Raw genomic sequence first — 261,010 nt, 5'->3', positions numbered from 1 at the left:
AAAGAAGACAGAATAATGGCCAGCAAACATATTAAAGAATGCTCAACATCTCTAATCATTAGAGAAATGCAAATCAAAACCACAATGAGATACCATCTAACCCCAGTGAGAATGGCCTGTATCAAGAAATCCCAAAACAACAAATGCTGGTGAGATGTGGAGAGACAGGAACACTCTTACACTGCTGGTGGGACTGCAAATTAGTACAACCTTTATGGAAAAGAATTTGGAGATATCTCAAAGAGCTAAAAATAGAAATACCATTTGACCTAGCAATAGCATTATTAGGCATCTACCCTAAAGAGCATAAAATATTCTATTATAAAGACATCTGCACTCGAATGTTTATGGCAGCACAATTCACTATTGCAAGGATGTGGAAACTACCCAAGTGTCCGTCAATTCATGAGTGGGTTATTAAAATTTGGTATGTTTACAATGGAATATTACTCAATTCTAAGAAACGACAGCGAGCTAGCACTGCTTATATTATCCTGGATTGAGCTTAAGCCCATTACCCAAAGTGAGGTGACACAAGATCAGAATAATGGGCTCCACATATACTCGCCATCAAATTGGTACTGACTGATTAACACTATGGTGCTCAAATGGTGGTGGTGTTCACCAGGGATTCGGGGGTTGGAGGGGGGTAGTCCCACATCTGAGGGATGTGGTGGACATTGTGGAGGGGAAGGGCATACCTCTAACCCTTGCTAGAGAGGCAAATATATAAAATGTAACCAAAATGTTAAGTAAAAAAGAAAAGCATACATTTGTTGGGTGTGGGGCAGGTGGGAGGGAAGAGGTAGGGATGGGTATATACATACATAGTGAGTGTGATGCACACCGTCTGGCGGATGGACACACTTGAAGCCCTGACTCAGGGAGGAGGGGAGACAATGACAAAGTATGTAACCTTAATGTTTGTCCCCCCATAATATGCTGAAATAAAAAAAATAAAAGAAAAAAATCAGCCAGGTGTGGTGGTACACGTCTGACGTCCTAGTTACTAGGGAGGCTGAGGCAGAAGGGTTGCTTGAGCCCAGATGTTCAAGGTTACAGTAAGCTATGATCATGCCACTGTACTCCAGACTGAGCCACAGAGTAAGACTCTGTCTCAAAAAAAAAAAAAAAAAAAAAAAATAGGGCTGGGCGTCGTGGCTCACACCTGTAATCCTAGCTTTCTGGGAGACCGAAGTGGGCAGATCGCTCAAGGTCAACAGTTTGAAACCAGCATGAGCAAGAGCGAGACCCAGTCTCTACTAAAAATAGAAAGAAATTAATTGGCCAACTAAAAATATATAGAAAAAATTAGCCGGGCGTGCTGATATATGCCTGTAGTCCCAGCTACTCAGGAGGCTGAGGCAGTAGGATTCCTTGAGCCCAGGAGTTTGAGGTTGCTGTGAGCTAGGTTGATGCCACGGCACTCTAGCCTGGGTAACAGAGTGACTCTGTCTAAAAAAAAACCAAAAAACAAAAAATCCAAACTATTCTTAAAAACTGAAGACAAAATAAATAAATTCCCAAACAATAAGCAATGAAATGTATTGCTAGCATAACTACCTTACAAGGGATAAAAAAATAAGTTCTTTAGAGTGAAAAAAGAATTGACTTCAGAGATTAAATTGAATCCATACAAAGAAATGAAAAGCTCCAGTAAAGGTAATTGCATAGGCAATTATAAAAATACAGTATAATGTTTGTGTGTATTTGTATATGCATAGATATAATCTCTCCTTTTCTTAATAGATTTAAAAAACAATTCCATAAAACAATAATTATAAAATTATATTCTTAGGCTTTTTTTTTTTTAAGACAGAGTCTCGCTTTGTTGCCCAGGCTATAGTGAGTGCTATGGCGTCAGCCTAGCTCACAGCAACCTCAAACTCTTGGGCTCAAGCAATCCTGCTGCCTCAGCCTCCCGAGTAGCTGGGACCACAGGCATGCGCCACCATGCCCAGCTAATTATATATATATATATATATATATTAGTTGGCCAATTAATTTCTGTCTATTTATAGTAGAGACAGGGTCTCACTCTTGCTCAGGCTGGTTTTGAACTCCTGACTTTGAGCAATCTGCCCATCTCGGCCTCCCAGGGTGCTAGGATTATAGGTGTGAGCCACCGTGCCCGGCCTATTCTTAGGCTTTTAACATATTAAAATGTGATATTAATATATATGACAATAATAGCACCATGGAGGGGAAAGGGAATGACACTATGTTAAAACAAGTAAATGACAACAAACAGAAATTAAAACTACAGAAAAAATTGAAGGGTACCACAAATGGTAACTATGTAGGTTAGTACAAAAGACTCGTGCAACCACTAAGAAAAATAACCTCCTCAAATAAAGAAATTATTCAACAAAAGAATTTAAAAGGTACAGTAGAAAAATATATGTTTGGCTGAGTACAGTGGCTCACACCTGTAATCCCAGCATTTGGGAGGCCAATGCAGGAGAATCACCTGAGATTCTCTCTTGAGATCAGGAGTTTAAGACCAGCCTGGGCAAGAAAGCAAGATCCCATCTTTCCCAAGAAAAAAGATAATATATGTTTAATACAAAAGAAGGAGGTAAAAGAGGAACAAAGGAACAAAAACGATGAAACATAGAAAAAATAATCAAAATGACCAACATATATCCAGCCATACCAAAAATAACATTAAACATGAATGGATTAAATAACCTAATCGAAGGCAGATAGTATGAGAGTGAAAAAATCCCAAGATACAACTAGACACTGTCTACAAAAAATGTACTTTAGTTTCAAAACAGAAATAGGTTCATATTAAGAGGATGAAAAAAGATATACTATGTAAACAGTAACCATAAGAATGCTGGTGTGGTTATACTTGTATCAGATAAAGTAGATTCTAAGACAAAAATAAATGTTACTAGAAACAAATAGTATATTTTATAATAAATAAAGGTCAATTTATTGGGAATATAAAATTATAACCATGTACACAGAGCACCATAATAGAAAAAGAAAAGCTGACAGAATTGAAGAGAGAAGTCAAACAGTTCTAGGTAGACTTCATTATCACTCTCAGTAATAGATAGGACGAAGACACTGAAGACTTCAGCAACACTATAAATCAACTTTAGTTAATATCTACAGAACAATCCACCCCAAAACAGCAGAATATACATTATTTTCAAATGCACATGGAACATTCTCAAGGATTGGTCATATACTAGTTCATAAAACAAGTTTTATTACACTTAAAAGAACTAAGAGCATACAAAGTATGTTTTCTGATTACAGTGAAATTATTAAAATAAATTGGAAATCAATAAAAGGAACCTTGGGTAATTCACAAGTACTTGGAAATTAAACAACACATTTCTAAATAACCAGCGAGAAATCAAGAAATCCCAAGTAAGCTCTTTCCGTGCTTAGCACAGCCATGGCCCGCGGTCCCAAGAAGCATCTGAAGCGTGTAGCAGCTCCAAAGCATTGGATGCTGGATAAGCTGACCGGTGTGTTTGCTCCTCGTCCATCCACCGGTCCCCACAAGCTGAGAGAGTGTCTCCCACTCATCATTTTCCTAAGAAACAGGCTTAAGTATGCCCTCACAGGAGATGAAGTGAAGAAGATCTGCATGCAGCACTTCATTAAAATTGATGGCAAGGTCCGAACTGATATAACCTACCCTGCTGGATTTATGGATGTCATCAGCATTGACAAGACTGGAGAGAATTTCCGTCTGATTTATGACACCAAGGGTCGCTTTGTTGTTCATTGTATCACACCTGAGGAGGCCAAGTACAAGTTGTGCAAAGTGAGAAAAATCTTTGTGGGCACAAAAGGAATCCCTCATCTGGTGACTCATGATGCTCGTACCATCCGCTATCCTGATCCACTCATCAAAGTGAATGACACCATTCAGATTGATTTGGAGACTGGCAAGATTACTGATTTCATCAAGTTTGACACTGGTAACCTGTGTATGGTGACTGGAGGTGCTAACCTGGGAAGAATTGGTGTGATCACAACAGAGAAAGACATCCCGGGTCTTTTGATGTGGTTCACGTGAAAGATGCCAATGGCAACAGCTTTGCCACTCACCTCTCCAACATTTTCGTTATTGGCAAAGGCAACAAACCATGGATTTCTCTTCCTCGAGGAAAAGGTATCCGCCTCACCATTGCTGAAGAGAGGGATAAGAGACTGGCAGCCAAACAGAGCAGTGGGTGAAATGGTCTCCATGTAACATAATAACATGTTAAAAAGTTATTTGTACTTAATTAAAGATATTACAGTGTGAAAAAAAAAAAAGAAATCCCAAGTGAAATTAGAAAATATTTTTAGGTGAGTGAAACAAAAACAGCATATTAAAATTTATGAAATACAGATAAAGCAGTGCTTAGAGGAAAATTTATATAGGTAAAAACATCTAAATTAGAAAAGAAAAAAACTCAAACCATTAACCTAAGCTTAACCTTAAAAAACTAAAAAAGAAGGGCAAACTAAATCCAAAACAAGTAGAAGAAAGGAAATAATAAAGAGTAGAGTAGAAATCAAAAAAATACAAAACAAAAACAATAGAGAAATCAATAAAAGCAAAATTGTTTCTATGAAAAGTTCAATAAAATTGACTTAAATTTAGCTAGATTGACCAAGAAGTATCAAGAAAAAGACATATATTTCTACAATTAAGAATGAGTTTCCTAGATCTTTTCCAGTCATAAAAAAAAGAAAAGAAAAAAAGAATGAGTGCGGGGATAGTGTCCTGGCCCGAGGGACCTTCTGTTACTCGTGGGGTCAAGGGGGACCGTGCCTGAAAGAGATGGGTGAGAGAAAGGAACGAGACAAAGCAAAGGGTTGTCAAGGTCTACTTTACTTGGATTCTTTGTAGGTTTTTTTTTTTTTTTTGAGACAGAGTCTCGCTTTGTTGCCCAGGCTAGAATGAGTGCCATGGCGTCAGCCTAGCTCACAGCAACCTCAAACTCCTGGGCTCAAGCAATCCTCCTGCCTCAGCCTCCCGAGTAGCTGGGACTACAGGCATGCGCCACCATGCCCGGCTAATTTTTTCTATATATATTAGTTGGCCAATTAATTTGTTTCCATTTATAGTAGAGACGGGGTCTCACTCTTGCTCAGGGTGGTTTCGAACACCTGACCTTGAGCAATCCGCCCGCCTCGGCCTCCCAGAGTGCTAGGATTACAGGCGTGAGCCACCGCGCCCGGCCTCTTTGTAGGTTTTATAAGCATACAGAAACAAGGAAGTAGAAACAGAAAAATAGAGTGGGGTGACGATGAGTCTAGGGTTTGGGGCGATCAGCCCCAATCAGCGTCTTATCGGTATCGAAGCTGTTTGTGACTGATTACTCAACCCCAACCTGGCAGGTGGTCGGGAACAATTGCAGTCAGCACTCCCTGGAGCATTCCGTGGTCAGCACCTCATGGAATGCATTCTTCTCGGAGCTATAGCTGGAATTTTCCAGGGCGAAGCCCGTGCATAGAACGAGTCATAGGGGAGTTGAGGGTCTTTGAGGGTCCTTGCCTCTAACATCTCCCCCTCTCTTTATTAATATGAGGGAGATTTATATAGGTGGGTGGAGAGCCTGTCTTAGGCTACGCGATGGGCTTCCGCGACCAGCACCCCAAATATAAGATTGGGCGATTAACGTGAAGGTGAGGCCTCTGTCTTAGGCTATGTAGGTGGCATCCAGCTCCGGCACTTCTGATTATGAAGTGTGCCCCCGGGCATGGACCTACAATATTCCCGTCATGGAGTCACTTCACCGTCGGCGGGGTGTGCATCTGGTACACGGCATCGCGATAATCCCGTCATGGGCGTCTCCACAGCCTTTGGAACCAACTGCGTTCCATGTCTGAGGCGAGGTCTGAGAAATTTAGACCTTTAGTGGGTGTATTGGGAGACTCTTCATGGAGGTCTTCTCTGGAGCCTCTTTGTTCTAGCCGTTGGTAAAACACGGAGACCGATTTTTGTGTGGCTGCATCTACCTGTGACTTGACAAAATTAGTTAGTTTCTTAAATGCCCAAGGCCCAAAGGTGAGGAGCAACAGAAAACCTACAAGCGGCCCTAAGACACTGGGAAGCAATGTGGATAGCCAGGGGGATGTGGAAAACCAATTTTGATACCACGCTTCACTCTGTTTTTTCTGTTTTTTTCTATCTTCTAGGCTCTGTCTAACCCTTTCAATGCTATCTTCTACCAGACCTGCTTTGTCTGCGTAGAAGCAACATTCTTCTTTAAGTGCTGCGCACAAACCTCCCTCTTGGAGGAACACTAAGTCTAGGCCTCTTCTATTTTGTAACACTACCTCAGAAAGTGAAGCGAGGGATTCTTTGAGATATTTTAGGCCCTGCTGTAGCTCTCGGAGATCATTATCGATGGCAGCAGAGAGCTGCAGGTATTGCTGGTTGGAGGTGACTAGAGAGGCTATGCCTGTTCCAGCCCCTGTGGCACCAAGGCCTAGAACAACTGCGAGTGTTATGGCCGTGATGGGCTCTCTCTTTTCTCGGGGCATTGTGGTGCCGCGCTCCCAAAATTTGAGCAATTCGTCAGCAGGACGTATAGTGAGTCTGGGGAAGAGCATGACTAACACACAATATTCTCTATGCTCAAGAAACGTTGCAGTGACTACATACGGGGTAAGGCCGGAAGAACAAGCAAAATAAGAGGTGTTAGATGCCTGAATATACTGAAAGGTGGAGTCGACAGTAATTGACCGATTGCATATTTCCTTTAAGGGTGCGGGGGGAAGCATTGTTGGGCTAAGAAGGCAAAGGCCTAGGCCTGTGATTTGGCTGAGTGTCAGGCCATCATGGGTCTCTAGGCCCCATCTGAGTTTGCTGGTGTCGTTAGTAAATAATGGTTTACCAAATGTAGTGACACCTTTATAGAAGGGAGGCCGGGGGGAGTAGCATACCCAACACTCTTGATATTCTGACTTGTTGGCCTCTCGGATGGTCCTGACAGAGGCGTTGACTAGGGTGAGAATTAGTTCTGCAGAGGAGGGGGGCCCCTCGGGCAGGGTAGGTTGGTATAGGGAGGTGCTAAGCGGAAAAGGGGACACAGCTGGGGAGGAGGGTAGGCCCCTGGAGGGACCGCGAGGTCGAGGTGGGTGTAGGTTGTGATTAGGACCTATTGCGACTGTAGGACCTCTGGGGAGGCTTTTAATTAATTTGATTTTAAATGTGAGACCAATGTCTTTCTCAGATATGTGAAGTCTAAGCCCCCACTCAAATCCCCTGGACTGATCCCAAGAAGCCTTTTTTCCAGCTTCAGTGAATGAAATTAACAGGGGGTTGCACCACTGATTGTTACACTGAGGGTCAGTGGGCGGTTGTGGGGCATAAGGGGACAAAGGGGCTTGACGGGGAAACCGCTTTCTGACGGTGATATAATCCCAGGAAGAGGAGGGATTCTAGTAGGCATCACCAGTGGTCTCACAGCCCCAGGAAGCCAAAAGAAGTCAGGGGCGTAACCACATTGGTAGTTGTTGGCGCGAGGTCGATGGGCCCCCGGGCAAACATAGATGTCTTTATATCTTGTCGTAGAGCGTCCGGCTCCCGAGGAGCAAAAGCCTGGGGAGGAGTCAGCCGTTGGAGGAGCTGGCTGAGGGGCGTAAAGTGCGGGAAGGCCCCACGCAGGATCTTTAGCCCCAAGAGCTAATACGCATAGGTCGACTTCTAATGGATCCCATGGTATAACGGCGGAGAGATGTGAGGAGGAATTAACAACGTCTCCTGCCTCATTAATTACCTGCCATGTATAGTTGTAGATCTGATGGATGTTGGTTGCGATGGTGCTCTTGATCACGACCAGAACCAGGCACAGGAGGGGCAGCGTCATTTTTCGGGGAGTCATTGTATTTCTGGAAGAGAACAGAATCAAGAATTCTTCTCAGGGGGTTCCCTGGGTGGATTATATAACTTAATCGTTCTCTCTGGCAGCCATCTGGCGTTTCCTGCCTGGGTATCATAGATACAGGCATGTCCCTTTCCCCATATGAGGACGGGGTCAGGCCCCAACCATTTGCCGGTAAGCGGCTCTTTCCATAAGGCCTGTGCATAAGTATCTTTGGTGGATGGGTGCCAAAGGCGGTTGGCGGCTGTTTTAACAGCGGTGTCAAAGGTGAGAAAATTTAAAATGAACAGGGCATGATTAAGCAGGGTTTTGGAATTACCTGTCAAAGGGTATAAAATTCCTCCTCCTGATTGTAGTTTGGAGAGCGTATTTTTTAATGTCTGATGAGCTCTTTCTACAATACCTTGGCCCTGAGGGTTGTATGGAATGCCTGTAATATGCTTAATGCCTAGCTGAGCACAAAAACTTTTGAAATTGGAGCTGACATATCCCGGGCCATTGTCAGTCTTAATAATTTTAGGCTGAGGGAGGGAGGTGAGACAGGCTATAACATGACTAATAACGTGGTGGGTGGCCTCGCCTATTTGTAGGGAAGCAAAGATAAATCCACTGCAAGTGTCCACAGAGACATGTACATATTTAAGCTTTCCAAAAGGAGGGTAGTGAGTGACATCCATTTGCCAGAGCTCCCCAGGGATTAGGCCGCGAGGGTTGACTCCTAGGTGTGGTTCAGGGAGAAGGGTAAAACAGGCCTTGCATTGGCGGACGATCTCTCTGGCTTGTTCCCTAGTAATGGAGAATTTAAGTCTGAGGGTATGGGCATTGAGATGGTGTAAATTATGAGCTTGGCGTGCAGTGCAAACAGGATTAACAGTGATAGTGTGGACTGCGCCTACAACGCGGGTTGCCTGATCAACAAGATTATTTCCAGTGACTAGAGGCCCAGGAAGGCCAGTGTGGGCACGAATATGGCCTATGAAAAAGGGCGCAGAACGGGAGTGAATGAGTCTTTGTAGTTGTTGAAACATTTGAGTGGTATTGTTGGAGGGCCGAATATGAGGCATAGTTTCTAAAGTGGCGACAGCATGAGCAACATAGGAACTATCAGTATACAAGTTAAATGGTGACTGATCTACGTGTTTGAAGACCGCGACTAAGGCTGCTAACTCAACGAGTTGAGCAGAGGAGAATCCAGTGGGAAAACTGCGGACCTGGCCATTAATGCTATAGGCCGTGGTGCCTGAGGAGGATCCATCGGTAAAGACTAAGACGGCTCCTGGAATGGAGGAGACTCTTGTTTTTTTGGGAAATATTACAGGTGTCCGATAGAGGACCTGAATTAGTTTATCAGGGGGGTAATGATTATCTAGTTTGCCCTGGAAAGACGTACAGTTAACTGCCCAGTCATCATCATTTTGTATTAGCCACCGAGTTTGAGAAGCATTGTAAGGGAGTATTATGATATCTGGATCCTTTCCAAAGAGCTTAAGGGAGTTTTCTCGCCCCAAGCGAATAATCTTAGCTACTAAGTAAGGGTAGGTGGGAAGGACTTTAGGGGGGGAAGCCGATAGGTGAACCCAAAAAAGGGGCTTGCCCTGCCAGAAGAGTCCCGTGGGCGAAAAGGGGGTAGGGAGGACAATGAAGTACAAGGGGGAATCGGGGGAGAAGTAGCCAATGGCGTGGGCATTTATGGCCTGCTCGACTAAATTAAGTGCTTGCTGCCCTTCTTTAGTTAGAGAGCGTGGAGAGGTTGGATTGGCATCTCCCTGTAGGATGTCAAATAGGGGTTTTAACTGTCCTGTGGTGAGTCTCAAATATGGGCGAAGCCAATTAATGTCACCTAGAAGGCGCTGAAAATCATTAAGGTATTGAAGAGAGTCTTTTCTGATTTGTACCTTTTGAGAGAGGACCTTATTGGGGAACAATTCAAAGCCTAGGAACAGGTGAGGGGGGCAGACCTGAATTTTTTCAGGGGACAAGCAGAGGCCTCGAGCTTGTAAGGCCGAGACAACCTGCATGGTAACTTGATGTAAGGTTGCCTCATCAGCCCCAGCGAGAAGAATGTCATCCATATAATGAATTATATATAGCTGAGGATGTTGAATTCTAAAAGAATCAATTGTCTGAGCCACATACTTTTGGCAAAGGGTGGGGCTGTTGGCCATGCCTTGAGGCAATACTCGCCATTGAAAGCGAGGAGAGGGTCCTATACAGTTTACTACCGGGAGACGGAAAGCGAAGGGTTTGCAGTCATCTGGGTGCAATGGTATGGAGAAAAAGCAATCTTTTAGGTCAATGACTATCTTATAGTAGCCTTTGGGGATAGCTACGGGCGAAGGCAAACCAGGCTGGAGTGCCCCCATGGGAACCATTGTTTGGTTAACAGCCCATAAGTCTTGTAGCAGCCGCCATCTGCCAGTTCTTTTTCGAATGACGAAAATGGGGGTATTCTATGGTGAAGTAGAGGGCTCTATGTGTCCAGCAGCTAATTGTTCCTGCACCAACGCTGTAGCTGCGGCTAGCTTGTTAGATGGGAGGGGCCACTGATCGATCCAGACAGGTGAGTCACTTGTCCAAGTGATTTTATCTGCCTGAAGTGCAGGGGGATCAATGGCCCTTACTAAAAATGGTCTTTGAACCCTAGTCCTGATCTGTCTGACTTAGGGAGGGTGGTCAAGGGTGCTCTTAGTCCCTGACCCTCTTTGCCTAAACCCTGTCCTGGGAGGAATCCCTGTTTAAGCATTTGGCTGGCTACAACTTCATTGGGGCTGCACATAATGACATTCATTTGTGCAAGGATATCACGCCCCCATAAGTTAACAGGTAGGCTCGGGACTACAAAGGGTTGAGTAGTACCTCTGTTTCCCTCCGAGTCTTCCCATGTCAGAATTTTTGAGCTTTGGAGAGTATCTCTAGACTGTCCTATACCTTGTAAGTGCGTAAGGGAGGGCTGCAGTGGCCATGAATCGGGCCAGGCGTCTTGGGCAATAACCGTGGAATCGGCACCTGAATCAAGAAGGCCTTCAAAAAGTTTACCATCTAATTTTAGCTGCAGGGTGGGCCATTCTTTGGTGATAGCTTGGACCCAATAGAGATCAGAAGAGCCAGGGCAAGAAGCACCTCGGTTAGAGGCAATGGCTGGGAAGGATGTATTAAGGGGCAAGGGTAATGCTTGAGCTAAGCGCTGTCCCTTAGAGACATACACAGGGCCGGTAAGCACACTGGCTAAGATGTTAATTTCCCCGGTAAAGTCACTATCTACTATGGAGGGGTGGACTATGAGCCCTGCAAGAGTGGAGGAGGCTCGGCCCAGAATAAAAAAGAACATATTAGCCGGGGGGGGGGGGGCGTCCAAAGGAGCCAGTGGGCAAAATCTGAACACCATCCTCAGGTCTTAATATTGTGTCGGAGGAGGCACACAAGTCCACTCCTGCGCTCCCTGTGGTTGCTCGGAGGAGTCTAAAGTCTGAGGGCTCTCTTGTCGGCTGTTCCCCGAGGCTGACTGAAATTGAATAGGATGGGGGGCCTGGGGCTGGCCCCTCAGGCCGTTTCCCGAAAGGGGGGGGCAAGGGGTTTCCAAGGAATTCGGTCTTGGAGCGGCATTGATTGGCCCAATGTTTTCCCTTTCTACAGCGAGGACAGAGGGAGGAGGGCTGGGCTGGCCTGCCTGGCGGCTCACTGAGGTTAGGGGTAGCAGAGGAGACGGCTAGGGGGCACTGCCTCGCAAAGTGCCCTGGTTGACCGCATTTAAAGCAGTCCCTCTGTGCCACGGTCCCTTGGATGGCGGCCCCAACCGCAAGCTGTACGGCCTGCAATACCTTATGGGCAAAGGGGTCAACATCATTACACATTCTAATCATATCATTAAGGTCTTTGTTTTTAAGTTTGCCCCTGAGGATGGCCCTGCAAGTACTGTTGGCATTTTCATAGGCCAATTGTTTAATGAGTTTATTATCGCCATCCTCCTGTCCGAGGGTCCTCTCAGCAGATTCTAAAAGCCTACCTACAAATTCACTAAAGCCCTCTTGAGCTCACTGGGTGATTTTTGTCAGGGGAGTAAGAACAGATCCCTTAGAGGGAAGTGTTCGCCAGGCGCCGAAGGCGGCTGCGGCGGTCTGAGACAAGAGCCCAATTGGGAGTCTCCTTTGGCGCTGTTCAGTGGCAAACTTCCCTTGTCCGCTAAGCTTTTCAAGGGTCCAAGATGCAGAATTGGGGTTTTTTAAATTATTAGCAGCCATGGTCTGACAGCGGTCAAGAAAGTTGGCCTTCCAAGAGAGGAACTATCCATGAAAAAGGACCGCCTGTACTAGTTTGATCCATTCTCCGGGGAGCAGGTAGCCGCCCCCTGAGGCTGCCTCTAGGAGGGAATAGGTAAAGGGTGCATTGGGCCCATACGTCCTAACAGCAGAATTCAGTTCTTTTAAGGTTTTGAACTTTAGTCTGCGAAATTCAGTGGGCTCTGAGTCTGTTTCTTCTGGGAGGTCATCACTTTCGCTTTCTCTTTCCCTCCCTTCCATATCCTCATTATCTGAATCTTGGGGCGGGGACTGGCTCGAAGAAGGGGTGGCAAGGTCTCCTCGCCTATTAGACCTGGTAACTACCGGGAATGCTAGGGCTTTATGGGAGGACTTTAAGGATTTTTTATTTAAGATGGCGTATGATTGGGCGGTCTCATGACGTGGGTGGCTAATGAAGACAGAATTTTTAAGCATATCTTGGAGGGAGGACAAGTCTTTGGAAAGCTGGGCAAACTCTTTTTGAAGTTGTAAGACATCCTTTAATTGCATAACCCGTTGACTTAAGTCTTTTTTGGCACGCAAAAGTAAGGGCATTGTAAGGGGAGGCATTAATGAAGGTGCGCAAATTTGGGGCACGTAAGGAGGAGGTCTATGGGGTGCTGCGGTAAGAGGCGGCCATTTGGGATCGTGATATTGGGCCGTTTCCTCCTCAAGGGTTGCCTCTTCTGCGGGGTCCAGGGACTCTCGGAGGGGTTGTCTCTTAAATACCGGATAATGGAATGCATGAGGGGCCGTACCCTCGGGCAAGGGAGGGTAGAGGGTCTTGGTGTCTGGCCTACTAATCGGGGGCTCGTCCCTAGATGTCTGGAGCTCAGCCGAGGGGTCTGAGGGGGCATATTAATACAAACTGAGGGGCAAGGGAAAGGGCATGTTGGTCTCTCAGGATCATTAGGGGAAGCTGGCCCTTCGGCCATCTTTAAAGACGTTCTCGAAGCGGACCACGACACGGGTCGGAGGCAGAATTCTGCTACTGAGAGCAGCTACTTTTTATTGGGGTCTGAATCTGCTCCCTCAACAATATCTCTGATTAGTCCCCAGTACGAGAAAATGGATACAGGGACGGCATCTGGGCCCTGATTCAGAAGTAAATTGTTTAGATCTCTGCCTACCTTTTGCCACTTGCGTGGGTGAATTTCAGGTCCACTAACAATAAACCAAGGACAAGCATGATCAATGAACACAAAAAACTTTACTAGGTCCTTTTTCTTAACTCTAATTCCTCTCTCTCTGAGTGAGGCCTTGAGATCCTTGATAAAAACGGCCTCTTTAGACAAAGAATGGCCCATCTCGATGGGATGACAATGTAAAAAATCTACTCACCAGACCGTCGATTCTGTGAGCGGCAGAAAGGAGGTCTCTTCAGGGATTCTCTGGAGAACTGTCTGTAAACCTTGTGCATCTGACAAAAGTCCGTACCTCGAGCCCCACGTTGGGTGCCACTTGTCCCGGCCCGAGGGACATTCTGTTACTCGTGGGGTCAAGGGGGACCATGCCTGAAAGAGATGGGTGAGAGAAAGGAACGAGACCAAGCAAAGGGTTGTAAAGGTCTACTTTACTTGGATTCTTTGTAGGTTTTATAAGCATATAGAAACAAGGAAGTAGAAACAGAAAAATAGAGTGGGGTGACGTTGAGTCTAGGGTTTGGGGCGATCAGCCCCAATCAGCGTCTTATCGGTATCGAAGCTGTTTGTGACTGATTACTCAACCCCAACCTGGCAGGTGGTCAGGAACAATTGCAGTCAGCACTCCCTGGAGCATTCTGTGGTCAGCATGTCATGGAATGCATTCTTCTCGGAGCTATAGCTGGAATTTTCCAGGGCGAAGCCCGTGCGTAGGACGAGTCATAGGAGAGTTGAGGGTCTTTGAGGGTCCTTGCCTCTAACAGGATAGCACTACTGACTTAGTAGAAATTAAAAGGCTTGCCGGGCGTGGTGGCTCACGCCTGTAATCCTAGCTCTCTGGGAGGCTGAGGCGGGCGGATTGCTCGAGGTCAGGAGTTCGAAACCAGCCTGAGCAAGAGCGAGACCCCGTCTCTACTATAAATAGAAAGAAATTAATTGGCCAACTAATATATATAAAAAAAAAATTAGCTGGGCATGGTGGTGCATACCTGTAGTCCCAGCTACTTGGGAGGCTGAGGCAGCAGGATTGCTTGAGCCCAGGAGTTTGAGGTTGCTGTGAGCTAGGCTGACGCCACGGCACTCACTCTAGCCTAGGCAACAAAGCGAGACTCTGTCTCAAAAAAAAAAAAAAATTACAAATCTCACACAGAGTAGCTCAGGCCCAGATAGCTGTACTGGCAATTAATGAAAAGTGTTCATCCATGACAAATTCTTCCAGAAAATAAAGGAATGAAGGAGGAAAGAACACTTCTCACCTCATTCTATGAGGCCAGTCCTATCCTGTCACCAAAGCCAGAGAAAAACATTATTATGCACATGCAGAAACACACACACACATCCCTCAATATCTCCCAGGAATATAGATGCAAAAATTTTCCACAAAATAATAGCAAACTAAATCCTGCAACATACAAAAAGAATTACACACCACAATCAAGGGGAATTTATCACAGAATACAAGGTTGGTTCAACATCCAAAAAAATCAATTAATATAACATATAATAGAATAAAAACCAAAACCCACAAATCATCTCAACAGATGCAGGAAAAACATCTGACAAAAGCCACTATCAACAACCTAGTAATAGTAGGGAGTTTCCTTAACCTGATAAAGGGCAGTTAAGGAATACCTTCAAGTGACATCATACTTAATGGCAAAAGACTGAATGCAATCAAAGGTTAGGAATAATGCTAGAATATTCACTCTCACCTCAACATTATAATGGAGGTTCTAGCCAGTGCAATCAGGGAAGAAAAAGACATAAGAGGAATGTAGATTGGAAAAGAAGAAATAAAGATGTCTCTATTCACAGATGACACATTCTTTTTTTGTTTGTTTGTTTGTTTGTTTTGTTTTGTTTTGAGACAGAATCTCACTCTGTTGCCCCAGCTAGAGTGCCGTGGTGTCAGCCTAGCTCACAGCAACCTCAAACTCCTGGACTCAAGGGATCCTCCTCCTGCCTTAGCCTCCCGAGTTGCTGGGACTACAGGCATGCACCACCATGCCTGGCTAATTTTTTCTATATATTTTTAGTTGGCCAATTAATTTCTTTCTATTTATAGTAGAGATGCGTCTGGCTCTTGCTCAGGCTGGTCTTGAACTCCTGAGCTCAAGCAATCCTCCCGCCTCGGCCTCTGAGAGGGCTAGGATTACAGGCGTGAGCCACCTCGCCCGGCCTCATATTCTTGGATTGGAAGAATCAATATTATTAAGATGGCAAGTCTCCAAAATTGATGATTCAATGCCATCCTTATCAAAATCTCAGCAGGCTTCCATGCATAAACTGAGAATCTGATTTTAAAATTTATGTGGAAATGCAAAAGACCCCAAACAGGCAAAACAATTTTGAAAAAGAAGCATACATTTGGAGAACTTAGACTGCCCATTTTCAAAACTCAGAAAAAAGCTACAATAACCTAATCATATAATATTGGCATAAGATCAATGGAACAGAATTGAGAGTCCAGAAACAAACTCTTAACATTTATAATCAATTGATTTTGAACAATAGTGCCAATGCAATTCAGCAGGGAAAAATGGCCTTTTCAACACATGGTGCTCAGACAACTGTATATCCACATGCAAAACCAAACCAAATCAAACCAAATAAAACATGAATTTCGATCCTTACCTCTTACCATACACAAAATCAACTCAAAAAGCATCTAGACCTAAATGTAAGGCCTAAAACTATAAATTTTTTAGGCTAAAACAGAGGACAATCATTATGACCTTGAATTAGGCAAAGATTCCTTACATAACACACCAAAAACATGATCCATACTAGAAAAAAATGTACTTCATGAAAATAAAAAACTTCTGTGTTTCAAAATATTCCATTAAATAAATTAGGAGACAAACCACAGACTGGGAGAAAATATTTGCAGACCATATATCATATATATATCGTATATATCATATATATATTTGAAGATCATATATCATATATCTGATATTCTGGATATAAGAATATATAAAGAACGCTTACAACTTAATAATAATAATTATACAACCCAATTTAAAAGTATCCAGGCCAGGCGCAGTGGCTCACGCCTGTAATCCTAGCACTCTGGGAGGCCGGGGCGGGTGGATCACTCAAGGTCAGGAGTTTGAAACCAGCCTGAGCAAGACCCTGTCTCTACTAAAAATAGAAAGAAACCAATTGACCAACTAAAAATATATATACAAAAAATTAGCTGGGCATGGTGGCGCATGCCTGTAGTCCCAGCTACTTGGGAGGCTGAGGCAGTAGGATCGCTTGAGTCTAGGAGTTTGAGGTTGCTGTGAGCTAGACTGATGTCACAGCACTCACTCTAGCCTGAGCAACAAAGTGAGACTCTGTCTCAAAAAATAAAAGTATCCAAAAGATTTGAAGAGACATTTAACCAGGCTAAATAAGCACATGAAAAGATGGTCAAGTTTATTGCTCATTAGGGGAATGCAAATAAAATCCACTCGCCAGGCCGACTATGATAAAAAGACATATAATAACAAATTTTTATCGAAGATGTGGAGAAACTGGAACCTTCATACATTGCTGATGGAAATGTAAAATGGTGCAGCCTCTTTGAGAAAGTTTGGCAGTTCCTCAAAAACTTAAGCGTAGAGTTATCATATGACCCAGCAATTCCACTCCTAGTTATATACCAAAGAGAAATGAAAATATATATCCACAGAAATATTTGTACACAGATGTTCTTATCAGCCTGATTCATAATAGGCAACAACTAGAAATGATCCAAGTGTCCATCAGCTGGTGAATGATAAACAAAAAGTAATTTATTCATTCAGTGGAATACTACTGAGCAATAAGAGGAACAAACTACTGATACAAGCTACAACATGAAAAGAACTTCAAAAACATCCAGAACCCAGATGCAAAAGACCACATATATGATTCCATTTATATTAAATGTCTAGAAAAAAATCTATATAGACAGAAAATAGATTAGTTGTTGCCTAGGCTTGGGGAAGTGGAGATTAATTGCAAATGGACATGAGGGTTATCTTTAGGTTGATGGAAACTTTGTGGTGGATTGTGGTGATGGTCATAAAGCCCTGTAAATTTACTAAAAAATATTGATTTGAACAGTTACAATAGTGAATTTTATGGTATGCAAATTATACCTCAATAAAGTTGTTTTTAAAAATAGCTAGTGAAGGCCGGGCGCGGTGGCTCACGCCTGTAATCCTAGCTCTCTGGGAGGCCGAGGCGGGCGGATTGCTCGAGGTCAGGAGTTCGAAACCAGCCTGAGCAAGAGCGAGACCCCGTCTCTACTATAAATAGAAAGAAACTAATTGGCCAACTAATATATATAGAAAAAATTAGCCGGGTATGGTGGCTCATGCCTGTAGTCCCAGCTACTTGGGAGGCTGAGACAGAAGGATTGCTTGAGCCCAGGAGTTTGAGGTTGCTGTGAGCTAGGCTGACGCCACGGCACTCACTCTAGCCTGGGCAACAAAGCGAGACTCTGTCTCAAAAAAAAAAAAAAAATTAAAAAAAAAATAGCTAGTGAACATGAAAATATGATCAATACTATTAGTCATTATGGAAATGCAAATTAAAATCACAATGAGATACCATTTACGTAAAATATACATAAATAGAATTGGAGAAACAAGAACCTTCCTAAATTGCTGGTGGAAATGTACATGGTGTATTCACTTTAAAAAATAGTTTGATAGGCCGGGCACTGTGGCTCACGCCTGTAATCCTAGCACTCTTGGAGGCCAAGGTGAGCGGATTGCTCAAGGTCAGGAGTTCGAAAGCAGCTTCAGCAAGAGTGAAACCCCGACTCTACTATAAATAGAAATAAATTAATTGGCCAACTAATAGATATAGAAAAAATTAGCCGGACATGGTGGTGCATGCCTGTAGTCCCAGCTACTCGGGAGGCTGAGGCAGCAGGATTGCTTGAGCCCAGGAGTTTGAGGTTACTGTGAGCTAGGCTGATGCCACGGGACTCACTCTAGCCTGGGCAACAAAGCAAGACTCTGTCTCAAAAAAAAAATAGTTTGATAGTTTCTTGAAAAGTTAAATATAAATTTACTATATGACCCAGCAATTCCTTCCCGTGCTGTATACCCAAGGGGAATGAAAACTTATGTACACACATATGTACAAGAATTTTTGTAGCAGAATTATTCATCATAGCCAAAAAGTGGAAAAAACCCAAATGTCCATCAACTGGTATCTGGATAAACAAAATGTGTACATCCAGACAATGGGATATTAGTCAACCATAAAAAAGAATGAAGTGGCCAGGCGAGGTGGCTCACACCTGTAATCCTAGCACTCTAGGATGCTGAGACGGGAGGATTGCTCAAGGTCAGGAGGTCAAAACCAGCCAGAGCAAGAGCGAGACCCCCGCCTCTACTAAAAAAATAGAAGGAAATTAACTGGCCTACTAAAAATACATAGAAAAAATTAGCTGGGCATGGTGGCACATGCCTGTAGTACCAGTTACTTGGGAGGCTGAGGCAGGAGGATTGCTTGAGCCCAGGAGTTTCAGGTTGCTGTGAGGCTGATGCCATGGCACTGTAGCCCAGGCAACAAAGGGACACTGTCTCAAAAAGAAAAAAAAAAAGAACAGAACAATGAATGGGATCTTATTGGGGTTCTGAAAATATTCTAAAATTGATTTACGGTGATAGTTATGTAACTGGGTAAATTAACTAAAAATCAGTGAATTGTATTAATATATTTGAAATGAGTGAATTATATATTATATAAAATATACATAAATAGATTTGTTGAAAAAAAATTACTGGTGAATGTTAGGGTATGTACTGGTTACTGTTATTCTTGCCAGATCCCCTCTGATACTTTTAACAATTTCTGAGCCCTCTTCGCTGGCTTTGGTGTATATTTCCTTCTAAAGGCTTGCATCTTTGTTTTTCTGACTCTCTTGGAAGCCTGTTTTTGGGTTAAAGGAGCTGCTTTGCTTGCACATGCAGAGAGTGACAATGCCTGTGAGTTTACATTCACTGTTACACACTTTCCCCTCACAGCTTGCAAATTCTGGACAGTCTTTTTTTTTTTTTTTTTTTTTTGACAAAGTCTGGCTCTGTTGCCCGGGCTAGAGAGTGCCATGGCGTTAGCCTAGCTAATAGCAACCTCAAACTCCTGGGCTCAAGCAATCCTCCTGCTTCAGCCTCCAGGCTAATTTTTTCTATATGTATTAGTTGGCCAATTAATTTCTTTCTATTTATAGTAGAGACAGGCTGGTTTTGAACACCTGACCTCGAGCAATCCGCCTGCCTTGGCCTCCCAGAGTGCTAGGATTACAGGCGTGAGCCACCACGTAGACCTTTGGACAGGCTTTACCCAATAACTGACTGGGGTGAAAGTATGAAAGTTGCCTGAAATTACATACTTGCTTAGCTTCTTCCCCTTTCCTGTTCTGCTTCCTCCATTCCTTTATTGAGTTCCCCTGGAAGCACTTCCTTAAATTAATTGCATGTACATGAATCCTCATCTCAGGGTCTGCTTCTGGGGAACTAGCCCAAGACAAAGGGGATTACTTATTCCTAATTCCCCCAGTTTTCAGGCGAAAGGACATCTAGTCAAGTAACACTCCAGGTTTCTCCATGCCCCTCACTGCCCCCCATGGGAGAAGTGACATGCTAAATTGCAATTTGGGACTAAGAATTTGACATATGTGACTTATGTCCTTTCTTTGGGGCCTTCCTGCCTGCAGAGAGCATGTGCTCTGGTCTGCTCTCTGCCATGGAGTAAGCTTAATGAAAAAGGCTCTGTCTTTGTAGGAAAGGCCTAGAAGCAGAGCCTGAGGTAGATATTTGGGTGCATATGATTTATTGAGGGAGGCTCTTTAGGAAAAACCTGTAAAAAAAATTAAGAGTAGCAAGATAGGGGAGGGGTATGGGTGTGGTTGTGGCCTCTTCCATGTGTCAGGAGTTGTTTCATGTGGCATGGGGGCCTTGAGGAGTTCTTCTGTTAGGAGGCAAGGAAGCTAGGTCCATCATCAGTCAGTCATTCGTCACTCCTGGTGGTGTGGGGCAGGGGTGGAAGGTGTTTGAAGTTCCCAGTTGCCTCCCCTTAGGCAAAAGTAATTATTTGGAGAAGTTTGAAGGTGCAAACTGTTAGCTGGGAGGCAGATTCACCAGTTAAAGAAGGGGATCAATGTGAGGCACCAACAGTGTCTACTATAGTTCATCCCCTTGCACCAATCAGATCCACTTGCTACTCCATATTAAGTTCATTTTATTTGGGCCTAGCTTTTCCAGGATTCTGGTTGGTCAGAATTCCTTTGGAATACTTGTAAGAGGAGATTTAGTTAAACAAACCACAGCCTTGGCCGGGTACGGTGGCTCACGCCTGTAATCCTAGCACTCTGGGAGGCCAAGGCAGGCAGATTGCTCAAGGTCAGGAGTTCGAAACCAGCCTGAGCAAGAGTGAGACCCCCGTCTCTACTATAAATAGAAAGAAATTAATTGGCCAACTAATATATATAGAAAAAATTAGCCGGGCATGGTGGCACATGCCTGTAGTCCCAGCTATTTGGGAGGCTGAGGCAGGAGGATTGCTTGAGCCCAGGAGTTTGAGGTTGCTATGAGCTAGGCTGACACCATGGCACTTACTCTAGCCTGGGCAACAAGTGAGACTCTGTCTCAAAAAAACAAAACAAACAAACAAACAAACAAAAAACCACAGCCTTGACTGCTCCTGTGAGTCCTGAGGCTGTAATTGATATTCTTCTTTCCTTCCTCCATCACTCATTCTAGAATTCACGCATTTGTTTAGCTCTTCTCCTGGTCTAGATGGCTTGCCTGGTGGGGTGACCCTCATCTCTGTGGGTCTGAGTTCCAGTTTCCATGCCCTTATCAGGTCTGTAGTTGCTGTATTTGCCCATTCATAGTTAAAACTGGACATACGAGTACCAAGAGATGCCCCAGTAGATCACCTGAATAGCAAACATACCCATATCTAACCACATTATGTTGTATTAATATGATACAGGCACTTAAATGAAAGCAAATGGGAGAAGAGGGATTGGTACCATGTAGAAACATTTTTAGAGAAATGAAAAAGCAGAAAAGTCAGACAAAAATTATGATATACTGTATTTCCATAAAATTATACAGAGTGTGCCTGCCTCTCCTGCATCCCTTTGTAACTCCTCCACATCTTCTGCCTCTGCCACCCCTGATACAGCAAGACCAACCCCTCCCCTTTCTCCTCCTCAGCCTACTTAACATGAAGATGCTGAGGATGATGGAGACTTTTTATTTTTATTATTATTTTTCTTTTTTTTTTTTTGAGACAGAGTCTCGCTTTGTTGCCCAGGCTAGAGTGATTGCCGTGGTGTTAGCCTAGCTCACAACAACCTCAAACTCCTGAGCTCAAGCAATCCTCCTGCCTCAGCCTCCCAAGTAGCTGGGACTACAGGCATGCACCACCATGCCTAGCTAATTTTTTCTATATATATTAGTTGGCCAATTAATTTCTTTCTATTTATAGTAGAGACAGGGTCTCGCTCTTGCTCAGGCTGGTTTCGAACTCCTGACCTTGAGCAATCTGCCCGCCTCGGCCTCCCAGAGAGCTAGGATTACAGGCGTGAGCCACCGCGCATGGCCATATTTTTATTATTTTTTTCTTTTTTTATTTTTATAGAAAGAAAAGGAGGTAGAAGAGAAGGGAAACGTGGAGGAGAGGGGAGGAGAAGGAAGGAAGGGAGGCTGGAAAGGAAGTGAGAAAGGAAGGAAGGGGCAAGAAAGGACATGAGGGAGGGAATAAGAGGAAGGAAGGAAGGAAGGAAGGAAGGAAGGAAGGAAGGCAGGCAGGCAGGCAGGCTTTTTATAATGATCCACTTCCACTTAATAAATAATAAATATATTTTCTCTTCCTTATGATATTCTTTTTTTTTTTTTTTTTTTTTTTTTTTGAGATAGAGTCTTACTCTGTCACCCAGGCTAGAGTGCCATGGTGTGAGCCTAGCTCACAGCAACCTCAAACTCCTGGGCTCAAGCGATCCTCCTGCCTCAGCCTCCTGAGTAGCTGGGACTATAGGCACGTGCCACCATGCCTGGCTAATATATATATATATATATAGTTGTTGTCCATCTAATTTCTTTCTATTTTTTTTATTAGAGATGGGGTCTCGCTGGGGTCTCACTCTTGCTTAGGCTGGTCTGGAACTCCTGAGCTCAAACGATCCTCCTGCCTCTGCCTCCCGGAGTGCTAGGATTACAGACATGAGCCACCATGTCCAGCCCAAAAGAGAAATTTTAAAGGCACTAGGCCTCTTACTAGGCCTACCAAAAAGATGAAATTATTCATAACATATTAAAGAGATGTGCTACTTGTCAGCACATCTATAGAATGTGTGCTATTGATGTGCCTTTTCTTTGCAGGCACTCCTAAAGTAAAACACAGGAAGTCCCTTTTGACCAGCTTTACCAGGAATCTGGTGGCAGTTGAATTTCAAAGAACTAATGCTTATAAAAGGTAAGAGATTTTGCCTACTTATGATATGTATGATGTATGGATGGCTTAAAAATCTTTCCCTCTTCGAAAGGCTGATGTTCAGTTAAGCAAGATAAATAAGCTCTAGAGCTCTGCTGTACAACATTGGTACTTATAGTCCTAAATATTGTGCTGTGCACCGAAAAATTTGTTAAGAGGGTAGCTCTCTTTTTAAGTGTTCTTATAACAATCAAATCAAATAAAAAGAGCTAATGTTCACACAGTGGTAAAGGCTCTCTTAATACATATAATTCCCACTTTTGGGATACCAGAGCACGTTGACTAGGACACAGGAAACCATTTTATTTCTACCATCGCCCAGGAATTCTGCCAAATGTTTGCAGATGTCTATAATCCTCAGTCCTCTGGACAAGTAGAGAAAATGAATCAAACTCTAAAAAAACTACTTGACTAAGATTTAGCAATCTACCAAGTTAAAATGGCCTAGAGCTTTACCACTAGCCTTATTAAAAATTAGAGCAAGCCTTGCAAGCAAGCACGGTTATCTTTCCCTTTAAACTTAAGCTTGGCAGGCCTATGAATTTGGGTCCGAGACTATATTCTGTGCCCAATTTAATGGACTCCTCTTATACTTATTTTCAATATTTAAAAGGGCTTTTCTTTTCCCTAGAAATCCTGAGACTTAGAGTCATAAGGACCCACCTGAAAAAGTCTGCCACACTTACTAAATAGGTGACTTCTTTTCAAAAGTTCCCACAAAGAACTTTTTTTTTTTTTTTTTTTGAGACAGAGTCTCGCTTTATTGCCCAGGCTAGAGTGAGTGCCATGGCGTCAGCCTAGCTCACAGCAACCTCAAACTCCTGGGCTCAAGCAATCCTCCTGCCTCAACCTCCCAAGTAGCTGGGACTACAGGCATTCGCCACCATGCCCGGCTAATTTTTTGTATATATATTAGTTGGCCAATTAATTTCTTTCTATTTATAGTAGAGACGGGGTCTTGCTCTTGCTCAGGGCTGGTTTCGAACTCCTGACCTTGAGCAATCCGCCCACCTCGGCCTCCCAGAGAGCTAGGATTACAGGCGTGAGCCACCTCGCCCGGCCCACAAAGAACTTTTTTAGGGTATCAGATATTGGTACTGAACTCAACTGAAAAGAGATTGTAGAAAACCGATCGCTGTTCTCATAGTACTGCTCTGGCAGTGGTTATTTTAATTACTTTAAGAATTACATTTATTAGAAAGCAAACATTGTTGCATTACTTTTTCTTTCTTCACTCCCAGTAATGGTTCCCACAACCACATATGTCTAATCAGCTCTAAATTGTGCTCCTGGTATAGGTATGCTCTGGATTACTGGCAAAGTGCCAATGACATCATCTTCATTAGTCATTTTTTATAATAACATAGTAAAAGTAATTAGTATGCATCCAGGTAGTCAAGTTCTAAATTTAACACAAAAATGTTTTGTTAACTGATTTGATTGGAAGGATGACATAGAAAAGAAAAATATCTAATTAACAAATGAACAGAAATCTGGCACCTACAGATAGAAACAACAGAAGACAGGTCTAATGTTACTACTAACATTGGGAGGCAAGTTGTCTCCAGTATGGATTGATAAACAAAGGTGGATGACTGTTATTTATGGAGATTTAGTTGACTGTTATAATAATATCACTATTTATTTAGACCAATGGAAAAAATGGCCTATAGGATGTTCTTTTCCTCAAGACTTAAAACACTAGAGCCATGCATATTAAACAGTGGAAGTTCAATCTGTGCCTCAATAAGTGCCTCATAATAAGACTTTTAACTAGATGATGGGTATAGGTGTCTTTCTATTACTCATCTCTTTTTTTTTTTCAACAGAGTCTCCCTCTGTCACCCTGGGTAGAGTGTAGTGGTATCATTTTAGCTCATTGCAACCTCAAACTCCTGGGCTCAAGCCATCCTCCTGCCTCAGCCTCCTGAATAGCTGGGACTACAGGCATTCCACCACGCTCAGCTAATTTTTCTATTTTTAGTAGAGACAGGGTCTCACTCTTGCTCAGTCTGGTCTCCAGTGCCTGAGCACAAGCAATCCTCCTGCCTTGGCCTCCCAGAGTGCTAGGATTACAGATATGAGCCACCGTGTCTGGCCTCTATTTCTCATCTTAAAACAAAATTATTTAGGAAGATGGAACAATTACTAAAGGGCCTAAATTACCATGTAAATGTGATTTTACTTATGTAATTGATGGAAACTCAGGATAAATTCATTATAACATGAAAGAAATACTCTTAATTAAAATTTGAAGGCAGGGCACCGTGGCTCACACCTGTAATCCTAGCATTCTGGGAGGCCACAGCAGGCGGGTCACTCAAGGTCAGGAGTTCAAAACTAGGCTGAGCAAGAGGGAGACCCGTCTCTACTAAAAATAGAAAGAAATTAATTGGGTAACTAAAAATTAGCCAGGCATGTGACACACACAAAAAAATTTAATATAATACCCATGTCAAATTCTGACTAAAAAAAAAAAAAAAAAAAGAAAAAAAAATTTGAAATTAGCAGCCTCCTGTGTTAAGTTACTTGATAGGCTTAGATAGGGCAAGAGTGAATAAGCAATTACAAAATAATACTCCATAGTTTGAAAATGCAAGCAATAAAGACTTCATAATAATTCATTTTTTTTAATAGGAGAAAAGGCATACAAATTTATTCAATGTGTATACACCAGAGCCTTCAGAATGAAGATCAAACCCCCCAATGTGGTAGAATAACAATTTGTAAAATTAATGTATGATTTTAAAATTTTTATTTGCTAATCAAGAATCTGATTTAACTGTTCATCATTGGTATGATATATTCAAAGTTTATTTCACCAAGGCAGATAAAGTACTGACTTTTAAAAAATTCAATAATGCTATTATTCTATCATACTTCTGATAATTGCTTTGCTTTGTATTTTAGCATGGATTTGCTGGATTTAGATGGCTACAACTCCTCAGAGAAATGAAAAAAGCAATGGAGATAACTAAAGGTTTTTAAATGTTATTATTTTATAGTACCATAGGGAGGAGATTGTAAAAACGGATACAAATTAAAAATAAGAGGTTTAATTCTCCCTGTTGAAAATAAGGTATGAGATTTCCCTCTCCTCCTTTTTCTCAGAACATTTACATTAGAAAACTTGTCAGTACTTTCTCCTCTCTTTGAAATGTACATAAATCTTTTTGAAGACTAAATAGGCTTTTTGTCAACTTATGACCCAGGAATGTCTTTTCTGGAATGGAACTGGGAACCATCTCTTTGAAATGTAAACATAAAGGGAGAAAGCACCTCTATTTCCCAGTCTGTAGGAGGGTAGGAGTCTAAATTTGGTGAGCAGCTTGCTCCAAGTTACAAAACTGCCTCCTGTCATAAAGATATGAGATGTTTATTTTTCCTATGGAAAACACAATGGTAACAATAACCTGGTGTCTTAGTCCATTTGTGGTGCTATCACATCACAGACTGGGTAATTTATAAACAGTATAAATTTATTTCTCACATATCTGGAGGCTGAGAAGCCCAAGGTCAAGGCGCTGTCGGGTTTGTTGTCTGGCAAGGCCTCGATTTTTGCTTCCAAGATGGTGTGTTTTTGCTGCATCCTCTGCCTTAATTTTAGCCCAGTGAGACCCATGTTGGACTTCTGGCCTACAGAACTGTAAGATAATAAATATGTTTATTACTCTTAGTGCCTTCAAATGATTGTAGCAAGTTACTGCATCAGTAGAAAACGAGGAAATTACTGAAGGCAATTCTACAGAGAAGGGCAGTTCTATGGAAATGGTTGCTGTTAGCAGCACTCTCAGGAGCTGGAGGATGGGTGCACTGGTTAGTAAAGGGGTGGCAGCATCCACTACAGTAAATCTGCCTAATTCTGAGATGCAATATAAGGATGCTTATTGTTTATGGTTTTTGTTGTTTAGGGTTTTATTTATTTATTTTTGGTCCTTTCTAGAGAGAGATTCCTTACCCCAAAGCCAAAAACATATCCTCTTACATTTTACTCTAATACATTTTTAGTTGGGTTTTATACATATAATGATTTAATCCATCCTTTCTGAAATTTGTTTTTTGTGTGTAGTATGAGGTAGTCATTTACCTCTTTCCAGATGGATAGCCAATTGTCTCAACCTCATTTACTGAGGAGTCAATCTTTCCCTATTTATTTGGCTATCTGAAATCCATGTCTATCATAAACCAAATTCCCACATATGAATAGGTTAGTTCCTAAACTCTACTGATTTGCTTGCCAAGTTCCAAATTGACACCGCACTTATTTAAATATTGTAGCCTTATAGTATGACTTGATATCTTGTAGTAAAATCCCTTTGTTATTTTTATATTAAAAATTGTCTTGGCAGGATGTTTCAACATATGTGAATCAATCAATGTGATACATCATATCAACAGAATGAAGGACAGAAAGATAATATCATTTCAATTGATGCTGAAAACACGTTTGATAAAATTCAACATCCTTGCATGATAGAAATTCTCAAAAAACTGGATATAGAAGGAAATTACCTCAACATGATAAAAACCACCTATGATAGACTCACAGCCAGTATCATACTGAATGGGGAAAACTGAAAGCTTTTCCTCTGAGATCTGGAGCAAGACAAGGATGCCCACTTTCACCACTGTTATTCAACATAGTACTGGACAAGTGAAATAAATAAAGGGCATCTAAATTGGAAAAGAAGAAGTCAAGTTATTTTTGTTCGCAGATGATATGATCTTTTTTTTTCTTTTTTTTTTGTTTTTGATATGATCTTATATCTAGAGAAACCTAAAGACTTTACACAAAAACTATTAGAACTGATAAACAAATTCAGTAAAGTTGAAAGATACAAAATTAACATACAAAAATCTGTAGCATTTCTATATGTCAACAGTAAACAATCTGAAAAAGAAATCAAGAAAGTAATCCCATTTACAAAAGCTACAAATAAAATAGAATACCTAGGAATAAATTTAACCAAAGAAGTGAAAGATCTCCATAATGAAAACTATAAAACACGGATGAAAGAAATAGACAGGACACAAAAAAATGGAAAGATATTTCATGATTATAGATTAGAAGAAATCAGCATTATTAAAATGTTCATATTACACAAAACAATCTACAGATTCAATGCAATCCCCATCAAAATACCAATGACATTCTTCACAAAAATTAAAAAAAAAAATCTTAAAATGTATATGGATCCACCAAAGACCCAGAATAGCCAGAGTCATCCTGAACAAAAAGAACAAGACTGGGCCAGATGTGGTGGCTCACACCTGTAATCCTAGCACTCTGGGAGGCTGAGGTGGGAGGATCGCTCAAGGTCAGGAATTTGAGACCAGCCTGAGCAAGAGTGAGACCCTGTCTCTACTAAAAATAGAAAGAAATTAGCTGCGCAACTAAAAACACATCGAAAATATTAGCCGGGCATGGTGCCGCATGCCTGTAGTCCCAGCTACTCGGGAGGCTGAGGCAGAAGGATTGCTTGAGCCCAGGAGTTTGAGGTTGCTGTGAGCTAGGCCGATGCCACGGCACTCTAGCCCAGGCAACAGAGCAAGACTTTGTCTCAAAAACAAAACAAGCCGGGCGCGGTGGCTCACGCCTGTAATCCTAGCTCTCTGGGAGGCTGAGGCGGGCGGATTGCACAAGGTCAGGAGTTCAAAACCAGCCTGAGCAAGAGCGAGACCCCGTCTCTACTATAAATAGAAAGAAATTAATTGGCCAACTGATATATATAGAAAAAATTAGCCGGGCATGGTGGCGCATGCCTGTAGTCCCAGCTACTCGGGAGGCTGAGGCAGAAGGATTGCTTGAGCCCAGGAGTTTGAGGTTGCTGTGAGCTAGGCTGACACCACGGCACTCACTCTAGCCTGGACAACAAAGCGAGACTCTGTCTCAAAAAAAAACGAAAAAAAAAAAAAAACAAAAAAACAAAAAATCAAGACTGTAGAAATTACATCACCTGACTTCAAATTATACTACAGAGCTGTAGTAATCAAACCAGCAGGGTACTGGCATAAAGACAGACACATAGACCAATGGAACAGAATAGAGAACCCAAAAATAAATTCATACATCTATAGTGAACTTACCTTGACAAAAGTGTGAAGAACACACACTGGGTAAGGGACAGACTCTTCAATAAATGGTTCTAGGAAAACAGGATATCCATATGCAGAAGAATGGATCTAGACCTTTATCTCTTGACACACACAAAAATCAAATCAAAATGGATTAAAGACTTAAATCTAAGATCTGATACTATGAAAGTACTAAAAGAAAACATTGGAAAAATGCTTTGGGACATTGGTCTAGGCAATGATTTCTTGAGTAATACCCCCACAACACAGCCAACCAAAACAAAGTTGGAGAAATGAGATCACATCAAGTTAAAAAGCTTCTGCACAGCAAACAGTCAACAAAGGAAAGAGACAACCCACAGAATGGGAGAAAATATTTGCAAACTACCCATTTGATAAGGAATTAATAACTAGAATATATAAGGGACTCCAATAACTCAGTAGGAAAAAAATAAAATAACCTGATTGAAAAATGGGCAAAGGATCTGGATAGACATTTCTCAAAAGAAGAAATACAACTCTGGGAGGCTGAGGCGGGTGGATTGCTCGAGGTCAGGAGTTCAAAACCAACCTGAGCAAGAGTGAGACCCTGTCTCTACTAAAAATAGAAAGAAATTAATTGGCCAACTAAAAATATACATACAAAAAATTAGCTGGGCATGGTGGCGCATGCCTGTAGTCCCAGTTACTCGGGAGGCTGAGGCAGGAGGATTGCTTGAGCCCAGGAGATTGAGGTTGCTGTGAGCTAGGCTGATACCATGGCACTCACTCTAGCCTGGGCAACAAAGCAAGACTCTGTCTCAAAAAAAAAAAAAAAAAAAAAAAAAAAAAGAAATTTTAGTACATATAGAAATTTTAGTACATATTCCGTTGTGTTTAGTACACAACGGAATATTATATAGCCACAAGAAAGAATGAAATGCTGCCATTTGCAACAATATGGATGGAACTGGACAGCATCATATTAAGTGAAATAAGCCAAGCACAGAAAGACAAATTTCACATATTCTCACTCATATGTGGGAGGTAAATATTAAAAATAATTAATCTTCTGGAGACAGAGAGTAGAATGATGGTTACCAAAGGCTTGGAAGGGTAGTGGAGAGAGGGGGATAAAATAGGGTTAGTTAATGGGTGTAAAAATATAGTTAGATAGAATGAACAATATTTGATAGCATAAAAAAGTGACTATAAATCAATAATAAGTTAGGGTATACTTTAAAATAATTAAAAGAGTGGAACTGGAATGTTCCTAACACAAATGATAAATAACTGAGGTGTTGGATACCCCAATTACCCTGATTTGATCAATTCATGTTGCATGCCTGTATAAATGAATCCAATGTACTCTATAAAGATAGATAGCTATTATGTACCCATACCCATAAAAATTAAAAATTAAAATTAAAAAAGAATAAAAAATTGTCTTGGCTTTTTAGAGATGGTGGTGGTGGTGGTGTTGACTCCATTTCTTCCTCTTTTTCAAAAAAATATATAATAGCTTTATTGAGATATAATTTACAACTATACAATTAACCCATTTAAAGTGTACAACTCAGGGTTTTTAGTATATTCACAGGCCTGTGCCACCATGACTGCAATCAATTTTAGGATCCCCATACCTAATAACATCCTAAAAAGAAACTCTGTACCTAATAACATTCACTCCCTGTTCTCTCCTTTCCCTGACCTGGAGCAACTACTAATCTGTTTTCTGACTCTAATGTTAGATTTGCTAGAGTCATATAATATGTGATCTTTTGTGTCTGTCTTTTTAACATAATGCTTTCAGGATTCATCCATGATGTAGCATATGTCAGCACTTTATTCATTTTTATGATTAAGTGATATTCTATTGTAACATTTCATTTACCCATTAATTAGGTAATGGACATTTAGGTTGTTTCCACTTTTTGGTATTATGAATAATGCTACTATAAACATTCATGCACAGTCCAAAAACATATCCATATGAACATGGACATTTGATTTTTGACAAAAGTGCCCAAACAATTCAATGGAAAAAGATAGCCTTTTCAACAAATGGTGTTGGAACAATTGAAGATCCATATACACACACACACAAAAAAACTTAAACTAAACTTCACATCTTATACAAAAATTAATTCAAAATGTATCACCAATAAATATAAAACGGAAAACTCTAAAACTTTGAGAAAGAGCATAGGAGAGAATCTTTAGGATCTAGGATGAGGCAGAGTTCTTGGATTTGACAACAAATATGTGATCCATAAAAGGAAAAATTGTCAAAGTGGACCCCATCAAAATTAAGAATTTTTGCTCAGCAAAAGCTTGTGTGAGGAGATTGGAAAGAGAAACTACAGACTGGAAAAAATATTTGCAAATTCCATGTCTGACAAAGTCCATAAAGAACTCTCAAAACTCAACAGTAAGAAAACAATTCTAGGCCAAGCATGGTGGTTCCCACCTGTAATCCTGGCACTCTGGAAGGGCGGATCATTTGAGCTCAGGAGTTCGAGACCAGCCTGAGCAAGACTGAGACCCCCGTCTCTACTAAAAAGAAAGAAATTAGCTGGAAAACTAATATATATATATATACACATATATCTATGTATATATAAAAATTAGCGGGGTATGGTGGCACGTGCCTGTAGTCCTAGCTACCTGGGAGACTGAAGCAGGAGGAATTTGAGGTTGCTGTGAGCTAGGCTGACGCCACAGCGCTCTAGCCTGGGCAACAGAGTGAGACTCCGTCAGAAAAAAAAAAAAAAAGAAAAGAAGGAAAGGAAAGGAAAGGAAAGGAAAGGAAAGGAAAGGAAAGGAAAGGAAAGGAAAGGAAAGGAAAGGAAAGGAAAGGAAAGGAAAGGAAAGGAAAGGAAAGGGGAAAAAGGAAAAGGAAAAGGAAAAGGGAAAGGAAAGGAAAGGAAAGGGAAAAGAAAAAAGAAAAGAAAAGAAAAGAAAAGAAGAAAAGAAAAGAATTCTATTAAAAAATGAGCAAAATAAAGAGGAGGCTATCCAGATGGCAAATAAGTACATGAAAAGATGTTCGACATTATTAGCCATCAGGCAAATGAAAATTAGGATTACAATGAGATATCATACATATATCAGAATGGCAAAATAAAAAAGAATGACACTATCAAATGCTGGCAGGGATTTGGAGAAACTGGATCACTGGTACATTGCTGGTGGGAATGTAAAATGATGCAGTTACACTGGAAAGAAGTGTGAAGGTTTCTTACAAACCTAAACATACAACTATCACATGACCTAGTCATTGCACATTTGGGCATTTATCTCAGACAAATGAAAACTTATGTCCACACAAAAACCTATACATGAATGTTTGTACCTGCTTACTCATAGCCAAAAGCTAAAAACAATGCATATGTTCTTCCCTGGGTAAATAGTTCAATCAACTGTTGTATAATACATATCACGGAATACTACTCAACAATAAAAAGGAATGAACTATTGATACATGCCTTTTCAACAATACTGTGACTTATTCAATACCCAGTCAATGAACTTCCTTTCTAATTAACTGTCCAGAGTCATCTCCGTTTGCTTGCAACTAAGAAAACTGATTGACAACCTGGGCAACACAGCAAGACCCTGTCTGTATAAAAAAATAAGAAAAATTAGCTGGGCATGGTGGCACACACACACTTGCAGTCCTAGCTACTCAGGAGGGTAAGAGCTGGGAGGATTGCTTGAGGTCAGGAGTTTAAGACTAGTATGGGCAACATAGTGAGATCCTGTCTCTACAAAAAAATAAGAAAAATTAGTTGAGCGAGCTGATGTGTGCCTATAGTCCTAGCTACTCAGGAGGCTGAGGTGGGAGGATCACTTGAACCCAGGAGTTCAAGGCTGCAGTGAGCTATGATAATGCCATTACACTCCAGCCTGGGCAATAGAGTGAGACCCTGTCTCTGAAAAAACAAAACAAAACAAAACAAAACAAATCAAACAGTTTTCCAAAGTGGTTGCATCATCTTACACTCATATTAACATATATGAAAGTTCCTGTTGTTCCACATCTTTGCCAACATTGGTGTTGTCACTCTTTTCCCTTTAAGCTATTCTTGTGAGTATGTAGTGGTATTTCATAGTAGTTTTAATTTTGATTTCTCTGTTGACTAACAGTATTCAACAGTCTTTCATGTGTTTATTGGATTTTAATTTCTCTGTTGGCTAAAATGTTCAAAACTTTTTCATGTGTTCATTGAGCATTCATATGTCTTCTTTGTGAAATGTGTTTAAGTACTTTGCCCTTTAAAAAAATTGATTCCTGGCCGGGCGTGGTGGCTCACGCCTGTAATCCTAGCACTTTGGGAGGCCGAGGCGGGCGGATTGCTCAAGGTCAGGAGTTCGAAACCAGCCTGAGCGAGACCCCGTCTCTACCAAAAATGGAAATAAATTAATTGACCAACTAAAAATATATATACAAAAAATTAGCCGGGCATGGTGGCGCATGCCTGTAGTCCCAGCTACTCGGGAGGCTGAGGCAGGAGGATCGCTGAGCCCCGGAGATTGAGGTTGCTGTGAGCTAGGCTGACGCCACGGCACTCACTCTAGCCTGGGCAACAAAGTGAGACTCTGTCTCAAAAAAAAAAAAAAAAAAAAAAAAAAAAAAAAAATTGATTCCTGTTTTAATTATTGAGTTAAAGAAGTTTTTTTTATGTATTCTGGATACAAAACTGTTGCCAGATACGTGTGATAAAAATATTTCTCCCAGTCTTTTGCTTGCCCATTTATCTTCTGATGAGCATTAGTTTCTTCGTTTTTTTTTTTTTTTTTTGAGACAGAATCTCACTCTGTTGCCCAGGCTAGAGTGCCATGGCATCAGCCTAGCTCACAGCAACCTCAAACTCCTGAGCTTAGGTTATCCTAACTGCCTCAGCCTCCCTAATAGCTGGGACTACAGGCATGCGCCACCATGCCCAGCTAATTTTTTCTATATATTTTTAGTTGGCTAATTAATTTCTTCATATTTTTAGTAGAGACGGGGTCTTTCTCTTGCTTAGGCTGGTTTTCAACTCCTGACCTTGAGTGATCTACCCGCCTCGGACTCCCAGAGTGCTAGGATTACAGGCGTGAGCCACCGCGCCTGACCTAGTATCTTTGTTTTAATGTAGTTGAATTTATCAATTATTTCCTTCTACAATTAGTGCTAGGTAGCTAGGTAGTCATTGACTATCCCAAGGTCATAAAGAAATTTTTGTATGTTGTCTTCAGAAGCCTTATAGCTTTAGTTTTTACCTTTAAGTATGTGATCCCTTTCAAATTTATATTGTGTATTGTGTTGAGTAGAGAGGTCAAAGTTTTTTTTTAACTTTCATATAGATATCCAATGTTTCCAATACCATCTGTTGAAAATACTTTCCTTTCCCTTATTGAATTGCTTTGGGTCGCACACATTATTAATTTCACTAGGCACTGCTAGACTATTCTTTAGAATGGCTGCACAGGTTTAACCTCACACCAGCAGAGTTATGAGGATTTGCTCTCATCCTTCCTTATTTTCACAATCACTTGATTATTCAACTTCCTAACTTTTGACAATGTGATGGGTCCAGAATTTTATCTCATTGTTGTTTTCATTTGCATTTTTCTGATTACTTGTGAGGTAGAATCTCTTTATACAGTTTTAGTCATTTTGGTTTCCCCTTATGTGATTTGCTTATTTAAGTCCTTTGCCCATTTTTTATAATGTTGCCTATCTTCTCAGATTGTTTAGGAAGGATTCCTTTAAAATTTTGAATATTAGTTTTTTGCCGATTTTATACACTGAAAAGATCTCTCAGCCTATCATCTGACTGTTAGTTTTATTTATGGTATCTTTGGTTATTTAGGCAACAGTAAAACTCAGTCCTATTTTCCATATTTCATAGTTTCTTCTTGTATTTATTTCTCTTTGTATTGGTCAGTTTTCTTTCTTTGTCTCTTTCTTTCTCTCTCTTTCTTTCTTTCTTTCTTTCTTTCTTTCTTTCTTTCTTTCTTTCTTTCTTTCTTTCTTTTCTTTCTTTTTTTAGACAGAGTCTCACTCTGTTGCCTGGGCTAGAGTGCCATGGCGTCAGCCTAGCTCACAGCAACCTCAAACTCCTGGGCTCAAGGAATCCTTCTGCCTCAGCCTCCTGAGTAGCTGGGACTACAGGCATGTGCCACCATGCCCGGCTAATTTCTTTTTTTATATTTTTAGTTGTCCAGCTAATTTCTTTCTATTTTTTTAGTAGACATGCGTTCTTGCTCTTGCTCAGGCTGGTCTCGAACTCCTGAGCTCAAACAATCCACCTGCCCTGGCCTCTCAGAGTGCTGTATTATAGGCATGAGCCAACGTACACAGCCCAGTTTTCTTTTCTTTTCTTTTTAATACAGGGTCTGTCTCTATCATTCAGGCTGTAGTGCAGTGGCACATCATAGCTCACTGCAGCCTTCAACTCTTGGGCTCAAGTGATCCTCCAGCCTCAGCCTCCACACCTGGCTAATTAAAAAAAAATTTTTTTTTAGAGATGGGGTCTTGCTATGTTGCCCAGGCTGGTCTCAAGTTCCTGGCCTCAAGTGATCCTCTCATATAGGCCTTCCAAAGCATCAGAATTACAGGTGTGATCCACTGTGCCTGGTCTGACAGTCTCTTAAAAAGTTAAACATATATATATGTTATGGCCCAGCAATTCCACTTCTAAATATTTATTCAGTAGAAATAAAAGCTAAAGTTTACAAAAAGTTTTGTATAAGAATGATCATAGCAGGTAGGGAGCAAGATGGCGGACGAATAACACCGCCAGACAGAGTGTCTCTGCAGAAAAGACAGATTCTAGCAGAAATTAGAGGAAAGAAGCAAGAAAACGAGCATACAGCGGACGAGGGACGGAAGGAGGGGTACCTGAGACCCCGGGAGACTCCACGAGAGGAGGCTACGGAGGAGAACTAGAGGCTGAAACCACCGGAGCAGCCTGGAGACCAGCGGAAAGGGTAGGTGGATTTGCTGTTTCCCCTCCCCTGCATTCGGGACTGCTGGTGGGCTCCCCAGCGGGTGGAGAGACCTGCGGACACCAGCCCAGAGACCGCCGCCGCCAGCCAGCGGTGAGCCTGTAGCAGACATGGCACCAGGTTCCCAACTTCCTCCGGGCACCTCCGTGTGCACAGACCCGAGCTGCGCGGCAAGCGGCATATTGCCTCCTCCTCCCCTCCGCCGACCCTACCCGCCGCTGCCCAGAGGACAATACAGCCACCAGCCAGAGGCACCTCCAGGGAACAGGAGCTTCCCTTTTGGGACCCTACACCTGACTCAGGGGAACTCAGACTGTGAGCTCCCTACCTGCCCGCCCTCCCAGGTGCTGCTGGCACGGTGTTCCCAGGAGAACGGTGCCAACTCAGAGGCTGAGAGACATAGACCCAGCTTGGGCTACCTGTGGGTGAATTCGGTCCGGAAATCCTATCCGTGGTGGCGATACAGTTTGAACTCTGGGACCCAGAGGTCGGACCTGCAGACCAGATCCCCTGCACCGAGGCCTAGCATTGCCCGGGGCACAGAAGGGTTATATGTGAACAGCCTACTGAGGTGTGTGTGCCTCCAGGGGCAGATCGGCGTCCTAGAGGGCAACCCTCCTCCCAGGAGGAGGCTGTGCGCCCAACCCAGGTGGCGTTCCTGTGCAGGGAACCTCCCCACCGGCATCACAGTCCGGGGAGGCCTGGTGGCTTGTGGTCTGGCCTGCTGGCAGAGGCCCAGGAGTAGCTTCGGAGTTGGGGAGGGTGGAAAGAAGCGAGGCCCGCTCCAGACTGCGGGTCTCAGACAGCCCCACCCCCACACGCAGACTTTCTGGCTGAGCAGGACCATTCCAGCCCTGCCCAGACAGCTTTCCCTGGAAGCAGAGAACAGAACTTTGACCCCTGCTAACTGCCTGAGGGTAGGCTTACCCAACCCAGCTCCGCCCAGAACAAGAGCTGATAACAGGACACAAAATCAACAGCATAGCCTGTTCCGCCAAGCAAATGCCACCTACTGACAGGGACGGCATCTTGCACAGCCTTTCCACGGCACCCACTGAATCAATATACAGGGAGTGGTCCAATTTCACCCACAGACACCACCTAACGCCTCACAAACTAAACAAGGTGTGTGAATACCCAAACAATAACTTAAGGAAAGAAACAACAACTGATCGACATGAGAAGAAATCAGCGAAAGAACTCAGGAAATATGAAGAACCAAATGGAAAACACACTCCCAAAGAGGAGCACCAGCCCCCTAGAAACGGACACCAACCAAAATCAGGCAACCAATATGACAGAAGAGGAATTTCGTATGTGGATCATAAGAACACTCACCGAGCTGAAACAACAACTCAATAACCAACATAAAGAAACCACAAAAAGCCTCCAGGATATGGAAAAAGAAATAGACACAATGAAGAAAAGTGTAACCGAACTCCTAGAAATGAAGAATCAATTCAAGGAACTACAAAATACAGTGGAAAGTCTCAAGAACAGGGTAGATCAAACAGAAGAAAGAATCTCAGAGCTTGAAGATAACACCCTCCAATTAAATAAATCAGTCACAGAAATAGAGCAGAGAAACAAGAGAAAAGAGCAAAGCATACAAGAGCTGTGGGATTATGTGAAGAAACCTAATGTGAGGGTCATAGGCTTACCAGAAGGGGAAGAAGACAACACTCAAGGGTTGGACAAGCTGTTTGAAGATATAATAGAGCTAAATTTCCCAGGCCTTGCTCAAAATCTTGATATACAAGTTCAAGAAGCTCAGAGGACCCCTGGGAGATTCAATGCAAACAGGAAGACGTCACGACATGCAGTCATCAGACTGACCAAAGTATCAACTAAAGAGGCCCTTCTAAGAGCTGTAAGACAAAAGAAGCAAGTAACATACAAGGGAAAGCCAATTCGAATAACATCAGACTTCTCTAATGAGACTTTACAAGCAAGGAGAGACTGGGGACCCATTCTCACTCTTTTGAAACAAAACAATGCCCAGCCTAGAATATTATTCCCTGAAAAACTAAGCTTCATATATGAAGGAGAAATAAAAACATTCTCAGACAAACAAAGGCTCAGAGAATTCACCAAGACAAGACCAGCCCTACAAGAAGTACTTAAAACGGCATTACGCACGGAACATCATAATAATAACCCACGAATATAAAAACAACCAAAACCCAAAGATATTAAAGGCCAGATATTACAATGGCTCAAGACAGAAATCATAGCAACAACATCCAACCCAACAGAACGAACAGTAATCTACCTTACCTATCAGTTCTCTCAATAAATGTGAATGGCTTAAACTCTCCACTCAAGAGACATAGGCTGGCTGAATGGATAAGAAAATACAGGCCAAGCATATGCTGTCTTCAGGAAACACATCTAACCTGCAAGGATGCATATAGACTAAAAATAAAAGGGTGGAGATCAATATTCCAAGCAAATAGAAGCCAAAAGAAGGCTGGTGTGGCAGTTCTAATTTCAGATGATTTAGTTTTTAAACCAACAAAAGTAGTGAAAGACAAAGAGGGTCATTATATAATGGTGAAGGGCACACTTCAACAGGAAGAGATAACAATTTTAAATATATATGGACCCAACTTAGGTGCACCCAGATTCATAAAGCAAACCTTACTGGAGCTAAGCAAATGGATTAATAGCAACTCCATAATCGCCGGAGATTTCAACACCCCACTGAAGGCATGAGACAGATCCTCCAAACAGAAAATTAATAAAGAAATAATGGACTTAAACAAAACTCTAGAACAATTGGGTCTGACAGATATCTACAGAACATTCTACCCCAAATCCACTGAATATACGTTCTTCTCATCAGCTCACAGGACATTCTCTAAGATTGACCATATCCTAGGACACAAAGAAAATCTCAAGAAATTTAAAAGAATAGAAATCATACCATGTACTTTCTCAGATCACAGTGGAATAAAAGTAGAAATCAACCCTAACAAAAACTCACATTTCTACACAAAAACGTGGAAATTAAACAACCTCCTACTAAATGATTATTTCATAAAAGAAGAAATCAAGACAGAAATAAAAAAATTCTATGAAGAAAACAACAATGGAGAGACAAGTTATCAACTCCTCTGGGACACAGCTAAAGCAGTTCTGAGAGGAAAGTTTATCTCCATAAATGCCTATAACCAAAAGACAAGAAGATCACAAATAGACAATCTAATGAAACGACTCAAAGAGCTGGAAAAAGAAGAGCACACCAACCCCAAACCCAGCAGAAGAAGTGAAATCAACAAGATCAAATCAGAACTAAACGAAATTGAAAACAGGGAAGCTATTCAGGAGATTAATAAAACAAAAAGTTGGTTCTTTGAAAAAATAAACAAAATTGACACACCATTGGCTAAGCTAACGAAAAGCAGAAAAGAGAAATCTCTAATAAGCTCCATCAGGAATAAAAAAGGAGATATCACAACTGATCCCAAAGAGATACAAGATACAATTTATGAATACTACAAAAATCTTTATGCACACAAACTGGAAAATGTGGAGGAAATGGACAAATTTCTAGAAACACACAGCCTCCCTAGGCTCAACCAGGAAGAAATAGATTCCCTGAACAGACCAATCTCAACAGCTGAAATAGGAACAGCAATTAAAGATCTCCATAAAAAGAAAAGTCCCGGTCCAGATGGCTTCACACCCGAATTTTACCACATTTACAAAGAAGAACTAGTACCTATCTTGCAGAAACTATTCCACAACATCCAGAAGAACGGAAACCTCCCCGACACCTTTTAGGAAGCGAATATTACTCTGATACCAAAACCAGGAAAGGATGCAACAAAAAAAGAAAACTACAGACCAATATCCCTAATGAATATAGATGCAAAAATTTTCAACAAAATCTTAGCTAACCGAATCCAGACACTTATCAAAAAAATAATCCACCACGACCAAGTGGGCTTCATCCCAGGGATGCAGGGATGGTTCAACATACGTAAATCTATAAATGCAATTCACCACATAAACAGAAGCAAAAACAAAGACCACATGACTTTTTCAATAGATGCAGAAAAAGCTTTTGACAAAATTCAACACCCTTTCATGATACGAACACTTAAGAAAATAGGCATACAAGGGACATACCTCAAAATGATACAAGCCATATATGACAGACCCATAGCCAACATCATACTGAATGGGGAAAAATTGAAATCATTCCCACTTAGAACTGGAACCAGACAAGGCTGCCCACTATCTCCACTTCTGTTCAACATAGTGCTGGAAGTCTTGGCTACAGCAATCAGACAGGAAAATGGAATCAAAGGTATCCAAATAGGGGCAGAAGAGATCAAACTTTCACTGTTTGCTGATGATATGATATTGTATCTAGAAAACCCCAAGGATTCAACCAAGAAACTCCTGGAACTGATCAATGAATTTAGTAAAGTCTCAGGATACAAAATCAATACACAGAAATCAGAGGCCTTCATATACACCAGCAACAATCTAATTGAGAACCAAATCAAAGACTCAATTCCCTTCACAATAGCAACAAAGAAATTAAAGTACCTAGGAATATACTTAACCAAGGACGTAAAAAACCTCTACAGGGAGAACTATGAAACACTGAGGAAGGAAATAGCAGAGGATGTAAACAGATGGAAATCCATACCACGCTCGTGGATCGGCAGACTCAATATCATCAAAATGTCTATACTACCCAAACTGATCTACAGATTCAATGCAATACCTATTAAAATCCCATCAGCATTCTTCACAGATATAGAAAAAATAATTTTACGCTTCGTATGGAACCAAAGAAGACCCCGAATATCAAGAGCAATTCTAGGCAACAAAAACTAAATGGGAGGCATTAATATGCCAGATATCAAACTATAGTACAAAGCTGTAGTAATTAAAACAATATGGTATTGGCACAAAAATAGGAATATTGACCAGTGGAACAGATCTGAGAATCCTGATGTAAAACCATCCTCATATAGCCATCTCATCTTTGACAAAGCAGACAAAAACATACGCTGGGGAAAAGAATCCCTTTTCAATAAATGGTGCTGGGAAAACTGGATAGCCACCTGTAGAAGGCTAAAACAGGACCCACACCTTTCACCTCTCACAAAAACCAACTCACGCTGGATAACAGACTTAAACCTAAGGTATGAAACTATTAGAACTCTAGAGGAAAAAGTTGGAAACACTCTCCTAGACATCGGCCTGGGCAAAGAGTTTATGAAGAAGTCCCCAAAGGCAATCACAGCAGCAACAAAAATAAATAAATGGGACATGATCAAACTACAAAGCTTCTGCACAGCCAGAGAAATAGTCATGAAAGTAAACAGACAACCTACAGAATGGGAGAAAATTTTTGCATCCTATGCATCCGATAAGGGACTGATAACTAGAATATATTTATAACTCACGAAAATCAGGAAGAAAAAATCAAATAACCCCATTAAAAAGTGGGCAAAGGACTTGAACAGAAACTTTTCTAAAGAAGACAGAAGAATGGCCAACAAACATATGAAGAAATGCTCAACATCTCTAATCATCAGGGAAATGCAAATCAAAACCACAATGAGATATCACTTAACCCCAGTGAGAATGGCCTTTATCAAAAAATCTCCAAACAATAAATGCTGGCGTGGTAGCGGAGAGAGAGGAACACTCCTACACTGCTGGTGGGACTGCAAACTAGTTCAACCTCTGTGGAAAGCAATATGGAGATACCTTAAAGCGATACAAGTGAATCTACCATTTGATCCAGCAATCCCATTGCTGGGCATCTACCCAAATGATCCAGTGACACTCTACAAAAAAGACACCTGCACTCGAATGTTTATAGCAGCACAATTCATAATTGCAAGGCTGTGGAAACAGCCCAAGTGCCCATACATCCAAGAATGGATTAATTAAATGTGGTATATGTATACCATGGAGTACTATTCAGCTCTAAGAAACAATGGTGATATAGCACATCTTATAATTTCCTGGTTAGAGCTGGAACCCATACTACTAAGTGAAGTATCCCAAGAATGGAAAAAACAAGCACCAGATATATTCTCCAGGAAACTGGTATTAACTGAGTAGCACCTAAGTGGACACATAGGTACTACAGTAATAGGGTATTGGGCAGGTGGGAGGGGGGAGGGGGGCGGGTATATACATACATAATGAGTGAGATATGCACCATCTGGGGGATGGTCATGATGGAGACTCAGACTTTTGGGGGGAGGGGGGTAAATGGGCATTTATTGAAACCTTAAAATCTGTACCCCCATAATATACCAAAAAAAAAAAAAAAAAAAAGAATGATCCTAGCAGCTTTATTCATAACGGCCCCAAACTAGAAACAGAGCAGGTGTCCATCACCAGAAAAATAAACTATAGCATATTCATACAGTTAAATAGTACCCAGAAATAAAAAAGAATTAACTACTGATGCATGCAACATGGATGAATCTCAAAAATATGCTGAATGGTGGCGGGGTGTGATAGCTCACCCTTGTAATCCTAGGACTCTGGGATGCCGAGGTGGGAGGATTGCTCAAGGTCAGGAGTTCGAAACCAGCCTGAGCAAGAGTGAGACCCCATCTCTACTATAAATATAAAGAAATTAATTGGGCAACTAAAAGTATATAGAGAAAATTAGCTGGGCATGGTGGCGCATACCTGTAGTCCCAGCTACTTGGGAGACTGAGGCAGAAGGATTGCTTGAGCCCAGGAGTTTGAGGTGGCTGTGAGCTAGGCTGCTGCCATGGCACTCTAGCCCGGGCAACAAACAGAGTAAGACTCTGTCTAAAAAAAAAAAAAAAATTGCTGAGTGGAAAAAGCCAGATAAAAAGAAATACATAGTATAAATTCCCATTTATCTCAAGTTGTACAATAGGCAAAACCTATGTACAACTACCTTTGGAGGTAGAAATCAGATCAGTGCTTACTTCAAGGAGGAGAGCATGGGATTAACTGGAATCAGGCATGAGGAAACTCTCTGAAGTGATGGACATTTTCATATCTTAATGGAGGTATGGGTTACCTGAGCGATTGCATTTGTGAAAACTGGTCAAATCATACTTTCAGATCTGTGAATTTTCCCTTATGTAAATTATATATCATTCTTTTTCAAATGTGAAAGTAAAACCTACTGTTAGAATATAGACTATACCACAACTTCACAATAGTGGTTACTTGAGGAAAGGAAGAGAGGTAGAATGAGCTAAAGACAGTCCCTTACCTTTCAGTTCAAAACACTTCTACAAAAAAAAAAAAAAAAAAAAAAGACAGTCCCTTACCTGTATTCATAACTTGAAATGATATATACGTGTGTGTGTGTTTATATATATATATATATATATATATATATATATATATATATATAGAGAGAGAGAGAGAGAGAGAGAGAGAGAGAGAATGCATGCTCATGCCCAGGGATTAAAACTGCTAATATACTGTTTTCATTTTATATTAAAGGATAACTTCCATACTGTAAATCTCAATGAATTTCTATATATGAATATACTTGCTTAATCACCACCCAGATCAAAATATAAAACATTGCCATTAAGCTAGATAGTGTTCTTATGCCCCTCATAGTCTATACCATTCACCAGAGGCAACCACTATTCTGATTTCTATCATTATACATTAGTTTTACCTAGTCTTTAATTTTAATACATGGAATAATACAGTATTTACTCTTTAATATTTGGCTTCTTTTGTTTAAAATTATGTCTGTGAGATTAGTCCATGTTGTTGTATTAGTAGTTCATAACTATCAACATTTTGATGTATATCCTTTCAGAAGTTTTTCTGTACACAGTCACAACTATAAATATGAAATTATACTATTTTATTATCTTTTTCTCCTTTTCATATCAGTACAGGTCTACATCATCTTAAAATTGTTTTGTTCTGGCCGGGCGCGGTGGCTCACCCCTGTAATCCTAGCATTCTGGGAGGCCGAGGTGGGCAGATTGCTTGAGGTCAGGAGTTTGAAACCAGCCTGAGCAAGAGCGAGACCCCATCTCTACTATAAATAGAAAGAAATTAATTGGCCAACTAATATATATAGAGAAAAAATTAGCCGGGCATGGTGGCACATGCCTGTAGTCCCAGCTACTTGGGAGGCTGAGGCAGCAGGATCGCTTGAGCCTAGGAGTTTGAGGTTGCTGTGAGCTAGGCTGATGCCACGGCACTCACTCTAGCCTGGGCAACAAAGTGAGACTCTATCTCAAAAAAATAAATAAATAAATAAAATAAAATGAAATATTACTGAAATACATAACTAAGAAAGGAAAAGTCTCCCATAATTTCCCTAGCCAGCTACAATAGCACTAACTTAAAGGGAGTCCTGGGAACTTTGACTGCCCTTTAGTCATTCATTCAACAAGCATTTATTAAATGCCTTCTATGTGCCAGGCATTGTTCTTGACACCAGGAGTATAGCAGTGAACAAAGCAAAGCCCCTGATATCATGGAACCTACATATAGTGGGAGAAACTAACAAATAAATAAATATGTAATATGATATCACATTAATGATAAATGTTATAATAATAAGGAAGGTAAAGAGAGAGAGTGATGGGAAGATTTTCAATAGTATGTTCAAAATGTCTTTTACAAGAAATGGTATTTGTTAACAGAAAGAAAAGCAAGTGCAAAGGCCCTGAGGTTGGGACCTGTTTGGTGTTCAAGGAAGCCATGGGGGCTAGAGCAGACCAAGCAAGAAAAAGTGTAGTAGGAAGTAAGGTTTGAAAGGAGGCAGGGGGCAGATCATGTAGGGCCTAGTAGTCCATCCAACTCCTTTGGATTTTATTCTAAATATGATGGAAAGCCACTGGAGTATTGAGAGCAGGTAAAGGAGATGACCTTATTTATGTTTTAAAAGAGTTACTCTGGCTCCTGTGTAGAGAATAGTCTGTATAAAGGAAAGAACAGAAGTGGGAACCCTTGGCGAGGAGCTGTTGGCAGTGATCCAGGTGAGAGACAATGTCTCCTTAGACCAGGGTGGTAGCAGGGGAGGCGATGAGAGGAGGATGGGTTCTGGACTTGTGTAGAGCTGACAGGACCTGTTGGTTGCCTGGATACCAAGTGTAAGAGAAGGAGGAAGTCAACCATGACTCCAAGGTTTTTAGACTTGATGATTTCAATATTCACATAGATCAATCCAGCTCCTTTGCCTCTCAGTTCCTTTAGGAAGAACTGGCTTAATGTGTGCGTGGGGAGAAAAGGTTAATCGCCTTATCTGAGTCATGTTGAGTTTGAGATCATCTAAGTGGAGATTGTGAGTAGGCTGTTGAGATATGAGTCTGGAGTTCAAAGTAGAGGTCAGGGCTGGGGATTTACAGCCATGAAATTGGATGAAATCACCTAGGGAGTGAATGTAGATAGAAAGAAGAAGCTGCCCAAGGCCTGAGCCCTAGGGCATTCTAATATTTAACAGTATGAAAGAAGAGGAGGCATTGGTAAAAGAGACAAACTTAAACTAGTGAGATCAAAGGAAAAGTGTGTGGAATCATAGAAGCCAAATAAAGAATCTGTTTCAAATATAGCCATTGCTAGGCCATATTATTCCTTTGTGAAGACAAAATAAAAAACAAAAAGCCCTATCTCTTCCTCAAGTAAAAAGAAAAAAAGTAATATTCTATTTATTTTCCAATAAGAATGATTACAAAATCATAAATTCTTCCTGTATAGATTATACAAATCGAATATTGAACACATACAGACAATTCAAAAATTTACTCACAACAATTAGGAACTCAATGCTATTAAGATGTAATAGGATATGACAACTTATTATGAAATAGTTTCCCATATTGCCTTCATAAAAACAAATATCTTTATGACAGCTTCAATGCTTACTTGCTCTATTTCTATTGAGTGGTCATTATATATGACAGTCTTTCTTTTGACATAGATGTTAAGTAGTTCTTAATAAATTTTAATTTGGGGAAGCTACATTCTCTACTGGTGGCCATTATTGATAAACTTAAATATATCCTGAGAGCTCCTGAATTATTCAGAAATGTACCTGGTAAATTATTGCTGCAAATATATTGTAGTACTTCAATACGAGTCTCACTAGATTTTAGTAACCAACTATTTAGTCCCAGGTTTTAGTTTCTTACACATCAAAAACCATCAATATCACATTTATTTTATTTTATTTGTATAAGTTTAAGTGGTACAAGTGCAGTTTTGTTACATGGATATATTACAGTACTGATGAAGTACCAATACCTGAATAATGTACATTGTACCCATTAAGAAATTTCTCATTCCTCTCCCTTCCCCTACTGTCCCACCCTCTGAGTCTGCAATGTCTATTATTCTACATTTCATGTTGATGTGTACACATTATTTAACTTCCACTTATAAGTGAGGACTTGTAGTATCACTTGATCCAGCAATCCCACTACTTTCTCAAAAGAAAAGAAATCACTATATCAAAAACATACCTACACTCATATGTTTATTGTGATACTATTCACAATAGCAAAGATTTGGATTCAAGCTAAGTGTCCACAAACAGTAGAATGGATAAGGAAAATGTGGTATATAAACATCATGGAATACTATTCAGCTATAAAAAAGAATGAAATTATGTCTTTTGCAGCAACATGGATGGAATTGGAGGCCATTACCTTTTTTTTTTTTTTTTTTTGAGACAGAGTCTCACTCTCTTGCCTAGGCTAGAGTGCCGTGGTATCAGCCTAGCTCACAGCAATCTCAAACGCCTGGGCTCAAGTGATCCTTCTGCCTCAGCCTCCCGAGTAGCTGGGACTATAGGCTTGTGCCACCATGCCTGGCTAATTTTTCTATATATATATATTTAGTTGTCCAGCTAATTTCTTTCTATTTTTTCAGTAGAGACGGGGTCTTGCTCTTGCTCAGGCTGGTCTTGAACTCCTGAGCTCAAACTATCCACCCACCTCGGCCTCCCAGAGTGCTAGGATTACAGGCATGAGCCACCATGCCCGGCCTGGAGGCCATTATTTTAAATATCACATTTTAAATATATATTCATTAGTCATTTAATTGTAACATTTCCATAGATGTATTAGTTTACTTTTATTATTTTATATTTATAAAATTATATTATCACAATTTTTAATTTTTTTAGAACACTGAAAGGGCAACCAAAGACATCAGTTCTTTTTTTTTTTTTTTTTTTTTTTTTTTTTTTTTTTTTTTGAGACAGAGTCTCGCTTTGTTGCCCAGGCTAGAGTGAGTGCCGTGGCGTCAGCCTAGCTCACAGCAACCTCAAACTCCTGGGCTCAAGCAATCCTCCTGCCTCAGCCTCCCTGCCTCCCTAGTAGCTGGGACTACAGGCATGTGCCACCATGCCTGGCTAATTTTTTCTATATATATTAGTTGGCCAATTAATTTCTTTCTATTTATAGTAGAGATGGGGTCCTGCTCTTGCTCAGGCTGGTTTCAAACTCCTGACTTGAGCAATCCGCCCGCCTTGGCCTCCCAGAGTGCTAGGATTACAGGCGTGAGCCACCGCGCCCAGCCAAGACATCAGTTCTTAATCCGTGGAACCTGTAAAAGTAATATTTGCAAAGCGGATCTCTGCAAATGTTATTAACTTGAGGACGTTGAGCTAAGAAGTTATCCTGAATTATCGAAATGGGACATAATGCCATCACAAATGTCTTTATAAGAAAGAGGCAAAGAGAGATTACAGACACAGAGAGAGGAGGAAGTGATGTGAAGACAGAAGCACAGATTGTGTTTACAAGCCATGGAATGCTGGCAGCCACCAGAGGCTGGAAGAAGAAAGGAATGGATTCTCCCATAGAATTTGTGAAGACAGCATAGCCTACTGATACCCTGATTTCAGACTTCTGGCCTTCAGGACTGTAAGAGAATCAATTTCTGTTGTTTTAAGCCATTAAGTTTGTGGTAATTTGTTATAGCAGCCATAGGAATCTAATATAGCCCTATATTTTTAATTACCATAAATATTTCCTTTAAATATGCTATTTTATACAATATAGAAAAAGGTAGAATTTGAAATTGATCAAAGATAGACTCATCACAGATATACAGTTAAAGCAAATGGTCTTTTTCCTTTTTCTAGTGTTTCTACAATTAGAGAAGATGGTGTCCATTTTGAGAGAACCTACAATTTGTTTAGCATCATTAATACATTTTTCTTTTTTTTTTTTTTCTTGAGACAGAGTCTCACTCTGTAGCCTAGGGTAGAGTGCCGTGGCATCAGCCTAGCTCACAGCAACCTCAAACTCCTGGGCTCAAGGAATTGTACTGCCTCAGCCTCCCGAGTAGCTGGGACTACAGGCATGCGCCACCATGCCCGGCTAATTTTTTCTATATATTTTTAGTTGGCCAATTAATTTCTTTCTATTTTTTAGTAGAGACAGGGTCTCACTCTTGCTCAGGCTGGTTTCAAACTCCTGACCTTGAGTGATCCTCCCGTCTCAGCCTCCCAGAGTGCTAGGATTACAGGCGTGAGCCACCGCACCCAGCCAATACATTTTTCTTAAACATCATCGTTCAGTTTTTGTTCAATAATTCTAATTTCCTTTAATACTTTCAAGGGCACCTGCACTTAGATGACAAATAGGCTTTTCAACTGTGATGCTAAAAACTGAGCTCCTGATACTTTCCAAACTCACTTTTCAAAGAACTGAGAAAATAAGGTGTTGAAGTGATCATGTACATGGATATTGAAATCACCAGCCTAAATTCCTTGAGTTCTTAGAGTCTTTGAATTGTAAAAATATGAAAATTTTCCAAATAGTTAAGATATTTATGATTGTAATTAGCACTCCCTTGGATGTGGAGCTCTTTTGCGTGGACAATATGAACAACCTTATACAGTGACCTGGGTTTCAAAAAGGAGGGAATACAGTCGTCTGTCCCTTGGTATCCACTGGGCATTAGTTCCTGGATCCCCTGAGGTTACCAAAATTCATGGATGCTCAAGTCCCTTATATAATAGGGTATAGTACTTGCAAATAACAGATGCATATCCTCTTGTATACTTTAAATCATCTCCAGATTATTTATAATACCTAATACAATGTAAATGTTATTAATATATGAATAGTTGTTATGCTGTAATGTTTTAAAACTAATTTTTATTGTTGTATTGTTATTTTTCTTTTTTGTCTGAATATTTTTGATCTGCAGTTAGTTGAATCCAGGATGTGGAACTCACAGATACAGAAGGCTAACTGTAGTCAAGTGTTGCAAATGCTGCTCAGAGGTCTAGTAAGGTGTCTTATAATTGACCACTACATTTGGTAACATGGAGGTTATGGGCTGAATTGTGTCCCCTCAAAATTCATATGCTGAAGCCTTAATTGCCACTACCTCAGAATGTAACCATGTTTGGATGTAAGGTCTTTAAAGAGGTAATTATGTTAAAATGAGGTATTTAAGGTGGACCCTAATCCAATATGACTGGTGTTCTTCTAAGGAAGAGGAAATTTAGACACAGCCAGCCACTAGACATGTCACACACATAGAGATGACCATTTGAAGATACAGTGAGAAGGCAGCCTTCTATGAGCTGAGGGAGGAAGGCCTGAGAAGAAACCAGACCTGCTGACGCCTAGACTCCTAGCCTCTAGAACTGTGGGAAAATAAATTTTGTTGTTTAAACCACCCAGGCCGTGATATTTTGTTAGGGCAATCTGAGCAAATTAATATAGAGGTGTTGCAAGAAATATGGGGGATAATTACAGAAGCAAAGTTCTTGAATAGTTGAGATTGATATTAGCTAGGAGCACAGACTTGATTATGATAGGAGGGAGGGCAGAGTAGATGGGTGCAGATGCAGGTAGGTTGGTTGATTTGGAAGTGGAGACACGACTTATTCTATTTTCTCAGTTAAATAAAAAGCAAGATCATCAGCTGAGAGTGAGGAGGGTAGAGAGAAAATTGTAGATTCAATGGGAGAGGACTGTTTTTTTTTCTGTGCCAATTATAAGTCTGAAAATAAACAAAGAAAAAAAGATAGGGAACTGTTTTAATAATCATCTGGTTAAGTGAGTGCTATAGGCTGAATGTGTACTCCTAAAATTTGTAAGACAAAATTCTCACCCTTGAGGTGATGGTATTAGGATATGGGGCCTTTGGGAGGTGAGGAGTTCATGTGGTGTGCCCTCACCTCATGAATGGGGATAGTGCCCTTATACAAGTAGTCTGAGGGAGCTAATATGCCACTCCCACCATGTGAGAAGGTGCCATCTATGAACCAGTAAGCAAGTCCTCACCAGACACTGAATTTGTTGGTGTCTTGATCTTGGACTTCCACCCTCCAGAACTGTGGGGAATCAATTTCTGTTGTTTGTAATTTCTGTTGTTATAAGCTATAAGTATTTTGTTATAGAAGCCTGAATGGACTAAGTAAATGAACCGAGGAAATGTAGTCAGATTGCTGGGCAGTGCTAAAGGCCCGATTGAGGTGTGAGGCAATAAAATTAAAGTAAATCCAGTCACCACCATTGTAAGTTTTTCTCTAGTCATGTTCAGCTAGTGAAAAGTTGGATTTAGCTAGGGCTGGGATTTTGACAGTTGAATATGATGGAGAATAGAGCAAGAAAGGTGAAGAAATTTGCAAGGAAATTGTTATAACAATGGGCCATGGAATCTAATCTGGTTAAGAAGGAAAGTGATGCTATGTGATGCTATAAAAGCAGTGATGGATCATGACGAGGTGTTGGCTCAAGCGGAATCAAAGAGTTGTTAGAATAGGGGTACTAAGGGAAATGAGCTGGAAAGATATGAGATTGCATTTAGAGTATGGGATGTTTGAGATTTCAGGGGTGGTGCGTTTTACTGATAATGATATGGATATGGTTATGCCTATGAGAGTGGGTGGTTATAGTGAAAGTCAAGGTAATTGAAAGTCAGAAAGTGAAAGAAGTCAGAGGCCAGGATGTTGGACTGATCATCTATGTGGATATAGAAATTACCAAGAATTATGGCAGGAGTAGTGGTGAAAAGAAAGACAGCAAGCTTGATGCTAAGGATTATTAGGTTAAATAAAAAAAGAATAAGAGAGAGAATAAGATTTATAGCACAATATCATTTATGTAAATAAAAGATTCACATAAAATCACACTACATACATTATGAGAAAACATGCATGCTTGATGACATTTATTGTGCATATTAGAATGGCACTGATGAGGGGAGTAGTTTGCGAATGAAGAAAAGAGTTGGAGGTGAAGTGATGGTGAGGCGCCGGCACCCGCAGGGCTCCCCAGGATGGTTGCAATGCTGCAACTGGGGCTAACCACGGGAAGACACTCTGGGGTTAGCCCTTCTTGAGCTCATGCTCATGGGACTCCTGCTGGAGACACAAAGCCAGCCTGCAAAAGGCCCGTGTGCATCCCCACCTGAGGCAACCACCACACGGTGAGAGGGGCTGGGAGGCTTCAGTCTCATGCCCACTGGATTACGACTTGGGGGAGGAAATGGTCTCTCCTTCTAAGACCTGGCCAGAACTCAATTTGCCCAGAGGGCACCCATAGCTGGGACAGGGCAATTTCCAGGACTCAGATAAGAAAGAGGGCCCTTGGGGCCACCTGCCTCATTAGTGGCTCCAATCCAAATATCCCCACAGGAGCCCTGGGTGAAATTGACAGTGGGGATTCTATTGGTGCTGCTGAAACATACAGGAGACTTCCATTGCATGCATTTGAGTGGCAGCATCCTGGGACTAGGGTAGCCTTGCAGTGCTGCTGAACTGTGTTGCCTCAGGGGCTTAAAAAGGGCTCTCCTGCCCTGTTTGATGGGAGCTTAGCAGGAGACTTGTGTAACCTGTAATTGGAGAGATTTGCAAACAGTAGGTTACTACTTACTTGGGATTCCAAATTAGTAAGGGAACCTGTGCCAACTGTGCGGGTTCCTAGGAATGGCAGGGTTCTGTCACATCTGGATCCCAAACTTTGGACTAATAGCAAAGCTTTGTACAGGACTCTTAAAGGGACAGATGTGGAGCCCCTGATCTGGACCACAGACTGTCAAAATGCCTTTGAAAAACTAAAGCAGAGTCTTACGACTGCCCCTGCTTTGGGGTTGCCTGACTTGCAGAAAGGATTTAAATTATATATTCATGAAAAACAAAGAATGAACCTTGGAGTCTTAATACAGGTGCTGGAAGACATCCCACAGACATTGGCATACTTGTCAAAGCCACTGGACAATATTGTGAGAAGATGGCCTCCTTGTCTCCAGGCGGTAGCAGCTACTTGTGAGTTGTTATTAAAGACTGTGTTGGCCAGGCGCAGTGGCTCACACCTGTAATCCTAGCACTCTGGGAGGCCGAGGCGGGCAGATTGCTCGAGGTCAGGAGTTCGAAACCAGCCTGACCAAGAGCGAGACCCTGTCTCTACTATAAACAGAAATAAATTAATTGGCCAACTAGTGTATATATATATATATATATATATATATATATATATATATATATACACACACAAAAAAAAAAAAATTAGCCGGGCATGGTGGCACATGCCTGTAGTCCCAGCTACTTGGGAGGCTGAGGCAGAAGGATTCCTTGAACCCAGGAGTTTGAGGTTGCTGTGAGGTAGGCTGACGCCACGGCACTCACTCTAGCCTGGGCAACAAAGCAAGACTCTGTCTCAAAAAAAAAAAAAAAAAGAGTGTGTCTACTTTCAATCCTGCCACCCTGTTCCCAGCTGAAGAGAATGAGCCTTCACAGCATGACTGTTTAGAGGTTCTGAAGGCTGCCTATTCTAGCAGGATGGATCTGTTGGATCAGCCAATGCCAGAGCCAGATTGGGATCTTTTCTTTTTTTTTTTAATTAAAAATTTTATACTTTTTTATTACTTTTTAATTTTTCTTTTCAATCAACAAAGCACAGTGTTATAGATTGGGATCTTTTCACTGACGGGAACAGCTTTATGGACAACGAAGGGCTGGATATGTGGTGGTCACGAAATGTACTGCTGGCTGCGAATTCAGCCCAGGAAGATGAGCTGATTGCTTTAACCAGAACCAGAGCTCTTCAGTTATCCAGAGGAAGAAAAGGTAAATATTTATATGGAATCTAAATATGCTTTTATAATTGTACATGCTCATGGTGCCATTTGGAAGAAGAGGGGGCTCCTGATGGCAGGAAATAAGGATATTAAGCATGCCACTGAAATAATGGCCCTGATACAGGCTGTGGCTGAGCCCAAGTGGATGACCTTCATGCACTGACCTGGTCATCAAAGAGGGAGACACTTATGTTGCAAAAAGAAATCAGGCCACTGGCAGAGTTGCTAAGAAGGCCACTAAAAGTGATCTATTCCTTGGGCCTTAATACCCTGGCTAGATTCAGATCCCCTTTAAAACTAAAGACTGGGGTTTTGACATTTGGGGTATCACAGCTAAATGGAGACAAAATTCTCATGGACTCATTCTCCTACCTGAAACATTGGTTCAGCCTCTTATGAGGCAGCTACATGAATGCACACATTGGAGGCATGATTCCTTATGGATTTGGTGGGAACTCATTTTACAGGACCCCATTTGCAGCAAACTATTTATGTGCTCAAAACAATCCAAACACAGAAAAGTGACCTCCTGCACAGGAGACCCAACATGTGAGGACCTACCCTTTCAATATTGGAAATTTCATTCAGATGCCTAAACTTGTATTAGTAGATACCTTTCCAGGCTGGATAGAAGCTTATACTACCCAAATGGAGAGAATGTCTGAAGCTACCAGAATCCTTCTGAAGGAACTCACTCCAAGATGGGCTCCTACCAGCTGCTGGCCCGGGTTGAGGCCTTCCAGAGTTCCTGCATGCGTATGCCAGTGCTGAGCAGGAATAGGCCTTGGAGGACGGCGGGATGATGGGCGTCAGCAGTCTAGGGAAAGAGGCCAGGCAGATGGAGAATGACATGCTGGTGATGGACGCCATGGGCAGGCAGCTGCAGAGTCAGTTCAGCAGCTTCTACAGCGAGGGCATCAGCAGGCAAAGCTGCAGAAAGCCAGGGACAAGAAGCTAGAAACCTGGAAGCTGATGGAGGCAAACAAGGCTCAGACAGGGAAGGTCAAAGTGTCCGTGCCCTGAGACTACATGAAAGCCATTGGACTGTTCATCTCCTTCCTGAGCATCTTCCTTTTCTTGTGTAACCATGTTGCCACCCTGGCTTCTAACTAGTGGCTCAGTCTCTGGACTGATGGCACCATTGTCGACAAGACCTAGGAGCATACTCCATGGAGCTCTGGGCATTTTGCAAGGTATCACCATGTTTGACTACTTCCTGGCAGTGTCCATGGAGGGGTGTCTTTGCTTCCCACCATCTGCACCTGGATCTGCTGCACAATGTCCTGTGGTCACCCATAAGCTTCTTTGAGTAGACCCCCCCAGTAGGAACCTGGTGAATTGCTTCTCAAAGGAAGTGGACATGGTGAACTGAATAATTCTGCAGGTCATCAAGATGTTCATGGGCTACTTTGCTCCATATAGAATGATAATGGACCCTCCTTTGTAGTGGAGGTAACCCAGCAAGTAAGCAAATCCTTACATCTAGAATGGAAATTGCATGGAACCTATATAAAGTGGGATAGGGTGTTGCTGCTTGTCCTCCTCTGGATAACGGTAGCCCCTAGAAGCAGGCTTAAGTTAAGCTCCTAAAAAATAGTTAATGAGAGACCCTTCCTAGCACCCTGAGGTAAGTATGGTAATATAACCATGAGTAAAGAAAGCAGAGTAAAGCAGTATGTCAAACAAATGGGTCAGATACTAACCAGTATGCATGAATTTGCCTCTTTCAGATCCCCATCCCAGTTGGAAGCAGAGAAGTAGAAGGGACCCTATGAAGGGCCCTCTAACAATACACACTTCATTGAAACTGTCAGGAGTAAAACCTTGGGTTCATCATACCAGAGTAAAAAGGTGTCCCATGGAAGAAGAGGGCCCAAGCCCCCAGCTGATGGGCCAGCCTTTAGGCAATCTAACGTATCTGTTTAAGAAGAAGGAAAAATGAAAATGTTGATATTTTTGCTAACTTTTATTTGGTTATTTGTTCTGTCTATAGAATGGAGAGGCAATCCCTTAGTGAGGATTTCCCCAAACTATCACCTTTTCTGCTGATCTGTCTCACTGCTGGGTTTGTCATACTTGTTTGGCACAAGTATTCCTGTATATAATTTCTTACACTTTGAATTTGCAGAAGCTGACCTCTTGGATCACCTACAGTGTGATCAATAGCTTGGTCCACCTGCTTGGTCCACCTACAGTGGACCAATAGCTACATGATCAGAGGTCTCATGTTTCTTTTTTGCCCAGACCTGTATCAGACATTGTGTACAAGGTGACAGTAAGGACCCACAATCCTACTGGTGTCTTAGATACCAAGCAGGGTAAAATCTCTCTTATCAGGTATACTCCTTTTTTTTTTTTTTTTGAGACAGAGTCTCACTCTGTTGCCCGACTAGAGTGCTGTGGCATCAGTCTAGCTCACAGCAACCTCACACTACTGGGCTCAAGTGATCCTTGTGCCTCAGCCTCCCGAGTAGTTGTGACTACAGGCACATGTCACACCCCTGGATAATTTTTCTATTTTTAATAGAGATCGGCCGGGCGCGGTGGCTCACGCCTGTAATCCTAGCTCTCTGGGAGGCCGAGGCGGGCGGATTGCTCGAGGTCGGGAGTTCGAGATAGGTCTAGCTCTTGCTCAGGCTGGTCTCCAACTCCTGACCTCAAGTGATCCACCTGCCTCGGCTTCCCAGACTGCTAGGATTACAGGCCTGAGCCACTGTGCCTGGCCAACTATCCTTCATTTTGCCTTGTCAATCCTCATGATTGTAGTTGTTGCTTATGCCCCATTTTTCCGCCTGGTAATTTGTTTTATTCTTTATTTTTGTAAATCTGCCAAAGCTTTGTAATGGCATACATAAGTGCAAATCTTCATCTAAAACATTGCCCTGATTGATCAGGAAGTAGCTTGATGACTATGTCGCCCCTTCTCCCATATATATGGAAGGATAAAATTGACAGTGGGGAATATTAACGGAGGGAACAGCCCAAAAAGGGGTAAAATGTTTTAAAAGTTGATTCTTTAAAACCTCCCCCACTTTTCTTGAGAATTAAAACCTATATTCTTGTCTGAGGCCAGTGATCAGAGGGGCAAGGGGAATGTCCTTTGTTCTTTGTACCCTGGAGATGGCTCTACAGAATTGTCCAGGCACAGGTCATGAGATTGTCTTTGGAGGAGATGTGATGGATCAGGACCATCATCTATAGTTAAACAACAATAGCCTGAAGCTGAAAACCCTCCTTTTAAAAGCTCTGTATTTCTGCTTACTGATATGAAAATGATATGTTAAGTCGTGAGTCTGCCATTCTCCTCATTTGCTGGCAATTTAATAAACCTCCCTTTCCTTCTTCTCAGAAAAAAAAGAAGAGTCCTCATGTAGAACTATATGTATGGTAAACTGTGTAATATGATTAATTCAATGTTTTGCATCTGAAGGTGAAGAAATATTTAATGAGTATTCAGTAATATTAGCTGGGTGTATAGTGCTCAATTTTTTATAAGCATATTTAAGCATTTATTTTTACAAGGGAGAATCAGATCATAAATATTACTTTGTAATTTGCTTTTTTTGCTTTTTAAACTTACTGTATTTTGGATACTTTTCCATGTCAGTACATGATTTATACATTCTTTTTAGAAATTGCTTAAATATTTGATTTGATGAACATATTATAATTTAAACCAATCCCCCATTGATGGACTTTTAAAAAAGAGTATGCTGTGTATTTATTATTTTATAGCAGAATGTCCAACATAGAGCAATATTGCAAACATTCATCTGTGCAAACAGAGCATATGGTGCGTAAGTACAAATGGGACTACTTAAAAAAATACTAAAGCACAACTTGAAGTCCTACAAAAAAAAACATTTAAACTAAATGGTTTCTAGATCTGCTTAGCTTCAGCTTCATTCTTCATGGACCTGTAATGATGGCTGCATCCCCACCCACAAATGATCAATATACAGAACTGTCAGTTCCTTTTTTTTTGCTTTTTGTTTTTTTTTGAGACAGAGTCTTACTTTGTTGCCCAGGCTAGAGTGAATGCCGTGGCGTCAGCCTAGCTCACAGCAACCTCAATCTCCTGGGCTCAAGCAATCCTGCTGCCTCAGCCTCCCAAGTAGCTGGGACTACAGGCATGCGCCACCATGCCCGGATAACTTTTTTTTCTATATATATTAGTTGGCCTATTAATTTCTTTCTATTTATAGTAGAGATGGGGTCTCACTCTTGCGCAGGCTGGTTTCAAACTCCTGACCTCGAGCAATCCGCCTGCCTTGGCCTCTCAGAGTGCTAAGATGACAGGCGTGAGCCACTGCGCCCGGCCTTTCTCTATGTTTTTCTACACACATCTTCAGACATGATCTGGCCTTGATAAAAAGACAATGGGAACTTTTCAGTGGCTAGTGGTTGATAATAATAAGTGTGGTACATCTTCTAATGATTTTCTTGGTTCCCATTTCTAAGCAGATTGCACTTAGATGGTATTCTTCAATTTGTCATGCAGAGTGAGCATTCCACCAATGCCTTTGAGAACACTGGCCCATACACCCTTGATGAAGGCTTTTCCACATTCATCTCTGAAAATCTTCAACCCATTATATATAAAGGTTCCATTTAAGTGATGTCAGTTCTTTGTGACCAGACTGCATCATAACCTACCACTTCATAGTATGGAGTAGGGAGAAGACCATGCTGGCCACCCAATTTGGTGATTTTCACACAACCATCTTCTAGGTCTTTGAATTTTCTTTCCTTGACAGATTTCCCAATATTGTTTGCCAAATGGATTCTGGTAAAATCTAAGGAGTAGAAAAAGCTGAAAGTGACTACCAGAGGCTAGATTGTCAGCAAAATACATCCAGAACCCAAGCTATCCCTCTAGAAGGAGAATATCCACTTCTCCTTGGGAAAGCAGACTAGCTATGTATCCTCTACGCTTTTGTATGGCTTGTTAGCAGCAATATTTTCACACACATATTGCACCTCTGGCATTGTCATTTCACCCTTGGGCATCTGTCATTTCAAGGGTATTATATAAATAAAATAATATGGCATATAACTATTTGAGATTGGCTTTTTTCACTCAGCATATTTCCTTTGAGATCCATCCAAGTTGTTGCATATATCAATAGTTCATTCTTTTTATTCCTGAGTAGTATGCCATGATATAAACACACCACAGTTTGTTTAGCCATTTACCTATTGAAGAACATTCAGATTGTTTCCAGTTTGGGACTGTTACAAACAAAGTTGTTATGAACATTCATGTACATGTTTTTGTATTTTCACTTTTCTGGGATAAATTGCTCAAGAGTGTAATTGCTGGGACACAGGGTAAAAACATATTTAGATTTTTTTTTTTCAAGCAACTCAAACTATTTTCTAGAGTGGCTCCATCATTTTATGTTACCACTAACAGTGTATGAATGATCCAGTTTCTCTGCATCCTCACTAGCACTTTGCATTGTCACTGTTTTTTATTTTAGTCCTTTTGATATATGTGTAATGATATCTCATTGTAGTTTTAATCGGCATTTCCCTAGTGGCTAATGATGTTTAACATCTTTTCATGGTTTATTTGCCATCCACATATTCTATTTTGTAAAATGTCTATTCATATCTTTTGTGCATTTTCTATATGACTGTTTTTTAAACTGTTGAATTTTGAGAGTTTTAGGATATAGTATAGATAGTAGACTTTTATCAGATACATGATTTGCAATATTTTCTCCCTGTCTATAGCTTGTCTTTTCATCCTTTTCAAATGGGCTTTTACAGAGCAAAAGTTTTTAATTTTGATGAAGCCTAATTTATTGATTTTTTTCTTTTGCTGGTTGTGATTATATTGTCATGAACATGTAGTAGTCCTCCCTTATCTGTGGTTTTCCTTTCCGTGGTTTTAGTTACCTATAGTCAACTGTGGTTTGAAAATATTAAGTGAAAAATTCCAGAAATAAGCAATTCATAAGTTTTAAATCATGTACCATTCTGAGTAATGTGATTAAATCTTGCATGGTCCCACTCCATCTCGTCTGGGATGTAAATCATCTCTTTGTCCAGTATATCCTTGTTGTAGTCACTACCAGCGTGTTAGTCATTTAGGAGCTGTCTTATCAGATTGACTGTGGCAGTACTGCAGGGCTTGTATCTAAGTAACCCTTATTTTACTTCATAATGGCTCCAAAGCACAAGAATAGTGATGCTGAAATATTGTTACAATTATTCTATTTTATTATTATTGTTGGTCTCTTCCTGCACCTAATTTATAAATTAAACTTTATCATAGGTATGTATGTATTAGAAAAAACATAGTGCTGAGACAGTAGGATTGTTTGAGCCCAGGAGTTTGAGGTTCCTGTGAGCTAGGTGACACCACAGCGCTCTAGCCCCAATAGAGTGATACTTTGTCTCAAAAAAAAAAAAAAAAGAAAAAGAAAAAGAAAAAGAAAAAGAAAAAACATAGTGTATATAGAGTTTGGCACTATCTGCGTTTTCAGGCATCCGCTGGGGGTCTTGGAATGTCTCCGTCAAGGATAAGAATGGTCTTCTGTATATCTTCTGAACTTATCACTACTTCGTTAAGATACATTTGTAAAGTGACTTTAAGGAATGACTTTAAGCATGACATAAAAGATATACCTTATAAAGGGAAAGATTGGTATATTTAATCATATATAACATTTAAAAATTTTGTATAGTAATCATTAACACTTTAACTGTCATGTGAGTTGTATTTAACATATGCTAGTTTTGAGCCCAGGGCCTCATGAAGCATATGAAAAGTCAATTCTCTGAAACAAATTCAGTAAGTATGTTGTGGGTCACTTACTACTCACCTGGAATAGTGCAGTGTGAAAATTGATTCTAATGCCACTCAAGTTGCATATAACTCAAGCACAGAAAACAATAAAAAATAACAAAATTTTCATTAAATTAGCAAGGATAGTTTTGTTTTTGAAATTTTTATTCTATTTTTGTAATTAAACACCATGGCCCCAGGGAATTTTTTTTTCTAGTGTGGCAGTCAATGTGTTAAAAATTAAAATTTAAAAGACAAACACTGGCTAGGAAAAAATTTAAAACATTTATCAAAGGTTATTACAGTTAATGTTGGAAAAGGTCTTATGAATTAACAAGAAAGAGCTGTATTAGATCTCATTTGTTGCATGATATTGAAAACCTGATCAAAAGTAGACTGAGGCCGGGTGCGGTGGCTCTTGCCTGTAATCCTAGCACTCTGGGAGGCTGAGGCGGGTGGGCCATTTGAGCTCAGGAGATCGAGACCAGCCTGGGCAAGAGCGAGACCCTGTCTTTACTAAAAATAAATAGAAAAAAATTAGCTAGACAACTAAAAAATATATATGTAAAAAAAAATTAGCTGGCATGGTGGTGCATGCCTGTAGTCCCAGCTACTGTAGGAGGTTGAGGCAGAAGGATCACTTGAACCCAGGAGTTGGAGGTTGTTGTGAGCTAGGCTGACGCCATGGCACTCTAGCCGGGGTAACAGAGTGACACTCTGTCTCAAAAAAATAAAATAAAATAAAATAAAGTAGACTGAGCTGATTTCTCCTTCTATCCATGCAAGATTACATGGTATGAACCTTGTCTTTCCACTGTAAAAACCAGAAAACTGGAAAAAATATATGAAACAACTCTTTCCAAACACTGAGACTATAGGCAGTGCAGGACTATGATCTGCAAGAAAAGGGAAATAAATGAGAAGAACCGTATGGTCACCCAGATTTTTGCCTGGAAGCAAATTCAGTACTATGATACGAGGAACAACTTGATTGGATGCTGCTTTGAAAAAAGAAAATTTAAGACAATTTTAGGGAAAATCTTAACTGGGAAAATCTTAATATGGACTGAAAATTAGATGACAATTAGGGAATCACAGTTAATTTTCTTAGTGGTGTTAATAGATCTGTAGTTATGTCAAAAATGTCCTTAATTTTAGGACAGGCATGCTGAAGTATTCAGGGTGAACGGGTATGATATCTGCAACATACTTTCTTTTTTGGGGGGACACCTTCTTGCTCTTTTGCCCAAGTTAGAGGGCATTGGCATCATCATAGCTCACTGCAATCCCAAATTCCTGGGCTCAAGTGATCCTCCTGCCCCAGCCTGCCAGGTAGCTGGGACTGCAGGCACACACCACCAAAACTGGCTAATTTTTCTATTTCTTTATAGAGATGGGGTCTCACTATGTTGCCCAGGCTGGTCTTGAATGCCTGGTCTCAAGTGATCCTTCTGCCTCAGTCTCCCAAAGTGCTAGGATTAAAGGTGTGAGCCACTGCACCCAGTCTGCAACTTATTTTTAAAAAGTTTCCTTAAAAAATAGAGCCACTGCACCTATGTAGGCAAACAAAATACAGGAGAATGTTACCAATTGATGAATCTGGATGGTGGGTATGGTGGAGATTGTCATACCATTCCTTCAATTTTTTAGTATGTTAGAAAAATTTCCTAATAAACTATGGGGGGAAGGGAAGGGGTGTCATTCATTTTTGCCCATTTCCCTTCCTGCTGGCTAGAATGCAGATATGATATCTCAAGCGGTTTTTTTTTTTTTTTTTTTTTTTTTTTTTGAGACAGAGTCTCACTCCGTTGCCTGGGTTAGAGTGCCGTGGCATCAGCCTAGCTCACAGCAACCTCAAACTCCTGGGCTCAAGCCATCCTCCTGCCTCAGTCTCCCAGGTAGCTGGGACTACAGGCACGCGCCACTGTGCCCGGCTAATTTTTTCTATTTTTAGTTGTTTTGGCAATTTCTTTCTATTTGTAGTAGAGACGGGGTCTCCCTCTTGCTCAGGCTGGAGCAGTCATTTTTTTAAAACTCACAATTGCCTTTTCAAAAATAACAGGTTTAATGAGACATAATTAAAATAGTATATAACCTGCCTATTTAAAGTGTACAGTTCAATGGCTTTTTGTTTTTTTTTCACAGAATTGTGTAATCATCACCAAATCTATTTTAGAACATTCTGGTCACCACACCCCACCTCCAAAAAAAAAAAAAAGAACCTCACGCCCATGAGCAGTCATTCCCCATTTTCCCTCAACCCCAACACTTGCCCTAGGCAATTGCTATTCTACTTTATGTCTCTGTGGATTTGCCTATTTTGAATATTTCATATAAGTGGAATCATATAATATATGACCTTTTGTGTATGGTTTCTTTAATGTAGCATAATGTTTTCAAGGTTCATTCATGATGTAACATGTATTAATACTTCATTCATTTTTCTCCCTTCATTCTTTTTTTTTTTTTTTTTTTTTTGAGACAGAATCTTGCCTTGTTGCCCAGGCTAGAGTGAGTGCTGTGGCAGCCTAGCTCACAGCAACTTCAATGTCCTGGGCTCAAGCGATCCTACTGCCCCAGCCTCCCGAGTAGCTGGGACTATAGGCATGCGCCACCATGCCCGGCTAATTTTTTCTATATATATTAGTTGGCCAATTAATTTCTTTCTATTTATAGTAGAGATGGGGTCTCACTCTTGCTCAGGCTGGTTTTGAACTCCTGACCTTGAGCGATCCACCCGCCTCGGCCTCCCAGAGTGCTAGGATTACAGCCATGAGCCACCGTGCCTAGCCCCACTTCATTCATTTTTATGACTAATTTTTCATTGTAACATTTTATTTATTCATTTATCAGGTAACAGACATCTGAGTTATTTTGAAATTTTGCTATTATGAATAATGCTGCTTTGACTATTTGTATGTAAATTTTTGTGGGGACACATGTTTTTATTTCTGTTGGAGTAGAATTACTGGTCCATATGGTAACTATGCTTAACATTTTGAGGAAGTGCAAAACTGTTTTCCACAGCAACCCCATCATTTTACACTCCCACTAGCAACATATGAGGGTTCCAATTTTTCCACATTCTTACCAACATTCGTTATACCTGTCTTTTTGATTATAGCTATCCCAATAGGTGTGAAGTACAATCCCATTGTGGTTTTTTTTTTTTTTTTTTTTGAGACAGAGTCTCGCTTTGTTGCCCAGGCTACAGTGAGTGCCATGGTGTCAGCCTAGTTCACAGCCACCTCAAACTCCTGGGCTCAAGCAATCCTACTGCCTCAGCCTCCCGAGTAGCTGGGACTATAGGCATGCGCCACCATGCCCGGCTGATTTTTTTTATAGATATTAGTTGGCCAATTAATTTCTTTCTATTTATAGTAGAGATGGAGTCTCGCTCTTGCTCAGGCTGGTTTTGAACTCCTGACCTCAAACAATCCCCCTGCCTTGGTCTCCCAGAGTGCTAGGATTACAGGTGTGAGCCACTGCGCCTGGCCCCCATTGTGGTTTTGATTTGCATTTCCCTAATTGCTAATGATATTGAACATCTTTTCATATGCTTTTTGGCCATTTGTATATCTTTTCTGGAGAAATGTCAATTTAGACAATTTATCTATTTTTAATTACTTGCCTTTTTATTATTGGTTGATCTGCATTCTTTATATATTCTAGATACAAGTCTCTTATCAGCTATATAAAATATTTTCTTCCCATTCTGTAGGTTGCCTTTTCAGTTTCTTTTTTTTTTTTATTTAAGACAGAGTCTCACTCGGTTGCCTGGCCTAGAGTGCCGTGGTGCCAGCCTAGCTCATAGCAACCTCAAACTCCTGGGCTCAAGCAATCCTCCTGCCTCAGCCTCCTGAGTAGCTGGGATTACAGGCATGTGCCACCATGCCTGGCTAATTTTTTTCTATATATTTTTAGTTGTCTGGATAATTTCGTTCTATTTTTTTTTAATTTTAATTCTTTTAATTATATATTTTCTTCTTATTTTATTTGTGCCCTTTTGACTGACTGATGGATCTTTCTATTTTTTAGTAGAGATGGGATCTCACTCTTGCTCAGGCTGGTTTCGAACTCCTGATCTTGAGCTATCCACCTGCCTCGACCTTCCATAGTGCTAGGATTTTGATGGTATCTTTTGAAGCACAAAAATTTTTAATTTGATGAACACCAATTTATCAATTTGTTTCTTTTGTTGCTTGTGGCATTGGTGTGATATCTATGAAAACATTGACTAATCCAAGTTCACATAAACAGGCATTTTGAACTATGAGGTGACAAGCTAAGTATGGCAAAGTAGCAGGAGAGTAGAATCCTGGTTCTCTGATGACTATGAAACTCCATGCTAGCCTTGGACTTCCAAATTCTGGATTTATTTTGCATGAGAGTGAGATATAGTATCTTATTTTTTAAAAATTAAGAGCTTTTATTCCATAAAATATACTATAGAATGAAAAACAAGGATATAAGAACATATTTGCAAACACATATAACCAACATAAGTTCAGTATCCATAATGTATAATGAACTTTCACAAATCAGTAACAAAAAGACAAACAACCAAGTAGAAAAATGGGCAATGGAAATGAGCAAGTATTTCACAGAAGAGGAAACACATATGGCTCATAAACATGTTAAAAACACTCAACCTTGGCCGGGCGCTGTGGCTCACGCCTGTAATCCTAGCTCTTGGGAGGCCGAGGCGGGCGGATTGCTCGAGGTCAGGAGTTCAAAACCAGCGAGACCCCGTCTCTACTATAAATAGAAAGAAATTAATTGGCCAACTGATATATATATATAAAAAAATTAGCCGGGCATGGTGGCGCATGCCTGTAGTCCCAGCTACCCGGGAGGCTGAGGCAGAAGGATCACTCGAGCCCAGGAGTTTGAGGTTGCTGTGAGCTAGGCTGACGCCACGGCACTCACTCTAGCCTGGGCAACAAAGTGAGACTCTGTCTCAAAAAAAAAAAAAAAAAAAAAAAAAAAAGAAGAAAAACACTCAACCTTATTAGTAATCATAGAAATATAAATTTCACACCCACAAAATAACAAAAATTTAAAAGTCTGAAATATCAGGTGTTATCTCTTATATAGAACAATGGGAAATCATATCCTGCTTATGAAAATATAAATTTTTATGATCATTTTGGAAAACAGCGGTTTGGAGATACCTATGAGGTCAAGGACTTTTTTTTTTTGAGACAGAGTCTGGCTCTGTTGCCAGGGCTAGAGTGCTATGATGTCAGCCTAGCTCACAGCAACCTCAAACTCCTGGGCTCAAGCAATCCTTCTGCTTCAGCCTCCCGAGTAGCTGGGACTATAGGCATGTGCCACCATGCCTGGCTAATTTTTTCTATATATATTTTTAGTTTTCCAGCTAATGTCTTTCTATTTTTAGTGGAGACAGGGTCTCACTCCTGCTCAGGCTGGTCTTGAACTCCTGACCTTGAGTGATCCTCCCACCTTGGCCTCACAGAGTGCTAGGATTATAGGCATGAGCTACTGCGCCTGGCTGAGGTCAAGGAATTATAGTGGGAGTAACAACAAACTGCATAGCAAGCTGGATAGATGGTAGGTTGTTTAGAAAATGTAATGTTTGAATTAATGATTTAGGAAGCAGAGAAGTTTGTGTGATGACAAAGTACAAGGTATAACCTTCCAAGTAGTTAGCTAAAGCTGAGAGGAAGTGTTCATTTAAGATAACAAAATGTATCAGTTTGGGTCCAATCAAGACAGAAAATCCACACAGTAACATGAACAAGAAAAGTTTAACATGAAGAATTAACGATAACAGGGGATTAGAGTTTTGAAGGATTCACTAATAAGAAGTAAAGGAAACTAAAAGAATATAGGATAGCAGATACATTAATATTATAGCAGGCAATGCAAAAATAATGTATAATAACCAATACCCCTAGAGCTGTGATAATCTTCCTCTCCACCCAGGGCTGAAATCCAGGTCTTGTTGACCTAGTAGTTGGTATGGTGTTGATTCAGTGGAACTTGCTGGACATCCGCTCTCTATAACTTGCTGTTTCACATAGGAAGTGTCTCATCAGAGATGCTTTGCTACAGAATCAGCCAAGAATAGTGTCAGGAGAACCTGCTATCCACTGTGATTGGGAAAACCAGTACTGCAGCAGGTGGGCACTAGGGAAGCTGAAAGCTCAGCAGGAGCCTGTGGAGTAAACACATAGGAAACAGGAAGTAAAACCCTTTCTTCCTGCAATGTCTCTTCACCATCACCTCCTAATAAATCTTAATATCATGCCAGCTGGCAAAGTAAAAAATATTTCAAGGCCCCAGGTCCATTTTCTTTCTTTCTTTCTTTCTTTCTTTTTTTTTTTTTTTTTTTTTTGAGACAGAGTCTCACTCTGTTGCCCAGGCTAGAGTGAGTGCAGTGGCATCAGCCTAGCTCACAGCAACCTCAAACTCCTGGGCTCAAGCGATCCTCCTGCCTCAGCCTCCCGAGTAGCTGGGACTACAGGCATGTGCTACCATGCCCGGCTAATTTTTTCTATATATATTTTTAGTTGGTCAATTAATTTCTTTCTATTTTTAGTAGAGACGGGGTCTTGCTTAGGCTGGTTTCGAACTCCTGATCTCGAGCTATCCACCCGCCTCGGCCTCCCAGAGTGCTAGGATTACAGGCGTGAGCCACCAAGCCTAGAACAGCAAGAACAGATATAAAGGGGGATTGAGAGGTAATAAATTGATTACTGGTAGAGGAAGTCAAGGAACTGAGTGGCCATGATGTTGGATTGTTTCTCTTGTGGATATTAGAATGACTTGCAGAAATGTCTGCAGAAATTTGCTTGGAGTAGAAGGTTATAAACCAATTTTTTTCTCCAAGTGTGACCTTGATCTATCTGTATCAGAATCAAGTGGCATGAGACCACTTCATATCCCTTATAGAATAATGTCTACTATGGCACAGATCCTGATATTTTCTTTATTTTTCAAATAAAAACATGGTGAAGTTGCTAATGATTTCTGCAGTCTGAGGTTGCCCCGTTGTAGGTCTTCTGAACAAGAGTACCTTGGAATAGGGCCCCCAAATCTTTTTAATAAGTGCCCCAGTAGATTTGAAAAAAAGTTATGAATATTTCAAACATGTAAGAGAAAAGAAAATAGTAAAACAGCTACTAGTGTACCCAGCATCTAGTTTTAACAAATGTTCACATTTGCTTTATTTCCTGCAGATGTTTTTATTTTTCATAAAATGTTACCTAGGTTAGTTCAAGTTCCACTCTCATTCCTTTCACCTCCATCCCTCATAGGAGGTGATTATTATGAACATTGTGGTTTTTCAGTCACTGCTTTAGGCAATGGAGAGTCTTTGAGGGTTTTTGAACAGGGGTATTAACACTAGAGGTATTTTTGGAAAATCAACCAAACTGCTCTCCTAGAGGGATCATTAGGATGAGAGGATGAAGGTGGGAAAGCCCTTGAGGAAGGAGGTTCAGTGGCTCAGAGAATGTGTTACTAAGGATCTGAAGTAGAGTGAGAGACCTTTGCTTTTTTTCCCTCATGCTCTTGTGTGAAGCTCTTTGTGTCACTGTGACCCACAGTCTTTCAATGCCGTCCCCTCACTCCTTCAGTTCATCAGCTCCTTCCTATCTTCTCTGGCTATCCCAGCCAGCCTGGGATCTATGGGTAGTCATTTCACCTATATGCTTGCCACTGCCCTGGAATTCCTTGCTTTCTTGACATTGCACCATACCAACTGTAACTTCCCATCTTTATACTAATAGAACTGTTTCTTCTGCCTTGAGACAGTGGCTTTGACTTTTTGATTTTACTTTATTACTTACAGTAATATTTTTTATAGCCAGTGTCCAAAATGAGGCAGATTTTCATCCAAATGACCTTAGTTTTTGGACTAGGCCAGGTTCCTGAAATTACTCAGGTTTTGTTCTTCATCAGAAAATGTAAGTGATAACTCAATAATACTGCCAGATTTTGTTTGTCTATAGAGTAAAATGTAGATGAGCAATTGTGAAAACAACTGTTCAAATGAAAAATAAAAATCTGTTTTAGTAGATCAGATTTAGAAATTTAATTTATCAATAAATAGATTCTGTTTTTACTTTCATTACATAGATTTGGCCATGGGTCAAGGTCAATGAAAACTTTTGATTGACTACACTTACTTTGCTTAAAGTATAAATACATCAAACCAAAATATATGAAGGTCAAATCCTTGTGATAGAACTATGGATAGACACAACAATATGGATGAATCTCAAAATGATGATACTGAGTTAAAGAAGCCAGACAAAAGAAATTACTATACTATCTACTTCCATTTATAGAAGATTCTTAAAAATGCAAATTAATTGATAGAGACTGAAAACAGATTAGTGGTTGCCTGGGATTTGTGGGGAAGGAGAGGAAGAAGGAATTGAAAGGTACAAGGACATTTTTGGGGTTATGAAAAGGTTTATCTGGATTGTATGTGTGTGACTGTATCAAGGTGTATGCATGCCAAAATTCATTAAATCATAAACCTTAAATATGTGTAGTTTATTATGCATAAATTATATCTCAATAATTAAAAAAATCATTAGCAAGAAAATATGTTGGTTTTTAACCCATTAAAACAAACAAACAAAAAATCCTTGTTATAATCAGGTACTGTCTATACCAGGGACATCATCTGAGTTCGTTCGTTCATTCATTCATTCATTCATTCATTCATTCATTCAGCATTTTTGAACATCCACGGTGTATACCAGGCACTCTGTTGGCAACACAGTGTTAAACGAGATCGATAAGACTGCTACTTTATGGAGCTTATATTCTGGTGGAGGAGATAGATCAACAAGTAATGATAGTAAAGTGTGCCAGGTGCAGTGGTTCCTGTCTGTAATCCCAGCACTTAGGAAGGCTGAAGCAGGAGGATCACTTGAGCCCAGGAGTTCAAATCCAGCCTGAGCAACACAGTGAGACCCCATCTCTACAAAAAAATTAGTCAGGTGTGGTGGCGTGTATTTGTAGTCCCAGCTACTTGGCAGGCTGAGGCAGGAAGATTACTTGAGCCCCCAAATTTGAGGTTGCTGTGAGCTACAATCATACTAATGCAGTCCAATCTGAGTGACTGAGTGAGACCTTGTCGATAATAAATAAATGAATAAATAAATAGTAAAGTGTGATAAGTATTGTGATAGGGCAAGAAAGAGCAGCTTTAAAAATCCTCGGTAGAGTTATCTAAGGTGATTATTTGGTAGTAGATGACTGAAGTTGTGTTAAAGGATTCTGAGGCTTAGTAGGAAAGACCAATGATTGATCAGATATCGCTCATGCATGAGGAGAGGTAATGATGGTGAGTGTCATACATTTGCCAACATAGGGCTATACGATTAAAGTTGGTTTTATCATAAACTTCCCAACAGTATGACTATTTCAATTGATTCTGAAAATGTTTGAGAATAATGAGGATCTCTTGTTATAGATGAGAGGGTTTTTTTTCAGAACAGTATTTTAAATGCAAAGTGTTTCTTGTTGGGGAGACATGAAACTTCCAGACTGTAGTGTATACAGAAGACAAGTGCTCTTTTGTACTCAAACGTTTTCTTTTCAAGTGTATTTTACCCGCTTATGTGACTGTATCTGAGCCTTTGCTAAGGGTACTGCAGCTGGATTGTGTAGTGGAACCAGGTCCAGAAAAAGAATTGCTAAAGAATGCAAGTAAACAGGATGTCAGATGTTATCCTTAGCCTATTTCCCTAAACATAGCTTTTTGGCTGCAAAGTAAAATGCCATTCTTCTAGCTTCTGCTTATACACAGTGATGGCTGACAGCAGGCACAATCTTCATTTGCTTGGAACGTTGTCACTACGCAATTCAACGTGTTTTGCAAGGAATGATCGTGACACATCATCTCTGTGAGATAGTATGAGGACATTCGGCCATTTCTTGGAAGAATTTTATCAGCGTAACCTTCTTTGAGCCCTGTCATGCCAGCACAGCGCCTGATGAGGCTCAGATCTGTCTGACCTAAGCGCCAGTTGGCATCTTCCTCCTAACAGAAGCCAGGTTTTCACTGGGGCTAGACTATTTATCGACAGCGTTTTCCCAGACTGGCCCATGAGTGTCTCATTTCCAAGGTCCCCTGAAGTGCTGGCTCCCCTCTGTTTTCCAAGAGCACTTGCTTCCTTCTCTCTCCCCACTCCCCAGCATCTTCCTCACTTTCTTCCCTTAGAACTTCTTGCACCATTTCAGTGTGTATGTATGTGTGTGTGTGTGTTCTTTTTTTTTTTTTATCCTAATGAATTTCTTTTTCAGGTTTTGAAAAAGAAAACCGGTGTTATCCAGTATTTTTACATTAATTCTTATCTGTTTCCATATCTTTGGGTGTGATCTTTGTGGTTTTAAAATTCCATATTTTGAGTGGGTTCCACTGTTGTCTAAGAAAAGTTGGTTTAAACCTTTGCTCTGCAAGCACCAGAAGAGAACTCAGAAAAAGGAAGACAACAGCAGATGCAATCACGGATGTGGCTTAGTTCTTGCAGCTGCCCCAGAGAGCTGTTCAGAGTGTACCGTCCTCAGTAATGAATCCCGAAGAGCGAATTGTGACATGGCTTATATCTTTGGGAGTTTTGGATTCTCCCAAAAAGATCATCGGTGATCCGGAGGAGTTTCTGAAGTCCTCGCTGAAAAATGGGGTAGTGCTGTGCAAACTGTTCAACAGACTTATGCCTGGCTCTGTGGAAAAGGTAAGGCAAATTCACAGTATCTTTGGGATTGCTTACCACCAGAGAGCAGCAATAATGTAACTCTTGCGATTTTTCTATTGCCCAGGTCATGGGAATCTCCTACATTAATATCTTTTGAAGAGTTAGACATTCTTACTGTTTTTTAGTTTGAAAAGTCAGAAAGTGAAATGTTATCGTTTAGTAATTGGCCCCCAAATATTAGTATAAGGAAAACTTGTTACACCTCTGGCAATAGGGGAAAAGAGAACACCCACATTGCAAGCTGGCTCTGTCATGGACATGCATGTTATACTCCCCATGTACTGAGGACATGTTTTGAACTTGGGGCACATATGAGTCCATGGAATAATAGAATGATTTATAATAAATCTTGATGGTGTTTTGTGACAGTTTGACTAAAATCAATGCAGATTTCATCTAAAATAATATCCATTAAAGAAGAGACTATTTAGCAACTAAAAGAAATAATTCAAAATGTCACATAAAGGTTGTAAAAACAATAGAAACCAGATATAAGTTTCGAATGCAACGTGTGTTCAAAGTGAAACTAACTTTACTCTCTTTAAAAAAAAAGTCCAAGATTTTAAATGTTGGAAACCCATGATCATAAGAATAGATAATTTCTAAAGTAGATACTTTAAGTAACCCTAAAGTTATAGTTTTACAGTTATTTTCTTAAAGTAATCATGGAATGTGACTGTGAGTATAGTTGTTTTGCCTTCTTGAACCAGTTTATATTTTTATTGAGCAAATAGATTTACTTGTAATTTCTTAAACTTGAGAAAGAGTGATAAAATGGTGATAAAATGTAGAGAAATGTGATCAAATGTACAAAACAGCCAAGGGGATATATAACTTTAATAAATTATCATGGGGAAAGGGGGAGGAAGATAATAGCTATTGGTTTTTTTTCTTGAAAGCAAGAACCAAGCTCAGAGACTGTGTTAGTCTCTCTAATTTGTTATCAGCACACTTGAGCAGAAGGCATAAGAAAAAGTTTGTAGGTAGACATGGCTTGGGTCTAAAGGTTTGGTGACAATTTGAAACAAAGACCGACCGTTTGGATTTTTGCATCACTTCCTTCAGTGGTTATTTCTCTTCCTGGATTGACAGCAATGTTGCCCCATGCTTTAAAAAAGCCCACTTTCTCTCATTATCAGCAAATGATGAATATGATTTGCTTGGCATAGGATGACAATCTCCAAGTGACATTTCACTGTGTTTCTCTAGTATTGCCTGGAGCCCCAAACTGAAGCTGACTGCATCAACAACATTAATGACTTCCTGAAAGGATGTGCAACCCTTCAAGTGGAGGTAAGCCTATCCGGGGTGCCTTCCTCGTTGTCATCATTTTTTTTCCTCTGCTAATCAGGATTGGTACCAAAATTACTGTATTTTCACTGTCATTGGCCACTAAATAAACATAGGTAGCATTTTATGGAAACTGGAATTCAGATTGGTGGTCCCCAGTAGTGGATTGCTAATCTGTCTTTTCCAGAAACCAGTTGCAAACAAAACAAAACAAAATCAAAACTCAAAATCGATTCCTTTTATATGCAGCATCCAAGCCCTGAAAACAGGCTTCAGGTGACAGAGCTTATGCAGATGTGCTTCCCTACTAAAGGGAACCAAAAGTGGGCCACACCGGCTGTTGCAGAGGGTCCAGAGGGTCATTGTAATCTCCCCCCACCCCCGAGCTGGGAAGAGAGGAAACGTCACTGTCAGTCTTTTTCATAACACTTTAGAACAGAGGTTTTGAAAAGCTGAGAGAACCTAGCTCTGAGGTAGAAATTATATATTAAATTATGTGGCATTATTTTTAAAACTATTTGTTTATTTATTTATTTTAGAGACAAGGTCTCCCTCTGTTGCCCAGGCTGGAGTGCAGTTGCTGGATCATAGTTCATTGCACTCTTGAACTCCTGGGCTCAGGCAATCCTCCCACCTCAGCCTCCTGAGTAGCTGGGACTATAAGTGTACAACACCACACCTGGCTTATTTTTAAAATTTTTTGTAGAGATGGATTCTCGCTATGTTGCCCAGGCTGGTCATGAACTTCTGACCTTAAGAGATCCTCCTGCCTTGGCCTCCCAAAGTGCTGGGATTACAGGCAGGAGCCACTGCACCGGGCTGCATTATTTTATATTATATGGATCCCTACCATATAATACAGGTATAGAACATGTTACTGAAAGAGTGGCAATACTTCCACCTATGTGTCAAGTTATTTAACTTCTCTGGGCCTCAGTGTTTTTATCTGTAAAATGGACACTGTAATAACTACCTCATGGGGTTGTTTTAAGAATTAAATAAGATAATACATAATAATTTAGAATTAAGAGCTCCAACCTTATAAGATCTATGAGATAACATACATGGAGTCCTCAACAAAGGCCAGGCTCAGAAGAATTGCTCTGTATTAGTAAATAAGCATTAATAGTGTTGTCTGTGGACAAGTAGTTGAGATTGGATTATGGACTGTGGTGCTAGACTTCTTGAAGTTCAAATCTCAGTTCTTTCTCACTAGTAGCTTTGTGACTTTGGGCATGTTACTTAACTACGCTTCTAGGCCTCAGTCTCCCCACCTATAATATGGGAATAATAGTGGCACCTATCTCATAGGATTGGTGTGAGATTTCAATGAATTCATACATGTAAAACCCCAAGAAGAGTACCTGGCATGTAGTAAGTATTTTCCACAGAGTAGCTATTATTATTATTATTGTTAGCAGTACTAGTAGCTTTGCCCCAGATAAACTTTGCTTCTTTCACAATTTTTCCTAAGGCTAGCCCTAGTATCACATTACACCTGTCTCAGAATATTTTATTCCAGTTTTCCCTATCACCCAATTTGAGTGTGCTCTGTCTCTGTCTCTGTTTCTCTCTCTCTCACTCTCTCTCTCTTTCTGTGTGTGGCTTTGCAGATAGGTGTGGCATGAGACCACTTCATATCCCTTATAGAATAATGTCTACTATGGCACAGATCCTGGTATTTTCTTTATTTTTCAAATAAAAACATGGTGAAGTTGCTAATGATTTCTGCAGTCTGAAGTTGCCAGAGGTATACTGAGCTTCTTTGCATTTCTAAGAATACTAGATGATACAGAAACACCTCCTGGGTCTGGCATTTTTGGCGAGGTTTTTGATAACTAGTGCTTACTCTTCTAAGCACCAATGCTTCAAACATTATTTTTTCTACTTTGGATAGAAACGTTTCTTAAAATTACATCATAATTTTCTGTCTTCCTTTTTAGACAGAGCCTCACTTTGTTGTCCAGGCTAGAGTGAGTGCCATGGCATCAGCCTAGCTCACAGCAACCTCAAACTCCTGGGCTCAAGTGATCCTACTGCCTCAGCCTCCTGAGTAGCTGGGACTACAGGCATGCACCACCATGCCCGGCTAATTTTTTCTATATATATTAGTTGGCCAATTAATTTCTTTCTATTTTTAGTAGATACGGGGTCTCGCTCTTGCTCAGGCTGGTTTTAAACTCCTGACCTCGGGCAATCCGCCCGCCTTGGCCTACCAGAGTGCTAGGATTATAGGCGTGAGCCACGACACCCCGGCCTTCTGTCTTCTTAAATAAAAGGCACTGGGAATATTTTTTTTATCTCTTTGTGATAATTCAGACTAGCCCAAACATTGTATGAACATTGTAATGAGGCAATATCTGGCATCGTGGTGAAGCACATACCTTCTCTAGTTTGATAGACCTATGTTAGCGTCCTGGCTTGGTCATTTACTGACTATGTGACTCTGGGAACAGTTACTTGACCTTTCTATGCTCCTGTTTTCTCATCTGTATAATGTAGACATTAATAATATCTACTCTATAGGATTGTTTCAAGGATTGGATGACAACACATCTAAGGCACTTAATATATCACTACACGTAAGACACGCACAATAGCGTTTTGCTGTCACATTATTACTAGGTAGTGCTGTTTGCATTGTTGTGTGGAAAATTCTACCTATAAGGTATATTTAGGAGCCACATGGAAGCACCCCTAGAACCCTGAGGAAAGTGTAATAACATTGATACATAAGGAATGAGAGACTAAAAGCTGAACTGGGGAGCACCAAGTAGCCAAGAAGACTGAGCATCCAGTCTCAAGCGTCCAGGTAGCTAGACCTAAACACAAATATTTGGAAATGCGATAGAGTAATCTCTCAGGGCAAAGTACCTAGCACAGTGCCTGGCATAAGACATGCCTAGCAGAATTTTTGCTGACTCTACAAAGCTGTAAATGTATGAAAAGCAAGAAGAGCAGGGCTTGCTTAACTATTGCCCAGAACACACTGTTATTTACATAAAGAACAAATGCCAGCTTGAAACGGTCAGCTTGGAAATGCAGAAAAATGGAGCCAGAGATGCAGCACAGCACTGATAAATTGAATATTGGGCTCTGGGGCATGGTGACCACATTAAAGAGCTGCCATCTTCTGGCCCTCTGGGTGGCCACTTGGCCTCTCCAAGTAACCTTCATTTTTGTGTTTTGTTTTTTTTTTTTTTTTTTGAGACAGAGTCTCGCTTTTTTGCCCAGGCTAGAGTGAGTGCCGTGGCGTCAGCCTGGCTCACAGCAACCTCAAACTCCTGGGCTCAGCGATCCTCCTGCCTCAGCCTCCCGAGTAGCTGGGACTACAGGCACGCACCACCATGCCTGGCTAATTTTTTGTATATATATTTTTAGTTGGTCAATTAATTTATTTCTATTTTTGGTAGAGATGGGGTCTCGCTCAGGCTGGTTTCAAACTCCTGACCTTGAGCAATCCGCCCGCCTCGGCCTCCCAAAGTGCTAGGATTACAGGCGTGAGCCACCACGCCCGGCCTCATTTTTGTGTTTTTATATGGCTATCATGTCTTAAGGTCTCTAGAGGATCACACAGCTAGTAACCAATCAGAGAAGAGTGCTGAGACACCTGAGGGACAAAGTGCTCTCTGAGGCATCTCCCCAACTTTGACAGTGTCCTTTGAAACACAAAAGTTTAAAAAATATTTTTGTCATTATTTACACCACAGGAGTCCAAATTGCATAAAGTTTTTAAAAATTTGATAAAGTCAAATTCATCTATTTTTTCTTTTGCTGTTTGTGCTTTTGGTATCATATTTAAGAAACTCTTGCCTAGTCAAATGTCATGAAGATTTACTCCTGTTTTCTTCTAAGAGTGTTATAGTTTTACTTCTTACATTAAGGTCTGTGATCCATGTAGAGTTATTTTTTGTATATTGTGGGATATAGGGATCTAGTTTATTTTTTTGCATGTATACATGCAGTTGTCTCAGCACCATTTGTTGAAAAGACTATTCTTTCCCCTACTGAATTGTTTAATGATTGTTTAATGTAGCTTTGTAGTAAGTTTTAAAATCAGAAGGTATGTGTACTCCAAATTTGTTGTTTATTTTCAAAATCATTTTAGCCATTCTGGATCCCTTGCATGTCCATATGTATATTTTTTTTCAATTCATTATATTGATTTCTTTTATTTATTTATTTTTCCTTTTTAAATTTCAAAATATTAAGGGGGGCACAATGTTTTTGGTTACATGGATCACTTTTGTAATGCTTGAGTCATAGCTATAGGTACGCCCATCACCCAAATAGTGTTCATTGTACCTATTAGGTAGGTTTTCGTCCTTCTTTCCATTTATTTAGGTTTTCTTTTTCTTTTCTTTCTTTCTTTCTTTTTTTTTTTTTTTTTTGAGATGGAGTCTCACTTTGTTGCCTGGGCTAGAGTGCTGTGGAGTCAGCCTAGCTCACAGCAACCTCAAACTCCTGGGCTCCAGCAATCCTCCTGCCTCAGCCTCCCGAGTAGCTGGGACTACAGGCATGTGCTACCATGCCCGGCTAATTTTTTGTATATATTTTTAGTTGGCCAATTAGTTTCTTTCTTTCTTTTTTTTTTTGGTAGAGACAGGGCCTTGCTCTTGCTCAGGCTGGTTTCCAACTCTTGACCTTGAGCGATCTGCCCGCCTTGGGCTCCCACAGTGCTAGGATTACAGGTGTGAGCCATCACGCCCCGGCCTCCAGTACAATATTGACTACAAGTGGTGAGAGCAGACATCATTGTCTTATTTCTGATCTTAAGGGGGAAGGCTTTCAGTCTTTTACCATTTTTTTAGAGACAGAGTGTTGCTCTGTTGCCCAGGCTGGAGTGCAGTGGTGCAAATAATAGCTCACTGCAGCCTCCAACTCCTGGTCTTGAGTGATCCTCCCACCTCAGCTTCCCAAAGCACTAGGATTACAGGTGTGAGCCACTGTGTCCAGCTCAGTCTTTCACCATTGAGTATGATATTAGCTGTGGGTTTTTGGTAATTGCCTTTAACAAGGTTGAGAAGGTTTCCTTATATTCTAGTTTGTTATTTTTTATTTGTTATCATGAAAAGGTGCTGGATTTTGTCAAATTCTTTTCCTGCATCTGTTAAGATGACTATTGGTTTTTGTCCTTTATTATGTTGAAAGTTGTATTATACTGACTGATTTTCATATATTAAATCAATCTTGGATTCCTGGGATGCACCCCAGTGGGTCATGTTGTATATGCACATAGATATTTGTGCACATCTGTGATTATTTTTGAAGCATCTTTCTTCATAGAAATGGAATTACTGTGTCAAATTTTGATAATGTCAAATTCCTCTACAAAAATGCTATACCAAGTTACACTCCCGCCAATAATGTATAGAATGTATCTTCTTCCTCATATCTCTGGCAACACTGGATATTATTTATCTTTACTGTTTGCTAAACTGGTGGATGAAAATGGTATTTCATTTATTGCTGTATTTTGTATTTCATGATTCCTAATGAATTTGGACACCCTTTTGTAGTTTATTTGTATATCTTTTTTTGTGAACAAAATATATCTTTCTTATTTTTTTACAGAGTGGAGAAGGCAGGGAAAATACTCAGGCCTCAAGTGAAAACTTTCCAGAACATATAGGAAAATCCTCATGTCTAGGTAGAGTGTCACTAATGTGACCAGGAAATCCCTTGACAACAAAAGTTATAGCAATGGTAGTTTTATTTTTGTGTTGCCTTTGAAGTTGATGGAAGTCAGGGGTGCATACAGTTTTTCTGATCAGTCAAGAATGGCCTTGGTGGTACCTCTAAGACTGTGTTGACCTGGCTACAGCCACATGACCAATTGGTCTGTGAAAGCTCTAGCCCTGTGATTTTCCTTCAGTCAGGCCTTTCCCCTGGCTCAGCCCCAGCAGGTACTCAGGCTTCATCCTCTGCCAACATTATTACCAACTCATTGCCAGGAACACACTGCCACCTCCTATTCAGCTCCTGGGCCAAGTTTATTTTTTTTTATTTTCTACCTGGGACAAGTTTGCTTTGTAAAAAGATATTTTATTCTTGAAGGATTTCATTGAATGTGTATGAAGTTCAGTTAGTACTTCTTTCACTTTCTTTCTCCCTCCCTCCCTCCTTCTCTTCCTCCTCTTTCTTCCTCTCTCTCCTTCTCTCTTTCTTTCTTTCCAGTACCAGCTGGTAGCAGTATGGTTTTTTCCTCTGCCCCCACCCCCTCATTCCCTCCTGTCTCCCTGAGTCACTCCATCTGCCTTGTCACTGGAACAGCATGGGTGCTCTCCCCAAAGTGAGGCCTGTGGGATAGACGATTTGCCATTTCCCAGGGGCTGCTCTGCAGGGAACAAGTTCTGGAAGTAAGACAGCTCTACTAATGATCAGGAGTCAAGGCTGAATCTTGGAGAGCAGCACCTCCCTGGAGGACTTAGACACAAGGCCAGCAGCTGTAATGGGTATCAGCAGACCTTCCTTAGAGCCCTGACCCTGCTACCCAAGGGTTGTAATGGTTGTAATATCTGTTTTTAACTGGCCCATTTTCATCAGTTTCCGCTGGACAAACCTTTGCATATTTAACTGCTCAATTTGAGCTAGTGGGAAAACCAAAGAGGATCTTGACAAGTTCTTTTTTTTCCTGTTGAGCAAATCTGACACACCTAATGGAATTTCCAAGAGTCACATTAAATGTCACCCACAATTATGGCCATCCTGATCTTTTACTGACTGCATTGTATTTCTGCAAAAATAAGACTTCGAGTAAGGTTGTACATATTTCTCATTGATCATTCCCTCCCAAAGAGATTATTTGATTTGGGGACTCTTATCAGAGAGCCTAGGAAGGACATCCAGGATAGTCTGAGGAAGAGAGGTATGTGAAGGGCCGCAAAAGAGGCTTCTCTGCCTGAGTGTCTCAGCGGCTCACCATAGAGCTTCTGGGTTCTGAGTTGCATCTGGGGATGAGGGAGGAGGCGGGCCACCAGGAAGGGCTAACTCTGAGTCTAGGATTCCCGCCCGAGGCTTTGGCAGTGACCCGCGCAGGCCAGGAGCCGGTAGCGCTGGGCTGGGGGCTGAAGCAAGCAGCAGCAGCATGCGCAGTGTGGCCGCCGCCACTACACCGCGTCTTTTGCTGCTGCCACGGCTACCCGGGCTGCTGTTGTTGCTGCTGCTGCTGCTGCTCTGCCCTGCGCCGCTGTCACTTCCAGTTCCTACTTCTGCGATCCAGGTCCGGGTCACTGCTTCCCTGCCGCTGGCCCAGTCCCTCTAAGGCCGCTCTCCCTCTGGGGCTCTGGCTCCGGGCAGGAGGGGGCAAGCGCGGGCAGCTGAGTGGGGTCCGGAGGAGCCTGTCCGGCTGGCTCCCCAGGCAGCTGCTCCCCTCCCGCTGCAGTCCGGCGCGCCCTCGCCCGGCTCGCAGCCAGCGCGCCCAGCGAGGCTCGCCTCCCGCACCCCCCATTCGGCCCCGCGATCCTCCACCCGCCGAGCGGCGCAGCTCTGGCAGCAAGAACTTGAGGGCAAGAATCTGACTTCCCTTTAGATTAAAAAACAATCCCTGGGCTGGAGAGGTTGCGTGCGCCACACAGAGTTTGGAGACGGGCGCCCCCTCCTCGCCCGCGTCCAGGCGCAAAGTTGCAGCCGCCCCTCCCCGCTGGGGCGAGCCGAGCCCAGCTCTCCAGTTTCGCCCTGGTGGCGGCCGCGCTCAGGGCAGGGTCCCAGCTCCGGCTGGGTTGAACGGTTCCCGCAGCCTTGGCACAGGCTTGCCCGCCGCTCGTTGGCCCCGTGACTCGGGAGGGCGAGCTGCTTCCAGGAGGTGGCGGCGGCGCGGCTGGAGTGAGAGAGCAGCTGGAGGACAGGCGGGCAGCGGCCGAGCCAGGTGACCTGCCTGGGGGCAAGGGGTCAGGGGAAGGGGAGCACTCGAGGGCCTGAGGGTGGGTTCCGAAGGACCTCCATGAGAGAGGAGCCGCCCTTCCTCCTCACTGCTGGGGATAGCAGCCCCAGCCGCGGGGTCCATTCTCTGCCAGGGCCTCGCTGTGCGCTGAGATCCAGGGTGCAGGGAGAGGGGTGCGGGGGCTGAGGGCGCAGATCGAGGACGCGCCAAACTTAGGGGCTAGTTGTCCAGCTCTGGCCGAAGGTTTGCATCAGACTGATTCTTTCCCCCGGAACCAGAGCAGGAGTCAACAGTAGTATTTTTGATACTCATTTGATGCCCTCCCAACCCTGGGCATCCGTACATTTGGGGATGTTTTCTGCGTTGAGTACATAGGTCTGTCGCAGGAATGGTTTGTGGATGGGAAAGACCTGTCTGTACTCTACAAGGTGTTTCCAAGTGCCCGTTGTTAATTTCAAGTTTTCATTTTCCAGTCATTTAGGAACCCAACAGGTATTTGAGCTATTTCGTTTCTTAGATCTAGACTGGAGAGCCCTCAAGTTTGTCTCCGTTCCCTCAAAGGTCTTATATTTTCATTTTTGGTTTCTTATTGTTTTTTGATATTGGGGTGACCGACACAATTTTTCCCCCTTTAATGTGCAGTGGGAGTAAAACTACAGTAAAGGAATATATTTTTCTATGCAACTATGTATATTTTTGTCAATAAAAGCTTCACATAAACCAAAAATCTTTACAGAGTAGGATAAATTTCAGCTGATGTACTGTAAAATATTAATAATTTTTAAGGCAGGATTTGAAGTTCCATACTGTTTTTTAAACTTATATTTGCCTGGAAACCCCATAGTTTGTCCTTGAACTTCCTATCTTAATTTTGACATTGACCATGGTAAGAGGATCTCTGATGACATCATTTGCTCCAGCCACAATTCTGGTGTTCTGTAACTGAGAGCACCTCTCTCCAAAATGTGAGGCCTGGGCCTGCCCTTGTACTTCAGCTGAGGCATTTCCAAGGATTTCTCTTCAGAAAAGTATTATGCTACATGCCAGACAGTGCTGCAGTCCCTTCTTACATAAGCCAGCTTCAGGCCGGTGTAGGCTCTGGGTGTGCTTGGAGCAGTTAAAACAAGGGAGTGTTTTGTCTCAGTCTGGGGAGATGATTGGGGTTTTGAACAAAGTAAATTTCCAGCTAGTAATATCATCTTGCATTTCTTTGGTGCTTAATTTTTTGGAATGCCTTCTACTTAATCTTATCTGAAACTCACCATGCCCTTTTAAAAGATGTAGGAGAGACGGCATTACTTTCATTTGACAGAGAAACAAAAGTTTAGTTAACCAAAGTCATACAGCTTACCAGTGGTAGGATCGAAACTCTAACCTGGATCTCTTGCTTTCAACTTGGGTTTTGTTTTGTTTGTGTGTTTTTACTAAAACGTGACATTTTATACAAAAAATGTTTAATTCGGCACATTTTATGGATGGTATGTTTTCCATGCTATTGATTTTTTCTATTCTTTTTGCCAACTCACATCTTGGCATGTGTGCTTTGGCTCACGAATGGCTGGCACTGTTCTTAGAGGTGAGGGCAGGAGTGACATTTTCTAAAGGAGGGTCTGTGGTTTGTATTTACCTATAGCTCATTGCCTCCTCTCCATTCACATTCAGGGCTAGTGAGCGGCCTGGGCCCAGAAATTTCTGATATTCATTTGACATCATTAGTTCGAGTATAGTATTACTTTGGTCTTTACAAAGAAACTCATTCAGGAGAAGAAATTGGAGAGTGTGAGTTTTGTTCCTTTGCAGCAATTGGTTCATTACTGTGCTTAGGAACTTAGATGCAAAGGAGGAAAAGGAGTTGAGTATCTACCATTTCTCAAGCACCTACTATGTTCCAGGTACTAGGCTAAGTGCTTTAAGTGTATTATCATTTTCAATCCTCAGAATAATCCTAAAAGGTAGGTGACATTGTACTCACTATACTATGGTGGAAAGTGAGGTTTGGAGATAATCCAAACACTTCACACTGCCAGTGCAAAGCAGAGCCAGAACGTAATCACTGATGAACTTTATTCTAGAACTCATTCCCTTTTTCCTGAGCCAGGCTGTTGCCCCCAAGGAACTATTGATAAATACAAGAACACCTAAACCTTTGGTTTTCCGACATGGCTGTACATTAGAGTCACCTGGGGTGCCTTTAAAAAATACAAATATTGGGGTCCCATAACCCAGAGATTCTGGGTTAATTGGTCTGCAATGAGGACTAGGCATTGGTATTTCTCTTTTTAAAAAAATGTTTAAGTGAACTTTATATTGAAGTATAACATACATTCAGGAAATTGCACAAATCCTAAGTATATTCTTTGGTGAATTTGTACAAACTGAACACACCCATATGATCAGCACCCTGAATAAAAAACAACAGTAAAAAAGCTACCCTACACTCCTTCCTAGTCACTACCCTTCATTAAGAGGAACCATTACTCTGACTTCTAAAATAATAGATTCATTTTTTTCTATTTTGGTACTTTCTATAAGTGGAATCATACACTATGTACTCATCTGTATAAGGTTTCTCTCACTCGGCTTACTATTAGTGCAGGTCATCCATGTTTTTGCAGGTACTAGTGGTTTGCTCTTTTTTATTGCTGTGTAGTATTTCATTGTATGGATGTACCATATTTTGTTTTTCTATTTACTTGCTTTCTATTTACTTGTTTCCAGTTTTTGGTTGCTATGAACAATGCTGCTATGACTATCCTTCTGAATGTCTTCTGGAGAACATACCTGCATATTTCTGTTGGGTTTATATATAGCAGGGGAACTACTAGGTCATAAGATGTGTACATGTTCAGCTTTAGCAGGTACTGCCCAACAGTCTTCCAAGGTGGCCAAGCCTTGTGATTATGTTTTTTGGAAAGCTTTGCAAGTGTTCTGATGTGTATCCAGAGTCAAGAACCATTTCCCTGCTTTATCCAGAGTTCAGCAATCCAGTGACCTCAAGTGTCTGCCACCAGTCTGAGAACTATAAAGAAGGAGATACTGGCCTCCTTCTCAGCTTCGAATCTTCTAGACTTCTCTGCTGAACTGAGCAGCTTGCGTCCATTTTCCCATAATCCCTTGTGTCGAGCTACCTTGACACTGCTCTTCCACTCTTGCTATGGTTTATCTGTGAACACATCTGCTAGTTTTGGAACTTCTCAAAGGCAGGAACCATAGCCTGATCATTCTTATAAACCTAGCACCCAGTATAGAACATGGCACATAGCAGGTGCTCATAAATGTTTGTTAGATCAATGACTGATAGAATGACTGAGTGGTCAGAGAAGATCTGGGCTGCAAAAGAGATGTCCCATCTTTGCACAAAGACTTGTACACTTTACTCATAGGACACTGCCTCAGGCCATCACTCAGAGGCTAATTGCTTTTACTTACCTAAGCATGTTAGCACTATGGGTAATCTGGTTGTTCACCCCAAAACTGATTAGAAATAGCAAATTAAATGAGATGAGGTAAGGTATGTTGAAGCTCTTTGTAAACTGGAAAATAGCATTAAATAGAATGTCATGATAAAGGGAAAAGAGGGGCTACTGTAGATTAGATACACTGGCAGTGGCAGAAAGTCTACATGCCCATGTATAGCATAAAATCATAGCATGTCAGCAAAAGACACAGAAAAACTGTAAAAAGTACATCCCCAAACACCTAACTATCTGGAGACTTTGGGTGTGGGATCAGGCATCCTAACACATGCTGTGTGCTCTAATGACTGGAATTTGTTCTTTTTTCTGCCTTGGTCTGGGTTTGATTCCTGGTCAGGGAGACCTTTTTTTTTTTTCTTGAGAAGTAGTATAGTAGTGCAGGGGCTAAGAGCTTGAGCTTTGGACTTGGACTGACCTGGGTTGGCCATTTATTAGGTATATGCAACCTCCTAGGGTTAAATGAGAGAAAGCAAGTAAAGCACTTAGCACAGGGCCTGGCACTGAGTAAACTCTCAATAAAAGCTAGTTCCTAATTGAAATTTTAATATATCCCAGCAGATCAGTTTTCATAAATAACACTGCATTATCAAAAAATTCACTTAGTTCAGTTGTGTTAAGCTGCTTTTGTTTAAGGGGTGAGTCATTGGTTTTTAGAAAGATTTCCTCTTGAAATCTTAACATTAAAAAAATCAGATGCAGGGAAAAAGTAAACTGAACTCTCCAACGGTTCTGAGGTTTTACACCTGTAACATTGTGAATTTAGACAGGGATAAAACCTGAAATGGGAAAAAAATCTAGCCACCTTATCTCTCATTTCTATGCTCTATTTGGCAGAGACGACTTGTTTTTGGAAAACTGTTTTAAAAAATAAAAGTGAAAGGTAAAATCCCCACATATGTCCTAATACTTAACTTGTTTCTTTGGAAGGCAAAATAAAGTTGAATATTTCTGGGCATTTTAGAGGAATGGTGATAGCAGGCTTGTCCTGTGTTCTCAAGGCTTAACAGCAGAAACTAATCCTTTCAATATTATTAGCATCTTTCGCTTACTAATTGAAGTGCTTTTTTTCCTGAACTTGAAATTCTCAGTGCCTCTCATCATAGAGAATAATTTGAATTTAGATAGAGTGTATTGAAATGTATTTAAAATTATTTATATATCATGTTTAATTTTTAAATATTTTATTTGGAAGGCAACATAAAGTCAGTTTAAATTTCAGGGATATTGTAGCCCAATGATATCCACGGAAAAGAAACTAGAATTTTTAATTATAGTTTCAGACAATATACATGCAATCTTAAGAGTTTTAGGAACTGGTTGTAAGAGTTCTTTTTTTTGAGACAGAGTCTCGCTTTGTTGCCCAGGCTAGAGTGAGTGCCATGGCATCAGCCTAGCTCACAGCAACCTCAAACTCCTGGGCTCAAGTGATCCTGCTGCCTCGGCCTCCCTAGTAGCTGGGACTACAGGCATGCACCACCATGCCAGACTAATTTTTTCTATATATATTAGTTGGCCAATTAATTTCTTTTTATTTATAAGTAGAGACGGGGTCTCACTCTTGCTCAGGCTGGTTTCGAACTCCTGACCTTGAGCAATCCGCCCACTCGGCCTCCCAGAGTGCTAGGATTACAGGCGTGAGCCACCTGCCCAGCCTTAAGAGTTCTTATTCTTTCTCCAACTTATTGTCTTACTGTTGTTCTCAACGCTTAGCATGGCCAATTTTCAACTCTGAAAAAAATTTGTATATGATTTCCTTTATAACAGCCCAGGACTAGAAATATGTTTGGGGATTCAGTTATAAAGAGGAACTGGAGAAGATAAAGCAACTGAATTTTTCAGAGACGATGAATTATTCAATTGTTAACCACAGTAACTTTTTGAGCTACCATTTTGTGTTCTAATAATAGAAACGGTTTGGACGGATTCCTCTGGGTAATGAAAAATCAGGAAATCTTTTCATTCTTTTTTAAGTCTATGCATAAACTAGAAGAATGTGAGAAAAGCTTATTTTCAGTTTTTCATATTTACCTGGATGAAATAGTTTAATTTTTGTGTCTTTTAAAGCAGACATATTTATTTTATAATTAAAGTAGTTTGAAAATTTAAAATACACCCCAGAGCAAGATGCTTGTTGTTTTAGTTAAATTAAGCAATTCAATGAATGGTTTTTTATTTTGAATGATGATTGACAAAAACATTCTCCCTTACGCTCAGGAAATAAGCGATAAACCTAATAAACTGGGCATAGCTGAGGGGGAAAGTCAAAATCAATGGCCACTATTAAAAAAAACATAGTATGTAATATCTAAAAAGGAAAAACATTTTTTCTGAATTGGGTTGAATGTACCAAATACATACCAAAACGAATGCATTTTGTTAGAAAATTTGATCAATGGAATCTTCCTATAAATTATCTAGTTTTAAATCTAACTCACTCTCATTTACTTTTAATGTTGACTCTAATCCAGGCTGTTTCTAGGGACAACAGAACACAATATACCTCTATTAAAACCACTCAGTCTTGGCTAGCTACCCTCCTATTCCAGCCCCATTCTAATTTGGTCATGTTAGACCCGAGGTGGCTCTAAGGATCAGTCTCAGAAGTGATAAGGTGTTGCCAGCACAGCATAAGGTATGCAGAGCAATTGGTGATGACATTTGGGGTTAGTACCCGAAGGAAATACAGTCTGGCCTTTGAATCGCAAATGAAGAGGTGTGAAGGCACTTGCCAGTTTCTTAGGGCCTTTGCTTACTAACTTTTTAGAGGGAGATATATGTCCACGTAGTCCAGAAGCTACTGTGTACCTGCATTTCAACACTGACATTGCCACTTCCTCTTCTGTCATCTGGAAAAAAGAGTTACAACACCAGATGTCTGTCTAATTAGCTCCAGGCTTTGTCATATCCTGGAAGACTGGACCCCACCACACAGAGAGATGTATGAGTTCAGAGATGTTGATCACCCAAAATAGTATATAGTCACACATCATTTCTATTTGGCTTCTGGCAAATTTACCTTCCTAATTAAGTTCTGCTTGAAAAATAGAATAAAATCTCAGCTTTATACTTTCTTGGGGACTTGAATATTATTACAGAGATCAGACATGTCAATTGAGGGATTGAATAGGGCAATAAGGAAAAGAAGGAATTAAATTAAGGTAAGACGAAATGCAGCAATTTGCAAAGCAGTGAGTGAAACAGTTATTAAGGACTTGTCTCACCCTAGACAATAACAAAGACGTTTCCTTACTCTTTGGAAGCCTGGACATTATTTTAAGAGGCATCTTTAAGCTGCAAGCTCTTAACATCATTTATGAAGAGCCCTGCCTGTGAAGCAGGCCTGAGCACTAAGAAATATTTCATCTTGTAATTTGTATGTTCTTCATAGTGAGGTCTCCAGGCCAGGTGCGGTGGCTCACGCCTGTAATCCTAGCACTCTGCGAGGCTGAGGTGGGAGGATCACTTGAGTTTAGGAGTTCAAGACCAGCCTAAGCAAGAGCGAGACCCCGTCTCTACTAAAAATAGAAAATATTAGCCGAGTGTGGTGGCACGTACCTGTAGTCCCAGCTACTCGAGAGGTTGAGGCAGGAGGATCCCTTGAGCCCAGGAGTGAAGTTGCTGTGAGCTAGGCTGACGCCATGGCACTCTAGCCCGTGTGACAGAGTGAGACTGTCTCAAAAAATATATATAGGCCGGGCGCTGTGGCTCACGCCTGTAATCCTAGCTCTTGGGAGGCCGAGGCGGGCGGATTGCTCAAGGTCAGGAGTTCAAAACCAGCCTGAGCAAGAGCGAGACCCCGTCTCTACTATAAATAGAAAGAAATTAATTGGCCAACTGATATATATATAAAAAAAAATTAGCCGGGCATGGTGGCGCATGCCTGTAGTCCCAGCTACCCGGGAGGCTGAGGCAGGAGGATCACTCGAGCCCAGGAGTTTGAGGTTGCTGTGAGCTAGGCTGACGCCACGGCACTCACTCTAGCCTGGGCAACAAAGTGAGACTCTGTCTCAAAAAAAAAAAATATATATATATATATATATATATATATATATATATAGTGAGATCTCCAGCAAAATGGGGATATTTACTGATAATTTCTGAGAAATATATGCAAATCAAGAGAATGCAGTATTTTACTAACAAAAGAAATTTAACAACTTATTTGGGAAACTATACATTGTGATAATGGAAATAAGCATTGACACTGCAATATAACCAGTTTACATTCTCTGAAGATGGGCTGGTATTTGGGAATATGTTGTGTATTGGGAAAAGTATTGATTTGGGATTTAAAAATTGCCTCCAAGGAAAGACAACAAAATAGAAAACAATTGCTTAAGGGTTAGTGTACCTGTGAGTGACTTTTTCATTTGCCAGACTTTATATATATATATATGTGTGTGTGTGTGTGTATGTGTGTGTGTATATATATATATGTGTTCATTTATATATATAATAGTGTTTGTTTTATTTCTCATCTTAAACCAAATTTATGTATTAGTCCCTGGTATGTATATTAGGTGTTCAGTAAATATTTGTTAAATGGATAATGAATGGATTTTTGAGTGGAAATGAATTTTTAAAATTTCATTTAGATAGCTTATGTATCTAACTGTCTACATGTAGATCATTAAAGGTTGACTTTTATTCATAGAAATGATTCTAAAGTGGGTGAAAAGAAGGATAAAAAGAAAGCTGGGTGTCCCTAATACAGCATTACTCAGTTTCTTTATGCCAAGCTAAAGTACCTGTTTACAGTTTTTTAAAAATTAGAAAAGGAAAAAGGAAAATTAAAGGTGTGAGAGACTAGCTCTCCCATGATATCTTATGGAAGTCTTTCTCTGCTTTACCATTTCCCAGGCTACTGCATAGTTCTTATGCTACCCAAACTCTCTTGATTTCATTGGGTTTTCAAGGTGGTAGCTTTGCACATGAAGGCTCTTTAACTGTGGCTTTTTCCAAAGTAATTCCAGGCAGTAACTCCACTTCCTCTTGGTGAGGTAAATGTTTTGTCAGCATTCTTCACTTCTTTCAATCATATGCTTCGAAAAAAAGAATTTATTTTACCAAGTGATTGAAAATATATGAGCCGAGATTTATCAGGTTCTGCTAGAAAAAAAATTGTCTTTCCCCCTCTCTTTCCTTGTCAGAAAGACATGCCCAAAACAGAGGTGTTTCTGGTGGAAGAAATATGGGTTTGAATTTTAGATAGGGAGGAAAGACTGACATTCAGCAAGTATTTGTTCATGGTCTACATGGCACCGTGCCTGGCACTGTGGGTTCCTGCCTATTGGAAAGAGACAACATCTATATGTGAATTTAACAGCGTATAGCAGTGTTTGCCTAGGTGTCCAAGTTAGTGGTTCCAGAGTCTAGAGCCTAAATGCAAGAGGAATTCAGAAATGGGGAAGCCTGTTGTATACTGAGGTATAGTGTTTGGGGAAAACCCCATGGAAGGGGAGTGATTTAGGAAAGGCCCTGAAGAATAGTTAGGATTCTGATGGTTGAGGAAACTTCCTAAGGAAAAGTATAAATTTCAGACAGAGAGGAACAGTGAAGAAAGAGGATTCTGGGGCATTTAAGGAGAGGATGGTGATAAATGATGGGCTTGCTAAGGTGAGACCAGCTTGGGAAGAAATTCGAATGTTAGGCTGAGGAGAATGGACTTGATCTAGGGTTATATTAGGCTTTTGCAGGATGATGTTGCTGTGCTTTGAGAGACATGGACTGCTGAGAGCACCATTTCTGATATCTCTAATATCTGAGCTCCAGAATGCCCACCTCACAGTGTTTGGATTGTTTCCTAGGCAGAGATCCTCTTTGGAATAAGATGGAGCAAAATTAATTAATTAATTAACTGATTAATTAATTGATGTCTGTTAGGCATACTTTTATAAAAGTGACTCACATGGAGATATAAGCAAGGAGTGCCAAAAAGTCTTTGCCAAATCAATCACTAAAGGTGATCTCTAAGTAAAGAAAGAAAATGATAACTTTGGCACAACATCCTTTCCTCCCAGATTAGCTCGTGTTAGAAGGACTTTGGGCATGTAATTTGTAGTCTTTCAAATTGCATGTTAGCTCTTCTTGCTGCTGGTGAATTACTTTCCTGTGTCCCACTGTGTTCTCGCTGTAACTAGGAGCTAGTTTTAGAGCATGGGTATGAACAGGTGAGTGTGGCTTGTAGTGTCTGTCATTTATGCTATTTTACAATAGAAACAATTAAAAATATAGCCAATTCCAGCAACTCGGTGAAATCCTACAGTTCTTTCCAGTTTCCCTTCTCTATAATGATTAGGTCATGGTAGTTTGTGATGGGATTTAAAGGAACCTCTATTGCTTGGAACAGGCCAGCAGTTGTGGACTTTGCCCATACTCAGCACACAGCCCCTAAAATTCACAACCATAGAATCTGAAGCACCTTTGGTCACCTCACAGTCACGAGGCTTAATTTTGCAGATGAGTGCAAGTATATCTCATTTTAGATGATAGATGTTCCCTGGAAAGTTGCATGGAGATTGGATTTTTTCTTTCCTAAGTGATAGTCCTTTCTGAATTGATTATACTTTTTGCAATGCTTTTTGTTCAGTTATGATTAATCCTGTATTGGTGAGAGCATCTAAACTTTCACTAATTAGTCAAATATCCATTGAGCGCCTACTACGTGACAGGCACTCTTCTAGGCAGTGAAGATACAAAAATGAGAAAACAATTTAAACTGGTGTTGTGGGCTTATACTCTAGGTATAATGTACATTTAAGTCTCTCATGTACAGAACATCCTGTCGATCAACCAATGAATGGTTATTTATCGAGTATCTTGTATATGTTGAACATTGGGGCCAGGGATGTGGAGGAATTTGTACTTCAAAGAGCTTACCTTCTAATTGGAAATCTGGAACTAATCTCGACACCCACAGAATGAATAAAAAATATTGCATTGATAGGCCACTGAGCTTAAGTGTGCTGCATCTCTACAGGCTGTAAGGCTGTAGCTGTTCAGAAGAAATAAACTTGAAGGTAGGTCAGTGGAGGACTTTATGGAGGGTGATAGGTGAAACTACCAGAGAAGCTGCTGCTGAAAGCCACCTGTAGTGATTCTTTTTTTTTATTTTTTCACGGCCTTCGTTTCTCCCTAGTCTTTGCGTGGGGCTCATGTACCACCAGTCTCTCCTGTATATTCTACTGGGCTCTAGGGATCCAACCCTAAATCCTAGTAGGTTTCTAGGAAACCAGGGGCTGCAGAAGCCCTCTCTTCATAGGCGAGGCTCCTCCCTAACTGCCTGGACTGTTAAACAGGCAGAGAGGAGCTGTTTACTACTGAAATTTCTGAGGATATCCTCATCATCTTCATACGTTTACCTTGATTTTTTCATTACAGGGAGTTCTAAAATAAATAATACTGTGAGTATCCAGGGTATTTGTTTATCCTTTATATCAAAGGACAAGGAAAAAGCATAAAGGATGTTGGATATTGATTTGGGAACACACGTCTGGGCACTGTTCAATATCAGAACGGATTATTTTCCAAACGTTCATTTGTAAGTTATTGTTGGTAATACAGAAAAAATTTTCCCATAGAAACAAGATTCCACACGGTGATTATGTTTTCTGGCTGGCCCACAACAGCCTGTTTAATAATGTGGCTGAACTATAGCACTCACAGAGACTAAGTGGCAGGTGTGACGCTATGTCTTTTGTAAAATGTGTTCCATATTCCAATTTGGAACACTAGGAAGTCAGTCTCCTTCTCTGAAAGGAAGGGGTGGGGGAATTGGGGAGGACACCCCGAGTTCTGGCACTCAGTTACTCTAGCAGCTGAGGCATCACTCGTTCACCCCCACCCCTCAAAACTGGCAGCCAGTGTGACTGCAAAGGCAAAGGCTCTGGTCACAGGAGCATAGGAGGAGGGGTGGGGGCAAGCCACAATGGCTGACTGGCTGTGGGGAAGCTGGGTTTAGGCCTTCTGCTTCCTGTCCTTGACTTGGCAAGTGCTACTGACAATAGATTTCATCTTTCCCTTTCGTTTATGCCGGTTCTCTTTTTGGTGAGATTATTCAAAACTGGTTGTTCTCTTTTGCTCTCTCTCTTTTTAACCCTGTGACTGTCCCCACCAAGATGCCTATGCCATTTCTCATTCATTCCCCTCTTTCCTGAACACTTAGTACTCAAAAAATAAAGATAAATCTCTGTCATGAAGAAAGTGGGTTTTCCCCTAAAGAGTGCTGACAAGAAAGCATGGAAGTCATAAGGTGTGATATGGTGATGCTTAGGTGGCCATCAGAAAGTAGATTTGGTGACTTTGAAATGAAGGTGAACAATGAGAGGTTAAGCTCAGATATTGGCTCCTATCATAGGAGCTCTATGGAGCTGAACTTCTTGGCTCTGAATTCTGTGAGGTTCAAGTAATCTAGGAGTCCATATTAGTTATGTAAAGTGACTCTATGGAAATCCACAGAGACAAAAACATAGATAGTTAAAGCTGTGCATGATCATAGTCCAAACGCCATTATGCAGTGGCAGCAAGATAGAACGAGAATTTATAAATAGGTCATTTCAAAATGATATTTTAAAAAATCAGCCAGTAAACAGGTAATAATTATGTTAGGCTACAATATCCCAGACTCCTTTTGCTCTGATTCTGTACTACCCACCACATTTATAATTATAATTTTGCTTACCATACTCTATTGGAAGGGAGTGTTCTGGTCATAAAACAGGAGCATTTAGTCCTTTTAGTGGTTCATTTTTTTTTTTAGTAATAATTAAGAAATTGGCATTTTGGTTTATGCACTGGCCTTTTGTGAGCTTGGCTGGTGTGAGTCCATTTTCAAGAGCCTCAAAAATTGAAGACCAGATTCTGGACCTTGGGGACCCAGCCAAGATGCTGCCTTTGAAAGCCTCTATTCAGATGATGGACCAGCAGGCCTCTCACTGAGCTCCTTTGGTCAAAGATACCTCTCACTTTCCAGATGGGAAGCAGAGCCTCATAAAAGTGGTATTGCTTTTCCTAAGGTCCTCACAACTGCTCAGCAGTGACAAAGCTGGGATTGGAGTCAAGATCTTCTGACCCTCAGATCACTGCTTTTTTCAATACACTGTATGTTTTTACAGCTACAGGCACAAGTTAGATCTTGTTCCCTAAATTGCTGAAATGGAGAAAAAGGGAGGAAATAAGAGTGGAGTAGACAGCAGGGTTTGCTTTCTTAAGTTTGCTCCATATCACATAGGAACAGTTATTATTTAAAACCTGGCAGGGTACAAATGCCATCCACTGGTACAAATGCCGTATTCTAGTAAGTGGAATGCCAGTGGGTAATGACTCCAATTTCTGAGCTAAGAGCATTATTTGTTGCTGACTTTGTGACTGCTTTTAGTAGGAGCTATGTGCAAGCATTCTTGATCACGTTCACAGAGCCAGGAGCGGTGCCACCCAGTGAAATATGACTAAGCAGCTCAGATTTACTTGCTCCATTGCACTATGTAATGACATTTCCTCCAAAGTTCAGGGGTTAACAGAGTCAGTGTGCTCAGCTGTGAGAATTAGAAAATGTGATTCAAGATGAGCTAAGTTAATTTAAAATTTTGTTCAATAAGAGCAATAAGAACAATGAAGAGCTAGAATGTTCCTAAATATTTGGAATCTTTTTTTTTTTTTTAATGGGCCTGAAACGTAAGCTGTATGTCCTTGCGGTCCCACTGAATCACTTTCTTTTCAGTTCATTAAACTTTTAAACTCTTGAGTGATGGAGCCTATTGTTATCACCTCCAACCCTAAATTAACGTTACATGGAAGTTGATTGGGTGTTACTGATGCCACATGATATTAAAGACTAACATTTCTGAACCAAACTAGGGTATGACTTCTTTTCTTAATCAGCATATGGCTGGGCTGCTGTGACTGGTTAACTCAGGTGGTTAGAGCATGATGCCAAGGAAATCAGGAGGCTGGATATCATTGCAGGTGGCCCAGATGGTTTAGCTTGGGTCTGTAACCACAGGCTAGACCCCCACCGGACTAACACCTCACAAACATGGACTGTGTCTCACAAGGTAGAACTGGTTAAACAAATAGGAGGAACTTAGTGCAGCCCTTGCCCACTTCTGGCAAATGTGGCCAAGTGCCTGCCAAGTCAGGGCTGCCCCTTGAAATGGGAAGGACAGCACAGGAACTAGGTAATGCCCCTGTGGAGACAATCTTGTCATAGGGGAGATTTTCTCTTTGCTGCTATTAGTTGAATTGGTCATTTTAGAGGTTGTAACAAACTTGCTGCAGATGGTACAGATACTTCTTGTGTTGACAGTAGCAAGGGATTTCTTTTTGTATGCAAACTCATGGATTGCTTTTTCTTTTTTTTCTATGTCTCATGGAAACATGAAGTATGCATGCAGGGCTACAATGCCCCTCAGAGCACTTTCTTATGTATTTTTATTGGTTCCATCACTTTCTTGCTCTGTGACTTCACTACTCTGAGTCTTAGTTTACTTATCTATGAAATGGGGAAAATAATTGTATCACACAGCAGTCATGCTGGGAGAATCAAATGCAAAAAAATATATATTTGTATTTTAAGTCTGTTCAGGCTGCTTGAACAAAATACCATAAACTGAGTGGCTTATAAACAAGAGAAATGTATTAATATTTCTCATTGTTCTGGAGACTGGGAAGTCCAAGATGAAGGCACCAGCAGATTTAGTGTGTGGTGAGGTCCTGCTTACTGTGTCCTCACATGGTGGAAGAGATGAGGCAGCTCTCTGGAGCCTCTTTTATAAGGGCACTGATCCCATCCATGAGAGCTTTGCCCTCATTACATAATCACCTCCCAACAACCCTAACTCCAAATACCAACACATTGGTGATTAGGTTTAAACAGGAATTTGGGAAGGACACAACCATTCAGATCATAGCATACATAATCTCCAAGCCTGGTGCCAGGCACATAGCAGGAGCTCAGTAAATCAGTAAGTGGTAGCTATAAGATTAGTATGAAAATGGAACAAGGGATTGGAGGGATTTTTTCTCATGTACTTCCTTGCTTTTGTCAGTTTACAGTTGAAACTGAGAACTACTCCAAAAGATTCTATTTGTACAGCCACAAAAATATTAACTTCTGTGCAGTTTATGCTGGCAGATCCCCAGTTTGGAATTAACACCTGGTGTTTAGTGGATTGAAAATAGGTTTTGCTGTCATTGTGGATATACATAATGGAAAAATGTGGGGAAACATTTAAAAATTAAATGTCTAGTCTGATTACGTCTGCTGATGTAGGAATGGACCTTAGGTTGGCTATATGTAAATACTTTTAAAAAATCTGTAATAAAGTTTAATTCTTGTCTCTCCTATTGCATACCTAGAGTAGAGTAAATGTTTTGTTGTTGTTAAACTTAAACCTTGCCTTATCTATTGCAAGAGTGGTACCTTGAAACCATCTAGTAATAGTCTAAGAAATAGTGCTTCTTTTCTTGTCTGAGTCACGGTAGCAATGGTAAGATAAGTGGAGGGAGGAAATCCTACTGTTCATCTGATCTTCACAGATCCAACTGGAACTAACTGGCTTATTTCTGGACCAAAATAGGTATAAAGAAAGTTCAGCTAATCTAGGATTCAGGCACATACCAGACACACTAAACAGGCTAGTGAGGCTTGTATAGGGCACTAGAATATCAGTATCATCATGACTGTGTCATGATTTGACTTTGATTTTGAAAAGTTTCATTGAAAATGACTTTGAAAAATTACATATGACACAAATGTGCAAATTTGCATTACCTTTTCTTATTATTTATTTATTTATTTTTTTTTGAGACAAAGTCCCATTCTGTTGCCGGGCTAGAGTGCCATGGCGTCAGCCTAGCTCACAGCAACCTCAAACTCCTGGGCTCAAGTGATCCTCTTGCCTTAGCCTTTGGAGTAGCTGAGATTACAGGCATGTGTAACCATGCCCGGATAATTTTTTCTATTTTTAGTTGCCACCTAATTTTCTTTCTATTTTTAGTAGAGACAGGGTCTCATTCTTGCTGAGGCCTGTCTCGAACTCCTGACCTCAAGCAATCCTCCCACCTCGGCCTCCTAAAGTGTTAGGATTACAGGCGTGAGCCACCACACCCAGCCTGCATTACCTTTTAACAGGTTCCAGTGCTTTGCAGACAGAAAGGGGAATTCTATCTCCTGTCTGTCTGTGTAAATGAGTGGGGTTAGTTCTAAGCAAGTGGCTTATACCGTTATCTGCTTTTCCTTGTTCTTTTCAAACCCTCTCCACGTTGAGGGATTCTCCTTTGCTTTCTCCTAGTTGGGAACCAGAGCCCTTAACATCATGATCCCTAGACTTGGTTTCATAATTCTCATTTCCACTAAGATATAAATGACTGATAATGACTTAAAGTGTTGTGCTCCCTCCAGATATTAATAATATTTCCATTTTCTTAAGCAACCTATCTCATGTCTCCTACAGAAGAAATTCTGGAGTGGAATTTTCAATATCATTTAATTTGGGGCTTAGGAGGGTGTAGTGTGGTGAAGGGTGTTTGTGGTTATATTGGATCTTCCAACTGCTCTGAAATAATAATAATCCTTAGGCATTTCCTTCTCTATTAATTCCCAGAGGCCTCTTCTAACTCTTTTCTGTGTAGTTCCTAGTGCTACAGAATAGGCTTGCAGTGAGAATAACAGTGTCTATTGATAGATAAACTAGAGTATATTGGTTTTTTTTCCAAAGGGAACTGTGTACAGTCCAGGAAACTTCCCTCAAGCAGATGCAATGACTCTTGCTGATACACATTTCATTTTCTGATCAGTTTATTTGTTTTCAAATTCACTCAAGTACCAATACAAGTGACTAATACTGGTGTTGCTGTGTATAGGCAGTCAATATCCCTGGATAAGGAACAACTAAAAACAAAAGGGGGAGGTTTTTATCATAGCTTTTGTTCTCATGCTTTCTTCTGCTAATATTTAACTTCTGCTTAGTATTGTAGACTCCACCCATCTCTACCATACCCACTAAATACACTTATCCACATGCACATACATATGTACACTCCCATTTGGAATTATGGACTAAAAAAAGTGAATATCTTGCTTTGCTATCATTTTGGCATAGATGTCATTAACACTTTCCCACTTGATCAGTTCTAAGGGGGACTCAGTAAGTCCAGAATCTCCTGGGGTACTAGACACTCTCTCTAGAGTCTATTGTATGTTGTTCATCCAGGCTTTGATAAACTAAAACAGGACTCCTGTCAATTTATTCCTGGAAAACTTTGAGTTTTATATTGTAGTGTTCAGAAATATATTTAGATCATAGTATTACTTAATCTTTTCATAATATTAGCATTACTTTTACTAAGAATATATTAATTTCTTATTTTTTAGATCCAGTTATGCTCGTCAGTCATTTTAACTTCGAATGTAAAACACAGATTGATTAAATGAATAGTAGAGTTGTGAATCCAAGAACAGGCAGACTTGTATAGGCTCCCTTTGCATGTATCTTTATTGACCCTCCGCCAAACCTGAAAAAAATGGTGTTATATATTTTAATTCTAGCAACATATTTTAGGTCTTCAAGAATATGTACAAAAAGAAGATAAAAATTTGTCTTGATGTGGCTCTCAGAAAATATGCAGATTAAAAATGGAACAAATGGCTCTGCCTAATGGGAAGAAAGACCCTTTAAAATCCCAGGCCCATTACCAATCATGTCACATATGAAAAAGTACATTTTATTCCTATCACCACATTTGGGGAAAACTGATGCAATATGTTTTCTTCAGGAGATTTCTAGGCATCCTGAAACAAAATGGTTTTAGAAGGGGCATTTCCATCCAGAAGGTGAGCATCTGGTTACCTATAGATATGTATTATCTACGTTGTTGGCTGGCAAATTAAGAGATTGTGCCTGTGCTTCAGGATACTTCCAGTCCCAAACATGTATTTTTGAGACTAGAAGAAATCTCAATACATTTTAATACATTGACTACATCTTAAACTTGACAATTAAATTGTATTTAAGGCAACAACAACTGATTGGTGTTTTCCCTAGGGACAGTAGCATATCAGAATGATAGTTGAGACTGGCAAAGTGAAATGTTTTATTTATTTAATGTGTTTTTGCTGAGAGTTGAGTATATCAGGAAGGCCAGAGGTCATATCTGGAAAAGTCACCTAATGCCAGGAAGAACCTAAAGGCTCAGAAAGGCAAAGATTGAAATCCATGAAGATGAGCTGAGAGGGGGAAGATGAAGCAGCAGAACCCAGGAACTGAGGCTGGGAGCAAAAGGTAGACCTGGGCAGAAAGTGTGGGCAACTTGGAGTCAGGATCCCAGGCAGGTGGGATCTTGTGGGCAGCAGCAGGGAGGAAGCAGAGCAGAGAGAAAGGCACTTCTGACAGCGCCCCAACTGAGTACAGTGAATAAACTGTGAAGATGAATGTGTGTCAAAAAGGCTCCACCTCCTTTTTTGTGGACTACTGAGGACATTCTGTAGGTGACGGGCATTAATTGTAACTTATGTATATGAGCTTCCTGTAACTGGGCCGAGAGTATCGATATGCTCAGGTCAGAAGTGTGGGTCTGAGCATGCATTGTGCATTTCCTGGTGGGCGCTGCCTTCTCAGCTTGGCTCTCATTTCCCATTACTGCTTCGCTCTGACTCACTGATGGCCCACCACATGTCATTAGGCGGCTCAGCTGCCGCTCTCATTTCTCCCAAAGGTATACTGAGGTTTGTGTCTTGGCTTTTACATTTTTTCTTCTGAGAGCTGGAGGAAGTGGGCCTTTGATAGTTTTGTTTGTTGAATTGAATACTTATAGTGTCTTACAGTTTCAATTTTCCTTTCTCGTAGGTATTTGATCCTGATGACCTTTATTCAGGGGTCAATTTCTCCAAGGTTCTGAGTACTCTTTTAGCTGTCAACAAAGCGACAGAAGGTAAGCAAGGCTTGTGATTTATGAGTTCTGGGTGACATTTTTGCATCCATATGTTTCTGATTACTCTAGGAGCCAACTATGGCCAGGATTGTTTGATTGGTGTAAATTTCCATAATGACCCCAAATAAAGCCCAACAAGCATCAAATGCTTTAATTTTTCAAGGTTTAGGATTTAGACACACTTATGGCAAATGTTCTCCTAATGCCTTTAATATAATGATAAGAACCAAGAAAATATTTCATTCAAAGCTCTTGAATAGCCAGTTGAGTATAACAAGACAGAAAATAAAAAGACCAGTTCCCTTTTTCATAAAGTTTACAAAATACAGTCATCACTTCCCTTTCTCCACTAGTGACATATTTTTTCATTGTTTTCCGTTATGTCTTGTCCATATAAAGGAATCCTTCGGTAACCTTGCACCAGAAATGAAGCCTTGGGTTCGTAGAGAGTGAAAAGAATATCTTTTATTTAAATGTTTAACACTCATTACTATGGAGGTATTAAATATAAATCGTAAGTGTGAAGAAAATGATGATAAACAGAGTATAATTTTACTCCTTCTGTGATACAGTATTTTACTAACAGCAGTGTAGTAATAGTCACAGTTAAAATGCTTTGAGCTCTTACCCTGGGTCTAGGCTGTCCTAAGAGATTGTTTTCATTCAATCTCTGAAACAGCCCTGGGGGATAGGTATTATTATTAGGTCCTATTACAGATAAGGAAAGTCAGGCCCACAGTTGTGCAACTAGAAAATAAGTGGCTGAGCTGGGATTCAAACCCACACCTGACTGACTCCAGGGCCCTTCTGCCCAAACACAGGTCTTGCTGCTCAAACTGTTGGAAAGACAACTGGCTGTGTACCCAGCACTGCCAGGTGCTACAAAGGAAGTGGAAAAGATGGTCCCCACCCTTGAGAAAATTACTATCTATTTAGGGAGACTCAACTTACCCACGTGAAACAATTAGAGAATAAGAGCAGACAATGTAATCAAGTGCCAAATAGGATGGAGCATCTAGGAAGCTATCAAGTAATTATAGTTTTAGTCAAAAGAGCTGTATATAATAGCAATACATGTAAAAATACTTCTCCAAAGTTGTTCTTTTGCTTTTTGGGGAAAACATGCTTTTGAGCTATTATAAGGCATATAGCAGAAAGTACAGCTAATTCAAGCAACTATATTTAACACACATGACAACTATCCAGTTCTAGGCAGGGAGGATCGTGTAATTCTAACATTATGCCACACAAATTATACGTTCCTTTGCCAAACTCTCCTAGCAAGTTTTACAGTCTCTTCCCTTGCCACAGATATTTATAAAAATACAAGGAGTTGAAAGTTAAAACCCACAGCATCAAGGAAATTACTTGGATACTGAGCTTGTCGCCTAGGGAATGTTTGGGCTTTAGACTTTTGCAGTTTATGTCTTTTAAAAATAAATGGAGAGGAAAAGAACCCTTATTTGAATTTGTCAAGAAGCCAACTTCTCTCTTTTGTACACTCTCAGCATACTGAAAACATCCAGCTCAGCCCTGGCCTGATCAAATTTCACGAGGTTTCAAGGAAGGGAAAACTCCTGAGTTTGATTTAAAAAAAAATTTGTTCTTGTAGCTAGATTGCATCTTTCTCAGACACACATTCTCTCTCATTCTCATTCTCCACCCCTCCCCACACACATTGGGGAGATTTTACATTATATATGCAACATGTATTGTTACATGTGAGTAAGAAAAGAACCACTGAGTTATGGGGCAAAAAACAAAGAGAGAAATTTGAAATATTTCAAAGTAATAAGAGCCACAAACAGCTGTTTGGTACCCAATATAGTTCTGCCTTGGATAACAGGGCATGCTATTGCAACTGATTCAGGAGGGAAGAGTTGTAGGGAAATGGGTTAAGAGAAAATGTGGTTCTGTCGCTGTTTTTCATTCTACTGGAGAGCAATGGCCAGTAAGGTTAAGAACAAGAAGTTGGTCACCGTGAAAGGAGAGGGTGGCGGGGAGGGGGCTGAAATACACTTGGCATGTTCATAATGACAACAGAGTTACAGCCAGGATGCCTTAGATAATGTCCCATGAAAGATAATGTTATGTTGTAGATGTTTTTCTGCCCTGAGTGCTTCCTTTACCATGTTTTTCCTCTTTTCACAGATCAACTATCAGAAAGACCATGTGGACGTTCCTCTTCTCTTAGTGCTGCTAATAGTTCTCAGACAAACCCACAGGGAGCAATTTCTAGCACAGCTCCAGGGCTGCAAAGGCAGTCAAAGGCAGTGGTAAGTACAGTCCCCAATTCCCTCTGTTTGTTTTAAAATCCATAAAATTAGATCAATATCTTAGTTGCATCTTCATATGTGGGGAGACAGCCATTCTGTTTGTTTTGTATGTCACTGAGAAAACCAGTTAGAAACCGAGTACCAATTCAGGCTGGCCTGATGGAACAAATCAAAGGCATGCGGAATGGAGAGTTGAAAAAATCCAAAAAATTGGGGTGGGAGCCTCAGCTCTATCTCTTACTAGAATTGAGCTAGTCACTTAACTGAGAATGCTATGCAAATGTAAGTCATTATGGCTACTTCCTGATGGCTGTTTGCTGGGATTTTCCCTATTTGTTGTTTTATTAGGAGAACTAAATGGTGCCTAGCACATAGTAGGCAATGAATAAATATCAATTACTATCCTCATCGTTGTCATTTTAATTTTTCTCTGGGCATTCCAATTGAGCAAGATCCAACTTTAAATATCAGTGTATGATGAACTTCTACGTTGGGATCTCCCAGTTGTCTTTGCATTTGGTCTTATTGGGAGCTTTTATTTGGGAGGAAACACCTCATCTTCTGCTTGTTGGGTGGAACCTTTATTCCCTGTAAGCCACCATGAACTATTACTTCCAAAGCACTTAAATGGGAGTTCTTAACCTTTTTGAGATCACAGATCCTTTTGAGAGTCTGATGAACACTATGGCTCTATATCCCTTGCACCCTGTCAAATTGTATGCAGAAGCCCACATGTATAAACTCATTTGGGAAAAGATTCATTGTGCTTATCAGATTCTCAAAGGCGTCTGTGACCTTCAAAAAGCCCAATTCATACATAACAGGTTAAAAACTCCCAACTTAGGTAGCTATGGGGAATTTGATCTTTGCATATGTATCAGTCTTAGACAAATTAAGATATTCTTAGTAATTGGGAGATGAGAGGCAGATTTTATGAGAGTAGGTTAGTACATCTTGGTTATATCATTATGTAGACAATGTGTATGTGTTGAGTAGGGGGAAGTGGAATAGTTTATCACTCTACTTTGTTACCTGGCTTAGTTAAATAGATATATTTAGATAATTGATAGAGGGAGAGGGAAATGAAAGCTATGACACCCTCCAAAATATACATTCTCACAAATGCAAAAGTTTGCATTGTTTTGAAGGGTTTGTTAATCTCCCCTGAGACCCATTTATGGACTCCTAAGTTAAAAACCTAGGAATGAGTTGGACTTGGGGTTTTATCCTTGGTTACCCCACTTTATTTGCCTAAATCCATATCATTTCTACTTCTGCTTCATTTAGATGAGTGCTTAATCTGATGTGGGTTTTGTTTCTTTAGGAGATGACGGAAAATGGAAGTCACCAGTTGATAGTAAAAGCAAGATTCAACTTTAAGCAGACTAATGAAGATGAACTGTCAGTCTGTAAAGGGGACATCATTTACGTCACCCGAGTTGAAGAAGGAGGCTGGTGGGAAGGCACATTAAATGGAAAAACAGGCTGGTTCCCGAGTAATTATGTCCGAGAAATTAAATCCAGTGGTAAGTGAAGCTTTTAAAAGCCTTTTTGCATGTAACTCTTGTAATTTCTTGGTGTTCTTGCAAAAAATCTTGTAGTTTTAATTGGTTAACAGAAACTGTTTATACTTGTATGTGTATGTCAAAAATAAGACTAGAACAGAACTGGAAAAAAATCTATGATTAGATATTTTGAAACAAAGTTGTATTTAGATTGCATAGAGGCAGCAAAAAGCTAAAAAAGCACAGGAATTCAAAGCTTAGACAACTGTTCCATCTTAACTATGTCCCTTTTATGTCTACTAATTCTAGCTCATGTAATATAGTACATAGTCCTTCCTGCTACTCTAAAACTCACCATGGCAAAATACAATAAGAAGAGAGGCCATGAGCTAACTTCCTTTTTTAGCCCTAAGCCCTTTAAGCAGACGTAAGACTACATGCCTCCAGAGATGTGTGGAGAGATAGCAATCATAGGGCTGCAGGAAGCTGTCTGGCCTCTTTGATTCCGAACAAGATTGCCTGCCCTTAACTCATTGCATACTGCTAGCCTCTTGCCCTTTTTCTGCAATAATATCCAGAGAATGAAATCTAATTGCTCTTCAGTAGTCCTTCTTGGAGTTTTTTTTCTTGTAACTCACTTGCCCTTTATTATTTAAGAAGGTAGGCTCTGCTTATATTACAAAAAAACCCAAAAACCTCAAACTTTATACATAAAAATATGTCACAATATAGATAAAAGAGTGTTCAGTCATTCACATTATTACACTTCTTCATTTTTCAAAACTATTTACACCAGGGCTCCTTTGAGTGGTTAGCTCCTCAGCATATTATTTCTTTTGTTGATGTCTTCATTGCTTCTTTTTTTTTTTTTTTTTTTTTTTTGAGACAGAGTCTCGCTTTGTTGTCCAGGCTAGAGTGAGTGCTGTGGCGTCAGCCTAGCTCACAGCAACCTCAAACTCCTGGGCTCGAGCGATCCTTCTGCCTCAGCCTCCCGAGTAGCTGGGACTACAGGCATGCGTCACCATGCCCGGCTAATTTTTTATATATATATATCAGTTGGCCAATTAATTTCTTTCTATTTATAGTAGAGACGGGGTCTCGCTCTTGCTCAGGCTGGTTTTGAACTCCTGACCTTGAGCAATCCGCCCGCCTCGGCCTCCCAAGAGCTAGGATTACAGGCATGAGCCACCGCGCCCGGCCTTCATTGCTTCTTTAATACCTCAAATTGATAACAGCAATTCATTAATTAAATAAAATGTAAATAAAATGAAGTGTCAAAAAAATACATAGTTGACCCTTTAACAATGTGGGGGTTAGGGGTACTGAGCCCCTGCACAGTTGAAAATCTGTATATAACTCCTAAAAACCTAACTACTAATAGCCTACTATTGATCAGCAGCCTTACTGATAACATAAAGTTGATTAAAACATATTTTGTATGTTATGTGTATTATATACTGTATTTGTACAATAAAGTAAGCTGGAGAAAAGAAGATGTTATTAAGAAAATCATAAGGAAGGAAGAGAAAATACATTGACTATTCAATAAATGGAAGTAGATCATCATAAAGGTCTTCATCTTTGCTATCTTCACATTGAGTAGGCTGAGGAGGAAGAGGAAAAGGAGGGGTTGGTCTTGCTGTCTCAGGATGGCAGAGGTGGAAGAAAATCTGCTTATAAATGGACCTGTGCAGTCCAAACCCATGATGTTCAAGGGTTAACTGTATAATGTAGATAATAAAACTTCCTCTTCCCTTTGTTCCCTCCCCTAAATAACTACTATTAGGAACTTTTCCCTAAAGCATTTAAAATAAAATTTAGTTTGCACAGTTTTCTATGTTCTGTGTTGCATGAAGAGGGGCCTCTCCTTTAATGTAATATGTTTACAAAAAGATTTATGTATGTGGAGGCTTCTTAGCATTTTTATCCTTTTATTTTTATTTTTTGTTGTTCAAAACTTATACTTCATTTTTCTTGAATATTTATATTTATGTTTTTTGTCACTATCCACACTGGTTATTTTTTTAAAAAGCCTGAGTCACTTTGTGATTTTAGTCCCAATATAATAATCATCCCCTCACTCTTAGAATTCCTTTGCCTTTGTCACTTTGCCCTCTTAGCATTTTTAATTGCTGGAAATTGAGGATATTCTTTTGAGCCCTGAAGTATTTTCACAGGCCTTGCCTGGAATTTTCTTGATTTTGATGATTTTCACAGATGAGTTTTACCCCTTGCTACATCTTTCAGTTGACATAATTTGGTTGTCAGAATCCCTAAATGATTTTTCAGATTCACTCTAACATTGTTCCCTGATTCTGTGTCTCTATGTGCAAAACTATAGTAAAGGGAGCAGCTCTTGTTGCCTTTTTTGGGAACTCCAAGCATTGTTGAGGAGACATGGGAAGTGTACAGCATGCCTCACTTTCATGGCCCTTATTATAATGTCCCTCATTGTTTGCCTTGTAGCACAGTCTGGCCACTCCCTTATGGACTGCCCCAGGCTGTTTGTCCTGGTCTTCTGGCCCTTCCCTTTAAATTTCTCCTATACTCTCTTTGGTTTAGGATTCGGTTTAGGACTCATGTGGCAAGCTCCAGCTCTGATGAGAGCACTTAGGTAACCTTTAGAAGCATCTAACCCAACTGTCAGGGATAGGTTTGGGTTACTTGGGTCAGGGAAGCCCTGGAACTAGAAGTATATGGAGCAACATCTCCTGTAGCTTACTAATTGGCATCCCTACTCCTGTCCTTGTCACTCCTATAACTTTAATCTAAACTCAGTAGGCAGAGTGACTGAAAATGCAACTTGGGTCATGGCCCCCCATCTCAAAAAGAGTAAAGGCCAAGGTCATCGTAATAGCCTACAAGGCCCTCTAAGATCTGGCCTCCTGTTTTCCCTCTAGCCTCTTCTCTGATCGTACTCCTCCTCTGTCTTCCTCTCCCCTGCATTCATTTCACTTTAGCCACACTAGCCTCTTGGCTGCCTGTGCCAGATAGGCCTCTGCCCTGCTAGTTGTCTTGTCTGGAACACTCCCTCCAGCTATCAGCATGGCTGGTTTCCTCACCTCCTTCAGGTCCACTCACTTGTTCGCTTTGTGGGGGGCCTTCCTTGGTCACCCAGGAGAAAATTGAACCCTGTCCCTACTGCCTCTAATTCCCCTTCCCTGCTTTATTTTTTTGCTTATCATTTCTTTCCATCTAAACTACGATATACTTATTTATTTCCTGTCTATATCTTACCATTAGAATGTAAACACCACAAGGGCAGATAATTTTTTCTATTTCGTTTATACTCAGTAAATATTTGTGAAATAAATGAATATTGTGAGGTAGGTAATTAAATTCTGCTCAGCTTTGAACACCTAGGAGGTATTTTTGTTTTTTTTTGAGACAGAGTCTCGCTTTGTTGCCCAGGCTAGAGTGAGTGCCATGGCATCAGCCTAGCTCACTGCAACCTCAAACTCCTGGGCTCAAGCAATCCTTCTGTCTCAGACTCCCGAGTAGCTTAGACTACAGGCATGCACCACCATGCCCGGCTGATTTTTTCTCTATATATTACTTGGCCAATTAATTTCTTTCTATTTATAGTAGAGACAGGGTCTGGTTCTTGCTCAGGCTGGTTTCGAACTCCTGACCTTGAGGAATCTGCCCGCCTCGGCCTCCCAGAGTGCTAGGATTACAGGCGTGAGCCACAACGCCCAGCCCACCTAGGAGGTATTGAGTACATCCTAGGCACTCAGGGGTCTATAAAAATCTATACCTCATGGACTCTGTCCCCTAGGGCCTTATATATAGTGTGGTAGTCAAGACAGCTTTGTACACAACCAACCATAACAGTATAGGACAGAGTAAGTAACACAGACAAAGGGCTAGGTAAGATGCTGTTAGAGCAGTGAAGACACAATTTGATCAAAAATAATCTAAAGAGGGAGAAGCACTTGAATTGGGTCTTGAAGGGTGGAAGAAACTTCTGACTGGTAGAAGAGGGTTAGAAGGAGTTTGTAAGGTAAAGCAAGGAAGTAGGAAAGCATGGAGTGGGTGGTGGGGTGATTTTGATTGAGAATCAAGTGTGTGAAAAGAATAAGTGGGACCTTGAGCTGGAGCTACATTAAGAAGGGCGTCAATGTCAAGTTTTAAGCACAGGATAACATGATTTAGGAAGATCCTTCCAGTGGTAGTGTGGGGGATGGATTGCAGGGAGGTGGTGGAGATAACCAACGAGGCTGTAGGGAAACCAGTAGAGGGTACTGCTGAGTCCAGGCAATCCAGATAGTGGCGTGGACTACTTTGGTGATAGTAGGGAGGAAGTGGATGGATGCAGTAGATACAGTTGAAATAAAATCAGAAAACTTGCCTATGATTAGTTATGTGGATAAGGGAAGAGGTGAGGATAACTCCAAGTCTGGGGGTCCTGCTTAATGGTGAGCTCCTTAAGGGCATGCACTGTCATCCACCTACCCAGCCAGCAAAGATTTATTTTTTCATGGTTATGGTATCAGTCTCTGTCCTAGGCACTGGTGCAGCAGAGAAGCACAAGACATGGCTCTGGCCTTCATGGTGCTCATACTCTAGTAGGGGAAGACATCATTAGAATACACTGTGACAAGTTTAATGATAGAGCTAACTACAAGGTGCTGTGGGGAGGGGTGAGGAGAAGAGGGGCACTTAACTCATCTTGATGGGAAGGTCAAGGGGGACTTATTCATCTTTGTATACTTTTCTGTCTCCATAGTGCCTAACATGGTGCTTTAGACATAGGAAATGTTCGATATGTGCTGAACTGCATTAATAGAGATGATAGGAAGAGAAGGAGCAAGTGTGTGTGTGTGTGTGCATGCATGTGCATGTGTTGTGGGGGTGGTTGGTACTGAAGATGATAAATTGTTTTGGACTTGTTGCATGGAGGTAGAGTGAGTCATAGGTCTGAAGATTTTCAGCAAGTAGTTGGTAGTTATGGATAACAGAGCACAGGAGAGAGATAAGAACTGGAGATGACACAACTGACAGTATAAGGTAGTGGATGATGAAGTGTAAAATCTATAGTTGATTATCAGTGTTCATAGGCAGAGAATGGAGGATATAGATAGGGCTTGAGTTGAACACTGAAAGACAGCTGTGGGGACAGGCCCAGAAGAGAGGCAAGGACAATCTAAGGCCATAGTCATTGGTCAGAGAAAACAAAACCCATGAAGATTCTGTGGTCGGACTGAGCAGAGCGAGCTTGGAGGAAAGTGGAAGAGATTAGCTTGGTGTAATAAAAATGTCTGCTGGGGAAGCAGGTGCTCAAATAAGTCTTGTTGATTTGAATTCTTTCCCACACAAAATAGTGAGTAAGCCACACTATCTAGGATGCTGCTGAGGGACATTATAAATTCAGTGCTGTGTTGTGTTATGTTTGATCTAGAAAATGCTTGTCACTTTTTTTTATGTCTTTCAATAAACTCCATACTGATGTGTAAGCTTAGGAAAGAAGATTTGTCTTTAAGAGTTTGAAAAAAGTGATTCATACATGAAATGCATATTTCATAGAAATGAAACCTGTAATTTAGAGTTTTAATCCTCACTGCGATATAATCTCTGGGCCATTTATGAACTTGAATCAGGCATGGAACTGAAGAATTTCAGTGATCTTTGTCTCCTTCCTATTGGGTCAGACATATAAAACCATGGTCATTGGAATAGTCAGTGATTCTGACAAATTTATGCAGCCTGGGGGAGGAGGCTATTCCACCTGATACTACACATCCTTTTGTAATGCCTTAAAAGCAAAACAAAGCAAAGTCCAGAGCCATACAACCCTCACCCTGCAGATTGCTGTGCCATGGGAGTGCTGTGCATAGTTTTCTTCCTTTGAGCCTGTCATTGACAAGAGCACTTTGTGCTCTGGTAAATTTGCCCTTGGGGAGTGGCATTTTAAGTTTTGGATTCCACTGCAGCTCTGGTCTAGTGATAATTATGGCCAAAGCTCTGGGGACAGGTTTTTCCCGCTCTTTGAGAGGAGGCTGATTTCAGAGGAGATACAGCATAAAGAACCACCTACCTAATACTACAGAAAGTTAAGAAATAGAATATTTGAGTATAAAACACACACACACACACACATACAAACACAAATCTCCTTTCAACATGAGCTTGAGGCTGAAGGTAGAGTAGGTTTTTGTGACCATGATAATCAAAACTTCTCTCCAAGGATGATGGGACTTGGATATTGGTGACATCATGAAGCCATTATTATCAATTCTGTTTCATATTACCTAAGAAAAGTAAATGATATTTTGAGCAAAATTATATTTTTTCAAAGATCTTGAAAAATACATGCATCAATAGCTTAATCATTTATATAAGCTACAGAAGATATATTAAGGGTCTTTGCTCCTTTGAGTCAGATACATTATAAATAAGAAAATTAGCTATTTATACAGTTTTCAGTTCACTTTTCAAAATCAGTGGTAACCTGTAAGTTAACTTGTTATTTATACATCAAAGTAATTTCTGCCAATACATTGGTAACATAGTAACACATATTTTTTATTTTTGTCTTTTCCCTACTTTCTAGAAAGGTTAAGGGTTTTGTTAGGACTTTGCATTAAAAATTCCTGGCAAAACTTTGAGCCAAGAAAATATTGAGGCAAATATGATTATAGCAGATATTTTAAGTAAATTCTATTTTGCCCAACAGATTCCCTTAAGAGGTCATTAAATCCTTCTTCTAAAAGTTCTTATGATTAGCAGGTAAATGTAGGTATCAATTGAGGGGATTAGGTGCATGGTTAATTAAATTTGTATTAAGGCAGATTAAGAAATCACTCTTCCTGCTCATTATAAACCAAAGCCAGATTAAGCTTTATATTTAGACTTCCTGTTTTAATCCCTTGGGTGTATGACATAGATGTTTCATGTCCAAAGAAACTATTTGTCATTAGATTTCTTTTTGTCCTATCACCACCAATAGGCAGTAGCAACCTCTACACCAGCAAGAAGGGGGAAAGGATTCAAAGTTAATTGGAAAGGGGTCTGGTCTTTACATTAGGATTAGGAGGGTTCCTTATACCTGTGTCTGTGTAACACTGTTGTTGTTTGAGATATATTATGCCAAACAACTCATTGGAATTCTTCACTTTATTGACTGATTTTTTTCTCCACTGGTTGGATTGAATTGACCAGTCTTTTCATTGCCTTAGAACACCACCTAAAAGATTTATGTTTTCCTGTTTTTCTGGTTAGATCACTTTGAACCTCCCCCAGGTACTGAACTTGTCTCCTCTGAACCTCCACATATTTATTCCTTCTCTGCATGTTACTGAGTATGGGTTTCAGAGAGAACTTCACATGGCTGGAACAAGCAGTGGTAGGGGTGGGAGTAGAAAGCAAAGGAAGAACAAACGGCAGGAAATTGTTACTGAGGTCATAGTGCTGGTGTTTTTCTCTTTGGACTCCTTGAATTTTTTCATGCAGCAAGTCATTTGCAAGGGATACATTTTTTAGACTTTCCAAGTTTATCCATCCAAATCTGTCTTCCTTCTGTTCTTTGTGTTAATCCCCCATGCTAGACCAAGCCTGTAGAGAGAGCTAGAACTTCCAGCACCATGCTGAATTAATAGTGGTGAGAACATATGTCCTTGCCTTCCCCTTGATCTTAGAGGGACAGCATTCAGCATTAAGTCTTTCACCATTATGTAAGAAGCTAGCTGCAGGTTTTTTGTAGATGCTCTTTATTGAGTTGAAGAAGTTCCTCTTTATTCTCATTTTTCTGGGAGTTTTATTTCTTGAATAGGTGTTGAATTTTCTCAAGTACTTTTTCTGCATCAATCGATATTATCATGCTATTCTCCTTTTTAGACTGTTAAGATCATGGGTTATATTGATGGATTTTAAAAATATTTAACCAACCTTGCATCCTTGGAATAAATCCGGTGGTGTACAATATTTTAAAATATTGCTGAATTCTATTTGCTAATATTTTGCTAAGGTTCTTTTGCATTTATATTCATGAAGGATATTGGTCTGTAGTTTCCTTTTTTGTGTTGTCTTTGTATGGTTTTGGTGTCAGTGTAATACTGATCTCATAAAATGATTTGGAAAGTGATCTCTCCTATTTTATTTTCTGTAAGAGATTGTGTAGAATTGGTATTGATTCTTCCCTTAAACACTTGATAGAATTCTTCAGTGAAACTGTATGGGCCTGGGGATTTGTTTTCCAGAATTTTAAATTTACATAATCAATTTCCTTAATACTTATAAGGCTATTTAAATGATCTATTTAATATTGGGTGAGTTGTGGCAGTTTTTGTTTTTTGAGGATTTGGTTCTTTTCGCATCTCTTTGTCCCATTTATGTGTGTAGAGTAGTTGTTTTTAGTATTCTCTTATTATCCTTTTGTTATCTCTAGGATCTGGAGTAATGTCCCCTGTTTCATTCCTGATAGTCATCATTTGTGTCTTCTCTCTCTTTTTCTCCATCAGTCTCACTAGAAGGTTGACAATTTTATTGATCTTTTCAAAGCACCATCTCTTTTTGCATCATGTTCAGCCATTCAGGAATCTCCAAGGCAGCTGTTTCTTTCTTTTCAATTCATGTTTCTCCTCCGTTCTACTTTACATAGTTAACATTTTGTTTCAATTGCCATTCCCTATTCCTGTGGGCTTTCCATTCCCCTGCTGTGTCTTGGCAGGCACTCCATTACTGTTTACCCTTTCTTTTGGCCTTGCTTTTGAAAGGTGATCACATCTTGCTGGTATTTCTAGAAAATTTCATTTTGATCAAGATTTGTTTACAACATAATTACACAAAATAACTGTGAATTCTAATTAGAACCATTATAGCTACCTTGTAGAAAACTTGCCTAATAAAACCTAAAAGAATTTGGTAATTGTTAATTTTGAATATGTCTAAGAGTGCAACGCTGTGGTGTACTGCAAAGAACACTAGGCTTGGCAATACGATACTTGGGTTCAGGTCCTGGCTCTGCCACTTACAATCTCAAGTAGTAGGCAGGGTGACTCGGCATTGCTCAGGTTTGCTCAGTAAGGCCTTGTGAATCACCAGTGGATCCAAGTGGATCTTGAAGTAGCATAAAGCTTCTAGAAACTGGCCATACCCCACTTGTCATTCCTGGGGAATAACAGAGTTGCTTTCATTGCTGCCTTTTTGCCTTATTTCCACTCTGCCCAGCCTGGCTGAGCTGGAAAATTTACTGTCACAGGAACAGAACTGCCTTGAGCACTACCATTTCTACAGCTATGCTTCTGAAATCCTCCCTGCCTAGAAATCTTTTTGCTGTCTTCTCTGCCTGTCTGAATTCTAGCTCTCTTCCAGGACCAGATTAATATCCCTTTCTCAGCTAGGTCTTTTCCGGCCATCTCAGGTAAAACTCATGGCCCCTCTGAACTCCAGTAGGAACCCTTGCCCATGCCATTCACCACGTCCTTTAGTGGCTTTATCTCTGGTCATGATATTGGTTGGGAGCATGGACTCTTGTCAAGACACATCTAGGCTTCAATCTTGGCTCTGTCATTTCCTAGCTGCACAACCTTAGCAACTGACTTCACCTCCCTGGACCTTTAGTGGACTCCTCTGTAAAATGCGAAGATATCTCTGCCTGTTAGGGTTGTTGTAAAGATCAAATAAAATGTCTTAAAAGCTATTAAATGTAAAATAAATATTAGTGATTTTTTAATATAATAATTAAAAATCAAGGTTACATGGGAAATATTCATGAAATAATGTTATAATAGAAGAATTATAAAACTATAGGTAAAGTAAGAAAGATCCAAGTGTGTGTGTGTGTGTGTGTGTGTGTGTGTGTGTGTATGCTCACAAATATACATAAAAAGAATGGGAAGACACACTTCAAAATGTTGCTCTGGATGATAGCTCTGGGTGATGGAATAATTGCTGGTTTTTCTTTTCTTTTCTATATTTTGAATTTTTTAGGATGGGATTGTCATAAATTTATAACTTAAAAATATTATTTAAAAAAGAAAAATCAAGGTCAAATGATTTATTCTTACTTGGTTATTTATACTCTCCCATACTTCAGAAAGGGTTTTGAGCAGCATATAATATAGTAAGATAAAATTACAGTATAAAACAAAATAAAGCAAAGGAGAAAGTACAGGTAGGAAAGATGCTATGTAGTGACACTGTTACAAACATTTCTTGTGCACGTCTCATGTTTTTATTTAGTCTTTTTTTTTTTTTTTTTTTTTTTTGAGACAGAGTCTCACTTTGTTGTCCAGGCTAGAGTGAGTGCCGTGGCGTCAGCCTAGCTCACAGCAACCTCAAACTCCTGGGCTTGAGTGATCCTTCTGCCTCAGCCTCCCGAGTAGCTGGGACTACAGGCATGCGCCACCATGCCCGGCTAATTTTTTAAATATATATCAGTTGGCCAATTAATTTCTTTCTATTTATAGTAGAGACGGGGTCTCGCTCTTGCTCAGGCTGGTTTTGAACTCCTGACCTTGAGCAATCCGCCCGCCTCGGCCTCCCAAGAGCTAGGATTACAGGCGTGAGCCACAGCGCCCGGCCTATTTAGTCTTTTTTTTAAAGAAAGAATGTCTTAGGATTTCCTTTAGTCATGAGTTTAATAGGTAAGATTGACTTTGTAAAACAAAGGCAGCATTTTATAATAAAATGGAATAATGTCAAAATGATACCTAAAATAGAAGAATTTTCTGCTAGTTTTCAGTGAGTTAATAATTCTGATTATTTTGTTGTTGGCACAGTAGGCAGCCCCAAGAAAGCCACGGTCAATATTATCTATGTTATATTATGCTTGTATGGTAAGCTGCAAGTTAGAAGCACAGGTACTCCTAGATTTATGATGGGGTTACATACTAATAAACCCATTATAAATTGAAAATATCCCAAGTCAAAAATGCATACCTGGTAATATACCTAACCTACTGATCATCATAGTCTAGCCTAGCAGACCTCAAATGTGCTTAGAACACTTACATTAGCCTACAGTTGGGCAAAATCATCTAGCACAAACCTTATTTATTTTATAATAAAGTATTGAATATCTCTAATACATAGTAGCTTGCCAAGGCAGGAAAACATCAAAATTCAAAAGTCAAAGTATGGTTTCTGCTGAATGTGTATAACTTTTGCACCATTGTAAAGTTGAAAAATCATGAGTTGAACCATCATAAGTTAAAGACTGTCCGGAATACATTTTATTAGCTTTGGTTTTGCTTATCTGTTTTGAATAAGTTGAATGGTAAGGCAGACTAGAGTAAAAAACCAAACCCAAACTCAGAGTGCAGTTCTTGCCTGGCCCTGTTGTTTCTTAGCTAGGTTTTAACTCCTTGGTTTATTCCTCTCTTGGAAATTGAGGGATCTGGACAAGAGGATCTAACTCTGACCATGTATAGTTTAGTAAAGTTGTAGTTTCACTTGTTTAGTAATGTGCATTTCCATTGATCTTTCTACCTGAAATCTTTATGTTAGTCGACTTATACTATAAAATGTTCATCATAGACTTGTATGCTATTAACATAATTTAAATCTTTTTCACAGAGAGACCTCTCTCCCCCAAGGCTGTCAAAGGATTTGAAACTGCTCCACTTACCAAGAATTATTATACTGTGGTGAGTGTTCAGATGATGGACAAAAATCTTTTTCACTCTATATGGAATCTTTTCACTTGTCAAACCATTGATGTATTGAGGTGACACAAAGGAAAAACTGAATAAAGTTGCATGCAAGGGTCCAATGTCATTTACATTATAAAGAGCTCTTCTACTCGTAAGCTTCTTACAGATGTCTAGAAGTCTTACATCTACCGTGCTGAAAAATGCAAGGATAGCACAAAGATTTAGAGCAAGGCCTATGAAACAGTAGTGAAAGAGAAATTGGTTAATATGTAGACATTATGGTGAAATTCAGTGGTTAGGGATAGCCTTACCAGATATTTAGAAGGTGAATTCTCAAGTTCCTGAATACAATAAGTTTTAAGTGATTGCATTCTGTGATTTTCCTTCAGAATCATTCACTCCATTATTATATCCTCTGGAATATTATCAGCCTTGTTCTTGAGGATAGCCCAAAAGGAAAACTGTCCTTTGGCACAGTGGGAGGAATGAAATGGCTCTGGCTTGAACACAGATATGTCAAAATATATTAGCTATAAATAGGGCATGTGCAATACTCAAAATAAGTTCCTGTTTGAAAAAGAAATCATATCATTCTACTTAATCTACTCTGTGCTTTACTTCATGTCTTCTTTCCAGACTTGGCCTAGTCACTAATGAAAAGGTCAAGTCATCGTTACCTCTAAGTTTCCCTATCTGTTAGCCTTGTCATCTCTCCTCGCTTCTACTGAAATAGAAGCTTCAGTGTTCTATGTGCATTTGTACTGCATACTCATTTCATTTTGTGCATGGATAAAGAGTTTTTAAACATCTCTACACAGATATGTGAATGTAATTTAATTTCAAAAAGTTGAATTTCACTCTTCAATGAATTTGCTTCATAATGATGACATGACCAGTAGGTGATATGAAAAAATCAGAAAGGAACTTTCTAGATCACCTGAACCATAATCATTGGGGACTATTTTGTCAATATTTTCCCTCTTAAATTTCAGAGGTTAAAATATATCACCCAGCAGAATTAAGTTCCCTTCTGCTTTCCTTCCTCATCACTTCATTTAGCTTTTTAGGTGAACCCTAATTTTTAAAGAAAAGACATAGTTGAATGATGGATGAAAATGTTACCATAGCTTCTTTTCCCTGTGGATCTGGAGCATATCATCGCTCTGCTTTGGATCTTTCTCTCTGCTTTTGCTGATTCAACCAATTTAAAATGCTGTTTAGCTTTATGTAAATTCTATGTATATTATGTTCAAACTCTGGATATACTGCAGTTTGTATAATCCACCTTCTATTGGAAGACATGTGCATTGTTTCTAGTTCCTTGCTATTATAAACAACTCTGCATTGAGCAGTTTATACATATAACTGCCAAAGTATGTAAAGATCTGGACAGTGGAAGTTAAATTGTTCAGTCAAAAGATATATATGTTCAAAAAAAATTTGATAAATATTGTCTCAAATTTTACACTTAATAAGGAAAATAGAAGGTTTTGTGGAGCTCATGATGGCCTGTGAAGAACCTGTAGAACTTTGGTGTGGATATAGCTGAATTACTGAATAGAGACCAATTGGACATATTGTTGGAACTGGGTATGGATGTGAAAAGATTTTGGTTGGTTGTTGCTGTTCTTATTAAATCCACATTTCTTTGGCTTTGAGCATTAAGGCAAATTTTTAGTAGCCATTAATTCAAAATATGTTCTGAGTGCTCTAATTGTACTCCTAATCTGTGTTGAATACTTAGACAAATAAAAAAATTTGTGTCTTACCCATAGGATTTGGAGACTTGGAAGATGAATTTCACTCACATGAAAGTGCCCCTATCTGATCATATATTAACTTTTCTTCCCTCTAAGAGTCATTAATTGTAGACATTTTCTGTTGCTCGATTTATAAGAATACTAGTGACTGACTTTTATTCCATTTTTTTTAAAAAAGAAATAACATTTTTCTAATAATATAAGTAATTATATAAATAATTGTTTTTTTTAAAAAAACAATGTACAACTAGTTTAACAGAGAAAATAAATGTCACCTATAATCCCACCACTTAGAATTAATCAATATCATAATAACATTTTGGTGAATCTCATGCCAAACTTTCATTGAAGTAGTCATGTATTTGCATACATATGCATATATATAGCCTATAATATATATATGTATATATATGTTTTTAAATAAAAACAGGAAACTATGTATTCTTTGTTTCTCTTTCATGAAGATTTTTCTATCCCTACACCCCAACAATACTTGTGTCTGACTAGACTTGTTCTTATGCTCTCCCATTTAGTGAGTCTTTGCTAATCCAAGGCTACCTTTATTTTGTTACTGTGTATTAGTCATGTTCTCCAAAGAGAACCACAGAACCAATAGAAGAAAGAAAGAGAGAAACAGAGAGAGAGAGAGAGAGATTTATTATAAGGAATTGGCTCATGTGACTATGGAGGCTGAGAAGTCCTCGAATCTGCTGATCTGAAAGCTGGAGACCCTAGAAAGCTGATGGTATAATTGTCCATGTCCAAAGTCCTGAGTACCAAAGAGCTGATGGTGTAAGTTTCATTCAGAGGTCAGGAGAAGACCAATGTTCTAGCTCAAATAGGCAGTGAAAACAAATGCTCCCTTCCTTTACCCTTTTGTTCCATTTAGGCTCTCAGTGGATTAGATGGTGCCCACCCACTTTGGGGAGGCAACCTGCTTTACTCAGTCCACTGATGTAAATGGTAATCTCATCCAGAAGCACCGTCACAGACACTCCCAGAAATAATGTTTAGCTAAATATCTGGGCACCTTGTGATCCAGTCAAATTGACACATAAAATTAACCATCACATCCTGTAAATTTTGGCAGGATAGAGCCCTCTTGGAATATGCAAGTCTACAGACATTTTCTCCCCCTTTTCAAGTTTCCAAGAGATTGTCTGCTGATTTCAGACCCATTTAGGCCTTGATGTAGTTTTGGTGTCATGTCAATTTTTAAATGTTAAGTTCTCCAGTGTGACCAAGGTGGCTTTGAGCACCCAGCTCAGACCCACACCTGCCATGAGGCATGTTTAATGTGTGTAACAGGCTTGACCACTCCTTCTGGAGCTTAGCATCCTTTAGGGATGTGGCAGCCCAGAATAAGCTTTTGCTGCCTCTGACCTTGGTTCCTTCATTGTCCTCAAACTTTGCTGTTATATGTTAAATTTCTCTCACCATTGACAAAAAGCATTTCACTTTTCTATTAATTCTTTTTCTAATAATCTTATTCTGCTCACTGGCTTTCTCGAGACAGAGTCTTGTTCTGTCACCTGGGCTAGAGAGTGCTGTGGCGTCAGCCTAGCTCACAGCAACCTCAAACTCCTGAGCTCAAATGATCCTACTGCCTCAGCTTCCTGAGTAGCTGGGACTACAGGCATGCGCCATCATGCCCGGCTAATCTTTTCTATATATATTAGTTGGCCAATTAAATTTGTTTCTATTTATAGTAGAGACAGTGTCTCGCTCTTGCTCAGGCTGGTTTTGAACTCCTGACCTCGAGCAATCCGCCACCACGTCCGGCCAGAAAATAACATTTTTAGCAACTCCCCTCACCTCTTCCTCAATCTCTTTCCCTCAACCCACAGGTGGTTATGATGCTCACTTACATTAAAATTTGAGAACCAATCAAGGGAAAAGTTGAATGGAGTAGGGAGGATTCAGAGCAAGTCTTAGAGGAAGGTCAGAACCTTAGACAAACAGAGAAGAGCTGAAAGGGAATTCAGGCAGGAGGAAGTATCTGAGCAAATTCTCCCAGGCAAGAATGTGCGTGTCTGCAATTAGTCCCTGGAGATCAGAGAGTGGACTCCACTCTCCTTCCCCCATTTCAATTCCTGTGGAAGATGAAATTCTTTAGTTGCTGCAACTATTGCAGCACACTGTAATAAAGCTGTCCTTTGTGCTGTCACAAATGGGCCAGACTCACAGTAATTCTGATATTCAACTCTGGGGATGAGCATCTGTCTGCAGAGTGAGAGGTGATATTTCTCTACATTCAAATAGGAAACTATAATCAGTAAGGACCAGTATTATTTACCTTGTTCAAATTTTTTTCTACTTTATGTAACTTAGAGTAGATGCCTGAAGGGCATGTTTTATGGAACCTGTACTTGGTATAGGGAAGGTGGAGGAAGGCTGTGACGTGTTACATCACAAAACCCCCAGGAAGCCTCCTGTAACCCTTGCTCTAGCCTCCAGCCTTCTGCTCACCCTCATTTTCTCTCTCACTCTTCTATCTGCCCACTCACTCCCACCTTGGATGTTTTCGATCTTTCTAATGCTCACCACCTTTTTAATTCCACCAGCCTAAACCACCTTACACAACTATCTGTTGATTTTCTTCTCCATATAGCTTCCTATTTTTTACCTACCCTCTTCTCATCTTACTCCTCCATACATCTTTTCTATCCAAGGACTGGAGATGAAAGAGGTTACAGGAGTTTGTAGAGTTTGTGCGTCTATCTGCAGGTAATGGGAGATAGTGCTGCTTATTTTGAGAAAGCTGAGGGCCTGGGCTGTAGAATCAATCACTACATTTTTATATAGGCAGGCAATTCTACTGACTTAGAAGTTAAATATGACATAAATACACTGATTATTGCCTTTTTTGGTCTCAAAGGACTTTACCAACATTAGCTCATTTTTATAGGCATCATAATTATCTTTGAATTTCTGTAATATGATATTTTTGTTTTGATTGAAGGTTTCCTGAAGCCATTATAGTCTCCTTTATCATTGAAAATATCTCTATTTTCAGCCATTGTTTATGCATTTTAGCCTCTTACAATAATTTCTTTATACTTTTGTGATTCTTTCCCTTTGGAAAACATAGTTATACATATGAACTCACTCTAAAGCCTTTCCTGGAAATGTAGAAAACATATTTTACTGGAAAATCAATAGCCCAGGATGGAGGTACAAAAAGCCTCTACCTCTTTTTCTATGGCTTCTCACCATCTGTTTTATTCTGAATTCGAGCAAGGGTTAGTTGGATGCTTAGTTGTCCTTGTGGAGACAGAGTTGGGGAGGCAAAGGCAGTGTGTGGACAGAGTCTATTTTAGTGAGTTTGAATAGATTTCCTCTCGATCAAATTGTACTGCTCTGAAGTTGGTTGGCTTGCCAAACTCCTTGCCTTCTGACTCACCACTGAGGCCTTCTGTTTGGGAATACATAGCCTTCTCTGTCTGCCTCCCTTCTTATCCTTTTACATTAGATGCCCTGTGGCTGGAAAAATAAAGAACCAGTCTCAGAAGTTCATCAGTTGGTATTTTGAGATTGAGGAAAGCAATAAAGTCCAAGTGAATTTAGGAAAGAATCCCAAGCATCCACCCTGATGAGTATTTCTGCTAATCAAACCACAGCAAGGGCAATTCTATTTAATATATTACCATTCACATGTTGTGGGGGGACATAATTTGATGAAAAAGACTTATTAATCAACTTCATCATGTTAGGTTTGTAAAGTCATCATTCTGCCACCCTCAAAACTTGCAATAATATTATTTTAATTTATATTTCGGTTTAGCTTTCCAGAACTCACTCCAAGGCAGCAGGAAGTCTCTGCCTGCTTCTTTCTCATGGGAAGTGTTTGTCCTATGCCAGTGGTTCCAGCAGAGATGGCACCCCTAGAAAGTGTGTTGCCTCACCTAGCAAATAAACCACCGGAGCAGAACAGTTGGCACCTTTCTTGAAGAATCTTAGCAATTTCATTTAAATGAGCCTCAGATGATAGCATTTTAAAGGAAGTTGTAATAATAAAGCTGTTTCAATTGAGACTGGGAGGTTGAATTATATCAACCATGGAATTAAAGTAATGTTTAATTGTTTTAAAAATGACATTTTTGGATAAAAATAATATCTGTGATTTTTTTTAATTTGAAAATTCCCTTCAAACAATGACTGGTGTTGTTTTTCTTTATTTCAAAAGATATTATAATTCAGATAGTGTGACAGTTATAGACAACAGTACTAGAAGTGAGGGTGAGGATGTGAGATGGCTTCTTACCAGACATAGTCTTTCTAGAAAAGTGTGAACAAAAAGATGATTAGAAGATTTCATTCCTTCCTGAATATAAGAGGGAAGGCATGGCCCCATCCATTTTGCCTCCTAATATAAATACTGTAGATAACCAAATACATATTTTAATAAAGCAATCCCCATATGAGTCTTACCTCTTCCTTGTACTCAATAAAATGTTACTGTTGAATTCTAGTGTAGTTCTCTCCATTTCTATGAATAAAAAAATGAATATTAGTGCTGATTATAAGTGATTACTTGAGGTACTGCAGTGAAAAACAGCCCAGTTGAGCACAGAGGACAGAGGTATGATGATAATCAAACTTGAGTTTGGGGGAACACAATAGTGGATAAGGACTCGGAGTCAGAAAAAAAACAAACAGAAGAGTTTTTAATTAACAGATGGGAAATTTGTGCCTTGACTGTTTTTTAATAACAACTTTATTGAGATATAATTCATATACCATAAAATTTGCCATTTTATTTTATCTTATTTCTTTTGAAACTTTCTCTTCTTTTATTTGGGAATCAGTTTGCTTACACTTTTTAAAATTTACAATCGATTCCATCTTTCCTTTCACTTTGTATTTGTTTTTTTAAATTTTTAAATGTTTATTATGGGTACATAATGGTTGTATATCTTTATAGGGTACATGTGATGTTTTGATACAGATATACAACTTGAATTAATCAAACTAGGGTAATGGGGTATCCATCACCTCAGGCATTTATCATTTCTTTGTGTTAAGAACATTCCAATTTCATTCTTTTAGTTAAAGTGTACCCTAACTTACTGTTGATTATAGTCACTTTGCAGCGCTATCAAATATTGTTATTTTATCTAACTATCTAATTATATTTTTTCACCCATTAACCATCCCCACTTTATCCTCCCCTCCCTGCTACCCTTCCCAGCCTCTGGTAACCATCATTCTACTCTTTGTCTGCAGGGGATCAATTGTTTTTAATATTTAGCTCCCACATATGAGTGAGAACAGGCAACATTTGTCTTTCTGTGTTTGGCTTATTTCACTTCACAAAATGTTCTCCAGTTTCATCCATTTTGTTGCAAATGGCAGGATTTCATTCCTTTTGCGGATATATAATATTCCATTGTGTATATGTGCCATAATTTCTTTATCTATTCATCCATTGATGGACACTTAGGTGGATTCCAAATCTTGGCTATTGTGAATAGTGCTGCAATGAACATGGGAATGCAGGTATCTTTTCCATACACTGATTTCCCCTCTTTTGTATATATACCCAGCAGTGGGATTGCTGGGTTATATGGTAGTTCTATTTTTAGTTTTTTGAGGAACCTCCATACTGTTCTCCATACCAGTTTCACTAATTTACATTCCCACCAACAGTGTATGAGGGTTCCCCTTTCTCCACATCCTTGCTGGCATTTGTTATTGCCTGTCTTTTGGATAAATATTATTTTAACTGGTATGAGATGCTATCTTATTGTAGATTTAATTTGCATTTCTCTGATTACTAATGACATTAAGCATTTTTTCATGTATCTATTGGCCATTTGTATGTCTTTTTTTGAAAAATGTCTATTCAGACCCTTTGCCCATTTTTTAATCGCATTATTTGATTTTTTTCCTATTGAGTTGTTGGAACACCTTACATACTTTAGTTGTTAATCCCTTGTCATATGGGTAGTTTGAAAATAATTTCTCCCACTCTGTGGGCTGTCTCTTCCCTTTGTTGATTGTTTTCTTTGCTGTGCAGAACCTTTTTAGCTTGATGTGATCCCATTTGTCCACTTTTGATTTGGTTGCCTGTGCTTTGGAGGATATTACTCAAGAAGTTCTTGCCCAAACCAATGTCCCTGAAGCATTTTCCCAAAGTTTTCTTTCAGTAGCTTCATAGTTTTAGGTCTTAGATTTAAGTCTTTAATCCATTTTGATTTAATTTTTATATATAGTGAGAGATAAAGGTCTAATTTCATTCTTGTGCATATGGATATCCAGTTTTCCCAGCACCATTTATTGAAGAAACTGGCCTTTCCCCACTGTATGTTCTTGGCACCTTTGTCAAAATTAAGTTCACTATAGATGTCTGTATTTATTTCTGGCTTCTCTATTCTGTTCCATTGGTCTGTGTGTCTGTTTTTATGTCAATACCATGCTGTTTTGGTTACTACAGCTCTGTAGTATTATTTGAAGTCAGGTAATGTGATTCCTCCAGTTTTGTTCTTTTTGTTCAGGATGACTTTGGCTATTCTGGGTCTTTGGTGGTTCCATATAAATTTTAGGATTATTTTTTTTCTGTTTGTGTGAAGAATGTCATTGATACTTCGTGAGGATTGCATTGAGTCTGTAGATTGCTTTGGGTAGTATGGACATTTTAACAATATTGATTCTTCCAATCCACAAGCATAGATATCTTTCCACTTTTTTGTGTCATCTTCAATTTTTTAAATCAATGTTCTATAGTTTTCATTATAGGGATCTTTCACTTCTTTGGTTAAGTTTATTCTTAGGGGCTGGGTGCGGTGGCTCATACCTATAATCCTAGCACTCTGGGAGACTGAGGGAGGAGGATCGCTTGAGCCCAGGAGTTTGAGCTTGCTGTGAGCTAGGCTGATGCCATGACACTTTAGCCCGGGTGACAGAGCAAGACTCTGTCTCAAGCAAACAAACAAACAAACAAACAAAAAAAACCCAAAAAGTTTATTCCTAGGTATTGTATTTTATTTGTAGCTTTTGTAAATGTGATTGATTTCTTTTTCAGACTGGTTACTGTTGGGATATAGAAACACTACTGATTATTGTATGTTGATTTTGTATCCTGCAAATTTACTGAATTTATCAGTTTCAATAGTTTCTTTGTGGAGTCTTTAGGTTTCTCTAGATATAAGATCATATCCTCTGCAAACAAAGATAATTTGACTTCTTCCTTTCCAATTTGGATGCCTTGTATTTCTTTCTCTTTTCTGATTGCTATACCTAGAACTTCCAGTACTATGTTGAATAATAATGGTGAAAGTGGGCATCTTTGTCTTGCTCCAGAGCTTAGAGGAAAGGCTTTCAGTTTTTCCCCATTGAGTATGATACTGGCTGTGGGTCTGTCATATATGGCTTTTATCATGTTGAGGTAAGTTCCTTCTATACCCAGTTTTTTGAGAGTTTTTATGATGAAGGGTGTTGAATTTTAGTGAATGCTTTTTCACTGTCAAATGAAACAGTCATATGTTTTTTTTACCTTAATTCTGTTGACATGATGGATGACATTGACATTGATGGATGATTTGCATATGTTAAGCCATCCTTGCATCCCTGGGATGTATACCATTTGATCATGATAAATAATCTTTTTAATGTGTTGTTAAATTCAATTTGCTAGTATTTTCTTGAGGATTTTTGCATCTGTGTTCCTCAGAGATATCGGCCTATAGTTTTCTTTTTCTGTTGTGTCTTTGTCTTGTTTTGGTATCAGGGTGATACAGGCCTCATAGAATGAGTTTGGGAGTACTGTCTCCTCCTCGATTTTTTGGAATAGTTTCGGTAGGATTGGTATTAGTTCTTCTTTGTTTTTTTTAAAGTTTCTTTAATTTAAAAATATTAAGGGTATATAAATGTTTTAGGTTACATGGATCAATTTTGTAATGCTTGAGTCCAAGCTATAGGTGTGTCCATCACCCAAATCGTGTTCATTGTACCCATTAGGTAGGTTTTTGCTCTTCTCCTTGTCTGCAATCCCCCCAGGTTAATTTCCATTATGTTTTACTTCCCTCTGTGCACATGTGTGCTGATTGGTTAGTTCCAATTTAATAGTGAGTATGTATGGTGTTCTTTTTCCATCCTTGCAATACCTCACTTAGGAGAATGGTCTCCAGTTCCATACAGATTGTTGAAAAGGTATTAATTCATCCTTCTTTATGGCTGTGTAGTACTCCATAGCATACATATGCCACATTTTATTAATCTATTCATAAATTGATGGGTACTTGGGTTGATTGAATTGTGCTGCAATAAACATGTGTCTTTCTGATGAAAAGTCTTCTTTTCTTTTGGGTAGATACCCAGTAGTGGAATTGCTGGATCAAATGGTAGGTCTACTTTTAGTTCTTTGAGGAATCTTCATGTTGTTTTCCATAAAGGTTGTACTAGTTTGCAGTCCTACCAACAGTGTATAAGTGTTCCTTTTTCTCTACATTCATGCCAGCATCTATTGTTTTTGGACTTTTTAATAAAAGTCATTGTACTTGGGATAAGGTGATATCTCATTGTAATTTTAATTTGCATTTCCCTGATAATTAATGATGTTGAGCATTTTTTCATATTTTTATTGGTCATTTGTCAGTCTTCTTTTCAGAAACTTCTGTTCATGTCTTTTGCCCACTTTTTTTTGGGGGGGTGTTAAATGATCCTTTATTGAAATATTTTCCTTTGTACTTTTTAACTAGCTGGGCATTCCACTGCACCACTGTTGATGTCATCTATGATGTCATGTGGGTGGCAGCCATCAACATTGCAGCCCACAGACTGGGCAGTGCCCAGAATCTCTTTAATGGTTCCAGAAAGTTCTCTGGTTAACGATCGGTGCTGCATCTGTCTGGCAATATTGAAAATCTCATCAAAAGTGATATTTCCGTTGTGTTCAATGTTTTTCTGCTTCTTTCTGTCTCTTGGTGGTTCCTTGAGGGCTTTGATGATCAGGGCAGAGTTAGAAGGTACCACTTTAATCTGGGCCTGTCTGTTCTGAATAGTTAGTTTCACTGTAATCCTCAGACCCTTCCAGTCATCAGTTGCCTTGGTGATGTCATCACCAACCTTTTTTGGAGACAGACCCAGGGTGCCGATCTTGGGGGCCAGGGCAGACGTGGCACCGACTTCGCCGCCGGTACACCTCAGGTATACGACTTTGATCTCATTGGAGTCGAACTTAGGCGGCATGGTGGAGGTGGCTGGTGTCGGATGAACCCGGATTTGGGACGACCGAAGAAAGTTGCACCTTGGTCTCCTCTGAGCCGAAAACCGAAAGCTTTTTCCCACTTTTTAATAGGGTTGTTTCTATTTTTCTTGCTGATTTGCTTGAGTTCTTTGTAAATTCTGGAACAGAGAACCCAGATATAAAACCATCTACCTAAAAACAACTGGTCTTTGACAAAGCAGATAACAATGTACACTGGGGAAAAGAAGCCCTATTCAATAAATGGTTCTGGGAAAATTGGATAGACACATGCAAGAGAATGAAACAGGACCCCTACCTTTCCCTACTCACAAAAATTAATTCAAGGATAAAAGACTTTAAGGCACGAAACTATAAGAATTCTAGAGGTAAATGTGGGAAAATTCTTCTAGATATTGGCTTTGGCAAAGAATTTATGACTAAGGCCCCAATGGCAATCACAACAACAACAAAAATTAGCAAATGGGATTTTTTTTTTGAGACAAGAGTCTCACTTTGTTGCCCAGGCTAGAGTGAGTGCCATGGCATCAACCTAGCTCACAGCAACCTCAATTTCCTGGGCTCAAGCGATCCTACTGCCTCAGCCTCCCGAGTAGCTGAGAACACAGGCATGCGCCATCATGCCTGGCTAATTTTTTTTTGTATATATATTTTTAGTTGGTCAATTAATTTCTTTCCATTTTTAGTAGAGACGGGGTCTCACTCAGGCTGGTTTTGAACTCCTGACCTTGGGCAATCCACCCCTCTTAGCCTCCCAGAGTGCTAGGATTACAGACGTGAGCCACCACGCCTGGCCAACAAATGGGATTTGATTAAACTAAAAAGCTTCTGCACAGCTAAGGAAACTATCAGCAGAGCAAATAGACAGCCTATAGAATGGGAGAAAATATTCAGAAGCTACACATCTGATAAGGGACTAGTTATTCTTTGAATGCTTGGTTGAATTCAGCAGTGAAGCCATCAGATCCTGGGCTTTTCTTTGATGGGAGACTTTTTCGCTTTTTTTTTTTTTGAGACAGAGTCTTACTTTGTTGTCCAGGCTAGAGTGAGTGCCGTGGCGTCAGCCTAGCTCACAGCAACCTCAAACTCCTGGGCTCAAGCAATCCTGCTGCCTCAGCCTCCTGCATAGCTGGGACTATAGGCATGCGCCACCATGCCTGGCTAATTTTTGTATATATATTAGTTGGCCAATTAATTTCTTTCTATTTATAGTATAGCTGTGGTCTCGCTCTTGCTCAGGTTGGTTTCGAACTCCTGACCTTGAGCAATCTGGCCGCCTTGGCCTCCTAGAGTGCTAGCATTACAGGCGTGAGCCACCACACCCAGCCAATTTCATTTATTTCTGCTCTGATCTGTATTATTTCTTTTCTTCTACTAATTTTGGGTTTGCTTTGCTCTTATCTTTCTAGTTCTTTGAAATGCATGATTAAGTTGTTTATTTGAAACGGTTTGAAGCTTTTCTACTTTATTGATGTAGGCACTTATTGCTGTAAATTTCCCTGTTATTACTGCTTTTGTCATATCCCTTAGGTTTTGATATGTTGTGTTTTCATTTTCATTTGTTTTGAGAAATTTTAAAATTTCCATCTTAATCTCTTCCTTGACCCACTGGTCATTCAGGAGCATATTGCTTAGTTTCCATGTGTTTCTATATTTTCCCATTTTCCTCTTGTTATTGATTTCTAGTCTTATTCCATTTTGGTCAGAGAAAGTACTTGGTATGATTTCAACTTTTTTGAATTTTTCAAGATTTGTTTTGTGGCCTACCATATGGTCTATCTTTGAGAATGATCCATGAGCTGAGGAGAGGAACATGTATCCTGTAGCTGTTGGATGAAATGTTCTGTAAATATCTATTAGATCCTTTTGGTCTGTAGTGCAAATTAAGTTCAGTGTTTCCTTGTTGATTTTCTATCTGGATGATCTGTTCAATGCTGAAAGTGGGGTTTTGAGGTCCCCAGTGATTATTGTATTGGGGTCTATCTCTCTCTTTAGCTCTGATAATATTTGCTTTATATATCTGGGTGCTCCAGCATTGAGTGTATATATGTTTTAGAATTGTTATAGCCTCTTGCCTAATTGACCCCTTTATCATTATATAATGGCCTTCTTTGTCTCTTTTTACAATTTTTGTCTTGAAATCTATTTTATGTGGTAGAAGTATAGCTACTCCTGCTCTTTCTTGGTTTCAATTTGTGTGGAATATCTTTTCCCATCCCTTTATTTTCAATCTGTATATGTCTTTATAGGTGAAGTGTGTTTCTTGCAAATAGCATATAGTTGGCTCTTTTTTTTCCCCATTCAGCCACTCTATGTCTTTTGATTGGAAGTTTAGTCCATTCACAGTCAATGCTATTATTGATAGGTAAGGACTTACTATTGGCATGTTATTATTTGATTTTTGGTTGTTTTGTGGTCCTCTCTTTCTTTCTTACTTTTTTCTTATCTTCTTTTGTTAAAAGTGATTTTCTCTGGTAGTGTGTTTTAATTTCTTGCTTTTTATTTTTTATGTATCTGTTGTAGGTTTTTTTTTTTTTGAGGTTACCATGAGGCTTGCAAAGAACATTTTAAAACCAATTATTTTAAACATATGCAACTCTGCCTACATACAAAGAAATAAACAAGCTAAGAGAAATCTAACAGAAATTCTATTCTTTAATTACATCCCCTAGGTTTTTTTGTTGTTTCTATCCATATCTTTTTATGCTATCTATCTCTCAAAAAAGTTATTGTAGTTATTTTTGATAGGTTTGTCTTTTAGTCTTCCTACTCAAGATATAATGGTTTATATACCACAGTTACAGCAATAGAGTATTTTGTATTTGTGTACTTATTGTAACCAGTGAGTTGTATACCTTCAGATGATTTCTTATTGTTCATTAATGTTCTTTTTTTCAGATAGAAGAACTCCTTTTAGCATTTATTATAGGACAGGCCTGGTGTTGATGAAATCCCTGAGATTTTATTTGTCTGGGAAAGTCTTTATTTTTCCTCCATGTTTGAAGGATATATTTGCAGCATATAATATTCTAGGGTTAAGGTTTTTTTTCCTTCAGCATTTTGAATATATCATGCCACTCTCTCTTGGCCTGTAAGGTTTCTACTGAGAAGTCTGCTGCCAGACATATCAGAGCTCCTTTATATGTTATTATTTGTTTCTTTTTTCTTGCTTCCCCTAGGAACTTTTCTTTATCCATGACCTTTAGAATCTTGATTATTAAATGCCTTGTTTGGATAGTCTTGTTTGGGTTAATCTGCTTGGTGTTATATGACCTTATTGTAAATAAATATTGATACATTTCTATAGGTTTGGAAAGTTCTCTGTTATTACTTCTTTGAATAAAGCTTCTACCCAAATCTCTCTTTATACCTCCTCTTTAAGGCCAATAACTCTTAGATTTGCCCTGTTGAGGCTATTTTCTAGATCTTGTAGGTATGCTTCATTCTTTTTTATTCTTTTTGTCTTTTCTGACTGTTTTCAAATAGCCTATCTTCAAGCTCACTAATTCTTTCTTCTGCTTGGTCAATTCTGCTGTTGAGAGACTCTGATGCATTTCTCAGTTTGTCAATTGAATTCTTAAGCTCTAGAGTTTCTGCTTGATTTTTAAAAAATTATTTCAATCTTTTTGTTAAATTTCTTTGATAGGCTTCGGAATTCCTTCTTTGTGTTGTCTTGTAGTTCATTGAACTTCTTCAGGATAGCTATTTTGAATTCTTTGTCTGAAAGATCATATATCTCCGTTGCTCCAGGATTGGTCACTGGTACTTTATTTAGTTTGGTGAGGTCATGTTTTCCTGGGTATTCTTGATGCATGTGGATGTTTGTCAATGTCTGGGCATTGAAGAGTTAGATATTTATTTTAATCTTTGTAGCCTGGACTTGTTTGAACCCATCTTTCTTGAGAAGGCTTTCCAGATATTCAAAGGGAATTGAATATTGTGATCTAAGTCTTTGGTCACTGCAGCTATATCAGCACTGGGGATGCCCCAACCCCACTAATGCTGTGACTCTTACAGACTCCTGGTGGTACTGCCTTGGTGGACATAGGTAAGATATAGTAGAATTCTGTGGATTACCAGGCAAAATCTCTTACTTTCTTCCCTCACTCTCTGTGCTGGGCTGCTAGAGTTGGAGGAGGAGTGACGTGGGCACTCCCTCATGGCCACCAGCTCCAGGTCACACCTAAGGCCAGCCCAGTCTCACCGAAAGCCCAGGGTGACTGTCACCTAGATACCTCTGGTGTTTATTCAAAATCCAAGGGCTTGGCTGGGCGCAGTGGCTTACGCCTATAATCCTAGCACTCTGGGAGGCTGAGGTGGGCGGATTGCTCGAGGTCAGGAGTTTGAAACCAGCCTAAGCGAGAGAGAGACCCCCATCTCTACTATAAATAGAAAGAAATTAATTGGCCAACTAATATATATAGAAACAATTAGCTGTGCATGTTGGTGCATGCCTGTTGTCCCAGCTACTCGGGAGGCTGAGGCAGCAGGATTACTTGAGCCCAGGAGTTTGAGATTGCTGTGAGCTAGGCTGATGCCATAGCACTCACTCTAGCCTGGGCAACAAAGTGAGACTCTGTCTCAAAAAAAAAAAAAAAAATCCAAGGGCTCTTTAGTCAGTAGGTGGTGAATCCTGCCAGGACTGGATCCTTCCCTTCAGGGCAGTGTGTTTCCTTTTGGCTCAGGGTGGGTCCAGAAATGCCATCCAGGAACTAAGGCTTGAATTCAGGGGCTTCAGGAGTCTGCTTAGTACTTTATTTTACTATGGCTGAGCTGGTACCCAAGTTGCAAAACAAAGTCCTCTAAACTTTTCCCTTTCTTTTCCTCAAGTGGAAGGAGACTCCCTAGGCCACACTGCCTATAGCTGGGGAGAGGTGACACAGGCATTGGTTTGGCCACCATTGCTGCTGTCTCATTGGATCACATGGGCCCCAACTTCACTGGTTCCGAGCCAGCACAGCTGCAGGAATTGCCTAAGGACTGCAGCCTTTGTGGCCTGGTGTTTTCTGTTTTGGAAGGTTATTAATTATTGATTCAATTTCTTTATTAGATATGAGGCTAATCAGATTATCTATTTCTTCTCTCATGAGTGTTGGTGGATTGTATCTTAATGAAATTGTTCCATTTCATCTGGGTTATCAAATTTATAGGCATAGAGTTGTTTATAGTAGTCCTTTATATGATCCTTTATCCTTTTAATGTCTACAGGATCTGTAGTGATGTCCTGTCCTTTCATTTCTGATACTAGCAATTTGTATCTTCTCTCTTTTTTTTCTTAGTTAATTTGGCAAGAGGTTCATCAATTTTCTTGATCTTTTCAAAGAGCCAGCTTTTGGTTTCATTGATTTTCTCTACTGATTTCCTGTTTTCAATCTCATTGATATCTGCTCTAATACTTACTATTTCTTTTCTTCTACTTATTTTTATATTTAATTTCATTTTCTTTTTTGAGTTTTCTAAGGTGGAAGCTTAGATTTTTTATTTTAGACTGTTATTCTTTTCTAATATATGCATTTAATGCTGTAAATTTCCCTAAAAGTGCTGTTTTCACTGCATCCCACAAATTTTGATAAGTTGTATTTCCATTTTCATTTAATTCCAAATATTTTAAAATTTCTCTTCTGATTTATTTTTTAGAAAACAAATGTATTATTTAGAAGTATGTCATTTAATCTCCAAGTATTTTTCTGTGATTGATTTCTTTTTTTATTTCATTGTGGCCTGAGATCATAAATTGTATTGTTTCTATTATTTCAAATTTGTTTTATGGCCCATAATGTGGTCTGCATTGGTGAATGTTCCTTGTGGGCTTGAGAAGAATGTGTAATCTGCTGTTGTTGGATGATGTAGTCCATAGATGTCAATTATATCTGGTTGTTTCATGGTGCAGTTGAGTTCTGACATGTCCTTACTTATTTTCTGCCTGATAGGTCTGTCCATTTCTGATAGAGGGGTGTCGAATTCTTCAACTATAATAGTGGATTCATGTATTTCTTCTTGAAGTTCTATACTTTTTTTTTCCCCTCATGTATTTTGATGCTCTGTTGTTAGGCAAAATACACATTAAGGATTGTTATGTCTTGAGACATAACAATTGACCACTTTATTATTATATGATGCCCTTCTTTATTTCTGATAATTTTCTATACTCTAAAGTTTATGGCCGGGTGCGGTGGCTCACGCCTGTAATCCTAGCACTCTGGGAGGCCAAGGCGGGCGGATTCCTCGAGGTCAGGAGTTCGAAACTAGCCTGAGCAGGAGCAAGACACCATCCCTACTATAAATAGAAAGAGATTAATTGGCCAACTAATATATATAGAAAAAATTAGCCGGGCATGGTGGTGCATGCCTGTAGTCCCAGCTACTGAGGCAGGAGGATTGCTTGAGCCCAGGAGTTTGAGGTTGCTGTGAGCTAGGCTGACGCCACGGCACTCACTCTAGCCTGGGCAACAAAGCGAGACTCTGTCTCAAAAAAAAATAAAAATAGAAGAAATAAAGTTTGTTCTGTCTGAAATTAATATAGCCACTTCAGCTTTCTTTTGATTAGTGTCAGTATGATATCTCTTTCTCCATCTCTTTACTTACCTATAAGTGTTTTAAATTTAAATTGTATTTCTTGTAAGCCACAAATGTTTGGGTCTTACTTTTTTGATCCACTCTCAAAATCTTTTTCTTTTAATTAGTATATTTAGCCCACTGACATTTCAATCATTTAAAGTGATTATTGATATAGTTGGATTAATCCTATCATATTTGTTAGTTTTCTATTTGTTGCTCTTATTCTTTGTTCTGTTTTTGTCTTCTATATTTTTCTGCTTTTTGTTGTTTCAAATGAGCATTTTATATGATTCCATTTTCTTTCCTTTCTTAACATATCATATTTTTTTTCTTTTTGTTTTTAGTGGTTGCCCTAGAGTTTGCAATATATATTTACAACTAGTACAAGTTCACTTTTAAATAACACTATACAAAGGTATACACTATATTCACAGGTAGTGCCAATACCTTATAATAACATAGTATTCCTAATTACTCCCTCCCATCCCTTGTATCATTGCTGTTATCTATTTCACTTACACATGAGCACACATAAGTGTATATATACACATAATCAAATACATTGTAGCTATTATTATTCTGAATAAACTATTATCTGTTAGGTTAATTAGGAATAAAAATTAAAAGTTTTTATTTTAACTTCACTTATTTCTTATCTAATATTCCTTCCTTCTTTATGGAGATCCAAGGTCTAGTCTATATCATTTTCCTTCTCTCTGAAGAATTTCTTTTAACATTTCTTGCAAAGCAGGTCTACTGGTGGCAATTTTCCTGTTTTTGTTTGTCTAAGAAAGTCTTTATTTTGCCTTCAGTTTTGAAGAATAATTTCACAAGAAACACAATTCAAGATTAGTGGGTTTTTCTCTCAACATTTTAAATATTTCATTCCACTCTCTTCTTGCTTGCATGGTTTCTGAGAACAAGTCAGATGTAATTCTTATCTGAGCTCCTGTATAGGTAAGCTATTTGTTTCTTCTGGCTTCTTTCAATAATTTTTTGTTTATGTTTGATTTTCTGGAGTTTGAATATGACCTACCTTGATTTTTTTCTTTTTTTTGGAATTTATCCTGCTTGTTATTCTCTGAGATTCCTGGATCTGTGGTTTGGTATCTGACATTAATTTTGGGGGGGATTCTCAGCCATTATTGTTTTAAATATTTCTTTTATTCTTTTTTTCTCTTTCCTCTCCTTATGATATTGCTATTACATGTACATTATACCTTTTGTAGTTGTCCCACAGTTCTTAGACATTCTGTTTTTGTTCTTTTCCCCAGTCTTTTTTTCTGTTTGCTTTTTGGTTTTAGCAGTTTCTATTGACTGCTAAGAGATTCTTTAAGAGATTCTTAAGCTCAGAGATTCTTTCCTCAGCTATATTCAGTCTCCTATTGAGTCCATTACAGGTATGCTTCATTTCTGTTACAGTGTTTTTGATCTCTAGCATTTCTTTTTGAGTCTTCTTTAGAATTTCGGTCTCTCTGCTTACAATCTATCTGTTCTTGCATGTTGTCCACCTTTTCTGTTAAAGTCCTTCACATATTAATCATAGTTACTTTAAAATCCTGGTCTGATAATTTCAACATTCCTGTGATATCTGACTTTAGTTCTGATGCTTGTTCTGTCTCTTCAAACTGTGTTTTTTTGCCTTTTAATATGACTTGGAATTTTTTTGTTGAAAGCCTGACATGATGTACTGAGTAAAAAGAACTATGGTAAATTAGGCCTTTAGTAATGTGGTGGTAAGGTGTGGAGGAAGAGGAAGCAGTCTATATTACCTTGATTAGGTCTCAGTTTTTTAGTTATTCTGTGTCCCTGGATTGTGAATTTCACTAGTGCTACTCAGTCCTTCTTAGGTGGGACAGGATGGCTAGAGAGCTCTGGAGTTGGGTATTTCCCTTTCCCCACGTGAAGACTAGAGCTGGCTGGAGGTGAGTATTTCCCTTCTTCCATGTTAGTTATGCTCTGATAAAACTCCAGTAGGTTATGCTCTGGTAAAATAGTTTCTCCTGTGAGTATGCCTTATTAAGAAGAACAGAATGCTCTGGTGCATTTCAAAATGGCTACTTTCCCCCTCCCCCTGCCTGAAGAATGATAGAGTATTTTCCTCTAACCTTCACTGGGAGAACCTGGTAGAGCTATTGAAGGTAAAAACTCAAAGTGTGGGTATGCTCTCCTTTAATAATATTGGACCCACTGAAGCTCCCAACTCTCAAACTTGTTCACACTGAGCCCTCAACAATTTGTCAACTGTGGTTTAGGTTTTTCTACCCTGCTACTAGTTCCCATGGAGGTTTCTGCTTGTGGGTCTCTGCTCTGGTAATTTGTGATTCTCTGCATCTGCCTGTCTGTGTCACCAATTTTTGGAGCAACAGTTTTCCCTATGACCTCAATTCTCTAATGGATCTAAGGAAAAAATGTCCGTTTGTTTCAGTGGGTTTAACTGTTTACTTCTTGTTAGGATGGAGTAACAACTTTTAAGCCCCTTACATGTAGACTGGAAACTGGAAGTCCTCTTTCTTCTTTCTTAAAATCAGCATTTAAAACTATATATTTTTCTTTAAGCACTGTTTAACTGCACCCCATGAGTTTTTGTAATGTTGTGTTTTCATTTTCATTTATCTCAAAGTAGTTTCTAACTTCCTTTGTTATGCTTGGACTTTCTATAGAGGGTAACATTTTGATTCCATTACTAGATTAATTTCAGAGAACATCAGTACCTCCAGACCCCTGCATTTATACTTTGAGAGGGTAGTTTCTGAGGAATAGAGGAACTGAAAGTAGACATGAGTGGCTGGGAGTAAGGGCTACAACTTAATGCCCAGCTTTTGCCTGTGACCTTCTATGCCTGTGATTCTCAACTGGGAGTAATACTGCCCTTCAGGTGACATTTGGCAACATTTGGACACATATTTGGTCCTCATAACTAGGGTGGGGGTGAGATGTAGCTAGCACCTAGTGGGTTGAGGCTAGGGATGCTGATAAATATGCTACAATGCACAAGAGTATTCCATCACAGCAAAATATTATCTGGTCTGAAATGTCAATATTGCTGCCATTGAGAATCCTTTTCTTAACCTCTTAAATTCATGGGACTGTTTCCCTCTCACCCAGCACCTGCCTCACCACCTCTTCACAATGGTCCCTGAGGTAGGTGAAATGTCATAATCTGAGTTGAGGTGAGTGAAACCTTAAAACTGAAGCAACCTATCAGTCAGTAGCAGAGTCAGGACCACCATCCTCCAGTCCAGTTGTTTCTCAGAAAGCCCACAGTGACCTGAGTCTCCACTTGCTTTGACTACTCCACATTTCAAAAGCAAATCATCATGCATTGTCTTGTGAGTATATATGTCTGGCATATTGGTAAGCTAGTGTACTTCTCTTAGCTAAGGATGTTTTACTGTCTTGTAATCCTCTGTTTAATGTTGCCCCCTGCACACAGAGTGGGAACTCCCTGTGGGCAACACAGCATTTGGCACAGAGTAGGCACTCAGTAAATTTTATAGAATGAATTAGAAAATGGGAAATAAAATATACCAAAATGTTAACTTCATTATCTCTAAGAGCTTGAAATGAAGGTTATACTTGCCTCCAGAAGAGGCTGGGAAATGGGGTGTGACTGACAGCAGGAGAGAAATTATGGACCCATATATTGGTTGTTTTGCATATAGGATTTTTATTGTTATTAATAATAATGATTGGTATTATTTCCCTTGTTAAATTCCTCGCATTTCAGCCTCCTTTTCTTTTTGAATTGTAGCACATTTCATAGTAGCACATTTTCCCTTTATTAAAAGACCAGTTTTAACTCTGCTTAAAATTTCACTGTATGCTCAAATTTTGTTCCCTAAAGGTCTTATCAGAAATATAAAAATCTTTTGTGATATTTGATATCACAGTTATCCTTAAACCATCCCAACATGGAATTTCTATGCCTTAAAGTAGCTGACCTCAATTTTCTCATCCATAAAATGGGAGTAATGATACTGTGTTAATTAAACGAGACCTTTCCTGAGAATAAAGTGATTTAAAGCACACGAAAGCATTTTAAACAGTGCTGTGCAAACGTCAAGGCTCCTCCAGTTATGGGTAACTCTGAAAAATTGTGATCTTGTGAGTTATGCTGTATAACCAGTTGTCATGCAATTATTAAAGCAGTTTGCTAAACTGAAACAAAGTTCATTCAGATTTTGTGCTTTTTACTTACAGTGCTAACCTGAGTAAATAGGACCTTTTTCCCCCTAGTAATTTGGTTAAAATATCTAAAGCCATATTTTACCTTGGGCTGTCTTGACAGTTACAGTATATTGACCTTTGTTTCTTCATAGGTGTTACAGAACATTTTGGACACTGAAAAAGAGTATGCTAAAGAACTTCAGTCTCTTCTTGTTACTTACTTAAGACCCCTGCAGTCAAATAACAAGTAAGATTTTTATTTTAAATCCCTAGCTAAATAAAGCAAAATAATGTTGGCATATGGAGTCATTACTTTTATGTCACTGAATAATTGATTTTGCCCTTTAGAAGAATTTCCACAGATCACAGGTTGCCAAGAACATGGTCAAGGCAGCAGAAAGTATGCAAGATGTTGCTTTTGGAGAGCTTGGATTTTTTTCTCTTCTGCCTGTAAAAGTAATGAGCAGACCTGCTTTTCTGCCTGTTATAATTTTTATCTTGTACTTTTAAAAAGTGGTGTGTCTGGGCTGGGCGTGGTGGCTCATGTCTGTAATCCTAGCATTCTGGGAGACCAAGGCAGGAGGATAGTTTGATCTCAGGAGTTTGAGACCAGCCTGAGCAAGAGCGAGACCCCGTCTCTACTCAAAAAATAGAAAGAAATTAGCCGGACAACTAAAAAAAAAAAAATATATATATATATATGTATATATATATATATATATATATATATATATATATATATATATACACACACACACAAATATATATAAATTAGCCGGGCATGGTGGCACATGCCTGTAGTCCCAGCATGTGGGACTCAGTCCTCAGTCCTACTCACGAGGCTGAGGCAGAAGGATTGCTTGAGCCCAGGAGTATGAGGTTGCTGTGAGCTAGGCTGATGCCACGGCACTCTAGCCCAGGCAACAGAGTGAGACTCTGTCTCAAAAAAATAAAAAAGTGATGTGTCTGGTTTTACCTTACAGAAGAAGAAGAAGAAGAAAAAGGACTCTCTGGTGTTTTTATTCCAAAAAGCACATAGACTGGAAATTCTTGTGCTCATTCTGACCTTTGCTTGCCAGGGCAGAACCTCTTTCCCATGCTCTGAGAGTGGAAAGAGTGTGGCATTTTTTGAGTACTCATAAGAACAATTCAAGCCAGTATTTCTCCCAGGCAAATGTGAATGATAAACAGATGTTAAAGTATTTTTAAAAACAAAATGTTCAGACCCAATTCTGGTCTTAGAAATCTGAAATGATTGTCTAAGGCCTGAATTGAAAACTTCAGTTTTCATGAAAGAAAAATATTGACCATTAATTTTATTATGCTTATAGACATAACATATTTAACAAATAGTGGTTCACTACATTTATTTGCTTTTATTTTAAGTGATTAAACTTCACTAGGGATCACGATCTATATAAGTCAAATAGAAAATTTAGCAGCCAGCCCATAAAATGGAAAACAAAAGCCTGTCCCTTTACCTCAGTAAGAGTTTGCTTTTGCTGGACAGTTGCCTAAATCATTAACTTTGTGCTTAAATAAATTTAATGTTTCATTATTTTTTTCTGTTTTTGCAAATTATGCTTGTTTAAATATAATGTCTTGCTAATTTTCCCACTTGGTTATTCTCCTGGCACTGTGGGAATCTTACTTCAGTATGAAAGGATTTTGTATTCCTGTGTTGTAAGAGTTTAAACATGATCAACAACAAAGTGTTTTTTGTTATTATTATGTGAAATATGAAGTGTTCTGTGAATCATAGTTTTTAGAGCTGAATGGAACCTCAGTAAAGCATTGGTCTAGTGCCCTGGGAAAATGACTATCCTCACTGAATAGAGAAGAAACTGAAATCCAGAGTTCACTGCCTTGCCCATTACACAGGCAGTAAGTGGCCAGGTTGGGTCCACTGTATCTCCTGCCACCGAGTGAAATATGCCTTCTATTTTCTGGAGGTGACAGGCAGAGGAGGAGAGGGAAACTGAAGTGATAACCCTGGGAAGGGAGATGGTAAAATGTCAAATGAAAGCAGGGCAGATTAGCAATCAAGAAATAGTAAGAGGGGCCGGGTTCGGCGGCTCACGCCTATAATCCCAGCACTTTAGGAGGCCAAGGCAGGAGGATCTCTTGAAGGCAGGAGTTCAAGACCAGCCTGAGCAACATAATGAGACCACCACCTCAACAAAACATAGATAAATTAACTGAGTGTGCTGAGACTGAGAGTGAGCTGAGACCTGTAGTCTCAGCTACTCGGGAAGCTGAGGCAGGAGGATCGCTTGAGCTCAGGAGTTGGAGGCTGCAGTGAGCTATGATCATGCCATGGCACACTAGCCTGGGCAGCAGAGTGAGACTCTGTCTCAAAAAATATATAGTTAAGAGGAAAAAGAAAAGAGCCAGGGCAGAGGAGGTGCGAGACCTACATAGCTCCTAAACAAGTTCAGAATGCAATTATATTAATAGTAAGTTTCCATTAGTTCTAACTATCTTTTTGGCCCTGAAGTGATTTGAGCAAACCAGACTGATTATTGTCTGATCCTGAAGGGGCCAAATAAGCCCCAACTCAGGTTCTTGCTGCTCTGAGAGAGCAACAGGCAAGGAAGCTGGCTGGCTAAAGGTTTCGCTTTTGACAACCAGAATAGGGGTTTTCCAGCTTGTGGTTCAGGAGGGCATTACAGCAGAGGAACTGGGAGTTTTTTATTCTCTAGAGGTTACCGGTAATGTTTGTTTGGGTCTTCCCTTTCTTTATTAGTCAGCAAAAATTATTCTCTTGGGAATATTGCAATATTATTATTATTGTATATTATTAAGGAGAAAGAACATGTGGCAGACACTGGCCTTCTAAGCAAATCTTCCAAAACGTTTTCTCCCAAAAAGTGGTTAAGAGCATGGACTCTGGAGCTAGAATATTTTGATTCAATTTCTGTCTTTGCCATTTACTGGTTTTGTGGCTTTGGGTGATCTACTTCACTTTTTTGTGCCTGTAAAATGGAGCCAGCAATAGTACCTATCTCATAGAGTTATTATAAGATTAAAAAAAGTTCTTATTTGTAAAATGCTTGCACAAATGTTCAATGCTGTATGAGTGTTGGCTTTTGTTATTATTATCACTTACAGTCTGGTAGGGATAAGAACATTCTTCATACAAGGCCCTGGATAAAATTGTTCAGTTTGCCTTTTATTTGATGCCATTCCACTCCAAAAATAAACAAACAAACAAAATCAATATCATTTTCTTCCCTTCTGCTTCCTCTCATAAAGATTTCCTTTAGTTGATTCGTGAGCATTTTAGTTTAGGTGAACACTGATTTTGCTACTTGTTCCTGTGTATTATGTGAGCATATATAATATTCTTCAATTACTTTTCCAGTTCCTCTAGAGGAAGGTACTCAAGAATTTTTTATGCTTATTCACAGCTATGAGGTATTTTATCTCTTTAGATACTTAGATATTAAGCACTTGTCATTAATTTACTCATTGCTTTATAAAATACCTAAATGTCCTTTATGATGCTCACTTTCTTTAGGATCAGTATTCTTATTATATAAAAGGGAAATAAAGGAAAGAAGCTTAAGAAATTTGCCTAAGACCATAGAGCTGGTATAAATTAAAAAACAAAAGTTAAAAACATAGGAATTTCTTCCCTCATATTTGCCATATATTAGCAAACTATCAGCTAAGTAGACAGAGATAGGTAAATAAAGTCATCCTCAAGTTCTGTTAACTACATGTACTTTGGTTTTTTTTAGTCTGAGTACTGTGGAGTTTACATCTTTACTGGGAAACTTTGAGGAAGTATGTACATTTCAACAGACACTCTGCCAAGCCTTGGAAGAATGTTCAAAGTAAGTGTGGCATGTTTCTGTTAAGATAGCCAGCAAGGTTGTTTGTGTTTTGTTTTTCTTTTACTTGTTGTTTTATATAAGAGCCCTTTGTATTTGTACATTTGGTACAGTTTTGATACATTGTCCCAGACCAAAGTAACAATACAGAGACAATGCACTAGGTGGTGGTGTTCACAGTGTCAAACAACTGTTAGTATTACCAGCAGGGCTCTACATTGGTAGGTAGAGGTACTAGAGCTATGTTTGGTGGCTAGAGTTTAAAGCAGTGGTCAAGAGCCTGCATTTCACTGGTAAAATAGTTATAGTTTCTCTTTTAACTTTGGCAAAACTTTCGAAAAGTTTTCATGCTGCCAGCTTTAATTGGTATCATCTTCCTTTACCGCTTGTTTCCTATTTTACATTCTGTGTTTCATCTGTTTTATTTACAGGTTTCCAGAAAATCAACACAAAGTAGGAGGCTGTCTACTGAATCTCATGCCTCATTTTAAATCTATGTACCTGGCTTACTGTGCGAATCATCCTTCAGCTGTAAATGTACTCACCCACCACAGGTAAATCATTAACATTTCTCCATCTAAGCTGTTTTGCAATGAGATTCTTTCTTAGTACCACCTCATTTGGACATCCAGGGGCTCCCATTGAGCTTTTGATTATCACTGTTCATGATGCCAGGTATTCATTCATTGTTACATGGATTGATCATCCATTAATACAACAAATAATTTATTGAGCACCTACTATGTGTGAGACCCTGTACTAGCTGATGGGGATACAGTAGTGAACAAGGAGGAGAAGGTCCCCCTCTCATGGAGCTTAGAATCTTGATGGAAATGTGGATATTATTATAAACATGTTGTATTACAAAAGGGTAATTAAAAGGATGCAGTGAGACTTTGCAATGTTGGTATCAACTAAGTGGGATGGGAGGAAGGGTCAGGGAAGGCTTTCTGAAAGCAAAATTATGATTAGATTCAATGGTTTGGGCTTCCTCTGACCCAGTGAATGTTTTATCAGAGTTGCTGACAAATAGCTAAACTACATAGCTTCATCTCTTTTCGCTTTTCCTTCTTGCCTGGGTAGAGGAAGTCTCACGCAGTGACATGGATAAAAGGCAGGGAAAGGTGGAAGGAAACCAACACTTACTGTGAGCTGTGTGACTGGTACTTTAAGCAAAGTGCTCTGATAATACTTATACGTGGATATAAATTGTTTCATATTCATGATGAACAATAGAATAGTGTCTCCTTTAAGAATAAATGTCCTTTTTTCCCTTTCTTTTTATTCTTTTTTTTTTCTTTTCCTTTTTTTTTTTTTTTAATAATAAATGTCCTTGTAAGGGACCTAGATAAAGGTCACATCTCTCCCACCCTTCCTTAACCTCTGGCAACCCATCCCTGACACATTCACTGGCACATTAATCTGGCCCAGAAAACTGTATGATAGGCTTGAAGACGAAGTTTTACCTTTAAAGTCACGTGCAGGAAGTCGAGGTGGGACAATAGCAAGAACAATACACAGAGACTCTGTTGACTTAACTTGGAGACTAGATTCACAACAGGCATGGATTCTGCAGGCAGCTCAACACTGAAAATAATATTCTCAATCTGGCCTAGATTTGAGCTCCCAGAGCCAGCCTAGAGCATTAGTTGACACCAACCCTCAGAAGTGGCATGCCAGGTGTGGTGGCTCACTCCTGTAATCCTAGTACTTTGGGAGGCCAAGGTGGGAGGATTGCTTGAGCTCAGGAGTTGGAGATCAGCCTGAGCAAGAGCAAGACCCCATCTCTACTAAAAATAAAAAATATTAGCCTGGAGTCGTGGCACATACCTTGTAGTCCCAGCTACATGGGAGGCTGAGGCAGGAGATCACTTGAGCCCAGGAGTTTGAGGTTGCTATGAGGTAGGCTGACGCCGCAGCACTCTAGCCTAGGCAACAGAGTGAGAAAAGAAGTGGTAGAAATTTTGTTTTTTGTCCTGGCTTGTTAGGAGCTTTATTTATTAGCTTTATAGAGTTGTTTTGCGAGGACATTTTAAAAGTCGAATTCGCTAAGTTCTACTTGAAGATCAATTTTATTCTCCTAATCGAAGTTTTGAACTTTTATGAAATAGCAAATATGGAAATTAGAGTTTAAAGAGAGAGACTCCATGAACCTGGGATTTTTAGGCAAGTGGTTGAACTGCTTATAGCTAACATTAGCTAATAATAGCACTAACAATGTGCCAGGCATATGATGTAAAAGCATATGAGAGAGTCACTACTATTACTGTCTCTGCTTTATAGATAAGACATTGGAAGCCTTAGGTTAAGTAATCTGTCCAAGAACTCATAGCTGTTAAGGGCTGAGCCAGAATCCAGGTCAGTCAGACTTCTAAAAAATGTTTTTATTAAGATACTTATTTTATCCGCAAAAAGAATAATCTAAATGCAAATTTAAAGAATTATAATAAAATGAGCACCGATGTACCCATCACCCAGCTTAAGAAATAGAATATTACCTTTTCTTTTTTTATATAACAGCTTTATTGAGGTATAATTCACATACCATATAATTCACCCATTTAAGTTGTACAGTTAAATGACTTTTAGTATATTTGCAGAGTTGAGCAACTTGCACCACGATCAATTTTAGAACATTTTCATAACCCCCCAAACAAACGGATACCCATTAGCAGTCACTCCCTTTTTCCCCTCAACCTCACTAGCTCAAGGCAACCACACTACAGTACTTCATGTCACTATGGATTTGCTTATTCTGGACATTTCGTTTAAGTGGAATCATACAACACATATCCTTTTGTGTCTGGCTTTGTTCACTTAGCATAATTTTTTCAAGGTTCATTCACATTATAGCATGTATTGGTACATGGTTTTCTAAATTGCCAAATATTCCATTGCATGGATACCACATATTGTTCTCCCATTCACCAGCTGATGGACTGTGACTAGTGCTGCTATGAACATTCATTGTACAAGTCTTTGCAAGGACATATGTTTTCATTTTACCTGGGAGTGGAACTGCTGGATCATATGGTAACTCAATGTTTCACCTTTATTTTTATTTATTTATTTTTTTGAGACAGAGTCTCGCTTTGTTGTCCAGGCTAGAGTGAGTGCTGTGCCATCAGCCCAGCTCACAGCAACCTCAAACTCCTGGGCTCAGGCAATTCTTCTGCTCCAGCCTCCTGAGTAGCTGGGACTACAGGCATGTGCCACCATGCTCGGCTAATTTTTTCTATATATATTAGTTGGCCAATTAATTTCTTTCTATTTATAGTAGAGACCGGGTCTTGATCCTGCTCAGGTTGGTTTCGAACTCCTGATCTCGAGCAATCCGCCCGTCTCAGCCTCCCAGAGTGCTAGGATTACAGGTGTGAGCCACCGCGCCCAGCCTATGTTTCACTTAGAGGAACTGTCAGACTCTTTTCCAAAGTGACTGCGCCAATTGATTTTCCTACTAGCAGTGTATGAGGGTTCCATTTTCTCCACATCCTCGCCAACATTTGTTATTGTCAGACTTTTTGATTATAGCCATGTTAGTGGGTGTGAAGTGGTTTCTCATTGTGAGATTGATATGCATTTTCCTCATGAATAATGATGTTGGGCATCTTTCATGTACCTATTGGCAATTTGTATATCTTCATTTGGAGAAATATCTATTCAGATCCTTAGCCTGTTTTTAAATTGGGTTGTCTTTTTATTGAGATATAATTTACATACCATAAAATCTACCATTTAAAAGTGTACAGTTCAGGGTTGGTGCGGTGGCTCATGACTGTAATCCTAGCACTCTGGATGGCCGAGGCCCTGAGCAAGAGTGAGACCTCGTCTCTACTAAAAATAGAAAGAAATTAATTGGCCAACTTACAAAGAAAAAGTTAGCCAGTTAGTCGGGCATGGTGGCGCATGCCTGTAGTCCCAGCTCCTCGGGAGACTGAGGCAGAAGGATCTCTTGAGCCCGGGAGTTTGAGATTGTTGTGAGCTAGGCTGATGTCACGGCACTCTAGCTGGGGCAACAGTGACTCTGTCTCAAAAAAAAAAAAAGTGTACAGTTCAATGTTTTTTAATATATTCACAAGATTGTGCAGCCATCACCACTATCTAGTTCCAGAGTGTTTTCATTACCTTCCCCTCCAAAAAAACCTTGTACCCTGTAGCAGTCACTCTCCATTTCTGATGGCTAATGATATTGAGCATCTTTTTGTCTTGCTTATTGAATTTTTTTTTTGAAACAGACTCTCTCTCTCTGTCACCCCAGCTAGAGTTGCAGTGGCGTCATAGTAACTCACTGCAACCTCAAACTTGTGGGTTCAAGTGATCCTCCTGCCTTGGCCTCCCGAGTAGCTGGGACTACAGGCGTGTGCCTCCATGCCTGGCTAATTTTCCTATTTTTTTGTAGAGATGGGATATTGCTCTTGCTCAGGCTGGCTTCGAACTCCTGAACTCAAATGATCCTCCTGTCTAAGCCTCCTAGAGTGCTAGGATTACAGGCGTGAGCCACCGTGCCCAGCAGCTTATTGGATATTTTAATATCTTCTTTGGAAATATGTCTATTCAAATCCTTTGCCCACTTTAAAAATCAAGTTGTCTTTTCATTCTTGAGTTGCAATAATTTTTTAATATATTTTGGATATTATAATATGTTCTTTTTTTTTTCTGAGTTGGTCTCACTCTGTAGCCCCAGCTAGGGTACAGTGGCATTATCATAGCTCACTGCAATCACCAATCCCCCGGGCTCAAGCGATCCTCCTGTCTTAGCCTCCCTAGTAGCTGGGACTACAGGTATGCACCACCATGCCCAGCTTATTTTTTCTACTTTTAGTAGAGAGGGGGTCTCACTCTTGCTCAGGCTGGTCTTGAACTCCTGAGCTCAAATGATCCTCCTGCCTCGGCCTCCAGAGTGCTAGGATTAGAAACATGAGCTACCGTATCCACCTGGATATTATATTCTTACCAGATATAAGCATACATTGGAGATATTGTGGGCTCAGTTCTAGACCACCTCAATAAAGTGAATATTGCAATAAAATAAGATGAATTCTTGGTTTCTTAGTGCATATAAAAGTTATGTTTATGGACATGCAGATTCGATTAATAGACATTGGAGACTCCAAAAGGGGAGAAGGTAGAAGGGGGATGAGGGATGAAAAATTGCCTATTGGGTACAACGTGTACTATTCGGGTGATAGGTACACTGAAACCTGAGACTTCACCACTATGCAATATATCCATGTAACAAAACCATACTTATACCCCCTAAATCTATAAAAATGAGAGAGAGAGAGAGAGAGAGAGAAGTTATGTTTACACTATGCTATAGCCTATCACATGTGGAATAGCATTATGTCTAAAACAGCAGTGTAAATACTTTAATTTAAAAAACTTGTTTGCTAAAAAATGCTAACAATCATCTGAGCCATCATAATCTTTTTACTATAAAAGGTCTTGCTTTGATGTTGATGACTGTTGATTGATGAGTGTGGTGTTTGCTGAAGCCTGGGGTGGCTGTGACAGTTTCTTTCTTTTCCTTTTTTTTTTTTTTTTTTTTTTTTTTGAGACAGAGTCTCACTCTCTTGCCGGAGCCACAGTCTCCTGGTGTAAGCCTAGCTCACAGCAACCTCAGACTTCTGGGCTCAAGCAATCCTTCTGTCTCAGCCTCCCAACTAGCCGAGACTACAGGCATGCGCTAATTTTTTTCTATATATTTTTAGTTGTCCAGCCAATTTCTTTCTATTTTTTTCATAGAGACAGGGTCTCGCTCTTGCTCAGGCTGGTCTCGAACTCCTGAGCTCAAACAATCTGCCTGCCTCGGCCTCCCAGAGTGCGGGGGATTACAGGCATGAACCACCATGCCCAGCCCAACAATTTCTTAAAACAACAATGAAATTTCCCACATTGATGGACTCTTCCTTTCATGACAGATTTCTTTGTAGGGTGCGATGCTGTTTGATAGCATTTTATTTGTAGTAGAACTTCTTTCAAAATTGGAGTCAATTCTTTCAAACCTTGCCACTGCTTTACCAACTAAATATATATAATATTCTAAATCCTTTGTTGTCATTTCAACAATGTTCACAGCATCTTCACCAGGAGTAGGTTCTATCTCAAGAAACCACTTTCCTTGCTCATCCATAAGAAGCAACTCCTCATTCATTCAAGTTGTATATGCTTTTGGTATTATAGCTAAGAAACTGTTGCTTAATCCAGGTCATGAAGATTTATGCCTCTCTATTTTCTAAGTGTTATCTATCAAATTGGTGCTAATTGATCAACATTAATGTGCATATATGGAAGTAACATTCATTGGGTGTTGGGCAGGTGGCGGGGGGCAGGCATGTTCACACCTAATGGGTGCGGTGCACACTGAGGGATGGGCACACTTGTAGTTCTGACTCAGGTTGTGCAAAGGCAATATATATAACCTAAACATTTATACCCCCGTAATATTCTGAAATAAAAAAAGTTTTATAATTTTAGCTTTTATATTTAGGTCTTTATTTTAAGTTAACTTTTGCATATGGTGTGAGGTAAGGGTCCAACTTTATTCCTTGCTTGTGGATATCCAGTTGTTCCATCACCATTTGTTGATTTTTATTCTTATAAATTTAAGTTGTGTTTTATGGCCCATAATGTGGTCTGTGTTGGTGAACGTTGCATGTGAGCTTGGGAAGAATGTATATTTTGCTGCTGTTGAATGAAATAGTCTATAAATGTCAATTAGGATCACTTGATTGATGGTGCTGTTCAGTTCAACTGTATCCTAACTAACTTTCTGCCTGATGGATCTGTCAATTACTAGTAAAGGATGTTGAAGTCTCTATCCATAATAGTGGATTTATCTGTTTCTCTTTTCACTTCTATCAATTTTTGTTTTATGTATTTTGATACTCTGTTGTTAGGTGCATTCACATTAAGGATTGTTATGACCTTGTTGGAGAATTGGCCCTTTTATCATTAACACATTAACTTCCATGGGAATTATATTGAACTTATGCTAGTTTTGAGTCCAGGGCCTCATGAAGCACGTGTAACTCACATGTTTCTTCACCTTGGGAGCTGCAGGAACTATTTTTCAAGTTGCATATAACTCATGCACAGAACATAATAAAAATGACAAATTTTTCATTAAATTAGAAAGGATTGTTTTGGTTTTGAAGTTTTTATTCTATTTTTGTAATAAAACACTGTGGCCCCAAGGAAAAAATTTTTTCTAGTGTGGCAGTCAATGTGTTAAATATCTATTAATATATATGTCAAAACACAATAATACACAGTTATATATAATATAATTTTATGTCTATTGATGAAACAGAATAAGGAAAGCAAGGATATACTTAATAGTGTTTGTTATATTAACTTTCTTATTTACTATTCTGTTTATCTTTATTTCTTCCTGTGAATTTGACTTACTATTTGGTATCATATTCTTATTCCAATAGACCTTTGTTACTACCCACCTCTTTTGTGCCATCAAATATTAAATTTCTGTATATTATTGGCCCCAGAATAAAATTAGAGGAAAGAATAATTAGGATGATAGTTGTGTTTTTATTGTGAAAGCAGTGTTTTTATTACATGTTTGCAGATCATTGTAATCTGAGTAAACTACAGAGGCGGAAGGCAGAAGCAGGTTTCCGCTATTGTGTATCCTACTATTGGACAATTTGCATTCATAGAGCTTAGTGGAATCCAAGGTGGAAGTCAGGTCAACCAGATTGGTGGTTCTCCCCAAACCATAACGTTTGGAGAAGGGTTAGCAATCATTTAGTGAATTCTACTGGTGAGTGTGAGCTATTAAATCTTCACTGTAACTACAAGGCAATCAGATGCCTTCCTGGAAAGATCAAGTTAAATGTAAACTTCCCTGACTTTGTATTTCACCTGGAAGAGACATTGTCTTTGGGCTTCCTTTCAGGTTCAAGGAGATAGAGGAGGACACTGTGGGCTTTCTTCGTGGCTCTTCTTGCCTCAGCTTCCAATTTTGGTTTCTAATTTTCAATGATCATCCTCTCCCTTTGACTGGAAAAATATGAAACGTTTGTTGTGCCTCCAGAACTTGGTGACTGTGAACCCCTCATGGCCGAAGCAAGGAATTAGCTTAAGAGGCCCATTATAGTTGAGACAGTGTCTCTGCTGCTACTTTTTGCTGGGCTTTTGTCACAGATGGCAGGTCTCAGGTAGATCTTGTGCCCCTCCTCTGCAGAGCAGTCAGGCCACAGCACCACACTTGGGCAGGACTTCTTAAGGATAAGGAAGTTGTGTTTGTTCGTGTTGCTTGTGCATGGTGCTCAGGTGCCCCTGCTCGTTCTTGTCCTCTGAGGTGTAGATGTGCTTCATGTAAGAATCTGTCCCCTCCTGAAACCCGTCTTTTTGACTTTCTGTGGCAGTTTCAGTTCATTAATATCCAAGCTTAACATATGTTTGTCTTCAGAATCAAAGTCATCAGGTCCATGATAAGGTCAGGCCACCCAAGGTTTTCATCTATTCAACTAAGTGCTTGAGAATTTTTCTCTCAAAGATTCCTGATATAGTTGGATCAGTCCACTCAAGCAGCTTAGACCAGGAGACTATTTTCTGAGGTTTTATCGGATTTAAAGATTTCCTTGATGGAGTTATGGTTGAAGAGAATCAAGATGAACTTGATGAGGCCTGATTGGAGATTTTGGGAAAGGGAAAGTGGTAGAGAATTTTTTTAAAGAGTGAAGGAAGATGAAAAACATAGAGGAAAAATGTTACCTAAATAATTTGGACGATGACATTCCCTAGACCAAGAGTCTAATGATCTCAGAGAATCTTCCTTTGTTTTTAAAAAATATAAGACTATTTAAGCATGTGCTGCCTTTGCCTTCAGGAAAACCAAAGGCTGTGGTCCAAATAGAGATTATCTTTACCTAGAAGAGAAAACCAGCTGGAAAGCTGCTACGTCCTCATCCCTGGGTCTTGCAACCCAAATCTCTTGATTCCTTCTTCTGCCGTTTCAGATCTACCGTTGAGCCTCTCTAAAGAAATTTCAAATTTCAGCTATTGTACTTTTTAATTTCAAAATGTTCATTTGGTTCTTTTTTTCTTTACTAATGTTCTGTATTTGTTGGGACATTGTCGTCATAGCTTCCTTTACTTCTTTAAGCATGGTTTCCTTTTGTTCTTTGAACATATTTATAATGGCTACTTTGAAGTCTTTGTTAAGTCTGACATTTTGTCACTCTCATAGACAATTTCTGTTGTCTCTTATTTTCCTCCCAGCGAACGGGTCACACATTCTTGTTTCTTTGCATGTCACATAATTTTTTTGGGGGGGTTGAAAACTAGATGTTTTAGGTAATTTTAGGTTTCACAACTCTGGATGCTGATTCCATTCCCTACTCTGTGGGCCTTATTTTTGTTGTTTGCTTATTTGTTTAGTAACTTGATTAGACCATTTTAGTGAAGTTTGTTTTCCCCACAGTGTACAACCTCTATTGTCACTCCTCAGAGGGCACAGCATTGGTAAGGCATGCAGTCACCCTCGAATGATAGTGATTTTAGCAGGACTCCCTTTGACTGTCTATCTCCCTGATCTCTCTGGTCAACTCCATATGGTATCACACCCAGGTGTTAGGCTCTATTAATTTCCAGCTGATGGCTCTAATGTTTTTGACAACTCCTTGCAGCATAAATTACTCCACCATCTGATCTAATTAAGTTCAAGTAGGGATAGCTGTTGAGACCAGACTTTGAGATTTGCTCTGACTCTTCTTAGCACTTCCTAGGTGGTTCTCTCTGGTGACCTAGCTAGCTTATGCTTCAGCTTGTTGCTCTTAAATCAGAGGAGCTACTAGCCTCCTTTTATTTGCTTACTACCAAAATCTCCATTATTGCCGAGTGGCTCACGCCTGTAATCCTAGCACTCTGGGAGGCCGAGGCGGGCGGATTGCTCGAGGTCAGGAGTTCAAAATCAGCCTGAGCAAGAGTGAGATCCTGTCTCTACTAAAAATAGAAAGAAATTAATTGGCCAACTAATACATATAGAAAAAATTAGCCGGGCATGGTGGAGCATGCCTGTAGTCCCAGCTACTCAGGAGGCTGAGGCAAAAGGGTTGCTTGAGCCCAGGAGTTTGAGGTTGCTATGAGCTAGGCTGATGCCACAGCACTCACTCTAGCCTGGGCAACAAAGTGAGACTCTGTCTCAAAAAATAAAAAATAAAAATCTCCATTGTTTTTGCAAGAGCCCTTAGGCTTGAATTTCTCTCTTTGCAGAGAGCTTTAGAACTCTCTGTTCCTATGGACTGCCTCTCGCCCTGGGCAAAATCTAATTCCTCTGGGGGCTGGGCAGTGTAGTAGCCTTTGGTCTTCTTAGCTTGCCTCTTCCAGCATGGAACCTCTGCCCTCCATGAGAGCTGAGGTGAGGTGATTGAGCCCCGGTATTTTTAATTTCATTTTATTTGTTTGAGACAGTCTCGCTCAGTTGCCCTGGCTAGAGTGCCATGGCGTCAGCTTAGCTCACAGCAACCTCAAACTCCTGGGCTCAAGCGATCCTCCTGCCTCAGCCTCCTGAGTAGTTGGAACTATAGGCATGTACCACCATGCCGGGCTAATTTTTTCTATATATTTTTAGTTGCCCAGCTAATTTATTTCTATTTTTAGAAGAGACGAGGTCTCACTCTTGCTCAGGCTGGTCTCGAACTCCTGACCTCATGCTATCCTCCTGCCTTGGCCTCCCAGAATGCTAGGATTACAGGCGGGAGCCACCATGCCCACTGAGCCCCAGTATTTTCAACCTGCCAGTGCTGGGGTAGAGCCTCCAACCTATGTGTTGGGGGTTGGATGAAGGGAGCTTTCAACCTCTCAGCCACACTCACCAGGAATTTACATTCTTTTACACAGAGTTGAAGGGAGTGAGATGTGCTGGTAGCCTGTCTCTCCTGGTGAGAAATCATATTTTTTGACCGGGAGCCAGCGAGAGAGGCCTCTCTTCTTGGCCACAAGTGCCTGGAGTGGAGCTTCTGTCAAGCTGAGCTGGGAAGGAGGGAGAGCGGAGGAGAGCTGGTCAGGCATGGCTCACATGCTATAAATTCTCCCTGTTCTTACTGAGTTTTAGTGGGTTTTCTTGATTAACTTTTCTTTCACTTACCATATTCCATTGGGACAGTTTCTAGAGATTTGAAATGGTTGTTTTTATAGTTTCCACCAGCTATGCTTGTTTCCCTGGGGAGTGGGTCCAATGAGCATCTCATGCCACCATCCCAAAAGTCAAACTCACCATTTTAAGTCCTTCTGCTCCCCTACCTGATCTGAGCCTGAACTTTTTTTACCACTTTTATATTGTGTCAGTTCACAATTCTACCATTTAGAAGCTGTTACCCAAGGTAATTAACTTAATTTTTAAGCCTTAGTTTCCTCACTTGTAAAATGAAGATAAAGCCACCTACTTTGTAGGGTTGCTGTTAGGACTAAATGAAGTAATGTATACAAAATCTCCAGCATAGACCATGAGGTAGTTGTTGCCATGCCCCATGTCTACTTTATTCATCTTCTACCTACCAGCTGCTAGTTGCTTTTTAGAAAAAAAAAACAATGAAATATTTCAAGCATACAAAGAACAGAGTTAATATAACACACACCCACGTACCCACCACTCAGCTTAAAAAACAAATTGTAGATGCAAAGCAAGTCTTGTGTATACTCTCCAATATTTCCTTCTCCTCCCTCACTCACTAGAGGGAACCAAAGTCCTACATCTGTTTTTGTCATTTCCAGGAATGTTTTCATACTTTACTACATATCTACAATAGAGAAAAAATGGTTCACAGACTTTTTTCCTTTGATGGATACATAAACATCCTGTGTATATAACGGTAAAATCTTTAACACTAATAAAATGAAATCCCCCTCATATTAGCTCACTATTTATATGAGCACATGTTCTTTACCTTTTGATGTGAGAACAGCAATTCTGGATGAATACCAGAAAGACATGGTTTACCTCAGACTTTCTGTGATATTTACAGAGTTTCTGTTGTAACTCTATGTGTTAAAATGTTACTGACTGCATTTACCTATGTTAGGAATTTTATTTTATAAATAAAATTAACTCCAACATTATGATTTAAAGTTTGTTACACAGTTGATTTAAAGATTCTCAACTTTGGGGAAATTATAATGCCCTGTTTACTTGATTTTGGTTGGTGTTGTTGTTTTGAGAATCTTATAATATCCTTTGAAATGATGGAAGATTCACTGGACTCTTCATAGACCAAAATTTTTACCTTACTGGTTTATTTACATGTAAGGGATAAACATTAAAATACTCGAGGTTTTCCTCAGATGTGCTTCTAATATAATCTCAGTTATTTTACATGCATCTTGTAGTAATTTATGCTGACATATTAAAAGAAAAGCATAGTTGAATGAAATTCACAGAAAATTCAGGTTAAAATTTTGTTTTACATGAAGGTTGCAGCTGAAATAAGGACATTGGTATCTGTTCATTCCGTGCTGAAGTTGTGACGTTCAGGTGAACTTCTTCCTTTCAGCCTGGAGGTGGCAATACCACATTAGAAATGCTCCCAACAATTGGCCATGAAACCGCATCCAGCCTTAAAATTGTATGGTTGCCTGCAGGTCCCTTGTTAAAAATGCTGTAATATATTGCCTGAATTTGGATATGTAATCAGCCCCCAACCTTGGTGTGTCCCCATATTTGCATATATTTGAATGGCTGCCGCAGTTTCTTGCTATCCCGGGGGTGAGGTCTTTTGGGATTTCCCCTGTCTCTCCCCTGCAGGCTTACCGTGGCAGCTCCTGTTTCTTCCTGGGAATAACCTCTCCCTTACAAAATACCCACTTCTCTCCCGTGCTTGCTTTGGTGTCGCATCCATCCTTTTCACGAGGCAGAGGGTCAGCACAGAGGGCAGGGAGAGGAGGAGTTGGCGCTAAGACTGATCTGGACCTCACTTCCGTTGCTGTTGTGGCGACAACCCCGAGCGGCACTGTGTACTTTTCCTCTTGTTAGTTCTCGTCACTCTCTGTTTACGATTGTTGCCAGCAATGAAGACTTTGAGAGATGCCCAAAAAGTTGTAGACTTGCTTCCGGGACAAGGAGCATAGGAAAAATTCTGAAATTCTGAGCCTTGGTTCTGTTCTGTTTCTGTCTTTGAGGAATCAGGGAAGGGAGCAAGTGAGACTCACAAACAGAGGTGGCAGGTGTTAAAAAAAAGAGCAGACAGGCTGGGTGCAGTGGCTCATGCCTGTACTCATAGCACTTTAGGAGGCCAAGGCAGGAGGATCACTTGAGGCCAGGAATTGGAGGCTGCAGTGAGCTGTGATGATACCACTGCATTCCAGCCTGGGCAACAGAGCAAGACCCTGGCTCATAAAAAAAAAAAAAAAAAAAGGGAGCATACAGTCATATCTCTGGAATTAGATAAATATAAAAAGGAAAACAGGGATCCACCCAACCCAGTGTGAGCAGCACCCCTGGGATTTTCCACTAGTCAGAAGCCCAGGCCTCCCCATTTGGGCCACAGTGATTCCCTCTGCTAGGTAGAGTCATGAACATTCAAATTAGAAATCTATACAAAGGTTCCACAGAAACACTGTTATATGAGAAAGTTAAGCTCTGTAGTGTTATTATAATGTACATAGTTTTTTCTTCAGCTTTCCATCCCAACCCAGTTTGTACCAGAGCACCATCCATCATACATTCTATGAAGCAAATGTGCTGAGTTTTAAACAGCATTCTTACATTGAGAACTGCTTCTATTGTATTACAACCCATATACAGAACATGTTAAGCTTGAAAAGAAAATCTTAGCCCATTGCCATTTTGAATGGGCTGTATAAAAACTGCATTTTAAAGACAGATTGTTCTTTAGTATAACAATATTTGTGTATTAAATTTATTTGGCTAAGTAAAATGTGTCTTTTAGAATTTATTTTATCATAGATAAATGGGCTTTATAGGACAGTTTTATTCTTTTTTTGCAGTAATAAAATTTTCTTTTCTTTCCAAGAACCAGTGTTTTAATCAAAAACAGTGATCTCATGTTGTGTTGAAAATTTTTGAATTTTTATAATATTTAGCAAACCTAGAAATTAGACTGCTGCATGAAAAGTAATAACAAAGTGCACATTAACATATGCTTTTAATTGCTGTAACTCTTGCATCGATTAGAGTAGAATGTCGAGGATGCAGGCAATTATTTAGTCATGAGGAAAAAAATAAGACTTGTTTACCAAATTGAAAAGAAATTAGGAAAGTGATTTTCTCCAAATTACATTTCTACTCAAATGCACTCTTCAAATCTGAGCTATTTCCCTAATTATATTTAATATGCCATGAATTTTTAAACCTCTTTATGCACTTTATGCTCTTGGTTGGAAATTAAACATCAATTCAATTTTCATTAAGTTGGAAATCACAGGTACTGGTAGTTTTTAAAGATGTGATGTTAACAAGGTATTTGTTTGGAATAATCATAATAGTAATAAAAATGCATCTATTGACTACTTTAAAGTTTACAAAATACTGTACTTTCCTGTAGAGAGGCAGTATTGTATCATGACAAGACCCGAGGCTTTGGCTTCAGACCTGGGTATGAATCCCACCTTAGTCACTTGTTAGCTGTTAACTCACCCTTCTTGAGTCTCAGGTTTCTCATCTGTAAAATGGGGGGAATATCTATGTTGAAATATTGTTGTGAATATTAAACTAGAACGAATGCTTGTAAAATTCTTAGCATGAAATAGTAGCCTTAAAATCCCTAATATTTAATCTTCATACTTTTATTAGGAAGTAGGTTTTATCTGTCTTTTACAGATGACTCAGTTGAGGCTCAGACAATTCATCCAGGATCACCAAATCTGTTTTATGACTCCAAGTCTAAGGCACTTCTCTCTAGCTGCTTCTAGAACAAAACTGCAAAAACTGACAAAATGGTCAGCAGCGACTGTTAGATGTGACCACTCAGATATGATCTAGCTTTCATTAAAGCAGCCATTCCCAGCATTTTTTTCCTCTGACGTATGTGTGATACTGCATGACTCAAGGCTGCTGGTACATTAGCTGAAACTACCTCCTTTTCTCTGCTGCTTGCAAATGCGCAAGGAGGGACAGTGTCTATTATTAATAGGGATAACTTGCAATCCACTCCATTCCCAGCCCCCTACTATTTTGTTACTGATAACAAGTTTCTTTGAACATACTTCACAATCTATAGCAACGCAGCACAGTTGGGAACTACGGCATATGATGTGTTCTAGGGAGAATAAGTAGGTCACTCTACAGCAGGGGGTCCTCCTGGTGTGGAGAGGTGAAAAATGTTGGTGGGGCCAGTAGGAGTCGAAAAAGTTAAGACTTGATCTTGTAGGCACTCAGAAGTTCCTGAGTGGGAAAATAATGCAATTAACGTGGTGGACTGCAGGGCCCGGAAAAAGCCTGGAAGTCAGGAGACCACTGGGTCTATTGAAGTGAGCCAGGTGGGATGAGCTGGAGGCCTGAACTAAGACAGTGGCAGTGAGAATGGAAAGGAATAAACAGATCCAAAAAGACTCATGACTGACTGGATATGTGTGGCCAACCAAGGAGGTGATCAAGCAAAGTTTCAAAATTTGCTGTCAGTTAAGCAGTAGGTTTTCTTCTCTAATAATATTTAGCTCAAATGTATATTAAAATGATCTTGCAGCCCCAGGATTCAACACCCTTGTTGGTGGAAAGGAGGCAATCTAGAAGGGTGCTAAATGACAGAGAAAGCACCAGCTTAGAATTAGACATTTATAGGACATGGTTCATAAAATATTAATAATTTTTTTCACCAAGTTGCTGCCTTGTGGAAAGGTTTGGGTAACCTGCACTGGTTTTAGATCCTAGTCTGAGTGACTTTGTGGTTAGTCATTGCAAATATGCTGCTATCTGAATGTAGCACTGGATTCTAGAATATTACACGTGGGTGATAGGGAGCACTTGGTGAATTGCTACCCTTGGCACCTGACCAGCCAGTAACTAGAATGTTTGAAGTGATTAAGAAAATCTATTTTTTAAACCTTAGGTTGAGGTCATCTGGTAGGCTGTATACCCCATGCCCATGGATGCAGGATCCTTAATGGTGAGGGTTTTTTTGTTTGCTGCTGTATCCCCATCAGAGAGCAGAGCCTGCCCCTTAGTAGACACTCAATCAGTAACTGTTAAGTGAGTAAATGACACCAGAGTTTACCAGTGTCTGGCTCACCACTGGAGCCCTAGTGCTGGGCACAGTGCTGATTGCATAAGGGAAGGTGAATAAAGCCAATTGAATTGAGTTGAAATGGATTGAACAGCATTTGGACTAGTGAAACACATTTTTATTTGGTTTTGTACTATGTGAATTACAGCAAAATATGGATAATTCTTTACATGGGATATTCAGCAATAACAAAATTGTATTCATTCTTTTGCTAGTGATGATCTGGAAAAATTTATGGAAAATCAAGGTGCATCTAGCCCAGGTATCCTCATTTTAACCACAAGCCTCAGCAAACCATTCATGCGACTGGAAAAGTATGTTACTCTCTTGCAAGAGTTGGAACGGCATATGGAGGTAAGGGAAGGTGAGCTTTTTCAAGCTCGTGTACCAAGTACGTTCCTCTGCTCTGGAGGAAACAGTCAGTCTGCCTCCAAAGTAGACTAGCAGAGGAATCCAGAATATGCCTTGGTTTCAAAATTTACTTTATCTGATCTTCCCTGTTTTCAGGTTTCTAATTTTCTTCTTTATGAAGCAAAATAAGATCTCGTTCGTTATTACCAAATGTTCATGATCATTCTCCCTCCCCTCTCTTCTCTTCCAACCTTTGGTCCTGTTGCTTCCCTCAAATTTGTGCTTACTGGTTGACTTAGGTTTCCTTTTGCCCTCTTATCTGTAAATGGTGTTTCAGTCAAAATCAGACCGAGCAATCTTCTGTTGTTTGGTATATTAACCAACTTTATTGTGGGAGATAAACCAAACCAATATCAGAAAAACAAAGAACATGCTCATTATAGACAGGAATATTTATCTCTAGAGCACTGCAATCATTCAGCTTTCTGACTCTGGATTATAATGGAAGATTTTGGTACTCCTGAAAGATTAATAAATAGGATACAATATTAGTGGTATCTCTCCATGCATCTATGTCAAGGGCCCCTCACATTTTTGTTTATCCAATTACACTTTACTTGCAACAGTTGTGGCACAGCTGTAATGCTTTCTAAATATTAAGATTTTGCAATGAGGCCTGATAATTGAATATTTTCTCATCAAAGCCCAAATCCTCTTGTTATTAAAAACCAATAAGAAGGCCGCACGTGGTGGCTCACACCTGTAATCCTAGCACTCTGGGAGGCCGAGACGGGCAGATTGCTCGAGGTCAGGAGTTCGAAACCAGCCTGAGCAAGAGCGAGACTCCGTCTCTACTATAAATAGAATGAAATTAATTGGCCAACTAATATATATAGAAAAAATTAGTTGGGCATGGTGGCACATGCCTGTAGTCCCAGCTACTCGGGAGGCTGAGGCAGAAGAATTGCTTCACCCCAGGAGTTTGAGGTTGCTGTGAGCTAGGCTGATGCCATGGCACTCACTCTAGCCTGGGCAACAAAACGAGACTGTTTCAAAAAAAAAAAAAAAAAAACCCAATAAGCAGCACTAGCTCCTTGAGCTGTTCTTTCACGATAGTGCATGGGGGACTGAGTGTGGGTGGGAGAGGAGGGCCCGCTGGGGAAGGCTGCATTTACCCTAGTTGCTCTTCCTGTGTCTGGGGAAAGGTTTTGAGGTTTTAAAGGGTTTGATTATCTTTAAAGAAATAGGGTGCATTCTACAGGGCTTGTCAGCATTTGTAAGGATTGAAAGCATGTACTCTGAGCGAAACCACATTCTCATGGTATTTGACCTGCCTGAAAGCTGGAGGCAGTGGGGACCTGGTGAGTAAAGCCTGCCAGAATGAAATTTCAGTTAGGGCTCGGGAAGGTGTTGACCTCTGGATGCCTTTCCATAAGCTAAACCAGTTGGCTCAACCGTTTGAGGTTTACCCCTCCTTGCTTATCACAAAAATCCGGAAATTAGTGGCCTCAGTTTCTGTTAGTGCTCAGTGCTGAAATACAAATATGCACTTAGTTGGGGGAGAAAAAAAATCCCAGATGTTCCTATTGCCTGGAACACCTCTATCTTGGCCTTCCCTGTAGTGGAGCCTGTTTCTACTCCTGCCTCCATTTGCTGTTGGTCACATGTCTTTGGCTGCCTTTCACTTCCCACCATGAGATAATACATACCTTTAGTATTAGTCTAGTACCGGGTAAGACACTTTCTCCAGATTTCTGATCATGTGTCATGGCTTCTGGCTAACAGTAGAAAAGAACGTGAAATTCTCAGTTGTCAGCTGATTTTGGTAAGGATAAATTTTACTATAAAGGAGTACAAAGTTTCTTTTTTTTTCCCCATATAACCTGCCCCCCAAATCAACATTTCTTTTCATGAGCGATGCCATCCTTGGCTTGGATAAGACACCTAATTTGTTCATTTCTGTCTTTTATCACCTGAGCCTACTTGATCAGGAGATTCGGTCTTCCCATTACTCTAGCAGAGTTGCAAGGGTTAGGTGTACATTCATGCCCAACGTTAAGTACACTTATATACCCCATATGTCCCAATGTTAGGTACATATCTACCCCCCAAGAATACTTATCTTTCCTTCGTAAACAGTTATGGAGTTGTGGGTTCCTCAAAGCCATTTTTGACTCTGTCCACTTTTCAAGATTGCAAGTACCATGGAACTGCAGATGGTATGTAAAAGCCTTGCTTAAGAAGGAGCACATGGTATGAAACTTGGAATTTTTTCCTCTGCCATGTTGATACTACTGAGAGAAAATGGAGGCATTTTAGGAAATGAGATTAGATTGATTTTTCTCTAACTATCCCTCTGTTTCCATAATTCCCTACCTCCTATCATCTACCAACAACATGACCTAATGATGTCCCCCAAATAATTATTTAGTTACTATATTTATTATTAAATATTTATTATCCAAAGTATAATAACAAAAAGGGAAATGGGAACTCTTGTCTCAATAACCACACTTGCTATGTTATTAAATATATCATGTGTGATCACCTGTCTTAATTTCTTAATCACCTAATAATTGAGTGTGTTGCGATTCCAAATGCTCAACTGCTGTTCTATTTTTTAATTTTTAATTTAGCATACATAAAATTGACTTTTTTTCTAGTGCATGGTTCTATAAATTTTAACATAGGTATGGTTTCTTGTTACCACCACCACAATTGAACAGTTCCATCACTCACAAAAATTCTCTCTTGCTATCTCTTTGTAGCCACACCTTCCTTGCCCCCCAGTTCCTTGCAACTACTGATCTGTTCTCTTCTAATATTGTTTTCAAATGTATTCCTTTGATAGGATACTCATCCAGATCATCAAGATATTCTGAAAGCAATCATAGCATTCAAAACTCTCATGGTAGGTGATGCTTTAAAATTATAATTCTCCATTTTATATATTTTGTTCCTGAGAGAGTGATTTGTGTGTAACATTTCTTTCCTTATGCAAAGGTCTTTGGAATGGAAACAATAAGCTTTCATGACAGTATTGCAGTGATTGTTTCATTTAATTTTGTGCTCCAAAAATCATGCTTACCTATGAAAGGTTGCCAGGCCAAGGGTATAAAGCAATCACGTTTACAGTCTCGGCCACATTAAGCATTGGTGTGTAGGTGGGGGGTTTCCTTTCGTCTCTTTGTCTTTACCCCTGTTGCTCACCTTATGTCTGTGTAACTCATCATTCACTGATTGGCATCAATACTGGATTCAACTACTTATGCTAAAAGGTGTGAGTTTGTTCTTTGCACATGAGGAATAAATCCTTCATCAAATCTAAAAGGAAAAAAAAAAACCCAAATGACTAAAATACAATTGCTTTATCTCAGTTGCTATCAAAGGTATCCGTAATCTTGTATCTTCAGCGTGATGGTTAATGTGTCTTCTTGAACCCACTGATGTGAAACCACTTTGTGCCATTTTAGAAGGAAAGAAAACTTTATTTAGGGTGACTGATTAAGTTTAGCTTCATTTCAGTTATTTCTTTAGCATTCCAAATGATTTGAATGAATGTTTTGTTATTGATCCTTTTTGTAAGGTTGTGATGCAAAATTCACCATCACCTCATTTTCATTGCTGTTGAATGATCAGTAACTGATGTGTCCATGGTTAAACAGCAAGTTGAAGACCAGAGTAAGGTATTAGGTTAAAATTGCTGTTGTTGTAGGTGAAAAACAGTCCAAATATTGGCAGTTTTGCATGTCTCAAGCTAATAGAACAGTTGAAACCCATGGCATTATAATTTGTGCCTGTCTTATTTTTTCCTATGTAAATGGGAATATAAAATGCCTCTTTTTGAAATACCTGTATTCCTTTCTGATTATGTTGTAAAACTTGCTTTGATGGTTATAGTATATTTATTCCTATTGTAGGTGCTTCCAAAATATGTATACAGTGAATTTATTTCTTCAAGTCTCCACTTAGCTGAAAGGGCAGCAGAGATTTTTTTTTTTTTTTTTTAGAAAACAGATCCCAAAACACTATTACATTACATTCATTTGGAAACAGTAACATAACTAACCATGTGGTTATTTTTTGTACTAAATTTGGAATGCATGCTCTTAAAGTACTCTAAGATAACCTCACACTTTCTGAAGCACTGATTTAAAAAATGTATATATTACATATATATATCCAAATATATATATAGTATGTATATAGCATTTATATTTCACGTGGCGTTGGAAAAGTGTAAATTGTATCTTGGTTTGAATTTTTAGTATGTCACCATGAAATTCAGTTATATCTCTCTCTAATCCTTTTAGGAATAAAAATTTATTATTTTTTCACAGCCATCTACTATTAGTCCCTAAACAAAGTACAGCAGTGCCTGTCTTTCGTTATAAGATCAGTGTGATACACTGTGGCATAAAGAATTTAATTTTCTCTTTTTCTATTATTCCTGGAGTCTTGTTTTTGTTTTTTTTTTTTATTTTTTTATTTTTTTATTTCGGCATATTATGGGGGTACAGATTTTAAGGTTTCAAGAAATGCCCATTTCCCCCCTGCCCCCCAAAAGTCTGAGTCTCCATCATGACCATCCCCCAGATGGTGCACATCTCACTCATTATGTATGTATATACCCGCCCCCTCCCCCTCCCACCTGCCCAATACCCTATTACTGTAGTACCTATGTGTCCACTTAGGTGCTACTCAGTTAATACCAGTTTCCTGGAGAATATATCTGGTGCTTGTTTTTCCATTCTTGGGATACTTCACTTAGTAGTATGAGTTCCAGCTCTAACCAGGAAAATATAAGATGTGCTATATCACCATTGTTTCTTAGAGCTGAATAGTACTCCATGGTATACATATACCACATTTTATTAATCCATTCTTGGATTGATGGGCACTTGGGCTGTTTCCACAGCCTTGCAATTATGAATTGTGCTGCTATAAACATTCGAGTGCAGGTGTCTTTTTTGTAGAGTGTCATTGGATCATTTGGGTAGATGCCCAGCAATGGGATTGCTGGATCAAATGGTAGATTCACTTGTATCGCTTTAAGGTATCTCCATATTGCTTTCCACAGAGGTTGAACTAGTTTGCAGTCCCACCAGCAGTGTAGGAGTGTTCCTCTCTCTCCGCAACCACGCCAGCATTTATTGTTTGGAGATTTTTTGATAAAGGCCATTCTCACTGGGGTTAAGTGATATCTCATTGTGGTTTTGATTTGCATTTCCCTGATGATTAGAGATGATGAGCATTTCTTCATATGTTTGTTGGCCATTCTTCTGTCTTCTTTAGAAAAATTTCTGTTCAAGTCCTTTGCCCACTTTTTAATGGGGTTATTTGATTTTTTCTTCCTAATTTTCGTGAGTTCTAAGTATATTCTAGTTATCAGTCCCTTATCGGATGCATAGGATGCAAAAATTTTCTCCAATTCTGTAGGTTGTCTGTTTACTTTCATGACTATTTCTTTGGCTGTGCAGAAGCTTTGTAGTTTGATCATGTCCCATTTATTTATTTTTGTTGCTGCTGTGATTGCCTTTGGGGACTTCTTCATAAACTCTTTGCCCAGGTCAATGTCTAGGAGAGTGTTTCCAACTTTTTCCTCTAGAGTTCTAATAGTTTCATACCTTAGGTTTAAGTCTGTTATCCAGCGTGAGTTGGTTTTTGTGAGAGGTGAAAGGTGTGGGTCCTGTTTTAGCCTTCTACAGGTGGCTATCCAGTTTTCCCAGCACCATTTATTGAAGAGGGATTCTTTTCCCCAGCGTATGTTTTTGTCTGCTTTGTCAAAGATTAGATGACTATATGAGGATGGTTTTATATCAGGATTCTCACATCTGTTCCACTGGTCAATATTCCTATTTTTGTGCCAATACCATATTGTTTTAATTACTACAGCTTTGTAGTATAGTTTGATATCTGGCATATTAATGCCTCCCATTTTGTTTTTGTTGCCTAGAATTGCTCTTGATATTCGGGGTCTTCTTTGGTTCCATAGGAAGCGTAAAATTATTTTTTCTATATCTGTGAAGAATGCTGATGGGATTTTAATAGGTATTGCATTGAATCTGTAGATCAGTTTGGGTAGTATAGACATTTTGAAGATATTGAGTCTGCCGATCCACGAGCATGGTATGGATTTTCATCTGTTTACATCTTCTGCTATTTCCTTCCTCAGTGTTTCATAGTTCTCCCTGTAGAGGTCTTTTACGTCCTTGGTTAAGTATATTCCTAGGTACTTTAATTTCTTTGTTGCTATTGTGAAGGGAATTGAGTCTTTGATTTGGTTCTCAATTAGATTGTTGTTGGCGTATATGAATGCCTCTGATTTCTGTGTATTGATTTTGTATCCTGAGACTTTACTAAATTCATTGATCAGTTCCAGGAGTTTCTTGGTTGAATCCTTGGGGTTTTCTAGATACAATATCATATCATCAGCAAACAGTGAAAGTTTGATCTCTTCTGCCCCTATTTGGATACCTTTGATTCCATTTTCCTGTCTGATTGCTGTAGCCAAGACTTCCAGCACTATGTTGAACAGAAGTGGAGATAGTGGGCAGCCTTGTCTGGTTCCAGTTCTAAGTGGGAATGATTTCAATTTTTCCCCATTCAGTATGATGTTGGCTATGGGTCTGTCATATATGGCTTGTATCATTTTTAGGTATGTCCCTTTTATGCCTATTTTCTTAAGTGTCCGTATCATGAAAGGGTGTTGAATTTTGTCAAAAGCTTTTTCTGTATCTATTGAAAGAATCATGTGGTCTTTGTTTTTGCTTCTGTTTATGTGGTGAATTGCATTTATAGATTTACGTATGTTGAACCATCCCTGCATCCCTGGGATGAAGCCCACTTGGTCGTGGTGGATTATTTTTTTGATAAGTGTCTGGATTCGGTTAGCTAAGATTTTGTTGAAAATTTTTGCATCTATATTAATTAGGGATATTGGTCTGTAGTTTTCTTTTTTTGTTGCATCCTTTCCTGGTTTTGGTATCAGAGTAATATTCACTTCCTAAAAGGTGTCGGGGAGGTTTCTGTTCTTCTCGATGTTGTGGAATAGTTTCTGCAAGATAGGTACTAGTTCTTCTTTGTAAGTGTGGTAAAATTCGGGTGTGAAGCCATCTGGACCGGGACGTTTCTTTTTAGGAAGATTTTTAATTGCTGTTTCTATTTCAGCTGTTGAGATTGGTCTGTTCAGGGAATCTATTTCTTCCTGGTTGAGCCTAGGGAGGCTGTGTGTTTCTAGAAATTTGTCCATCTCCTCCACATTTTCCAGTTTGTGTGCATAAAGATTTTTGTAGTATTCATAAATTGTATCTTGTATCTCTTTGGGATCAGTTGTGATATCTCCTTTTTTGTTCCTGATGGAGCTTATTAGAGATTTCTCTTTTCTGCTTTTCGTTAGCTTAGCCAATGGTGTGTCAATTTTGTTTATTTTTTCAAAGAACCAACTTTTTGTTTTATCAATCTCCTGAATAGCTTCCCTGTTTTCAATTTCGTTTAGTTCTGATTTGATCTTGTTGATTTCACTTCTTCTGCTGGGTTTGGGGTTGTTCTGTTCTTCTTTTTCCAGCTCTTTGAGTCGTTTCATTAGATTGTCTATTTGTGATCTTCTTGTCTTTTGGTTATAGGCATTTATGGAGATAAACTTTCCTCTCAGAACTGCTTTAGCTGTGTCCCAGAGGAGTTGATAACTTGTCTCTCCATTGTCATTTTCTTCATAGAACTTTTTTATTTCCGTCTTGATTTCTTCATTTACAAAGTAGTCATTTAGTAGGAGGTTGTTTAATTTCCACGTTTTTGTGTAGAAATGTGAGTTTCTGTTAGGGTTGATTTCTAGTTTTATTCCACTGTGATCTGAGAAGGTACGTGGTATGATTTCTATTTTTTTAAATTTCTTGAGATTTTCTTTGTGTCCTAGGATATGGTCAATCTTAGAGAATGTCCTGTGAGCTGATGAGAAGAACGTATATTCAGTGGATTTTGGGTAGAATGTTCTGTAGATGTCTGTCAGACCCAATTGTTCTCGAGTTTTGTTTAAGTCCATTATTTCTTTATTAATTTTCTGTTTGGAGGATCTGTCTCGTGCCGTCAGTGGGGTGTTGAAATCTCCGGCGATTATGGAGTTGCTATTAGTCCATTTGCTTAGCTCCAGTAAGGTTTGCTTTATGAATCTGGGTGAACCTAAGTTGGGTGCATATATATTTAAAATTGTTATCTCTTCTTGTTGGACTGTGCCTTTCACCATTATATAATGACCCTCTTTGTCTTTTACAATTTTTGTTGGTTTAAAAACTAAATCGTCTGAAATTAGAACTGCCACACCAGCCTTCTTTTGGCTTCTATTTGCTTGGAATATTGATCTCCACCCTTTTATTTTTAGTCTATATGCATCCTTGCAGGTTAGATGTGTTTCCTGAAGACAGCATATACTTGGCCTGTATTTTCTTATCCATTCAGCCAGCCTATGTCTCTTGAGTGGAGAGTTTAAGCCAGTCACATTTATTGAGAGAACTGATAGGTAAGGTAGATTACTGTTCGTTCTGTTGGGTTGGATGTTGTTGCTATGATTTCTGTCTTGAGCCATTGTAATATCTGGCCTTTAATATCTTTAGGTTTTGGTTTTTTTTATATTCGTGGGTTATTATTGTGATGTTCTGTGCGTAACGCTGTTTTAAGTACTTCTTGTAGGGCTGGTCTTGTCTTGGTGAATTCTCTGAGCCTTTGCTTGTCTGAGAATGTTTTAATTTCTCCTTCATATACGAAGCTTAGTTTTTCAGGGAATAATATTCTAGTCTGGGCATTGTTTTGTTTCAAAAGAGTGAGAATGGGGCCCCAGTCTTTCCTTGCTTGTAAAGTCCCATTAGAGAAGTCTGATGTTATTCGAATTGGCTTTCCCTTGTATGTTACTTGCTTCTTTTGTCTTACAGCTCTTAGAAGGGCCTCTTTAGTTGATACTTTGGTCAGTCTGATGACTGCATGTCGTGACGTCTTCCTGTTTGCGTTGAATCTCCCAGGGGTCCTCTGACCTTCTTGAACTTGTATATCAAGATTTTGAGCAAGGCCTGGGAAATTTTCCTCTATTATATCTTCAAACAGCTTGTCCAACCCTTGAGTGTTGTCTTCTTCCCCTTCTGGTAAGCCTATGACCCTCACATTAGGTTTCTTCACATAATCCCACAGCTCTTGTAGGCTTTGCTCTTTTCTCTTGTTTCTCTGCTCTATTTCTGTGACTGATTTATTTAATTGGAGGGTGTTATCTTCAAGCTCTGAGATTCTTTCTTCTGTTTGATCTACCCTGTTGTTGAGACTTTCCACTGTATTTTGTAGTTCCTTGAATTGATTCTTCATTTCCAGGAGTTCAGTTACACTTTTCTTCATTGTGTCTATTTCTTTTCCCATATCATGGAGACTTTTTGTGGTTTCTTTGTGTTGGTTATTGAGTTGTTGTTGCAGCTGGGTGAGTGTTCTTATGATCCACATACAAAATTCTTCTTCTGTCATATTGGTTGCCTGATTTTGGTTGGTGTCCGTTTCTAGGGGGCTGGTGCTCCTCTTTGGGGGTGTGTTTTCCGTTTGGATCTTCATATTTCTTGAGTTCTTTCGCTGATTTCTTCCCATGTCGATCAGTTGTTGTTTCTTTCCTTAGGTTATTGTTTGGGTATTCACACACCTTGTTTAGTTTGTGAGGCATTAGGTGGTGTCTGTGGGTGAAATTGGACCACTCCCTGTATATTGAGTCAGTGGGTGCCGTGGAAAGGCTGTGCAAGATGCCGTCCCTGTCAGTAGGTGGCGTTTGCTTGGAGGAACAGGCTATACTGTTGATTTTGTGTCCTGTTATCAGCTCTTGTTCTGGGCGGAGCTGGGTTGGGTAAGCCTGCCCTCAGGCTGTTAGCAGGGGTCAAAGTTCTGTTCTGTGCTTCCAGGGAAAGCTGTCAGGGCGGGGCTGGAATGGTCCCGCTCAGCCAGAAAGTCTGTGTGTGGGGGTGGGGCTGTCTGAGACCTGCAGTCTGGAGCAGGCCTTGCTTCTTTCCACCCTCCCCAAGTCCGCAGCTACTCCTGGGCTTCTGCCAGCAGGCCAGACCACAAGCCACCAGGCCTCCCCGGACCGTGATGCCGGCGGGGAGGTTTCCTGCACAGGAATGCCACCTGGGTTGGGCACACGGCCTCCTCCTGGGAGGAGGGTTGCCCTCTAGGGCGCCGATCTGCCCCTAGAGGCACACACACCTCAGTAGGCTGTTCACGTATAACTCTTCTGTGCCCCGGGCAATGCTAGCCCTCGGTGCAGGGGATCTGGTCTGCAGGTCCGACCTCTGGGTCCCAGAGTTCAAACTTTTTCCCCACCAGGGAGAGGATTTCCGGTCCTAATTCACCCACAGGGAGCCCAAGCTGTGTCTGTGTCTCCCAGCCTCTGTGTCAGCATTGTTCTCCTGGGAACACGGTGCCAGCAGCACCTGGGAGGGCGGGCGGGTAGGGAGCTCGCAGTCTGAGTTCCCCTGGGTCAGGTGTAAGGTCCCAAATGGGAAGGTCCTGTTCCCTGGAGGTGCCTCCGGCTGGTGGCTGTATTGTCTCTCTGGGCAGCCGCAGGTAGGGTCGGTGGAGGGGGGGAGGAGGCAATATGGCGCCTGCCGCGTGGCTCGGGTCTGTGCACACGGAGGTGCCCGGAGGAAGTTGAGAACCTGGTGCCATGTCTGCTACAGGCTCACCGCTGGCAGGCGGCGGCGGTCTCTGGGCTGGTGTCCGCAGGTCTTTCCACCCGCTGGGGAGCCCACCAGCAGTCCCGAATGCAGGGGAGGGGAAACAGCAAATCCACCTACCCTTGCCGCTGGTCTCTGGGCTACTCCGGTGGTCTCAGCCTCCAGTTCTCCTCCGCAGCCTCCTCCTGTGGAGTCTCCCGGGGTCTCAGGTACCCCTCCTTCTGGCCCTTGTCCGCTGTATGCTCGTCTTCTTGCTTCTCTCCTCTAATTTCTGCTAAAATCTGTCTTTTTTGCAGAGACACTCTGTCTGGCTGTGTTATTCGTGCGCCATCTTGCTCCGCCCCCTGGAGTCTTGTTTTTGATTTTTGTTATTTTTAGGATGTTACCTTGTTGGAAATTAAGCATATGTTAGAAAAATACAATTGCTTTGTAACGAAAGCCCTCTTTATGCAAAGATAGACAAGGTGGAGAAGGGCTCGAACAGGGAAACTATCCAGCACTTCTGAAGCTACTGGGTGCTTTTCTGGCTCTGGCTGATGTGATTTGGCTACTTGCCTTCCCATACCCTTTACAGGGAGGGAGAAATAAACCCCTTCTGCATTTTGTTTTGTTGCCCTGGCAAAATAAAAAGTAGCCATTTCTCATAAAACTTTTGGGGGTCAAGGCTAGACGTTTAGGGTAGTGGATCTTTCTGTCTGTCAGGAATAGATCTGGTTGTGGGATTCATGGTGAGAAATAGAGACTCAGTGGGAATCCAAGAGTCAGAAGCCACATCTTACTTTGATTTTGTCTTAGGTCTGTTTCATAAAAATTCCTATTCCATTATGTTCTGATTTGGTTCTATAGGGGCAGTGCCAAGATCTGAGAAAGAGAAAACAGCTGGAGTTGCAGATACTTTCTGAACCTATTCAGGCATGGGAAGGGGAGGATATTAAAACCTTGGGAAATGTGATTTTTATGTCACAAGTAATGTTGCAGTATGGAGCATGTGAGGTAAGCTGTTTCAAATCTCAACATAATTTCTTCCGTCTTTCATATGTTTCTTCCTTATCAAAGTCAAATGCTAGAACATTCAAATCATAAACTGGGTATCTATTCTTTGCCCAACACTCTGCGAGGTACTGTGGGAGATAGGAAGAAAGAACAAGAAATGATCCCTACTTTCAAAGAACTCATTAAAAACAGATTAAAACACATATTGCAACTAGAAAACAAACCAAATAGTCAGTGTCTGATTTTATGATCTCAACAGTGGAGTCCATAGAAATTCAGAGAAGGGAAAGATCAAGAAGACCTTATAAACTAGGACTTGAGGATGGGAAGCATGAAAAGAAAAGGGGGGCATTCCATAAGTTAGAGGTCATTCTTTGCTCAGGAGAGAATAGAAATGTGCAGGAAAGTAAGGAAACCAGGGAGTGAAAAAAGCATGTTGGGTATAGTGATAGAAAAGGTTGATTGAGTCAAGTAGAGTCAGGCTATGCAAGACCTCAGAAGTCAGGCAGGAGTAGTTCAGATTGATGCTACAGGCATCAATCTGAAACAATGAAAGAGTCTGGAGTAGTAGAAGTGGGTGTTTGACACTATCTGACAACCATGCATGGCAGATAAACTGGAGGGGATGGGACTAGAAACAGGCCAGCAAGGATGGAAAGTGAGATGCACCCCCTGACCAGTGTGGTGCAGAGGGAATGGAGCAGAAGGGGCAAAATTGAGATACCTTTAGAAGGGTAAGTCAACAGAAGTCATGGCCCATGGGCTAAAGGAGATGATACATGTAACTTCAGACCTGTTAACTTTCAAGTGACTGTAGATATCCAAGTAGAGATTTCCTGTGGGCAGCTGTTAAAGTACTATGGAAATGTGGGTGAGAGGTCACAGTTAAAGGCAGAGATTTAGATGTCCCTGACAGATGTGCCTTCCTAGGAAGTAAATATTCAGAGAGAAGCACAGAGGGCTGAAGATGGATTATTTCTCTTAGGAAGGGGCCAGGGTAAGGGAGAAAGGTTGATTATGTCACCTGGTATGATTTATGGGGTGTTAGAATTGTCTTCCCTCTCCCAAAACATCTTCCTATGCTCCCTGACATATCTCTGGCAGAGATTCATGACTTTGGGTTAATAAGCAATCTCATTTAAAATGCAGATACCCCAGGGAAGGTTAATGCAGCGAGTCTAACTATTAGTCATTCATTCCTTTGGGATAAACCTCTTGGGTGAAGGGAGGAAGAATCAGTGCTAGAAAATAAAAAGACAAAGAGGATGGTAGAGAACTGGGGAGTGTGGTGTGATGGAAATTCCAGGAGGAGCATTTGAAAGTGGTCAGCATGCTGAGTGCCACAGAAGGTTCAGAGGGCAAGGGATGTGAGGAACAAGAGGAAGCCATTGGATTTTGCTAGAAGGCAGTTATTGATGACTTTGAGAGAGCAGTTGGGGTGCAGTTAGGGAGGGATCAATGGCAAGAAAATGAAGACAGCAAGTATTTTGGCAATAAAATGTCAAGAAATGGGATATTATGTATAAGGAACCACACGGGACAAGCAAAAACCTCTTAAGACAGGAGATGTGTATTTAAAGCTTAAAAGCAGAAGAGGAAAAGCTAGTAAAGGAGGAGAGACTGCTGGAAGAAGGAGGAGAGGAGATGTGTGTAGAAGGAAACCAAGCAAGAGGAAGCTGTGAGAAATTCAGAGCACTTGTTAGAATAGTTAGCTTCGAAGGGTTGCTCTTCTCAAATGGGAGGAAGGAGACGGAGACAGGTATAAGGATAACTGTAGCTGAGGTGGTTGGGCCTGCAAGCCACATGTAATTTTTGCATGTCTAAGGTGCTGTCTAAGGGACAGATAGCAACCTTCATATGAAAAGGCTTCTTTTCTTTTGTGCCATTAAAAAATGTACTTTTCAATTTTATTTGAGTCCAATAATTATCTTATTCTTAATAATTAAAAATAGTGTTATGAATAAGACTTTAACATACTTGTTAGAGCATAATAAATTTCCTATCACCTTAAAATGCTTTAATTTTGCCATTTTTTCAAAGTAAAATATATTTTTATTTTGTGAACCTAGAGACTTATTTTGTGCCCTGGTCTAGCACATTTCACTGGCTATGTAAACTGTGTGACTTCTCAGGCTTCCATACTTGGGAGACGAGCATGGCTATTTGTATTTAATTGTTATATATAGGAAGGAGAGAGATAAACTGTGAATGTCTATGTCCAAGTAGAATTCAACTAGTTTTCTGTTATTAAGTTGAATATCAGTTTTTAAAAATCACTGTTAATGTCTCAGTTGATTATATAACATCTATTTTATAAAGCAGTGATTCTAGAAATTCTTAACAAACAAATTCTCCATTTAATATTGTTCATTCCCTCTCAGGAAAAAGAGGAGCGGTACCTTATGTTATTTTCAAATATCTTGATAATGTTATCTGCAAGTCCTCGGATGAGTGGCTTTATCTATCAGGTTAGTAAATTTCATATAAAACAAATAACAGGACCCACAATGAAAACAGGTTTCCATCCAGATGCAATATCTCCACTATGGTATTAAAAGCTCAAACAAGAAGAGGCACAATGTTCTGACCCTTTATTATAATTAAACAGCTTATGAGAGCAGATGTTCCTTAGAACAAAGACCTTTGTATTAGTATGAGTTTATCTTGAGTATCCACTGCTCTGATTATGAGCTGGGTTTTGGATGTATAAATGGAAATCTCAGTCTACAAGATAAATTAGCAGTAGCATTTTACAGGCTCATATTATTATTGCTGGGAAAATATGAAGCTTGGATCTCCTCCTATGATTGTCTTATTACAGTCACATCACATGGTTCAGGTTTCTAAGATGTAAGTTATTAAATTCCTCGGAAATTAAACTTCCCTCAGTCTGCTCCGAAGATTTAGAGTATCATAAGTTACTATTGTTGTTATATCTTGACCTGCCCATTACTTATTTTCATAAAATTTGAGCCTTTACTTTATTTACTGATTCTCATGAAAATGTGTTAGAAAAGTATACTGTTTTATAAATCCCGATCTTATGGTTTAGGGTGTTTTAGCCTAATACAAACCCATATTTTCCCCTTGATTTCTTGTCTGATTAAAATTTAGAGCCAGGGACACATTATCTATTGACAGACTGAAGAAATATGTCTAGCCATAATTCAGCAATGATTGCTGAGAGGGTCAGGAAATCTAAGTGAAATAAGTAGAGACACGTATAACCATAGAATTAATGGGAATGTTCTTTTTCTGATAGGGAAAAATACCAATAGGAGGAATGGTGGTGACTAAATTAGATGAAATTGAAGGGAATGAGTGCACATTTGAAATCACAGGTAGGTAATTTTCACTTTTTATGTAGCTACTTCAAATCCTTTTTGGAATGAAGTGGAGTTTAAATAAATAAATGCTATTATTTTCTGTTATATAGTTCATGAGTAAGTTTTACATGGCCATGGCAAAGTCTATTCCATTTCCTGGGATAATTAGGGTACAGTGATAGAACAGAGAAATCTCCTAGCCATTAAAAAGCCTCGGCTTTGCCATTAGTTTCAATCTTCTGTTGCATAAGAGCTGCTTTCGAGAGCTGAGGAACAACTAAATGGACTGATGTAAATGTCATTTTCTCTCCGTCTGTCCCCTGGTGGCAGAGGAGCCAAAGATGTAGACTTTTATCAGCAATCTCATCGTCAGCCTGTGAATTAGCAAGATTTGGTTGTGTTTCTAAAAAGTGCTGAAAAGCCATGAAACTTTCCTCACAAATTGAGCAAAATGGCAGGCCTCAGTAATGCCCTCTGACATTGCGGCCTGTTAGCCCTTTTGCCAGGCCTGTGTGATTTACATGTAATGGCTGTACTGTTTGAGCTGACAGGACGCAATGGGTGAGACTGAGATCATGGCCCCAGGCCTTACCTGCTTCTTTCCTAATAAAAAGCCTAAGGTTTGATGTTTGCCCCAAGACTGTAGCCAGTCTTAGTTGGATCTTGTTCCTAATATCAAAGTTCAATATTCTCAATTTAGACTATGAACTAGTAGATGGGCTATGTGCTTAAATTTTCAGTTTACAAGTTTATGTATAGTGAAGTTTTACACTATTTCTAAGATTCTGTAAACAGTTGATATCAAGGATGGTTTCCTAAATCAGACCTGAATATTCCTTTACTTTACCATCACAGATTATCTGTTCCTGAATAATGTTGTTTCAACAGGGTTATCCCATAGGTGTGAAAACCCCCCAAGATTAGACCCCAAGTCCTAGTTATGTGAAGTATATTTAATGAATGAAACAAGCTCAAGGTTTCCCTGGCTTTTTGTCTTCAAATGCTCATAATGGGTGATGTAGGTAACACAACAGAAAGAATTGTGGTCCATTGCAACAACAGCCAGGACTTCCAGGAATGGTTGGAACAGCTGAACAAACTGATCAGAGGACCTGCTTCCAGCAGTTCATTATCCAAAACATCATCATCATCATGTAGTACTCATTCTGTAAGTAGTGCATTTGTTCTGTCCAGGGATTATTGAGTCTTTTGTCAAATCCTGCCTGTTGAAGACTTACAAGAAGTAGTGAGCATGCCCTTAGTTTTTGGGTAGTCTACATTTGTAGATTTTAAAGTACAGTTAAGCCTCACTAATTCTGATTTCTCTTTGTGAGGTCCATCCAGATTAATAAAAAGTTTTACTTAGAGGTGTAGTAAAACTTAGAGGTGTACTTAGTAGTTTTGTTTGACAGTATTCAGATACTCCAACTACCTGCTAGCAAAGTAGTTCTAACCAAAAGTCCTGCTAAGATGTTTTAGTGATAAATAAGATCTGTTTTAATGAGCAACCATTATTCTCATACTAACAATGTGCTAAGTCGAAACGAATAATTTGCCTCCCTAAGTACTTAAACATCTCCATGCCATATCATTCATGCTCTCACATTTGCTCAGTAAACTTCTTTAAAGGGAAACCTTTAGCATTGTCTTCTTCTGAGTTATTACCAATTTAGAATTCATGGAATTTTAATTGAAGAGATTTTACTGTACTTGCTGAGTGAGATGGAAGATATTCTGTGTCGTTTGTTAACACTCAACCCTGTGATGCCAAAATTCCAGTTTTGAGCACTGTGTGTTGTGGTAGGAAGAACATGGGCTTTGGCATCAGATTTGGGTGCAAATCTTGGCTTTGCCAATTACTAGTTAGTTCCTTCACTTTGCTGAGTCTCTGTGTTAGGTTGTTCTGATAAAATAACCTAGTTAAATATCTAATAGAGTGCCAAACACATCACTGAACTCAAATGGTGACTGTTACTTCACTTTCCTCTCTTACAGAGGACAAAATAAATCAGACTTTAATGAAATTCCAGAAGAGAAAGAGAGGACAGGATCATGGGATGTTGAGTCAATTTTGTGCTATTCCTTAGAGACCCCATAATCTTGACCAGAAAGTGCCAGTTCTCAAACTGGAGACTTGTTTTTCCATCTTTCCCTTTCTATGGCTGACTTTGCTGATCCAATGAAGCTATTGTTGTTCTCTCACTGTGTGGCACAAGGTCGGGTTCAGATGTCAGATTGCCAACATCTCATCAGACATTTTCCCAGTCTTTTAGCTCTACTGGACAGCCCCGAGGACCCTTGGAGCCTCCTCAAATTATAAAACCGTGGAGTTTAAGTTGTCTACGACCTGCACCTCCACTTAGACCATCAGCAGCACTAGGTTATAAAGAGGTAATTTTGCTACATATGGTATAAAATGCTTCTGACAAGTTAATTTTGTAGCTTATTGCAAGTAGTTCTGTGGGAATGTGCTAGAATTTGTGATAGGTGATATATGTCAGTCAATCTGGAGTTGCTAGACTCAGAGTAGTTTTTTTGTTTCTTAATTTTCCATTTCCCTATTGTCCATCACAAATATTTATTGACTATACAAAGGGTCTATGTGCACTGTATGAGTTTCCCCAGTCTGTTCCTGAAGCACCTCTGGTTTGCCTTGATGATTATTAGGATAATTCTTTAAATTAGTAAATGATGTACACACATCTCAAACAAGAGCCACTTTACTATAGTTGAATTTCCAACCAAGCAGACCCAATTCTGCATTTCGGATTGTTGTGATCTTTTAAGCCATATCAGTAAGGTGTTATGGGGCCAAGCTATGAGTTTGAACTATGAAAGTGATATTTGCTGCAGTTGGAAAGGGAAAAGAATTTAATGAAAGGAATGTCTTCTAAAAAGAGGCTTCTCAGAGACAACCTTAAAGGCCATTTGATATTTGGTAGTGTGGGGATTTCAAGGTGTTTTTTTTTTTTTTTTTCCTCTTCCTCTCGAAGTTGAAGCTAAGAAATGTCAGTCACTAGCTTCTGTAACTGTGTGGAGCATTACTTTTCCATCCAAACAGTGGCTTTATCTCTAACCTGTTTCAATCATTTCAGATTTCACACAAGATGCTCATTTATCAGTTCTTTAAATAGGCCTTGTTGAGTGAGGATGAAGTTTGTGATGGTTATGAGATGAGTCTTAGAATTGTGGTGCAAAGGCAGCATATATTTCTACATCAAATATGTGTTTTGATGAGTGATGCAGACTTAGATCAATTTTGAGTGTGTTTTGATTTAAACCACTGTGCTTCTGTTTCAAATAATTGTTGCCACCAGCTCTTAGTGCAGTTAAAATATAGAACAATATTTGGACACTGGAGAATTTTTTGATACTTTCACCACATGATAGGAGAAATAACTTTTTTTTTTTGAGACAGAGTCTCGCTTTGTTGCCCAGGCTAGAGTAAGTGCCGTGGTGTCAGCCTAGCTCACAGCAACCTCAAACTCCTGGGCTCAAGCAATATTCCTGCCTTAGCCTCCCGAGTAGCTGGGACTACAGACATGCGCCACCATGCCCGGCTAATTTTTTGTATATATATTAGTTAGCCAATTAATTTCTTTCTATTTATAGTAGAGATGGGGTCTCGCTCTTGCTGGTTTTGAACTCCTGACCTTGAGCAATCCGCCCACCTTGGCCTCCCAGAGTGCTAGGATTACAGGCGTGAGCCACCGTGGCTGGCTGAGAAATAACTTTTGAGCTGAATGTTTATGATGTAACTCTATTTAGAATTTGGCCAGGAAACAGACCCACAGATTTGCTTTGGAAATTGACCTGCAATTCTTGCAATCATCCAATTTTCTTCTTTGACTACCTAAACCAGGAGTGCTACTTCATAGTTACCTAGGTCCCCTTTTTAATGATGGATATTTTGTAATTTTCAGTTACTAAATTCAAATTAGGGTGAACTCTGAAGGGTAAAGTTGACTTAATCATTCACGTAACTAATCTATTAAAACTAAGGCATGATCACTTTGTTTCTGCTGGGGGAAGAGAGTTATTAATATATTCTTATTATATAGTATTTATTTCAGTTATTTTCAGCATTTGTTATTCTGCACAGAACTGTATTCCTTGGGCTTTTGCATGATGATATTGCATCTAAAACTAATGTGGGAAATGTGATGATATTCTCACTGTGTAATTTATGATAACACTAACATTTCAAATGTTGTTTTAGAATTATTGATAAATGGATTTGGTCATTATAACCATCGACCTCTCACGCTCATCTTCTCTTTCTTTACATATTCATTTTAGAGGATGTCTTATATCTTAAAGGTAAGGGTAGAACAATATCTTTGGCTTACAGTTACATCATAATGCTGTGCCTGTAACCTTTGATGAATGAAGCTTTCCTTTATGCTTGTTTTGTCCCTTGTTATAATTGGTGGCTAAAATATGAAGATGCAATTCTGACATGTAAGTATTTTCTTCAAAAAGCAGGCTCGTGTGAAAAACATATGAAAATATCATCTTACAATGCTGTAAAATGCCCATTTTCCTGTTTTTAAATTCTGCTTTTTCCTATTATTTATGTCACATGAATTTTTCGTATCTGTCTGTTTTAAAGTCTAAGTGGATCACTGTGGCTAAGTGAAATAAATTAAGTTGTTTGTTTTATATATTTTTAGGATACTAATTATTATCCATGTTTCATGTATATACATTGAATGGAAGATTGGGATAAGACAATCAAGATGGTTTTTTCCTAAGTCTAAGATCCTAATTTATTTACCTGGATATTGATCATGAGCACTTTCCCCGGTCTACTAGTTATTCATAAGGCAAAAGCAAATTCAGTAATTTCCATCTATTTTATCTACTAATTAAAAATATAGCCTTGTATGATGTATGGTTAAGCTTGGCTGTGGGTATGTTGCTCCTAACCCAAAATTATTTATCAGGAAATCCTTAATTTGACTTCTTTCTGACTGTAGGAAAATTACTTAGTTTCTGTGTTAATTTTCCCGTCTGACAAATGGAACTTATATTCTTCTCTGAGGAACCGTTGCTAAGGAGAAATTATTTAAATAGTTTTAAAGCTCTTTGAAAAGTGATAAATACTATATTAGTAGTTACAATTGATATTTAATTCCCCTAAAACTGTATCAATGGAGAACATAAACCAAGTTAGAAATGCTGTTATTTTTCTAGGGTTGACATCTATTACTTTCTCTGCAGATGGTACCCTAAAGGCATTTGGCCTCCTGGAGAAGCTGCCACATCTTCAATAGGCACACTCCATTCTTACTCTCCTATGGAAATCAAGAGGATAATGTCATCGCCTCTGTTTTATTTGACCCTTTTGAGTTTAGTAGAGCCTTTTTTGATGTATATAGCATTAAATTTTGATATACTCCTAACTGAGATTGTCAAAATAAGAGAGAGTCATTCTATTTAATTTCATTTGCTCTTTTAAATTTGTTTCAAGGGAAGAATTTTAATTTACTAAGAAACCTCTTTCCTTACAGGAGTCTAGTAAAAGTCCCAAAACGATGAAGAAGTTTCTTCATAAAAGAAAGACTGAGAGAAAACCATCAGAGGAGGAATATGTGATTAGGAAAAGTACGTGTTTTCTATTTTCTGAAAGTTGTTTATAGATGAACTAACATGAGAATGTTTTTTTACCTGAGAATTTTTTTAAAAGCAGATGATTAGAGCAATTTTTTCTTGGCATCATCGGTTACTTTAAAAAAAATGTATGGAAAAGTTTGGTCACCTCTAAGACTTTTTTTTTTTTTTTTTTTTTTTGAGACAGAGTCTCACTGTGTTGCCTGGGCTAGAGTACCATGGCATCAGCCTAGCTCACAGCAACCTCACACTCCTGGGCTCAAGCAATCCTTCTGTCTCAGCCTCCCGAGTAGCTGGGACTACAGGCATGCACCACCATGCCTAGCTAATTTTTTCTGTATATTTTTTAGCTGGCCAATTAATTTGTTTCTATTTTTAGTAGAGACAGGGTCTCACTCAGTCTGGTTTCAAACTCCTGACCTTGAGTAATCCACCCGCCTTGGCCTCCCAGAGTGCTAGGATTACAGGCATGAGCCACCACGCCCGGCCCTCTAAGACTTTTAAATAAGCTGCTTCCTGTTGCATGCACTTCATGTCATCTTAGGTAGACATCATCTGCACCATTTTTGTGTTGAACATTTCACTCCAACTGGTTTAGAACCTCTAAAGGGACCCATTTGCTATGGGTACATTTTTTTCCCCTCCTACTTTCTGATTCCTGAAATATTTTCCTGTATAGAGACAGACTAAATAGACATGAAGGCTGAAATAAATCCTTCTGGAAGTCTGATGTTCAGTGATGTTCTCAATTAGACAAGGAATCAGACTGCTGACATCTAGAAACATGGCTTGATTTAGAGGCAGACTACAAGTTTGGTTAGCCAATCGATATGGACATATTTGACTATAAGGCTGTGAACAAGGTTCTTTGGGATACATGTGAAGGAGTAAGTGATGTGTCACAAAGAGGTGCCAGAACTGTGTGTTTCACTTGAAAATATAGTTAAGGCCAGAGGCAGTGGCTTATACCTGTAATCCCAGCACTCTGGGAGGCCAAAGCAGGAGGATTGGTTGACCCTAGGAGTTCAAGACCAACCTGGGCAACATAGTGAGACTTCATCTCTACAAAATATTTTTTAAAAGATAAAAGAAAATATAGCTTAAATAAATCTTCGCTCGACTACAGCTTTGGCATGCCCCATCCCCCATCCCCCACCTAGGTGCGCAGCACATCGGCATGTTAACAGGGTGCTGACATCCAGTCATTTCAAAAGTGAGTTGGGAGGAGAAGGGAGGAGGAACAATCAGTAACTCTGCTGACTGGATGGAAAAATGGGTGGGGTTTACAGGGGAAAGCTCCCTAGAGAATGTGGGCCTTGAAATGTAAAGGAGAAGAAGGCTGTTGTGTATGAGAGCTGAAGCCCAGTGCCGTGATTTTGGCCTCCAAGAGACCACTGACAGAACCCCCCATGTTACAGCTCTGGGCTTCAAAAGGAGGTCCCCTCTCTGTGCTGCACTTGCTGGGGCTGACCCCAGAGCTCTGTGTGGATGTGTCATGAGGGTTGGGCAGCTCTTTCTCCTGCCTTTCAGAAAGCCAGTCCCTGGCAGTAGAATAGTGCACTGCATCATTTTGAGGGTTTAAGAGGCATATACCTATGAAAAGTCATTATTAATTAAATTTGGTAGGTACAGCTGCTCTTGAAGAGGATGCTCAGATTCTTAAAGTGATCGAAGCCTACTGCACCAGTGCCAATTTTCAACAAGGCCATGGCTCAGGTAGGTGCCCCCAAACTACTTTCTCTAATGAGTGATGTTTCTTCTTTACTGCTCACTGCCTCTTAGAAAAAGCGAACAGTGGCCCAGATGGGCTGCAGAGTTTGGAAAGCAGGTGACTTGGTGCAGAGGAACGGTGTAGGACTGCATCTTTCAGATAAGGTGCTTTTAGCTACCAAGCGGTTTGTTTACCCACTGTTGTTTTCACCCAGAAAGAGAGATGCAAGAGTAAAAATGTTGGAGGTGATAGAAATGAAAAAAAGTTTTTAAAGTCATTCTCCTTTGAAGCACACAGATACCTTCACCAACACTAGTTAGGAATTAAAAAGCCCAGAGAGTTCCTGTGTCTGTGAACAGATGCTAATCTCTTCTTATAGTTAGATTTGGAAAGGAAGTCAAAATACTATCTTTGATCAGCTGCATATTTAAGCGAACAATGCTTCACCAAACTCAAGTTTCAAAGTTGCTCTGAAAATCTGGAAATGTAGCTGCTTAGCAGGCCTTGTTCAAAATGTATAAAATTTATCAGGGAGCTATTAGATGAGGGTATTTCCCCAAACAACTTTCAGGTTACAAACTGAAATAGACATAAAGTTTTCTGATTCATCCTTGTGCTTTTTAAAAGCCAGGTCACATCAGTTATGTCTTTTGTCTTCTATTAATTGTAAACATTCAGGATACCTTTTGTGAAGCTTTTACATCTGCATAAGAAATGAATACTCCATAGTGCTCCATTTTGACCAGTCACTTGAGTGTGGGAGGGGATTTGTTAGGTTATTTTGATATATTCTTTCAAGGTAACACTTCTCTAAGGCAGACATGAGGAAAATGTTCCATGTGAAAGTTGAAACATTTGACCGTGAAGAGGGGACTGTCACACTTTCTGCTTCACAGACAAAACCTGGCTGTGGCTTTGGGCATGCCCTGCCCCATTACAAGTTTTGAGGAGCCAGGAGAGGAAAGTGAGACTGGTTTTTATCATGAAAACTTGGAAAGAGAGGGGGACAAGTAGACACCACAGGAAGCATCCCTCATACAAAATCCTATCTTGCCTCCTTCCCCACCACCTCTTTCACATCTACAGTTGATGGATCTGCTCAGAGGTGCAGGAAGGTGTTCTAGCTTAAAGAGGCACATCTTCACCCCTCCTCCCTAGCCTGCCTTTGTCATGTGGAAAGTGTCTAGCACCGTGCTTGGCACAGAGCAGGTGTTAGCATCACATTGACCTGCTACCCTCTCTCCCTCTCCAGCTAGAAGTCCTGTTTCCCTAGACTGACTGCTCTTGGCTCATGCTGTATTCACTCCGTGGATCAGTCACTCACTTAGCTGTCCACTTACAGCCAGGTCTCTCTATCCTGGGGGATTGGTTCCCAAATCTGAGGATGTGCAAGTCCCTGATATAAAATGGCAAAGTATTTGCATATAACCTACGCACATCCTCTTGTATACTTTAAATCCTCTCTAGGTTACTTATAACACCTAATATGATATAAATGCTATGTAAATAGTTGTTAGACTGTGTTGGTTTTTTAAATTCGTATTATTTTTTTCTGAATATTTTCCATCCACGATTGACTGAATCTGTAGGTGTGGAGCCTGCAGGTATGGAGGGCCAACTGTGTTAAGCATCTACAAAGTGCTAAGCCCTGCGGAAGGGAGAGAAACATCTGACTTCAGGATGGTGGGGTGATTAAGTGAAGGCATGAGTGTACACATCGCTAAAGGAACTTGGCCTAGAAGCGAGGAGGCCAGTGGCTCAGGGAGAGCAAAGATGAAGCACTTGAGCTCTGAGAGGAAAGATTCAGAGCGAGGGGGATGTTGGAGGTGCAGGAGAGCTGTTTAGTTGAGGCCTCAAGTCTGTTTTGTTATCTCTTCTGCCCCAGAGCCTGGAGACATTCTGAGCAGAGAGCAGTGAGCACACCTGTGTCTTTGCCGACTCCACTCTACCCTTGATCAAAGTGGTCTTAAGTGACCCTACCTTATCCTATAGGACTGTAAAGAGAACAATTGAGCATGAATGATGCTTCTGAGGCCCTTTAAACATCTATTTCAGTACAGTGCTACTCTCCACCTGACTTTTACTACAATTACAGAGCACCATAGCATAGGATGTGGTGTGTATTTCCTGGAGAGTTGCAGGGAAGGGCGATCACTGGTCAGCTCTTTGCTCTGGGGGAGGCAAAACAGGAATGAATGGAGGTCTTGGTTGAGAACAGGTATTACAGGAGTACTTTCATGTTATTTCTCTGAGTATGAAATGCTCGCCCATACCAGTATACACACACAAGAAAATTGAATCAATATATTTGGCCATTTAAAATTTCTCATGTCAGAAAGATTTAGTCAGCAAATGTTGGGTGACTGCCCTCTGGATGCAATATAGCCATATGCTATGAACAAAGACCCTTCTATGACAATAGTGGAAGGGAGCTAACACCTATAAATGCTCTTCACTAGTAACTTTGCCCTCTCCTCACTCTTGCAACCCTTGTCTGTAGCTACTCGCAAAGATTCTGTCCCACAAGTCTTACTTCTCGATGAAGAGAAACTCATCATTGAAGAAACCAGAAGCAATGGCCAAACCATCATGGAAGAAAAGTGAGTAGAGCAGGCTAAACCTTGCCTGGTTTGTCTAGGGGCTGGCAAGAAGGTCTGGCTAGGCAGCCCCTCCACATCCGGGAATGTGACCCTCTTTGCTGAGTACATGCAGTTCGTAGCTTATTTCCCAACAAAGGAAGGGGGGAAGGACAGGCAGAGGTGCCAGAGCCCTCCAGAGCAGCTCCTCCATATGCTAAGCTACTTCAGGGCACATGAGATCATCAGTGCTCTGGATGGGTTTAGAAGGTACCAGAGAGATATCGCTTACATGTTTTTGAGTCAGGAGCTATACTTTCCCATAGCTGACCTCATTTAAAATCCTCCAGCAATCTGGTGAGATAAGCATTACTCTCACCACTTCTACATATAAGGAAACTGAGGTTCATGGAAATTATGTCTCTGGCTTACCTTTGCACAGTAGTGAGTGTGACCTAAGGGGGGAAAATCAGGTTAAGTACTTTATGGCTCATAAAATAAACACAAAGTAGCCAAATAATTCATTTGTTTAAACTTGAGTCATTTCTGAAGTCAGGCCTAAATTTGCTTAGGACAGCATATTTCCAGGTGCTTGTCAATGTCTTTTTGCATCTGGTGTATGAAGTGATACGGCAAAAGAACTTGGACTTGAGAGAAGAACAGTCCTGGTTCAGCTCACAATTCTACTACTCATTAGCTGTGTGACCATAGAGAGGAGCAAGTTCCTTCACCTCTCTATACCTCAGTTTCCTCATCTGTAAAATGGGAATGAAAGTAATAGTTTCAGAATTGTTGTGAGGTTATATAGAATGATAAGTATAAAGGCTAGCACCCAATAAATAATGATAATTATACTAATTATTATAGCTATATTAATCTTCACAACTTCTGAGTTTTTCAGGAAATATGATATTATCCCCATTTTATATGTAATGAAATTTAGACGAAGAGAGGATCAGAAGGAAGGAAACTGATTACGTAATGTTCTAGAACTAGTAAGTGGCAGGATCAGAACTGAAACCTAGATCTCTAAAGTCTTGTCCAGGGAGAGAGCCAGAGAGGAAAAGGCTGTTCTACAACCCATCCAGTGCACTTCATCAATTTTTTTTTTGAGACAGAGTTTCACTCTCTTTCCCTGGCTAGAGTGCCGTAGTGTCAGCCTAGCTCACAGCAACCTCAAACTCCTGGGCTTAAGCAATCCTCCTGCCTCAGCCTTCCGAGTAGCTGGGACTACAGGCATGCACTGCCATGCCCGGCTAATTTTTTTCTATATACTTTTTAGTTGGCCAATTAATTTCTTTCTATTTTTAGTTGAGACAGTGTCTCACTCTTGCTCAGGCTGGTTTTGAACTCCTGACCTTGAGCGATCCTCCCACCTCAGCCTCCCAGAGTGCTAGGATTACAGGTGTGAGCCACCGCACCCAGCCCATCGATTTTTTTTTTTTTTTGTAATATATGGGATCCTTCAGAAATGATGCCCCTGACTTTGTGTCATGTGGGGTCAAATAGCTAAGAAGGGCAATGCCGTAGGACAGATATCGTAGAATAGGCAGAGCCCTGTGATACCTCTCATTATACATTAGGTACGGTAGGAACATTTGTTCCTGCACCAAAGCTAGAGAAATAAAACCCTTATGATGGGAGTCTAAAAAAGTCGAATTTATAAAAGCAGAGAGTAGAATGGTGGTTTCCAGGGGCTGAGAGGAGGGGAAAATGGGGAGATGTTGGTCAAAGGACACAAAATTTCAGTTATTCAGGATGAATAAGTTCTAGAGAGCTAACTAATGTACAGCACGGTGATGAAAGTCAGCCCTCTGTATACGTGAGTTCTCTATCTGTGGATTCAACCAATCCTGGCTCAAAAATATTTAGGAAAAATATTGGAGGGTTGTGCCTGTTCTGAACATGTACAGACTTTTTTTTCTTATTATTTTCTAAACAATATGGTATAACAACTGTTTACATAGTATTTACATTGTATTAAGTATTGTAAGTAATCTAGAGATGAATTAAAATGTATGGAAGTATGTGTGTAGGTTATATGCAAATATGATCCCATTTTATACAAAGGACTTAGCATCCTTCGACTTATATATCCATGGGGGGGTTCCAGAACCAATCTCTCACAGATACTGAGGGACAACTGTATAGTTAGCAGTACTGTATTGTATACTTGAAGTTTGCTAAGAGAGTAGTTCTTAAGTGTTCTCACCAGACTCACAAAAAGTGGTAACTGTGTCAGATGATGGATGTGTTAATTAGCTTGATAGTAGCACTCATTTCACAATGTATCATATATCAAACATCACATTGCACACCTTTGTCAATTATGCCTCAAAAAGCTAGAAAGAAAACCTCATAATGGGCCCTAGTCTCTTGGTTTTTGTCTGTCCCGAAGCTGGAAAGCAAGTAGCAAAGGAGGTGGGAGGTATAGAAAAGGTGCAATGACATGGCGTTTGAATAAGCATGTGTGGTGGTGGTGGTTCTCCCATCAAAATAAGGGACATAAGGACCATTCAGAGCAGTACCATTCCTGATTACCTAGAAAGTCCACTACTTTTGAGGATCTGCATTTTTATAAAGCTGCTTTTATTGTTAAGTATTATGTAACAATACTTCAGTGCTAGACATTCATCTCTGAATCTTATCCTTGTGTTCTAGGAGCCTTGTCGACACTGTTTATGCCTTGAAGGATGAGGTCAAGGAACTGAAACAGGTAATAAAATGTAAAAGTCATTTTCTCAGATAATAGAACCACTCCTTGTTCCTTGCCACACACTGGTAATGCTGTCAGGAAAGGTCCAGGAGCAAGGTTGTGAGAGGGGATTTTTATTTTCCTTGTGTCATCAAGGTAGCTTTTGTTGATTTTTCCACATAGCCTTGGGCTTAAATTTCTGAAGCTTGCTTACATTCGTATTTAATGGTTTGCAATAGGGTTGCAAATTTAGTTACAACTTTCCTATTCTCTGCCATCTGCAAACAGACCTTAAGAAAAGACATATCATTTGTGAGTGATATGTGGGCTTTCCTGCAGATATAGTCCAGTGCTCCATTGTGCACACTCTACCTTGTGCGCGAGGACTTACTGTACATGGTGACAGGGTGAGGGCTGGATGGGAGGGGAGAGAGACCAGGGACTAGAAGACCATTTAGGAGGTTCTTACAAAACTCAGGGTGAGACATGTCAAAGTCCTGAACTGAGGCAGGCCAACGAGGTCATGGAGGAGGAGGACGAATGTAAAAGGGCTGCACATCACAGAGTTTGAACCTATGGAATATGATCAAGAAAGAGCCAGGGATTAAAGATGGAGCTTCTTCCCTGGGTATCTAATTTGATATGGTGGTGCCCTTCATGGAGATCAGAAACCACAGCAGGAGGAGAAGTTTGGAGTGTCAGAGGAGATACTGAGTTCACTTTAGGACCTAATGACTTTGAGGTGCTTGTAATGTATCTAGGTGGAAATACCAAGCTGGCACTTGGAATTGTGCACCTGGTGCTCAGGAGATGAGGTCTGTACCAGAGATATTTGGGAGATGCCTTAATAGACACTTGGGTTTAAAGAGAAGAGACACTAAGTGAAAACAAGTATTGAATTAGAAGAGGGCCAGGGTAGGGAAGAAGAATGCAAGAGGCTTGCCTGAGACAGGTAGGAGAGGAGAATCAAGACGCTGCCTCGTCTTAGATGCTGAGGGAGGGGAGGTTGAGGAATGGATGCGAGTGGGTGGTGAAGGCTGTTGCGAGGATGAGGAGGAGGAGCCCCGGGCAGGGCCCCTTTTGTGTGGTAATCAACATGTTTTTCCCCATTATAGGAGAATAAAAGAATGAAGCAATGCCTGGAAGAAGAATTGAAGTCAAGAAGGGATCTAGAAAAACTGGTGCGGAGGCTATTGAAGCAAACAGATGAGTGTATTCGAGCTGAGTCCAGTAGCAAGACCTCGGTTCTTCCATAATCATCACTGTGCCGCTGGGAAGAGAGTGCCTTCAGGGCATCTTGAAATGTCCCACAGAATGATTCAACTCCATTTGCTCACTTCTGTGGCTTTTATTTTGTGTTTGAGTCTCTCTCATTCTCTCTCTCTCCGTGTGTGTGTGTGTGTGTGTGTGTGTGTGTGTGTGTGTGTGTGTGAGAGCTTGGGCATTTGTTGTTTGGTTATTGGTTGGTTGTTCATTTTTGTCAGCAGGGGGAAAAGCAGGAGCTGGTGGTAGAAGTGGCCCCAGAATCTTTTCCGTTCAGTAAGAAACGGAAAGTGAATGCAGGCAAATGGCTTCTAAGGTTTTCAGATGGCTTTCTGCCATTGCCCTTGGGTCACATTCTTTGGGCAGGCTGCTGTCACAAAGCAGCTGACCATGGCTTATTAAACCATCGTCCAACTTTCCCAACTTTCCCGCCAATGCCTTCCTGTACCTCCAAGTCCCACAGTCCCTAATTACTGAAGGCAAAGCTTCTTGAGCTATGATGCGAGTAGGGTGAAAGATGAACACATTGGCCGAATGACCCAGCTGCCCTTCCCTAGACCATCACATGCCATCCCTCAATCACACTTTTTTTGTTACTGCCTTATGTTGTCAATAAGACCAAGAAAACTGTAGTACCCTTGTTTTTGTCGTGTTGGTGTACATTGTAACTGAGTGGGGCAGAAGCTCGGGTCATCCTTGCCAACACCAAATCCATCACCAAATTGTATTGGACAATCTTCCCCTTCAACAGCAGAGTTGACCATTTCTTCCCAGTGCATGATAGGTTTTTTCCCAAGCCTTCTGCCTAGTGTGTAAGTTTTCTATTTCCCCAGTGCTTTTAGCCAACCATATCAAGTGTTGTGTAAACTAGTATGTATGGGCTTTGCTAATTTTTAAAAAAATATAGTTAGATTGTGAACAGTTACTTTATCTACATTGCATATTCAAACTGTGACCTTTTGTCCTTTGAAACAATCTGCATCAAGGAGATATCATGCCCTAGTAGACGGCTTTTATTCATTGTATTGCTCTTTCACATATCCTGTGAGAAGTTGTAATATTCATTGGCCACTTTGAGTAGGACTTTACGCCTTATTTGCAGAAATGTGCTGTTGGTCCAGTGTGTATATGCAGAACAAAAGGGCCCCTTTACTAGCTGTGTGCTGGTTACTAGTGAAGCTGATTATTTGGAACTGGTTTACTCAAGTTGCTCATTGAATCAAACCATCAACTTTATAAGTATCCCAAAAACCAGAACTGTGAGAAACCAACTTCAGAAGACAGTCACAGAGCAGCGCACATCCAAATCCAGTACAACTGAGAATCGGCCCAAGGCCCTAGGAGAGAGCAGCGCAACCTGCCGCCCCCTCCCCTAAAGACAAGGGAGATTTGGCAGGGTGGGGAAGGTCACTGGAAGAGAGAACAGCGGCCAAAGAGCTGATCAAAGTTGTCTTCCAGATACATTTGATTGGCGCCTGTAAATGTGGGTTTTGCAAATATTGTTTAGGAACCAGACTTGAAGCTTGAAACCCCCAGCTTGCTGAGGAGCCCTTTTTCTTCTGGTACTGAGGGTCTCAGGGTCCCATAGCTACATGGTACGGGGCTGTTGTTTGCTTTTTGCACAGCAGAAATGACAAGATCCACAGGAAATGGACTATTCCTGCAGTCCACCATCAGCCAAGCACTTACAGCTGTCATTGGAAGCTGCAGAGTAAAGACAATTTCTAGGAATGGCTGTTGTTCTATTCTTAAGCACAACAGTTTAAATATGACATTGTTCACTTAAAAATTAAAAGCACCACCACCAATAACAGCACCAACATAGATCTTCTTATCTGCCCTGCCTGTGGTTAGTCAATGGCTTGCAATAAATGTGCAAACTGTATCCATAGGAAACATTTTTGTGATTTTACAAAATACTTTAGCTGATTGCTGAAAATATTGAAAGGTCTGTATTTTAAAGTGATGTGTACATATGCATGGGACTTGGCCCTTCTACTGAGAGGCCTTTGATACTCTGGATAATGAAGCTTGTGCAGAGTGGTATCCGTGCTTACACACTAAATAATAATATAAAGGAAATGAAGCCATGTTAACCTGAGAGCAGTGTCTCCATAGTTGTGTTGTTTACAGTACTCTATAAATGGGTTCCTGTCACCCTGTAATTAAACTGCTGCCCTTAGAGGCCTTTCAGTTCCTTTTCAGTCATGTCCCTTCTTACACAAGCTCAAATTTTCTAACTTGTTTTTATTTTGAAGACTTTTAAAATTGACATTTTCAATACATAAGAATAAACAGTGCTTTATAAAAATAAGTCCTTTGTTTCTTTTTTTGCTAGCTGGTGTGCAGAAAGATCTCTTGTGCTGTGTCAGCTTCCTTTCCCATTTCCCTCATTAGCTACTCCACTGTCACTAGGCCCTCACGCCAGCTTCTACCTCTTTCACTTGGGGCAGATGACATTTGTTCCCTACTTTACAGAGATAATCCATGCCATGAGATAGAACCTTTCTTAACTTTTCCACCTATCTTCTTCTGGCCCCAATTTATAAACTACCTATACTCCTTCTCACCATTTTCCTTCCAATATTAGAGAAAGATATATACATTTTCCTGTTCAAGTTTACCCTTTGATCTTTACTCTTGTCCCCATCCCTCTTTGTATTTTGCAAGATTTGGTCAATCAGTGATGATCCTATATTTTGACCACAGCTGGAATGCTGGTGTCAGCAGTCAGGATGAAAATATTTGCTCTACTTCAAGATAGATGAGCTGGATATTATCTGCTACTCAGCACATTCCTACCCCTTTTATGTTTCTCCCCCAAAACATAAAGGCTAAAAAATACATTTCCCAGACTTTTGCAGTGAGGAAACAATGCAGGTTCCAATACATTTTCACTGCTGCCAACAGGTTTGGAAGGCTTAAGTCAGGCAGAGGCTATCTTCTTGGGGCCTGGTGGCCAGCAGGCAGTTCTAAAGATGTGTGGTGGCTTCTGTACTCCACATTCCATCATGTCTACTCACAGCTTTGTGGGTGAGAGGCTGTAGTAGCAGCAGTAGTGGTAGTAGTAGCAGCAGTGGCTTCCAAACATGTGGATTCCAACTGCAGTGACATGACCTTGAAGCCATTAGTCCAGTGGCTGCTCCTGACTTCCGCTTGACTTCTACTTCTCCAGCCCAATGGTTCTGTAGACACCTAATTGCTTTTCTGCCTGAGATACCTTCAGTGGTTTGTTTCTTGCTCTGAACCAGTAAATATAACATTGCACCTCATATGTGCTAGGCACTGTACTAAGTCATTTACAAGGTTAAGCTCAAGTAAGCCTCATGACAACCCTATGAGGCATTCACTGTTGTTGTCTCCATCTTATGAATGGACAGAGACACAGAGATGTTGAACAGCATGCTAGTACTTGGTGGAGCTAGCATTTGAAACCCTGGTCTGTCTGCCTCTAAGATACATGCTGTCTACCATATTTCCTCCTCTGCATTTGGCACCTGCTAACTAAAGCTCCTACCTCAAATATCCACCCTCATGAAGTCATCAGTAAGCTCTTAATTCCAGGAAATGCTTTTCAATACCCATCTTGACCTCTCTGCAGTATTTGGCCCTTGTCTTCTTGATAAATCTCTCCCTTCCTCGATTTTCATGATCCTGTACTTTCTTCGCATTCATTCAATCACCCCGGTCTCCTTTGCTGGACCTGCCCCCTTTGCCTGTCCCCCAAACATTGCTAATCCTCAACACTCTTTTCCTTGTATCTTCCATTCTACAGCCTCTTCCTGGACAATCTTGTCTACTATAACTTCATTTGTCAAAATGCAAATGAAGCCAGGTTCAGTGACTCACTCCTCTAATCCTAGCACTCTGAGAGGCCGGGCTGAGAGGATTACTTGTGCTCAGGAGTTTGAGACCAGCCTGAGCAAGAGCGAGACACCTGTCTCTATGAAAAATAAAAAAAATTAGTCCAGCGTGGTAGCTTGTCCCTGTAGTCCATCTGCATGGGAGGCTGAGGCAGGAGGATGGGAGGCTGAGGCAGGAGGATCACTTGAGCCCAGGAGTGTGAGGTTGCTGTGAGCTAGGCTGATGCCACGGCACTCTAGCTCAGGCAACAGAGCAAGACTCTGTCTCAAAAAAAAAAAAATTCAAATGCCTCCCATGTTCATATTTTTCCATTCTGACTTTTCTCCTGAGCTCCAGACCCATGGATGCAGTTGCCTTCTGGACATCTCAGCTTGAATGTCCTACAGCACCCCAACCTCAACTAGTTCAAAATCTCATATTTGTTCCCAAACATGCTTCTCTAATGTTTCTCATCCCAGTGGACAGCACCCATGGCCACTTAGTTGCCCCAGCCAGAAACATGGCTATTATCCTTCATTCCATATTCTCCTTCAGCCCTTTATAAATTTATACATTAACCCTTTATAATTCTAGTCATTAAGTCTTACTATTTTAAGTCTACCATATCCCCTGAATTCCTTCTCTCCATCCTCATGGCCATTGCCTAATTTGGGCACTTGTCATCTCTCCTTTGGCATCTCCTTGCTTCTATGTGGTCCTTAACCTGCTGCAGCATTTACACTGGGCTTGGAATGTTTGCACACCTGTTTTGCAAAAGACTGTAAGCTACTTGAGAACAGGGACTGGATCATATTTATCTCTGTATATTCCAAATTCATTACACAAAATATTTAACCTCAATCAGTGTTGGATGGGTGGGTGGATGGATGAAAGAACCCTTTAACTCCTCATAGTAGAAATGTGAATCAAATCTAAGATGAAATAACCCTTTAACTCCCTCATAGTAGAAATGTGAATCAAATCTAAGATGTGTTAAAGATTGCATGTTAGACCCCAGAGAAGTTTATAGTCAGAGAGGTACAAAAGATAGGAGTAGGTTTGTTACCAAAATTATTGAACTTCAAGTGGGATTACATTAGCAAAAAATCCCCATGTGAAGTTATAGATAACTCAGTGGAACTCCAAGAAGGAGGAATGGAAAAAATAACTATACATAAATTATATATATATATATATATATATATATATATATATATATATAAACTGGTTTTCCTGAGAGTTGCTGGATTGCCTATAAAGTTGCTCAGAGGAGTGTGGTATGGGAGGGGTAGGTTTGTGTGCTGATGTCCCTTAGATTGAGAATGAATGATCATAGTCTTTTAAAGAAACCTTCCTAAATATAGAACTGCTCAAGCCTACTGAAAAATTGGGCAACTCCAAGTCCCCAGTGGTTAACTGTTTCTGACAACGAAACTATAAAAAGGGTTTTTGCTACATACAGATCTACTTTAATATTATGCATATATCCTTCCATAAGTGAACCTGGCCTTTTCTTTCTTTTTTTGCTTTCACTTTGCCTCACATTGGGTGTGGTCTTTGGTTTACTACATGAGCAAGGCCTCTCATGTGTACCTGGGTTGCCAGGCATTCTCTTTGGTCTCAGAGGTTTCAACTATTTTTAGATGGCATCTGGGGGTGTGGTGGCTCACACCTGTAATCCTAGCACTCTGGAAGAGCGAGGAGGGAGGAGGATCACTTGAGGTCAGGAGTTTGAGACCAGCCTGAGCAAGTGCAAGACCCCATCTCTACAAAAAATAGAAAAATTAGCCAGGTGTGGTAGCACACACCTGTAGTCCCAGCTACTTGGGAGCCTAAGGCATGAGGATTACTTGAGCCCAGGGTTTTAAGGCTGCTGTGAGCTATGATGATGCCACTGTACTCCAGCCTGAGTGACTGAGTAAGACTCTGTTTCAAAAAAAAAAAAAAAAAGGGCATCCTGTCCACTTGCATCATTGGATGCAGATGGGCATGCTGGAATGCTGGGAACCACATAGTGACCTACCTTAGTGCTTTTCATATGATGATATGCTCCATAGAGCAGACTCTGCTGGGGGACTTTGTATGGACAATTTAATTGAATCTTTATAAACTCTGCACAGCAGGTATTCTTACTATTCCCACTTCACAGATGAGAACACTGAGGCCTAGAGGAAGTGAAATAATTTGTCTATGATTATAAAATTGGCTAATAGTGGAGACTAGATTAAGACTATGTCTGTCTGACTACAGACTTAACCACTACACTACAAGGAGTATTTCTGGTTTTGTGTTTTTGTACAAAGGGGATGTGGTTCACAGAGAAAAGGAACATAAAAATCATATTTAGTTCCATGTTTCTGTGTCTCAAAATACTTCAGACTGTTTTAAAAGCCTAAGCCAGTGCCTCTCCCAACACAGTGGCATTAAGCCCTATGGACATAGTAGCATATAGTGCAAAATGAGTTCTCTCCTGAAGCCCAAGCATCTACATGTTGTTTCCCTTTAAGTGGGGGTGCCCCTTTATTGACAGCTTGCTAGAGCACATTGTTTGCATTCTGTAGTCATTTGCTTCCTATCAAGTTACAGAGACAATAATATTTTATCCTTTGTTCATTTCTCTTTATCTAGAAATAAAAATTATTGGGTATTTCAAACATTCTTCCTTTCCTTAGATAGAATGCAGAAGTGACATGTTTATAAAAATGGAACTAAATTAGATAATTTATAACCAGACTATTACAGATAGATCAGAAAACTACTCGAGTCTTTATCATTTATTGAAACAACTTTTAAAATGTTCAAGTGAAGCTTGGAGCAAATATCATGTACTATTTTATAAACTATTGATAAATGTAGTATAATAAAAACATATTATCTATCTTTATCTACAGTATAATCTCCAGTCATACTCTTCTCCATGGATGCATTTTTATCATCTAGAGATTTTTGACATAATAAAGATCTTTTCAGTATTGAAAATCTTTGCTTCAACCAACACACAGAATTATCTCATGGTCTATTGAGTTATAAGCAGCTGCATTTATTCATTCATCTATTCCTTCGTGTAATGAACAAAGGGCTGATTCTATGCCAGGCCCAGTGGTAGACACTGAAGTTACTATGGTGAATAGGACAAGGTCTTGGTCCTCAAGAAACTCACAACATAGTAGGGAAAACCTCAGCCGTAAGTGCTGTGAAGCACTTGCTAAATGCAGGGTGCAGTGGGGGAAGGGAATGGGTCACATAAGAAGAGAAAACAGCATGCCTGGGACCTAAGGCAGGAAAGCATTTGAAACTTTGCTGAGAGGAAATGAGGGCTAGAATTTAAGAGACTGAGAGAGGGATTGGCAGGAGATGAAATAAGTTAATTATTTTGGTCTTTATTCTAGGGTCCATAAGAAACGGGATTGGTGATATCAGAATTGTGTTTAAGAATTCCACTCTGGCTATGCATGGAGAATGGATGGAAGAAAACAAGAGAGGAGACAGGGAGTCTAGGAGGCTGTTGTACTATTTCAGAAGATGGCAGTCTGGAGTAGGATACTGGCAGTAGAGATAGAAAGATACCGTAAACCTAGAAGAACCTTTTCATATTACTTGTAAAATAACAAACTGCAGTGAAAGGACTATGGATCTGGTTTTGGAAATGTGCAATACCAATTCTATCCACTGGTGTGGTATTTCAGGAAGACAGCTTGGAAAGCTGCATCCAAGTTCTTCTCTCTGCCTTGCCCTTACTCTGCTGTCTTCAGTACAGGGACTGCAAAGCATCTCTGGCTTAAGACTAACAGACACATTCTTAAAGAGAACATATGAATATGATGACATCGCACAAGTCTGTGTGGTATCTTCATCCATTTAAGTGGAAAGCTGAAGAAAATTTCCAATGTCACGTTTTTCATTTAGTTTTGCAGAACTGCTTTCTGTGTGTTTGTCACCTTTGTAAAATGATCAAGTCAACAAAAATAAATATATATTATTTAAATTTCTGTCCTGTAAAACAGTTAAAATATTAAATATTTGTTTTGAAAAAAAATTAATTTAAAAGTTAAGAGATAGGCTTGATGGGTATAGGCTGGTGGGATTGGACATGGGCAGTGAAGACAATGAGAAATCAAGCCAGGTTTCTGGCCTGCGAAACGGGATAGATGAGGACACCACTGACTGGAAAGAGATACACTGAAAATAGATCCCATAATGTGTGAAACAAGATTAAGAACTAACTCCATTGTGGCCAGGCGTGGTGGCTCACACCTGTAATCCTAGCACTCTCGGAGGCTGAGGCGGGCGGATTGCTTGAGGTCAGGACTTTGAGACCAGCCTGAGCAATAGCGAGACCCCGTCTCTACTAAAAATAGAAAGAAATTAGCTGGATAGCTAAAAATACATAGAAAAATTAACCGGGCATGGTGGAGCATGCCTGTAGTCCCAGCTACTCAGGAGGCTGAGGCAGAAGGATTGCTTAAGCCCAGGACTTTGAGGTTGCTGTGAGCTAGGATGACACCACGGCACTCACTCTAGCTTAGGCAGTAGAGTGAGACTCTGTCTCAAAAAGAAAAAAAAAAAAAAGACTAACTCCATTGGGATGCATTGGGTTTGAGAACAAGGCCCACCATTTGGAGATGCAGGCAAACTCTAAGGGACAGATGAGAACTAAAGGTATGTCATTAGTAGCATGAAGTAGCTACAAGGTTAAAACCATGAACCCAAGGGAGACAGCCCATAGTGAGCATGTAGGACAGGAGGAGAAAGGGTAAAGGATCTGGGGTCCTTGGGAAGGGCAAGTTGACATTATGAAGAACCAACCTGAGAAGGTGAAGGCAGTTGGCTATTGTGAGGTTGAAGCTTAGGGGAGAGGTCTGCACTGGAGTTATAGGAAGTGGCATTTAGAGGGCAGTAGAAACCACGGAGAGGAAATAGCCTAGAAAATGTAGAGTGTTTTTGTATTAATAGCATCACTTCTGGTACCAGATATGGTTTGCAATTTGGTTACTAGAGGTAGAAATAATCTGGAAGATGATGATTTTCAAAGAAGAAGGCAGGGTGAAATGCAGGGGCAATGTTTAACCCAAAAACAGGGCATGAATATGGGAAGATTATAAAAATTTGTCCGGGTGGACATAAATTCCCTTCTGATGAACCTTACTAAAGGGCTGATGACTCTTGCCCTCCCCATTGTCTCACCCAGGCAAGTTGGGTAAGTATGGCGATGCTGCAAAGTGGGTACTCAACCACTGTAAGGAAGGGAGGGCCATGCCTGTGTATGGTACCTCTCTCTCTTAACTGGGCCTGGGATTTCCTAAGGGAGGCCCACACCTGTGACAGTATCATGTCTCCTCAGCTGCCATGGCCACTGCCCACTTCCTTCAAGTGTCCCATGCAGATGTTAACATTGGAGAAGGATCTTTGCTTCTGGAGGACAAGATAACAGTGTGGGGACATCCCTGGTGAGTCCCTGATTCAACCAATGTCATCCCTGCTGGTGGTCAAGTTCTCTCACTGGAGAAAGTACACAGCCAAGCATGTTTGTCTGGCATGATTTCAGCTTCGTGTTGGATGTGCATGCTCCACGGTCTTCAGAGTCACCCAGCCAAGGAAAGACCGTGGTATCCATGGGACTGAAGAGCAAGGACAGTGACCAAGATCTGGCCTCACCCTTTCTCACTCTCCTTTCCAATCTCTACAGTAATATTTTCTTTTGGATGAACATATGGTGTTTGTCTTAAGCAAAGCACTCTACCAGTAAAATTAAAGATGCCACTCTGGGTTTCTTACCTGAATAATTCCTTTATTGGAGGTGACAAGAAATGGCTCCATTGGCTTCCATGGAAGACTGTGGGGCCAATACTTTCCCTCAGGTTGTCCCAGCTCCATTTCCTCTTGCCTAAGGTGGAACCACCTAGACAGCTATTAAAAAGATACACTACTGCTTCTTACTGAAGCTCCTCACCTCCCCACCACACTTAGCTGTGATTAACCAAGAAAAAAAAATATTTTCTATCTCCTGCAACCTTTTCAGAGCAAGCTGGAAATAAAGACTCAGATTGCTTTGCACTGAACAGGCTAACATGCCATCCATCAAAGGCTATCTCAGACTTCCGGAGAGTGTGCAGCCTCCAAGACGTTTTGTGGTGTAAGTAGCTTGAGAACCAAGTTTATGAAAACATCACAAAGGTTGGGAAAATTCCCTCCAGGTGCTTCTTCTTGGCCCAACCGGGCTGAGGGCCTCAGGTATTAAACTACAACAATAATGTTAAGGGATCTTTATTATTCAAAAAATAAATAACAAGATAATTACAAGTTCATTCTGGAAACAATAGAGACTGCAGGTAGATACAATAGACTTCCTTTAAATACAGTCATTTTTTGATGAGGAGTGGGCAAGCTTGGGCTGCCCCCCCTCCATTTGCAGTGGGACAAAGTGGAAAGAAAATAACTGGTTACAATGGCCTGACTCTGTGTGTGTGTGTGTGTATGAGAGAGAGAGAGAGAGCGAGAGAGACTGAAAAGGAGAGATTGGGAGAGTGAAATTGAGAGAGTGAGAGAGACTGAAAAAGAGAGATTGGGAGAGTGAAATTGAGAGAGAGAGAGAGAGACTGAAAAAGAGAGATTGGGAGAGTGAAATTGAGAGAGAGAGACTGAAAAAGAGAGATTGGGAGAGATAAATTGAGAAGAGCGAAATTGAGAGAGAGAGAGACTGAAAGAGAGATGAAGAGAGATTGAAAGAGAATGAATGACTGTCAGGGTGGGTGGCGGGGGCAGGGTTTTCAGTTCTCCACTGCACTACACGATCTAGAGCCTGGCCTCCTCCATCAGAGCCGCAGGAGCCCAGAGTCAACCCTAACTGAATGTGAGCTGGAGCCTGCCCATTTCCCTTCTGCATCCTCACTGATAAATCAAATGTATTGTCCCCTGAAAGACACCGCATGCAAAGAAACAAAACTGAACTTGGCTAATTATCTGCTGTTTACTCAGAATTCAGTTTGTGCATAGTGGCCTTGTGTTTTCATAGGACCCTCTGGATGTCTGTATCAGTGGGGTTGCTGCTTCAGAATATAAGCTCTTATGGAGCAGGGCCCGTTTGGGTTTCCCATGCCCTGTAATTCACTTATTACAGCCCTACATGCCCTGCGTGTATAATAAATAGTTCTCCACGAGGAGGATCCTAGGGTTATAAATAGGCAGTTCAGCAGGGGGTGGTGTTAACTGCTGCGCTGCAAGGTTATACTGTTCAGAGTTTGAGCAGGCCAAAGGATGTGAAGCCAGTCCCGTGGCTCACTTGGCTTGGATCAGTCACATTGACAAACACCGAAGCACCTGCTTGCAATTCAAACACTCCTCCCAAGTGGATGGATTGCTGCTCACAAGCTTTGGAGGAACTGTGGGTATTTGCCGCTCTGAGCAAGATTCTCTCAGATCCACCCGTGGACCTCAGGCAGAGGCTGGCTATAAATGGAGCTTGACTCGAAGCTTCCCGGTTAGAGCAGAAGGTGACTTGGGCATAGATATAATAGAGTCCTTGTCTTTTAACGGTGAGCTGTTTCCCATTTTCGAGAGTTACCAAGTTGTTGCTCATGGTGTAGTATCCTTTTTCAGCCCACTGTAGAACTGTTACAAAAGAGGAGAAAAATTCATGATGATATGAAACAGTGTGGCTCACATTCTAACAGAAAATGTAGCTTAATGTTAGATATGGCTTTGTATAGGAATGGATTCTCATGGTCCCTTCCAGCCCTCAGAGTCTATGCAGGAGTTTTGGCTAACAAATCAACATGGGCTTCAGAGTCACACAGAGCAGGTTCCAACCCAGGCTGTATCCAAGCTTGGGCAAGTCAATCTCCCTGAGCTCCAGTTCCTCATCTGCAACCTGGGGCTAATATTAGAGTGTATTTCAAAGACTTGTGAAGATTAAACAACGTAACACATCACAGTGAGTTTCCTTCTCTCTTCAGGGTTCTTAAAGCCAATTTGCCCTTGAACTTAATGATGCAAATGATTTCAAAATTCCATATGATCAATTATGCATACCAAATTATTCAGACAAAATCCCTGCTAATATTAACATGGATACCTTGCTTTCTTTAAATTTTACAAAGTCAAAGAGTTGTCACTCTACCTAGCTCAGCCTCAGCAAAGACCCCAGTTGTTCCTACCTAATCACGCTGTTGCAAACCCGACTGCCTCCCACAGCAAGGACTAAAATTAGGCAAGGAAGTATGAAAATAAACTGTGTGTTCACTTCGCTGTGTGTTTTGATCTCCCATTGTAGTGGGCGCCACCAACTTGAAAGTACCTGTATTCTTGTGGCTAAGCAGAGTACCCACCAACAGTATGCCATTTTCTCGGCTGAGATGTTGAGTGGGTTCAAAGTAGTGTGTGCACCCAATTTCAAATCTCAGCTCCCACAGAGAGTTAGGCAGAGTAGTGGGGGGAAAGTGAAAGTACTGAGAAACTTTAAAAAAATAATTCCTATTTGGTGGTCTTAGGCCTATCAGGGCACAAGATCCCACCCGCTAAGACTCATCCTTTAGTAATAAGGAGGCATCCCAGAATGCCTGACATATCTGGGCCTTTTAAGCCATTCCAGAAATAGTACTTCATTATATTTCCCTTTTGGACCATTTGAGGGAAAAAAAGGCAATTTATCTATCTTTTAATCCACTAAATTTACTTTGGTATTTCTTTGCCTAATTTTAGTCCTTGCTGTGGGATGTAAGGCAAGTTTGGAGCAGCACGGCCAAGTACAAATAAGACGTTTGGGACTGGAGTGCGGGAGGAATGTTACTGTCTTCCCACCTGGTCCCCTGCAGACCTACTGTAACACAGACTGTGAAGATATTGTAGGATCGATATCTGTCACCAGCCTTTTGGGAGGATGAAATATATTCCAGGGCAAGGACTTAGATATAGATGGACAAAGACCAGTGGGAAGCTATTCTTCTAAGAAGTTCCTCTATTGCTGTCATCCAATCCAAAAAAGAGAAGGTGTCATGTGGATGGCCACCCTGCACACAGCAATATAGTTGTGATGTTCTCCCATAAATATATTTTCTGAGACATAAGTACTTGGCAGAATTATTAAATATTGTGGAAATAATGTATATTAATGAAAGACTTTATATGTCTCTTTCTACATCTAAACCATAGTGCAGTAGACAAAGTAGTAGCATATTGCATTCGTATAGCACTTGATGGCATAACTTTCTGCCACATTAGCTGATTTGTTCCTCAAAGCCACCCTGTGGAGTAAGTGAGGTAGGAAACTGCTGTGTAGGTAAACGGGCTTGACCAAGGTCACCCAACAAGTAGTGGTCATGCTTCTTGAACCCCAGTGTCCCTATTCAGTGTTCTATTCCCATACTATGATCCATGATAACTGTGCATGTGTTGTACCCACTGAGAAGTCCAAGCCACCTTAGGGATAGGATAGGCGGTATCTATCCCTTTCTCTATCTCCCCCCCACACACTGTGCATGTGTGTTTGTGTGTGTGTAGTTCTAAACACACACACACACACACACACACACACACACACACACACACACACACACACACAGTAGAACTCCATTCCAGAGCACTCTGCTGAATTTTTCAAAGACTGCTCTGATGCTCTTGCCTTCGTGTCGATGGGGAACTTTATGTTAGCGTGCATGTTTGCATCCATTTATCAGATGTGACACATTCTCCAGCACCAGCTATCACAAGGTACAGATTTAGGGGAAAAAATCTAAGGGCTAGAATGGTAACAGAATGGTAGCAGAACGTATATGGAAATAAAATTGTTCAAAGTTGAAAAGATCACAGTATGTTGTCTGTTGTTACTTCATTGGAAAATCTAACGTCTTGGCACCTATTGATCTTTACAGAATGATTTTACCTTTAATTTCCCTGAGGTTGGCCCCAGTGAGGCTGAGCTTAATCATACAGGGATTGACAGATGGCAGGAAGTACCCCTTGAGGCCCATTTCCACACAGCCATTCTCACAGTAAGGGTGAGGAGAAGGGATGCTCCCAGTCATGAGGTCACTACCTGCCATCTCTTCCATGTTGTCAGAATAATGGTTTCTCCACCCAGTAATTCATCATTTAAAATCAGCCATTGAGCAAGAACATAATGAGAACATCAGGATTGCATCCCACCTCCTTTTGTCCTTCTAAGTCCCATCTGTGCACTTGAGCTCACTTTGAACACAAAGGAGAGCATATGAGAGCTGTATGGCTAGGTTTGCAAATTGGGCCCCAGAGGAAGACAGGAGCCTAGTCATTAGGCTGCACTGTTTGGGCATCCCAGCCTTCCCCCTTGGGTGGCTAGCACTCAGATGCTATGGGACTTACCAGATGCTGTTTTGCCACTGGCCTCACTTATGACATGTGCTGCAATTTGAGGATTCTGATCACCTGAAATGAAACCAAAACCAAACTGTCATGCCAAAGTAATACAAAATTGCCCACAGAAGTGTTTAGTCAAGTTCTACAAGTGTGTGTACTAGAGTAGTTACATGTACTAAAGTAGGTTACATGAAAGGAAGGATGAAATGGTCTGAAATCCCTCTCACTGAAGGAAAAGTTGGTTTCTAATATCTTAATAATTGAATTGGCCGTTTCCATTGATCTCATTCTCCAAGTAGTTGATCAATACTGAATTCCATTTTACATAGATTGGCACAGGCTGAATATACTAGTCTTCATTAAACATACCTTGAATTTTGCTTTTAATAACAGTTTCTATACATTGGGGTTTTAGTGGGCCCCAAGATTGTGTCTGCACACTTAGTAACATGCTTATGGTGTCTGATTTGGTGAAGCAACTGGCCAAACTATTGTATCTATCTCTAATTGTTTCTCATGTAAAAGGATTGCTTCTTAATAAATGCACAGACTGTGTGGTAGTTTCTTTTTTTCCAGTTATGAGCCTGGTGCTGGGTACTTTGTAGATGCCCTATAAATGTTAAGTCAAATTGCATGACCTAAACAACCAGTTTAGTTAAATTTATTATTTTCTCAAAGACTACTAGACAGCACCCACATGAACTATTTCCTCAAGTTTCACTTAATTAACAGGCAGCATGGTATCACTCAACATATCTTGCAGTCATTCTGAAGACAACATCTTCATGGAAGTCAGATGACTCTTTAGCTGTCAGACCAATAATTAAGGCAAGCTCTGAGTACTTTCTTTGTCTCAGAAAATAGTATCTATATCTCTGCAAGTATGCATTTCTTTTGTGTATTAGAATTGCACAAGTCATAGCATCAAGTTCACCAACTTCATAACATAATAGTCTCTCTAACAACATTCCCTCTTTCCCCTACCCATTATTGTGTTGGGTGAGGTGCCATACTCTAAAAGGAACAGGGAGACGTTAGTGTGTCTGGAAAAGGAGGTAACTGGGAGAGAAAAAGGCATAGAAAGGGTCATAGGAGGAACAGTGGAAGACATCAGTGATCTTTAGCCTAGAGAAGAGAAAGCTCAATCAAGGCTCAGGGGCCATAGTTGCTGTCTTCCATATCTGGACAGCTGCTGTGTATGAAAGGGATTATACTGTTTACTATGGCTCTGAAGAGCAGAACTGGGACTAGTGAGTGGCGATTACAGGAACAAATTCTGCTTCAAGAGGAGGAAAGACTTCTCTTGAGTAGTATAGTAATCTTACTATAATTGTTACAGCCATTCAAAGATGGACCAGGCTGCCTTATGAGGCAGAAGGTGCCTCATCCCTAGACATGTTCGATCAGAAGCCCGATAGCCAGTGCTATTGTGAAAGAGATTCATTCATGTTCTGGAGATGGTGTTCTTGATTTGAGAACCGTCAAGTTCCCTTCCAACCCTGAGATGTTCAAGATGCTTTAACGTCAAGAATAGGGCCAAGAGTAGAACACTGTTACACGGTCACTCCTCGATCCCAGAGGCTCCACCAGCCACTGTCCCTCATGAAAAACTGTTATCATTGAGTGATGAACACCACTGCTACCAAATGATGACTTTCCTGTCATCTCATCCTCCGTAGGTGGTAACAGGCTGTATGGTTGCTTGGATTAAGATATTGAACATAATGAGATTTCTTCAGGCTTGGTACTGTCAGCATGAAAGGAACATAGTCTCCCTCATAAATATGTACATACAAAGCCTTTCCAAACCATAGGGACCAGAGAAGGTGTCAATGTGACAATTGTGTCCCTGTTTTATTTCCAGGGCTAAAAGTTCCCTGATTCAACATTGGGTTTTTCAATATGGTCAGTCTTCAGACTTCCTTTTAGTTTTTAAGCATTCATAGAAATTGGTAAATAGCATCTCACCTTTTTGCATTTCATAGCTGTTTTCTTTCTTCTTCTCTTTGTTTAGAATTATTTCCTGAAAGAAGAATCATTACAAAAGGTCATTTTGACAGGGGCTCTGCTGTGGGGTTGTAAAGGTATCATTCATTTGGCATCTGTCATTACTCTGTTACCTATTTCTGGTGAGGATTATCATATTGACTCAGATCCTGTCATTAATCCCATCATACTGATTGGGAGCCCAGGGCTCTGACAGATGAACCAACAGCCCAGAACACCCAGGGGAGAATCTGGAAGCAAAATCCAGGCCTTATTATCTTCATTCCAGTGCTCTCTCCAGACCAGAGGCTGCGATACTGACCCATCCTATGACCCCGACCTCCCTGGCTTTGACAGGTATTGACAAATAATGTTGAATGGCATGATGATCCTTCCCTGGGAACTGGGATATTATTCAACATAAAGGGGATATTATTCAACATAGGGGATATTATTCAACATAAAGCATGGTGTGTATCTATTAGAATAAAATTGTTCTGAGGTCTCGTAGAAAAAGGTAATAGTACATTTGATCTTGGGAGAGAAAATACAGACTATGAAAAGACCCTCAGACATTTTAAATTTTGTTTCCCTTTCAATGGGTGGAAGAGATTCTCTTGTTGAAGGTTGCTTTGGATAGCCTGAATTTATTTAGAATAATCAGCATTTAGGAAACACATCTCCCAATGCTGCTGATGTTCAAAGGCAAATGTGACACTTCTTAAAAGATTTCTTTTCACTTATGAACGGAAGGAAGGCTAGAGGTACTTAAAGAAGCTAACAGCGATTTCCATCAACATATGTTGGAAGGTAATAAAAGCCATTGCTGCCATTTTAAAGAGACTGAACAAAAGACCTGGAGGGCTTAAGTGGACAGCATGAGGTCACCCAAAAAGGCTGAGGCTTAACCCAAGAGAAGCAACTGTGAGATCACATTCACAGGCTGGGCTCAGCTCATTCCATCTCTCTATCTCCAGAACACAAAAGAGTAAGATAGCAGCATTTCTACATCTTGTGATAATCAAAGCTCTGTGCTTCCTCTCACTCCCAAAATTGATTGTCTATAGGACCCTTCCTTTTCCTTCCTTCCCGCAAAGGATTTGTGCTGTCACTGTTGAGTGTCTTGCTGTAGGCTCAGCTCAGTCACCAGATATGAGGGTGTAGGTCACAGAGCCCCATGGGGAACCTGAGCCTCGGAACTCTCACATGGGCCTCAGAGCTACAACTTTCCATTTGAGCTAAGGTGCGGCACTATGAAGACGCGGCGACAGGAAAATGTTTGTGAGATCACAAGTAAACAAATGACTATTTAGTGTCTCTTCAAAAACTGGAGTGTGATGATTGAGGTTGAGATACTATTAGGTTAGGTGGCTTCATTGGTGTCACAGCCTGGCCAAGATGAAAATGTGAAGTCAGCAAAGCGTGTTTTTTATGAGTCCAGCCTTGCCTTTCTGTGAACTTTCCCCCAACTACACTCCCCGGAGCCTTTTTTATTTTTCTTGCTTCACTCCCCATCTCAACTGAGATACTAAAATAAACTTTCAGAAAATCTGGGATTGATTATTTCTCTTTTAGTAGGAACTCTATGTGGCAGGTATGAACAGATTACACTTTATTTCCAAAAAGGAAATTTGTTGACCCTCTCAAAGGCACCTCAGGCATCCGTGGGCAGATAATCATGCAACTGATCATTCCAGCAGGAGGTAGAGTGGCTAGTTTTAAGTTTTAATGTGAAATTACACCATTCAAAATGATGCCTCCGTTGACTCTAACATGAGCCTGAATCCCCTCTTCCCCCCAAAGTGACAGCTTGGTGCTTCCTGCCTCAGAAGATAATGAGAGCCTTATCACTAGAGGTGTTCAAAGAGAGATTGGGTGTCCACTTGGTAGGGATGATGGAGAGAACGACTGTCGTTCTGGATTGAGAATTGCATCTGCTGACTTCTAAGACCCCATCAAGCCAGCCCTATGACTCAAAGGCTTCAAATGCAAACTTGAAGTTGCTCTGGACTAGCCAGCCTGTGGCCCAGAAAGAAAGCCTGATAACATTAGCTGAGAAAATACAAATCCAATCTGGGGCTTTCCAGTTATTGGCTTATTAGGTTAAAATAAAAAGTCTATAATATTGTTTTAGAGTGAGAAATTCTGGAGAATGGGTAGTAGAAAGGGGGTCAGTCATTGGAGGAGGATTGGGTAGCTAGAGGACTTTGTACCTAACCATCGTGCATATTCTAGGTACAGATGGCATTGAGTAGGGTTACACGTCTGCTACAGTAGAAGCAAGGGGTCTCCTTACTCATATGTAAGGAGGAGATCCCCAGGGCTCCAGTTGATGTGCCTGAGGAGGTCTACCCTTTTAGAACATGAAACTTTGGAGCAGTCACTTTTTTCATACAAGCATAAGCAAGGATGCCAAACTGACCGTTTTCCTTACTCCTACCCTGGGTAGCTGATTTTGGAGTCTGAAATAAAGACTCGAGAAATGGGCAATTTAACTGTAAAACTCTCAGTAAGAAAGAGAGGGAGGGAAAAAAAAACAACAAGCCACTCTCACTACTACTGGAGGACACTGAAGGCTGATCACATAATTACAGAATATCAGAGCTGCCCTTACAGATAATCTCAGTCCTCTCATGTCATAGATGAAAAAACTGAGGCCCAGAGAGATGAAGTCATTTGTTCAAGATCACACAGTCAAGCACATTCAATATGCTATTTGGATTATTAACTATTGATTTGAAAGTGCCTTTATTCACATGTAAATTTGTAACACCTTCCAATATCCTGTAACACTGGCCAGAATCCTTGAAGAACCTGAGAAACTCAAATCATTTCCTGATCTGGCCAATCTTGCAAATAAAGGGTTCGGAGTTTCACCTGAAACCTAGATTAGTGCAAAGAAGCTGAAAGCCAGCAGTGGATTTGAACTGCATTCTGATCCCCATAGGTGACTGAGGAATAAGCTGTTAGAGTCTTTACTATTGGATTAAATTACACATGAGTGACAGTACAGAATGACAGGAATAAGCTCCAAAATAAGCTCTTAAGTCCTTTAACGCCTGCATTAAATTACGCATCATCTACTTGTGAGAACTAATTCCTGTTGGTTTATCCAGATCCCCAACCACCTGGCACAGAGCTGACCTCAATGTGGAGTGCTGCCTCCTAGACACGACCTCCACGAGAGCTGAAAGCCAAGGGTATTTGGCTCAGTGTTCTGAGAGGGAAATGGGTAGAAAGAATTCTTGATGTTCTGAAAGAGCTGCTAGACCTCATGTCTGTGGTGACGGAATTAATGCAAAGGTTCTAAAAATTCCTGTTTTAGGTACCCATTATACCTGCAATGACTTCATGCTGGCTACCAGCCTGGTGGACTAGAAGGCTTCAAACCCTTCCTGCTTCTGGTCATGACTGGCCCTGGAGTGCACTGGCTTCATGAGCAAGTGATATTATACGGGGTCTGGTTTGAGCGGCGCTGAGAATGTTCGTTATCTATACCCTGCACCTCTCCCCACAGTAAAAGGGAAAGATCTCACTTTCAGGGCACCTGAAATTCCATTATCAGAGAAGCACAGGAGACTGTTATCAGTCTGCAGGAGACCCTTCGCTGTGGCCTGCCAGCACGGCAGCTGCCAATGCTACCCTGGGAAGTGGGGATCAGACCATGGATCTGCAGTGGGAAGGCAGCAAGGTTTGCATGGGGAAATACAGAAATGCAAAAAGCAAGCTGGGTATATTTCATAATTTTGCCCAGTGGTAGCTGCATATGTGAGCTCACAAGTGTGAATGTGCCCATGAGAGTGTGTTTTCCCCTAGGACCTTTTTTGTTCTTCTCAAGTGGGAGTGCACATATTTCCAACTTTCTTTTCCCTTCTAAACATAGGATTTGGCTTCGTTTTTGCTTTTTTTGATGCACACATTCATACACACTCTCCATACCCATGCATGTAAGTATGTTTGTATGCATGTATGTATGTATGTATGTGCATATGTGTATGCGTATAACTGATGTTTAAACTTTTACATTGTCAGGTCTCAGTTTCCCAACCTAGCCAATGCAGGAAAACATTTCAATGATAATTTTACCAACAACTAAGCTCCTTACCTTGACGAAACCTTCAAACTGGCTTCTAATCTCCTCACAGTTCAGCAAGGATAAGGGCCCTTCTCCTTTGTTGCATCTCTGTATTGTTTTCATGAATACAAAATCCTCATGAAGACTCCTTTCATCTTCTATCTATTTTGAAATAACAGGAATATGAGAAATGTCATTCTGAAGGAGAATGCAGCTAATGACATCTGCTTTCACATTCACTTCCACAGCGTCAACAACAAGAGGGCTTTGGGGCATAAATGGGGAATAATGAGTCGTTATATTGATGTGTTGCTATTTGGTATTTGCAGTTTAAAAAAATCTATAAAAGCTGGCAATTAAGATGTCATATGTGAAATTCTAGGTAGAAATCACAGCTATTCTAATAAGCTTTCATCACAAAATGTACATTTTCCAACATAATTGTTAGCAATATTCTATAATTGTCATATTTCCCATTGCTCCACTAATGATTGGTCATTATAAACATCAGCCTATAAAATGGTTTTCTGCTGAGCTAATTTGCCCACTTCATTATAGTGTTTGTGATGCAGTGCTTTTAAAAACAAAAGTTAATTTGCTATGTGTGTCAATTAACTTGAGTTCTAATTACATCTCTCTCCCTTTTTAACTTTAGTATTTGTAGAAAACATTTGCATTTTTAAAGACATCATCTTTCATCCCCAGAGTTAACAAGATATTTTATTTTCCCTTGTCTTAGAATAATTAAATGTATGCCTCACTCACATTATTAACTAATTCTGTACCATTTTCTTGTTTGAACAGTAGATTTTTTAGATTCAAAACAGGATCCAGTTAGCCGGCGGCTTTTGCTGTCATTAAGAGCACACCTAAACACAATGGTAAATTTGAGTCTACTTAGGTCACTATTTCCCCTTTAGAGGCTAGGCCTATGTCCAGGCATTGATTGACAGAGCATACCACGCTAAAAACAAACAAACAAACAAACAAACAAGCAACCTGAATAGAATCCCCCCTTTTTTCTCAGCAGTAAAACCTAAAATTTGGGTAACCCAGTGGACTGCTTCAGTCTTCACTGGCTCACCTTATCATCACAGAAAACAGACCTTAATTCTAGGTCTGCATCGCAAGAGAGGACACCCAAGCATCCCTGAGAAAATGCGACCATCCAGATGCTGTCCAGCCACAGTTCCCACATCCAGAATTTTAGGAACAGCCAGATAATTGATCAATTTTCTCCTTTACATCTAAGATTGATATTTTGTCAATACAGGCAATAATGCCCCTCAGTGGAAGTGTATAAAGACATGGAAACAAAATAAATCCTGATGGTTATTTTTTCCTAAGACTGCAAAACAACCTACTAAATTACTCTATTCTTTTGTTCCTGTAAGTCCAATCACTTAAGAATGTAAAACATCTCAGAGGGAAACTGAGCATCTTGCAACTGTAATCAGTGCTTGAAGAATTATATACTGAACGTCACTTGTCCTAAAAGACTGCAAAATCTGGGACTTATTCATGTGCATGCTAATCTGAAGCACTATGAAATTTCAGACCAAACTAATGCTCTCCTTCCCTAGTTGGAAATTTAAAAGAAAAAAGTTGTCTTCATCAGAAAAAGAAATAGTTTATTTTTTAAGCAAAACGTTAGCAAATAATGATAGCTAATGCTGATGTAGTGCTTACTATGTGCCGGGCACAGTTCTAAGCTCTTTACAAGGCTAAACTCACTTAATCTATGAGATGGGTACCATAACCATCCCCATTTCTCAAATGTGGAGACTGAGGCATAGAAATACAAAGTAACTTGCCCCAGAATTGCCCAGCTGGTAGGAACAGCGCTAAGATTTGAACTCAGGCAGTCGGACTAGAGATCCCAAGATCTTAACCAGAAACAAGAATATGAGACTTCACTGACTACACAGTGAACATTATTCCATAAGACCACTCATCTATTTGGGTTTCTGCCATCGTCCATCGTTTGGGTAGCACTAAAAAATAAACCAACTTACAAATCAATAAGAACCCCAAATTTAGTTAATAAAGGCTTGTGGTTCATCTTACCTTGTCCAACCTTCTATGAAGATACACAGCAAAAAATGCTGAGCCAATCATCTGGGTGATAAGAAAAATAGTAAGTAAATACATAAAAATTTTCATGCTGGCGGGCTGTCCAGTGGCCACAGATCGGGGAGAAGGTTGGCTGTATGTTTCGATCATGCTGTGTTGAAGTTGAAATGGTATCTTCTTGCTAAGAAGGTGGCAGAGGCAGCATGAGAAGACTGTCAAAGTGGCCGCCTTGCTCAGGATTAGTTAAGAGCACACAATCGTCGCAGCCCACACTTCCTGGAAAATGTGCTTCGTAGTCTTCTCTCCCAGCAAAAATGTTACGTAAAGGTTTTTTTTTTTTTTTTAAGTTATACTCATATCATTCACTTCCAGGCTTTCCTTTTTGTTAGTAAAGAAGAAACAAGTTTCTTCTTCCATACATTCATTCTTGCCTTGAAATGTCATAGACTTTTTAACAGACAATGGTAGCATTTTCCTATCGCTGTCTAACTTTTCGGGTTCACCAGTTTCAAGGAAAGTGACAAATTCATCCACCAGCAACACTCATTTCAATTTCAATCTTACTAATATAAAGCGGGAATCTGGTATATGAGGAAAGAAACATATGTCAACAAAAGTTTGGATTGATTTTATGATCGGTGTGGCACTAGCTAATTGCTTCTCAAGACCTGACTTCTTTACTTTTTTAAACTCAACGAAATCCTAGCAGCTTTTCAGGTCAAGTCTACATGGCATAAAGCAAAAAAGAGTACTGACAGTTATTAAATAAAATTTAGCTGGATAGATAGTGTAAGAAAAATAAATTTCTCAAAGGCAAAGATCTTGTGGGAAATCAGGCCAAGAGTCTGGGATTGAAGTTAAAGTAGGAACATTGGCTTGGCTTAGCCAAAGTGTCTGTCTACACTGTTCTAATCCATCAGATAATTGCTGATGTTGATGTAATGGTTCAGAATAGGGAAACGAGGCTGCAGTTCAGAGATCTGGATTCTAGTCTTCACTCTACCAAGAAATTGCTATGGACCTTGGGCAAATCACTTCACCTCTTTAGTCCTGTTTTCTCACACCTGAAGGGGACAGTTGCACCTGTCTTGCTTATGCCTATTCTGTAGGTTGTTGTGAGGATTGAATAAAGACGTGCACAAAAGAGATTTGAAATGTGTTAAGCAATACACAACTCCCATTCCCAATTTTAGGAACTTGTTTAGCTCAAGCAGTGAATTTTCCAAATAATTGCCAACTCCTTACTAGTAAAAAACAAACAAACAATAACAACAACAAAAATACCTAAAGTTTTGACAATTAATTGAATCACTGAGGTGTGTAGGAGTATACATATCTGAATGGCCTTTGAATCATCTTATCAGATTGTCTTCAGACTAAAAGAAGCTGTGGAAATCCCTACCCCACATCCCAACCTGGTCTGAAAACCATGATAAAACTGCTTTGGTTATTCCTATAAAATTGTTTTGAGAGACAAATAGGAAATGTAAAAACTGCTCTGACAGGCATGCTGTCTGTATTGCTAGCACCTGCTTTCTTCCCCTCCCACGCCCCAGCATCCTGTCCTGGGCCCAGATCTGCGTAGCTTTTCACTACATCTGCCAAGTAGGTGGCTTTAGTGCACGTGATGAGGCCTCAGTCAAGTCAGAGGCTTTGGTTCTTAGACAAGTAACCTTAGTTCCACTGAAGGAAAATTAGCACGAGGGCCAAAATGGGCTCAAGGACTTCTCCAAGGCCAGTTTCATACAATTACAGAATGTCAGAGCTGCAAAGGCCCTGCGATCAGCTGAGCCAATCCTGGAGGGAGAGGGTGCTTAAGGAAACATGGAGATGCAGACAATGGCAGGATTTGGTCATGTGACTGACTTCAAGAAAGAGTCGTCGTCCAACCTCCCTGCTGCTACTTCTTCATCTCCAGCCTTCTGCAGTCTGGCTTCTGCCCACAGTATTCCCCTGACCTTGCCCCACACCATTATTAGCTCAATAATAGTTGTGGTTGAATACTTTTTAGAGTTTATTTTTAGTGACCTCTTTATTATTCTGTTGTCATCTTTCTGAATACTCTTCTCCCTTGAGTTGTATACCACCATTCTCTTACAGGCTTCCACCTCTCACAATCCTTCATGTGATCCTCTTTTCTTTCTGTACCCCATAAAACTTTGCTATTCCCTCTTCTCACTCTTTCCTCGCTCTTCTCGTTCTTCATGTTTTCCTCAGGTGATTCCCATCCACTTTTATGGTTTTCACTATCACCTTCATGGTTATAAATTTCAAATCTATCATATAACTGCAGCCCTGAACTTCAGACTTGTAAGTATAGCTACCGCTGAATATCTCTGCATGAATATTCCAAAGCTGCCTTATACTTGGCACGCCCCAAACTTAAGTCATCACCCCACTCTACTTCCATCCCAGGCCTGTTCTCCCTTAAGGGTCTCCCTATCTCAGGGAAAGGTCCCACCACCCACCTAATTGCCCAAGTCAGAGACATGGTAGTCATCTATGATTCCTCCCTCTCTCTTGCCCCAGATTTCTCCCCAATCCCAATGGCTTCTTCTTCCCGAAAGCTTCTTGGTTGCCATTCCCCCTGCCAACATCTTAGTCCAGGCCCACATGTCCTCTTTTTTGTAGACTACTGAATTCTTCTATCCTAATTTGTCTCCTTTCTTCCCCTCCTGCCACATTCCATCCATCTTCCATACTGCCAGCAGAATGCTCATTCTAAATCTTATAAATTACCATATTATCTAATCTGATTTGACCCCCTAAGACTCTATCCCAGACTTAAGGAAGTATATTGTTGTAGTGCTCCGATATGATCAACATGAATAGGATTGGCTCCAGAACACATTGCTTGCATCTCAATTCTTGAAACCTCATCTTTCTCCCATCCTTCTGCCTGGTACTCTAGCTTGATGCTACAATTGGCTACTTTTCCAACTTCCAAATTTAAGCTCTATTTACTGATTTTTGATTCTGTATCAGAAGTTCTTTGTATCAGGACATCCCATACCTGTTGATATGGTTTGGATGTTTGGTCTCTCCAAGTCTCATGTTGAAATTTGATCCCCAGTATTGGAGGTGGGGCCTAGTGGGAGGTGTTTGGGTCATGGAAGTGGATATGTCATGAATGGCTTGGTGCCCCCCCCCCCATAATGAGTGAATTCTTGCTTTATTAGTTATGCAAGAGCTGGTTGTTTAAAGAAGACTGGCACCATCTCCTCTCTCTCTTGCTCCCTCGCTTGCCATGTGACACACCTGTTCCACCTTCACCTTCCACCTTGATTGGAAGCTCTCTGAAGCCCTCACCAGAAGCAGATGCTGTCACCATGCTTCTTGTACAGCCTGTAAAACTGTGAGCCAGATAAACCTCTTTTCTTTATAAATTACTCAGCCTCCAGTATTTCCTTTATAGTGATGCAAAATGGACTAACATACTTGTCTTTCCCCAACAAGGAGTGGGTATCTGTGGTGTTGGGTCCTCTTTTAAAATCTTCTAATTGATCACAACCAGTTACAGATTTCTTTGTTCCTTTTCCACTCACACTGCTTCACTTGACCAGCCTTTTAAAAACTTTAAAAAACAAATAAAAATAAAAGGAAAAAAAAGAAAAAAAGAAAAAAAATTTTCAGCTTCCTAACATACCCAGAAATGACGATCTACCTTAGTTTCCAAGAAATATATAGCTCCATGGAGTGCATGAAAATGCCTGTAGCCAAAATGAAATTTTGGCCATCATTTTCTTAGGTTACAGAAAGAATTAAATTAATGGATTGAATTGTCTCATTTTTCAGTTATTCTTACACAGAATTTTCTTAAATCTCTGTCACCCTTTTCTACTACTGCTTTTCTGCTACCTAGTGATTGACCTGTAGCAAATAAGTATCAAGGGAAAAAATTAAAAAAAACAATGGATCATACTCAACAGCTTGTTTTTGATGTAAATGTGCTTGTGGTTGTGATTTTATATTGATAACCTAGAACACAGTCATAGTTTCTGCTAGGAAAATTCTTTTCAGTACATTTGAAAGAGTTAAATACATCAGTGTTTTGTTTGTTCTATGAAGGGCTTCACAAAGACTCTTTTCCCCTGAATATATGTCTGGAAAACTCTAGTCTAGAGGAAAGGGTCTCGGTTCTTAGCATGGCACATGAGCTGACCCCTGCCCACATTTCTCTCTTTGTCTTCCATAATTCACTCAGGCTCCACTCTGAGCATCAAGCATATTAAGCTGGTTTTATTTCCTTAAATGTGCTACCTTGTTCATGCTGTGCTCTATGCACAGGCTGATTTGCTCCTCTGTTATCCACTAATGTGGAAGTGAAATATCCTATCCCAGCTGCAAGGTGCCCTTTTCTGTGCTTAATCTATCACAGCATTTGCCAGACCACATCATAATGGACTTGTCTGATTTTTCTACCATTAGCTCTTAAAGGAAAGAGACAATTTTTTTTTAAATTCTCAGAATCCTTGGTTTCTGACACATTGTAAGGAAATAGCAAATACTTGCCAAATTACTAAGTCTTCTTTTAAAGAAATAGAAGGGGAAGTTGTAAAATATTCAAACCTGGAAGAACAGCACTGGCCAGCCTCTCTGGTGATACAAATCAGAATATATTTAAGTTTTCTTGTATTCCTTTAGTTATCTCTCTTTCCTCTGGAGTCAGTTCTATTGGTTTATTTTAGTCCTTTTCTTTCATGTTGACAGTTTCCCTCAAATGTCTGGTGATCCTTAGTTGAGTGGTCATATTTATGAATAAAAAACTGGGTTGGTTATTATGGGCAGATAGCATGAGTTTCCTCTGCCATGTGTTGGTCTGTTTCCCCTGCAAACCTCTGTCCAGAATGAAAGCGCTGACTGTGGGTTCTGTTAAAGTAGGCAGGACCTGTCAACAGTCAGGCTTCCTTTTGGGTTTTGTGGGTAGAGAGGCAGGAAGACCAAGGACCCCATAACAGATGAAGTAAGGAGGGCTTTTCTCCAGGGGTGGAGCCCTTCAGAAGGTTTCACTCTTGACTGATATTGGTTTTCCTTTTGTTTTCATCCTCCTATCTGTTGTGGAGGTCTCATCACCCTCCAGAGAGCACTAGCACGCCTCAGGCAACTTTAGCCTGAGGGCAAAGGCCAAATGCTATTGCTAACAAATGGTCCACTGGGGGAGAGAGAGAGAAGGGAAAAGGTCCCACCTGTCCCAGCTGTTTCTAGGGCAGCTCTTCAATGTATTACCATAATGATTGCCTCCCAGCCCACCCCTACTCTTCACATTCATTGACTCTGAGATTGGTGCTTCTTTCCGAAATCATACTCTTCCCTCTAATTCCTTGAATTGCAAAGTTTTCTGCTCTGATTTCTCTGTTAGTCCAAATCCATTGCCTCCCTGGCTTCCTGGTATCCCTCTACTAGGGCTATGTCACATTATGTCACACTGGTATCACCTTTTCTTACTTCCCATGGCTGTTGTGGTTTCTTTCTTTTTACATTTATTTTTGACCAAGAAATACATTCACATGGTTAAAAATGTAAAGAGTACAAAAGAGTATGCAAGACACACTTTTTTGTTGTTGTTTTTGAGACAGGGTCTTCCTCCGCCACCTGGGTTAAGGTGCAGTGGAGCCGTCATAGCTCACTGCAACCTCAAACTCCTGGGCTCAAGTGATCCTTCTGCCATGCCTGGTTAATTTTTCTATTTTTTCGTAGAGATAGGGACTCACTCTTCTTCCTCAGGCTGTTCTTGAACTTCTGGCCTCAAGGGATCCTCCCTCTGCTTTGGCCTCCCAAAGTGCTAGGATTACAGGCCTGAGCCACCTCACCCAGCACAATGCAAGGTTCTCTTCTCACCTCTTCCTCCCAGTCCTCCATTGTCAACCAGTGTTGTCAGTTTCTTATGCATCTTCCAGAGATACTTTTATGCACATTCAAGAGAATGCATAGATATTTTCTCTCACCATTTTCACACACAGCAATGTACAATATATTATTCTGCATATTTGTTTATTTCTTTAACAATATGTCTTGAAGATTGTCCCATGTCAGCAAAATGCTTCTTTCTTCTTTTTTTTTGAGACCACACAGAAAAATCTTTATTCTTTTTTAAACAACTGTGTAGTATTTCATTGTATGAATGATGTACCATAATTTAACTAATCCCCTATTGATAAATATTTAGGTTGTTCCTAGTCATATGATATTAAAAAATGCTACAATAAATAACTTTGTACTTATTCATTTTTAAAATAACAATCATTTTTTTCATCATATTATGGGGGTACAAATATTGTTAAGGTTACATATATTGCCCTTGCCACCCCTCCCCCTATTCATTTTTAGAAGTTTTTTTCCCAGACATTTTCATGGAATCTGGAAGGGCTACAATTCATACATATTTTAACACTGACCAACTTTTAACCTAAACATATTACATTCAAAAGATGATTTAAGAGTTATTGTTAATTTTCCATTAGATTGATGCACAGTAAATTAGGTGTGAAACACCTGTCATAATTTTGCATTTTGACTTGCAGCACTTCACTGATAAATCCCAACATTCAATGTCTGTCCCCTGCCCTTGGCTTTTCTAGTCCGGAATCTTCCACTCTTTTTCATTCTGCAGAAGTCTTCTAGTTGGTTATATTTATTCTGACACTCCAAGGGCTCCAGAGGTGTAATGCAGGAGGGGATTGGGGATAATAATCTCCAGCATAGATGAGTGTGGTTGGAAATGGGGATGTCTAGGGTGCTGGCTTAGTTGTGGGTGTCAGTTTTGATAGTGTGACCAGAATCCTCAATCTCCACTTCTACTAGCTGCTTACCTCCATTCCAGGTGGAAAAGTCACCAAGGTGAACTTTCTTGGAAAATGTCTACACATTGTTTCTGACTTGTGGGAGCTCTGACCACACTCCTAATTTGTGTAAGGAAAAGGGCTATATTTATTGATGTCTTTAGATAGACAAGAAATGCAGATAACAGTTGGTACTACTGGAAAGTAAAACTGGGGTGGAGGCAAGTTTTACTTGTTGTTCTATTTTCCCTGTGCTCTCTGCATTATTTTTACAATGAGCATATTTTATTTTTATAATACTTTATTTTTTGACAAACTTTTTATTGAAGATAACCTTTGCACACAGAGAAGTGCACAAGTCATAAGCTTAATAAATTTTCATAAAGTAAACACACTCTCTGTAATAGTCACCCAGATTGTAGATCTCTCCCAGTATCTCAGAGGACTCACCCCTCCCTTGTCTCCTTCCAATCACCTCCACTTCTCACAAAGGTAACTGCTATTCTGCTTTTTGTCACCAAAGATTAGTTTTGACTGACAGTTCCAGTTGCTCCTTATCCTACCAGCACTTGGGATCATCAATAGTATTTATCTTAGTTCTTCTAATAGGTCTGTAGTATTATCTCACTGTGGTTTTGATTTGCATTTCCCTAATGGTTACTGATGTTGCCTATCTTTGCATGTGTTCATTTGTCACCCATATGTCCTCTTTGGTAGTAAGATCTTCCATAATTATGGAACCTAATTTTTTTTAATTGCTTGAAAGTAATAGCACCATTGACCTGACCAGGGAATATTCTTTGAGTGTAACAATCTTTCTGTGAGGCAGATTGGTGTGGTGGTGGAAATAGCCAGAATTTGGTAGCAGACATTCTGGACTATTCTATTTGCTATGGGATCCTAAGCAAAACAAATTGTTTAAACTTTTTGTGTCTCAGTTGGTTTGTTTATAAATCAGGGATAATAATATCTCCTGCTTCACAGGGTTGTGCTGAGTATTCAATGAGAAAATCATGTGACGCTCCCTGCTCCATGCCTGACACAGTAAATGTTCATCAGTGTTCTCTCTGCCCTTCTGGGAAAGCTTGGAAAGAGGGCAAGGGAGAGAGACTGCCCTTGAGGCAGTCAGTGGCTTAGCATCTGAGGGAGAATGGGTGAATGACTTTTTTCTCTGGCTCTAAGGAAAAAACTCCAGAGTTGTGAGTTGTGTCCTAGAGGCAGGATTTTGTCCCCTTACCCCTGTCCCCACCCCTGCCAAACACAGCAAGAGCATCCTACTTCAAAGCGAATTCTAGAAGAAATTTCTTGTCATAACTGGGCTCTTGGGTGCAGTTGCATCCCTTGTATGACTTTTAACACTTACTGCTGTGAGTCTAGCAGAAAAACACAAGCTCCCACCCCCACCCCAGCATCTTTTCACCTAATTCCAAAAGCTTCCCCCATGGAAGTTTCCTGTGGCAGAACCGGCTGAGGGGCCTTGTGACTGTCACCAAGTAGTCAACACACTTTCAACAAATATTTGCCCAGCACTTAGCAAGCACAAGGCCCTCTCATAGGTCTGGGAATCCAAAGTGAAAAAGAAAGAACTACTAGTTAAGGAGACAGAAGAGTCAGGAGTGGACGACAGTGCACTGGACACATGCCACAGGGGAGAAGCTCAGGGGGTTTCCAGAGCATGGAGGAGTGAGCATGAAGAGGTAACATCAGAGCCCTGATGGAATTTTCTGGGTGAGGAAAGAATACATGCCAGATACAGGGAACAGTACACAGAAGGATCCAGTGAGCCCTTAATGTGGAACACAGAATATCAAGCCCTTAGAGTAAGAAAAAAAAATTCCTTTCATCCAGAATGAAGGGTCTGAAGGATCAAGTGCTCTGCAGGTGGTTATACTATTGATCCCCATTTTCCTTCAAAAATGAGCCTGACATGATGGAACATTTAAGACTTCTCTGTGTGGTTCTGGCCCATGTTTTACCTCCCTCACTCCAGTCTCAGCCTGCCTTCTGCATCTCCCCTAGAGCTCCAGAACTCAGGCAGGCTAGCCTCTGGCTCCTATGATAGAGACCCCTCACACAGCCTTTCCCTGGGCCCCCTAATTTACCCCTATCCTAATCCTTCTTCTTGACTTTACTCATTCAAGGTTCTCTCTCTCTCCAAATTCAAACTGCCATCCTGCAGGCTGCCCTCTTCAGTTCTGACCCCAGGCTCGGGTAGTCTCTCTCTAGTTCCTTCTATGGTCCCTCAACCCCTCAGTGGCTGTTTTTGAAATTAGCCCTTTTTGCTCCTAACCCATCTCCTAGGTATCCTCACCAGAGACTGCATTCTCAGTGGGACCTGACTCAGGAGGCCTCTAGGTCTCTCACAGTGTCTCCTGGGGCCAGCCTGACTATTTCATGAATGGGAAAACTGAGGCTCAGAGAAAGGGAATGACTTACCAAGGTCATGCAGCATGTTAGTGACAGACCTGAGACTAGCCCAGGCCTCCTGACTTCCAGCCCAATGCTCTTTTCCAGGAATCAGGCTACCTCTCACGTCCTCGGCATCTTCTGGTCAGCATCTGCTCCCACCCACCAACTACACTGTGCACCCATCTCTGGTAGCACTTCCTTCCTGAGCCACTTCATTAAAACTGAAGCTGGCCCGTCCAGGCTTCTGACTCATCAGCCTAGTGAAGAACATCCAGCCATGTCTGCATATGATTAAGGAAATGCCAGGGCCAGGAAGCATTTTTTTTTCTGGCTAAGTTGGGGACAGTGCAAAAGGAGGTGGAGAGATTCAATTAAATGGGAAGATTTGAGTGGAAGACAATCTCTCAGCACCAGATGTACCACAAGGACCATGGGAGTGGAATGGGAAGAGGAGGGGCCATATCAAAAGGCTTAGGGTTACCAGTTAAACACATTTTGGTATAGAAGCATATTTACTGGCATAGAAGGACCCCTGTGATACACCATTAGTGCAAATATCATGGCAAAAATAGAATGTCTCTATAGTTCCACTTTTGTAAAAATAAGTTGAAAGTGACCCCAAAGTGTCTATGAGTGGTAGTTAAAATTTACCTGTGTGTTCCCCTCTGTTCTTTGCACCCATGTTAAGTTTTGCCCACAGGTTGAAAGTTGGAAGACAATTACCATGACCTTTATGAGCTGTTGTGGCACAGGTGTTCCCCTGAGAATAAATGGAGCTGAGAACTTTTCTCTTTCACAATGTCCCCCAGCGAAGCGTGCCATCTTGGTAAATCTGGATTTGGAATAGCTCCTACCAGAGCACATACACATAGAACCCAAAAGCCTCTGATTTGGACATCAAGATGTTTTCTGACTGGGATGCGCAGGAAGTCCTTGTGCCCCTTGTTATGGGGTGGCTGATGCCTGGAGATTTCTCTCCTGACATGGGGGAACCAAACACATCTGAAGTGTCAAGGGGATTGACACTTATACAGGGTTGAATAGTGTCCCCCTCCCCAAATTCATGTCCATATGAAACCAGCAAATGTGACCTTTTTTTTGGAAATAGAGTCTTTGCAGATGTAATTGGTTAAATTAAGATGAGATCATTCTATGAAGAGGAACTTGAGGGAAAAAAAGATGAGGTCATACTAGATTAGGATAGGCCCTGATTCAATGACTGGTGTTCTTATAAGAAGAGGAAAATTTGGACACAGACACACAAACAGAGAAGACGGCCATGAGAAGACAGAGGCAGGGATTGGAGAGATGTGTCTATAAGCCAAGGACCATTAAGGATTGCTGACAACCACCAGAAGCTAGGAAGAAGCAGTGAAAGATCCTCTCCTAAATCCTTTAGAGAGAGCATGGCACAACTAACACCTTGAGTTCAGACTTCTGGCTCCCAGAACTGTGAAAGAATACATTTCTGTTGTTTTAAGCTCCCTAGTTTGTGATAATTTGTCATGGCAGCCCTTGGAAACTAATATAACACTTCTACAGAAGAAATTGGCCCCATCTTCTAGAATGCTGCTCCAATCATGACATGAAGAGGAACATGCATCATCAACAGAGAACACAGTGTCAGGCAGAGGGACTGTGTGGCTCTTTGATTGTGCTCTATACTGGCCTGTATGTGCATAGAGAAATAAGTCTTGGAGGCACCACAAGGCTTGTCTCTGGGTGATAGGTTCTAGGATATTTTCACCCTTTTGCTTGAACTTATCTGTAGTTTTGAACTTTTCTACAATGTATGTGTTACTTGTGTAAAAATATGTATCTATAGCTATATCCACCCATCATCTATTTATTCATCTATCTGTCTTTAATTACTTGTATTCTTATGCATTTGCAGAACCCTTCCAAGTGAAGTCGTCCCAGAGTACCTCCATGTCTTGTAGCCCAAGGCTAGGAACTACTTCCTAAAAGCTGTGGCAAGGATGAGACTAGACAATAATAAAACCATATATTTATATGGTACTTGATACTGTTAAAAGAGCACACCTTGTATCCATTGACCCATTCAACTTGATATCCCCCTAACAGATAAGGAAATTGAGTCTCCAATTTCTAACTGCAATCCTCCAGGCTGCCCTCTTCAGTTCCCACTCAGGCTCGAGGAGTTGTTAAAGGACTCCTCTAAGATCTCATAACTAATAACTCATGGTCTTGATGCCTATTCCAGCACTAGTTTCTAGAATGTAAGATCCATGGGGCAAGAGTTTTTGTCCATCTTGCTCACTGGTGCAGCTCCAGCATTTAGAATGGTGCCCGGTATATAGTAGGTGATCAGTAAATTTTCACTGAATGGATATATAATTACAGTGTGATGAAAGGAAGCTCCTCTGGAAAGGTATTTTCTGCCACTAGAAACATGTTTTGTTCAAGCCAGGCTGCTGTGCTCTGCAGAAGGCAAGCAGGGATGCTCATCCAAGGCATGGCCCCCACCCCCAGGCAAGAAACAGCTATTCCCTAGGGCTGGCCTCTCATATTACCTGCAAGGAGGCATCTACTGATACGTGATGTGGTTCAAAGTAGGGTTGGAAAGGGCTCTTTGTCCCAAAATAGTGCCACCCAGCAAAAAGATCCAAGGACAAGGGGAGGACAGGCAGAATGATTTAGTTCTGGCACAAGGAATAGGACACATCAAGAAATATTCAGAGAGACAGAGAAGGTGGTGGAAAAGTGGATGGAACAGTTTAGGAACAGAATAAGAGGAGCGCAGAAAACGTCCAAAATAAGTGAGGAAGGAAGATCTTAGTGAAACAAGGAAGAAAAAGAAAGGTGGAGAGGTAGGCAGAAGAGTCCTAATCCTCCAATCCCCACCACCAGCTGCCACCCTAGCCCAGCCCCCAAACCCTCCACTTCCCCCATACAGGTGACACCTTCTCACCAGCCCTGCCCAGATCTCCCCCTTTGCACAGAGGGGTGGGCTCCCTCCCCTGGTCTCCTTTTTACGTGCAAATCCTCTTGGAAAGCTGTCATCTTCCCTGCCTAGGAGGGTGGAAGTGGCTACTGGGGAAGCTGGGAGATTGGAGAAGTGGGGAGAGGGCCTCTGATGACTGGGTGGGGAACAGAGCTTTGGAGGCTGGGAGGATTTCACCCCCCCCCCACTTTTTCACACACCCCAGGGCTGGAAGAGGAAGCTTAAGGAGGATTAAGGACCAACTGATTGTAGGTAAGGAAGTTGCCTTAAAAAGGCAAGCTCACACCACTGTCTTAATTAAGGACCACTTCAGGCTAATTTACTAACAAGGAGAGAAGGGTGTGGTTTTGATGGCAAAAGGCTTTGGGAGATCACTCATTTCTGCATCCAGGTAGAGCCTTGGGTATTCTAGGAAAAGGAATTCTTCTGGGACCTTCTAGCTATATGGGAGGGAAGTGACAAGGGTGTTTTTCTTCTTTTCCAACATTGCATACTTCTGCCCCCAGCCTTCTAGGGTTCACAGCACAAGTAACCACTAGGTACAAAATGCCAAGCCAGGATGTTACTGGTGGCTACACCCGAGAATCAATGCATTTTGTTAACCATCAATGCTCCTATTTGCATGATTCTTAACAAAAACTTATCCCCAAATCCACTTCCATCAGGGAGCAGAGCATTCATTTTGCAGCTTAGGATGGGAAAGAATTTTCTGTCAGTGGGGTGGGATTTAGGAGTATCCTTCACAGAGTCGGTGAACTATGAAAATTACTGTGTTTTCACAGTTAGCTCCTCTGAAACAGGAAATGTGAGCAGAGCTGACTTAGTGCTAATACTTTCTCTTACTCCTGTAAGAAAGAGGAAAGACTGTGTTAGAGTTAGCAGTGATGTGCGAAAACCACAGTAGACGTTTTGTGAAGAAGAGCATTTGTGGCTTTTGCACAAGTTATTCCTAAACCGAGGCTGGGGACGGCATTATGACACTTTTCAAAGTAGCTTCTGGATTGGTATTTCACTGAAATGAAGGTTTTTGAGCAAGACCGGAAAGCCAAAAAGCTACATTTCATGACCTCTGCAGGAAAGTAATAATTGCACTGTGGAACATTCTAGAATGGCAGGCTCAAACCATGGCCCGGAAGAACTGTAAGCCTTTTTGGGTGTGAGGGGGCAAGACAGGGAAAATCTAATTCCCAACAAAGGTGTTTTTTTTTGTTTTTGTTTTTTTTTTTGAGACAAAGTCTAGCTTTGTTGCCCAGGCTAGAGTGAGTGCTGTGGCGTCAACCTAGCTCACAGCAACCTCAAACTCCTGGGTTCAAGCGATCCTGCTGCCTCAGCCTCTTGAGTAGCTGGGACTACAGGCATGTGCCACCATGCCTGGCTAATTTTTTCTATATATATTAGTTTGCCAATTAATTTCTTTCTATTTATAGTAGAGACGGGGTCTCGCTCTTGCTCAGGCTGGTTTCAAACTCCTGACCTTGAGCAATCCGCCCACCTCGGCCTCCCAAAGTGCTAGGATTACAGGCGTGAGCCACTGCGCCCGTCCACCAACAAAGGTTTTTAATAGTTTTCCACTCTCTCTCCCCACCCTCCACCTAGTTCTGTGGGTTTTCTCCAGCCACTTCCTCTAGAATAGAGGATCTGATATTAGTTGGGAAAGAGTAAGTAAAGGAAGCAGAGGAAAAGTTAATGTGAATCTCAGAAGTCCAACCTTTTTTAACTCAACAGTTGCCTGCAAATGCAAAGAATCTGCAGCATGCACCTAATTGTACTGGGAGTGCCCCTAAGTAGGTCGTGCACCTAGATGTGGCCCTAGAAAAAGCCAATGCTATTTTAGAAATAACCCAGATTTGGAGAAGAAGAAACGAGGAGAGATTTGCCAAGAAAATATATAGCTATCACTAATGAAAATGGAAACAGCCATATGGAGTTGAATGAATGTCTTTGCCTCTTACTGGATTCCTTGGGCTGGGTTAAGCCTGTGTAGCATAAACTAGGAATGTTTTTAAGTAGTCAGCTCTCCTAAACAGCATCAGGCTCAGGCAGTTTCATGAATGAATTCTTTCAAACTTTCAAGAAACGGGTAATTTTGATACTTTTCCAAATGTTCTAGAACAGAAAAATAAAAATAGGTTCCCATTTTTTTTTTACCAAGGCTAGCATAGCATTGATATCAAAATCTGACAAAGAGCATAGAAAATTAAACTGCCTATCAGTCTTACACATATTTATTGAAAAAAATGCCACGTAAAATATTAGTAAATGGAATCTAGCAGTATGTGAATGGACTCATACCTTCACCAAGAGGGACTCATTCAAGTAATGAAAGCATGGTTTAATATTAGAAAATCTATTAATCTAATTCACTGAACAGAACAAAGAAAAAATATTATTGTGGTAAATGGTGAAAAATGAAAGAATTCTACATTAATTCCTGATGATGCTTCATTCCTAAGATAAATTAGTATTTAATATTAATGAAATATTAAATACTAATGTCTCTATAACCTTGGGCATGTCACTCTTTGTGCTGTAGTTTTCGTATATTTTAAATATGAATACTTCTCAGTATTGTGAGGATTTAATAATATATATGTAAAGTGCTGTTACACAACAGCCAATTCCCCCCCACCCTCTCACTGCCTTATTTTCTCACCTGAAATGTCCATTAACACTGTGTGAAGCTCACTAAGGCAAATGATATACTGTCATTTCTGTTTTCCTGTGTTCTTTTTTCATTTGCACCAGTGAATATAAAATGTTTTAACTGGATTCTGGCTCATGTTTAATCATGCATAGTGTCAAAGTAAAAAATATAGAAACAAATTTCCTAACAAGACATTTTATTTGGGAAAACAATTGCAGTTTAGGGCATACACACAGATCTTTGGCATGTTCCAAGAAAAAAGAGAAGGTTGAGGGTTTTATTAGAAAGAGAAATGTTACCTTATGATTCTGAAAGAAAATTCCTTGGCACTAGTGAAGTTTTTGGGAGCTGGTAAACTCTGACTGATGAGTGATGGCAGGGGTAAAACTAGTCTTAGAGTCTTACCAGGTCAGTCTTACCATTTCAGCAGCTATCAGGTAAGACTGGTTTTAAGGTTATAGGTCATTTCAGCAACTGGCTTGCAATAGAATCCCTGGGCAGGTGCTTTGTACCCTGAATGCTCTCTTTCCCCTGATTAAATTACAGTGGTGTTTCCACTCTAATTTTGTAGGGTATGCCAAGATAACTCCAATTCATAGAATCAACTTTCACAATGGTCTTTTTTTTTTTTTTTTTGAGACTGAGTCTCACTCTGTTGCCCAGGCTAGAGTGCTGTGGCGTCAGCCTAGCTCACAGCAACCTCAAACTCCTGGGCTCAAGCGATCCTTCTGCCTCAGCCTTCTGAATAGCTGGGACTACAAGCATGCGCCACCATGCCCAGCTAATTTTTTCTATATATTTTTAGTTGTTCCACTAATTTCTTTCTATTTTTAGTAGAGACAGGATCTCATTCTTGCTCAGGCTGGTCTCAAACTCCTGGCCTTGAGCGATCCACCCACCTCAGCCCCCAGAGTGCTAGGATTACAGGCGTGAGCCACCACACCCGGCCTGTATATGTCATTTGATTCTGAAATCAGCTTTGATTCATTACTAAAAATTAACTGAATGACTCCATAATACCCTAAAAGAGCACTCATTAGAGTGAATGCACTGTCAAAAAGAAAGGGAACTTAAAAGAGAGCGGAGAACAAGTAACCAAACCTTGGGGGAATCTTAAAATTAGGTAAAAGAAAAAAAGTGAAGCAAGGAGGAGTCGAAAGAACAGAGAACCAGAACTGGGAAGTACTATAGAAAAGAGGGAAACAGACTCGAGAAGGATTAAGCTCAACTTTCTTGTTCCCTTCAAGCACCACCAGCGCAAGGAGGGCTTTTTCTGGGCTAGTTGGTGTGGCCTGACCCTCAGAACTAAAACCACACTGTCTGTCTTCAAATCCCAACTCCATCATTTCCCAAGAACACAACATTAGACAAGTTACTAAAACTCACTGTGACTTCATCTCCCCACCTACAAAATGGGGAGAACAGTAGCCTCTCCTCCTAGGGCTATTGGGAGGCCTAAACAAGGCATCTGGAAAACAGTATGTATGTATTATGTTAAATGTTAGTTATTGTTATTTCAAATGCTCCCATTGCAAGCCCTCATAGCACCATGCATTCCCCTCTGTAGCATTTGTCCCAGTTTCATCTTACAATTTCTTTTCGTGATTAAGTTGACCCATCCAGGATAACCTATTTGAATAACTCAAAGTCAACTAATTTAATAACTCAAAGTCAACTTAATTACATCTGCAAAATCCCTTTGTCTTTGCCAGGGAATGTAATCTAATCGTGGGAGTAATATCCCATCATATTCACAGATCCTGCCCACAGGCAAGGGAAGGGAATTATGTAAGGCATGGTCACCAGGGGTAGGAATCTTGGGGACCATTCTACGATTCCTTCTACCACAGCGATTACAGTATTTAATTAATCTATCTCCCTCACTAGACCATAAACTCAACAAGGGTGGAGGCCATGTCTGTTTTGTAGAATGAATGAACAAATGAATGAGTGAAAAATGAAAGAGAACCAAGGAAAACTAGTTGTGGATATATCTGTTTTGATTTGACACACCAAGAGCCTACGTTCAAGGAGCTGAGGGAGCCCTTACAGCTTCACAAAAAGCTGTGGGAAGCTGTAAAGCTTTTGCCCAGGTGAACATCAAGACTAAACCCCTCTTTGGTACTTGTCATGTTACCCAAGGGCAATGAGGAAGCTACCTGGGACTTCTGCTGGCTTGGGAAGTTCCCACAACACAGGGTCTCCTCCATACACTCAGTTCTAGCTCCTTGCCAGAAACTGGAGCCCAGCAGCTGGTGCTCCAAACACAGGGGCACCATCTGATCTCAATTGTTTATGAAGAGATCAAGGGCATCCTGAGTAGGGGCAGGGGGTGGGGAGAGAAATGGTATCTAAGGGCAAACCTAAGAACTTCAGAAAATAAATGCAATACCTCACCTCAAAGGCACCTAGGGTTTTTTTTTTTTTTTTTTTTTTTTTTTTTTGCTTAAGGTGTATAAAGTGTCACAGCTGCTCTATGGTCTAAACTACACATCACTGCATTGTTCTGCCATTCACCAGCTCCATTCCTCTCCTAGTGACTGAGCCCTGTTCTGGGTCAAGACCCAGAATAGGTCCACTCAGTATTTTTTATAACACCTTTGTTGAGATATCATTCTCATACCATATGATTCATCCATTTAATGTGTATAGTTTAATAATTTTTAGTGTCTTCACAAAGTTGTGCAAACATCACCATTATCTAATTTGAGAACATTTTTATCACCCCCAATAGAAACCCTGTTCCCTTTAGTAGCCATGCCCCATTCTCCCATCCCCTGGCCCATCACTCAGTTTTAATTAAGGCAGGATCCCTGCCCCCCAAGTCTCTTCCAGCCTAGTGCCACATCACCAGGCTCAGCAGGTGGGGGCGAGTCAGAAGACTGAGGTTCCAGTCCTGGCTGTGCTTGTGGCCAGCTGGGTGACTGTGTGGCCTTCCCTTTCAGGGTCTCATTTTTCTTAGATGTAAACTGAGGTGGTTGGACCATACAAAGGGACTTTGCTGCTCTCATATTCTATCCCCAAACTACTGCTGTAAGCAAGGTATTAGTTTAGTCCATCCAGCATTCTTATTGCCTCCATTATGCCTTCACTTTTGTTCTCCTCACCTGCAATGATTTCCTCTCCGTTAGAGCCAAGCCTAGCTGTCCTTCCTTTAGGAAGTCTCACATGCCTTCCTTTTTTAGTCCTACACAACTAACCCTTCTACCACACAGCTTGGTCCTTCCTTATTATACAGAGAAAGTCTGTGCTTCTTGTGGCTGGCTACAGCATGGTATCCCACAATGCCATCCTTTCTCCGCCCAATCCCTTGTATTATGTATGTTTTTGTGATTCTTTCCTGTTTGACACCTGACACGATATTGCAGTGCTTCAGAAGGTGGGTTGGAGGTGGGAAGGAAGTAGGATGGGACTAACAGGGTGCGGGGACTTGTCATATGCTCAGTCCACGCGAAGGGTTGGATGTGCTGTCTCTCACTGGAGGCTCCCAGCAGCAACTTGTGAGGTAGAACTAAAGCTGGGATGGGTGAAGTTTCTTGGCCAAGCTATTAATAATAAGCAACACCAAGAAGATGAAAATCCAGGTCTGTCTGATTCCTGTGTTTGTGCTGTTAGCCTCCGTGCTATGATGGCTGTCACTTCAGGAGGAGACGCTATAGTCAGAAAAAGTCCAAATTCCTCCTGTAACCAATGGATGTTGGGCAGAGAGCAGAGACCTCTGCAGTGCCACCACACCCAGTGACACTCTGGACACACAGTAGGCCCTCAGCTCCTGCTCACTCAGGCTCTGGGTGGTCTGTCAGGACACTGAGATAAGACAGCAGGTCTGGGGGAGGGCATGGCTGCCCCCTGACTCTGAGTAGAAAAAAAAGTTTACCTCAAAGAGGCCTAATTTCTGCTAAAAATTCATTTTCAATTACCCATGGATTTCTTTAAAATTGTTCTTAAATGCATTTTATTATTTTCACGGAGAGCTCTACATTTTAGAATATTTCACCCACCAATGCCTGATGGAGCTCTGGTTTTCAGATGAGAAGAGTGATAAGTGTTCATTGTGGGAAACTTTAAAATGCAGAAACAAAAAGCACCCACAAGCCAAAGATAACCACCGATAACATTTTGGAGTATTTCCTTCTAGTCTCGCTGGCTTGCATGTGCTCTCGATAAAGACATACATTTACGTACATTATGCATCACTGGAATCATAGCAAATATAGGACTTTACACTGGCTTTATCTCTGAGCATTTTTCTATTTAAGTTCTTTCCAAATTTGTCCCCATTAGCAACTGGTTTTGTAAACAAATAGAGGCACTTTCCATAACTGTCAAATACCCAAACCTAATAAACTAATGAGAAGAGCTCCAAAGCCCAGAGGGTGGCAGAGTCCTCTGCAGAGGTTGTTCTGATAGCCTAGGAATTCTCTTCCATTCACGTGGTACTTAATTATGTAGCACCAGGCACTGGTACTTAGCTGTTTCTTGTCTCCCCAGTTAGTTCATGAGCTGCAGGACAAGCACGAGGTATGAAGCTCTTTTGTTGTCTTGTACCTTCACTTCTCATTTTTCAATAAACAATTGCTGAATTGATTCAGAAGTATTTTTGAGATATTTTTCATCAACGCAGTGAGCATCCCCCCCAAAAATATTTTGGTAAATCTGGTGATTCACTTGATGATCTGTGGGGATCAAGGAAAGCTCTAAGTGGCAAATCTTAGCCACAAGAGTCATCTTCCTTCCCAGGAAGAAGAGGCTCTATCTGCACTCCCCATGCTGCTTTTCCACTTTCCCTACTTCAGGCCCAACCATGTGGAGCTGAAATGAGATGCTCCCAGCTCTTCTTTTTCCTCCTTGAGGCTCAGCTTTCTGAAACCACCCTGGCAGGTACTCATAAAAACAGGTTGCATCAGCTAGAGGGACAGAAGGGAATGAAGCTGATGGCTCTTCCTCTGGAGTGACTCAAAGTTTCTTGGGGCCTAGTCACTGAAAGCCAAGAACCCCACTGAGCTCCTCTCCTAGGCAACCTTTTTAGGATGAAGTGTTGCTCACCCATCGAGAGTGTCGGTTTCTGGAAAATTAAGTTAGGCAAAGGGAAAAATCAACTCATGCTTTCGACCTAGGAACTTAATTTTATAATAACTGCACAGAAACCCCTCTTTTAAATAAAATTATGAAAAAGTATAAAATAAATTGAATGATATCACCAAAAAAAAAAAGAAAGAGAAAAGGAATACAATTACTCAAAAACCTACAGTGCTAGCATAACCATTGCTGTTATATCTCCTTCTAGTCTTTCTTTACATAAATTTTTTCATGGTTATAATTATAGATTCTATGAATTGTTTGCATCCTGCTTTTTTTACTTAGCATTTCCTAATAAACATTTTGCTATGTTGCTCCATACTTTACATTTTAAATGCAACATAATAGAATGTTTCTTTTTAATGATGTCACGTCTCTGTGAGATTGTGGTTTTTCTCCTATTTCTCTCCAATAGGTACAGGGTTAAGAGGTTTAAGACATGATTCTTCCCTGAAAAAGCTTTTACTCTTTCTGATAGAGGTTGTCATTTCTTCAAAGACCCTTAAGTTGGAGCCCCAAAATGTGAGCAGCTTCAAGTTCATGAACAATGGAGTATTTATGAGTGTGACTGGATGAGTCATTTTCAGTGACCTAAGTCTCCCACCCTCAAACCCAGATTGTGTATTGGCACCTATTACCTATATGACCTACTCCTAGCTAAAGAGATGTTTCAGTGGCCTTGATGTGGGGGCTGTGTGTGTGGAAGCCTCCCCCACATCCTTTTAATCTGGTTGTTTGCTTTGCTGGAGAGTCTGCCCTGGTGGGTATACACCCCACCCTCGTGGTAACCAAGTAAGAAGATTCTAGCATCGTGGAGGGTATCAAGTTAAATCCCAAGGTGAGAAGCAGAATCTTTCTGACATTAAGTGGCTCAGCTGATGGAAGTGTCACCCTGACTCTACAGTCCTGATAAGGGTTACTGCATTTTGTCACATTGCCAAAAAACCCCAACCCTAAGTTTTACACAAGCATTATTAATCCAAATCGTTGGAATCATGAGCCTCTTTTATTAGGATGGATCCTGTTTGGTAGCCCAGATGCCCTGAAAAATGCATGTTCTTGATACAAGGAAATCTTCACTGGCTGCCAAAGCACAGAAAATACCAAAGCTACCAGTACCAATATGTTCCCAAGTGAAAAGAGCCATTTAAACATTTGGTGGCTTTAGGTCTACCAGCTATTCTCACTACTAAACAGGGTACCACTCCTTTAGCCAATACTCAGTTTCGCTAAAAATTACTTTTCTAACTAACTCTACAGTAGATTTTTATACTGAGCCCAAGAGCATGCGTGTTTATGAACTTGCTATTGACTTTGATCAATAGTATCCTGGACTGGTTGATACAAACAGCTTTTCTTGAAGCACCAGTCCAGACACTGGCCTGTGGGAAGTACCAGACCATCTGAAAATGAAGGTTTAAACTTTGGACTGTAGGAAGACTGAAAAATGGATGTCACAGAAAGGTTCAGGGAAGCATCCCTCAATGTCATTCCCTACAGCTTGTAAGAGTCTTGAATACTCATATTTTCTCCTCTTCTTAAAGAACAGCCTCTGAGCATTCCCTTGCTAAAAGGTGGCAGATTGTACTCCACCACTGCAAAAAGTCATTTTCCCATTTGCCTTGCCTACTTGCCTTCCTCAATAAAATATTTCAGTAGTTTTGTCCACAGCCATTAGCCTTCCTCTAATTGCTCTGACTCAAATGGAGATTGACTTTGTGGTTGGAAATTTTGTGACATTACCAAGAAAGTTCAGTCAGTACCAGGACTCTTCTCAAACTCCTGTTTGCAAACCCAAGGAAAGACCTTTAGCAGGAAAGGCCAAAATACTGATATGCAAAACAATTATGAGATGTTTGGTAGAACTCAAATGATTACCAAACCTACCTTTCTCTCCGTTGTTTATTTTTTGGTCAAAGGAACAAGTTCAAGGAAATTTTTAGTGAAGCTACCTACCTACCTACTGATCATTGTGTTCATGAGGGACAAACAGGTTCTGGAAAATTAAAAGCCAGGCAATATCAAAAGTTTAGATTAAGCTCATAGTTTCAAAATTATTCTCCACCAAAACTTTTATTTTTGCTTTTCTCCTTGCTACAGGTCATCCTTTGCTGGAAGTGCGAATTTGGCTTTTATAGCTAGAAAGCACTGAGAACATCACCTGCTGCCCTAAGGATCAAACCAGAAGCTAAGAGTACCAAGGGACCCAGGCATGACCCTATTTCTAATCAGATGACGGGGATGGAGCAGAGTGGATGTTGGTCATAGACTCATGACAAGTTAAGTTGAAAGAGATCTTAGAGCAATGGAGCTTGTTAAAATGCAGACACCAAGCCTCTGACACCAGAGATTCTGATTTAGTGAATCTGGGCTGGGAACAAGTACACCAGGTGAGTGTGCTGCTGGCAGTCCCTGCCGAGCCACCTTGAGAAACCCTACCGTGGCAGGAAGGGGATATAGTGCATTTATTTTATAAAGAAGGAAACAGAGGCCCTGAAAGATTAGGTCATTTGCTCAAGGGGTTTGAGAATTAGATTAAGAAGCCAGGTTTCTCAACCCACGGCCTTTTCTTCTCTGTAATGGTCCTAGAGTGAGTTCTTTTTCCTTTTTCTGGGCTCTCCATCCAGGTGCATGCCAATGGCCAAGGCAGTTAGGCCTATCGTTTCGGGGGGGGGGCAGTACCTCTGTTCACTACAGGCTTCAGTCTGGGTGGGCTGTGCTAGGACGGGAGGACTGGGATCTGGATAATAGATCTGGCCCCCTTAGCTTCATCATTCCTTGTGCACTGACTGAACTGCAACACAGAATTTCCTGGGGCAAGAGTGCCAGGCTGTAAGGACAAAGTGTTATCACTGTTGGTTAAGCCAGCCAGCTATTTCACATTCAATTACACATTTGGGTTCCTGGGCCCTGGAAGATAACTGTCCTGTTGAGGACTTTCTCCAGGAGGCCTAGCCCTTTAGCATATATAGGTCGTTAAAAACTTGGATATCTGGTCACTTTGCCTAGCCATAAAAAATAATATTAATTGACCATATATAGTGTACTAGTTTGCTAGGGTTGCCATAACAAAGTGCCACAAACTGGGTGACTTAAACAACAGAAGTTTATTGTCTAAAAGTTGTGGAAGCTAGAAGTCCAAGATCAAGGTGTCTATAGGGTTGGATCCTTTTGGAGATGCTGAGGGAGGATCTGTTCCATGTCTCTTTCCTGGTGGTTTGTTGTCAATCTTTGGTATTCTTTGGCTTGTAGATGCATCACACCAATTTCTGCCTTCATGTTCACAGAGCATTCCCTGTGTGTGTATCTGTCTCTCTCCCAATTTCTCTTTTACATAAGGAAACCAATTATATTGCATGAAGGGCCCACCCTACTCCAGTGGTATCTCATCATAACTTATCACATCTGCAATGACTTTATCTCCAAATAAGGCATATTCCAAAGTACTGAGGGTTAGGACTCCAATGCATGAGTTTTGAGGGACACAATTCAACCCCTAACATGTCTTTGTTTAACTCAACAATAAATAGGGATGTGCAACTGATGGTGGAGGTGAAGTGGGTGGGAAACAGAGAGAAGAGTGGAAACAAACCTAAGTACATGACTGCCTAGCAAAGTGGGAAGTGTTTAAGAGAACTCAGATGTCAGGAAGGAAATTCCTTCAATTCAATACTAAAATCATGTACCATATACTTTTTTTTTTCTGAGATAGGGTCTTGCTCTGTCTCCCAGGATAGAGTGCCGTGGTGTCAGCCTAGCTCACAGCAACCTCAAACTCCTGGGCTCAAGTGATCCTCCTGCTGGGACTACAGGTGCTTACCACCATGCCCTGCTAATTTTTCCATTTTTTGTAGAGACAGGATCTTTCTCTTGCTCAGGCTGGTCTTGAACTCCTGGCCTCAAGAGATCCTTTGCCCCAATCTCCCAAAGTGCTAGGATTACAGCATGGGCCACTGTGCCTGGCCCATATACACTTATTTATTTATTCTGGGGGACCAACACATGTAAGCCCCTATACTTTTATTTGCACTAAATTCAACATTTCATAAGGACAGAATGTTTCATGAAAACTCTCCACATGCATGAATTGATATTATATTCTAGTGATAAAATGTGGTCTTCTGAATCAAAAAGACAATCATGCCTTTTTTTTTTTTAACCCTTTGGAGCTTTCTATTATAAAGTTCTCCAAATCTTTTAACTTTAAGGGAAAAAGTAGAAACATATTATCTTAGAAATTAAAAAAAAAAGATACAGAGGCATTAAACATTTCACCACTGAGAACATAAGTAGAGATATTTATAGACCCCCTATTCAGATGTTCCTAAGATGTGGTTTGCCATGGCTGACTTTGAAAAATAGAGGACATAGGTCAATGGTAGCCTAGCAAGAGAAGAGAGGACATCAGGAGGAGGATGGGGGAAAAAATCCAACTTGGAGATGACAAAATTGTCTTGGATCAGTCCTATAGTTCATGCATAAAGACTAGGAAGCTATTAAATTTTAAGTGGGAACTTCCTTGCTTTGTGAATGAGAGCTTAGGCTATTTGAATCCAATTTGCTACAGGGAATGTAGCTTTTGCCCACTCAGAATCCCATTAGGGAAAGGTGTGGAGCCCTAGGGATGTTTCTATGCACGGCACTCAGCACAGCCAGGGTCATTATAAGAGCACTGAGTACCTGGGATTATTGGAGGAGAGAGATGCTGGAGGAAGGAGAGAGGAGTTCACCCAATAGATACTGACAATGTAAATGTCTCACACTGTTGTGGTTCAGGCTAGCCTCGGGTTTAGGGTACTATTAGAGAATTTGCAAGTAGGTGCTGAGTCACCTACCAAAAGTTTCTAGAAGACAGAGGTGGGCAATTCTGGGTTTTGGTGGTCACAGAGTGTGGCTTCTGGTGGGCCACAATCTGACTGCTCTGCAGTTCAATAACAAACAGTAGAAAGAGGAAAGAGAAATATTTGATGCACAGAAGTTTGAACTTGCAGGCTTAACCTTCAACTTGCTCCTTCTATTTTGTCTATTTGGTGGCCTGCCCATGGACCAGTTTTTCATCACAGGTTCATTTCTTACTTGAAGCAGCATAATAACTTATGCTGTGTTTACTATGTGCCAGGCTCTGTTTTAAAAGCTTTATAAACAGTAACTCATTTAATTCACACAACAAATGAGGAAATAGAGTTACACAAAGATGAAGTAACTTGCCTAAGGTTATCATGCTAGCTAGTGGCAAAGCCAACATTAGAACTCCAGAAGTCTGACTTCAAAGTCTGTGCTCATCACCACTGCAACTTCATACCATCTAGTCACTGTGGGCAAAGGAAGGCCAGTGACGCCAAGCAAGCCCGCTATGCACAGCCATCGTGAAAACACTCTTCAAGAGAAGGTCATATTCCAAGTATAGTCATGAACTACACAACGATGTTTTGGTCAACACGGGACCACATAGAAGATTATAATACCATATTTTTACTCTACCTTCTTTGTATTTAGGTATACAAATACGTACCATTGTGTTACAACTACCTACAGTATTCAGCACAGTCACATGCTGTATAGGTTTTTAGCCTAGGAGCAATAGGCCATACCACATAGCCTAGATGTGTAGTAGGCTAGACCATCTAGATTTGTGTAAGTACACTCTATGATGTCCTCACAACAATGAAATTACCTAAAGACACATTTGTCAAAATGTATCCCTGTCATTAAGCAATGCAAGAGATGCAGGGCTGTAGTTGAAGGCCAGCTTTTCATGTGTAGAAACTTACAAATTATAGCTGTTGTTGGATAAAAACTTTCTGAAATTGTACTGCCCAACAGAAGATTCTAAACATGCGGTCACATTTTCTTGAAGATTAAATTGCTTCATTGCAAACATTATTCATGCATTCACTCCACATTTATTGAGTGCATGTGCTGTTAATGTAGTTGTAGATGCCAATGGTGGCTGCATTGAGCTCTATCTGAATGGGCTTTTTGGTTACTGTAGAACACGAGAATCCCAATGCTTTACCTGAATTCTGTAGGACACTGGTTGGCATGTCTTCAGCTGGAAACACAGATGCCTGAGATTGGCTCCAGAATCAGACAGATCCAGATGATTCATGTTCAAGTGCCTCTACCACTTACTAGCTTTGTGACCTTGAGTGAGTCCATGAGCTTTAGTTTCCTCATCTGTCCAAGGAGGATAAAATGATTTCCTATCTTAAGGGTTGTGAAAACCCAATGAGACAATGCAGGGAAAGTACACTGCCTGGCCCTGAGTCAGCCTCGTGATCACAAACCAATCAGAAGAATTCTTTCATTCTACACAGGAAACCCACCACTCTTAAGTACTGGTTGTCCCCTCAGGGGCTGTGGTCTTCCTAGTTCTGCTTATTTGTTGCTATATGCTCAAGTGCAGCTTCTAGGCTATTAAAGGAGCCTCTCCCAGCCATGAGCTAAGCAAGCCCGGGCCTGTCTGAATGTGAGAAATAGCATGGGCTATTGGTGGCATTGCTCAAGAACTATGCCTTGTACAAAGAAAGCACTCAATGAATGGCAACTTGAATGAAGTACACAGTAAGCCAGGTGGGTGATTCACCTGGCTTGGCTCACCCCCACCCCGCCTTGGCTGTGCCTCACTTTCTCCACCTATACACGGGCCTAATAATAATTGCCACCTACACACCTTGTTGCTGTCATGAGAGTTATTGTAGGCAAAGGCCATAGAGAGCGGGGGATCATTAGAAGATGTACATCTAACAAAGTGGAAATCTTTGAACTTTCAGAGCTGTGGGGTTGTCTGTAGAGACCTGTTATCTTCATCTTTCAAACTCCTCTTCAGCATTTCAGTTACATTAGAAGTGAAAAGTGTTCCCTTCCAGCCCCAAGCCAGTGTGTACATACCCAGGAGAGCATCCTGGCTTCTTGGCAGCCTGTACTCTGGCTTACCTCTCGCGGAAAGTCCACTGAATGATGGTGACTAAATGACCCTGACTCCCTATCACTGCCACAACCCCATGCTACTTAGTGTACAAGAGGAACAAAGGGGAGTCTTGTTTGCCCCATAAAAACATATGGGGTCTGAATTGTGAAAGGCTATGGGGAATGAATGATTTATTTTCAGGAGAACTTGCTTAAAAAATCATTTCGGTTCATTCATTCATGCCACAAATATTTATCAAGCGTCTACTATGTGCCAGACACTGTTCCAGTCACTTAAGTTTGCAGGAGTGAACAAACCAGACAAAGTCCCTGTCTTTATATACATTACTGTCTTGAGAGAGTAGATAAACAATATAATCAAAGAAATAGATAAATTAACAAGATGTTTCAGGTAGTAATAAGGGTTATGAAGCAAATGAAATGGGGTAACAGGTCAGAGGATGATCAGGATGGGGGAAATGATTTAGTTAGGATAATTAAGAAAGTCTCATTTAAACTAGCTTATTTCATCTTGGGGCTTGAAGACTAGAGGTCACAGGGCTTGGGGGGTCCAATTTAGAGATTTCTCACCCTATCTGGGATTCCCTCCAAATGGGGGTCACACCCAGATGACACAGGCCTTACTGTGAAATCACTGTCAAATCCTTTCCGCTCCATCCAGAGAGATGAAGCAAAATGCGGGCTGAGGCACCAAGTGGGGTAGAGGATGAGGTGGGGGAGAGAAAGAACCCTTTGTTGCAGCCTCTGTGTCATCGTTTCCGCCTTCTTATCAAGGTGCTTTACTCCTCAGGAACAATCTGTAGATGATGAGTGACTAGAAATTGGTTTGAGAGGTTTCCAAAGCCGGAGATCTTGTGATCACTGTTGCCATACCTGCATTCTTCCCTTCCTATCAACAAACACTGGAAAAGCTCTGATTCAGGCCGATAGCCTTGCCATGTGGGCCTCTTGTTCTGAGTCAGAGTGGAAGAGCTCAGAGGCCTTCGGTTGGTAGGGCTTAGTAATGAGGAAGGAAACGGTTACTAGGAAATGAAGAGTTACACTCATCAAAGTGATCAGTAACCAAAGAATGGTGACTTGGTTCTTTGTTACATGGTGGAATAGAAAAGAGTAGGTGTGTGACAGAACCAGACCCAGATGATCCCGCACTGCTGGCCAGTGCCAGCTTCCTATGAAGCTGCCTAGGAAGTAGGTGGGGACGGCCCCAATTGTACCTCCATATTGTTTATTTCTGCTTTTCCCGAAATAAGCAATCTCAATCTTTAATTTCCATGTGGAAACACTCCCCACTCTCCCCTGCCCCCAAAATGTGGGTGTGTAGAAGAACAAGAACATAAAATGATGTCAACAATACATTTTGCGGGCAGTAATCGATGACCGGAATTGGGAAATTTTACTCACAGCAGCTCTCCTCTCACAGGCCTTAGAATTGTTCTGCCATTAATGGCTACTTGATAAGCCGGCTTAGCAGCCAAAGTCAGTTGAACATTCTAGAAACATTTAGAACTCAGCAACAATAACATACGGCACTTAGTAAGTGCTTATCTGTGTTTGAATCACTTTCTACGTAATAACACATTTAATCTTACAATAGCTACGTAAGGTGTCTATCCTATTATTACTCCCATTTTACAGATTAGGAAACTGAGGCCCAAGGAGGTGAATTAACTTGCCTAGCTACACAGAAGCATGACAGGATCTGCATCGCCCAATGTCTGTGACAGGTGTTGCCCAAGCTATTGGTGTTTCTGGCTGCTCTTGTGTTTTTGCCTCAACTCTGCCTCTTCCACTCATTTCATGTGTTATTTATCTCCTCCCCAACTACTTCCAGAAACAATTGGAGGTGGTGACTTAGCCTCTAAGGATTCAACTTACTTAGATGAATAGTTCACCAAATGTCTACCAGCTGGCTTATAATTATTTGCTATCCACCCACACACTTCCCCCAAGTGTTTTTATATTGTCTCCTTCCTGAGAGAATCAAGACTGTGAACTTCTGATGCCCAAATGAGCACCATAGTATTATCTGAAAACTATGAGTTGGGTGGGCACCATGCCCAGAGATGGCCCTGGCAGACACTCTACTTTTTAGAGATGATTGATCTCATTTTCAGAAACCCTGAGCCAAAGCAAAATCTTACTGAATACTGAGACGAGAGCACAGAATTTGGTTATTACATATAACAAGAAATCCTACCTGGGGCTCTTAGGGAAAACAGTTCCATTGATGAATTGATGGATGGGTTGGCTTAGCTGTGCCTGGTTAGCTGGTTGAAGCAGTATAGATTATTAATGATGGGGTCATGAGTTTGCTGTTAGGGGCAAGAATATGATGGCTGGACGTAGTTTGTGTTTTGCCCCTAGGGACACATGCTGAGGGGAAGAATCAAAGCTTCAAACCAAAGATCCATCCACATTCCTGGAGGAACATGTCAAAGCGAAAACTGAATTTAAGAGGCACAGCTTCAGTGGTATTTGTAGCATGATGCAGTGAAAGAGTCCCAGAAAGCTAGGTGCCAAACTTACACTTGTTTACCATAATCCATAAGTCAATTTCAAGATGACCTTATAAAAGAAGACGCAGCAGCAGCGCAACCTTGAATTCTATTTCCCCTTCCGCCACAGAGATCTCCTACCACTTACGTCATCTGACACAGTTTTCTCACCCTTCTTAACCACACTTTTCTTTTCAAACCCCTTTGTGAAATTCACTGATTCCATGATAATAGTCCATAAAAAGGGTTTTTACCCAGTGGAGGATTAGAAGCTTGTCTTTTTTTCCACAGAAAGAAGGATGAGAGGAAATAAGCTTACATTCGAGACAAGGGGATTTGCCTGATGACCAAAATCCACTCCCGACATCCCCTCCACTCCTTAATTGGAGGCATTTCAACATGTGAATCATTAATTTCTAGTTGATTACTTGGCACGTGGCCATCTGTTGCTTCAAGATTTTTGCCTACTTGAGTGTTTGCTTTTCCTAATAAAGTTTTGTGGGACTTCTCACAAACCTAAGTCAGGTTTGAAACATTAAAAAAAAAACACAACTGGATGATATGAAGCAAAAACCCAGAGGAGTTGTTTTGCCTTTAAGTGAGCATGTATTACACATTCCCATGTGGGACAAGTTTGTGCCTGGTTTGTGGCAGCAGCGTTTCCTCAGGTGTGTGGTGGCATTTTCAGTGACCGTTTTACACTCTGTCGTGCGCTCTAAAGCACTGAGAAAAGTCTACAAAGCCTGAGACGACTGATGGGTGCCCTTATCTAATGATGCCAGTCTTCCACTCCTCAGAACTCCCCTTTCACTGAACACTGAGGGGACGGCCCCTCGTCTGAGCACACCAGGAAGTCAAATGAAAGGTGAAAATGGCCTACATTTATTAAACGCTTGCTGTGTTCAGGGAATTTTACATGGATTATCTCATCTTATCCTCTCAGAGGGACTTAAAAACCCACCCAAGCTTGGTCAGCTTGTAAATGGCGTAGCTGGGAATTGAACACAGTGAGGGCCGCCACCTGTGTGATATGCCACTGCCCTGTACTGTCTCTCAGTGTCCCCCAATGCATGAAGGTCAGACTGGATTGGACTGTAGGTACTATTTAACCACTATCTGGATTTCCTCAATTATAAGATACCATCGTTTTTTTTTTGTTTTGTTTTTTTTTGTTTTTTGAGAGACAAGAGTCTCATTCTGTTGCCCAGGCTAGAGTGCCGTGGCGTCAGCCTAGCTCACAGCAACCTCAAACTCCTGGGCTCAAGCAATCCTTCTGCCTCAGCCTCCCGGGGAGCTGGGACTACAGGCATGTGCCACCATGCCCGGCTAATTTTTTCTATGTATATTTTTAGTTGTCCAGCTAATTTCTTGCTATTTTTTTTTTTAGTAGATACGGGGTCTCGCTCTTGCTCCGGCTGGTCTCAAACTCTTGAGCTCAAACGATCCTCCCGCCTTAGCCTCCCAGAGTGCTAGGATTACAGGCATGAGCCACCGCGCCCGGCCACCATCGGGTATTTTAAGAGGCACCATTAGTTTACAAATAGCTTTTGGGAAAGAACATAAGTCCCATGATCTTGTTAAATTGTAAGACAGTGCAGTGGTTAGGGTCACTGATGGGTATGTGGGGTGTGTGGGGGTGCGTGTGTGACACCTTGGAGAATTCACTTAACCTTTGTGTGCCTCAGTTTCCTCAACTGTCAAAGAGAGGATAATAACTGTACCTAATTCTTAGGGTTGTAAACATGTTAATACACATAAAGCTCTTAGAATAGCACCCCATATACATTAAATTGTATGTATTAGCTGTCGGTCATCACCACCATCATAATTATGTATTCTGATTTCACAAATGATAAAAGGGAAAAATGTGCCTTTTAAAAGTGAGAAAATAAAAAAGGGAATTAAAAAAAATAAAAATAAAAGTGGGAAAATAGTAAAGATAGTGATCTGATTCAATTACAGCTCGTCTAGATTGTGCCTATTGTCTTATAATATCATCATCTATTTGACCTAAGCATTAGTCACTTCTGCCACCCCAAGGGTCACTTTTTCCCTAAAATCCTGATGGGGGAAAGAGCTTTTGTCCTCCCACATTTACTCTTCAGCCGGATGTTCACTGGGCAGCCACTTCCCTGGGTTTGGATCCCTCCTGGCCACTCTCAGAGATTTGTCATCGTGTGGACCTTGTCATCGCGTGGAGCTTCTGAACAGTGGCCCTGCCTGGTGTGCTGCTGCCCTTCTGCCTGGACCTCAACCCTGTGCCAAATGTGGAGCAGGCACTGCTCCCCTCACTGCTCACCCTGGTCGTCCACACAAATCCATCACACAGAGCTCTGTAGGAGTACCGGACTTTGCCGGAGGTTTGGGGGCAAGGGTAACTAAGAGAATTACAGTGAGGGAGGGAAGGGGGAAAACTGTACGCTCCAAATGGCTTTTGCCTTTGTGTTGTGCAAGAGAAAAGCATGAAACAATTTGTCCCTACACAAGAGTCCTTTGTGAGCATGCCCCAGTTCCTAGCCTTGCTCTCCCCTGTTGAGGGCTGTGGGCCTCCCTTCTTTATAATAAGGCCTCCATTTTCAAGGTGGGAATTGCTACCTTCCTTTAGGGAAATACCACCCCATCATAGCAAGCTTTGAGCACTAACTTTATGCCAGGCATTGCTCTAAACAGCTTACGAGTGTTAACTATGGTATCTCATCAATTCTGAAATGCGCCTATTTCTCATTTTAACATTTTTGAAACCAGGATGTATCATTTTTTTTCTTTCTTGGTGATCCATAAAATTATAGTCTATCTTACAACTAAGGATGTCTTAGATTCAATGAAATGGCAATTTAGTACTCACAACAACTCCACCACGTAGGGGCTATCTTTATCCGCATTTTACAGATGATGGAATTGAGGTTCAGAGAGGTTACACAGCTAGTAACCTCAAGATTGCTCAAGTTCACACAGCTAGTAAATGGTAGGTATGAGCCTAGGCAGCCTTACTCAAGAGCCCACACTCTTAGGAGATGGTCTGCTCCTCTTGGATTAACACAGGTCCTCATTCATTATCAAGAATGATCCAGGTCTGATTCAAACTAGAAAGAAGAGAACACTTTTCCAAAGCTTCACCTAACCTGCCCAGCTGGCCCTGCTTTGTGAAGCAAAGCAAGTGCCAGTGTTTTGTCTTTGCTTCCCCCTTCACTGTGCCCAGTGGTCAGACTGTGCCCAACAGGGGCGAGGCAGAAGAGGAGGATATTCCAGAGGCATAAAAAGTATGCCTGTCACAGAGCCACCTACCCCAAGAACTACAAAAAGGTTTTAAGTGGAAGGTGTTCTCTTTATTTTGGAGGCCAGGTCAAATTTCAGGGCAGGGCTCTCTCCTGCAGTCTCTGAGAGGGAGGCTGGGTGAAGATTCTTCTACTCTAACAACATCCCTGAGGTTGAGCGACAAGGGGATGGGCAGCAGCTGTCCTTTCAGTTACATATATTTGTGATGTAATGTATTGTGTCTTGTCTATCAAGTATGTATGTTTCACTCACTCATCCCATATAGGCCTGTGACAAAAAGAAGGAAGTTTGATGCCAGGAGCAGAGATTTATGTTTCTCAAACTGTGTCTGCATCAAGCAAGCAAAAAACTCAGAATACTTCAAAGTGAGGACGGCCTATCCCAGCCCCATTTCTAAAAATTGGATGGAAATAGCTATAGCATATGAAATCATTCATCAGTTTGGGAGCAGTCTAATCTAAGAGTTTGCAAATGCTGCAAAGTGTGCTATTTGTGTTCTTCCTTTTGCTACACAGACCTTTGTAAAGCAGGATTTTCATGTCACCAGGCAAGAAAAAGCAAACTGGAGAATAAACTTAATACTATACCTGGCATAACGATCATGGAACTTCATTCTTAATATGAACTGGGTGTCATGAGGAATTTTTTGAAATAGAACACCTCATTGTTCTCATGTTTAGATGTTTTGTGTTCTACGTCATATTTTCTATAAAACTGTAAATATATACTTTTTTTTTTAGGGATGGTGTCTTGCTATGTGGCCCAAGCTGGTCCCGAATTTCTGGCCTCAGGTGATCCTCCCACCTTGGCCTCTCAAAGTATTGCTTTACCTTGTTATACTTTGTACATTTTAGTGGTAAAGTGATTTAATTTCTTTTTTATTTTTATTTTTACTTTATTTTGAGGTAGGGTCTCGCTCTGTTGCCCAGACTAGAGTGCAGTGGTGTCATCATAGCTCACTTCAACCTCAAACTCCTGGGCTCAAGTACTCCTACTGCCTCAGTCTCCCTAGTAGCTGGAACTATAGGTACGTACCTCCATGCCTGGCTAATTTGTCAATTTTTTTTTGTAGAGCTGGAGTCTCAGCATTATTCTTCAGGCTGGTCTTGAACTCCTGACCTCAAGCAATCCTCCTGCCTCAGCCTCCCAAGTGGTGAGATTATGGGTATGAACCACCATGCCTGGCCTAATTTCTTTTCTTAGATGCTACAAGAAGTTGCCAAATGGAAGTAGGCTGGATTTATTTTATTATTTTTATTGTATATATTTGAGATGTACCACATGATTTTTTTTTTTTTTTTTGAGACAGAGTCTTGCTTTGTTGCCCAGGCTAGAGTGAGTGCCGTGGCGGCAGCCTAGCTCACAGCAACCTCAAACTCCTGGGCTCAAGCAATCCTGCTGCCTCAGCCTCTCAGGTAGCTGGGACTACAGGCATGCGCCACCATGCCCGGCTAATTTTTTCTATATATATTAGTTGGTCAATTAATTTCTTTCTATTTTTATAGTGAAGATGGTGTCTTGCTCTTGCTCAGGCTGGTTTCGAACTCCTGAGCTCGAGCAATCCGCCCGCCTCGGCCTCCCAGAGTGCTAGGATTACACGCGTGAGCCCCCACGCCCAGCCCCACATGATGTTTTGATATGCTTATCTTGATTTAATTTCTCAATTCTAAAATTCTGTAATAAACACTAGATCAGCATGTGAGTAGCAGTTTTTTTTTTTGTTTTTTTTTTTTTAGCAACAACTAATTGTGAAAACCACGTTTTCTTTCTTCAATTTACATGTGCTATCCGTGGGCCCCTGCTGGTGTATTAGCAATAGGTTATAATTATGAAAGTATTTAATGGTTAGATACATTTGAAAACTTCTAACAGACACACTGAACTTTTCAATTGACAGCTGAGTAATATAAATCAGCCTTTCTGAAGGTCAGACTTGAAAAAGTTTGTCCTCTAGTGTTTTTCTTACATGACACACCCCCTCTGTGCAGGTCTTTTCCCTGTGTTTCTTTTAGTTTTGGAAACACAGCACTGCTCTGCTTCCCTTTATAAATACTTTGAGATAGTATCCCATCCTGAATAAAGTTCTACAGAGGTGGTCAGTACAGCAGTATCTCAGAGAGTACTGAACCCTAGATATATTATGTGTTTTCCTATGCATGTATACCTATGATAAAATTTAATTCACAAATTAGGCACAGAAAGAGGTTAACAACAATAACTGATAATAAAATAGAACAATCATAACAATATACTGTTATAAAAGTTATGTGAGTGTGTGTGCTCTCTCTCTCTCTCTCAAAGTATATTATTGTACAGTACTGTGGGTAACTGAAACCATGGAAAGCAAAACCACAGATAAGGGGGAACTACTGCACATGGACAATAACTTATTGGTCAACTAAACAAGTTGAGACATGCTCCACTTTCTGAAATAAGAAGTTATGCCCTCCCTGCCATTCCCTGTCTGACTCCAGCTGCTCTGACCTAAATGTGACACTTCCCACAGGCGAAAACAGTTGTTCTGTTAAGCGCTAACACTCCTTGGCAAAGTCTGATGCCATAATTGACACAAATATCCCTTTGCACTTTTATTCTTCATACTAGTGTGGTAGAATCGTGAGCTCTGGCATGAAATTTCACTACCATGCCTATCTTTGGCTGGGGTTTGTACCTCTGAGTATTTCGCGACTCATCTTGTGCCGAGGCAAAGCTCATTGGAAGCTAGAGTGTCTGATATATATATATATATTTACTTGAACAGTTTCTCACTAGACCGAGAAAAAGTCTTTTTACAGTTCTGCCTCTTTGAATCTTTGAGAGATATGAATTTTAGTATATTCACGTATCTGTGCAATCATCTTTAGAACATTTTCACGATCTCAAAAAGAAACAGTGTACCATTTGGCTATCATCCCCCCCCACACCTCAAAATCCCCCCAGCCTTATTAAATCACTTTCTGTCTCTATTTATCTATCCCAGACTTTTCGTATGAATGGAATCATATAGTATGTGGCACTTTGTGCCTGGTTGCTTTCCCTTGTCATAATATTTTCAAGGTCTATCCATGCAGTAGCATGTATCAGTGCTTCATTCCTTTTTATGGCTGAATAACGTTCCATTTTTGGATAGACCACATATTGTTTCAACAAAGGGACTTAAATAGAGGCATGGGGACCAGCGAGCAGGGACTAGGACAGGTATCAGTAGGCCTGATGGAGCTTAGGACCTGACAACTCTGAGAGTCTCTGAGAATAGGTGGGACACATGAATATCTCGAAGGATTAGCAAATCCTTGTAGGTAGAGCCCTCTAGTCTAGGTTTGCACCAGACCAGTTTTCAGGCCTGCTGTACTGATAATTTGCCTGGCCATCCATGGGAAGTCTGGGACCCCAAATGTCCATAGGAACTGCCTCCTTTCCAGTCCTCTCTGATCTCAGCAGGACGGGTAGGCACTTGACCTGACGATGGCCCCTACTTAGGCAGGATAGTGCTCTGTGCAGGACTCCTGTGGCTTGGCTTAAAAAGATGAGCCTTAGCAATCAGATTCCTCTCTTGGGAATATGGTATTAGGAAATGGAGAGTCTGAGAGTTTGAAAGACTGGAAGGCTACAGGGCAGAGTTGGAACTGGGTCACATGTGAGGGGCCACGTGTGAGCAAAAGTTCTGGGGAAACCAGTCAGTAGAAAGAGGAGAATGAAGCAGATGTGCCGAGAGGAACAGAGACACCGAGAGAGATCGTGGGCCTCTGGAGGGAGAGCCAGAGACTGTAGCTGCCTCTACCTGTTTCAGGTCTCACTGTGGGGACTGTCTAGGGAGTGCTGACACTTGGTCTCCTTACAATGACCTGTGCCCTACCTACCCTCTGCCCCCATAACACCTGCACCTTGTTGTGGAACCAGCTTGAATGGGCCTCTGTTCCTTGCATGCAAAGGAGCCCTGACTGGAGTCTGTGCAGAGTGGGTACAGGGTCAGGAGTTTGGAGCGCAGAGGAAGGCATGTTGAGTAGCTGAAGTTCAGCAGGATGACAAAATTGGCCAGGCAGCACTAGGGCCATGTGGCAGCACAGGGTGGGTGAAGGAAGAGATGGCTGGTAACAGGGTAAAATACAGAGGGGTAGAGGCTTCTTGTGAGCTTCCTGGCCAGAGCTAGATGTGTGTACACCCACATGCGTGTGCATGTGTGTGCAGATCTCAGTGTGGGAGGTGCTTTGCGGTGGGGAGGGGAATCTTACAGCAAAATGTTGACCAAGGTGGGCTCTGTAGCAGATCCTGGAGACCAAGTGGCACAAGGTATAGTCGGACTCAGCTGGCAGCAAGAGCACTGCCTAGCCCTTCTGCCTTCTGCCTCGGCATGTATACCTGCATCTTTCGTGAAACTATTGGTTTATGTTGGCAAGGACAAAACCATTCTGCTTAGAAATGCCTCTGGTGAGAGCAGCTGTTATAAAGCAGAGAACAAAGGCTTGGGGAGATGAGTGAGGGAAAAATGATGAAAACATTTTTTCTAGATTTTCTTCTTCAAATACTAATATATATCTATAGCCATGGGCACGAACTATAGTCATGGACCTAGTAAGGCTTCAAAATAATAACCCCAAACTCCTCAGCAAATATCTGGGAAATTCTTAGCAACCTGAAACACAGGTGATTCTACAACCCATTGACATTGGTAAGTTTGAATGCCTGGCTTGTTGTCCCAAAGTTAGCTGGGTACATTTCCTTAGGGCTCTCACAGGCAAGGCAAAAATCCAAAAATTTGGGCCAGGGAAGCCTCCTACTTGGGGGTCAGAGCTTGACACCGTTTAAAATGTGGTGATGGCATCATGGATGTGTGCATATGTTCAAAATCATCAAGACATACATAAAATGTGTGCAATCTTTGCTATATCAATTATAATTCAATAAAGTTTTAAAAAGATGAAATGCTTTTCTTTTTCCTATTCCACGAAGTACCACATGTTCATCATGGAGAAAATCAAAGCATGTCGCAAACTCAAAGATTAAAAAATATCTGTGATGACCCCACAGCTAGTGATAGCCACAGGTCACACAGCGTTTTATGTTAATTGCAGCCTTTCCCCCTATATTCACGCCACTCTTCCTGGCATTCTGCCAGTGCCAGGCTGGCATGCCCGTGGGCCCTGGTGTACACAGCCTGGCAGATGGAAGCAGAAGTGAAACAATCCTGCCACCTGCTGCCCAACATGCTCTCCTAAGCAGCTTCTTGGCTCTTTCAAGCTCTTTTTCTTTTTAAAATTTCTATTGTTCGTATTGTCAACCAAAATAAAATCTTAAGCTCCCCAATTGACTGAATGGACCCCCTCTTGGCCAAGGGGACCCCAGAAATACCCTAAAGCTGAGTTGCTGGCCATGAGAAGGGAGGTTAGACATGCCTCATCATGTCTCCCTCCTTCTTGGAGATGTCCTTCCTTCATAAGTCATTAACAGGCCTAAGGCTGCGCAAGACAAAGTTTACACAACACCTGCAGGTCATCGATTTACTTAACAGATCACTTGAGTCTGGTCCAGTATATGTCTGGTGGCTTTTATCTGATTAGCAGACTTCCTTATCTTAAATTAAAACATTCCAAGCCTTTAGACCTATAATGTCCCGCTTCCAGATATCCTGCCTTTTGGAGGCAAATCAATGTACACCTTCCATGAATCGATTTATGACTTTATGTGTAACCCCTGTCTCCCTGAAATGTGTAAAACCAAACTGCAACCCAACCATGGTGAGACCACTTGCTCAAGGCTTCTTGGGCATGGCTCTCCAGGCTGTGGTTGCACATATTTGGCTCAGAATAAACTCTTTTAAATTATTTTACAGAATTTGGGTTCTTTTCCATTGGCAGTATTCTCCTACTTACAAAGGTAATACACATTTGCTATAAAAATTCAAACAATAGAGAAGCAGATGAAGTAAAAAGTGAGAGTCCCCCTTCCATAATCCCAATCCCCATAGGTACCCACCATGACCACTTTATTGTGCATCCCTACAGATCCTTTTCTATGTGTTTACATAACTATATAGGATTCATTCATCCAAGATATTTCTTTCGGTCCTTCTATGTGGCAGGCCAGACACTGGGGGTCACAGCTATGAAAAAAATATGATTTCTTCCCTTTCAGAGATTACATTTTAGTGTGAGGAGACAAACCTATAAAAAATTTAATAATGAATCCATAATATGCCAGGAGATGATAGGGAGAAAACAAGACAGGGTAAGAGAGCTGAGGAACGGCCAGCAGGATGAGAGGGGTTTGCTATTTTACAGAGAGTGGGGAAGGAAGAATTCTCAGAGAAGGTGACATTTGGACAGGCCCCATAAGGAAGTGAGAGAATAAAGTGGCTGTCAGGGGCAAAAGCAAAGGCCTGAGGCAGAAACATACTTGAGAAACATCTGGACACTTGTATGGCTGGAGTCGAGTGACCAGAGGGGGAAAGCAATAGGAGAAAAATTCCCAGCGGTAACAGGGATAGGGCGGTCTGGGTAAGCCCTAGGCCTGAAGAAGCAGGGAGAGTAAACAGCATTCCAGAGCTGGTGAGACCTGGAACTATGGAGTAAGGATCCTATGACAGTAGCCATTGGCATTTTTTTTTTTTTTTGAGACAGAGTCTCACTTTGTTGCCCGGGCTAGAGTGCCGTGGCGTCAGCCTAGCAACCTTACACTCTTGGGCTCAAGCAATCCTTCTGGGACTACAGGCATGCGCCACCATGCCCGGCTAATTTTTTGTTTCATTTTTAGTTGACTGGATAATTTTTTCTATTTTTAGTAGAGATGGGGGTCTCCTTCTTGCTCAGGCTGGTCTCGAACTCCTGACCTTGAGCAATCCTCCTGCCTTGGCCTCTCAGAGTGCATGAATTACAGGCCACGCCCAGTTGTGCTGGCATTTTTTTTTTTTATTAAGGAACATTGCTTTTATTTTCTTTAATGCAGGTACTTTGACCAATTTTTCTTTTTATTTCATTTTTTTTTTATTTCGGCATATTATGGGGGTACAGATTTTAAGGTTTCAACAAATGCCCATTTCCCCCCCTGCCCCCACAAGTCTGAGTCTCCATCGTGACCATCCCCCAGATGGTGCACATCTCACTCATTATGTATGTATATACCCGCCCCCCTCCCCCCTCCCACCTGCCCAATACCCTATTACTGTAGTACCTATGTGACCACTTAGGTGCTGTTCAGTTAACACCAATTTGCTGGTGAGTATATGTGGTGCTTGTTTTTCCATTCTTGGGAAACTTCACTTAATAGTATGGGTTCCAGCTCTAACCAGGAAAATATAAGATGTGCTATGCCACCATTGTTTCTTAGAGCTGAATAGTACTCCATGGTATACATATACCACATTTTATAAATCCATTCTTGGATTGATGGGCACTTGGGCTGTTTCCACAGCCTTGCAATTATGAATTGTGCTGCTATAAACATTCGAGTGCAGGTGTCTTTTTTGTAGAGTGTCATTGGATCATTTGGGTAGATGCCCAGCAATGGGATTGCTGGATCAAATGGTAGATCCACTTGTATCGCTTTAAGGTATCTCCATATTGCTTTCCACAGAGGTTGAACTAGTTTGCAGTCCCACCAGCAGTGTAGGAGTGTTCCTCTCTCTCCGCAACCACGCCAGCATTTATTGTTTGGAGATTTTTTGATAAAGGCCATTCTCACTGGGGTTAAGTGATATCTCATTGTGGTTTTGATTTGCATTTCCCTGATGATTAGAGATGTTGAGCATTTTTTCATGTGTTTGTTGGCCATTCTTCTGTCTTCTTTAGAAAAGTTTCTGTTCAAGTCCTTTGCCCACTTTTTAATGGGGTTATTTGATTTTTTTCTTCCTGATTTTCGTGAGTTCTAAGTATATTCTAGTTATCAGTCCCTTATCAGATGCATAGGATGCAAAAATTTTCTCCCATTCTGTAGGTTGTCTGTTTACTTTCACGACTATTTCTTTGGCTGTGCAGAAGCTTTGTAGTTTGATCATGTTCCATTTATTTATTTTTGTTGCTGCTGTGATTGCCTTTGGGGATTTCTTCATAAACTCTTTGCCCATGCTGATGTCTAGGAGAGTGTTTCCAACTTTTTCCTCTAGAGTTCTAATAGTTTCATACCTTAGGTTTAAGTCTGTTATCCAGCGTGAGTTGGTTTATGTGAGAGGCGAAAGGTGTGGGTCCTGTTTTAGCATTCTACAGGTGGCTATCCAGTTTTCCCAGCACCATTTATTGAAAAGGGATTCTTTTCCCCAGCGTATGTTTTTGTCTGCTTTGTCAAAGATTAGATGGCTATATGAGGATGGTTTTATATCAGGATTCTCACATCTGTACCACTGGTCCATATTCCTAATTTTGTGCCAATACCATATTGATTTAATTACTACAGCTTTGTAGTATAGTTTGATATGTGGCATATTAATGCCTCCCATTTTGTTTTTGTTGCCTAGAATTGCTCTTGATATTTGGGGTCTTCTTTGGTTCCATACAAAGCGTAAAATTTTTTTTTCTATATCTGTGAAGAATGCTGATGGGATATAAATAGGTATTGCATTGAATCTGTAGATCAGTTTGGGTAGTATAGACATTTTGATGATATTGAGTCTGCCGATCCACGAGCATGGTATGGATTTCCATCTGTTTACATCCTCTGCTATTTCCTTCCTCAGTGTTTCATAGTTCTCCCTGTAGAGGTCTTTTACGTCCTTGGTTAAGTATATTCCTAGGTACTTTAATTTCTTTGTTGCTATTGTGAAGGGAATTGAGTCTTTGATTTGGTTCTCAATTAGATTATTGTTGGCGTATATGAATGCCTCTGATTTCTGTGTATTGATTTTGTATCCTGAGACTTTACTAAATTCATTGATCAGTTCCAGGAGTTTCTTGGTTGAATCTTCGGGGTTTTCTAGATACAATATCATATCATCAGCAAACAGTGAAAGTTTGATCTCTTCTGCCCCTATTTGGATACCTTTGATTCCATTTTCCTGTCTGATTGCTGTAGCCAAGACTTCCAGCACTATGTTGAACAGAAGTGGAGATAGTGGGCATCCTTGTCTGGTTCCAGTTCTAAGTGGGAATGATTTCAATTTTTCCCCATTCAGTATGATGTTGGCTATGGGTCTGTCATATATGGCTTGTATCATTTTGAGGTATGTCCCTTCTATGCCTATTTTCTTAAGTGTTCGTATCATGAAAGGGTGTTGAATTTTGTCAAAAGCTTTTTCTGCATCTATTGAAAGAATCATATGGTCTTTGTTTTTGCTTCTGTTTATGTGGTGAATTGCATTTATAGATTTACATATGTTGAACCATCCCTGCATCCCTGGGATGAAGCCCACTTGGTCGTGGTGGATTATTTTTTTGATAAGTGTCTGGATTCGGTTAGCTAAGATTTTGTTGAACATTTTTGCATCTATATTCATTAGGGATATTGGTCTGTAGTTTTCTTTTTTGGTTGCATCCTTTCCTGGTTTTGGTATCAGAATAATATTCGCTTCATAAAAGGTGTCGGGGAGGTTTCTGTTCTTCTCGATGTTGTGGAATAGTTTCTGCAAGATAGATACTAGTTCTTCTTTGTAAGTGTGGTAATATTCGGGTGTGAAGCCATCTGGACCGGGACTTTTCTTTTTAGGGAGATTTTTAATTGCTGTTTCTATTTCAGCTGTTGAGATTGGTCTGTTCAGGGAATCTATTTCTTCCTGGTTGAGCCTAGGGAGGCTGTGTGTTTCTAGAAATTTGTCCATTTCCTCCACATTTTCCAGTTTGTGTGCATAAAGATTTTTGTAGCATTCATAAATTGTATCTTGTATCTCTTTGGGATCAGTTGTGATATCTCCTTTTTTGTTCCTGATGGAGCTTATTAGAGATTTCTCTTTTTTGCTTTTCGTTAGCTTAGCCAATGGTGTGTCAATTTTGTTTATTCTTTCACAGAACCAACTTTTTGTTTTATTAATCTCCTGAATAGCTTCCCTGTTTTGAATTTCGTTTAGTTCTGATTTGATCTTGTTGATTTCACTTCTTCTGCTGGGTTTGGGGTTGGTCTGCTCTTCTTTTTCCAGCTCTTTGAGTCATTTCATTAGATTGTCTATTTGTGATCTTCTTGTCTTTTGGTTATAGGCATTTATGGAGATAAACTTTCCTCTCAGAACTGCTTTAGCTGTGTCCCAGAGGAGTTGATAACTTGTCTCTCCATTGTCGTTTTCTTCATAGAACTTTTTTATTTCTGTCTTGATTTCTTCATTTACAAAGTAGTCATTTAGTAGGAGGTTGTTTAATTTCCACGTTTTTGTGTAGAAATGTGAGTTTCTGTTAGGGTTGATTTCTACTTTTATTCCACTGTGATCTGAGAAGGTACATGGTATGATTTCTATTTTTTTAAATTTCTTGAGGTTTTCTTTGTGTCCTAGGATATGGTCAATCTTAGAGAATGTCCCTGTCCCGGCCCGCGGGACCTTCTGTTACTCGCGGGGGCGAGAGGGACCATGCCTGAAAGAGATGAGCGAGAGAAAGAAATGAGACCAAGCAAATGGTTGTCAAGGTCTGCTTTACTTAGATTTTTAGTAGGTTTTATAAGCATACAAAAACAAGGAAGTCAAAACAAAAAATAGAGTGGTGACGATGAGGCTTGGGTCTGGGTTGATTAGCCCTAATCAGTGTCTTATCAATATCCTGTTTTTGACTGATTACTCATCTCCAACCGGAACATTTGCAGTCAACACATCCTGGAGCATTCCGTGGTCAGCACGTCATGGACTGCATTCTTCTCGGAGCTATAGCTGGAATTTTCCAGGGCGAAGTCCGTGCGTAGGACAAGTCATAGGGGAGTTGAGGGTCTTTGAGGGTCCTTGCCTCTAACATGTCCCGTGAGCTGATGAGAAGAACGTATATTCAGTGGATTTTGGGTAGAATGTTCTGTAAACGTCAGTCAGACCCAATTGTTCTAAAGTTTTGTTTAAGTCCATTATTTCTTTATTAATTTTCTGTTTGGAGGATCTGTCTTGTGCCGTCAGTGGGGTGTTGAAATCTCCGGCGATTATGGAGTTGCTATTAATCCATTTGCTTAGCTCCAGTAAGGTTTGCTTTATGAATCTGGGTGCACCTAAGTTGGGTGCATATATATTTAAATTGTTATCTCTTCTTGTTGAACTGTGCCCTTCACCATTATATAATGACCCTCTTTGTCTTTCACTACTTTTGTTGGTTTAAAAACTAAATCGTCTGAAATTAGAACTGCCACACCAGTCTACTTTTGGCTTCTATTTGCTTGGAATATTGATCTCCACCCTTTTATTTTTAGTCTATATGCATCCTAACAGGTTAGATGTGTTTTCTGAAGACAGCACATACTTGGCCTGTATTTTCTTATCCATTCAGCCAGCCTATGTCTCTTGAGTGGAGAGTTTAAGCCATTCACATTTATTGAGAGAACTGATAGGTAAGGTAGATTACTGTTCATTCTGTTGGGTTGGATGTTGTTGCTATGAGTTCTGTCTTGAGCCATTGTAATATCTGGCCTTTAATATCTTTGGGTTTTGGTTGTTTTTATATTCGTGGGTTATTATTGTGATGTTCCATGCGTAACTCTGTTTTAAGTACTTCTTGTAGGGCTGGTCTTGTCTTGGTGAATTCTCTGAGCCTTTCCTTGCCTGAGAATGTTTTTATTTCTCCTTCACATATGAAGCTTACTTTTTCAGGGAATAATATTCTAGGCTGGGCATTGTTTTGTTTCAAAAGAGTGAGAATGGGGCCCCAGTCTCTCCTTGCTTGTAAAGTCTCATTAGCGAAGTCTGATGTTATTCGAATTGGCTTTCCCTTGTATGTTACTTGCTTCTTTTGTCTTACAGCTCTTAGAAGGGCCTCTTTAGTTGATATTTTGGTCAGTCTGATGACTGCATGTCGTGACGTCTTCCTGTTTGCATTGAATCTCCCACGGGTCCTCTGTGCTTCTTGAACTTGTATATCAAGATTTTGAGCAAGGCCTGGGAAATTTTCCTCTATTATATCTTCAAACGGCTTGTCCAACCCTCGAGTGTTGTCTTCTTCCCCTTCTGGTAACCCTATGACCCTCACATTAGGTTTCTTCACATAATCCCACAGCTCTTGTAGGCTTTGCTCTTTTCTCTTGTTTCTCTGCTCTATTTCTGTGACTGATTTATTTAATTGGAGGGTGTTATCTTCAAGCTCTGAGGTTCTTTCTTCTGTTTGATCTACCCTGTTCTTGAGACTTTCCACTGTATTTTGTAGTTTCTTGAATTGATTCTTCATTTCCAGGAGTTCGGATAAACTTTTCTTCATTGTGTCTATTACTTTTTCCACATCCTGGAGGCTTTTTGTGGTTTCTTTGTGTTGGTTATTCAGTTGTTGTTGCAGCTGGGTGAGTGTTCTTATGATCCACATACGACATTCCTCTTCTGTCATATTGGTTGCCTGATTTTGGTTGGTGTCCGTTTCTAGGGGGCTGGTGCTCCTCTTTGGGGGTGTGTTTTCCGTTTGGTTCTTCATATTTCCTGAGTTCTTTCCCTGATTTCTTCCCATGTCAATCAGTTGTTGTTTCTTTCCTTAGGTTATTGTTTGGGTATTCACACACCTTGTTTAGTTTCTGAGGCGTTAGGTGGCGTCTGTGGGTGAGATTGGATCACTCCCTGTATTTTGAGTCAGTGGGTGCCGTGGAATGGCTGTGCAAGATGCTGTCCCTTTCAGTAGGTGGCGTTTGCTTGGAGGAACAGGCTATGTTGTTGGTTTTGTGTCCTGTTATCAGCTCTTGTTCTGGGCGGAGCTGGGTTGGGTAAGCCTGCCCTCAGGCAGTTAGCAGGGGTCAAAGTTCTGTTCTGTGCTTCCAGGAAAAGCTGTCAGGGCAGGGCTGGAATGGTTCAGCCAGAAAGTCTGGATGTGGGGGTTGGGCTGTTTGAGACCCGCAGTCTGGAGTGGGCCTTGCTTCTTTCCACCCTCCCCAACTCCACAGCCACTCCTGGGCCTCTACCAACAGGCCAGACCACAAGCCACCAGGGCTCCCCGGACTGTGATGCGGGCGGGGAGGTTCCCTGCACAGGAACGCCACCTGGGCTGGGCGCACGGCCTCCTCCTGGGAGGAGGGTTGCCCTCTAGGATGCTGATCCGCCCCTGGAGGCACACACACCTCAGTAGGCTGTTCACGTATAACTCTTCTGTGCCCCGGGCAATGCTAGCCCTTGGTGCAGGGGATCTGGTCTGCAGGTCCAACCTCTGGGTCCCAGAGTTCAAATTGTATCCCCACCAGGGAGAGGAGTTCCAGTCCCAATTCACCCACAGGGAGCCCAAGCTGGGTCTATGTCTCTCAGCCTCTGAGTCCGCACCAGTCCCCTGGGAACACTGTGCCAGCAGCACCTGGGAGGGCTGGCGGGTATGGAGCTCACAGTCTGAGTTCCCCTGAGTCAGCTGTAGGGTCCCAAAAGGGAAGGTCCCGTTCCCTGGAGGTGCCTCTGGCTGGTGGCTGTATTGTCTCTCTGGGCAGCCGCGGGTAGGGTCAGCGGAGGGGAGGAGGAGGCAATATGGTGCCTGCTGCGCGGCTCGGGTCTGTGCACACGGAGGTGCCCAGAGGAAGTTGGGAACCTGGTGCCACGTCTGCTACTGGCTCACCACTGGCTGGCGGCGGCCGTCTCTGGGCTGGTGTCCACAGGTCTCTCCACCCTCTGGGGAGCCCACCAGCAGTCCCAAATGCAGGGGAGAGAGGAAACAGCAAATCCACCTACCCTTGCCGCTGGTCTCCGGGCTGCTTCGGTGGTCTCAGCCTCCAGTTCTCCTCTGCAGCCTCCTCCCGTGGAGTCTCCCGGGGTCTCAGGTACCCCTCCTTCCGGTCCTCGTCCGCTGTATGCTCGTCTTCTTGCTTCTTTTTTCTAATTTCTGCTAGAATCTGTCTTTTCTGCAGAGACACTCTGTCTGGCAGTGTTTCTCGTCTGCCATCTTGCTCCACCCCCTCTGGCATGCTTTGAGTAGAGGAGAGGAGGGACATGACCTAATTTAAAGATTAAAAGAATCACACTGGCTGCTGTGTTGAGAACACACTGTAAGAAGGTAGGATAGAAGCAGGGAACTGAGGAGAGGAGGAAAGCAGAGACCTAAGGCCAAGGCACTACAGTGTTTCAAAGTCAGAAAGGTGAGGAGGAACCAGCTAAGGAAATTGAAGCGAGGTAGGGAAAAAAAAAAACAAGGAGACATGTTGGTTTGGAAGCTAAGGGAAGAAAGTATAAAGGAAATTAGAGATATTTTATCTCCAAATACATTCTTTGAAGTATTTTGAGTTGGCTGCCATTGTAACAGAAGGAATAGTTTGACAAAAATGGCAGAAATATTTTTCTGTCTCTTTAAAACATCCCCAACTCCTTTTTGAGAATGGAAACCTGCATCTCTGCCTCAGACCACTGGTCAGGAGGGGCAGAGGAATGTCCTTTGTTCTTTGAGCTACAGGAGATGGCTTTATGGAACTGTCCAGGAAGAGGTCCTGGGCTGAGGTGAGAGGATTGCCTTCAGCAGAGATGGGACGGAGATGGGAGGATCAGTATCATCAACTGTAGTTGAACAGCAATTGCCTGAAGCTGACTGGTGTCCCTTTAAAAAGTATGTATTTTATTGGGAAATTGGTACTTTGAGATGGTAGTCTGCCATTTTCCCCATTTGCCAGCAAATGGATAAATATCTCTTTACTTTTCTACAACCACTTGACCTCATTCTTCTGATGCCTTGAAGACAAGTGTGGAGCTTTTGGTAACACCATGAGTCTCACAGATAGAAGTAGCACTTCAAAGCTGTCTTTTAGTGGGGAGGGCTTGACATCTATAGAGAATCTGCATTAATACAACCAGGTCTATCTTTACCTGATCTAGGAAAGATGAACTGAGTTTGACACATTTAAATGTCTGAAAAGAAATACCATCTATTTTCTCTTAGGGCTGCTACTGGTAAGGTTTCATTTACATAGGTAGGCCATCTCTGCTAGCTAGCCAAGCCTCTTTCTGTCTCCCCCCCAAAACTTGCTTTTCTGCTTGCAAGCCCCTGTTCTTTGAAAACCTCTGTACCTCACTTAGGAGTTGAATCTTCATTTTGAGCATTCCCGTGTATATACATTAAAATAAGTTTGTATCTACTTCTTCCTATTAATCAATCTGCTTCATGGCAGTGATTTTTCAGCAAACCTTAGTGGAGCAAGAGCCTTTTCTCTGCACAAGTGTATCACGAAGGAAAGAGTGACCCATTGTGTCAAATGCTACTGATGAGTCAAGTTAGACAAGGTCTAAAAATTGATCATTGGATTTGGAAACATAGAGGTCATTGGGAGAACAAACCATGAACAACAAACATCTTCTGAAGGCCTTCCTGTCTCTGGCTCATTTTTTCATGACTCCTACTCCAAAGACTTCTCTGATGACAGGCATGAAATAGGTTTGGAATATGTCAATGCACATCTTTCATCAGGAATTACGAGTAAGTTCTTTTCTTATTTGGACCCAGGGGAAGTGAAGTGATGATTTATCTGGTTGGTAAATTGGGAAGAACCAATTAGACATGCTTAGTTTTTACAAAAATTACCAGTAAGCAACAGAGTTTTGCCTCTACACCAGAACCTGAGCAAACCTGAGGATTTCAGTGGTGGGCCTCCTGTCATTCAGTGTTCTCCCTGGGATTCATAAGGTGAGGAGTTTTTCTATTGTCATGAAGCAAACAAAATAGATAATCCTGAACTTCCTTCTTTCTAGAAGCAAGTGCTCCAGACCATCGAAGGGGCTCAAGCTTCCATCATGATATAATTTTGATTTCTAATTATTCCTCTTCACCTAAGACAAAGGCCTTTGATGGACTTCTCCCCAGAAACACCAGTCATTTTTGGAGATTTTTATTTCAAAGATGAAATCAATGGCTTTGTTCTTTTTCAGTTCCACAGTTGGAAAGCTTCAGTGTGTATGAGGTCCTGCAGTTTTCCCAACGGGTCCTTTCACCTGGCCTCAGGGAATTCTGAGGAGTCACAGGATTGGGAAACCCTAGAATTTCTAGTCTCTTCAGAGATTCCCACTTTAGCTGGTTGCAATTTACAGGATTCACAACAGTCCTCACTAGCGGCCATGAGAGTAAGATGGACATAAATTCTATAATAATTGATAAAGAGACCCTTTGGAGTATTTACTTTGCCTTTGCCCAAGTGGATGAAATCAGCTGTATTTTCCTTGAAATTACAATGATCACCTGGTTGATGTTGCTAGAAGCTGGTTGGTGTGTTCATATGTGGCTTGGCAGAAAGGCAAGGAGTGGGGGCAACACCACGACCTCTTGACAGTGGACTAGTTGACTCCAGGAAGAATCTGGGGCCAAGAATTTCCTATCATTAAAACCACTAATAAGAAGCAGTCATCAGATGAACGGGGGGGTGGAGCAAGATGGCGGACGAATAACACCATCAGACAGAGTGTCTCTGCAGAAAAGACAGATTCTAGCAGAAATTAGAGGAAAGAAGCAAGAAGACGAGCATACAGCAGACGAGGGCTAGAAGGAGGAGTACCTGAGACCCCGGGAGACTCCACGGGAGGAGGCTGCAGAGGAGAACTGGAGGCTGAGACCACATGAGCAACCTGGAGACCAGCAGCAGGAGGAGGTGGATTTGCTGTTTCCCCTCCCCTGCATTTGGGACTGCTGGTGGGCTCCCCAGCGGGTGGAGATACCTTCGGACACCAGCCCAGAGACCGCCACCACCAGCCAGCGGTGAGCCTGTAGCAGACGTGGCACCAGGTTCCCAACTTCCTCCGGGCACCTCCGTGTGCACAGACCCAGGCCGCACGGCAGGCGCCATATTGCCTTCTCCTCCCCTCCACCGACCCTACCCACCGCTGCCCAGAGAGACAATACAGCCACCAGCCAGAGGCACCTCCAGGGAACGGGACCTTCCCTTTTGGGACCCTACAGCTGACTCAGGGGAACTCAGAGAGTAGGCTACCTACCCGCCCGCCCTCCCAGGTGCTGCTGGCACAGTGTTCCCAGGAGAACGGTGCCGACTCAGAGGCTGAGAGACATAGACCCAGCATGGGCTCCCTGTGGGTGAATTGGGACCAGAAATCCTCTCCCTGGTAGAAATACAGTTTGAACTCTGGGACCCAGAGGTCGGACCTGCAGACCAGATCTCCTGCACCAAGGGCTAGCATTGCCCAGGGCACAGAAGAATTATACGTGAACAGCCTACTGAGGTGTGTGTGCCTCCAGGGGCGGATCGGCGTCCTAGAGGGCAACCCTCCTCCCAGGAGGAGGCCGTGGGCCCAACCCAGGTGGTGTTCCTGTGCAGGGAACCTCCCCGCCCGCATCACAGTCTGGGGAGCCCTGGTGGCTTGTGGTCTGGCCTGCTGACAGAGGCCCAGGAGAAGCTGCGGAGTTGGGGAGGGTGGAAAGAAGCGAGGCCCGGTCCAGACTGCGGGTCTCAGACAGCCCCATCCAGACGTTCTGGCTGAGTGGGACCATTCCAGCCCCACCCTGACAGCTTTCCCTGGAAGCAGAGAACAGAACTTTGATCCCTGCTAACTGCCTGAGGGCAGGCTTACCCAACTCAGCTCTGCCCAGAACAAGAGCTGTTAACAGGACACAAAATCAACAGCATAGCCTGTTCCTCCAAACAAACGCCACCTACTGAAAGGGATGGCATCTTGCACAGCCTTTCCACGGCACCCACTGACTCAATATACAGGGAGTGGTCCAATTTCACCCACAGACACCACCTAACACCTCAGAAACTAAACAAGGTGTGTGAATACCCAAACAATAACCTAAGGAAAGAAACAACAACTGATCGACATGGGAAGAAATCAGCGAAAGAATTCAGGAAATGTGAAGAACCAAACGGAAAACACACCCCCAAAGAGGAGCACCAGCCCCCTAGAAATGGACACCAACCAAAATCAGGCAACCAATATGACAGAAGAGGAATTTCGTATGTGGATCATAAGAACACTCACCCAGCTACAACAACAACTCAATAACCAACACAAAGAAACCACAAAAAGCCTCCAGGATATGGAAAAAGTAATAGACACAATGAAGAAAAGTGTAACCGAACTCCTTGAAATGAAGAATCAATTCAAGGAACTACAAAATACAGTGGAAAGTCTCAAGAACAGGGTAGATCAAACAGAAGAACGAACCTCAGAGCTTGAAGATAACACCCTCCAATTAAATAAATCAGTCACAGAAATAGAGCAGAGAAACAAGAGAAAAGAGCAAAGCCTACAAGAGCTGTGGGATTATGTGAAGAAACCTAATGTGAGGGTCATAGGGTTACCAGAAGGGGAAGAAGACAACACTCGAGGGTTGGACAAGCCGTTTGAAGATATAATAGAGGAAAATTTCCCAGGCCTTGCTCAAAATCTTGATATACAAGTTCAAGAAGCTCAGAGGACATTCAATGCAAACAGGAAGACGTCACGACATACAGTCATCAGACTGACCAAAGTATCAACTAAAGAGGCCCTTCTAAGAGCTGTAAGACAAAAGAAGCAAGTAACACACAAGGGAAAGCCAATTCGAATAACATCAGACTTCGCTAATGAAACTTTACAAGCAAGGAGAGATTGGGGCCCCATTCTCACTCTTTTGAATCAAAACAATGCCCAGCCTAGAATATTATTCCCTGAAAAACTAAGCTTCATATGTGAAGGAGAAATAAAAACATTCTCAGACAAGCAAAGGCTCAGAGAATTCACCAAGACAAGACCAGCCCTACAAGAAGTACTTAAAACAGAGTTACGCACGGAACATCATAATAATAACCCACGAATATAAAAACAACCAAAACCCAAAGATATTAAAGGCCAGATATTACAATGGCTCAAGACAGAACTCATAGCAACAACATCCAACCCAACAGAATGAACAGTAATCTACCTTACCTATCAGGTCTCTCAATAACTGTGAATGGCTTAAACTCTCCACTCAAGAGACATAGGCTGGCTGAATGGATAAGAAAATACAGGCCAAGTATATGCTGTCTTCAGGAAACACATCTAACCTGTAAGGATGCATATAGACTAAAAATAAAAGGGTGGAGATCAATATTCCAAGCAAATAGAAGCCAAAAGTAGACTGGTGTGGCAGTTCTAATTTCAGACGATTTAGTTTTTAAACCAACAAAAGTAGTGAAAGACAAAGAGGGTCATTATATAATGGTGAAGGGCACAGTTCAACAAGAAGAGATAACAATTTTAAATATATATGCACCCAACTTAGGTGCACCCAGATTCATAAAGCAAACCTTACTGGAGCTAAGCAAATGGATTAATAGCAACTCCATAATCGCCGGAGATTTCAACACCCCACTGACGGCACGAGACAGATCCTCCAAACAGAAAATTAATAAAGAAATAATGGACTTAAACAAAACTCGAGAACAATTGGGTCTGACTGACATTTACAGAACATTCTACCCAAAATCCACTGAATATACGTTCTTCTCATCAGCTCACGGGACATTCTCTAAGATTGACCATATCCTAGGAAACAAAGAAAATCTCAAGAAATTTAAAAAAATAGAAATCATACCATGTACCTTCTCAGATCACAGTGGAATAAAAGTAGAAATCAACCCTAACAGAAACTCACATTTCTACACAAAAACGTGGAAATTAAACAACCTCCTACTAAATGATTACTTCATAAATTAAGAAATCAAGACGGAAATAAAAAAGTTCTATGAAGAAAACGACAATGGAGAGACAAGTTATCAACTCCTCTGGGACACAGCTAAAGCAGTTCTGAGAGGAAAGTTTATCTCATAAATGCCTATAACCAAAAGACAAGAAGATCACAAATAGACAATCTAATGAAACGACTCAAAGAGCTGGAAAAAGAAGAGCAGACCAACCCCAAACCCAGCAGAAGAAGTGAAATCAACAAGATCAAATCAGAACTAAACGAAATTCAAAACAGGGAAGCTATTCAGGAGATTAATAAAACAAAAAGTTGGTTCTTTGAAAAAAATAAACAAAATTGACACACCATTGGCTAAGCTAACGAAAAGTAGAAAAGAGAAATCTCTAATAAGCTCCATCAGGAACAAAAAAGGAGATATCACAACTGATCCCAAAGAGATACAAGATACAATTTATGAATACTACAAAAATCTTTATGCACACAAACTGGAAAATGTGGAGGAAATGGACAAATTTCTAGAAACACACAGCCTCCCTAGGCTCAACCAGGAAGAAATAGATTCCCTGAACAGACCAATCTCAACAGCTGAAATAGAAACAGCAATTAAAAATCTCCCTAAAAAGAAACGTCCCGGTACAGATGGCTTCACACCCGAATTTTACCACACTTACAAAGAAGAACTAGTACCTATCTTTCAGAAACTATTCCACAACATCGAGAAGAATGGAAACCTCCCCGACACCTTTTATGAAGCGAATATTACTCTGATACCAAAACCAGGAAAGGTTGCAACCGAAAAAGAAAACTACAGACCAATATCCCTAATGAATATAGATGCAAAAATTTTCAACAAAATCTTAGCTAACCGAATCCAGACACTTATCAAAAAAATAATCCACCACGACCAAGTGGGCTTCATCCCAGGGATGCAGAGATGGTTCAACATATGTATATCTATAAATGCAATTCACCACATAAACAGAAGCAAAAACAAAGACCACATGATTCTTTCAATAGATGCAGAAAAAGCTTTTGACAAAATTCAACACCCTTTCATGATACAAACACTTAAGAAAATAGGCATAGAAGGGACATACCTCAAAATGATACAAGCCACATATGACAGACCCATAGCCAACATCATACTGAATGGGAAAAAATTGAAATCATTCCCACTTAGAACTGGAACCAGACAAGGATGCCCACTATCTCCACTTCTGTTCAACATAGTGCTGGAAGTCTTGGCTACGGCAATCAGACAGGAAAATGGAATCAAAGGTATTCAAATAGGGGCAGAAGAGATCAAACTTTCACTGTTTGCTGATGATATGATATTGTGTCTAGAAAACCCCAAAGTTTCAACCAAGAAACTCCTGGAACTGATCAATGAATTTAGTAAAGTCTCACGATACAAAATCAATACACAGAAATCAGAGGCATTCATATACGCCAACAACAATCTAATTGAGAACCAAATCAAAGACTCAATTCCCTTCACAATAGCAACAAAGAAATTAAAGTACCTAGGAATATACTTAACCAAGGATGTAAAAGACCTCTACAGGGAGAACTATGAAACACTGAGGAAGGAAATAGCAGAGGATGTAAACAGATGGAAATCCATACCATGCTCGTGGATCGGCATACTTAATTTCATCAAAATGTCTATACTACCCAAACTGATCTACAGATTCAATGCAATACCTATTTATATCCCATCAGCATTCTTCACAGATATAGAAAAAATAATTTTACGCTTCGTATGGAACCAAAGAAGACCCCGAATATCAAGAGCAATTCTAGGCAACAAAAACAAAATGGGAGGCATTAATATGCCACATATCAAACTATACTACAAAGCTGTAGTAATTAAATCAATATGGTATTGGCACAAAATTAGGAATATGGACCAGTGGAACAGATGTGAGAATCCTGATATAAAATCATCCTCATATAGCCATCTAATCTTTGACAAAGCAGACAAAAACATACGCTGGGGAAAAGAATCCTTTTTCAATAAATGGTGCTGGGAAAACTGGATAGCCACCTGTAGAAGGCTAAAACAGGACCCACACCTTTCGCCTCTCACAAAAACCAACTCACGCTGGATAACAGACTTAAACCTAAGGTATGAAACTATTAGAACTCTAGAGGAAAAAGTTGGAAACACTCTCCTAGA

At 40.6% G+C, this 261,010-nt stretch overlaps 2 protein-coding genes and 3 pseudogenes across 5 annotated transcripts; 2 read left to right on the top strand and 3 right to left on the bottom strand.

The window, feature by feature from the left end:
* The first annotated feature begins 3,400 nt into the window (after nucleotides 1-3,400).
* On the top strand, nucleotides 3,401-4,291 carry LOC105881040 (small ribosomal subunit protein eS4, X isoform-like; annotated as a pseudogene).
* Nucleotides 4,292-69,717: 65,426 nt separating this feature from the next.
* Nucleotides 69,718-186,597, top strand: ARHGEF6 (Rac/Cdc42 guanine nucleotide exchange factor 6). Of its 4 annotated transcripts, XM_012756353.3 has the most exons (22): nucleotides 69,718-70,377; nucleotides 71,608-71,691; nucleotides 97,890-97,974; nucleotides 100,126-100,250; nucleotides 101,575-101,776; nucleotides 113,273-113,343; nucleotides 135,195-135,289; nucleotides 138,786-138,881; nucleotides 139,310-139,432; nucleotides 155,293-155,431; nucleotides 158,280-158,339; nucleotides 166,966-167,112; nucleotides 169,494-169,580; nucleotides 170,375-170,453; nucleotides 171,461-171,606; nucleotides 172,704-172,829; nucleotides 174,738-174,758; nucleotides 175,952-176,045; nucleotides 177,678-177,767; nucleotides 180,263-180,362; nucleotides 183,000-183,054; nucleotides 184,149-186,597. In XM_012756353.3, the coding sequence occupies exons 1-22, from the start codon at nucleotides 70,213-70,215 to the stop codon at nucleotides 184,287-184,289; spliced, it is 2,331 nt and encodes a 776-aa protein (XP_012611807.1). In that variant the 5' UTR covers nucleotides 69,718-70,212; the 3' UTR covers nucleotides 184,290-186,597. The 4 variants fall into 4 exon arrangements, with proteins under 4 accessions (XP_012611807.1, XP_075855511.1, XP_012611809.1 ...); XM_075999396.1 differs by lacking the exon at nucleotides 174,738-174,758; XM_012756357.2 differs by lacking the exons at nucleotides 69,718-70,377; nucleotides 71,608-71,691 and adding an exon at nucleotides 79,160-79,555.
* LOC105866773 (large ribosomal subunit protein uL11 pseudogene) lies at nucleotides 123,757-124,370 on the bottom strand (annotated as a pseudogene).
* On the bottom strand, nucleotides 146,407-147,331 carry LOC105866769 (chorion-specific transcription factor GCMa pseudogene; annotated as a pseudogene).
* An 8,386-nt stretch (nucleotides 186,598-194,983) lies between the features above and the next one.
* CD40LG (CD40 ligand) lies at nucleotides 194,984-206,879 on the bottom strand. The gene is made up of 5 exons (XM_012756360.2): nucleotides 206,597-206,879; nucleotides 204,560-204,691; nucleotides 200,437-200,491; nucleotides 198,475-198,537; nucleotides 194,984-195,747 (listed from the first exon to the last, which is right to left on the bottom strand). The coding sequence occupies exons 1-5, from the start codon at nucleotides 206,750-206,752 to the stop codon at nucleotides 195,371-195,373; spliced, it is 783 nt and encodes a 260-aa protein (XP_012611814.1). The 5' UTR covers nucleotides 206,753-206,879; the 3' UTR covers nucleotides 194,984-195,370.
* Between the last annotated feature and the right edge of the window lie 54,131 nt (nucleotides 206,880-261,010).

The sequence above is a fragment of the Microcebus murinus genome, chromosome X (assembly GCF_040939455.1).
Source record: "Microcebus murinus isolate Inina chromosome X, M.murinus_Inina_mat1.0, whole genome shotgun sequence".
Classification (NCBI taxonomy): Eukaryota; Metazoa; Chordata; class Mammalia; order Primates; family Cheirogaleidae; genus Microcebus; species Microcebus murinus.
Note: the sequence above shows the minus strand (reverse complement) of the source record. Positions and strands in the feature narration are given on the sequence as shown.

Excerpts from the sequence above, each read along its gene's own strand:
- ARHGEF6 (XM_012756353.3), top strand. The coding sequence starts at position 70,213 with ATGAATCCCGAAGAGCGAATTGTGACATGGCTTATATCTTTGGGAGTT. Across the intron at positions 97,975-100,125 it reads TGTCAACAAAGCGACAGAAG|ATCAACTATCAGAAAGACCA; the intron begins GTAAGCAAGGCT and ends CTCTTTTCACAG. Across the intron at positions 113,344-135,194 it reads CCAAGAATTATTATACTGTG|GTGTTACAGAACATTTTGGA; the intron begins GTGAGTGTTCAG and ends GTTTCTTCATAG.
- CD40LG (XM_012756360.2), bottom strand. The coding sequence starts at position 206,752 with ATGATCGAAACATACAGCCAACCTTCTCCCCGATCTGTGGCCACTGGA. Across the intron at positions 204,692-206,596 it reads TTCATAGAAGGTTGGACAAG|ATAGAAGATGAAAGGAGTCT; the intron begins GTAAGATGAACC and ends ATTTCAAAATAG. Across the intron at positions 200,492-204,559 it reads AGTTTGAAGGTTTCGTCAAG|GAAATAATTCTAAACAAAGA; the intron begins GTAAGGAGCTTA and ends TTCTTCTTTCAG.